Here is a 288,358-nt window from a genome sequence, read left to right as displayed (position 1 = left end):
TATTGATAAAATTGTTAACAGCGTTTGCTAAAACCATTATTTACAGTGTTTGTTTTTATACAAAATTACCATTCAAATATTAGAATGTTAATTCATACATTCACAAAACTTACTACTTAACATTATAAGATTACTAATTGGTCAACCTGATCCTCTAGGTAAGGCGGGGGAGGAGGAAAATAGCCTAAAATAACTAAAAAAAAATTTATTGTGCTTTCTTGAAAAGTACAACCTAACAACTTTTCAGATCTTAAGCTTTATAAAACAAACTGGCTAATGTGAAGGAAACAAAGTTGCGGTTTTCGTTATATTTTCACATTAGCTTTTATCCTATTTCTAGCTCCTGCTGGTGCTCTAACCCGGCGGGGCCAATTGCCTAACCTTGCGGGGCAATCGCCTAACCTAACCTAATATAACCTTTCAAAAGCTACTGTTAAAATACGACGAAACCCGCAACTTCGTTTCCTTTACATGACCCAAAAAAACTTACTACTTTATAAAGTAGGATTGGTGACATTATGACTACAGTTTTAAGCTGAAATAGATATCAAAACAAAATATGAAATGTAATTAGTAAATTACAGGGCAGTAAGAAAAAAATATCATCAGAAAATGATCTAGTGTACGTTTAATTTTCCAGCTAGTCAAGAATAGCGGTTCCTAAAAAATAATTATATTGCCTAAGATTACAGTATAATATACTAACATGAATTTAGGATCAAATTTTTTTATTGGCACAAATGTAAAATGTATTTTATACTTATTCTATTTTTTAAAGTTTTAAGGTTTTTTTTGTTTGTAGCTAGCTTAAGATTTCAATAACTAATGATTTGATTGAATTCTCGAAATAATGGAAAATTTAAATCGGTCTCAGAATGGTTTTAGGCTATTTTTCTGCCTTTTCCTTCCATTTTGAATACAAATCCCCTGGATGTTAAAGGGCAACCATATGTTTATTTATAGTAATAAAAGACATGTAACAATTTATGGAAAACAAAAGTAGCAGCATGTTTACCACAGGATGATTTTTATTTTTTGAGGAATAAAAGTAGTGCTTAGTTTAACCCACTAACCTCTGTTCGCGCGTTTTTTTGGGCTGTGAACTACAATCTAATACATATTTAATATTATTTCATAAATCTAAAGACTGTTGACCTGCTGTTTGTATACTTACTGATAACTGCATCAAATATTTTTGGTATATAACGCCCAACACCTTTTATCAAGAGATAAAAATGATAATTGTGAAACTTGACAAGAAATTTATCTTTTGCATACCGATTTTCAACAGTATGCTATAATTAATAGCAAAGAAATTTACAATCATCTTAAAGATTAACTGTATTTTTATCTTGAGGAAAAGTTATAGGCTAGAGTACTAACCTATATATTATAATTGGATTTTTACTCCAGGCATAATATAAGAAAGTGGATGGTAGAAATATGATCATGCAGCTTATTTGACTTCAAATTAAGTTAGCAGAGTATACTTAACATAAATTCATCTATGTGTTTTAAGTTTTTAATAGCGAAAATATTACCTAATTGGGGTGGGTTTATCTTTTAATTTCAAAATCCGCGCGCTTGTCATGGGAGCTCTACCGTTCACTGTTAGATATTCATTTAAGTAACATTCAACAGACAACCAACACTTTGTCTGAGAAGGGAAAGGGGACATTGGGCTGTAGCAAAAGTTTTATAATAGTGTTTTCTTATTTGTTTGCTTACAACTTTGGAGACTTTTATTAAGTTTTGATTGATTGGTATTTAAGTTGAGTTTCCAAGCTTTTCAACCACTAAGTGTTAGCTAAATAAGGGGTAAATTTGTGTATCATCATTGGGGATTTACATCACTTTATAAGTCATTGTCTTATCCCTTTAGATTCCTGTCTCCCTACTCTAACTATTTATGCCGCGCACCTAATATAGTAACAGTAGGAACAATTTTTAACTTCTTTAATTGTACCGCAAACCTATCACATCCCCAACGAAGAGCGGATGCGCTACATGACGAGCCATAGTTGCGGGTTAGTAGCAGAACTACTTTATAATTCATCTTGTCTGTCAGTCCATAACAATATGGTAAAATTTAATTTTAACCAATACTATTTCAGATAGATAAGTCAATTTTTGTATCCCTTAACAAAAAGTAACAGCATACAACGAACTTACTTTGTCTGTCAGTCTGTTGGTCATGCTACATTTTTTATATTTATATTTAAGGGTTTCTCGGTTTTCTTATATATTCTCCTATCATTTTTTTCTTTTATTTCTATTTCCTATTTATTATGACAACTTAACTGATCATTTACTTTATAATTTACTTTGTCCCACCATTATATTTACGTTTTTCTTGAGGTTAACCTTGTTAAACCTTATATTAGATAAAATTACTTTAGTCTTAATACTATACCTCTATCATTAACTTAGTTTTTACTTATCCCCTCAACACTTTTCTTATTTTCTCGTCAACTCTTTCATATGGTTTTAATTTCATGAAATATGGATAGAATCGGCAGAGGGAACCAATAACAATTATATCGGTTAAATTTAAATCTAATAAAAGACATTTGGATGGCCTTAAAAGAAAATAATAACATCTTTTTTGTATTAAAACTTATAAACAGCGACAGGATGTCTTGTCGAACGCTATTTTTAAGTCAAATAATAGGGTAATTTAAGTGAAAATCTTTAAAAGCCTATAGTCCCGAAGAAGGAGCAGGTATAATTTATGTAAAACCAGGTATGATTCAGCAAGTTTGTCTATTTTTAGGATCCATTGACCGCTTGGAGCGTGTTGGTTATAAATCCGCTAAACTGTTGAGGATAGCTGTGTGTAGGGTAGGGGGCAAAAAGGGGCATTTTTGTTGACAAGGGGGGGGCAAAATGGGGCATTTTTTAACATTTAGGGGGGGGCAGGGGGGGCGGTTGCTAGGGGGGGGGCAGGGGGGGGGCGTTTTGGTCGCTAGAGGGGGGCGATTGCCCCAAATGCCCCCTTCGGTTCGCACGCCACTGCCAAACATATCTTAGGAGTGAAGTAACTCAATAATACACTCAAGACTTGTCCCTTACTACATCTACTAGTAGAGTAGCAAAGTAAGATTTAAACTATTACTGATGTCAGTTAATGCTGTCATGTTAGAATTGTCCTGGACTGTTTGGCAAAATAATAATGTTTTTAAAATGTAACAAACTAATTTTTGATAACATTTTCTTTTGGTTTAAATTTAATTTAGATCAGAAAAAAACTTTCTCTTTGGTAAATTTGTATTATTATTCAGGGATCTAAAGGATAGACAATGGCTATCCAATTCCACAATGATGATACAAAATTATGCCTTTTGTAACTGATATAAATGTCAGGAAGGGTGATTAGTGAGTGAGAGGGCAGTCAATTGATGTTATGCACATGGATGCAAGACAGACAGACAATATTGGAATGACCTGAGTGACCGACCTCTACATTCAATCCAAGAAAGCGCGCCAGTTCAATCGAAAATAATCTCCCACAAATTCTCTCGGTGCATATTTTTTCCCTTTGTGTTCCAATATGGGATGTTTTGTCAAGTAACTTTTTGACCAACTACAATTCTAGATTTTAGAGACTGTGTAACAACTTTTTCATAATTTTTATTATTTTTAATCGAATAGAAAACTTATTCTACTTCCATCGATTCGAATAATGTTTAAATTCGAAAAAAGGCGTTTTTTTATTTAGTTTGGAAAATATTTTTAAAAAGTTGACTGCCCTGTATTCGCCAGCATGGCAGACATTTTCCACACACTCCAGAAATATGTCGCCAGATCAAAAATTTACCGGCCAAAAGTATCTTTTCAATAATTGTACAGAAATGTATGTTTTTTCTTCGAATATTTCAATTTTTATGGTTTTTTTAAAGGAAAAAAGTATTAAAATATAATTAATGTAGAAAGCCTAGATCCCCATTAAAATTAATGAATCAACGTAAAACGTAAAGGAATAAACCAATTATTATATCGGTCAATATAGTATATATAATTGTTAATTATACATTTAAAAATCCTTTTTAATTTAGACTGATAATTTTGTATGATTGACCATCTGGATGTAATAAATCTATTGTAAATAGATTTTAGACCTAAAATGGCGTCAACAAAAATATTATTCTGGGAACATGTTTAGTCCATTCCTTTCAACTGATCGGCATGAGTCTCAAAAGTTGACTCATTTTTTCATCATTTTTTGACATGTTTTTTGTTATATAGTGTTTTCTTTGTATTTAGTGACTAATTATTCCATTTCCTTAAGTTTTACTATTAAATTGTTATTATTTTATGTTGTCTGCGTTAATTTTGTGTAACTGTAAGATAATTTTTTTTTCTATTGAAAGAATATTTAGAAGGTGGTTTTATGCCATTTTCGCTTGTTTTCGAATTCCTATGCTTATTAAATATCTATTACATGTTACTTTTGCAAGAATTTGAGTTTGGCCGTATACTATTTTTTGGGCTAACAGCTGGCTTTTGTAGCACATGGAACATTGAAATCAGGGATAAGACCATGGGCATTAAAATGTTTTAGTACCCAACATCTATGACAACAAAGTTACCATTTTGTATACTAAAATCTTTAAAAGTACCCAAAATTTTCTGCCTAAGAATTACTTAGATAACGTCGTATTGAGAGATTTTGGGTACCATGCAGTGTAACTCTGCACTGTCTAAAATCCATTCAATGCTCAAACCTCAAATTACTCCAGTTTATTTCTAATGAATGAATGTAGAACATGTCACACTCTGAAATTATGTCAGTGGTAAAATTGTCAATTTAGGTTGCTATCTTCCCCGTCATTCATTGGTCAATAGCAGAGAGGTGGGGATGGGGGAGGATCTTATTTGAGTCCGCTACAAAACACATTTTATTGTACAACTTGATAAGCTGCTGCAAGATCCAATTAATAATGAATCTTTTATCTAATACCTTTATGTTTCAGAGTTTGGTAAAATATCGCGGCTAATATGTCCGTATAAAATTTGCCAGGATGCTTATCAAAGTGAAGACCCTCACTGGTGAGTACACTTTATCGGATCTAGTGTAATTCATGGTAAAATGTTCCCGGGAACGATTATCTGATTAAAGCCATGTATGTTAAAAGCTGCCAGCTGTCAAACGGTGGAACCGTACATGTTATGCCTAAACATCACATTATTAGCTGGATCAGGGAAATCTTGACTGAAGAAAAAATACGTCTTATTTCGCATGAACATATGCGCTGCGAGAAAACTGTATTATTGAGTAATGGCAACCTATTCCAGAGCTGGTATTAAAGCTAAATTTTAGTAAACAAATGTCGTTCAGTTTATAATCTTTTTTTTCTTATAAAGTATGAAAATTTTTGAAATCGAAAAAAATATCTTGAAGAGGATAACGCCATTTATTTTTAAAACTATCCCCGGAGCTGGAGCCGCTTTGAAAATAATGGCTCCGGCAAACTATGACATCTCCACAACACTGACGGGAGCTATTTAAAAGTTTTCCTTAAATGAATAACTTAACCGGTTCAGTGGTTAGCGAGATCTAAGCGGACATACAAATAAATACATAGATAGATACACAAACTTATTTATTTTTAGGCAAAGAAATCGAAATTGATATTGAGCCCACAGACAAGGTTGAGCGTATAAAGGAACGTGTTGAAGAGAAGGAAGGTATTCCTCCACCACAACAGAGACTCATCTTTTCTGGTAAGTTTGTAAGGGAAACAGATTTTTATTATAGATGTATAGGTATACATACAACTTCCTCCCTTCATTTTTCAAAGACCTTTTTCGTCTCTTTCTAAATTATTTTCTGCTACTTGGCTGTGTTAATAATAATATAAGGGACACAATTGGTTGATTTTTAATGACCCAATAGGAAGGTTGCACAAGACGGTTGCGATGGGGAGATACAGTTATTTGTTATTTAACCCTTTCTCCCTCTAGTGTTTTACTCGTCAGGGACAAAATTAATATAGCTCCTTTCGAATGATTAATTTTTCTCCTATGCGGACAAAAAAAAATTATGCTGATTTTAGGGATAAAATCATTTTAGCTGAATGTCCTTTTTTTCTCTTGTGTAGGTAAGTATTAAAAGTGAATTGAATTTATAGACTTTAGAATGGCTTGCTTTTGTTGAATTAGCCTATAATTCATATTAAATACCTAAGTTTTTTGTCATAAAATAGTAAAGGATTTTATTTTAAAGTTTTTCAAGATTTACACGCGTCATCACTAAGTAGGCTGGCTCGAGATCATGTATATTATTTACTAGTATTTCTCATGAATTTTAGGTAAGCAGATGAACGACGAGAAAACTGCTGCTGACTACAAAGTTCAAGGCGGTTCTGTTCTTCATTTGGTTCTTGCTCTCAGGTCTGTATGATACAAAGTTGATTACATCCAAATATCAAAGCTTGTCATACCATAAAATCGGACAAACGTAACATTAACAAATACACCTAAAGTAGCAACGCATTTATCATTCAAGTCTTGACGAAAAATCTGTAATCTATCTAATCTATCCATATCCAAAAAGTCAAACCGCATGCTTATATGGACCTAGTTACATTTTTAAGACTAAATTCTTTTTTTTAAAATTATACCTTATAAACTAAGGAATGTAAATAAATCAAGTGAATAGGATTATTATACCATTACAAATATTGGACAGTCATAGGGACTCTCTGGTAATGATAAGAGTTCCTACAATTTTTAAGAAGTATGAATCTGTTACACAAAACATCATGAAAAATTTAACAATGTTCTATAGTGTGCATTTTTATTTGAGTATTGCATCCTATTACAAGTGGATGATGCTCTTGGATTCTCTAGAATATCATCTCACAGCCCTATCTATTTTAGAGGAGGTCAGTAAGAAGAAATAAAAATTCAATTCTGAAAACAAACCAATCCAGTTTATTAACGTGAATTTAAACTACAAGTGCTACGGCAGTCAAGTTTTAAGGTAATTTTTTTGTGTGTCTCAGTGTGGTTCTTAACTTTTCTCTTAATGGGATATATTTGATCACAAATCAGCAAAGTAAAAACTTCAATAAATGTTAGCGAATGGTCGAACAAATCTTTAGACAGACAGTGGAGATAAAGATATTTTTTTTTTAAATTGGGGTTGATATTTTTGGGGTGGGGGGGATTATTCCTTTACCTTCCCACCCTCATACATACTTAGGGAAGCCTTTGGCAGCAATCTAAGTTGCAAATAATACCTACCTTCTTATGTTAGACATAATAACAAAGATTTCATTTTCAGGTTTTAACAGTTAGAAGAAAACTAGTGCACCATGCCCAAGAATAAGGGAAAGGGAGGAAAGAACAGGAGGAGGGGAAAGAACGAGAATGAAGGGCTGAAGAGAGAGCTTGTATTCAAGGAGGACGGACAAGAATATGCCCAGGTAAGCTTCGCAGAGCAGGGAGGGGACATTGGACTGTAAATTACTTGTACTCAAAGTTGTATTAACACGTTATCTTATTTGTATTTGGTTCCATAATATTAGTATTCAAACATTATTTCAACATAATGTCATTAAGCAAGGTTTGGTTCAGAGACGTACAAAAATATGATATCTCAGTTTATTCCGTCCTCTAGACTATCCGAGGCTAACTTAGTATCTATATATAGGTGACCAAAATGTTGGGCAATGGCCGTCTGGAGGCCATGTGCTTTGATGGAACCAAGCGTCTCTGTCATATCAGGTAGATTTTCCTTTTTTTTAGTAGCGCAGGTCCTATGTAATCCTTTATGTATGTCCGTCATTTAGTCAATAAGATCCGCTGCTATTAAATACAGACATCTAAAATTCAAAGTTAAGATTCCTAATGTATGTGTGCATTTAGTCAATACATTGTAGCCGTCTTTCTTAGAATAAACTAAAAATAATTCATCGTGCATTTATTTTAAAATTTTTAAGGCTTTTATCATTTTCATATCATTTGGATAATAAACATTTAGATATATGAACCCCCCCTATGGTAATGTCTTTTCGTTGCCGTGTTTTATATTAATGTAATGAAACACTATTTTTGCTAGGTATAAATATAATTCCATGCGAACCAAGGGGTCCATTAAATGGATTTCAAAGGGGGGAGGCGGATGTGCCACTTTTTGAAACCAAAACTAAAAGTCAAAGGAACTCAACTAAAAAAAGAGTTACAGGTCTGAGATTTTGCATGGCAGTTGCTTTTTAAGGTTACAATATGGAACAGTGAAGAAACGGCGGCGCAACCGCCGAAAACCGCCGAGAAATTGCAAAAAAAAATCGGCGGGAAACGGCGGTTTTCGGCGGTTGCGCCGCCGTTTCTTCACAGTTCCATATTGTACCCCTATAAAGCAACTGTCATGCAAAATCTCAGACCTGTAACTCTTTTTTAGTTGAGTTCCTTTGTTAACTTTTAGTTTTGGTTTCAAAAAGTGGCACATCCGCCTCCTTCCTTTCAATGGATAAAAAAACTTAATTTTTTCATTATTTGCAGAGGAAAGCTGAGAAAGAAGGTCTGGATCAATCAGTCTGACATCATTCTCATTGGTAAATACATTTCCAGTATACTGTATGGCATCGCAACCTATTGATATCCGCTGGATTAGAATTTAGAACCGATTGATACCAGCTTTTATTTAGTTTCATGCTAGTAAAGCAATGGATATAGAATACGTGGATATATTGACTAGGGATGGGAATCCGTCGAATTTTTGGGCCGGATTCGGATTCCGGATTCTGAAGGAATCCGTCAAAAAAAGTGACGGATTCTTGCGGATTCCGGATTCTTATTTTTGGCGGATTCCGGATTCGGATTCCGGATTCTAGCAGTATTTTCAAAGGCCGTCCGTCACAGAGGGATAGCTTTTTTCGTTAATTTATCACTATGTTACTTGGTTGAAGCCTTGATTTGTTTAAAGTGTTGACTTCCAGCATAACTAAAACATTTACATTACATTACTATTAGTAATTATTAGAATTTGTTATGTAGAAAAAAATTTAAGTGCTACGTATGTCCTAAAAATGTGCTTGGTATTTTCTAACCTATTTAAATTAAATTTAGGAACACAGTAATAGTGTCTGACTGATTATGACGTAACAAAAAAATTAGCCAATGAGAGGCCGTTATTGACCAATGGTAAAATTTATAGTGGCCTCTCATTGGCTAATTTTTTTTGTTACGTCATAATCAGTCAGACACTATTACTGTGTTCAAATTTAGCCTACCAATTTAGAATCCGGAATCCGCTATAAAAAACGGATTCCGGATCCGGATTCAAATTCGAAAATTGGGCGGATTCCGGATTCGGATTCCGGATCCGGATTCCCATCACTAATATTGACAGTGTAAAATTTGTCGTCAATTTAGGTAGCTAAAATGGGCTTCATTTTTGGTCCGTTTCATCATCCAGCAGGAGTTGAGGGGATGGGGTGGATGGAGGGTATCGTTATTTTATGTAGCTGCGAGTCTAGACTGTCTTTAGTGTTAATTGATATGTTGCACCATATTTTCATGATCTCTAATAAAGTGATACTACTGGCTGGATTAAATAATGTTACCCTTCCATCTCCGTCATCCCATCCCATCCCCTCCCGTTCTACTGGGAAGAGGAACTGACCTAAAAATTACCTAGGTTCTTATGAGCAACCATAATTTTCTTCGGTGAATATATCCACGTATTTTATGTCCAATTTAGTTTTCTATATAATATTTTTTATGTGTTCAGGTCTTCGAGACTTCCAGGACGCCAAGGCTGACGTTATTCTCAAGTATTCAGGTACTTTTTGTTGCATCAATAAACAGGTTTTTTTTTACTATTATGGTAAGTCTACACACACTCTAAAATTACCAAATTGTTATTTGTGGGCTAATTGTGAATTAAGGTGAAATAGGATATTAGAAGACGCTAAAAAGTGCTGTTGCTATTTAGGCGATAAGACATAGCAGCAGTAGGAACGAGCTGGTTCTTACAGTATACTAGGACTTAGATTATAAAATGGCTTAAAATCTTTCCAGTACCTATGCAAATCTTACTTAAAATGAAGAATTCAATTTGCTTTTTGGTTTTTTAAGATCCTTTTAACAATTAAAAGGTACTAGGTACTTGATACTAGAATAAATCGTTATTGCTGCGTTCCAAACATTTTAAATTTATTATTTTCAGCTGACGAGGCGAGAAATCTGAAGTCCTACGGCGAGTTCCCCGAGAGCGTCAAGATCAATGAAATTGTCGACCTCGGCGCCGGTGAAATGGACGATGATATCGAGTTCGACGAGGTGAGTTTAGTTTTGTGCTTTTTGCTACGCCCCTACAGGCACTTGAGGGAGGAGGGATATATTGAACATCCAATTTTAGTATTTTAACAAAAGGGGAAGTTGCACGAAATGCAATTTAGTGATTTGCATATTTTTTCCTGTTCAATAGTTTGAAATGAAATCGCAAGGGAAGGTTATAAAAAAAACGTAAAGAAGAAAAAAGTGTAAGCTCCTTAACTAATATACCTAGTTGTTTTCATGTGACGAAAAAGATATTTGCGGGGAGTGTTGATCTTAGAATAACCTTTAAGCTGTTTTCTTAAATAACCTTTGCGGGCTATTGTGTATCGGTTGAAATGAAAATAACCTATTATTTAGCATTGATCTGAATGATTATGCCTATTAAATTAATTCTAAATCAGTTGTCTAAATAAATTGATTTTCAATTTTTTAATACTTCAATTTTATTTCAGGTCGGCAGCAGCGATGAGAGTGGTTCTGACGACAATCTCGCCGATGATATTGATGGCATTTAAATTATAGAGTAGCTACGCTACCAATAAACAACACACTTGTAGCCATTGATATAGATATACCTATGTCGTTTGATTGGCAGCTCACAACACCTTTTGCCCGTCAAAAGACATTTAAGTACTAAGTTATTATAAAAATCATTTTTTTAGCTTTTTATTCTAACTTAATATTTCTCACCTAAAACTGTCGAAATTCTTGTTCGTTCTTTCTTAATATTTTGTAAAAAGAAATTGTGAAGCAATTTTAAAATTATTTATTCCCAAATATTACTTATTAATAAATCATATATCTATAATAGAATAAACTAAAATTCATTGTTTAAACTGCTATGACAAACAAACATTTAATATTAAATAATGTAAAAAAAATAATTTTCCCTACGTCAATTTGTGCTGCATAAATGTGATGTATTGGATTTTTAAAAATGCGATTTAATTTAATTTTTGTGTTATTTCCGGAATAAATGCTTCTTTTCTTATTAATTTGACTTAATGAACTTGATTTTCTTCTGTGTTTCAGATATAATTTAGTTTTTAGAGATAGAATGAAAAATGACGAGAAACTTAGGCATTCACTTGTTCTTGTTTTGTCCACTTGTAGGATTTACTCAGATAGAGAGGGGACAATGGGCTGGTTATTACACTAGTTCCCAAAGTTTTATTATAACGTATTCTTAATCGTTGGATCAACAACATTGAGGATTTATACGGAATTTTGATTGGCCGGGTTATTAAGTAGTGTTTAAACATTTTAACTACCAAGTTTAAACTTCATAAGGGGTAATTTTGTGTGTCTTCATTGGGGATTTACAGCCATTGTCTTCTCCCTTTTGATCCCAGGAATTTACTGGACTCTTTAAAAAAGCGAAGCTTTTCTGTATGGGTTATTCCGTTCGTAATGGAGGGCCCTCTTCGCTAATTTAGGCATGTTGGAATTGTTGTATCGATTTGAAACTTTAGATATTGTTGATTTACGTAATAGTTCTGTGTGAATTATAAAGTTGTATCAACTACAATCCTACCAATATAGTCCTTATGTTCATTTAAAACATGATGAAAGGGATAGTTGCATGAAATGCATTTCCGAAAAATGATTGCAAGCATATGTTCCAAGAATACTGCAGGGGTGTATATTCTGCACAAGATTTATTTTTTTTCCCCTGCTACAAATTTTTATATTTTTTTTCCCCCCTAGATTTTTCTTAAAAAGTAGGGGGGGGAAATAGAAAAATATTTAAAGAACTCTATATTTTATTTATTTTATCCCTCCTACCAAACATATTTTTAGTTTTTTTTTAACCAAGGAGGGGGGCGAAATGGAAAAAATGTTTTCAGTTTTCTTAATTTTTACATTTTTTTTTCCCTCCAACCACTTATTTTTTATTCCCCCCCCCCCCCCCCTGAGCCGGGGATCCCATGCAGAATATACACCCCTGGAATACTGTCTATCATACATATGTAATTTTGTATTATAAATATAAACAATTAAGAACCACTAAAACAGTCGGCATGCTGTTTTTGTTGAAATAAGACAGCCATATAAGTTGTATATATCATAAGAATATGATTTTCAAGTCTTGATATTTTTAAAACTACATGGTAGAAAATGGAAATTCTTTCAAATATATGCCCTATAGACGTAGTTTTAACCATTAAACAGGAAAAAACATGTAGTTCACTAAATTCAAGTTTAAATGCCTTTCGTGCAACTACCCTTTAAGCTTCTTTTAAAACCATCCTCTATTCACTAGATTTTTTGTGTTAGGTCTCTAAGGACCAATAGGCAGAATCTCTTCAATGAGGACCTAAAAATGCATGTCTTTTAAAAAGTATCCTGTATTTAATCAATTCGTAACTATACTAGCGGCTGCTCCTCTGGCATCTCGGGGCTCTATATTCGAAGAGATATGGAAAGGCAGAAAAATAGCATAAAATCATACATACCCAGACTTATTAAAAAAGTAAAATAGCCTAAAATCATCTTAGGACCTGTAAGAGGTTTCAGTGTAAAAGAGAATTATATCAGCTCAACGGTTAGCGAGATCCTTTGCTAAAGTCTAAAGACAAAAAAGCTTATTACTTTATATAATAGGATATAGTAACTAGCGGCTTTGGCCCAAGAGGTTTGACCAACCTAATTTTTCGTATTTTAATTTTTTTTTTTTTTGACCCCACTATTTTAATTTTAGTTTTGAAAGATTTTTTTTTGTAAAACAGAACCGATCGGTTCAGCGGTTAGCGAGATCCTTCGGTACAAACAGACAGAAGATATCGTTCTACAATAGATAAACAATTTTGTTCATTCTGGCACTCTACAAGTGTTAATGTTTATTAGTCTACCATAGGATATTAGATCTTCGGTTTTATGGATATTATCATCCTTGTTTTGTAGAGTAGCTATTATAGTATTATTTTGTGACGCTTCTTGCAAAAAGTCAACCCCCTTCATTTCAATAGTTTAATGAACGAACTTAAAATGCTAATTCATCAAATGTTTCGTCTTAAAAGTACTTATCATGTCCATGATGACTAAAATGATTAAACCCGTTAATGAGAATCATGTATTTTGATTTATTAACGCAATACTACATCATATCTAGAAAAAATAGCTATGAGATCCAAGAGGCAATTGGGTAAGTTTATTGTTAAGTGGTACATTACATATTTAAGGTTACTTTGCTCACTTTATGCAAATTGAACTCCATTAGATTCCAACTTTTTTAGAAATATTTCTTGTAACATGAAAGAAAAATATGTGGGAGGAGGAAAAATGAAAAAAATGAGTCCTGAAACATTTTTTCCTTTATTTCATATATTAAAATATGTAGGTAGTTAGGGTTAAAAAAAATTAATAAAATAATGAGTATTGAAAACGTTTTTCCATTTTTTCCAAATGGGGTGGGGAGGGGGGGCGGGTAAATGAAATTCTTTTAGCACGGGAAAAAATGAATCTTGTGCAGAATATACACCCCTGGATCCCTGCCTTCATGACAAATAGTCTTCATAAATATTAAAAGAACAAGTGAACCGTTGTATAGCTACATTGTTACCTGGTTTGATGAACTATCATCTATGGACAGAACTTTTAACCTCTTCTTTTGGCCTAGGTACAATAAGTACATATTTACATTAAAACAAGGATGATAACATCCATAAGTAGCGAAACACAAAACAATCATGGACGATCAAAATGAGTTAAAGAGCAGTTTATTGTCATTAAGAATAAATACAAAGAGTGAGAATATGATTATTGATTATGCAATATATAAAATAAGTTTTTATGTCTGTTAAAGCATGACGTACAGGAAATATTCACTAAAAATTTCCCAACAAGACAGGGGTGTATTAATCTTTTCCCCTGCTGCAAAATGTTTTATTTCTTTAACCCTCCCACGTATTTTTCTGGGGGTTTTTTCCCAAGGAGGGGGGAAAAATGTGAAAAAAAATATTTTCATTAGGTACCCTCTCTTTATTTTTTTTTTCATTTTTCCCTTTCCCATATATTTTAAATTTTTTCTCTTCCCCTAGCCTTTTGCTGCCGATCCTATGCAGAATATACACCCTGCAACAAGAGCTTACTCTTACCTTACCTAACTCTAACCTGAGTTTGGTAGGTGTCCTACTTTGATACACTTGAACCATCTACCCCTAGGACTTAAGCTTAAGCTTAATATTAATATTTTTTTCTGTTTAGTGAAAGCAGTGTTGAAATGCATGAGATTAGAAACAAAAAGCTTTTCCTACGAAAACTAAAAACAACTGATATTACGGTATTTTTTCATATTATATTTCATTTGGTACCTACCTGAAGTGCATTTCAGAAAGATTATTTCAAGCATAAGTTTCAAGTATATCATCAAACATGTATAATTTTGTATTACAATAAATAACAAACAATTAGACATCGCTAAATTAGTCGTCATGCTGAGTTTGTGAAAACAGGCCCGCCAGATATATGAAATGCATATATTACAAAAATTCGATTTTCAAGTCTTGATATTTTTAAAATTACGTGGTAGAAAATTGAAATTCTTTCAAATATATGCCCTATAGATGTAGTTTTAGCCACTAAACAGGTAAATTATGCAGTTCACTAAATTCAAGTTCAGGGGTGTATATTCTGCATGGGATCCCCGGCTCAGGGGGGGGGGGGGGAATAAAAAATAAGTGGTTGGAGGGAAAAAAAATGTAAAAATTAAGAAAACTGAAAACATTTTTTCCATTTCGCCCCCCTCCTTGGTTAAAAAAATATAAAAAAGTGTGTGGTAGGAGGGATAAAATAAATAAAATATAGAGTTCTTTAAATATTTTTCTATTTTCCCCCCTACTTTTTAAGAAAAATCTAGGGGGGGAAAAAAATAAAAAATTTTGTAGCAGGGAAAAAAAAATAAATCTTGTGCAGAATATACACCCCTGTTCAAGTTTAAATGCATTTCGTTCAACTAAAGCATTTATTACTTGAATTGTCTTAGAATTGCTTTGACTTTTGTATAAAATTTTTAAAAATCTATTATTGTACAATATTTATTGAATTAATATATTTTAGGAGTCTGATTTATTTATTGGGAACACGATTACTCTCTTATCAAGGTAACACAAACAAAAGTTTATTTTTTTTTGGAGGGGGGGGGGGAGGGTTGGAGGTGGCTTTCGCATTTATTTATTTAGTAAAAGTATCTTCCCAAAATATAGTCTACATGTAGAGGATCTACCAAAGTATTAGGTTGTACGTGTGTCGGTCTATTTAAAAAAATTGTGGTATATTTTTTTTTGATTTAAAAAAAATTAGGCTAAAAGCATTAGGCGGTAGAGAGTAATTCAAAGCCGTTCTCTTTGCTTCTTGTGCATGTTTTTTTTTATGGGAAGTGAAGTAAAATATGCTATAGCTGTCGTATATTTCTGTATCCTATTGAAGTTTAGGTTCTTGCACTAAGTGTACATCACTGTTTCACTCTTCTTGTTTTAGACAGCTAAAAGTAACCGGTTATGCTGATGAATTTACCAAAGAAAAGGAGAAACATGTTCAAGAATCTACGTTTGGTCTCATCAAACCTGGTCATATGAGGTATCTTAATATCAGGGGTAAATATTCTGCAAATTTAAACCTTCTAAAGGGGGGGGGGGGGAGAAAAAATATGTAGTTGGGGGGGGGGGGGGGGGGGGGATGTAAAAATTAAAGAGAACTGAAAACATTTTTTTCCATTTTTCTCCCCTTCTTGTTGAAAAAAACTAAAAGAATATGTCTGAAGGGGGATAATTTAAATAAAGAGTTTTGAAAATATTTTTCCCCTCTCTTACCATGATAAATATTGAGGGAAGTAATGTAGAAGGGGGTAAGGGAAGTAAAAACAACTTGGTTGAAAAATATATACCCCTGTATTAATAACATATTTTGTAGTGAGATGGGCATGATAATTCAAGACATCTATTCAGCAGGACTCACCATTGGAAAAATAAAACAAATACATCTTACAGGTAAAAATAAGGGGGGGGGGGGGGGGGGGGAAGTTTTGACACTTTCGCTTACTCCGTGATTATTGGGCTAGGTATTAAAGTTAGACTATAGGTTATTTGGGATAAAAGTTTACTTTTGGTTAGTACTTCACGGATTTTTAATCATTTTTTGGATAACCCCACCCCCTAGCCCCCCGGGGCTCAAAATCCCCCTAAAAATGAACCTAACCTTAATTTTCTCAGGAACCATTTGACCAAAAGAGATGATTTCTTAAACTTAAGCTTTTATGCTTATAAACTAACTTCTGATTTAGAAGTCACCCCCCTGCCAACAACCTCTAGCCCTCCGGGGCTAAAAAAAAACCTAAAAATGAACCTAACCTTAATTTTCTCAGGAACCATTTGACCAAGAGAGATGATTTCTTAAACCTAAGCTTTTATGCTTATAAACTAACTTCTAGTTTAGAAGTCACCCCCCTGCCGCCAACCCCTAGCCCTCCGGGGCTCAAAAAAACCCTAAAAATGAACCTAACCTTAATTTTCTCAGGAACCATTTGACCAACAGAGATGATTTCTTAAACTTAAGCTTTTATGCTTATAAACTAACTTCTGATTTAGAAGTCACCCCCCTGCCACCAACCCCTAGCCCTCCGGGGCTCAAAAAAAACCTAAAAATGAACCTAACCTTAATTTTCTCAGGAACCATTTGACCAAGAGAGATGATTTCTTAAACCTAAGCTTTTATGCTTATAAACTAACTTCTAGTTTAGAAGTCACCCCCCTGCCGCCAACCCCTAGCCCTCCGGGGCTCAAAAAAAGCCTAAAAATGAACCTAACCTTAATTTTCTCAGGAACCATTTGACCAACAGAGATGATTTCTTAAACTTAAGCTTTTATGCTTATAAACTAACTTCTAGTTTACAAGTCAGCCCCCTGCAACCAACCCCTAGCCCACCGGGGCTCAAAAAAACCCTAAAAATGAACCTAACCTTAATTTAAATTTCTTATTTGATGGTTTAGAGGTACATTTATTAAACCAAATATGCATCTTTTTGGATGTTATTGACATATCTGCTGAAAAAATTAGAATCGGCCTCCAGGTTCAGGTGCTGCAGGCCTCCAGGTCCACTCTGGAGAGGGGTAAAAATTAAAATTTCTTTTTTGAAGAATTAGAGGTAAACTTATTAAACCAAATATGCATCTTTTTGGATGTTATTGACATATCTCCATATCGGGCACATTTTATACCCTCCGTACGCCCGTTGTTTTTGGATTTAAAAACCTCTTTCAAGTTTCACAGGGTTTTATATTGGCCTAGTAACCCTTGCCAATGTCTACTAATGTGAAATTCCAAAATCGACCCACCCTAAGTAAGTTGTATTTTTTGTATTTTTTAACAAATAATTTAATCTGAAAGGTATTTTTTTCAGAGTTCTAAAATGGCGACAATATTGCTCACTGGAAATAAGTAGCTATCATATAGGATAACTTTAGATTTTTTATACCTTGATTAAGTTTCTTGTTGTACATATTTTTTATTTCTATTTAGTAACCTTTCATCTTTATTCAAACATTACACATAAGGATTTTTACCTGTTGAGCAGGCCCCTGGAGCCTGTCGGGAACACATATTGAAGCCTTAAACAATAAATTTGACTATATTATTTACTTTAACCTTATTCTTTTTAAATACCTTTCCTCTAAATTCCAAACTAACCATTTTAGATATTCACCTGAACCTGGAGGCCGATTCTAATTTTTTCAGCAGATATGTCAATAACATTCAAAAAGAAGCATATTTGGTTTAATAGGTGTACCTCCAGGGTTGTCATTTTGGGCGGGCGCTTTCGGGCGGGCAGTTTTGGGCGGGCGGTTTTGGGCCGCCCAATATAAGGTCCTTTTGGGCAGTTTTGGGCACCCCTCTTTTAGGGGGAGAGAAAAAGGGGAGGGGGTTAAAAAAGAGGGGGGGGGCGGGCCTATTTTTTGGGTGATATACTTATACTAAAGTAACAGGATGTGTGTCTGTGTGTTTGTACCAAAGGATCTCGCTAAACGCTGAACCGATCAGGTACTCCTTAACAGAGTAGCTTCTCATAGGTTCTGGGAAGGTTTATAACTATTTTGGGGGAGGGTATCACCACTCTCCTTAGAGAAATCACCCCTAGAAAAAAATTACTCTCCCCCAAAAACTTTTTAAAATTTTTTTTAAACTAAAACTAAAAATGGGGGGAAGAAACCCACCCCCTCCCCCCCAAAAAAAAAAAAAATTATTCCCCCCCCCCAAAATTTTTTTTTTCTTTTTCTTTTTAAATCTCGTATAATAATTGGATTTTCAAATTTGACTCTCCCCTCCTCAAGTGCCCCTAGAGACCTCTAGGGGCGTACCCGCTAGTTAACTATATAAATTAGTAAGCTTTTTTGTATCTGCTGAACCGATATGGTTCTCCTTTCCAGTGGAGCCTTTATAGGTCCTGAGATGGTTTTAGGCTATTTTATTTCTAATAATAAGTCAAGGTATGGTTTTAGGCTATTTTATATCCTTTTTATATGCGTTTTACGGCATTTGCCCAAAAAGGGTGCCCAAAACCACTTTTGGGCGCCTAAAACCCTTTTGGGCAATTGGGCCGCCCAATATCAAAAAAAGTGCCCAATTCGACAACCCTGTGTACCTCTAACTCTTTAAATAAGAAATTTTAATTTTCACCTGTCGAGAGTGGACCTTGAGGCCTGCAGCACCTGAACCTGGAGGCCGATTCTAATTTTTTCAGCAGATATGTCAATAAAATCCAAAAAGATGCATATTTGGTTTAATAAGTGTACCTCTAAACCTTCAAATAAGAAATTTAAATTTTTACCTGTCTCCTGAGTGGACCTGGAGGCCTGCAGCACCTGAACCTGGAGGCCGATTATATTTTTGTTCAGCAGATATGTCAATAACTTCCAAAAAGAAGCATATTTGGTTTAATAAGTGTACCTCTAACTCTTCAAATAAGAAATTTTATTTAAAGTTAGGTTCATTTTTGGTTTTTTTTTGAGCCTCGGGGGGCAGGGGTTGGCGGCAGGGGGGCTATTTCTAAATTTAAACTTAGTTCATAAGCATAAAAGCTTAAGTTTAAGAAATCATCTCTATTGGACAAATAGTTCCTGAGAAAATTAAGGTTAGGTTCATTTTTAGGGTTTTTTGAGCCCCGGGGGGCTATGGGTTGGCGGCAAGGGGGTGACTTCTTAACTTCAACTCAATTTATAAGCATAAAAGCATAAGTTTAAGAAATCATCTCTGTTGGTCAAATGGTTCCTGAGAAAATTAAGGTTAGGTTCATTTTTAGGTTTTTTTGAGCCCCGGAGGGCTAGGGGTTGGTGGCAGGGGGCTGACTTCTAAACTAGAAGTTAGTTTATAAGCATAAAAGCTTAAGTTTAAGAAATCATCTCTGTTGGTCAAATGGTTCCTGAGAAAATTAAGGTTAGGTTCATTTTTAGGGTTTTTTTTGAGCCCCGGAGGGCTAGGGGTTGGCGGCAGGGGGGTGACTTCTAAACTAGAAGTTAGTTTATAAGCATAAAAGCTTAAGTTTAAGAAATCATCTCTGTTGGTCAAATGGTTCCTGAGAAAATTAAGGTTAGGTTCATTTTTAGGGTTTTTTGAGCCCCGGAGGGCTAGGGGTTGGTGGCAGGGGGGTGACTTCTAAATCAGAAGTTAGTTTATAAGCATAAAAGCTTAAGTTTAAGAAATCATCTCTTTTGGTCAAATGGTTCCTGAGAAAATTAAGGTTAGGTTCATTTTTAGGGGGATTTTGAGCCCCGGGGGGCTAGGGGGTGGGGTTATCCAAAAAATGATTTAAAATCCGTGAAGTACTAACCAAAAGTAAACTTTTATCCCAAATAACCTATAGTCTAACTTTAATACCTAGCCCAATAATCACGGAGTAAGCGAAAGTGTCAAAACTTCCCCCCCCCTTAACTTATACCAACAACGAAATCAATTCGGAAAAAAATCACGTGAATTTTAGCTGTCGTTGGTTGGTTGGGGGGGGGGGGGGCAACACTAGTAGAATTAACGACCTTTTTATCTGCCCCCCTAATATTATTTTATATTTATTTCGCTTGTTGGCTTGTTTCCTGAAAAATAATGATATCCAAAGATGAAAATTAGAAAGTGTTGTTATTTCTATTAAAACAAGGATGACAACATCCATAAAAGCGAAGCACTGAAACGGTAGGACAAACGGACACTAACACTTGTATAGTGTCAGAACTGAATAATTCTGCTAGGGTTGGCAATCCGGAATCCGGGATCCGGAATCCGCCCAATTTTTGGGCAAATTTTGGAATCCGAATCCGGATCCGGAATCCGTTTTTTATTAGCGGATTCCGGATTCTTAATTGGTATGCTAAAATTAGCGTCTTGAGTTTTTTTTTCAACTATCGCTTTTTGAAGGCAAAGATTATCATCATTACATATAAAATTTTTCAAAATCTGGTTCGATTCTCGGAAGTGAATTATAGAGAACACCAAGAACATTAATTTTTAATAATATATGATCTTACAAAATAAAACAAGGTTTCGTGTTTATTTTCTCCGGTAAATCTGTTCTTGATTTTTAAAAATACACTTTAAATCTACTTGTACATTCCCATCCACGATTTTTTGTGCTTCGCTACTTATGGATGTTGTCATCCTTGTTTTTGTCTATTAATAGAATGAATAATCTAAGGTGAGTACTTTGCATGATTATTGAAGGTAAAGTTTTTTAGCATGCTCTTAACTCAACTAAAAAGTATTTAAGTTTTGTAATTTAAAATATTTATCAGTCATTTTCTGCCTAATTGGTGTAAGAAAATCTAAGAGGCAAAATTAAAAGATCTTTAAAATATCCCCCTAATAATAAAGCTGTGATATATGACATTTTGAAATGAAGAATCATATAAAAAAATACTTGTATTTTTTTGTTCAGTATTTCAGTATTTTTTCTTATTTTAGGATTCAGTATTTTCAGTATTTCCTTTTTTTTCTTCAGTATCAGTATTTTTTTGGTTGTGGCCACACTGTATGTAGCACTGAATTTTTTAAATTTTTAAAAAAAGCCTTTTAAAATACTGCTAGAATCCAGAATCCGAATCCGGAATCCGTCAAAAATAAGAATCCGGAATCCGCAAGGAATCCGCCACTTTTTTTGACGGATTCTTTTAAGAATCCGGAATCCGAATCCGGTCCAAAAATTCGACGGATTGCCATCACTAATCAGAATATAAATGTATAAATGTCAAAGCAAAATTGAAAGTAAAATTGTTGAAAAACTGCTTGTTACTGAATAATGTTTATGGACATACTTACATTTTTAGGACTTGATTAGAGAGTTGCTTCGCTTATAATATTGTACTTTGTTGTCCCAGGAATCAGTATACCAAAAATCAGATCAATCGGATAATTAGATCACATAAAAATTTGTTGTTAAAAAAGTAAAAAAATCAACATGTTTAAAATGGACGTACGGACATTCTGGTAATGATTATAGAGTTGCTACGCTTTCTAAATCGTACCTAACTACTACAGGAATCACCATGCAAAGTTTGAAATCAATAGGACAATTCTAACATGCCTAAATTAGCGAAAAAAGCTATCCGTGACGGACGGACGGACCGACCCTAATTATAGAAAAGCTTCGCTTTTAACAAGGATGACACCATCCATAAAAGCGAAGCTCTAAAACGATTAATATCAGCCGAATTAGAACCGGTTCTAAGCCATACTGAAAAATCATGTATCGCATCGGGTCTGGGACTAACAAAACTTATTTTTTTTATTTTACTATCCGTGGAAAGCTGTCTATAACACGATGCTATGAATTACTGTTCTAATATTAGGAAGCGCTGCTGAGGCATTACTAGAAGATTGCAGAGGATCAGATAACTTTCAGGAACAAGTTAGTGCTCTCACAAGTGGTCCTTCATTAGCTTTAGGTAAGATCAGGAATGGAGGTGACATCATGAGAATGTGAAATATACTGGTACCCAAAGTTGTATACATTACAAACGCTGTCTCATTCATTGGCCATAATCTTTATTTGTTGGTCAAACTAGCAATAACTAAACTTTTCAACCAAAGATTTTAATTTATAGAAGAAATAATTTTGTTTATCATCATTGGGGATGTACATAAAATTTTCCTGAGATATTGTAATTCATGATTAAGGGACATTGTTAGTTGTCCATTCCAAAGTACGGACAATACGAAACGGGATGCTGTCACTTTTACCACTAGTAAAAGTACAGCCACTGTGTTTTTGACAAATATTGGGTGTGTTTTTGTCAATTTCGTTTTTAGCTGTATTCTTTGGCAATATTTTTTTATCCACTGTCAAAATTACACCTTTCCGCTGTCATAAACACAGTTTTACTGTCAAGTTCACACCCATGAAATTCAAGTATGCTGTCAAATTCACAGTTTTGATGACAAAAATACATCTACTTTTAAATGTAAGGACAATACCAAGCTATAAAGTTTTCACTTCAAATCCTTACAGTGCGATTAAATTGAGATATTAAATACATGTGTACCATTATGCTACACTTATAGAATAAAACAAATCTAGAGCATTAATTTATTGAAAATAGGTTGTAGTACATTATTTACAGTATACATCCGATCACTGGCCTTTGATTAACATAAACAAGTTTTTAATCTATGGTTTAATTAAAGTTTTACTCTATGATTTTAGTATGAGATTTTATTCTAAGATTGTGCATAAAAAAGTAATGCAATATATCTGAAAGTAAACAGCTTGCATTAATAAAATTAACTTATTATAGAGAATTAATGAAAGAAAAATATTAAATTTATCATAGATTTAAGAACATTAAAACATAAATAAATATCAAGTAATATTAACTATTTAATCACATTAATGTTACTTCCTTCACTGCTGTTCAAAAAACTGAACCAATTGGATGTGTGTGTGTATTGACAGTACAAAGGGGAGGTAACCCTTGATGATATATCCAGTTTGACCACTAAACACAGCAATAAAGTTAATAGTATAGAGTTCCAACCAGGGAGTAAGGGAGGGGACAATGGATCGAATATTCAATTTTTAGGAGTCTCAGACTTTGGGGACTGGCTTAAAGGGAACATGCAAGAATTTAGCAGTTTCTAACCAATCTTGGGGACCAATTATGAATGACGTCACGCAAAATCATGCATAATCTCGCGGCAAACTAGCGCGTCAACAAAAAGATAAACAATAACAAGCAGACAGAATATTTTGATTTTGAAAATTATTTTGTAAATTGAATCATTACATTTTTTATATCTAATTCTTGTTTAATGTAAATTCATTCCGATTAGTGCGTTGTAGAAAGAAATTATATTAAGATTATTAGTTATTACGAGCAAAGCCTTCCTATAATTAGATCCCGCACATTTGTACGTCCGTAACGGTTAGCTCTTTTCGTTACTTTAGACATGTTAGATGTTTCTTATTGATTTAATGTAAAGGCAAAAGTTTTTTGTCTTTTGCTTAATATTTCTGTAATTAATGATCCGATTAATTTCAAAATTTTAAGGAAAATTCACGAAGTCCCGAGTTGTTCAAGGTTTGTTTATCATTAAAATCTCAAGATGGTGTTATTTTATTTTTCTGTCCTGGATGCTAGGAGCGCAGCTACCAGTTATCCTAAGATATGTTACTTAAACCTTAAGATCTTTAAAATTAAGAGATGTACTTATGTTCTCAACTATTTTATTTATGTAGTATGAAATTTTGACGCAAGGTATCTCATTTTTATTTCGTTAAATGAAATAACTTGAGTTAAAAGTTCTGTAGGAAGGTAATTGTTTTAGTAAGTTTTGTAATATAATTATTTAAAGGCTTTTTCATGTCTATGCTTTTTAATAAATACAAAAAAAAAATTTGGGTAAAAGATGTTGTAAAAGTAAAATGGTATGTTTCCTTAATTTTCCGAAGTTCAGATAATAACAATTATGGAAATGAATTGTAAACAAGGGTTTTGATCTCTAGAATCAAAGGCTTGTAGTAAAGCATCAGTTTAAGGATGGTGCATTTCGAATTAAAAACAATTCAAAAAGTCAAAAATTTCCACTAAAGGTTGCTATATTGCAAATACTTGTTTTATCTGGAAATATCTGGGTTTTCAACCTTAAAGGGTCACAACTATAAAATTGAATTAACTGCCCATTGTCCCCTCCCTTACTCCCTGAGTTCCAACACACAACTTAAATAAATCCAATTACCAAACTTTGTTTGATGATAAGTCTTAAAAGCTTCGCGTGACACCCTTACAAGTTGGCCTTGTTTGATAGAGGTAAAAAAATAGGGAAGCAACTTTGATTCATTTATCGCTTAAACATGCGGGAAACTTTTAACTCAGGAAGGAAGGGGACAATGGGCTGTTTGTTACATTAGTCCCCAAAGTTTTATAATAACTTTTCATTATTGGTTGGTTTGATAACTTTGAGGTCTTTTATTGAATTTTGATTGGTTGGTTCATAAAGTTCAGTGTCCTAACGTTTCAACCACTAATTGTAATCAATAAAAGGGGTAATTTGTTTATTATCATAGGAGATTTACATTAATTTATCGGCCATTGTCTTATCCCTTTAGATCCCTGCTTTTAACTTCTCTATTTTTTTAGTAATTGTTGGTGAGAACTCTGTTAATACCTGGAAGGAAGTATCCGCAGGAATGATCAAAGCTTTTAAAATCGTACTATATAAAGTAGTAAGGTTTTTTGTTTGTCTGTTAGGATCTACCTAGCTAATTACTGAACTGATTTAGTTCTCAATTTCAGATCTGGAATATTATAGTTTTCGGATGTTATTTTAAAATTCGAGCCTTGCATTGTGATGGTTTCAAGCCACTTTTATTTAAACCTTTTGGAATCAGAGATACATAAATAATGAACTTTTTAATGGAGATGATTTCTTTCTAATTGATTTACTAAAAAAGATGAAAAGAAAGACAAAAGGGATAGTTGCATGAAGTGCATTTTAGAAAAATGACTTCAAGCATTAGTTACAAGTATACCATCAAATATATTATATATAAATTTGTATTAAAAACAATTAGACACCTCTAAATTAGTCATCATACTGTTTTTGTGAGAAAGACAGCTATAAAAATTGCTTATATATATTAAGAATACGATTTTCAAGTCTCAATATTTTTAAAACTACATGGTAGAAAATTGAAATCATTTCAAATATATGCCCTATAAATGTAGTTTAAACCATTGAACAGGAAAAAATTTACAGTTCACTAAATTCAAGTTTAAATGCATTTCATGTAACTACCCCTTTGAAAGTAAACTTTGAATATCTGGTCAGGAATCAATAATTTATCAGCTAATGCTCACAAACAAACCAACAATTACGAAGATGGACAAATAGAATCGTTAGAAGATGAAATAAGTGATGACAGCCCTGTCAATGATAGGTAACAATCTGTCTATTTTATAAGAAGCGAAGCGTTTCTAAAAGTCTTTTAAATGCCATCTCTGCTTTTGCTTTTCATATTTTATCCATACTTCTTTTTTAAACATAATTTTACACTAAAATTCGATTTCAGCTACCTTTGTCTGTTTTGTGCTTCGCTGCTTATTGAGTTGTCATCCTTGTTTTAAAATTTTGTTTTAGATTGCGAGGTGTTTTTTGTTCTGGCTCTATACCTCGGGCAGAAAGAGAGATTAATCTGTTTTTCCCAACAAAACCTCATGATAACCCGTTTCTAAAGTAAGTTCACAGTATTCTCCTTTTGAAATACCTTTGAGGTAGTTAGGTTTTTTGTTAGTCAAGATCTCGTAAATCGCTAATCAAATTGAGTTTTTTTTAAAAGTCAGGGGAGCTTCACGTTTACAAAGCTATTTTATTTCTAATTAAAAGTCTTTGGATGGTTTTAGGCTATTTTATTTGTTCTATTCTCCCTATTTTAATACGGAATCTGTGAATTTTTATTTTAATAACATTGATATCAATTTCTTTATAGTCCAAGAAGCTGTGCCTCCCTGATAAATTCAACCTGTTGTGTTATTCTACCTCATGCCGTTAAAGACAGGTAAAGTCCATCTCATTAATTTGTGCTTTTCATGCCTTTTGATAAAGGCATATAGTTTTAACTTCTTCTTCCAATAATTAAAAAAATAATCTAATTAAGATATCTAAAACAATGGTTTCCAAAAAGTTTTTTTGAGTTTAGAAGTTATCCATTTTGTGTTTTCATGTAAAATCATATGTTGTCAAGTGAGGGTTTTGGAAAGAGCTCTATTCTTGTTATCCAGGGATCTAAAGGGATAAGACAATTGCCGATAAATTGATGTTCATTGTAAATCTCCAATGATAATACACCAATCAAAGTTTAATATTTCAATCTTCAGAAGTGGTAATTTTGATTATCAGTATTAGGGATGTCAATTAATGTCCATTGTCTGATCCCTTAATTTCCATGGATAATAAAAACAATTCAACATTATATTACTTTCAGGTTGGCCGGACAAATAATAGAAAATATTTTGGAGGCGGGTTTCCATATCTCAGCCCTCCAATCATTTCACCTGGATTTTGGAAAAGCTGACGAATTTTTCGAGATTTATAAGGTACCTAGTTCACCAATCAAAACAAAAATTCTTCGTGTTTTCTCGCCTTTTGAATTGTCCCAAGAACTACTAAAATTTTGGTCTTTAATGATGTTAAGCTTATTTTTTATCGGTTTAGAAGTAATTTAATAGTTATTTATCACATCGTATTATAAACAGCTTTCCGCTTTTAGTTTTAAAAAGAAATTTTTTTTTTTGGGGGGGTAGGGGGTGGTTGGGGGTATCCCACCCCCCAAGAAAATAGCTGAAAACCATCACAGGACCAGTAGGTATATTCCCTGAAGAGTAGAGTCCAATCGGTTCAGTGATTACTGAGATCTTAAGCTTCAGACAGACAGAGAAACATCTTACTACTTTGTATTATAGATAGTCCCATTAAAAAGAAGTAGTCCTGTGTTTTGAAGTAGTATAGTGGTTTCTAAATAAAACTGGTTTAGCAAAAATTAATCTTAAATGTTCCTTATTTAGAATGTTCTAGAGAACTACAGTGATATGGTAAAGGGCCTCAGCAGCGGAATGTGTTTTGCACTAGGTAGGTACAGGGATCTAAAAGGATGAGACAATGGCCAATAAATTGACGTAAAACCCCAATGTTAATACACCATCTGTGGATTGCAATTGTTGGTTGAAACGTTTAGACACTCATCTTACTTAACCAACCAAGGGGGGGGGGGGAAGTTCTGACACTTTTGCGTAAACAGTGATTATAGGCTTTGTCTTTGGACTGAGAGGATAGGTTATTAGGGATAAAATCATTCTTATATGATGAATTTCCCCCAGATTTAAGATTTTTTGGATAGGCCTCCAGGTTCCGGAGCTCCAGGCCTCCAGGTGGTCTCTGTACAGGTAAAAATTAACAATAAGATTTTTTTTTTTGAAGAGTTAGAAGTTAACTTATAAAACAAATTATACTTCTTTTTGATTGTTATACACATATTTGAAGAAAAAACATACATATTTTGTCTCATAAGCTGACATCTAATTCTGTAAAAAAAAAATTTTTTTTTTCATTTTTACCCTGTAGAGAGACAACCTGGAGGCCTGGAGCTCCAGAACCTGTAGGCCTATCCAAAAAATCTTAAATCTAGGGGAAATTCATCATATAAGAATGATTTTATCCCTAATAACCTATCCTCTCAGTCCAAAGACAAAGCCTATAATCACTGTTTACGCAAAAGTGACAGAACTTCCCCCCCCCCTTAAATTTCCCCAATTTTGTCGATCAAACGAATTAGAAATCGTTATTATAACACTTTGGGGACTATTGGAATATCCGAATGTCCCCTTCCTTCCTGAGGTAGATATCTGTTCTTAAGTAGCCTAGCTTGTTATGTTATAGAAATTAGAAATACACTTGTCATAAACTTTACCTCTTGCACACATTCTAAGAATATTAAGAAATGATGAATTATGGGTAGACTAAAAGATATGAAAATTAAAACTCTTAAATGCGGTTACCTTTGAAAAAAAAAAAATTGGTGATTTACCTCAAAGTGCCTGTCGAGTATTGAATCACCCCTCTTTTCTTTGAAATTAATTGAAATTAAGGAGGGACTAACCCCGGGGAGGAGGGGGGTTGTCCAGTACCTAATGTATCCGAAACTAATCTAACCTAAAGTAATGAAAAACGAAAAATTACCACCCTCTCCTTTTAATTAATTTCGAATAGGAGAGGGGGTTTTGTGCTTCACAAGGCATTTTGAGGGAAAATATCAAATTGTCAATTAATTTTTTGGATCTACTGCAGTATACGGTAAAATATTGCTGGTAACGAATATTGCCAAAAATCTGTGAATTTTAAAGGCTGCTAGCTGCCAAACGGCTGAACGTACAGATCATACCCGCACACCATTTTAAGCGGTATAAAAAGGCCTACAAATAATCTGGAATAGCCAAGATCCAATGATGCACAGGGAAAGCTTCACTGAAGAAAAAACGCGTAAAATAGGCCTTTTTCGCGCATTTCTCTGCACTGCGAGATAATTATGCATTATTCGTTTATGGCTATTCTAGATTATTTGTAGGCCTTCTTATGCCGCTTAAAACAGTGTGCGGGCATGATCTGTACGTTCAGCCGTTTGGCAGCTAGCAGCCTTTAAAATTCATAGATTTTTGGCAATATTTGTTACCAGCAATATTTTACCGTGAACTGCAGTAGATCCAATTTTTTTTTATAGAAATAAGTTTGAACTCAAGTATGGATAACCTAAATGGAAACGCTAATGGTGGTGAGAGACATGATGCAAATAATATTGTTCAACAGGCATTATTCATTATTTCATGTACAAAAATGGATAAAAATATTGACTGGGGGAAATTTGTCATCCATTTTAGCTTGCTAATATGGACCTCATTTATTGGTCAGTTTGTTCGTCCAGTAGGAGGGAAGGGGGTAAAGCATCACTTTATCAGAGTACATAAAAATCTGGTGCAACATCCAAGTGGTATTATTTTGATTTGTAAAAATTACCAAACAAAACAATCCGGGCAAAAGTAGTTCTAAAAAGTCTAGCATTGCTGTACTACCGTCTTACTGTCTTCTGTAAGTATATATCTAATACTAAACTGTAATTGTTTACAGTATAGCTTTGAAACTGATCACTATCCTCTTGATTAGAACCGGTTCTGATCCATACTGAAAAAACTTTTTCTTTGGTGTTTCTATAGACAGTTTTCTACCTTGACTTTAATGGTTCTAAACCTTGCATTATTTAAATATTATGTTTCAGTTAACTTATTGTATTTATAATTGATTTCAATTTTTTTTTTCAAACTCTTATTAGGAAGAAAAGATAAATATTTCCCTTAACGCCATTGTCACATAATGAACAATGTTTTACACTAGTTCCGGGAGTTTGCTGGTCCTAGGGATCCAGAGATTGCCAGGAAACTCAGACCAAGTTCATTAAGAGCCAGGTAGTCATTCTATTGTTTTCTCTTTGGAGGGTGGTGATACTCTACCTTTAAATAGTTAGAAGAAAACCTTCCCTGGTCTTATTATATGCCTCATTGTAAAGGAAGGATCTCACCAACCGCTTAACCGATATTATTTATATTAAAGCTTCTTATAGATCAAGGGAGGGTTTATAATTTATTGGGGTGAGGAAACCTTCATCATCCAAAGAGAACTTGCACCTGGAAAAAAATACACACAGAAAAAAATTCTTTGAAAATCAAACAGTAGCATCGAGGATATTAACACATGCAAGTCGCTACAAAAGAGTAGAAAGCAATTTGTTAGCAGACGAAAAAGGTCCCTAACAGGTTGATCCAGGTAGTTGTCTGGTTATTGATCTATATTTGTACATTTATTGTTGTAGGTATGGCAAGTGTGGAGCTGACTGTGGTGTTCATTGTACAGATTTACCTGAAGATGGGAAACTTGAAGTAGAATATTTCTTTAAAATATTACAAGAGTAAGAACAACAAAATGAATAAAAATCAGGGTATGAAAGTGCCTTATTTTTAAATAAATTGAAAATTACCCCTTATTAGTTAGTCTTATGTTTGGTTATTTATTTCTTCAGTATGGGTTAGGTTATATTGGGTAAATAGGGCACGCAGAATGGGCTAGAAATTTGGACTACAAAAAACTACCTTATTTTCATTAATTTTAAAAATAGGGGGTTGGAGTTCAGAGCTCGACAGGCACTCTGTAGGATCAGTTTGATAAATTCAAATCTTTAATGAAGGATTTAAAATAGAACTTTTTATATTAAATGTACTTAATATCTATCAATTAAGATAAATTTTTTTATCTTGTTAAAAGGAAACTTTGGATCTATCGCAGTTTACGGTAAAATATTTCTGGTAACGATTATCCAAAAATGGATCTTGACTAGGTATTGCAGAGTATCTATGGGCCTTCTAAAGCCATATAACGATGTGCGGTCATAACATGCCCTGTGGCCGCTAGCAGCCTTTAGAGTTCATAGATTTTTGGATATAATCGTCGCCAGAATCATTTTACCGTGAACTGCACTAGATTCCAACTTTAATTAATGATCTCAGTATAAGTATAAAGAGATATTGTGTTTAATATAATGTTTAATGTCTGTGATGTTTTTGTAAGTTTTTCAATGCACATTAGGTATATTTTAAAGAAAACTGTATGTACCTTATGATTTAACTTATGCATATCAAGTAATAAGTAAAAGAACCAAAAAGTAATAGATTCAAATATTATGATTTTTATTATCAGTCATGTTCTAATAGTAGTTTTTTCAGTAGAGAACCTATTCTATAATTTGTTTTCTGTCTGTCCGTCAGTTAAATTGTCCTCCTTTTTTTTCTTTTGAAGGGGGTTGTACCCTTCCCCAAATTTAGCTTTAATCCTTCCCTTGACCTATGAGAATCTTAATTGTAAATAAGCGCCATATCAGTTCAGCGGTTTTAGAGATCCTTTGCTACGAACATCGAGACAGACAGATAGATAGACATCCTATTACTTTTATTTTTTACAATTGCACAAAAAAACATATAAATGAACAACATGTACCTGCACTTGATAATTCCGTCCAAATTTGATGTGATTCGTGTATTGTATTTACATTCTAGTATCATTTATGGCTTCGAAACCGATTAATATCCGCTGGATTAGAACCGGTTCTATGACATACATAAAATCATGTATCGTATCGTGTTATATCCCGTTTTCTACGAATATAAAAAATATTAAAACTAGTTTTGTTAGTCTGTGCCTTCGGCATCTCGGGGCCAACAAAACTGGTTTAAATCTTATAATTGTAAATTTTTTTATCCGCGGAAAGCTGTTTATAATACGATGCGATAAAAAAAATATTATATTATAGTGATTCAACTTTTTAAGTAATCTTACCTTTCGTATTTGTCATGTTTTTAAAAGTACATTTGCAAGGGTGTATACTTTCTTAAAAGTTTAAATAAAGAATACATACTTCTGTGAATGTCACAAAATATAAATGCATTTAATTTTAAAAATCTATATTTCAGACATAAATAAATTGAAACTGTTTTTGTGTTATAAATGGTAAGTTATATTTTTTATTAGCGATTCTATTCTCTAAGTATAGTGTCTGAAATACAGTTTGTCTAATTCTATGAATGTCCGATTTTTATGTCTAACTCTAACATTTAACTGTTGCATAAAAGGTAAACTCTTAACAATGACTCGCTAAAAGCATTACTCCGCTTGGTGAATGTGGGTTATTCGGGGAATGACGAGCCAAATACGATGCACAGTCTAATCGAATCTACCTACAAAGTAACGGTAGGTCTATTAGTCAGAAAATATTCCCATAGCTATTTTTGATCTTAAACTGAGCATATATAGTGAAAAACCCTTTGGCCCTTTGTCAGTCGTTAAAGCCGTGGGGTCATTGTAATTTTTACACGGTAAATTACTGAGCAACTAAATGGGATTTTGGTAGTAGAATTTCTTTAACTCAGATATCTCTTTTATGCTGTTTCGTGTTTTTCATATTCAAATACTTATGTGCTAATGCTGGATGTCATCCTTGTTAAATAATGTCTTGCATTTGACCTCCATTATGTAAGACTTTGTTTTCTTGTTAAAGTGTCTCAGAAATTAAGTTATTATCAATTTTGCTTCAAACTAATACCATTGGTTGTCACGCTTACGAATGGGGGGGGGGGGGGGGAGGTCAATGGTTTGTATGTAAACAAATACTTTTGTGTAGGAAGTGTAAATGTTAACGAAAATAAGTGTGAAAAGAAACCTATTTAAGCTCAAACTTTGTTTATGGCATAGAGAAAAAAATAAAAGAGAGAAATCGAAGTTACTAGAAGACGAAAATAGTCAGTGGGCCTAGAGGCCTACTCAGCGCTGTTGCCGCGCTAAAATTTATTGCTATTCCACTACTTTTCAAATGGGAGGATTAATAATTATTAAAAAAAATATTTTTTTACTTTTTACTATTTCCATATTTAGAGCAAGAATATTAGATTAGATATTTTCGTTTTAATGTTTTAATTAAAAATTGCATAGAATTTTATTTTTATTTAAAAAAATTTGTTCATGAAAGATGAATCCTTCTATTTCTAAAAAGGGGGAAATTTTTTTCATAATGAACATTCAGCTGATTCTGACCGCCCACGGCTGTTTGCTAAATATCGCTTTTCTTTTTATTCACATTATTATTTATGATTGACTTACAAAAAGCTCTGGGCGGCTTTTGATTTTCGTCTGCTTCTAAATTTAGGGATGGGGAAGTAGTATTTTACCATGAAAAAGGGGTGAGTATTCATCCTCTTATCCTTTTTCCTTATGGTTTATGGACTAAGTTTGTTTTCAATCCTTTAAAATCAGACACATTTTCCTGAAAAATTACCTTCTTAACCTTAAATTTGAACTTCGAGATTCCTTGATGGTTGCCATAGACGTCCAAGTAGTGGTGTTTACCCCACTAAAATTTTGAAACCTCTCCTTTCACCCTTCCCCCCTCAAAATTATAAAAATACATTAGATTACCCCATCAAACCTTTGAAATCCCTTATTTTACCTCCCACAAAATATTGCTTGGACTTCTCTGATTCTTGCCTGAACTATTATAAATCAATCATACTAGTCTAAAGATTCAAATATATTCCAAAAATTGAAACACTATAATTCCCTTTAATCCCTGTATTTTTAGGCAAGGATCTAAAGGAATAAGACAATGGCCGATAGATACATCCCCAATGATGATAAACAAAATTAACCCTTCTGTAGTTTACAATTTGTGGTTGAAACTTTGGACACTTAACTTAATAAACTAACAAATATAATTCAATGAAAGTCCCCAAAGTTGTTAAACCAACAAATATGAAAACGTAATTATAAAACTTTGGGGACTATTGCAATAAACAGCCCAATGTCCCCTCCCTGATGCCTTTTTCCTGTCTAGACAATAGTTTTATGTTATTATGATTGCATAACCACCAGTTCCAAGTTTTCTGCAATAAAGTTATCCCAGGGGAGAGGGAGGGGACATTGGGCTGTTTATTACACTAGTCCCCAAAGTTTTATAATAACGATATCTTATACGTTGGCCAACAACTTTAGGGTCATTTATTGAATTTTGTTTGGTTGGTATATTAAGTTCAGTGTCCAAACGTTTCAACCCCTAATTGTAATCTACAGAGGGGGTAATATAGTGCATCGTCATTAGGGATGTACATTAATTCATCGGCCATTGTCTTATCCCTTCTGGTCCCTGAAATTATCCATTGCTAGATATTGTTTGTAACAAGATAACCTTGTCAAAACCAGAGAGTCAAGGGATATATTATTGTATAATCTAAATCTAAACGAATTGATTAAATTCATTAATTTGCCAGATGTCCATAGATTTTTCATAAATAATTCCTGTATCTGTCTGTATCAAAAGATCTTGCTAAACCGATATGGTTCTCCTTTACATTGTGGCTTCTTATGGGTCTTAGGCAGGTTTATAACTATTTGGGCAGAGGGTACCACCACCACCCTTTGACTTTTACACAATCTTGCTTGGTTGGTTCAAGCAAGCAGTAGGCTTTGTGTAGGCCCAGGCATTCGGCCCCTCAGTGTTAACAAAACTGTAATTAATCCTATAATTTTTCATTTTACTCTCAGTGGAAAACTATTTTAATTCAATGCTATAAATAACCACTACCTAACTATAGAGAAATATTATATATAGAATTAGGAGTAAGACAATGTTCAACCACAATGACGATCCTACTATAGATAAAAAAAATTTGTTTGAAAAGTTGGAACACTAGTAGGCATTCATTTAGAACCAAGCAATCATAATTTATTAAAAGTACCCAAAGTATCTAAGCAGAAAAAAAAGATAAAACTTTGAGTACCGGTATTTTGTAGTCTCTTCCCCCCTCTCCCTAGTTTTAAGATATTAAATAAAATTTTAAATATTTAAATTAGTTTAATAGAGTTAAAGAGAATCTAGGTAATAACTTATTACCTATTAAAAGTCATTAATCAGATAATAAGAACAAATATTGGTTTGTAAAAAACACTATGAATGCAGGACTTATTATTGAAATGTTTTTGATCTAAATATAACCTTTAGTCTAGCCTAAATTTATGAAGTAGGAATGCCAAGTCGAAATTTTTTTTGATTTTTGTCAAGCAGAAAATGTACCAAAACGACCTAGGTACAGTGTGTTTTTTTATGAGAACTTTTTTGGAAGCAATTTTACCCCACTTATAGTTATCAGAATTTAATGATTAATGGCTTATTTTCTTCGTTTTTTAAGGCAATTAATAGAACAACAAAAAAATATTTCAGTTTTCATTTAAAAAGTACAGTAAAATCTAAAATTCAAAACTTAGGTGTCAACATCTAAAAATGGTTTTAGCGCATTTTTCTTATGCCTAAATCTTCTAAGAAAAAAAATAGATTTTCTGTGGTCGACTTTGGGGGGCCAGTACTCCCTCCCTGGTTGAGATATGACCTTTAAACTTTGATATGTTCTAGTACATGTCCCTAATAGTATCTGTATACATTTTTAGCTCTATATCTAAACTTTGAAGTGTTTTGCAGCCATTCTTGCAAAAGGTTGAATATTTGAGCATAAGAAAAATGCGCTGAAACCATTTTTAGATGTTGACACCTAAGTTTTGAATTTTAGATTTTACTGTACTTTTTAAATGAAAACTGAAATATTTTTTTGTTGTTCTATTAATTGCCTTAAAAAACGAAGAAAATAAGACATTAATCATTAAATTCTGATAACTATAAGTGGGGTAAAATTGCTTTCAAAAAAGTTCTCATAAAAAAAACACACTGTATTTATTTAAGATGTTATTTTTTAAATTTAAGTATGTTTAAAATGATGGTTAGAAGAGAATTGCTAAAATCAAAAGAGGGGGAGGGGGTTGTTCTACCTCCGTTTTTTCTTAGTTCTTAAAGTTACCGCCATACCAAATTTCATTGCTGTAACTTTTTATTTAGTGGAGTCCATTTGACCTTTTTTTTGGTTTCAAAAAGTGTCACACCAGACCACCCCCATTAAAAAATTTATCAATCACTTCAAAAATTCTTTTAATGCTACTCCTAAACTTTAAAAACGCATTAAAAGCGAAGCTCTTTATTACAAGAAATGTGTATTCTCCCTCTGTCCTTAATAGTGGAAAGTTGATTTTCTATACTGCTACTATATTTTATTATATAGACTACTTACCTATTTTTTTCGAAGATTATTAAGAAAACACTCGTAAATAAAAATTGTCAAAAATGTATATTGACAACAAATAATATTCTAAATTTGCATCTAGAAAATCCTCTAACTTGGAAACCCTGAGAATTCAGTGTTGATTTGGTTTTATTCATACTAGGAATTTAGGAAATAAATACCACTTTTATTCCAGTCATCATAATATCATCAAATAAATCGTCGTAGAGAATATTCTTTAATTTTCTTTGAGAGAGAGAGAGGGGACAATGAGCTGTTTATGACACTAGTCCCTCAAAGTTTTATAATAACGTTTTCTTATTCGCTGGCTTAAAAACTGAACTTTAGTGAATTTTTGTTGGTTGATTCATTAAGTTGAGTGTTCTAAGTTTTAACAACTAATTTTAATCTACAGAAGGTTTAAATTTGTTTATCATCATTGGGGATGTACACATCAATGTATCGGCCATTGTCTTATCCCTTTAGATCCCTGATTTTTCTTTTCTTTTAAGGTTTTTGATTGAATAATAGGGCAGGAAACCAGGGCTATAGGGATGGGACAATGGATTTAAATTCTTTTCGTGTGTCACGTACATTGGGCACCAGAACCAATGCAACTTTTTTATTTTGGCCGATTTTCAAGACCTTGCGCATTAGCGCATAGAATGCAGGGTTTCGGATCCGCATTGATTGTATGCGGATCCGGATCCTTGGCAATAAAAATAAAATCACCAAATTTTTCAAAAAAATTTTATTCTTTAATTCGAAGTCAAAAATACTTTTAATTTTCAAGTCTGAACCTAAACCTTAAAGATTTTCTCTCATCAAGAGAATGTCTGAGATTTTATATAAATTTAGGTAGATTTTTCTATTTTTTCCACATTTTTTTTATCCGGATCCTTGAACTCAAAAATATGCGGATCCTTGCGGATCCGGATCCGAAACCCTGATAGAATGCTGCTAAAAAGTCATGTTCTAAGTAGACTAAGCTTACTTATGCTACATTTGTGTTGTTTTAATAGACCTGTGATTCGTTTCCTTCCTTCCTTATATATAACAAAGGATATACATTATACATGATTTACTGTGCTTCATTATGAAATTAATTAGCAGCATCCTTATATAACTAGAGCCTAGAAAAATAAGTGAAAACCATCCTAAGATTGAATCTGAAAATTAAATAGCTTTAATCCATTACTGGACCTATGTATGTATAGCCTAACAAAAATAGAGAGCTCTATCAGGTTATTGAGATCTTAAGCTTCAGACAAAACTCTTACTACTTTATATTATTTATAGGATTATAAAATTTCTAACCTAAACTAGGGTTGGGCCGGATATCCGGTGTGGCCGGATATCCGTCTCTATAATTTTTTATACTTTACACCAAAAATCTCTGCTTTTTAAAATCTTAAATGGCTATAATTTTCTTATTATTGAAGCTAGAAGAACATTTTTTCTGAATAAGTTTAACTTTATGTAAATTTATATTAAGATTTCTGAAGAATTTTTTTTTTACTACTTTAATATCTGGTAATTTGGCCGGATATCCGGTAATTTGGCCGGATAACCGGTGTTGGCCGGATATCCGGCCGGTTACCGGATATCCGGCATTTGAAATCAGCCGGATATCCGGTATCGGGCCAAAAAAGTATCCGGCCCAACCCTATCCTAAACACATCTTATCTATACTATACTCAATGTCAAAACGTGTTTAATGTTTATGGATTAATTATTTTGAAAATTTTTGTTCTTTTGCTTCGCTATTTATGAATGTTGTCATACTTGTTCTTTTGTTATTAATGTCATGTTTATTAGGTTGGCATGAAAACACTACTAAATGTTTCAATCTCTCGATCAATTGGCAAAAATTTGGGAATGCTCTTTGTCAGGTCAGACGAGTAAAAAATAATTTTTACCTATAACAAATTATACTAACCTATTGGGACCAGTTTTCAATTTTTAAAACTTATCCTCGTTTTTTACTAATATATGTGGCATCATATTAAAATGTTTTATCTAGGATCTGTTCGTACGTCCGTTATGGATAGCTCTTATTGTTAATGTTAGAATTGTCCTATTTAATAAGCTTTGCAAATCTATAAATCGTTACCAGAATGCCCGTAGTTTTTGTTTGCAACAATAGCAACAAATGTTGTAAGCGAGGCATCTATGAAAATAAGTCCTAAAAATGTAGGAAGTCCTTAATCAGTATCTTGTATTCAAGCAATTTTGCTACAAATTTACATATAAGTTGTCAAGACGCATAAATGAATATCCAGCTTTTTAAGTTCTGACACTTTACAAGTGTAAATGTTCGTTTGTCCTACCGTCTGATTTTAAAGTTTCTTTTTTATGTATGTTGTCCATAGGCGTCCAAGGGGGGGGGGTAATGGGGCGATTACCCCCCCCCAAACGATTTTGGGGGTGCCTACTACCCCCCCCCAAAAATTTTACCCCGGGGGTAAATTTTGGGGGGGGTAAACTAAATTTATCCCTGCCAACAGATTTTAGGGGGGTAATTACCCCCCCCAATCAAATTTTACCCCCGGGGTAAAAATTTTGGGGGGGGGTAAAAAAAATTTGCGGCGCGCTTCGCGCGCCATTTTACCCCCCCCTTAAAAAATTTTTACCCCCCCCCCAAAAAAAAACCTGGACGCCCCTGATGTTGTCTTCCTTGTTTTATATGAATAGAGCAAAAGAAAATCAATTTGAACTTAACAAAACTTTCGATATCGTCTAAAATAGAAATATAGGGTATTAAATAATAATTTGATTTGTTGTGACTTGTGACTAGAAGTCTAACCAAGGGAGCTAAAGGGATAAGTCAAAGGCCGAAAAGTTAATGTACAACCTACAATTATGATATACAAAATTACCCCTTCTCTAGATTACTAAAAGTGGGTGAGACGTTTGGACTCTAAACTTGATGATCCATCTAATCAAACGTTGTATAGACAACGTTAAGATATTGTACTATAAAACTTTGAGGACTAGCGTAATAAAACAGTTGTTAAGCCAACGAATAAGCAAACGTTATTAGAAAACATTGGATCAAGTGTATTAAACAGCCCATTGTCCGATTCCTCCCTAGTTCTTGCCTCATTTGTCAATAGACAAAAGTTTCTCCCTCCCTTTTTCTTATATTTAATTTTAAACATGATGATTTATTTTCAGAGAATTTGGAGCTGACTCGCGCACTACCATGTTGAAGTGGCAAAATGAAAGGGTAAATATCTTATTCTTGCTAGTCGATATATTATAACTTGGATGTTGCAACTCATTTTCATGTACTCTAATAAAGTGATACCTTCAGCTGGCTAAAATAACAATACCCCCATAATTTCTTACTTTCTCTTACTGGATGAACGAACTGACCAATAATGAGGTCCAAATTAGCAACCTTATTGACGACAAATATTCCAGCTGTCTTAATAATCCAGTTATTCTACATCCATTATCTTGCCTCTGTATGCCATTACTCCAGAACAATGTGTATCACATTGTATAATTAGTCGTGGCTGCCGAGTCCTGATTTTTAACAATCTATAGGTATAATACAAAGTAGCTTGATGTCTGTCCGTCTGTCTGTCCGTCCGTCCCTTAAGATCTCGGTAACCACTGAACTCTTTAGGGAATATACCTACTGGTCCTGTGGTGGTTTTAGGCTATTTTCTTGGGGGGTGGGACATCCCCAACCCCCCCCACTATGGGACATTTCAAAACAAATTTTTTTTTTCTCAGAGTTTCTCAGAGAATTTTTTACATGAAAGTGTAGCTTTTGATGAGTAGATTTGACTTTATTTCATCCACTTTAGGTAAAAGTCCCGACTATTATGCTTTTTTTGGCTTTAAAGTTTTTGTTAAAAAGTAAATGATTTGAACGATAAATTTTAGTGCAACGACATTTGTTTGCATAACATTTATATGTTGTATGATCGCCTCAAAACTAGGGGGTGTGTTGTGCATTAAAGGGAGGGGACTTTTAAGAAACAGGGCTAAGATTAACTGTCAGAAGAAGGGGAAAAAATGTGATGAAAACATCTTTAAACATTTAGTAATTAATTTTAATTAACCAAGATAAAATTTACTTATGAGGTATACATTTATATAATCAAACATATTTTAATCTAAAAGTTAAAAACTAAATAAAATGTCAAAATTACCCTCTAAATTTACCTATTTAAAAATAAAACAATTTTAACTAACCTTACTAAATGCATGGAATACAATATTATATTTTATTCCTTACTTTTATTCTTTCTAACTAATAATGAATTACCTCATAACTATATGGCTTAATTCTTTCTTAAAAGTTTTAGTTTTAAGTGATTACTCTTAGCTTGTAGAAATAAGATTCCCCTTTCTTTATGTGCACCTGGGGGTGTTCATACAATACTTATAACATTGTTTCATGATTATTAATTTTATTAATTTTTTAATTCTTAGAAACACATGGAATACAAAATCATATTTTGTTCTCAATATACTTTTAAGTTGCTAAAATGAGTAAATATTTTGCTGAAATGTAAGAACACCTTGGTAGGTGCTAATTTCCCCCTCCCCTCAATTTCTGGGATGGGATCGGAAATATCATATGTTCTAAGATTGTAAAATTTCTATAATTAGATTTAAAGACAATAAGTAATAAATATGTCCTTAACAGAGCTCTCAATTAGCAAACTTTAAATCTCAGAAATGAGTTTGATATCTTAATTATATTTCATACAGATATCAAATTTTATAACCTTTAAGTAAGTACACTATGCAAATAAACATAGAAATGTATGAGAATAATAATAAGATGATCAGAAGAGAATTTTTAATTTTTTCACACATCTTTCCTTTTACAATTGTTAGGTACATACTTTTTATCCCTTTCTTAATTATTTTACTAAGTATGATTGTTTATAAATATTAAAAAGATCGCTAGTTTTATTTAAAGATTAGGTACTCAACTAGTTTTTTTGAGCAAAAAATCTCTTCTATATAAGCACTAATGTAAAAAAAGGTACTAAATATAAATCAGATTATTAAACTATTGACTTTTAAAATGTAAAAAAATATTTAAAAATTCTAAACCTTTTATAATAGAATCTAAAAGAATTAGATTGGTGAAATATAATTTCAAACTAATATTTTGTATCCCAACCCTTTGAAATTACATAAGAAGACGAAATGAATTAAGTATGTCGTCATTGTGCATAGCAAAATTTAAGTTATGAAAAAATGGAAAATAAGGGCAAATAAATAACCTTTTTTGATATTTTTTTAAAGAAATTTTGTTTTGAAGTCCATAGATTATGATAGAGACATATTTCATATCTCTATCTTAAGCAAGGGAAAAATGAAACAAAACATATACATTTGTCCCATAGTGCCCCCAAAAACAACCCCCCCTTTTTTTTGTTGTTGAAGATTTCCTTGGTCCTTTTACGAATTTCGCCTTAATTTTATTTTTGATCACCTCAGGAACACAGTAAAGGAACAATCCGACTAACCAGTGTTTCGGAGCCGGAGCCGGGAGCAGCAACATTTTTGGTGGAGCCGGATCCGGAGCCGTATTTTTCGTTAAAAACGGCTCCGGCTCTGGATTAGCTAAAAATGATTTTTTGAAATAATATTATAATTTGGCAACGGTCTATTTCCATATAATAAACTGAAAAACTATTGTTACTTAACAAATAGACACACATCCTTCTACTTTTATATAGCTTTAATTAAATAAAAGCAAAATATTTTATATTTTTTATTTTATTTTATCAAATTCAATTATGAAAAAAAATTTATATATTAATTTTAAGGTAGGAGCCGGAGCTGGAGCCGGAGCCACACCCTGCGACTAACTATTGGTTAGAAAGTGTACACATTTTCGTGGGAAAATTATAACGCCCAAAACTTTTCATCGCCCGTATTATTAGATTGAATCACATTAACCTAAAAATAATCAAAAATCTTTGTCTGCTGAAATTTTTTTTAAAGCATTGATCGGGGACTATGCACGATCAATGCTGGAAGGTGCTTATAATCTTAGTCCCCTTTTGACATATTATTGTGTCTTGATTGTCCATCTGGGGTAGTTAATCTATTGAAATTATACCTTTTAGGAAAGAAAATTGAAGTTAAGTAAAGAAGATCGGAGAAAGGTAACTTTTACCTTTTTAAAAATGAATTAACATAACGCAAGCTTAAAGTATTTTAGCGTAAGTCTGAAGTAATAATTAATATTTTTTTTCGCATCGTATTTTAAACAGCTTTCGGCACCTCGGGGCTAAAAAAAATGGTTTTAATCTTATGATTGTACATTTTTATATTCGTAGAAATCTGGATATTATACAATGCTAGACATAGTTTTTTCGTATTGATGAGAATCGGTTCCTATCCACCGAATTCGAATGAATACGAGAAAATTAAATTAATTACCACCCCACATACCTATTGATAAATAAAATGAAAATGATGACATTATAAACCATAAAAACGAAACTCGTCAAATCAGCTGTAAATTTGTTACAATAAAATTAGCTCAAAACAGATTGCTAATTGCATACATACTTACATTATCGAATTGAATATAGAGATGTTTCGCTTATAACATATTAAAAAAGAGCTCTTCGTTCAGGACTGACCGACTCTACCTTAAAAAATTCTTGAAATACTAAATCTTTTTGTGTTAGGAGTACACAAGACCCTATGTACCACTTGAAGATATTCCAACTTGGAAAGAACAAAGCAAAAGTCTTCCGGTAAGTTTAATTTCTTTATTGTAGCAAAGTTAATCAACAAGACTTCAGATTAATAAATTAAGTACACATCTTCTAGAATCTTAAGCGGTACGAAAATGGACGATAAATTGATATACATACATCCCTAGTGGTGCCAAACAAAATCACCCATTCTGAAAAGCATAAACAGTAAGTACTATACTAGTTAGGAACAAACCTATCAAAATGCAATAAAAGCACCCAATTTCTGTTGAGCCAAATAACAAGATAACGTAGTTATAATACTTTGGGTACAAGTATGATCTTTAAGTCCAATATCCTCTTCCTCCTTGGAGATCAGGGGCATAAAAGTTAGGTATCAAAATTAGGGATGGGAATCCGTCGAATTTTTGGGCCGGATTCGGATTCCGGATTCTGAAGGAATCCGTCAAAAAAAATGACGGATTCTTGCGGATTCCGGATTCTTATTTTTGGCGGATTCCGGATTCGGATTCCGGATTCTAGCAGTATTTTAAAAGGCCGTCCGTCACAGAGGGATAGCTTTTTTCGTTAATTTATCACTATGTTACTTGGTTGAAGCCTTGATTTGTTAAAGTGTTGACTTCCAGCATAACTAAAACATTTACATCACATTAGTAAATTTAAAAATTTAAGTGCTACGTATGTCCTAAAAATGTGCTTGGTATTTTCTAACCTATTTAAATTAAATTTAGCCTACCAATTTAGAATCCGGAATCCGCTATAAAAAACGGATTCCGGATCCGGATTCGGATTCCAAAATTGGCCGAAAATTGAGCGGATTCCGGATTCCGGATTCGGATTCCGGATCCGGATTCCCATCACTAATCAAAATTTTAAAATAAAATACATTAAATTATGCAATTCCCCCCCCTCCCCTCTAGGCTTTCTCCTTCGAATTTTTCTTTCCTTTCCAACTTTCCAATATACTTTCCAGTAAGGCTTCGAAACCGACTAATATCCGCTGCATAATAACCTTTTTTCAGCCATACTGAAAATTCATGTATAGCAACATATTACAGACAATTTTCCACGAATATTAAAAAAATCATAAAATTAATTATGGTTTTGTTAGCCCAGGCTTTCGACCACTCGGGGCTTACAAGACTTGCTTTAATCTTTTTAAAAAAAATTTATTATCCTCTGAAAGCTGTCTAATACGATGCGATAAATAACTATTATTAATTAGTTTTATTTTCTGCAGGATATAAGTGAGAGTCCGTCCTTTGAGAAGCTAAAGAAGAAATGTCTGTATGACATCAAGATTAAGGAGGATTTAGATTTTACTGACAAAGTTTCAACATTTGTCGGGGATATCACTAAATTGGAGGTATGTAATTTTTGAACTGATTGCGTTTGTGATATGGTAGGGAGGGGGGGAGGGGGAATGTAAAAATATCCAAAAACTTAAAGGGGTAGTTTCACGAAATACATTTGAACTTAATTTAGTGAACCACATATTTTTTCCTGGTTAATTGGTTAAACTGCATTTATATGGCATATAAATGAAATTCTTTCAAATATATGCCATATAAATATAGTTTAACCCATTAACTAGTAAAAAATATGCGGTTCACTAAATTAAGTTCAAATGCATTTCGTGAAACTACCCCTTTAGGGAAGGGGGCAATTCAACCCTCCACTTTCAATTTTAATTTTAAAAGGCAAAATAAAAATAAAGTTTTTTGGGGGGTATTTTTTCCAGGAGCGATTTTTCTTTAGAGGGTGGAGGACAGTACCATAAATAGTTGAAAACTATCACTGAACCTATGAAAAGCTGCAATGAATCAGAGAACCATATCGGACCAGCGGTTAGCGAGATCTTAAGCTATAGACAGTGACACACAGACAAACATCCTGTTACTATTGTATAAGAATTATTTTGATTAGATAGATGCAATTGTGAATGCTGCTAATAGTTCTCTGATGGGGGGTGGTGGTGTTGATGGGGCTATTCATAAAGCTGCTGGACCTCTACTTAAAAAGGTAAACAACAACTTGGAACATTTATTTTATCTCAAACGTTTGATTAGTCTTGATTTGAATAAGCAAGAAAAAAACCCTGTAAAGTGCATTCGCTTCATCATTTATTCCCTCGGGCAAAAAATATTCATTCCTAAACAAAAAACTGGATAGGAATGTAAAAGTGACATAAATACCTTTATATATGAATACAGCATTACACTAGCCAATGGTCACATGTCTTAGAACATACACACCTTTCATATATCTCTGAAACAGATAAACGAGTGATTAGCAAAAATAGATATTCACACAAACAGAAGGTAAAAACCCCAAGAAGCTTTTACACTCTGAAAATAAACAAAACATGAATAAAGTATAAAATATTAATTTTATTGAACAACAGACATTACTAAAAAACTTGGCCTTCCTGCTACTACATCAGGGATTAAGGTAGCACGGCAACTTTGTGCATCCTGGCACTTCAGGTTTATTTAGTAAATGTTTTCTTTGGCCTTCCTGTAAACTTCAGGGTAAAGGAATCCATATTCTTTCTTGAACTAAAATACAAATATGAAGGTTAGATTATTTGACATTTCTACACATTCATATTAATTCTTTTCTTGTCTCTTTTTCTTTCTTTCTTCATCAAACTTCTTCTTCATGGCTCCGCTTCCTTTACTAATGTACTTAGCCATACGAGATCCATCCATCCCTGTGTACAAAGACACCAAAGAATCATACTGCTCTGTTACTCTAGCGAGCTCTCCCTTAACCTTAGTCAACTCGCCCTCAAGATGTTCTTTATCAGCCTTCAGTCTCTCCACGTGATCCTCCAACTCTCTGTTGTCATATCTGGAGGCTTCTAGATCATTCTCTAGCTCTTCAATGGTCCGTTTCCTATCGTCAAGATCTTGTTCCAACTCTATCATTTCATCCTCATTGTAATGAGCTTGCTCCTTCCATTCCAGACTCTCTTTATCTTTTCTCTCATATCTGTTCCTCCATTTGTCTCTATCTTCTCTCAATCTTTTTACATCATAACACAAATCATCAACTTGACACTGCATGTCCCTCATATTATAATTCTTCTCCTCCTCTCGATCTTCTCTCATAAATACTCCCTCATCCATTGACGTCCTGGAGACCGACCTGCTTGATACTCCCGATGGCCCTGCTACATTGCTTGCCATATCAGATTCCATCATAGCCCTATGGGAGAATGATGACCTTAGTCTCACAATCAAAGGATCATACCTGTTTACTGATCGGACTGGAACTGGCCTGCCACGACGGCTTAACTGCTCATTTACATGATCAACTCCTACAGACGCTGGTCTTTCTCTACAGGTAACTGGAGCCAAACCTCGATTGATCAATATCTCAAGCATACGTTCATTGGATTTATAACCCGGTGTCAGGTATAGTGGAGGCGGAATAACTTCCCGGACTCCTTGATGTGATGGAAGTTTAATGTCTAGAAAGCCAGTTTTGAACTGTTCTATAATGAACTTCTTGATCTTGGCCAAACCTTCATTGCTTAACGTACGTCCTAAGCCAATATCTGTACGATATTCCTCCCACATCATACCCTTGCAGTAGAGAGTATACCCCTTCCCTACTGGTTTCATCAGGAACCTGTGAAGATTAAACGGTCCCATGTTGTCTTTCAGTGTTTCTTTTCTAATAAAACAATTTATTTCCCCAATTGTGGGCCATACTGGAGAGTGTTCAGGAATGAAGTAGAGCGTAGCTACTTGTAATTTGTGCATTCCAACCCTCCTGTTTTCTTCAAAAACCTTAGTCATTTCTCTTTCAAAAACCTCCCTTGTTACTCCTCCTGCCCATTTTTGAAAAACCTGCAGGACTATCTCTTTCGGGGCTGAAGTGTCTTGAATAATTTTTATTACTTCTCTGGTTGTCTCAAAAATGGAATCATGATGCATGGTAACCCATTCAATGCCAAGAAGTTGGGCATTCCATTCCAGCGGTGGCATGTTAAGATTAGAAATGACCATTCTCACAGTCTCTTTACCTTGATCGCCATGCGTGGTCTCAGTGTTTACCGGCGGCTGTTCTTCTGACTGTTTATTCTCGGACTCAATTGTCTTGAATGGTTCATTATCGTCTTCAAAAACAGCATTAAACTCTTCCTCACCATCTGATAGCATCTCATGCTCCTCCAGATTCATTTGAAGATACGTGTCCATAATTTCTGAAATGGAATAAAAAATTACAGAATTAGAGCTTATGTCTCTTCTCCTACTGCACTTAGTAGAATTATGATAAACATTAACTTATGAATACCAAAAAAAAAATTAAAACTTTTTATTAAAAAAAAACTTCTTTTCTTTTAGACAAAAATCTTTTTGCAGGTATAAAAAAAAACTTCTCTTCTTTCACTTATCTTAGTGAAAAAAGAAACAGACAGACAGACTACACATTGATAAATGCCAAATAATCACTCGTCAATTGTAACTAGGTAGTTATTTACAAATTACGAAGTTTATATACAATAAAAGAAAAATTAATTGGGTGCTCAACTATTCTTTGAAATTCCTATATGCCACAAAAATATACTTAAAATAATAAATACTTCTTACTCCAAATTTTAAAAAAATCGTAAATTAGGTATACTTCTAACAAATCATAAAAAGAAACTATTTTTAGAATGATAAATTTTTCACTTAAAATTTATGCAAAATACACTTCTAACAAATCATAAAAAGAACTATTTATAGAATGATAAATTTTTCACTTAAAATTTATGCAAAATACACGCTCTAAAATATTTTAAATTATTTCTTTTCTAAAAAAAAAACTGAAAACCACTAATCTATTACATCAAAGAAAAATTTGTTTGCGTCGTGTTACTTCACGTGCGCAATTGTTTACATTTTCTCTCCGTCTGCTGCGTGTGCGCTATGTGTGGTTTAACTTATGTGCGGGTTCCTTAAATCTCTAGTGATGTTATTGAAAATCACAGGACAGTTGTTACCGGGATTTTTTTTAATTAAAAAAAACTTAATGTCTTTTTGGAGCAATTGTTAATAAAAATAAAAACTTTTGGCATGTAGGTTAGAGTCTTATCTTCCCAATTAATTTATTAATGCAAGATCTTCTGCATTAATTCTACCTTCCTGAAGCACTTGAAGTAATGGCAGCTTGTCTACTCCACGTTTGGTTAACACATCAGCGAGCATGTGCTTCCCTCTCACCCATTTTATCTCAGAGACCATCTTCTGCTCAATCTTCTCCTTAACCATGGCAATATCTGCTCTCAACTCTCTCTCAGTAACCTCAGACTCTGAGTACACAGCTATCCTTGCTGAGCGATTGTCAGTGATAGCTTTGATTGGCAGATCGATTTGTCCAGCTGTTATCTCCTTCAGCTGCTTTTTGATTCCAATAGCAGCATCTAAAGCCCAGACCAAAGTGAGGGTTTCTGCACCTAAAGTGCTGTTGACCTTCCTCTTGATCTTATTGCTTTTCCAATCAATTGGAGCACAAAAACCAGTCTTGGGATCTACAATGAATACTATGTATCCGCCACAGCTGTCTGTCTTACTGTTCAGATTCCTGTAAGCAGCATCACAGTACATCCAAATCTGTGCGTTCTTTAGATCTCGGATTGCTGAAATTTTGACAAACGCATTAGCTTGCTTAAGTTTAGCTAGAGTTTTCTGTGCCTGTGCCAAACTTTGCACATTGCCTCCTTTAAAGTGGGTTGATTGCTCTATGAGATCAAAAGAAAATTCTGGAGTTGTTGCTCTTACAGCCCAGTTTAGTATTCCGGTGAGCTTGCGAAGCACTGTCAATTCATCCTGAGTCATCTCATCTTCCTTCTGGAGCAAACGTTTGGCATCTACCTTAGGCATATCAATGCCCTCAACATAATCATTCTGATCAAGAATAATGTGATTGGATGTTTGCTTCATCCTAAAGCCTGTATAAACAAACTCACCAACTTCTGCTTTTCCCACCTTAAAAATGCTCAGAATCTTTGGCATGATTTGTGAGTTAAAAAACTGGTTTCCAGCATGTAAGAAATCGTCTACATGCAGACCAATGAAACCTTGAAGTTTGCCATCCTTGATTAAATAGAAAAGTGCGGCATCATGACTGGATTTTTGAAAACCCAGTTCTTTGAGCTTACCTTTCACTTTCAGGTACCATTGCCTTGAAGCGTCCTTCAGTCCATATAGACATTTTAGTAGCCTCCAGAGCTTACCTACTGCTTCGGCCTCCTTGGGCGGTAGTACATGTACTATTCTTTCCAGACGTGATCCTTGGAGAAACGCTGATTTTACATCTGTTGTTTCTATGATCCAGCTCAGGGATACTGCTAGCATCAGTATTAGTCTCATGGAATGCTTCTGTAATGTTGGAGAGTCCTTTGGGAATTCTTCTTCCTCTTGGAACCCCCTAGCCGTTAACCTTGCCCTTACTTCCTCACCTTTCTCCGTAAGTACCCATGTAGTCGTAATCCTTTCCTGTCCAACATCATTTACCACCTCATAAGTTTCGAATTCTTTAAGTTTCTCCAGTTCTTGTCTTTTAGCCTCCAAAGCTTCAGGTGAATTTCTTCTCTCTCTTGGAACCATAACTGCCATGACCTCCTCTTGGATCCAGCATGCCAGTACATCGGCCTCATTCATGATACGGACTTCTCTGTTGTTTAAATTGTCAGTTATTGTCACACCTGTGTCTAAAAGTACTGTCCAACAAGCTTGCTCTTCTTCAGTTCTTGTTCTCTTTGAATCTGAATCATCATCCACTATTCTGACCTCTCTTTCGTTAAGATTATCATTAAACACAAAACCGTTATCTAATTGCACGTTGAACCATCCTTCATACGGTCCATTTCTCTTTCCTGCTCTATCAATAACTGTTGCTGGTTCCCACTTCCCATTTTCTTTAATCTCAATTCTATCCTTTCTGACTACTTGCATACCAGCTCTAACAAGCGTTCCATATTCATCTTTCTGGTAAACCTTTCTCTTTCTTTTTCTTTGTGCACTTTCTGTCTCTTGGACCTGTTCAGCTTGATCAATATTATCATCAACTGCTTGTTCTGTGTTAGACTTTTCAGTATCTTCCAGGACATTGTTATCTCCTCTGTCTTCCAAATCTTCATTCTCAATTGCGACATCTGAGCTAGGCTCATTAAGCTTTTCTTGCTCAGATATTCCAGGTTGTTCCTTCCTGATTGATCTTGACCTTCTTTGCATTGGATAGTCATCATCAGGCAATGAAGATTTTTCATTACATCCACTTGGTTCGTCTTGCATTTTGTTGCTTGTTTGTTGCTCAACACTCTCATTTTTCTCAACATCCATTTCAGTATTATCATCAGTGTCTATGTTGTTGGCTGAATCATTGTCTTTGTTGAACTCCTGGCCTACTTTCAAAACTCTGTTGACGCTTGCTTTATAGCCTACTCCATTCTGTACTAGTGACAGAACCTTTCCATCTTGATAGACTACTCTGGCAGGACCTCTCCAGAATTCTTCGTTCTCTCTTTTGAAATATACCTGGTCATTGCGATGGAATACGGTGAGATTGCTTCTTATTTTGCTCTTTAAAGCACGTTTAAGTTTCTCTAACCTTTCTTTCTTGGTGAATGCCTCTCTGGTTGAATATATTGCGTCCAATATATCCTTAAAACTTCTGCCACGACCATCATCATCCCAAGTAGCAGGTGGATCATTTAAGATATCTGGTAGTTTGATGTTACGACCAAACACTAATTGATGCGATGAGAAACCCCATACGTTATTCATGGAGTTTTTGGCTGTACACGCCCATGCCAAGGCGACATCTAGCGGCATTTCTGGTTGATCACGTTTCACAGAGCGTGCCATCGTATCTACTGTGTAATGGCCTTTCTCCATGGTCCCATTTTGCCATGGAGATTCAGCTCCAGTAGTATCTGTTCTAATATTGAACTTAGCCGCAACTGCCTTTATTTCCTCATTCTTAAACTCACCTCCATTATCAGTCAGTATCAGCCCTGGAGTACCAAAAACTTGTACCCATTTCATAAGAAGCGCATTTACAACGTCTGATGGTGACTTTCTCCTAATGATAGTGGCTGTAATAAAACGAGTAAATGTGTCCATGATGTATAGAATATAAATATTGTTATTCATATCCCATACTTTCAAATCCATTGCAATGGCATCATTAAAATCTTTACCTAAAGATAATGCCACCACTGGTCTGTCAGGATTTCTGCGACGCATTAGGCAACCCTCACAATTATCGACAATCTTGTCAATCATTGCTGAGAACTGTTCTTTCCATTTACCTGCGCCTTTTAGCAGATCAACGAAAGCTCTTTTTCGCTGGTGGCCAAATTGTGCATGAATCTTACGCAAGGTTTTTACTTGTGTTTTCTCATCTGTACTATCCAAATCAACTACATGTGCTTCTGACAGTATAACATCATCATTGTTCAGAAGATCAACAATGTAATGTCCTGCAGATGTTGTGTGGAGGGTAAGAGGTTTACCATTTATGTATCCCTTGTCATCCTTTAAATCTAAAGCAATCCCAAGCTTTTTCATATCGTTCTTGGATACCAATAACGGTATATCAGAACTAATGGTATCTACCTCTAGTGTGTTTATTACCCCTCCAATTCGCACCGGTAATTGATACACGCATTTTGACTTCAGCGTGCCTTGATTTCCGAACATAAAGTTACGAGAACTTTCTATTGGGCCCTTTAATTTTTCTTTCATTTCTTTGGGAAGAGAGCTGATATAGATTTTCATCCATTTTTCCCCCGCGACCGTACTGGTACAGCACGTGTCGAGGGCTCCAAAGTTTATTGCTTCGGACGTGAATCTGCTCAATTCATCTTTATCTGCTGTGTACAGGTTTACACACATTGCATTTTCTGAAGATTCTCCAGATTCATTCTGTTCATTTTCTGAATCTGAGAGTTCTATGAAAACTTCTTGCTTCTCATCAGAACCTTTTTCAACCATTAAGACCTTCTGGAACTTTCTGTTCCCATTCCTGAATACATTCCTATTGTTATTTTTCTTTTGTTTGTCTCTATTTTCAAAAGCGTGTTGACAATCTTTGATCAAATGCAAGATGCTCCTGCATGCGTCACATGTCATTATCTTTCCGTCAGATCCTATAGGATTTGCCTTTCTTTCTCCTTGGAACCCGCCTTGACTATTGGTTTTCTTTGTGTCATAGTTGCCAAAGTTTTTCTTCTTCTTTTGTCCTTTGTATTGTTCGGGTCGTTTCCACCCTTTTGCAACTAAAACTTCCTGCACCTCATCAGTTAGTTGTTCTGAAAGAAAAGCACTTTCTTCTTTCTTTGCTAGTTCTGTAAGAGAGTTTGTTAACATTTCTTTAACTTTTGTTTTCATTCTTTCATACAGTTTCCCTTGATTTTGCTTAAATTCAACTGTACCGTATATGATCTTTAAATCTTTTTCATCAATTCTACCACCAATCAGTAACATAAAAGCTAAACAGCTATCTGTGAATTCCATGCCTAGATCTTTTACTTTCTTCATACGTCTGTCAAACTCCAAAATGTAGTCCTCAAACTTTTGTCCTGCTGGTCTGTCAAAACGTGTAAAATCTCTTAGAGTCTTGATTTCTTGCAACACTGGGTCTTTTTGTAACCTTGTTTTTAGATATTCTAAAATCTTTGTGACTCCTTTTGGATTATTGGTGATATTCTTCAGCTTAATGTTTTCCTGTAGTTCAGCTCTTAAATTGTCAATTCCAAATCTACTTGAACTTTTTGGAATTTCCATGAACAAAGCTGGTCCTTGTTTATGTAGTGGAAGGTCCGTGGTAGCTGACCACATTTCCACACATTCTTCAAAATCTTCGTAATTTTTGAAATCATCTAGTTTCGGTATTTCTATTGTGTTTCTCCCTCCTTCATAAAATCTATATTCTTCTTGCTCCTTCTCTTGCTCCTTCTCTTTCTCTGATTCGGCAACCGTGTCACCCGTCATCTTTATTATACTTTTGCCCTTGGGGTTATTTTGGCCTTTACCTTCTAATAAATCACTAAAAAAATTAAAATCACTTATAAAAAAATCCGAAAGTACCATAAAAAATATAAATGCACTAAAAAAAATCTAATAGCACTTTTTAATATATATAAAACATACGTTTTTTGTACATTCGTTATATTTAGTTGATTTTTATGCCGACGACGACATTTAAAATCGACACTTCATAACAATTTTGTGGTGTTGATTCCTTATCCGCTACGCAAAAGTACGCAAAAAAACAAATACGATTTTCTTTCTTTTTATCTCTTTCTTTTAGAGAAAACTTTCTGTATTCTAAAAGATATAAATAAGATGAAATAAACGCCTTGATCTTTGTAACTGTATAGTTACCTTTTTACACCATAATTTTTAATAACTATCCACCAATAACGCTCTTTTGGCCGTTAGTTAAAAAAAAATTTTATATATATACGCTGTGTATTTTTCGCTTTAATATCATAGATTATATAAACGCCTTGACCTTTCTTTGTCCCAAAACGCCTTCTTGGGAAAAAAAAAATCTTTACTGTAGTTTAATATTCCTTATTTTTAAAAAAAATAGTTAACGCCTTTCTATCTTTAAAAAAAATGGAACAAAAAATCTGTGTACGCCTTGAACTTCGTAACTTTCGTTACTTTAACGCCTTTTGTATGTCGCGACTTGTGCTAAATTTTTGATTCCTCTATTTTTACTTGACCTTTGTGCATTTAAATAATTACTAGAGTATATGACTGTGTATTAAAAAAACAATGTGCCAATTTTTCTAAGTTTTATGCTGTAGCCGTAGATCACTTTTAGAACATTAGCAAGCTGCTACCATTGTAAAAGTGACATAAATACCTTTATATATGAATACAGCATTACACTAGCCAATGGTCACATGTCTTAGAACATACACACCTTTCATATATCTCTGAAACAGATAAACGAGTGATTAGCAAAAATAGATATTCACACAAACAGAAGGTAAAAACCCCAAGAAGCTTTTACACTCTGAAAATAAACAAAACATGAATAAAGTATAAAATATTAATTTTATTGAACAACAGACATTACTAAAAAACTTGGCCTTCCTGCTACTACATCAGGGATTAAGGTAGCACGGCAACTTTGTGCATCCTGGCACTTCAGGTTTATTTAGTAAATGTTTTCTTTGGCCTTCCTGTAAACTTCAGGGTAAAGGAATCCATATTCTTTCTTGAACTAAAATACAAATATGAAGGTTAGATTATTTGACATTTCTACACAAGGAATACCCCATTGTTAGACAAAGACACTTTATCCCTTTTAAAATGAATTATAAATGTGGTGGGGGTTACTTTAGGTTAAGGTTATATTGGGTACTTGGTAGATCTGCAGGGATTGGGCTTTCACAGAGATTAGGATTGTGTTTGACAGGCACTTCTTACAAAAACACAAGTAGGTTGGTTTTGACTTTGAGAAAAAAATCAACTTTTGGAAAAGCTTCCAGAAAATAAATGTTTGTTTGAATGGATTTGATATTATTTGGATCTTATACCAGATTATCATGTACTCTAATAAAGTTAAACTTGTTGCTGGCTAAAATAACGATCTCCCCTTCAACTCCATTTACCCCTTCCCCTCCCATCCTACTGAATAAACTAACTGTCCAATAAGTGATGTCCATGTTATAGCAACCTAAATTGACGAAAATTTTTCCCCTGTCATAATTTATCCATTTTGTATGTCTAGGAGAACCTAAATCATGACGGGTGTCCCACAGGAGAAGCTCGGCTCAGTGGGGGATATAATATCCCTGCTAAGTATATCATCTCAACTGTAGGTAAATATCAGAGGGAGGGAGGGAGGGGACATGGCACTATAGATTATACTGGTACCAAATGATTTATAAGAACGTTTTCTTTTTTGTTGACTTAATAACTTTGAGGACATTAGTGAATTTTGATTGGTTGGTTCATTTAGTTGAGTGTCCAAACGTTTCAACCATTAATTGTAATCTACAGAAGGGGTAATTTTGTGTATCATTATTGTTGATGTACATCAACATATCGGTCATTGTCTTATCCCTTTAGATCCTTGAGGTAAATATCAAGGAGGGTGAGATATGGTCAAAACACTGTAAATTAAACTGGTACCCAATGTTTTTTAAAAACTCTATCTTGTGTTGACTTTGGGTACTTTAATTTAATGATGGGGTCGTACAAAATTTCATCAATGATTTAAATTTACAGGGAAAAGATAATTTTGTTCATTATAATTGGGGATGCACATTGCACAATCACATAAATTTTTCTTCAATTAGTTAATGCCCAATCTTGATTAAAAATCCACAAATCCAAATATTATCATAGAAAAATATATATTTTAGGTCCTCAGTGTGAGAACCCCCGTGAATTGGCAAATTGTTACAAAAACTCGCTACAGATGGCGGTGGACAACAATATTAAAACTATCGCCTTCCCTTGCATTAGTACAGGAATGGGAATACTGTTGACAAAATATTTACTTTATCATTATTATAATAAAGAAAACAGATCTCTTTCTGAGTGTAGGATCTCCTTTACAGGGTAATTTCTCATAGGTCCTTGGGAGGTTTATAACTATTTAGGGGGAGGGTACCACCACCCTTCTAAGAGAAATCGCCCCTAGAAAACAAATTTTAATTTTTTAAACTAAAATAAAAAATGGGGTTGTCGAATTCAAACCTACCAAATCCAAGTGCCCCTAGAGGATTTAAGGGTCGAAGCCGCTAGTAACATATAATATGATTAATAGATTATATTATAAAAAGGAAACAGCAGATAAAAAGTCTTTATTTGAATGTCATTGTTCATAGGAATCATTACAAACAATGTTGAAGCTTTCTTTTATAGCAGCCAAGAAAATCGTATTTCATCTGAAAAATATTAAACATGCGAATAGGTGGACATTTATAAATAAAAGAGTAGCTGTGTTGCTAAAGAATATGTATGGTTAGTTTTTGATTTGTTCAATGCATTTTTTTTAGTTGATACAGTTTATACAACTCAGGGAGGGAGGGAGGGCACATAGAACTGTAAATTATACTAGTACCCAAAGTTTTATCTTGTTAGTAGGCTCAAAACTCTGGTTACATTTACTGAATTTTAATCTACATAAGTGGGAATCTTGTTCATCATTATATTTTAATTTATCGTTCATTGGGTTATCCCATGAAATCCATGGATCTAAGACAATGGCCCATAAATTGATATACATCCCCAACGATGATATACAAAAGAAAACCATATAGATTAAAATAAGTGGTTAAAACGTTTGAATACTCTTCTTGAACCAACCAATCAAAATGCTATGTTAGTCCCTAAAGTTTTTGATCCAACTAATAAGAAAACGTTATCCTAAAAGTTTTGGGACTCGTGTAATAAACAGCCCATTGTCCCCTTCCCTCCTGCATAAAATCTCTCAAACAACAAAAGATTTATTATTTGTCAACTCTGTTGAACCCCTCCACGTCCAGGAATATACGGGTATCCAAATGAGGATGCAGCTCTGGTTGCATTGAAAACTGTCAGGAATTTTCTAGAGGAACATGGACAGGTATATTTTTTTGTAATTGTACAGATGCTTTGAAAATTTTCCTCAGTGTGCCTTGTCGAGCACAGAAACCCCCCATTATGTTGGAGAAAAGAATAAAAATAAAGCTGAGGTGGAGTTTTTTTTTGTCCGTTTCATTAGGTACTATTTTAAGTTAGGTTAGAAGTTAGAACTTGCCTCATAAGCCTCATAAGGGATAATACAATGGATAATTAATTGATGTACATTGTACATCATACCCAAAGATTATAATCAAAGTATCCCTTCAATTAACTAAAGAAATGGCCGATGGTTCTAATAGTCTAGATGAAGTATATTGCTTATTGTAGACAAAATTGTCAATAAAATAAGATTACCTAAGTTCACTTGAATTCTAAATCTATTAGAGTAGTGCGGGGTAATTCCGGTAAATTTTTTGCTTCAACTTAAAAAAACATACTTCCCAAAAACTTTTTCCGGTTTTTAAGAGTGCAAATGAACGATATGGCAATAACGAAGAAGCCTGTCTTGGTCCCATTAAGATCTCGCAACTAGAAGTCGGTCAAAAATCGGTTTAAAGGGCGGCGGTTGGCCTATACCGGAATAACCCCACCGGTGGGGCTATTTCGGTCAGTTGACTTTGGGGGGGTGGAACACCCCCTTAAAATATTTTTTTTAAACATTTTAAACTATGAGTAGAAAGCTGAGGTCATTAGCTTTCTAACAGTACTAGTCGCATGCAGATCAGACAATTTTTTGACCACATTTTTCCCATTATAAAAAAGTCGGTAAAATCGCAAAAAAAAACATCAATTTTTTTCATGCAAACTTTTAAAAAAAATCATACTCTTTATTATATGATTAGGTTTTTTTAAGCTTTATACATAAATTAGAGGCAATTTCTGATTCGCAGGTCTTGGAATTTCTTGAAAAAAGTGATTTTTTCCCAAAAAATTTTTAATTTTAAAAATCCTGCCAGTTTTGACAGCAGTTTTTGATACATTTTTTCTTGTCTCAAATTGGCTAGGATTGACCTACAAGGGTTTTTGAGGTGTCTAAAGATGCAAAATTACATGCCTGACAATTAACTCGAAATGATATGGGGTCTAACTCTAATATTTTAACACATTTTATGCAACAGGAATTTTGAAAATGCAAAATCTTGAATATGTACTCTAAATCTTGGAGATAGAACCCATATCCTGGGGAGTTTTTGTTAGGACATGCAAAGAGCTTTCCATAGACACCTTAAACACCTTTCTAGCTTAATCCTAGCCGATTTGACATAAAAAATCCAAACCGCGCAAAAATTTCGAACACCCTCTTATACGAAAAAGATGCAAGGGTTTCATATGGAATTTTAAATCTTCTAGCAGTCTTTCTAATAGACATACCCCTTCTTACATGAGCCAATGCAGCTGATACATCTTCAGGAAAATATTTAAGGCGTTCCTTTGGTTGATATACTCTTCCCATTACTATAAAAATGTGTCTAAAAAATATTTAATGTTTTTACAAATTGAAAAGCTTAGGCAACAAAACATGACATAATACAAGCAGTAAAATGACTAGTAATGTACATCACACAACAGGCAAGGCAATGATTAAAGCTTAGGTCATGCATTTAGGTTGTTTATGCTTCCAGATCACCTAAATAAAACATTAGGGTATTATACAGTTATAAATACAGTAATAAAAAAAAGTAAAAAAAGTGACCGGAATAGACCATTTTTTTTAGACGAAAAAAAATTATGAAAAAATCAAGTTAGAACAACGCCTCCAATTGCAAACGATAAATGAATGCCATATCTTTCATTTTACAAAAACCCGGGGGTCGATAGGACTTACCTTTTTTTTACAATTTTAGATTGAACATGGCCTATTTTGAAATTTTTTTTTTTGCAAATTTTTTGCAACTTTTTGAGGGCAAAAAAATCATAGAAGGAGTGATCTGACAAAAATTTGTTGAAGTAAGAAATGAAAGTATAGGCAATAAACTACAACTTTGCTTTTCTGAAAAAAAAAACGCAAACGTTTAGAACACCGTTAAAAAACGGTTTTAAAAAAGTTAATCGTTCCGGAATTGACCCGATGACCGCATTAACCCCGCACTACCCTATTAATTTATTAAGGCTCTGGATAGAATCATATTTTGTTTGTTTCTTGAAGTTGATGTTGGATTTTACACAAGTTTTCTTCCAGTCATATTTCCAAAGGTGAGATGAGTAACCAAAATTTTATTTAAATTAGGGTTGGCAATCTGAATCCGGAATCCGCCCAATTTTTGGCTAATTTTGGAATATGAATCCGGAATCAGTTTTTTTTTATAGCGGATTCGGATTCTTAATTTTCAGGCTAAAATTAGCGTCTTGAGTTTTTTCTTACAACGCCCCCTCTTTGAATTTAAAGATCATCCCCCCCCCCCCTCCCCCATCCCTCCCCACCTGCACCACCAAGTGGAGAGATTAGAAAATATGAAAAAACGCAGCTTTAGATTCTTTCTAGTACACGGTATAATTTAATCCCTTTATTTATTTATTTTAAAAATAATTTAAAATATTGCTAGCATCCGTCAAAAAAATAAGAATCCGGAATCCGCGGAGCCTCCGTGTTATTTTTGGGCGGATTCTTGTAAGAATCCGAATTCGTTCCAAAAAATAGACGGATTGCCAACCTTAATTTAAATTCAATCAAACCTATTTTAGGGCCACAGTCCCATCCCTTCCTTGTGCCTTAGCCCATCTTACATTTAAGGAAAACCGCTAAATTTCTATTTTATCTGCTGGGTATACATATTGCATAACCCCTGCCGGAGAGCTTTACAGATATCACCCCCCCCCCCCCCCCCATTATTTACCATGTTGTACTAAAAGCCAGGTATCTAAAAGGAACAAGACAATGGCCGATAAATTGATGTAAATCCCCAATCATGATGCACATAATTACTCCTTCTGAAGATTACTTACAATTAAGAATTGAAACGTTTGAAGCAGTAGTATAAAAACTAGAGGGAATATAAGATATTTTCTATTGTCTAATCCCTTACATGTTTCAGATTTTGCCAAAAGAACAACAAAAAAAGAAGAAGGAAATCATAGAGGAGGTCAATGACGAAACAGAATCATAAACAAGAAAGAATGTGTTCTACTTGTCCACTCCACTCCTATTTGCACTTTAAAAATACCAATAAATGGTCAGTATTGAATAATTCTCAGTATAATAGATAATAACATGGATAACTAATTTTAAAAACAAAATCTTAAAATTAATACCTACCAGTTTGTAAGCTCGGGACTTCGGCCCCTCTGGGCTAACAAAATTTGTTTTAATCTTAAAACTTTTCATTTAATATCTGCGGAAAGCTGTCTGTAATACGATGAGATTAATATATAACAATTATATAATTATAATACCAGCACTTTATTTTTTGTTCTTGTAAAAATTTAGTTTGTTAATTTTCATTCAAATATTTTCAATAAAAACATTGTTTCCTACTTAAGATGATATTGTAAATGCCAGGGAGGGAGCGGATATTTGGCTGTTTATAACACTGGTCCCCAAAGTTTTATAATAACGTTTTCTTATTTGTTGGATAAATAACTTTTGGGATTTTTAAAGAAGTTTGGTCAGATGGTCCATTAGGTTAAGTGTTCAAATGTTTTAACCACTAATTGTAATCTACAGAAGGGTAATTATGTGTACAATTATTAGGGATCTACATCAATTTACCAGCCATTGCCTTATCCCTTAGAATCTCTGTGTTAATGCACAGTTATAAAGTATTATTATACAATTGTCAGACATTGTTTGGAAAATAAATTATTTTCCTTTTCCTTAGAAATTTTTTAACTTAAATTTCTTGCTAATTTTAAGAAAAATCTTTATTTATAATAATGGGCATTTTTTTAGAACAAAAGACAAAAAGTTTATGAAGTATCTAAAACCTTAGGTAATTCACGTGTTTTAGAAAAATAGTGGAGGTTTAACTCATTTAATTCATTCATATAGGCCTCTAGGGGTGTAGCCACTTTTAAATTATATAGTAGCTGAAAGAAAAAGACATCAAATATATCCTGGTGAATTTATATGTGATTTAAATATTATCAGAAATTAAATGTATACTTATTTAATAAAGCATTTAGTGATTCATAGATAATATTATATGTATCCTTTAATATTTCAGATTTATTATGTTTTAAAATGAGAAGAATTTTTGTCTGCTTTTGAATTGTTGATTAAAATTAAAGGGATAGTTGCATGAAGTGCATTTAACAAGTTTGATTGCAAGCATAAGTTGCAAGGATACCATCTGACATATATAATTTTGTATTACAATAAATAGCAATCAATTACGCACCTCCAAATCCTGCTGTTTTTGTGAAAACAGGACAGCCATTTATCAAAAATATGATTTTTAAGTCTTGAAATTTTAAAACTACCTGGTAGGAAATTGAAATTCTTTTCAATATATGTCTTGTTGATGTATTTTAAACTATTAAACAGAAAAAAAATATGCAGTTCACTAAATTCAAGTTTAAATGCACTTCGTTCAACTACCTACCCTTTTCAAAAGTCTTCAGAGATATTTTAAAGTTGACCAAGAAAATTTCTAAAAAATGAATGAAATAGCTGGTGGAATATATTTCCTTTTATTCTTTGGTGGTAAGTTGAACATATTTTGTGCTCTAAGTATCATTTTTAAGGCCATAGGAAGCTTGTAGGTCGTTAAAGATCTCACAAACAGCTTAATACCTCCTGAAGTACTAAATATAAAAAAAATAACATATAAGATTTTTGGACACTTGATTTCTCCTGTTTTAGTAGCTGATCTACTTCATACTTACCAAATAAAGCATCCACTATCAGGGAGGGAAGGAGGCATTGGGCGGTTTATAACACTAGTCTCCAAAGTTTTATATTAAAGTTTTCTTATTCGTTGGCTTAACACTTTGAGGACTTAGATTATGATTGCTTGTTTCTTTAAGTTGAGAGTCCAAACGTTTCAACCACTAATTGTAATCTAAAATAGGAGTAATTTTGTTCATCATTGGAGATATAAATCATATTTGTTTTGTGCTTCGATACAAATGGATGTTTTTATCCTTGCCAAAGTACATAATTAATCCAACCTAACCAAAAAAAAAAAAATACATATATATTTGACTTCCAAGAAAATCATTTCAAAGGCCAAAATATAGCCAATACCTAGTTAATTTCTAGTCAAAAAATACTAATTTTAGGAATTTGTATAAACAAATATGTTCTGACAGTTCTGGGCTTCAAATATCCAACCATTTTCCAGGTAAACAGTTATTTATTGCATAGTATTATAGACAGCTTTCCTCGGATATTAAAATGAAAAATAATAAAATTGCCACTTATGTTAGCCGCGAGGTTTAACAAAAATGGTATTAATCATATGATTTTTATTTCAATATTCGTGGAAAATAGTCAGTAATACTAGATATAATTCCATGAGTTTTCAGTATGGATGAGAACTGGTTCTTATCCAACGGATATTAATTGGTTTCCAGAACTAAACCTTCGTCCGTATGGACAGATAGACAGACGGTTAGACATCGTTATACATTGTATTATAGATATCAGTATTTTGAAACTCCACAATTTTTTTAAAAAATAATACCTAGTTTCTTTAGATTTTTGAATTATTTTTACCTAGGGTTGGCAAACCTTGGCAGCTCTGATAATTTACAAACTTCTAAATGTGTTTAAAAGATCCAGCTACCCAATTACCCAAGTCGACAGGTATATTATCATAATTTGGACAAAATTTTGCCACGGTTTAAGTTTGGTCAGAGAGAGAGAGAGAGGGGGGAAAATGGGCTGTTCATTACACTAGTCCCCAAAAGTCTTATAATAACGTTTTGCTTTGCAACTTTGTGCCTACATTGGTTTTTTGATTAGTTGATTCATTAAGTTGAGTGTTCGAACGTTTCAACCACTATTTTTTGTCTTCTGAATGGGTAATTTTGTGCATCATTTTTGGGGATGTACATTGTACATCAATTTATCGGCCATTGTCTTATCCCTTTAGATCCCTGAATTTTATTAAAATATTATAAAACTAGCAGCTACGCCCCTAGAGGCCTCTAGTGGCACTTTAAATGTTTTTGTTTGTTAAAGTCTATGTTAATTATTTATGTTACGATACCTACCATATGTTACGTTGAAGTCTCCTTATTTATGTTACGATACCTACCATATGTAACGTTGAAGTCTCCCAGATTTTAAGAAAATTTTCAATTTTTTGTCATTTCTTTTGGGAGGGTGGTAGTACCCTCCCCAAAATAGTTAAAAACCTTCCTAGGACATATGAGAATCTACCCTGTTAAGGAGAACCCGATCGGTTCAGCGGTTAGCGAGATCCTTCGGTACAGACACACAGACAGACAGACAAACATCCTGTTACTTTAGTATAAGGATATAAAAAGTAATGTCTGGCGGAAAGGTTTGATGCTATATTTTCATGGTCTTAAATCTTTTGTATGATTTTCTGTAAAAGCTCTGGAAAGCAGCGTTGCGGAGCCGTTTGATTTTGGTGCGGCTGCGGCTCCGCGGAGCCGCATGCGAAAACCACGGCTCCGACTCCAGCTCCAGCTCCGGCCTAAAATCAAGAAAAACTCAACATATTTTTTTGCCAAGTCTATTTTTAAAAGCGAAGCTTTTCTATAATTAGGGTCTGTCCGTACGTCCGTCCGTCCGAGATAGATAGCTTTTATTCGTTAATTTATGCATGTTAGAATTGTCCTATCGATTTCAAACTTTGCATGATGATTCCTGTAGGAGTTAGGTACGATTTAGAAAGCATAGCAACTCTATAATCATTACCAGAATGTCCGTATGTCCATTTTAAACATGTTGATTTTTTTTACTTTTTTAACAACAAATTTTTATGTGATCTAATTATCCGTTTGATCTGTTTTTTTGTATATTGATTCCTGGAACAACAAAGAACAATATTATAAGCGAAGCAACTCTATAATCAAGTCCTAAAAATGTAAGTATGTCCATAAACATTATCCTGTATCAAGTAGTTTTTCAAAAAATTTACTTACAATTTTGCTTCGAATCTTATACTTTTATATTCTGATTTCCTTAGATTCAATTCTAAAAATTTAATTATCTTACAAATAAAGTTTTATTTAGGTATATTTTCTTTTAAATAAAGTTTTATAATCTTTATTTAATTGAATGACGTAAAATGTTACAAAAATATGCACTTAAAGAGGTTTTAAAATACTAAATTAAAATAAGAAATTTTATTATTTGAAACCAAGCATCGTGTAATAGACAACTTTCCGCGGATAGTAAAATTAAAAACTATAGGATTAATTCTTCCCCTCGTGGCTAAGAAACTGGTACTAATATTATGATTTTTATTTTCTTATTTGTAGAAAATAGTGTGTAATACGAAATGATACCTACATAACTTTTTAATATTATTTACAAATGTTTATCTGTATTAATCGATAAATTACATTGGATGTTGCACCAGATTTTCATGTACTCTAATTAAGTGATGATCACAGCTGACTAAAATAACGATACCCCCATCCAACCCCTTTTACCACATCAACTATTCTCCTACGAACTGATCAATACAAATGAAGTCCATACTAGCAAGCTAAATTGACGACAAATTTTCCCCTGTCACTATATCCACGTATTACCTAGTTATTATGGACGGATTAGAATTAATTTTATAAATCCTCTTGAATTTTAGGGCCGGATTTATATCAATTTTGCCTGGACTACTGTTCTATACAACTGCACTTGTAGCTAACTCAAAGGTATATAATATGAATTATAGAAAATGAATCATGATTGAAGAGAGAAAAAATGAAAAAATCAATGGATTAGCTAAGATGTGTGCCTCTTTTGAAAATTTTAAATATCATCAAAAAAAAGTACTTTCTTGTTGTGTTTAGCTATGTAGCTAAGGTACTTGTCTTTAGTATCATTTTCTTGCAATGCTGTATATTCTGCATGGGATCCATAGCTAGAGTGGGGGGGGGGGGAGGGTGTTAAGGAAATAGAATATTTTGCAGCTGGGGGAAAAATAAATCTTGGGCAGAATATACACAATATGTTTTCTTGTTTGTAGGCCCTGGCAGAACTTCCTGTGTGTGTGTACCTGGCAGTCCAGAATGCGCTGCCAGCCTCCATCTTTCTGTTTGACCGTCTGTACCCTAGCAAGAGCAGGGTACCCCTTCCCCCACTGCAAGGAGCTGCTGGCGTCATTGTTATGATCACAAGTATAGTTATTTATATCATCGTACTATAGACAAATATGAAAATGGTACTAGTATGACGTCATTTTTAAAAAGCTTTCAGAACTTGTGTCTTTTAATATTCATGAAAAATTGTCTGTAATTCGCTTCTATACATGATTTTTCAGTATTATGGTTGAGAACCGGTTTTAATCCACCCGATATCAGTTTTGAAGCCATACTGGAAATATTTTTTTTTTTCACGAAGTGCGGTTCGATTCTCCTAAGGAGCTGCTGGCGCCATTGTTATGATCACGAGTAATATTGTTTCTCGTATTCATTCGAATCCGATGGAAAGGAACCGGTTGTCATCCATACGAAAAACCTATGTCTAGCATCGTATTATATCCAGCTTTCTACGAATATAGAAATGTACAATCATAAGATTAAAACCAGTTTTTTTAGGTAGTGCCTTCGGCACCTTGGGGCTAAAGAGAAATAGTTTTAATCTCATAATTGTACTTTCTATATCCGCGGAAAGCCGTTTATAATACAGTATGGCTTCAAATCCGGTTAATATCAGCTGGATTAAAACCAGTTGTCAGCCAAACTGAAAAATCATATACAGCATCGTATTACAAATAATTTTCCACAAATATTAAAATAAAGATTAATACCTAACAGTTTTGTTAGCACAAGCCTTCATCCCTCGGAGTTAACAAAACTTGGTTTTATCTTATAATTTCTCATTTTCATATCCGCAGAAAGATAATATTATTACTGAATTACCGTTTACTGTTCTTAATTTATAAAATTTGTAGCATTTTGTTGCTTTGCGTCTTAAGTAGGTATAATTGTATTATTTTGAAAAAATATTCTTTTTTTATTTTTGGAAATAAAAGTTTTTGTATTGTCTTATAAATTATGTTTTTTTACATGTGTTGGATTAGTTCTGAGCCAATCAAGTTTGGAATTTCAGGAGTCAGGTTATTTCTGGCTTATTGTTGGTAAGTATTTTATTCACCGTTTGCCCTTTTCGTTAATTTAGGCATATTAGAATTGTCCTATCGAATTCAATCGTCTTTGTGTGATGATTACTGTAACAGTTAGGTATGATTTAGATAGTGTGACAACTTTATAATCGTTACCAGAAATTCCGTACGTCTGTTTAAAACATGTTAATTTCAAACAACCCTTTTTTGTATGATTTAATTATCTTAATAATCTGCTTTCGGAACAATGATTCCTAAAGGCAACAAGGTACATTATTTTAGTATGTTTAAAATTAAGTCATAAAAATTATATATTGAAAGTATGTCCTTAAACAAAATTCTGTTTTTACGAAGTTCTGCAACAAGTTTATATTATTTTGTTTATTTAATTTATTGTTTATTTGTAATTTAATAATCTGTTTCACACATTACACATTATGTACACTGGTTCAGTGCTGAGGGGGATTGAATTTTTAAAAATATACACCTCCGAGAGGTTTGTAGATAAACTAAAATTGTCGACATTTGCAGGTGTGGTTTGTAATGCAGCTTCAACCCTACATGCTAGAATTGCAGATGCTAGGTAATTTTTATAACTTTTAGTTGAATATGTAAAAAATAAAATCTTTTCGCGGATAATTAAAAAATATTAGATTAAAACCAGTTTTGATTGGCTTGAGGGGCTCACGAAACTGGTATTAATTTCATGATTTTTATTCTAATATTCGTGGAAAATTGTCTTTAATACAATGCTATACATGACTTTTTAGCATAGCTGAGGACTGGATTTAATCCAGTGGATATTAATCGGTTTCGAATCCATACTGGAAAAGTTAAATCAACAAAGACAAACAAAGATTCAGTAACAGAATTAAGCATTTGATTTTGTCAGGAGCTGTGATTTAGCAAATTCATTTTATATGATATTTCAAAAAATTTGGATATTTTAGAGATGTAATGTTGGCGTAAAACTTTTTTGTACTCGAACTAAAGGGAAGTGGGTAAAAAGGGAGAGGAGGGAGAGAGTGGGTTGTAGGGAAATTTTCACTTAGAATTGTTTGTCAGAATACTGATATCTTGTCTCTGATTTTAGTAAAATTAAAAAGGAACCAAAATTTTATCTTTGGGTCATTAGATTTAATTTTGTTAATTTCTAAGACCACTAATTGTCTTCCAATAGTTTACATTCTTCAAAGAAATTGGTCTAATGCGTTTTCAGGACTAATATGATAATTTTACATAACATTTGTGTTGAGTCCAGTTGTTCTTAAATATCTTAAGTAACAAAGGGGGTCATTTATTGCGTATTTTCAGTAAAGTTGGGCTTAACCTTAATCAAAAGCTCTTATTGAAAACAATTTGACTTAATAAGAGCTTTTGACTAAAAGGTTACACCAACTTTACGGAAAATTCGCGAAAAAATGACCCCCTTTACATGGAAATCTAATCAAGTAGAGGATATCTTTACATCTCGTTTATTTTTTAGGTTTAAATCCTGGGACAGGCTTTATTTCTCATCAGTATTCAGCGTTATAATTCTAGCACCTGCCAGCTTATACCTGGAGGAGGCATTCCAGGCACTCCAGTTTAGACATGATAGACAGGTATGATAGATAGTGTGATTATCCTGGAAAATACCATTTTTTACCTGGAGGAAGCATTCCAGGCACTCCAGTTTAGACATAATAGACATGTATGATAGATAGTGTGATTATCCTGTCACCTGCCAGCTTTTACCTGGAAAAGGTATTCCAGGTATGATAGTTAGTGTGATTGGTTAGCCTGTAACCTACCAGCTTATATCTAGAGGAGGCATTCTAGTCTATCTCCAGTATAGTCATGATAGACAGTATAGTACACTCTAAACAGTATTATAGAGACAGTATGGTAAACAGTATGATAGCCGTATGTCAAGCAGTATGATAAACATTATTGTAAACAGTATTATAGAGACAGTATGGTAAACAGTATTAAAGACGGTATGGTAAATAGTACGATACAGTATGGTAAACAGTAATATAGACAGTTTTGTACACTCTATAATAGACGGCATGGTAAATAGCATGGTAAAAAGTATTGTATGTATACAGTATCATAAAAAGGTATCTATCAAAGTCAATATAATATATATGTTGATCTTAAACATGAATAATTAGCTTGTATCTAGAGCAGACATTTTAGTCTCTACGAGTCTATATTTTAGAAATGAAAGGTTAAGTAGGTATGCCAGCCTTATAACTTATAAGATTGTTAGACTATTATAAGATATTGCTTAAGTTAATACACTCATGAATGACATATTTAACAGGTATGATAGACATAATAATATTTAATAAGAATGTTAGACTATTATTGCTAGAGTTAGTCAGGGATCTAAAGGTATAAAACAATGGCCAACAAGTTGATGTACATCCCCAATGATGATACATTATAGATTTACCCCTCTGTAGATAAGATTGAATAGTTGAAACGTTTGGACACTCAACTTAGTGATACAACCAATTAGAATTTACTGAAGTCCCAAAAGTTGTTAAGCCAACAAATGAGAAAACGCTATTATTAAAAAACTTTGTGGACAAGTGTAATAAACAGCTCATTGTCCCCTCTCTTTCTGAGAGTTTGTTAGTTTAATCTCTTTCTTATTTTTAGGAACTTTTTGTGACTGGTTGTTTGGCAAGTGCTATTCTGATAGCCTGTTTAAATTTATATTCAACGGTACTGAAAGAAGATGACAAATTTGGATTAATCACTAATGGCGCAAGGAATGATTTTATTTATTTAATTTTTAATGTAATTTAATGGTTTTTCCTGTATTGCTTCGAAACCGATTAATATCCGGTAGATTAGAACCGGTTCTCAGCTATACTGGAAAATTATTATGTCTAGCATCGTAATATAATTATATATCCAGTTTATAACTATAAAAATAAAGAGTCAGAGAGATTAAAATCATATTTTTATCCCGTGCCTTCGGCAAATCGAGGGTAAAAAATGGTTTCAATCCTATAATGGTACATTTTTATATCCGCGGAAAGCTGTTTATAATACGATGAGAGAATTAACCATCCTTAGTCTGTGAGTTTTATACCTATATCTTTTTTAATTAGACGATAAAAATGATTTAAAAGGTATATATAATATATAAGACAAAAACAGCCATTCTCATCTAGTATCTCATCCATTTATACATGTTTCATACGACTACTTTCATAGAAGTTAACACAAAAATGAAAGCCACAATAAAAAATACATATTTGATAATTGTAATAAAGTGATCTGAAATCTGTAGTGCAATCACAGCTATTTTATCTTTCTGGATGTTTCCAGAACAACTTTCTACCATACAATATGCTCTGGTAAGATTTGTAAAATTTATTCAGAACTAATACCTAATAAAGATAATAAAAGACTGCTTGCCATACTATTATTACATTATGATTCCTTTTAGTAATATTCATACCTAGTTAAAAAAAATTATTAATTAACATTTTCCTAATAAAACAATACACTACCTCCCTATTGGTTCAATTTTTTAAAGGATTTTTCTAATTCATTCTCAAGCAGTGGTGTGCACAGCTATTCTCCTAAGGGTTGTGAAACAATTTGGAGTGAAAAAAGGGAAGGCCTTCCCAACTTAAATTTAGGGGGGTGTTAAATGTTGACACCTCTCTACACTATAATATTATCTCAAGTAACGAAGATGAGAATATCTAGCTCTGCATACCTCTACAATACATAGCACCACTGCTCGAGACCTTGCTTTTATGGGAGAATTTGTGGTTCTACCAATAAATCCATAAATATAGATGTTGAAGACCTTTTTCGTCTGCTGGCATATATCTTTCTGCTCTTTTGTAGCGACTTGGCTGTGTTAATATTCCTGACGCTTTTGGTTGGTTTTGAAAGACCCAATTAAAAGTCGGCATAGGGTCCTCGAGGTGGGGACATACAGTTATTTAACCCCTTCCCCCTCTATTGTAATGTTATACTTATGAACTTATTTGTCCTTGTTATTTTTAGATTATAATAAACTTAATATCAACTCTTCCTATTCCATCACAGTTGAACAGGTATGTTTAGAAGCACATAGGGATCTAAAGGGATAAGACAATTGCCGATTAATTGATGTACATCTCTTATGATGATATCAAAAATTACCCCATTATGTAGCGCAAAATTAGTGTTTGAAACGTTTGAACACTCAACTTGACGAACCAACCCAGGTATAAGGTATAACCAACAAGCGAAATAAATATAAAATAATATTTGGGGGGCAAATGGAGAGGTCGTCAATTTTACAATGTGTTGCCCCCCAACGACAGCTTTTTCCCGAATTAATTTCATTTTTGGTATAAGCTGGAACCAACCAAACAAAATGCACTAATGTTCCCAACGAATAAGATACGTTATTATAAAACTTTGGAGACTAGTGTAATAAACAGCCCAATTCCCCCCTCTCTCTCTCTGAAAATCTCAGCTATTTCAAACGCTTGCATGTAGGTCAACTTGTCTCTGTATGGAATTACATTGATATTTAGACAAAGTAACAACGCAATACTTATTAATACATTGATTTTGGTTACCATGTACTAAAACTTTCTTTAAAACTGACCAGACAACCACCAGTCTAGGGGCTGCTATTTAGCCAATTAATTCCAATTGAAATTGCCGAAAATTAAGTAAATTAAGTAAAACTTATTTTTTGGTATAACTGAAAGGGAAGTGGTTAAGAAGGGGAGAAAAAAAGGGAAGGGGGAAATAGAATTGTTTGTCAGAATCACATTCCATTTTCTCTGCACCTATTACTTTTTTCAGGGATGAAGATGAGAAACCAATTGCAATTATTCAAAGTGCATAGAGTCAGAGAATGTACACAGAAAATTAAATTGTCATCACATTGAAACTCTACTGATATGTAACCATCCTTATACTAAAGTAACAGGATGTCTGTGTGTTTGTCTGTGTGTTTGTACCGAAGGATCTCGCTAACCGCTGAATCGATCGGGTTCTCCTTAACAGGGTAGCTTCTCATATGTCCCGGGAAGGTTTATAACTATTTTGTGGGAGGGTACCACCACCCTCCCAAGAGAAATCGCCCCTAGAAAAAAATTACCCCTCCCGAAAAAGAGACCTGAACGAAACATAAACCAATTATTTCTCTAATTAAATATTTTAAATAAAAAAAAACATTAAAAATGCAACTAGAGGCCTCTAGGGGCGTAGCCGCTAATAAGGATATATTGTACGCTAAAAACCAGTGATTTTATTTTAAGAAATAACTGATACGCTCTACGAGTCTACATAATGGTATAGTAAAAAATTTTGGCAAAAAACCCCAGAAATTTATCAGACTGTCAGTCATAGTTGATCATATCTTTAAAGTTTCAGTATAAACACCTATAAATAGTTATTTATTGCATCTTATTATAAACAGCTTTGCGTGGATATTAAAATAAAAAAATAAGATTAAACTCAGTTTTGTTACCTCCAAAGACCGGACTACCAAATCCGGTATTAATTTTATGATTTTTATTTTAATATTCGTAGAAAAATGTCTGTGATACGATGCTATACATGATATTTCAGTATGGTTTCGTACTGGTTCTAATCCAGCGGATATTAATCGGTTTCGATGTCATACCTGATAGTATGTTATTTAATTTATTTAATAACCAAATTAAATTATACCCTTACCTTCCATATAAGAAGCCAATTTTATTTTAGTTTTTAGATTGTTAATTGTGCTCTTGGATTTGCTTTGTTCGTCCATATCCTTCTACCGAGGGATCTAAAGGGATAAGACAATGGTTGATAAATTGAAGTACATCCTAAATGATGATAAACAAAATTACCCCTTCAATAGATTACAATTCGTGGTTGTAACGTTTGGACACTCAACTTTATAAACTAACCACTCAAAATTAAAGAAAGTCCCAAAGGTTGTTAAGCCAATGAATATGAAAATGTTTGGGGACTAGTGTAATTAACAGCCCTATTTTTCTTCCTACCTGCCTTATATTTGCGAAATATGTCATATTTTTATGTCCCATGTTTTTTTTTCTTCAAACTTTTTTAGCAAATTGTGATTAACTTTTGCTACGCTACTTTAAAAAATGATTGTCATTTATGTTTGTATTTAAAGAAATGCATTTATTTATACTTTTTGGTTTAAAATGCACATTTTGCCTCAATAATTGAAATTTATCAAGGTTTTAAGCAAAATAACCACTTTGATGTTACAATCTAAGAAACAAATATTAACCCTAATCCCTGAAAAACTGTTAAACTTTTGGCAGTAAAAAAACCAGCTGGCCTAAACTAGAAGCGTGCACAAGAGGGAGGTGTCCAACACCCCTGGAAAAGTTAAAGGGGGTGGATCACTTTGAACACCCTTACGTGTCCAACCCCTTAACACCACCCTTGACTAATTTCCTGACCCTGTTAAGTATGTTGATTAGTGTATCATCCCCCTGGAAATAGATTGACACCCCTATATTGTTGTCTGTATTACACACCATCGATTTTGTTTTTAAAAGAGGTGTCTAAAATCGTAAAGTGAGTAAAGGCAAAAACCAGTGCACGCCATTATTGTGTACAGAAGGAGTAATATTGAGACTATTGATCAATTTGTTTACATTACTAACAAAACTTTGAAAATAATAATTGCCGCTGAAATAAACCAATCATGTGTTGTCTTGTTAAAATACTAGCGTATTATTGGATGATTTTTGCCAAGAGACACGTGTTTGGTAAATTTGTTGCTTAAGTAATCCAATCATGTGTCTCAATGTCGAAAAACAGCGTATTATTGGATGTCCTTTTAGCGGCAAATTATAAATGTAAAGATATATCAACCTGTTAATACTTTAGATATTTAAAGGGCATTTTATTTTTTTCCCAAATTATAAAATAGGCTTTTTAATAATAACAACAATAACGTCATTTTGCATTGAATTTGTGTGATATGTATTTTTATAGCATTTTCAATTATTATTTACCAAATATTTATCAATAATTAATGTAAAATAAATGTGATTGTTATTATGATTATTCATTTTATTAGCAAACCTATTCTACAATTATTACGTGCATGTTACTAAATATTTTATGTTCATTAATAATTTGATTTCTCTTATTCATTCGAATCCGGTGGATAGGAACCGGTTCTCATCCATACGAAAAAACTATGTCTAGCATCGTATTATATCCAGTTTTTTACGAATATAGAAATATACAATCATAAGATTAAAACCAGTTTTTTTAGCCGGTGCCTCCGGCACCTCGGGGCTAAAAAAACTAGTTTTAATCTTATAATTGTACATTCTATATCCGCGGAAAGCCGTTTATAATACGATACGAGAAATAACTATAATACTCGGTCCTGGTAGGCTATTAAATTTGACTAATTTATTTGTTTCAAGACTGATTTTAGTAATTTAGACAAGAATGCTTAAAATCAATATATTTATACAGCTTATACCAATAACGAAATTAATTCGAAAAAATTCACAAAACCTATACGTGGTTTTCAGCTGTCGTTGGGGGGCAACACATCGTAAAATTGACGACCTCTCCACTTGCCCCCCAAATATTATTTTAGATTTAATTTACTTGTTGGTTATACCTTATACCTGATATTTATATAACTTTTTAAAGTTACTGTACAAAAGGGTGTCCCAGGAAAGCCATTTGATGGAATTTTGACAATTTTACTATCTAAACCCAGCACCCTAACGAAATGACGACAATTAAACCTTAAAATTATGTTCTAGGTCCAGTTGTTTATGCGGGGAAGTAAAACAATCGAAGTTTACATGGCGTAAATTCAGAGGTTTCATGAAACCATTCCACCCCCATCTAGGGAATGAACACTTTTTATTGATAGGTGGTCGGAATCTTGTAAATTTTTCGTGGGATGGGGTAATCATTCTTCACCCTCCCCCCCTTTCATATCCTTGTAGCCTTGTTCATGTGGTATCCAGTTATTTGTTCTTGATTTTGTACAAAATAATACAAACAATAATGATCACAAGTAAATTCAGGGTCTGATTATGTACAGTACATTTTCTAGAGATAAGACATTGAATGATAAATTTATATTTATCCCGAATGATTATGAACCATTTATCTCCTTCCTTAGATTAAAATTATTGGTTGAAACCTTAAGACACTACTAGTTTATAAAAAAAACAATCAAAATTGAAAAAGTATCCAAGTTTTTAAGCTACCAAACATAAAAATGTCAGCATAAAACTTTGGGTACCAGTGTAATTAGCAGCCCTATGTCACCTCACCATTTGGGCTTTTTTTCTCGAGTTTTATATATATTTTAAAAATTAAATACAATAAAGGGAGAGGTCATTTTCTAGTAAATCCCGTAAAGGTGTGTGTTATAAGGCCTAAAAATAGTAGTAGAACGATAAGGTGCTCTAGATATATGTATTCCCTATTGAATAGAACAATAGGGAAATTTTTTTTTTTTTTTTGATAACCGTACCTGAATTATCTAAAAAAAATACGAAATTTCTATCAAACGCTTTGTTTGGCTCAAACTGACAAAAATTAAAAAAAAATATAATTATAATAATAATGTTTTCTATAGGTACAAGGTAAAGGTTAAGAACAATTTATACCATTAAACAAAGGAAGAAGTCATTCTTTACAGGTTGATTTATTATAATTATATTTTTTTTATTTGTGTCAGTTTGAGCCAAACAAAGCGTTTGATAGAAATTTCAGATATTCCAGGTACGGTTATCAAAAAAAAAAAAAAAAAATTTCTTCCCTATTGTTCTATTCAATAGGAAATACAAATATATAGAGCACCTTATCGTTCTACTACTATTTTTAGGCCTTATAACACACACCTTTACGGGATTTACTAGAAAATGACCTCTCCCTTTTTAAAACTGAATAATTCAACTTTAAAAGTAATCTCTTGTTGTACTTTTAAAACTTGTGTACATTATCTGACTACTGGGTAGCTGTAACCAAAAGAATTCAGGGATGTAAAGGGAGAAGACAATGGCCGATAAATCAATGTAAATCCACAATGATAGTACACAGAACTATCCCTTCGAAAGATTGCAATTAGTAGTTTAAACGTTTGGACACTCAATCTAATGAACTTACAAATCATAATTCAATAAAAGTCCCCAAAGTTGTTAATTCACGATTAAGGAAACGTTATAATAAAACTTTGGGGTCTAACTCTAGTGTAATAAACAGCCCATTGTCCCCTCCCTCTCTGAAAAAGAATTAGTATGCGACTAGAACTACTATTCTTATCTTATACATTGTCCCATAAATTTAGAATAATAGCAAAATACATTTTTATCTAAAATAAGCTTTGTATTTTTATCAATTTATGTTGCTAATATAGTCAAGGACGTCCAATGGGGGGAGGGAAAGGTGTGATTCTTCCCCCAAAGTTTTGAAGTTTGAATTTTTTCCAAGCTTGAACATCCTTGCCTGTATGATATAAAGATTTCACCCCCCCCCCTTCGCCCCCCTCCCCCAAAAGAACTTGGATTGCCGAAGGGACACCCAAAAATTTTTATTTTTACCCACCTCACCCTAAATGAAAAAGCTTGGACGCCCTTGAATATAGTCCTTAGATATTGCACAATGGCTTCATGAGGGGATGGGATAAAGTCATAAAGTAGGGGAGAGAGTATCGGTTTATTAGCCAGCTGGAAGAAACATTTCATCAGGGTATATGAGAATCTCTCACAATATCCACGTATTATATATCGATCCATCTTTAATACAAAGTAGAATGATGTCTGTCCGTCCCTTAAGATCTCAGTAACCGCGGAACCGATCGGATTCTACTCTTCAGGGTATATACTTATTGGTCGTATGGTGGTTTTAAGATATTTCTTGGGGGGGTGGGACACCAATCACCAATAACCCACAAAAAATGAAAATCCCCCCCCCCCAAAAAAAAAAAATCGTTTTCTGAGGAAACTACTTTAAAATAAATGGCAGCACCAGAAATACAGAAATATTTTTTTTAATTTACCTCTTGGGGCAAAGCCCCATAGAGGCTAGTTTATAATATTACAGTTGGGAATCTTAAGGGATAAGCAACAATTCATTAGTATCTGTAAAAGCAAAATAAAGTAAGAACATCAATAAATAGATAGATTTATTAATATTTTATAAATCGTATCAGAAAATTTTATCATATAAATAAGGAGGGGGAAATTTTTCCATGATATATGCCAAAATAAAAAAATGGGTTTGAATGACCCCACTTATTTAGAAAATGTCGAGAAGGATGGGGACAATGGGATGTTTATTACACTAGCTCCCAAAGTAATATAATAACGTTTTCTTATTCGTTAACAACTTTAGGTACTTTAATTGAACATTGATTTATAAAGTTAAGTGTCCAAACATTTGAACCATTTATTGTAATCTAAATAAGAGGGGTTTGTGTATCATCAATGGAAATGTACATAAATTATCGTCCATTGTCTTACCCCTTAAGATCCCTGACAAAAAGGTATATTTGTATAAATCGTTTATACATTCAAAGAAGGATAGGACAATGGCCGATAAATTGAAGTACATCCCCAATGATGACGCACAAAATTACCCTTTTTCTAGATTACACTTATTAGCTAAAACATTTGAACTACTCAGAATTTAAAGTCCCAATAGTTGTTAATCCAACAAATAAGACCAAACGTATTTTAAAACGTTGGGGACTAGTGTAATTAAAACCCCAATGTCCAATCACTTCTGAAATTTGTCACATATTATGAAAAATCTCCACTTTAAAAAGCAAATTATAATTATATAGAGATTCCAGATTGTTTTATAAATTCTTCGATGTCTTTTTCTTATAAAGATGTATATTGTCTCCGCCTCATTCTGCTTCTAATGATTTTTTTTACAGTTTTAAACACTTCTGAGAACTTTTTTAATTGCAAAAATTCAACTAAGATGAATATTTTTCTACTTAGGATAAGAGGACAATGGACAATAAATTGATGGACAATATTAATACTATACGTTGAAAAGTTTGGACACTGCTAATTTGAACCAACCAATTTGGATTTAATAAAATCTAGGCTGTTTAACATTTTATTTTATTTTGTACCTACTGTCCACCCCGGGATATTAAGGAATATGATAAAGGACAATAAATTGATGTACCTCCCCATATATGATAAACTTAATTACCCCTTCTGTATATCAAAATTATTAGTTAAAACCATTTTTTAAAGCAAACTAGGGAGAGAATCTTTATAAGCTTGGGTAGAAATAAAATATGCAGTCTATGTCCCCTCCCTACCTCTCCTTTTTAGATTTAAAGTCAAAGGGCTTAACCAATGAATTTCAAAGTAGTTTTGCTTAAAAACAAATTGTTTAAAACTGTCCCTGTTCCACAGAGATAGAACAAAAAAGATAAAACTTGAAATAGCCAGGCATAGACCACTACAGTATAGAGCTATACACCTAATATAATATATAGATAATTAAACTAGAAATAGCCAGGCATAGACCACTACAGTATAGAGCTATACGCCTAAATATAATATATAGATAATTAAACTAGAAATAGCCAGGCATAGACCACTACAGTATAGAGCTATACACCTGAATATAATATATAGATAATTAAACTAGAAATAGCCAGGCATAGACCACTACAGTATAGAGCTATACGCCTAAATATAATATATAGATAATTAAACTAGAAATAGCCAGGCATAGACCACTACAGTATAGAGCTATACGCCTAAATATAATATATAGATAATTAAACTAGAAATAGCCAGGCATAGACCACTACAGTATAGAGCTATACGCCTAAATATAATATATAGATAATTAAACTAGAAATAGCCAGGCATAGACCACTACAGTATAGAGCTATACGCCTAAATATAATATATAGATAATAAAACTAGAAATAGCCAGGCATAGACCACTACAGTATAGAGCTATACGCCTAAATATAATATATAGATAATTAAACTAGAAATAGCCAGGCATAGACCACTACAGTATAGAGCTATACGCCTAAATATAATATATAGATAATTAAACTAGAAATAGCCAGGCATAGACCACTACAGTATAGAGCTATACGCCTAAATATAATATATAGATAATTAAACTAGAAATAGCCAGGCATAGACCACTACAGTATAGAGCTATACGCCTAAATATAATATATAGATAATTAAACTAGAAATAGCCAGGCATAGACCACTACAGTATAGAGCTATACGCCTAAATATAATATATAGATAATTAAACTAGAAATAGCCAGGCATAGACCACTACAGTATAGAGCTATACGCCTAAATATAATATATAGATAATTAAACTAGAAATAGCCTAAATATAATATATAGATAATTAAACTAGAAATAGCCAGGCATAGACCACTAAATATAATATATAGATAATTAAACTAGAAATAGCCAGGCATAGACCACTAGAGTATAGAGCTATACGCCTAAATATAATATATAGATAATTAAACTAGAAATAGCCAGGCATAGACCACTACAGTATAGAGCTATACGCCTAAATATAATATATAGATAATTAAACTAGAAATAGCCAGGCATAGACCACTACAGTATAGAGCTATACGCCTAAATATAATATATAGATAATTAAACTAGAAATAGCCAGGCATAGACCACTACAGTATAGAGCTATACGCCTAAATATAATATATAGATAATTAAACTAGAAATAGCCAGGCATAGACCACTACAGTATAGAGCTATACGCCTAAAAAATATTCAATGTAAGAAAATATATCATAGATAAAAAAAATATAGAGCTAAAAAGACTCAAACTTGTGGTAAAGATAGGCAAGAGCAGAGGCAGTTTGGAGTTATAAAAAAACAGATATTTTTATACAAGATTTATTTTTATATTATGCAGAAGATAACTTGTATAAATTTTCCAATAGACATACTATATAATATCTAGATGGTCCATCTGACAACAAAATTCGCTTTTAAAGGAATTCTTTAGCAGAAAAACACCTTTTTTTATTTTTTGCATTCAAGTCATACAAGCGACGAAGTTTTTCGAGAATATAATTTGTAGAAAGGTAACTTTATGCTAAGGAATTTAACTATTGATAGCTAACTTATTTTAGGTTTTGTCATCTTGTAGCTGACTCAGTTTGGAAACGAAATTAAAAAATATGCCTTTTCCTACCAAAATCTTTACACCAATAACAAATCTGGAATGTAGCTCTATTGTTATTCTATTAGCTGATATAGAGAGTATGTCTCTAGATTGATTGATTGATTAGCCATAGTTTCTTAGGGTTTGGGCCTAAGTAGTCATGGAGTAGGCTGAGACACTTTTGTATAGCCACTAGGGCTATCAAGCTCCACGTTCAAGCACATTATGACTTGACCCGCTGTCTCATGAGAGCTACTCATTATTACCTTACCCTCGCCGAGTATGGCAGGTTTCCCAATTTAAGTCACCGTAATGAATGACGCTCTCCTCAGAGGAGCTCGGGATAAGGGTAGTACTGATATTATGTACGTGACTATTGAGTATCCAAACTCACTCAATAATCCCCTTCTAACACAACCAGGGGAAGGTGCGTGATTATTATTGCGAATGAGAAATTCGAGTCAACACACGGAGAATTGAACTCGAACTCTCACCACCGTAGTTCAGTGTGTTACCACTTAGCCACGGTGCCCCTTATGTCTCTAGATTATCTCTATTGCATTACCTGTCTTCAAAATTTTCTACCAACTTGGCAGCCAAAGGAGGTCCTTAATAAAAAATCAAAATATATACATAAAAGTGCTATTGGATTTTGTGTTTATTAATATGAAAGTAAAATGATGTCTATATGACTGTCTCTAGCATAGGGGAACCGATAAGGATATCATTTACAGTAAAGAACCTTTCAGGACAAGAAAAGGTTTTTAACTATTTTGCGAAGGGTTCCTTTACCCTCTCAGAAGAAATCAGCCCCAGAATTAAAATACCTCCCTTTTTTCTTTGCAAAGTAATGGGTCGACTTCATTCTAACCCTACCTTATCTTTCTTATGCTCCTAGAGACCTGGAGGAACCTTCACTTCTTAGAAAGCAATGTTTTGAAGTCTACTCTGTGCATACTAGATTTCTATAATGTCAAGCCAGCTGTTATCTAACTTAATTTAATCTTTAATTACGTGGTTTTTAGCCAATTAGGGGGCAACGCTTAGTAGTATTGACAACTTTTTAATTGCCACCCCCCCCCCCCCAGGGCCCACCCCTAATATTATTTTAGATTAATTTCACTTATTATTACCTGGCTATTACTGTAAAGCGCCTTACATATCAACTGTATACCTGACAAAGCAGAAATTCCTCTGAGGCCAGTAAGAAGACCAAAGGCAGGGGTGAGAAGGGGGAGGCCGAGGATTCTGACAAACAAAGGGGACATCACTGCGATCCAACTACCTAGATAATGATGGAATTGTCTTGGTGCTATTAGTTTGTCCGTCTGTCATTTGTCGGTAATGCTTCAAAGGACATAAATCTTATTTCTTAAAGGTTTTATGACTATCTGGATTGCAATATTACATTTTGGCTCTAAATGTGATAACAAAACAGGCTGGAGCTACAACTAGCAGGCTCCAAGCACAGATAGTTTCAACCCCAATAATTTACCTTGAAATTTATGGGAATTCTGAAATTTAGTGTGAAGTCAATTGCTGGTTATCTGTAGCCGGGTTATCTGTATCCTTACCCGTTAAGAAACCAAACAGTGCCGCCATGGCTACAAAGACAATGTATGACTGGCAAAGGTGATGACAAACAGGCTAGAGCAACAACCAGTGGGCTACCAGCACAGAAACTTTCAACCTCAATATTTTACCTTGAAATTTATGAGAATTCTGAAATTTAGTGTGAAGTCAATTGCTGGCTATCTGTAGCTGGGTTATTTGTATAGTTACCCATAAAGAAGCCAAACAGTGCCGCCATGGCTACAAAGACAATGTATGACTGGCAAAGGTGATGAAAAAACAGGCTGGAGCAACAACCAGTGGGCTACCAGCACAGATAGTTTCAACCTCAATAATTTACCTTGAAATTTATGAGAATTCTGAAATTTAGTGTGAAGTCAATTGCTGGCTATCTGTAGCCGGGTTATCTGTATCCTTACCTGTGAAGAAACCAAACAGCGCCGCCATGGCTACAAAGACAATGTAGGACTTGGCAAAGGTTATGACAAAACAGGCTGGAGCAACGACCAGCAGGCTGCCTGCACAGATACTGGAGGGATGCAACCAGGGCCGGTCAGACACCCATCCTGGATATAATAAATAAGTAAATATAGATGTATAATCAGACAACTACCTAGATCACTTGTTGGGGATTTTTTCGTCTGCTAGCAAATTGCTTTTTGCTATTTTTTGGCAACTTGACTGTTGTAATATACCTAAAGCTATTGGTTTATTTTCAAACACCCAATTGAAAGTCGGCACATAAGCCTTAGGGGGGTGGGGAAAATAGTTGTTTAACACTCTATTGTTTAACTCTAATCTGGATCTTAAAATTATACATACAAAACACAATCATTTTAACCGTATAATCTATCATTTTAACATCCGCGGAAAGCTGTCTATAATACGATGCAATAATCTAGAATAATTATTATACCTGCAATCAGTCGGCCAACTGTACTGCTGATTCCTAAAAATAAAAGTTGAATATTGAGTTTTTTTATTGGTTAAGCTTAGCGTTTTTGAAAAGCGAAGCGTATCTATAATTAGGGTCGGTCCGTCCTTCCGTCCGTAACGGATAGCTCCTATTTTATGTGATACTCATTATCCAATTCTTCTGATTTTTAGAAATGATAATTACTAGGAAAAGGTTTTAATATTTTAAGCAAGGCAACTCTATAATCAAATACTAAAAATGAAAGTATGTCCTTAAATTGTATCCTGTATTTAGGCAATTTTGCAACAAATTTAGATATAACTTATACATTTATATTTAGTTATGACACACTACAAGTGTAAATGTTGGTTTATACTCTCGTTTCAGAGCTTAACTTTTATTAATTCATGTATTACCTATGACTGAAATGAGAAAGGCTGCCTTAGAATGAGCAATTCCAGCGTCTCTTGCAATAGGTGTCAAATGTTGATAGGGAATAAACAAACCTGAATAATAAAAATAACAACTTAATTGACAGGGAAGATACTAATTGATATTATATAAGTTAAACTGCGGCTGCGACCCTATCATCTAAGGGCTCAATATTCGAAGGGATATTGAAGCCTAAAACCATATTTATTTATTTTAGTAAAATAGCCTAAAACCAACTCAGAGCCTATAAAAAGCTTCACTGTAAAGGGGAGCCATATCGGTTAGTGGTTAGCGAAATCCTTCGCTACAGACAAAAAGCTTACTGCTTTATATAATAGGATAGTTTAATTAGCATCTTCAAATATTTGTTTTATATATTTTTGTCGAATTTAAGACATTAATTAATAGTGTTTATGGGCGACATATGAAGTTATGAACGACATACTGTTATATCGATATTTACGTCTAAACGATGGCTAAACATTTTTATGACATTTAGAACCCTATATATCTATTGAATAATTTAGTTAAAAATTATGACTTGCCTAATTATGATATTATGACTGCACAAAAGTTGGACTATACATCTTATTATAAAATTCTCTTTTTATAGATTTGAAATATTGGTGAAAAGAATGGGCAAATCTAGAATGTACAAGCCAATAGATATTTAATTGAATCCCCAAAGAATTCTACAGTTAATGAATGAGAAAGATTGTTTAAAACTTTGGGGACCAGTCCAAAATCCCTCCTCTCGCTTGTAATTATTAAATGTAAAAAACTCACCAAATGTAGCAAAAAGATCTCCTAAAACAGCCAAAATGTACATACAAAAATCAGGCGATTCATACAATTCCCTAAATAAAAAAAGGAAAATATAGTTCATTGGGCCAAATCCTATAAATTATTTTTAGGGCTAGCATAGGCTTTATGGTTTCCCTAGCCTTACATAGAAATAAAGTGAAATATAAGACACAGGAAACCCTAACTTCTAAACTAGACTTAAAAATTTAATAGGTTTCGTCTCAAAATTAAATTACACTTAACGTATAGATTTTTCATGCATTTGTCAAGAAGTCCATACTGTGCATGGTAATAATTTTGCCTGTTTTTGAACAAGGCATTCCCCTTTCCAGAACAATGTATGTCGTGAACCTGATATACTTTTAATTTTTGAACTTATTTATTCGCTGGTTATGCATTTGTAATTTTCCAAAATTGTATAAAGTAACTCGATAATGCATATTTTACAATCTTTATCTTAATTTTATTGGAATAGTTCTTTAGAATCTTTTATAATCGTTTTTAAGCGAGGAATTAAAATGTTAGGCACCAGAAAAAATAGTACACCAATTATTTTTTAAATAAATGAAAAATAAAGGGGTTAGTGAAATAAGGGATGGGGGAGGGGGTTATCAGTTCTCAACTGGCCACTTATAATCTATTGTATTATCCCTATTAACCCCCATCCCACTTTTCCTGTATCACTATAAAGAGGGGGTAAGCTATTTATTGTAAATTTACCTGTCAATTGCCAGACAAATAATTTTCTTTAGGATTCCATCTTCTGAACTGTTACTTGTTCTTACCAAGGGGGATCTCTCATCTGTATTATGAAATGGATCTTTATTTAAATACTAGCCATTACGCCTCAACATTCACAAGAGGTGGGAGGGGGGAGGGGGGGGGGGTTGAGATTTCCCCATTTTATTTTAGTTTAAAAAGTAAAAGTGTATATCAAAAGTTTTGCAGTGATAATTTTTTGGTTGGGCAGTCGACCAACCCCCATTTTTATTTCAGTTTGGAAAAACAATTAGAAGCCTTTGTAAAGGAGAACTATATCGGTTCAGCGGTTACAGAGATCCTTCAATACAGACAGACACATGGAGATCCTGTTGATTATAAGGATTAGAGGCAGGATGTTTGTCTGTCTTTCTGTATTGTTTGTTTGTACCAAAAGATCTCGCCAAGCGATGGACTCAAATGGCTTTTCTTTACAGTGAAGCTTCTTTAGGATCCCTGGGAGGTTTCTAAACAGTATTTTAATTTACCAGCCATATGGTTACCTATTAATTTACCTGTATTTTGAATAGGTACATATTTGACCAACTCATGGTGACCGCAAACAGAGCACAAACAAGATATTTCCGTTTTTTGAAGACGACATTTAATTCCACCTATTTTTCGGACTGAAGAGACATTCGAGTCAGTACAGTGACCTATTATTTTACCTGTATTTTGAACAGATACAAATTTGACCGGTCTCATGGTGACCGCAAACAGCGCACAAACTAGACATAGGCCAGCAAGAACAAAGAAGGCAATGTCCACGGAATATGTTTCTAGAAAAACAAGAATGATTACATCCATTAGCAACGAAACTAAATAACTAAATATGTCAATCTTCACAAAAAACATCTATCTATCTTAAATAGCAGCTAAGAAAATCACAATTTCCCAACATTTCTACTGATATTAAGTTTTAATAGTTTTAAGTTAATAATTTATTTGAAAAGTATTTGAAAAAGTATTAATAAAAAAGAACACTGAAAATTTCAACAACCTTTTCTTTAAAAAAGTCATTTTAACCAGCAAATGAGATTTTGTTTTACATTACAACGTCACCTCCATGCTTATAGAGTAGCCTCGCTGATAAATTACATTACCTATAAGATAAGCTTCAAACGGGGCAAGCATAAAAGTTCCAACACCAGCTCCACATAAACAAATTCCAATAGCCATGGATCTCAATCTTAACAGTAATCGAGATATTATTACATTACACTAGGCTACAATTGAATCAAGACAAAAGTAAGTGCCGAGCTCTGAGACCTATGTATGGTGAAATCAGACATAAAACCATGATGATTCCAGGTAAAACAAAAATATTTCAGCGGGGTCTTTTTGAGAAAATTAGATTTGAAAATTTCAAGTTCAATTTTCATCCCCTAGGAGTTTCCGCATAATTATGACAAGAAAAGCAAGGATTATCTATTTAAAATTTTGAACAAGTTTGCTTTTATAAAGTTCTTCATAAAACCACTCCTGAAGGGAGTTCATTAATGGTCATTTTTATCAGTTGCTTTGCTAAAATCACGGAAATCCAGCCGTAAATAAATCATATACAGAGAGGTTTTATGAAAGACTTCATAAAAGCAAATTTGTTCAAAATTTTTAATAAATAATCTTTGCTTTTCTTGTCATAATTATTTTGTATTTTTTTATATTTGGTCCTTGAAATCAACTAATAGCGTCAGAAATATAAACACAACCGAGCATTTACAAAAAAAAGCAACTTCCTATTATACAAAAAGGGTCTCAACCAATTTATTTTACATCTATACTTATAGATTTATTGTCTTTATAGTAAACAAATTTTTTATCGAATATAAGGACTGTACTTTAAAAACAATTTATAAAAAGACTGTACCTTGTAAAATGATTAGCAACAGCAATAACTGATGGAATATACATGAAACCAAATCCAATTCCTCCCATCACGCTAACAATTAATAAGAATAGTTATTTATCGCATTGTATTATAAACAGCTGTCCGCGGATATTAAATAAAAATTATGATATTAAAACCAGTTTCTTTTAGCACTAAAGGGTCGGCCTAACAAAAATGGTATTGATTTTATTATTTTTATTTTAATATTCGTGGAAAATTGTCTGCAGTACGATGATATACATGATTTTTTAGTATGGTAGAGATCCGGTTCAAATCCAGCGAATATTAATCGGTTTCAAAGCCATACTGAAAATTAGATTCCTCGTAAATTGTTAGACCATTATCTTATTATATTACCTTTAAAGCAATTATATTCAAATTAGTTTCTTCATTTTATTAAAAATAAATTTAATCTCTCCTTCGAAAAGAATTAAAAATCTTTAAAATAAAAATGATATCATTAGGCTGATTATTACACTATCCCCAAAGTTTTATAATAACGTTTTCTTATTTTCCGGCTTTACAACTACGGGGATTTTTATTGGATTTTGATTAGTCGGTTCATTAAGTTGAGTGTCCAAACGTCCCAATAACTGCAGTTAGGGTAATTTTGTGTATCACCATTGGAAATCTATTTATCAGTTATTTTCTTATTCTTTTATATACCTGCAATAAATGGCATTATATATTAAATATTTAGATGTCAGGTAAAAAGGTCGTCATTAATACTATGCAAGACCCTAAAAACAGCTGTTATTACGAGGCCCTAATTTAAAAAAGTATGGCTCTGAAACCGATTAATATCCGCTTGGTTAGGAAAACAAAACTGTTTTAATCTCATATTTTTTTGTTATAATAGCTGCGGAAAGCTGTCTATAATACGATGCAATAAATAACTATTATCGAATTACATAAGTTGTTACTTAACTTACAACTGATAAGAATAACTTATGATGACACAAGAATCCCTGAACCCTCAAATTCCCATTTTTGAAACGTTTTTAGGCCGCACTGAGATTTGTATCCCAGAGGGATCTCCTTTAGACTTTTCATTATAAATTTTTAAAATACCTGAAAAAAAATATTTTAAAACCCAGGGAGGGAGGAACCAATGGGCTGTTTATTACACTAGTCCCCAAAGTTTTATTATAATGCTTTCTTATTGGTTTGCTTAACAACTTTGGAGACTCTATTAAATTTTGATTTGCTGGTTTGATAGATGAGTGTCCAAACGTTTCAACTACTAATTGTAATCTACAGATGGGATAGTTTTGTGTATTAACATTTGGGATGTACATCAATTTATTGGCCATTGTCTTATCCCTTTAGATCCCTGTAAAATGCCTACCTGTATGTTACAAGAAGACCATATAAATTGTTCATGACACCAGACAGAGCCAAGCCAAGGGCTAAAAAATATCAATTGTATTAAACAAGTGATGAAAACATTCATAAGTAGCAAAGCACAAAAAATGGTGTATGAAAATAAGGAAAGAGGTAAATTTACAAAGTGTCTCAAAAATCAGCCATGTGACGTAATAAAAATGAGGTATTATCCATCTCTTTTTAAGAGGTTTTCTTTCCCACTTCTCCTCTCATCTCCCTCATTTTTATGACGTAACATGGCTAAGTTTTGAGACACTTAGTAAAGTTATAAATTAAAGAGCCGATGTTGTAGGAGAACATCGGCGGAAAGGGAGCGGGGGGGGGGGGACTAAACCCCTGCGGGGCCTTTACATGAAAGTCCCTAACCATACAAAACTTAACATAACCTATCCTAACAAACAAACGACTAAGCGACTAAAGGAATATTCTGTAATTTTCCGTTAAATTGTGAGCAAGCTTCCAGTCAAATGCGCTTATTAAGTCTAACTGTTCTTAATGTTTACCAAACGCATAGTATTACTACAAAATATAAAAAAGGTTGAGTTTATCAAGAGGAAAAATTATACATGAGATAGCACCATTATGAAAAGTAAATATTTTCCCGTGTGGCTTCGAGACCGATTAATATCCGCTGGATTGGAACCGGTCCTAAGCCATAATGAAAAATCATGTATCAATCGTATGATATCCATATGAATTCGGCAACTTGGAGCCTAAAAAACTGGTTTTAATATCATAATTGTTCATTTTTATACCTGCGGAAATCTGTTTATAATACGATGCCATTTAAAACTTATACCTGACAGACAGCATCCTACAATACATACTTTTCTTGTTCCCCACCTAAAATGTTAACAAACAAGGATGACAACATCCATAAAAGCGAAGCACTGAAACGGTAGGACAAACGGACATTAATACTTGTATAGTGTCTGAACTGAATAATCAGAATATAAAAGTATAAGATTCGAAGCAAAATTGTAAGTAAATTTGTTAAAAAACTGCTTGATACAGGATAATGTTTATGGACATACTTACATCTTTAGGGCTTGATTATAGAGTTGCTTTGCTAAAAATATTGTTCTTTGTTGTCCCAGGAATCAATATACCAAATATCAGATCAAACGGATAATTAGATCATATAAAAATTCGTTGTTAAAAAAGTAGAAAAATCAACATGTTTAAAATGGACGTACGGACATTCTGGTAATGATTATAGAGTTGCTACGCTTTCGAAATTGTACCTAACTATTACAGGAATTACCATGCAAAATTTGAAATCGATAGGACAATTCTAACATGCTTAAAATAACGAATAAAAGCTATTTAAAAAAGTAAAAAAATCAACATGTTTAAAATGGACGTACGGACATTTGGGTAATGATTATAGAGTTGCTACGCTTTCTAAATCGTACCTAACTACTACAGAAATCACCATGCAAAGTTTGAAATCGATAGGACAATTCTAACATGCTTAAATTAACGAATAAAAGCTAACTATCTCGGACGGACGGACGGACGGACGGACGTACGGACGGACGGACGGACCGACCCTAATTATAGAAAAGCTTCGCTTTTAAAAATTGTTATAGTAAAAACGCACAAGCAATTATGCTAACAAAATTAATACCTAACCTGTTCAATCAAAAGTAAACATTTGCAAGTAAAAACAAAAACAAGGATGACAACATCCATAAGTAGCGAAGCACAAAAATCATGGATGGAAATACGTAAAAGTAGATTTAAAGTTTATTTATTAAAATCAGGAATAGATTTATTGGAGAAAATAAACACGAAACCTTGTTTTATTTTGTATAACGATGTCGGTCAAAGTAAATTACATAAAAGATGCTCATAACAATGGGAAAAATTATTTTGATACTGATATCCCAAAATGCATCAGAGATATGGAAAAATAAGGGGAAAATTTAAAAATAGCCAAAAACCTGCAAAAAGCAGTCTGACCGTCATGGTTGTTTTCTCTAAACAACAGGGAAATTTGAGTTTGATATGTATAACTGAAAAAATTTTGGAAATCGGACCATAAATACAAAAGATATGGAGAAAAAACAAAAATAGCCTAAAACCTGCTGAAAACCAGTCTAACGGTTATAGTTGTTTTCTTTAAAGGACAGAAAATTTAATTTTGATATGTATAACTGAAAAAATTTTGGAAATCGGACCATAAACACCAAAGATATGGAGAAAAATGTGAAAAATACAAAAATAGCCTAAAACCTGCTTAAAGGCAGTCTGACTCTCATAGTTGTTTTCTTTAAACGACAGGAAATTTAATTTTGATATCTATAACTGAAAAATTTTTGAAAATCGGACCATAAACACTGAAGATATGGAAAAAAATGAGAAAAATACAAAAATAGCCTAAAACCTGCTTAAAAGCGGTCCTATCGTCATCGATGTTTTATACTTAATTGTGCTCTTTAATGATGGGAATGTTGTCAAAAAATTTCAGCATTCTATCTTTTATAGGAGCTGAGTAAATCCCATTTCCCCCATAGCGTTACGGACTGACGGACTGACTGACGGACTGACTGACTGACTGACGGACAAAGTGAATTATAGAGTAGCTTCGCTACTAAAAAAATGGTAGGATTATTTTAACACGACTTGGTTCAAAACTTGTAAAGCTCTACAAGTGAAGGTTGTCTAAGAATAAACGTTTTTGATATTTAAATCAAACTTCGTGGACCTTTAGGCCAAATATGAGGATTTTACAGGTTCATCCAAGGGGGTGGTACATTGTTAAGTACCTAACTAAAAAAGTAGCTGCAGTTGCCTGATGAGGTGTGCAATACCCCCTTTCCCAACCAAAACTGCTCATCAAGAAAACTATTTTCAAAATGTTTTAATACTTCAAATTTTAAAAAAGATCAGTAATATTTCTGGCTGAGGGAACAATGGACTGTTTATTACACTTGTCGCCAAAGTTTCATAATGACGTTTTCTTATTTGTTGGCTTAGCAACTTTGGGGAATTGAATTTTGATTGGCTAGTTAGTTTAGTTCAGTGTTCAAGCACTAATTTTAATCTACAGAATTTTGTGTATTATCATTAGAAATGTACAATGTACATCAATTTATCGGCCATTGTCTTATCCCTTTAGATCCCTGTACATTTCTGTGGCATACCTGGAAACTAATTTGGCCGACAGAGGTCCTGCAAAGGCATACATTGCAACCAGCAGGCTACCTAAACATAATAATTATCAAGTTTTGACACCTACATGTGTTTCAATTTGTTCTACCGTTTGATTTCTGAGCTTCGCTTTCATGGATGCTGTCATCATTGTCTGTTTTTTTTGTAAAATATGTGCCAAGGTAAAGAATATTGAAAATTAAAAATCATACTGACATTATAAGAACAATAAAGATATATTGAGAATGAAGGCAGGGAAGTGGGGACATTAGGCTGTTTATTACACTAGTCCCCAAAATTTTATAATACCATTTTCTTATTTGTTACCTTAACAACTTTGGGGACTTTCATTGAATTGGTTGGTTTGATAAGTTAGGTGTCCAAACGTTTCCACCACTAATTGTAATCTGCATAAGGGGTAATTTTGTATATCATTATTGGGGATGTACATGAATTTATCGGCCATTGTCTTATCCCTTTGGATCCCTGGAATGAAGGACACAAACAATAGATAAATTAATTGATTTGAATATCTATAAAACCTAATTAATTTATATTCATATACTATAATATAAAAGAAATTCTATAAATATCTTTATTCAGTATTAGCTTCATTTTAAAATGTAACATTGAGAAGCCTTGGAGAAAAAAAACATGTTATGAGGGTGATACTAAAGCATTTTTTCAGTATTGCTTCGAATCCGATTAATATCCGCAAGGGAGGGGACATTTGGCTGTTTGTTACACTAGTCCCTAAAGTTTTATAATAACGTTTTCTTGTTCGTTGTTTAGAACATTTATTAAATTTTGATTGGTTGGTTCATTAGGTTTAGTGTCCAAACGTTTCAACCACTAATTGTAATCTACAGAATCTACAGTAATCAATGGGTAATTTTTTGTATCATCTTTGGGAATGTACATCAATTTATCTGTCATTGTCTTATCCCTTTGAATCCCTGACTAAACTAACCTGCTACGGAAACTTGACTTCTTTAAGCATCAAGCCGAGCAATATGAGTGGATCCAGAAAAACTCCGAAAGTATAAGCTAGTCCATCAAGGATAGACTGACGGACATACTTACATACACAAATTGTAGTTTAGTTGCTCTGGTAAGAACTAACCGAAGCGTCGGAAAGTGTCATGTGTGACATCATAAAGTTACGTCTAAATCCATCTATCTTTTAGGGTTTTCTTTATCCCTTTTCCTCTCATCCTTCCTATTTAGACATATTTATTATTACGTCACACATGATACTTTCGGGCGCATGAACTAACCTGCTATTGAAACTTGGCTTCTTTTAGCATCAAGTTGAGCAATGAGAGGATCCAGAAAAACTCCAAAAGTGTAAGCTATTCCATCTAGGATGGACAGACACAGAAAACTGGCAACTAAAAAAATGTATTAGACTGTATGAATACGTGTATACATTGACAGGGGAAAATTTATCCTCAATTTAACCTTCTATTATAATTTTACCCCACTTATAGTTATCAGAATTTAATGAGAACTTCGTTTTTCAAGACAGTTTTAAAATTTGCGAAGAAAAATTTTTAAAATCTTTTAATTATGTTATGACAAATACAAACGTCATGGCACTCCACTCCTGATCAGCAAGAAATTTGTAAACAATGGTCATTTTAAGGTTTTTGCTAGAGTGGCTGTTAAACGCTTCAAAGTTAGATCTAGAGCTAAACATCAATACAGATACTATTGGACTTATGTACTAAGACATATTAAAGTTTGAAGACCATATCTCAAACATAGAGGGAGTACTGGCCCCCCAAAGTCAAATACTTAAAATCCAAGTTTTGAAATTTTGGGTCAAAATTTTGACCCCCCGTTTTTTTTTCTAATATGAACCAGCATAGTCCCCCAACACCGAAGTGAATAGAATTGATTCTATGGGCAGTATAGTGACAAAAAATGTATTGAGAACTCAATTTTATTTTTTTTCCGATTCTTGTTTTTTGGGAGCCACTACTCCCTCCCTGGTTGAGATAATGACTTCGAACTTTAAATGTCCTAGTACATGTCCCTCATAGTATCTGTATCAAGCGTTAGCTCTTTATCTCAACTCTGAAGCGTTTTACAGCCATTCTTGCAAAGGGTAGAAGATTTGGGCATTAGAAAAATACACTAAAACCATTTTTAGATGTTGACACCTAAGTTTTAAATTTTAGATTTTACTATACATTTTAAATAAAAACTGAAAAATTGTTTTTGTTGTTCTATTAACTGTCTTAAAAAACGAAGAAAATAAGCCATGAATCATTAAATTCTTATAACTATGAGTGGGGTATTAAAAAAAGTTCTCATGAAAAAAACCTAATGTATATTAGGTAAAGAATACTTACTTAGAACAATCCAGCCAAAACCACCATCAGGCCCCTGCTCCTCCTATATAAAGAATATATATTTCGTGTCCTATTATCTCTGCTGAAATGTAAAATATTACAGTGCATGAGTGCAACAAAAAACAATACGAATAGTCAGACGAATAGAAAAAACAAGCTCACTCGTTACAGATACTTTGAAAGTTCACAAAGAAGGACGTTATTCAAATAGATAAAAGACACAAAATGTGTATGTCGGTCTGTCTGTAATTCTAGTTTTTATCTTTGAATATCTTTGCCTTTTATATCAAAACATTGCTTATTAGCTAATTGTTCCTATATGTTCAAACCTTGGGTATTGAGATCTAGGTGACACGGTTTCATCTATAATACAAAGTAGAACGTTGTCTGTCTGTCTGTTTGACTGTCCGTCCGTCTGTCTGTCTGTCTGTCCCCTAAGATCTCAGTAACTACTGAACCGATCGGATTCTACTCTTCAGGGAATATACCTACTGGTCCTGTGGTGGTTTTAGGCTATTTTCTTGTGGGGTGGGACACCCCCAACCCCCCTTAAAAACAAACCCCCCCCCCTTTTTTTTGTTTAAGATTTCCTAGGTCCTTTTTTTTATTTTTTTTGTTGTTGAAGATTTCCTTGGTCCTTTTTTAAAATTTTTTGCTGAAGATTTCCTTGGTCCTTTTTTTATATTTCATTATAAAATTTCCAACAGCTTCGCAATCATTTCTACAGAAATTTCTTTAAAAATCACCTGTATAAAAGCTTAGCTTTGAAATATCATGTACAATTATTGTTTAAAATATCATGTAGATGTCTAGTTAAAACTAACCAAAATCAAGGATGATATCATCCATTGATAGCGAAGCACAAAGGAATCTTTGAGATGGACTAACGAACAAAGGGAGTTATAGAACAGATGTTCAGTTGACATAAAAGAGAAAGAAAGAAAAAAGATAGAAGAATGAGAAAAAAACGTTTTTTTTTCTTTTTTAGGATTACCAAATAATTAATATAATGGATGTAGATTTTTTATGTCGTCATAATGGCCTACAATGGTCAATATATATGTATACTGGCCTGCTATTGGTAATTTAGTCTGTGTATTTGCTTATCATTAGTCATTTGTATTGTATATCGTCATTTTTTATAGGCACTATAAAGAGCTTCATAATAGATTAATTATATTAGAAGTCTGTCTTAAATAGAAGCCGAGAAAATTTCCCCTCTAGCATTACGGGCGGATTGACGGACAAAGAGACATAGTAAATTTTAGAGTAGCTTGCAAATATCATATTCAATTATCTTGAACATACAAAAGAACTTTAGTTTAAAATTTCTAATGTAACTGTAACAAAAGATATGATTTCAGCAATTCCTTAGAAATTTTTAGTTGAAATAAATAAGAAATTTATACATAAATATAAAAATATTTCTCTTGTAAATTATGGAAGAAAACTTACATAAAACTTTTAGTGAAATAATAAGTATTTTTAAAACAAATAAGAAAACGTCCATAAAAGCATACAATCAGAAAGAAGGACAAACGAACAATCATAAGTTAATTGCGTAAATACAGGATACAGTAAAAGGACATATTTTCATTTTTAAGATTTGATTATATAGATAACTAGCTTATAACCTTGTACCTTGTTGTCCTAGATATCATTCTTCCAAAAATCAAATGAATATAATATTTGTATCATTCAAAATTTAAAAAATCAACATGTTTTAATTGGACGTATAAATTACCCATTCAGATTCTTTAAATTAAAATTATTGGCCGAAAAGATTGAAAACTAAAAGTTTGAACCATCCAATTAAGATTTGGTAAAAGTGCCCAAAGTTTTTAATTCCACGAATAAGATACCATGTTTGTAAAACTTTGGTAATAATAGTAGATAGAAATTCTAAAAATTTTGGACGTAAACTTTATTTTTTTTCTCAATATATCATGGAAAAAGAGTAATTTAGCCATTAAAAGATTTCTAAAGTTTTGAATAGAAATTAATTAGCTATTCATTTAAAAACAGGGATGGCAATATCCATAAAAGAGAAGCTCTGAAACGGTAGGACAAACAAACACTTTTAGAGCGTCAGAACTTTTAGAATGTGAATATATAAAAGTCGAAAAATTGTAAGTAAATCTGTTGAAAAACTGCTGAAAGGAAATATCTTTGGAAATTGATTATAGAGATGCTTCCCTTATAACATTGTACTTTGTTGTATTCCAAAAATCAGGTCAATCGGATTATCATATCACATAATTTTTTTTTGTTTTAATAGTTAAAAATCAACATGTTTAAAATGGACGTATGAACATTTTTTTTAACGATTATAGAGTTGCTACGCTTTCTGAATCGCACCTGACAACTACAGGAATCACCATGCAAAGTTTAAAATCGATAGGACAATTTTAACATGCCTAAGTTAAGGAAAAAAAGCTATCCGTTCAAAATTTTACCATTGGTCAATTACAGTGTATACTGGCCTCTCATTGGCTAATTTTTTTACGTCATAATCATGCAGAGTCAGACACTTTTACTAGGTTCGAAAAGCTTCGCTTTTAAAAACTTAAAATATTCAATTTCACTACAAATGTAGAGAAAAGTTCCAATTTTACAAAATATCACGATCTAAAGAATTTGGCGGTTTCTCTCACAGTGCCAAGTCGAGCAAAGGAGTCCCCTCCCCCTCACTTTATTGTAAAATAAATTGAAAGAAAGTGAGGGGTGGTGATATCTTTTCTTTTGTTTGTTTATTACCTAACGTCAGGTTAGGTTAGGTTAGGGTACTGGGTAGCCTTGCATTGTTAGGACCCTCCGTAGGGGCTCGGCAATGGGAAAAAAGCTGCTCCTCTCCATTATTTTTTTAAATAATTGACGGAGCTTTAAAAAAGCCCCAAAAAATTTCTACATGTAAGGAATCGTTTGTTTTAACATTGATTATAAGTTTAACAATTGTATCTGCTCCTTTCCAGGGATCTTAAGGGATAAGACAATGAACCAGAAATTGTTGTATACCCCCGATGATAATAATCAAAACTACCTTATGTTAAAATTATTGGTTGAAAATTTTCGACACCCAAGTAACCAAAGTGTTTGATCCAACGAATGAAAGATATTGCTTATAAAACTTTGGGTTCCAGTGTAAATTATAGTCCCATGTCCCCTCCCTCTCTCCCTGGCACCTACCTCATGTGTAGACACTGTCCCCTCCCTCTCTCCCTGGCACCTACCTCATGTGTAGCCACTGGACCCTCCCTCTCTCCCTGACACCTACCTCATGTGTAGCCACTGGACCCTCCCTCTCTCCCTGGCACCTACCTCATGTGTAGCCACTGGACCCTCCCTCTCTCCCTGGCACCTACCTCATGTGTAGCCACTGGACCCTCCCTCTCTCCCTGACACCTACCTCATGTGTAGCCACTGGACCCTCCCTCTCTCCCTGGCACCTACCTCATGTGTAGACACTGTCCCCTCCCTCTCTCCCTGGCACCTATCTCATGTGTAGCCACTGGACCCTCCCTCTCTCCCTGGCACCTACCTCATGTGTAGCCACTGGACCCTCCATCTCTCCCTGGCACCTACCTCATGTGTAGCCACTGGACCCTCCCTCTCTCCCTGGCACCTACCTCATGTGTAGCCACTGGACCCTCCCTCTCTCCCTGGCACCTACCTCATGTGTAGCCACTGGACCCTCCCTCTCTCCCTGACACCTACCTCATGTGTAGCCACTGGACCCTCCCTCTCTCCCTGGCACCTACCTCATGTGTAGACACTGTCCCCTCCCTCTCTCCCTGGCACCTATCTCATGTGTAGTCACTGGACCCTCCCTCTCTCCCTGGCACCTACCTCATGTGTAGCCACTGGACCCTCCATCTCTCCCTGGCACCTACCTCATGTGTAGCCACTGGACCCTCCCTCTCTCCCTGGCACCTACCTCATGTGTAGCCACTGGACCCTCCCTCTCTCCCTGGCACCTACCTCATGTGTAGCCACTGGACCCGGAGGAACCTCTATTATGGGAACTTCTGCTATACTCTGGCGAAATGTGTCCAATCTTGACCTAGATAGATAGATAGATAGATAGATAGATAGATAGATAGATAGATAGATAGATAGATAGATAGATAGATAGATATATAGATAGATAGATAGATAGATAGATAGATAGATAGATAGATAGATAGATAGATAGATAGATAGATAGATAGATAGATAGATAGATAGATAGATAGATAGATAGATAGATAGATAGATAGATAGATAGATAGATAGATAGATAGATAGATAGATAGATAGATAGATAGATAGATAGATAAATAGATAGATAAATAGATAGATAGATAGATAGATAGATAGATAGATAGATAGATAGATAGATAGATAGATAGATAGATAGATAGATAGATAGATAGATAGATAGATAGATAGATAGATAGATAGATAGATAGATAGATAGATAGATAGATAGATAGATAGATAGATAGATAGATAGATAGATAGATAGATAGATAGATAGATAGATAGATAGATAGATAGATAGATAGATAGATAGATAGATAGATGCACCTACCGCAAGCGTACAGTAACTTCTGGTGGGAGTAAGCTCTGCCTCCTCTGACCACCAAAGGCAGAATTATTTTGTACAGAACTCATTTTTAATAAATTTCTGAAACTAAATCATCTTAGTGGATAAGACAATTAACGATTAATTAATATACATCCCAAATGATAATTTACTCATCTGCAGATAAAATATTGGTTGAAAAGCTTGGAAACAACGAATCAAAATTTAATAAAAGTGCTCAAACTAATCCAATTAAGTGTTAATAAAACTCTGGGTACGAGTGTAATTTACAGTCCAATATCCCTTCCCTCCCTGAGATCATACATATATGATTTTTATGGAGGTTTGCAGCAAAAGGTAGAAAAAAAACCTGTACAGACAATCAAAAATTCTAAAGAAACAGCATGCCCATCTGTATACCAACCAAGATCTTTTAAACAGTTGTACTATTCAACTAGGATGCAACTCCTTCACATACATATGTTTAATGGAAAAGTTTTTTTTATTGCATCGTATTATAGACATCCTTCCGAAGAAATTAAAAGCAAAAGGGTAAGGTTAAAACCAGTTTTGTTAGCCCTGAGACCTATATAAAACCTCTCCAACATAAAAACTCTATCGGTTCAGTGGTTAGCCAGATGCTTACGAAAAAAAAACTTAGAAACCTTACTACTTTATTAATGTAATAGAACTAAGAGAAAATGAGTAAAATGAAAATAAAATATTGATTAATATTTTTAAAATTTCCTTAGTTTAATTATTAGTTAAATAAACTTAGTTAAATTTTCTACCAGTATAAAATTAATAAACAAAAATTTGTCCTAATTAAATTTTATTTATTCCTAATTTTTATATAAAAGTCTTCTAATTAAAATGAAATTAGGTAGACAGGGATCTACAGGGATATGACAATAGCTGATAAATTGATGTACATCCCCAATGATGATACACAAAATTACCCCTTAATTAATGGCTTAAACGTTTGGACAATCAACTTAATGAACCAACAAATCAAAATTCAATAAAAGTCCCAAAAGCTGTTAAGCCAACAATTAAGAAACATTACTATAAAACTTTGGGGACTAGTGTAATAAACAAACCATTGTCCCCTTCCCCCCTGTAAACAAAGTCAAAATTTAATTATAAAGAAGTGGATTAAAATATGTTTATGAGCAACGCTACTCTTTAACAATGTCCGTTCATCTGTATGTCTTTAATTCAATTTTATCTACCTCTCCTTTCCTCTTCTCCTTACCACCGAAACTTCCATCCTCTTCATTTTTAGTAGCGAAGCTATTCTATAATTCGAAATGTCAGTCTGTCTGTCTGTAAGAACGTTTTGAGGAAAATGTGATTTCCTCGGCTGGTATTTAAGATAAACAGCTAAAATTTTTGTTGAGGTAACTCTGTATCAATGAGCAAGAGCATTATAATAATCCGATTGATCTGATTTTTGGAATACTGATTCCTAGGGCAACAATGTACAATATTTTAGGCGAATCATATCTATAATTAAGTCCTAAAACTGTAAGTATGTCCTTAAACATTATCCTGTATGTAAGCAGTTCTTCAACAAATTTACTTACAATTTTGTTTCGAATTTTATAAATTTATATTATGATTATTCAGTTCTGACTCTCTACAAGTGTTAATGTTCGTTTGTACTACCATGTCAGAGCTTCGCTTTTATGGATGTTGTTATCTTTGTTTTCTTTAGAATTTTATCATTACCTTTATCCTAAATCTGTGTACAAAAATGCTTTGTTTGATATTGACGTTGAACAAAATTATTTTGAATTTCCAACCTACGACCTTTGATACCAGAGATCTAAATGGATAAAACAATGGCCGATAAATTAATGTACATATCCAATGATAATAGTTAGATGTTTAAACATAAGTTTGGACACTCAACTTAATGAACCAACCAATCAAAATAAAATAAAGTCCACAAAGTTATTAAGCTCACTGATAATGTCTCAACCATGACACTTTGGTTGAGTGTGACTTCCGAATTAGCGGGAAGTTCTCGAGATCTGTTTGCGAACATACAAACCCCCAATACCAGGAACCATCAAGTTTCAACAGCAGGTTTGATTATAGATTTATTGATGAAATTATTTCAAAGTCCTGAAATTACAAAATCAATTAATACAAAATTCCAGTTTTTTATAACCACGTAATCTTAATTGCTTTTTAAAATCATTTTTCTCTACGGTTAAGAATCTTTGGAAACTTTGGCTTTAAAGGAAAATTATTTGGTTTAATAAATCATTGTTAAATGCAAAAATAAGGCACATAAAAAAATTACTAAAACATAATATTATCATAATTAAGTTTCATGCTTAGCTGGCTAAAGCCTTTTAAACTAAATATAATCGTCCTATACACCATTCCACTTAATAAAATTAACAAATTCTACCTGAAGTTCTTATGGTTTCAAATCCCTGGTATACTAGGGTTGTTCACGCACTATGAGACCAATGATAGGCCAATTTTTGTTCTCCGAAATCTTCACACACTCATATCTCATTCAAAAGTAACGAACGTGGGCGCATCAAAATATAAACAATCCATACCGCGTCACTTTATGAAAGGAAAGTCAAACAAGACGACATTTGCGCTTAATTTGGGATAATGATAAGGAATTAATTTCGATCTTGATAAACACAAAGCTTCCTCGAAAAGAGGTTAAGACACACCCCCCGTTTGAAAGTCAAATTAACTTCCTTAACGAGATTCAAGGTTTTTTTGCGCTGAGCACTAGCAACATTTCTCACTAAACTCAACTCACCATAATCACATGAGAATGGCCACATCCCGAAAAACATGACAATTTTTGCTCCTAACTAAATGAAACCCCGTGAAATGCATACACAATATTATACTCCTCACTAGGACTCATAATACCTCACATTTTAGGATAGAAGGATGGGGATTGGTTTGTACCATACAATATTCCAGGCACATGACACTCACAAGATCACATACACAAATCCTAAAATGGATAATCCTATTAATCATGATGTTGTAAATATAACAACTTATACTAAATAATAATCATTTCATAATCAATAGGTAATAAATCATTATTAATAAATCAATAAGTACCTACGAAATCAGGTTGAAATGTAAACAATAATGGTAAAATAAAACGAAATAAATCTTAGACAAGAAAATTAAGATTTATAGGTACTTGAAACTAAATTTGTTAAGCATCAAAAAGAGTAGTAAGAAAAAATATTTCAAAATCCTTGGGCAGAAAGTTTTTCAAACTTAATGAATAAGAACTGTAACATCTTAGTCAACAATAAAACTTTTCAATACTTAAATAATAGCAAAATAATAATAATATCTTCGTTAGAATTTTCATCGAAATTATGAAAAAAAATACCAATTTTTCTTTGTAAAATATGAGACTTTAAATATGAATTTTCAATCATTCCTTGATCTGAATAAAAATGTTTTACTTGATTGAAATTCATATATAATTTAAAAAAATCTGCTAAAAAAAACTTGATTTTTTTCTTAGAATAAATATCGAATCACGCAACCTCGACGCATTTATTCTTTTTTGGTAAACTTTTTCAGGTAAGTTTTATAATGAATTGTACTTTTGAAAAGAAATTAAACTCAATAAAATTAAATTTGAGCATATGAAATAGAATAAAAATTAATCGCATTTCACTTGATTCTTATTTTAGGCATAAAAATAGGCATATGAAAAATGTGGCTTTTTTTACTAAAAAAAATCTCAATTTCCATAAAATAAGAATCAATTATTAATCATAATTTTTAATAACTGCCTGACTGATACAGCATGTTCTTCCAGGGGAGATTTATCTGACAGCCTGAACAAGACTCTTGCAGTCTTTCTCCCATCCTCAATCCTCGTCACTCGGCCCATCCGCAAACATCTCATCAGCGGATTGGTACTCGTAACCAGAACTATATCTCCGTCGGCTAGTGGCTCCGCCATCTCATCTTTCCACTTGGACATCCGTAATATCTTCGGTAGAATCTCCTGGCGGTAGGCAGTCCAAAACTGGGCAGACAAATCTTCTAACAACTTCAACCTGGAGGAAATTTGGTCCTCCGGTTTCATCGCCACATTGCACAACGGCTGGCGGTCAACATTTCCCAGCAGCTGGCCAGGGGTAATCAGCCGCCAATTCTCCACGTCGTTCACAGCTTCTATCGTCAATGGTCTGCTATTCATCAACTTGCTAACCTCTGCCAACAGCACCAGGAGCTCGTTAAAATTAACAGAACTATTCACCAACTTCTTGGACAGCAATCTCTTGGTTAATCCTACCATTTTCTCAGCTTGCCCAATAAAATGGTGGGCTCGGGCCGGAATCTGTGACCAAGAAAACTCTACCTGGCTGCCCAACTTCTGCTCTAAAACCTTGCGAGCAGCGGATAATTGTGTGCCCATGTCGCTTACTATAACCTTCGGCAGACAATGAACAGCCTCCAACTTGCGCAGGGACAACAGGATACTGCTGGTATCATACTTCTCCAAGGCATCTAACCATAGCGCCCCTGAGAACCTGCAGACTACCACGAACACCCACACCTTCTTCGTTGCTGTCTGACTCCTCGTTTTGGCGGTAGCTCTCCTCGTAACCAGCGGACCCATAAGGTCAACTTGCACAGCTTCAAATGGCCTGCTCGGAACCAACTTGTCAGGTAACACATCCTTCATGGTAGTACGACATTCCTTGGCCCTCTCAACACTGCAGGGCCAACACTTCTTCACCTCCATGATGGACAACCTCCTTGCCTTCACAATCCAGCACCAACGGCGGCTCTCAGCTAAAGTTCCACGGACACCAGAATGAAGCTCAACATGCGCTTCTCTCATAAAGACAGCAGCTAACCAATTACCAGGCTCCAAAATTACTAAACCTGGCATGTCTTCAAAAAGCATTTTACGGCCACCAGTAATGGCGTCAATGACGGGCTCTCCACGTCCAACCATTTTTAGAATTTTCATCTCCCTGGTCACATAATTACCTCCGGGACCAACGACAGGCCAGGTCAATGATACTTCATGCACTAATGGATTCAATGACGAATAATTGCCTTTAGCGTCATTTATCCACTCATCCTGTTGGCTACATGACACAATGAAAAGTTCCGCCGCCGCCATAAAATTGTACAAAGACGGCTTGTACACAGAATCTGCGGCTGCTACATGACTACCAGCGGCTGTAGCCTTGCCTTCTTGTCTGCTCTTTAGCTTCTTCAACCAGGTGTTCGATACTTGCAGGACAGCTGCCATAATACGTTTGGCCTGTCCAAATGATCTCCTGTGCTTAAACCTAAAGACATCTTCAGCGGCTTCTCCGGTAACTTTCATTGAACATAACTTAACCATTTTGGTATTCAACTCCTCCGGTGGTAAATCCTGCTTGACTTGCTCGGCAGTTTTCACCGGCCACGCACTTTCATCCTGGCGCAACCATTCTGGGCCCAATCTGTACCTGGAACCTGGACCTAAATCTGATACCTTGCAGGTGCTTCTGGTGCCCAAATCTGCAACATTGTGTGTCCCTGGGACCCACCTCCAGTCATCCTTGTTGGTTGCAGATTGAATTTCTCCAATGCGATGAGAATTAAATGTGTTCAACATAGCACTGTTGGAAACTATTTGTGATAAAACACACGATGAATCAGTAAAGTACATCACTCTGATAACATCAAAGGGCAGGGCATCTCTGATGGACTTTGACAACCTTGTGGACATCTGGCAACCCATCAATTCAAGGCGTGGAATTGATTCAGTCTTGACCGGCGCAACTCTTGACTTGGTGGCTAGCAGGAACGTTTCAAACCCTTGCCTAGTTGGCCACCTCAAATATGCCATACATGCATAGGCCTCTGATGACCCATCCGAAAACATCATCAAGGATGGAAGGCCAGTTGGTTCCTCCGGGACCACACAACGGTCAAACTCCAATTTAGCGACCTCAGCTCTGTCCTCCAGCGACTTAAAGTGATCGCGAAGCAATTTTTTCAAATTGCATTTTTATTTCCTTTTTCTTATTTTTTAAGTAATTTTCATAGTATAATGCCTTAAAAATTCCACTAAGTTAGAAATAGATTAATTAAGGATGCCGAGATCCATTTCTCACAAAAATAACACAACAATCTGTGCACTTATAAGACTAAGGAAAAATCACCCTTTTCTTTGCTTACACATAAAAAAAATGAAATTTATACTACAAAAATTTTGTTGTACTACATTTCTTTTGAAATAAATTTTCAAACTTGATTTACAATAAAATATAAAACCTGTGTTAATTTCGTAAAATTAGTTACCAAATATTGATATATCTATGCAGGTACACTTACATATGAAAAATTGTTGAAATCTTCAGAAATTACATCATTTAAGAATAAAATTGGGCAAAAAGAGTAAATAGATAGTATTTGCTATATATATCCAGCAAAAAATTAAGCAGTCTTGCTAAAGTATTTCCATAAACATAGGCATTTTTGTTTTTCTCTAAATGATCGCAAAAGAGCCATATTTCAATAAATACCTGCCTATTTTTAAACCCTAGATATCCAAATTTAGTTTTTTATTTAAATTTTTTAAAAGCCTTAAATTCGTATTCCTATAATCATCATACATATTTTTTGACTAAACATTCATTTTAAATGAAAAATTTATATAAAATAAACTATCAGGGCCCATTATTGTAAGGAAATATGTCTGTTTTCAAAAACCGAGTTGGGGATTTGAAATGAAAAGGTCATCAATAAAATAAAATCTGGATAATATATAAGTTGATTTTAATTAATTTTTATCCAGTAATATGACTGTTTCATTCACACAGAGTTGGGTCTTTAAAACAAAAAGGTTGTTAATCATTGAAAATCTTAATAACATAGAACATGCTTTTCAAGGACGTCCAAGAATTTTTATTGGGGGGGGGGGGGGGAGAATTGAAAATTACAATTTCTGGGATGCCTACAGCACCACCAAGTTCATTTTGGAGGAAGAAATCTTTATATCATATAGTTAGCTACGTCTAAGCTTTTTTATTTTAAGGGGGTTAAAAATTAAAAATTTTGGGGATGCCTACCGCTTTAACCTCCACCCCCTAGGACGTCCCTGGTGATATTATGTAAAATCTCGACAAATTGGTTAAACAAGTTTATTAATTTATAGATTTATAATCATACAGATTTTGTTTATAAACCCAACTTATATTAGCCGTTTGTGTTTCCCTCTTTCTTTCTTCGTCCCCTCTCTTACCTGTCATTGTACAAATGGTACCAACGGATTTTGTCAAGTTGAAATATAGAAACCAAACATTTTTGAATATTGTAAAAGTTGCAGTCCCTTCAGTGTATTTTAAGTTGTACGTTTGGACCAATATAGGACAATTTAAATAACTATAATAAGTAAATAATTGTATTCCCATAACTGAAAAAACATGTTATTTTATTCCCATTTTTGTATATATTAATTACTGACTGGCTTGATTCAATATCTCTTCTGATTGTACATCCATAAATAACAGATTTTTATATAAATCTATTATAAAAGAATAGAATTTGTGTGCTCTTTATCCTATTCCATGTTTTGAAGAATAAACTTTAATACAGTCAAGTTCTGTGGGGTCCGTACTCTGTATGTTGTGTGTATGTGTGTGTGTGTTTATTTCAACCTGAAGGTACTCAAAAAATGCTCCAACCTGTTTTCTCAGCTAATATACTTATAATAAAGTAACAGGATGTTTGTCTGTGTGTTTTTGTGTTTGTGTGTCTGTATATTTGTACCAAAGGATCTCGCTAACTGCTAAGGTTCTCCTTAACATGGTAGATTCTCATAGGTCCTGGGAAGATTTATAACTATTTTGGGGGAGGGTACCACCACCTTTCTAAGAGAAATCACAAGAAATCAAAAAAAAATTATGGTTCTTGATTTAACAAAGAGCATTCAATGAAACATAAATATCAAATGCAACATAAACATATTTCAAATATAAAAAAAACATTTAAAGTGCCACTAGAGGCCTCTAGGGGCATAGCCACTAGTTAAAGATAAAAAGCTTGGACTTTATCTTAACAATTTTCAATACATGAATGTGTCTTTATACAAAATGAATATAATTAAGTCATATTAATGATATCAAAATATATTCTTATCAATATATTGATTGCTAGATATAAAACAATGCTTTGCTTTTTAAAATGTATTTTAAAAAAGCATTTTCTGAGATAAGCATTTTTTGAGATAGGCGTTAAATAAGATGATACATTATTGATGGTCCCGAGAATAGCTTAATTTTATAGTTTCAATTATAATATTATCAATTGCCTGTATGTATCCTGTTCAATGGTTATATTACATTTTATCATACATATACAAAGCAATTAAATGATTTCAAATGATTTTTAACGTCACATATCTAAAGCCATGTAGATATGTGGATATTTATAAAAATTTTTAAATAAAGGAAAAAATGAATATCCAGGTACCATTATCAGTAATATTCTTTACCTTATATGGCTTTATTTCTGTGACCATCGGAAGAAAATTTTTAATCTATCCGTAGATAGCAATTTCAACATTTTTTAGTTAGTTTAATAGGGTACGTAACAAAAGCTTTTATTTTACTATAAATTTGCAAGTAAACTTCAACTAAAAGATTGTTATTTGTCGATTTTGATAGGTTTTTAGATATGTATAAGGTGCATTATTTGCCAAATGTACCACTTTTCTGCACTACCTCTCCGATTTTGTTAATACTCTATATTTTGGTCCGTTGGGTCATTCAAGGATGCTGGATGGCCAAAAAAAAGTTTCAGAGTCCCTGGATGTCTAGATATCTAGCTATCTATGAAGGTAGGTAACAAAAATGTAAAAAACACCCATTTTTTCACAATTTTGAAAATTAATTTTTTCATCAATCTTACATTCAATCTATACATTTTATACACCAAAATGATCGTTTATTCATGTAAAAAGCGCACATAATGCTATTTGGCCAAAACTCTAATTTTACAGGGTGTCCAACAAAAAGTGTATTTTGGATATCTAGCGTAATACCCAAAATACCTGTCCGAAAAAAATCATTTTTTTTGGCTTAAATCCTGTGTTTTATCTGTGTGCATGTGTGGTATATAACGGTTCGGACCACCCGGGACTATAAGGTTGTCAAATTTCACTTTGGAACACCCTGTAAATGTGATTTTTGCTTCTGTAGAGCTAAAACTTGGTCCAAATTGGCTATTTTTTTCAAATTACTCTAATATGTGTATTAGTATGTTTGGCCATAGTGTTTTCTGACCAGATCAATAATTTCATATTTTTTGGACACCCTGTATTTTCAAAAAAAGAGAAAATTTTTTTTTGTTTTTTTTTAAATTTTTTTTCTTTTTTTAAGTTACTTAAAACTGTCATATAGATACAGATTATGACTAATAACAATAATATTTGCCTATTTTACAAATTTTTACACTTTTGGGACACCCTGTGCATGTTTTTGAAAAATGATGGTTTTTGCCCATTTATGGGGGGAAGGAGTCGTTTTAGGGCCATAGACTATTTCTTCATTTTTGTACAACTTTTCAAGACACATCATTTGTTATTTATGCAAAAACCGCAAAAACCGAACCGTTTTGCGGTTATTTACCGCCAAAGGCAGAATTTTTTACGTTTTTTGCCGTTCTCGAGGTTCTAATGGGCATTTGTGGTAAGAAGACGTTGATTTATCAAGATAACTGTGAAATACTTTTATTTAGGCATTTTAATTTACTAAATTTCATGTGAAGTAATTTTTTTTGTATATCCAACCGATTTTTGTCAAAAGGCATTTCAAATGCACATGATTTATGTTTCTTTTATCACTTATGTTATAGCAATTATTTATGTTATATTCACTTCATTTTCTTGTTTTAACAATTGAAATCCATCTCGACGAAAAACTGTTAGCTGCACACAAAATTTTACTTAATATGAAATTTAGTAAATTAAATTACCTAAATAAAAGTATTTAAGAGGGATCTTGATAAATCAACGTTTTCTTACCACAAATGCCCATTACAACCTCCGGAACGGCAAAAACGTAAAAAAATTCCGCCTTTGGCAGTGAATAACGGCAAAACGGTTCGGTTTTTGCGGTTTTTGCATAAATAACAAATGATGTGTCTTGAAAAGTTGTACAAAAATGAAGAAATAGTCTATGGCCCTAAAACGACTCCTTCCCCCCATAAATGGGCAAAAACCATCATTTTTCAAAAACATGCACAGGGTGTCCCAAAAGTGTAAAAATTTGTAAAATAGGCAAATATTATTGTTATTAGTCAAAATCTGTATCTATATGACAGTTTTAAGTAACTTAAAAATAGAAAAAAAATTTTAAAAAAATCAAAAAAAAATTTTCTCTTTTTTTGAAAATACAGGGTGTCCAAAAAATATGAAATTATTGATCTGGTCAGAAAACACTATGGCCAAACATACTAATACACATATTAGAGTAATTTGAAAAAAATAGCCAATTTGGACCAAGTTTTAGCTCTACAGAAGCAAAAATCACATTTACAGGGTGTTCCAAAGTGAAATTTGACAACCTTATAGTCCCGGGTGGTCCGAACCGTTATATACCACACATGCACACAGATAAAACACAGGATTTAAGCCAAAAAAAATGATTTTTTTCGGACAGGTATTTTGGGTATTACGCTAGATATCCAAAATACACTTTTTGTTGGACACCCTGTAAAATTAGAGTTTTGGCCAAAATAGCATTATGTGCGCTTTTTACATGAATAAACGATCATTTTGGTGTATAAAATGTATAGATTGAATGTAAGATTGATGAAAAAATTAATTTTCAAAATTGTGAAAAAATGGGTGTTTTTTACATTTTTGTTACCTACCTTCATAGATAGCTAGATATCTAGACATCCAGGGACTCTGAAACTTTTTTTTGGCCATCCAGCATCCTTGAATGACCCAACGGACCAAAATATAGAGTATTAACAAAATCGGAGAGGTAGTGCAGAAAAGTGGTACATTTGGCAAATAATGCACCATAATTAAACACAAACTACAACGATGTTTTCAAGGGAATAAATTCGTTTTTTTAAAGTTTGATTTATTTTTAAATGGGAAGTATTTAAGACTTAATTCTTAAAATAGTACTCTTAAAAAACATTAATAAGTGACATATATCAGCTTTTTTCCAGCTTCGTGAACACTTTAACAAGTTCATCCCGTAGACTTTTTGGAATGAAATCTTGCCAGCCCAAATTCAGCAAACATGTTTTCCGCAGGACAAGTTTAATTCTCAACAGGATAGGGCTGCAAAGCCCGAGCGGGTCGAAGGTCTGGGCGGCGAACCTGTGGACCATCTTCTTTGTCAGATTCTCGTCCAAGGCGTCCTGGAGGTTGTACAAATCAGCATCCTCTTTCACCTTCTTTCCCTTGACTTTACCATCTTGGTTGACTCTCGTGGCGATGGATAACACATCAGTGGCTGGCTTCCATATCAGCCCAAGAACCTTGGTTGGCGGGCAATCATCACCAGAATAAATGACTTGTTTGAAGGAAAAACTACCTTTGCTGATAATTCTGTCGGCTTCTTTCATCATCTCCTTGGCTTCTGGCACAGATCCTGCTCCCGAAATAATATCATCTATGAAGCTGTGCTTCTCAAGCTTGACTGCAACTGGAATCTGAGGTAACTTGAAATCTTCCTCAGGGTAGGTAGTTATTTGTGGCTCCTTCCACAACTCAGGTTTTATAACAATTTCACTACCATTTATCTTACCCTCTCCATACATCTCCTTGACCTCTGCTTCACTCTTTCCGCCGAACAGGCGGGACGTCAACTTCAGGGCTTTGACTGCCAAATTTCCCGCAGCCAACTCGCCAAAATTCACCACTTTAGTCAGGTAAATTTCAAGTGGACCGTCTGGCGTCGGGGAAAATAAAACTCTCTTCATCTGGCTGTCGAACTCTGTGGCCAGGATGGAGTTATAAAACTTGGAAATATCCGCGGTTAAACCAACCTTGTAACCGCGGAAAAGCAACAAATGATAAAAAATCTTCTGCATTGGCGGCGGACCTCCCAGCATTATGTTATTAAAACTGGTGCCCTTGAACGTCAGAGAACTATTTGCACACAATCTCATGGGTGTGGAACTTGAATCCTCCTTGAAAGCAACCACTATTGATGAACAAGACTTAGGCCCTTCATACTGCAATTCTTCAGGCGTTGCTTTTTGAAACACGCCTCTGGATATGGCGTCATGGAATACCTGTACATACATATCATAGGTACCTTCCTTGACCATCTTGGCACGATCCTTTTCAGCAATTTTGCGGGCTAAACTCATTGTAGGGCAAAGTGTGAGGATCTTCAATGTAAGCATATTGACCTGTCCACTTGTTGGATTGCAAGTCTAGTGTTAAACCTGCCTCAATTATCCTCTGCCTCTCACGCTGGTCCCAGGTAGTGCCGTCGGCCATAGCCTTGCACTCCTGACAGGCAGTACATCCTGGACAAAGTGCCTGCGGCTGTACGCCAAACGATTCAGACGTCAGAAAGTCTGGCAAGGTGCCTCCACTGACACTGACAGCCTTATATGCCGACTTTTGATCTCCAGCTCCACCGTCAGCACTTGTACAGATAAAACCACTACCAAAAATGGTTCGCCACAACATAGACTGGCCCACTTTCTGGTAGGTTGATGGAAACACGTCAGGATGTGTATTTCCAATGATGATATCTAAGCCTCCACTAATATATGTAAATCTTTCTGGCGGCATCTTAAATATTTCGGCGGCGGTTTCTGGGTGGACCGAGCGCATCTTGTTGGCCCCGCCGAGGGTAGGCATGACAGCTGCCTCAAACTCCCTCAAATTACCGTCCCTATCCTTCAGATAAAACACAACATTGCGGCAGGAAGACTCACTGCCGTCAGCTACAGAAATAGTTGTATATCTGCCGGTAGATTTCAGCTTCAACTTGTTGGATAACTTCTCAGACACAAGTGGCAAATTTGCACCAGAGTCAAACATGACAGTGGCGTGGCAGGTGCCGCCGCCAGGTGCTACAACAGGAACTAACTGAAGTAAGAAGGTACAGGGGCTGGGTGCAGAACTTGACTTGTAGACTGTATTCACACCAGCACTAGCCTCATGGAGCAACCTACTATGATATCTGTCGCAATTATTGGTGCCACAAACACCAAGCTTATCCGATTTATTACACTTGTCAGCAGCATGGCCGTCACACAGGCAGAGTTCACACAACTTTTTCTGCTGGACAACTTTCTTTCGGTCAACCACATCCATCTTCTTAAACGTGAGGCAACGGAAAATTGGGTGTTTCTCCTTGCAGCTTTCCACAGGACATGTACTGTTCCACTTGGAAGCCTTGTCCTTTCCAGCCTTTCCATTCTTATTGTCGCTGCGGCCAGATACTTGCGCGGCGGCAGCTCTGTCCCGATTTCTCCTGCCGGCGCTAGTGTCATAGGACATATCACCGGCCAACATTGCTCCCCTGGTCCTCTCCAGCAGTTCTACAATCTTCTGGATGTTTGGTTGGTTCATGCTACCTAGCTCCATCATAATTTTCTCTCTCAGACTATCAGGGCACTTGTCTTTGAAAATATGAATAAGAGTTAGGTGGTGGTAATCCTTAGCTGCAGAACCAACGATGGCTTCTACTTCCTGCATCGTGCTCTTGAAGGTAGCAATTGCACTAACCACGTCCACAGGTTTATCCACAGGTTTCATCTTGTTCAGCTTAGTTAAAATCTTCATGAACCGGCGGGTGTTTGATAAAAACATCTGATCGAGAAACAGCCATTGTTCATTATGATCTCTAATCGCTGACACTTGCTTGCGTAGCTCCGGGTTGGTTATCACCTTCTCCATACACAACATCAGACTTAACCTCTGGTCAGAAAATCCGTAACCAGCGCATAGATCTTTAAAGACCTGTTTAAAGTTGGAGTAATCTGTATCTGTATCGTCGAAGGACGGCAGCAAACTGTTGTCCCAGCGCCCATACTGCGGGTTGGAACTCCGGATATCCACGGCAGACATACTTCTGGAGAGTATGGCAGGTGTCCCACTCTCATCCAAGTTAGATGAATGACGTTCCATCTCTCTAAGCCTTCGGTACATATCACGTACTTCTTGGCGCAACTCCATGGAAATTTTAAGCACTCCCATGTCCATCTTCACCTTCTCAATGACGTCGAGGTTCCTGGCGACAGTGCTTGACCTCGCGTCGTCTGAATCATTGTCAAGCCAGTATAGAATTTTCGTACACTGCTCCAACGACGCATAAACTTTATCTGCAACAGTTTTCTGTTCACTAGCTTCATCCAAATCACGCTTGAACTCGCGCAGCTCACTAGTCTCCACGGCAGGTTTTAGACTTTTTATTAGGTCAGATTGGTCCTTGACCTCACTAAAAATGTCACGAATTGATTTTAAATTCACATTTTCACATGAACTAAAACTTTGGCAGGCTTTTAGATTGTCATAAAACACTTTTAACTGTTCGTCAAACACTTCTAGCCTTTCACTGCCAATAGCGATAGCTCGCTCAATTTTCTGCTTTTTGGTTAGTGGCATATTGATTCACTAGGTACTTATTTCACAGAAAAAATTGTCACAGTTTATTGCATCAATAATCACTGGATGCTATTGATCTCTTGAAGAATGCTAACACCTATTCTTCAGATCCTTTGAAATTGTCTCAACCATGACACTTTGGTTGAGTGTGACTTCCGAATTAGCGGGAAGTTCTCGAGATCTGTTTGCGAACATACAAACCCCCAATACCAGGAACCATCAAGTTTCAACAGCAGGTTTGATTATAGATTTATTGATGAAATTATTTCAAAGTCCTGAAATTACAAAATCAATTAATACAAAATTCCAGTTTTTTATAACCACGTAATCTTAATTGCTTTTTAAAATCATTTTTCTCTACGGTTAAGAATCTTTGGAAACTTTGGCTGTAAAGGAAAATTATTTGGTTTAATAAATCATTGTTAAATGCAAAAATAAGGCACATAAAAAAATTACTAAAACATAATATTATCATAATTAAGTTTCATGCTTAGCTGGCTAAAGCCTTTTAAACTAAATATAATCGTCCTATACACCATTCCACTTAATAAAATTAACAAATTCTACCTGAAGTTCTTATGGTTTCAAATCCCTGGTATACTAGGGTTGTTCACGCACTATGAGACCAATGATAGGCCAATTTTTGTTCTCCGAAATCTTCACACACTCATATCTCATTCAAAAGTAACGAACGTGGGCGCATCAAAATATAAACAATCCATACCGCGTCACTTTATGAAAGGAAAGTCAAACAAGACGACATTTGCGCTTAATTTGGGATAATGATAAGGAATTAATTTCGATCTTGATAAACACAAAGCTTCCTCGAAAAGAGGTTAAGACAGATAAGAAAACTGCGTCATAAACTTTGGGGACTAGTCTAATAATAGGTAAATGTCCTCTCCCTCCCTGCGTTGATGCAGAGGGTAAAAACAATTATATAAACTGCAAGGGAGGCAGGATATTATGACAGGGTGAAATTGTCGTCAATTTAGGTTGCTAATATTGACATAATTTATTAATCAGTTTCAGTTGGAGGGGAGGGTATGGGATTGTTATTTTAGTCAGCTACAAGATTCTCAGTTTACTTATTAGAGTATATGCTAATTTGGTGCAAGAGACAAGTAATAATAAATCCATTGGGCTAAGATTATTACATTGCCTTCAAAAATTTTAATGATAAACACTCCAAAAAATTACACCTTATTTATGGTGACGTGAAATTTTACCAATCAAAGGACGCTGATATATAAGGATGGATACCAAGGAGGGTTTATCCTCTCGCCTGAAAATACCTTCCCCCCTCCTTTCCCTCAGCCACCTCGAATTTGGTTTAAGGGGAGTGTCAAAAAAGGCAAAATTTTCGACTGCGCTTCGCGCATTCCCCTAGCAGTACACTGTAGCTAAAAATTTCTTACTAAAGTAGTTTTTATTTGGTGGTCCATTAGGATCTCACTGAACCGAATGGGTTTCCCAATTAATTGGCGCTCATTATTTATAGCTTTTGGTATGTTTTATGCTATTATAGTTTGCAATAAAGTCTTGAGCTATCTCCTTCGCCTAGATGCTAGGGGAGCAACCGATAGCAGGAAGGGTGGGGACACTAAGATGTTTATTACACTAGTCCCCTAAGTTTTATAATAACTTTTTTTATTCGTTAGCCTAGCAACTTTGGGGACTTTTATAGAATTTTGATTGGTTGATTCATTTAATTGAGTGTCCAACGTTTTAACCAATACAGAAAGAGTAAGTTTGTGCATCGTCATTTGGGATGTACATCAATTATCAGCCATTGTCTTATTCCTTTAAATCTCTGAGCCGCTATTAAATTATAAAATCTTGATAGATTTAAATTAGATAAGGAGTTACAAAAGACTTCTTAAATTAGATTATTTTATTTATAGAAAAGTATTTCCATAAGGAGGGGCGGGGGAGAGGAGGGGGGGCAATTGCGAGCACTAAGACGCGCGTTAACATCAGGTGAAACTTAGAGAGTGTTCTAAAAAAGCAGATTAATTTTACTTTATGGAAAACCAAGAAACTTACCACTATCCCAGGGATCTAAAGGGATAAGACAATGGCCGATAAATAAATGTACATCTCCAATGATTTACACAAAATTACCCTACTGAAGATTATAATTAGTAGTTGAAAAGTTTTGAGACGAAACTTATTGAACCAACCATTCAAAAGTCCCCAAAAGTTGTTAAGCCAACGATTAAAAAAATGTTATTATAAATTTTTGGGAACTAGTGTAATGCCCCCTTCCTTCCTATCACTATTCACTAAAGATTCAATTACAAATAAAGAAAGTCACGAATGCAAAAATTAAGAAGCTTCACCAACAGTTTAACCATGCAATCTTGGCAATTACAAATTTTATAGATTTTGGAAAATGCTGTTTAGAATTTTTGTAACTTTTCAATTAAGCTTTATAACTATCTTAAAATGGTTTTAGGCTATTGTTCTAACCTTTCTTCCCTCCCCTAAAAGCTTAATGCAATTAGTTGATTTAATCATGGATTTTGATATTATTTGTAATAGATTAAAAAAAATAAATTGGCGGTATTGTATTGTATGATATTTAAATTAATTTTGGGTCAGCTGAATTCTAGTTTCCGATTGTGTACATAGCACCCTCATCCTATCTCAATTTTTACTACTAGCTAAAAAAGCTTCAAACTTCAAAAAAAATCAAAATTTGAAAAATTTAAATTTTGAATGTAATCTTTTATACATTGTATCGCTTTTTCCGTAGTAGCTGAAAATAGCTTTTGCAATAGTTAGGTTATCTGCTGTACAACTTCGGAAATTAAGGAAGAAATGGGCAATCAATTTTCAGTTGATCTAATTTTGATATCTCTAAGATATGGTGTACCACACTACCACTGTCAAATGCATCATATTATCAAAACCCCAAATATTTTACTACAACTAAAACTGCCCCTTCCACTTTACGTTACTATCAATATTTAACGATATCTTCAAACTCTAAGTGGTGGTGATTCTTGAAGCAACTATCTCCGGAAAAATTTAAAACACTTTTAAAAGCGACGTTTATTTATATTCTGATTTTTCAGTTCTGACACTCTACATGTGTTAATGTTCGTTTGACCTACTGTTTTATTTAAACTTTTATTCAAACTTTCCAGCAAATCATTTTTTCTATAGAAGGGGATTTGCTTATTCTAAATCGGTTTGTACATCAAATTATCGTCCATCGTCTTATCCCTTAAGATCCCTGATATTTAAGTCAAAGAGGCCTTTAAATTAGGGTAACAGGTTGATAATCGCAACTTATAAAATATTAATTAATGACCAACAATGAAACACCAAAATTTTGTACAACTTGTGTAGATTTTTATTTTCTTTTTGAGCTCCTTTATTTTCCAATTTTGCAACGTATATCAAGAAATAAAAAAAATATATGCACAATGTACGAAAAATTAGTACGCAATGTCGTTCAGCAAGATTGTTGAAGATGCATAAATAATTGGGTTAAGAATAATATAGGATTAAAATTAAAGGATAGTGGACAAAATAATTCTCCCGGTCATACGCCGTCATGCGTCATTTTGTAAGAGTGACACAAATTTCAGATCTCAGTTTTCGCTATTTGATTTACTATTTTTCTCTATAAGATAAAAGCAATGCTTGCAAAATTATTTAATTCGCTATAATATAGAGATATTTTTTTAATCAAATCGCGAAATATGGGATCTTACACTTGCGTCACCCCCCTAGCAAGACGCATGACCGCTGCGACCGCGAGAAATGGCATTATTTTGATCCACTATCAATTAAAGGGCCGGGGTTGGATTGGGAAAGGGGATAACATAATTGATAATTGACTGGACCTATTTTAAATCATTCTATTTATATAATTATTACAGCCGTATAATTAAACCATTTTTGTGCTAAAAATAGATTAAAAAAAGAATATAAAATGGCTTAAACTTCGCGAATGCCTTTAGTATAATTCAAACAGCTGTACAATGTCAGTCAAATTTTGCGCCATTCTACTTTTACTTGCTTTGGTTCAGGTCAGTTTTGTATTTTGTTGTTTAACATTTTCTATCATAGCTTAGAAACCGATTAAATTCCGCTGGATTAGAACCGGTTTGGGGCCATACAGATAAGTCATGTATCGTATCGCATTGTAACTAATTAAATCTATTTGTATTGTAGACAGCTTTCTGAAATTAAAACAATAAGAAATCATAAAATGAATACCAGATTTGTTGGACTGGACCTTTCAACCCTCAGAGCTAACAAAACTGGAAATTATCTTGCATATTGTTTATTTTACTATTTGCGGAAATCTGCCTATATTACTATGCAATGAATAACTATTATAATTTTAATCTAGAAAGGCAAAGTGATATTCCTATTCGTCTAACATTTCTATTATATTTCTAAATTTAATGAACCCTTTTTCTTTACAGGTCAGCCTGTCTAACCCATTCCGCCGAAGTAACGCAGCAAGAGCACAGCTACAGGCCAGGGGACAACAGAGCAGGTAACAACCTTTTTCCAGTATGGCGTCGAAATCGATCAATATCCGCATCATAAGAACTGGTTCTCGGACATACTGAAAATCATGTATAGCATCGTATTCCAGAAATTTTCCCCGAATGTTATAATAAAAATCTTAAGATTAATACCAGTTTTGTTGGCTCGGACCTTCATTCGCTTAGGGCAAACAAAACTGGTTTCAATCGTATTATTTTTCATTTTGATATGCTCGGAAAGTTGTCTATAATACGATGAGATAAATAAATATTATTACTTTTGGGAGTTAGAGGGAATTATTTTTAGGAAAACAATTTTGAAGAAATGCATTTCGTGCCTCCACCAAATTCTTATAACTACTTGTTTTCTAGTAGTTTCTAATAATTCTCTAAACCTGCGGGGCCTTACAGTGAATAAAGGACTCTTCTACTCATGACCTAACTTATGTCAATACAACAGGCTGAAAAGACTTTAAACTAATTTAGATTTACTAATTCTCTAAACCTGCGGGGCCTTACCCTAATATACAGTGAATAAAGGACTCTTCTACTCATAACCTAACCTATGTCAATACAACAGGCTTAAAAGCCTTTAAACTAATTTTCTTGATTTTTAGTTATTTTTCCTAACGGATTATCTAGCAGCTGAGTCTCTAGCCTACAAAACAATTTCGTTGAACTCAATCGGTTCAGTGGTTAGCAAGATTTTAACAGTCAAACAAAAGTCTTACTACTTTATGTAACAGGATAATTCTAAATGGATTTTATTGTTAGGTTCTTTGATAGTTTGTTCACCCAACAACCCAACATCTTCACCCCTGGTTTTGACGAGTGCTATGAGGGGTATGATTATTTCGGCCTGTACTACTGCGACTGCTATCACGCGGATGGGAGTGTGCTGCTCAATGCTTGCGACTAAGTGGAAGCTCCCCTGAGAAACAAATTACTGAAAATGCAACTAAATGGAAGCTTTTCATAGTAACTATTAAAAATGACGTGTTACTGGCATACAAATGGTCAATTTAAATGTATACTGGCCTGCCGTTGGTAATTTTGTCTGTGTATTGGCCTATCATTGGTCATTTGTACTGTATAACGTTATTTAAAGAGCTTCCACAATTGTTTTTCTTTGATAAACCTAATGTTAATGTCTAACTGAAAATGCCTATTAAAATTCATACAAACCCTGTAAATAAAGAATGTAATAAACATTATAAATGAAATAACTTTTTTATTATTTTGATATTAAACAAGGATGACAACATCCATAAAAGTGAAGCACTGAAACGGTAGGACAAACGGACATTAACACCTGTATAGTGTCAGAACTGAATAATCAGAATATAAATAGATAAGAGTCGAAGCAAAATTGTCTAGGGGCTTTGCCCCAAGAGGTGATCAAAAAAATTAAGGTGAAATTCGTAAAAGGACCAAGGAAATCTCCTGCAAAAAAAAAATAAAGGACCAAGGAAATCTTCTGCAATAAATAAAAAAAAAAAATGGGGGGGATTTTTTTTGTTTTTTTTTTTTTGGGGGGGGGGGTTGAGGGTGTCCCACCCCCCAAGAAAATAGCTTAAAACCATCACAGGACCAGTAGGTATAATCCCTAAAAGGAGAGCCCAATCGGTTCAGCGGTTACTGAGATCTTAAGCTTCAGACGAACAGACAGACGGACAGACATCGTTCTACTTTGTATTTTAGATAAACACATATATAAATACTAAATCACATATGCTGATGTTATAAAATATAATATCTACTAACTTGAAATAGATATGAAATCTTTATTATAACTCGTGTATTATGTTTAATTTTACTAGAACAATGGATATAGGATATACGTGGATATATTGAGAGGAGAAAATTTGTCGTCAAGTTAGCTTGCTCATATAGACCTTATTTATTGTTCAGTTTGTTCATCCATATGGTAAAGGAGGTGGATGGGTTATTTTAGCCAGCTGCGAGTATCACTTGAAAATTTGGTGCAACATCCAATGAATAATATATCGATTACTAGAACATATGATTATATATTTTAATACATGTTTATATTATATTTCTAAAAGCCGGTAACATCTTACCCTATCTTTAAGATAAAAGCATTAGATTTAATAAGTTATGGATGCTTTGTACATTTTTCACTGAAGTATGTGAACTTGTAATTTCTATATAGTTTTGCTATCATCAACAATTTTTTGCTACTTTTATTACATCTTGGTCGGTTGCTTCAGAATAGCCATGTTAAAATTTTTCAACCAATGATTTGATGATGCAGGAGGAATTAATAATTTTGTTTATTTTTTTAAATATTTGTTAATGTTAATTAAAGTTTAGAATGAACGAACACTACATTCACTGTTCTAAAATGTATTATAAGAAACATATGATGCCCAAAGATCACATGGATTATATATATACGACTCTGCCTAATTTGAAGTCATACATGTATTAAGACAACGGTCAAGGATGGGGGAAAGTGTTCAAAAAAATAATTTTATAAACTAGAATTATAGAAATTATTTATAATAATTATGTAAATGATACCCAAAGTTTTAGAATTCATTACCTCAAAAACTTTGGGTACTTTCATACTGGTAGTGTACTAACGTGTCAACCAATGATTTTAACATTTGGTCATCATCTTTGAGAATGATATCAATTTATCGTCCATTGTCTTATTCTTGAAATTGTCTGACAAATTGTAGAAAGAGAGGAGAAACTAAACACTGAATAAATCTTCCTCCCAAATATTGAATATAGCGTAGAACGATGTTTTTTCTTCTAAAGCTTATCTCGGTAACCACTCAACCAATTGGGCTTTACTCTTTGAGAATATAGCTTTTGTTCCTTAAGTTGTTTTAAGCTATTTTCTTGGGGTGGAGTGGGGTGGGGGGGGGGGGGGGACGATACCCTCAATACCCCCCCCCCCCCCAACAAAAAAATCCACTTCAAAATTTTTAGCCTCTTGGGGCGACATCTCCCTAAAAGAAGGAACTCTATTTGTAATACGAATACTTTATTTTGGTGTAAAAATTTTCCTATCTGCGGATAAAAGAAACAGACAAACACGTAATACACACGTATAAACCCATACATAAATATAACATATGCACATTAGCCTGTCATGAAATACAAATAATGACAATTAACCCAATGATAGTGGACCAAATAATGCCATTTCTCACGTAGTATTGGAAGGGTGACGCAAGTTTCAGATCCCAGATGTCTCGATTTGAGAAAAATTTATCTTTATATTATAGCGAATTAAACAATCTTGCAAGCATCGCTTCTATCTTATAGAGAAAAATAGTAAATCAAATAGCGGAGACTGAGATCTTAAATTTGTGTCACCCTTCCAACACGAGGCATGACAGAGTACGACTGCGAGAAATGGTATTATTTCGTCCACTATCTAACCCAATAACCTACTAAGATAGGGTAAATTACAATTATTTATTGCATCGTATTATAGACAGCTTTCAGCAGATTGTAAAATTTAGAGTTATAATATGAAATCCAGTTTTGTATTCACGGTTATAACTCTAACATTATGATTTTTATTTTCTCATTAGGGGCTGGAGGACAGGGCTAACACAACTGGTATTTTTTTATGATTTTTATTTTAATAATCGTGGAACATGATTTTTCAGTATGGCTTGGAACTGGTTCAAATAAAGGGGATATTACTCGGTTTTGAAGCCATACTGGAAATGAAAGACTAGTATTTAAAAGAGATCCTATTAGATTATAGAAGAGAGAGATTATTGCTTGATGTTTGCCATAATGTCGAATTTGATATCAGCTTTTTAACAAGTCGATCTTTCAGCTATTACACCATGCAATTAAACTTCTAGAATTAATGCAAAATTTATTGTTTTTGAGCCAAGCTAACATATGCATTAAAAAGCACATATTTAAAACGTAAGATGGAAAAGAACAAAATTTTTAAAAAAATCTTGCTAATAGTCATTTATCGCATAGTATTATAAACAGCTTTCCGCGGATATAAAAATGTACAACTATAAGATTAAAAATTTTTTTTTAGCCCCGAGATCTCGAATGCACGGGCTAAAAGAACTGGTCTAACCTTATTATTGTTCATTTTTATATTCGTAGAAAACTGGATATAATACGACGATATACATAATTCTTCAGTATGACTGAGAACCGGTTCTAATCCACCGGATATTAATCGTTTTCGAAGCGATACTGGAAAAACTATTCCAAATACATAATTATCAAATGAACTCTTAACAAGGTTGAAACAAGGATGATAATGTATAGAAAAGCGAATCTAAAGGAAAGCTTTTATTTTAATCGAAGGGGATAAGACAATAGACGATAAATTTATGTATATCCCAATGATTATACACAAAACTACCCTCCTGTAGATTATAATTAGTGGTTGAAACGTTTGGACATTAAATGAATCAACCAATCAAAATTTAATAAAAGAACCCAATGTTGAACCAACGAAAAAGAAAACGCTGTTATAAAACTTTGGGGACTAGTGTAATAAACAGCCCAATTTCCTCTCCCTCCCTGCTTTTAATTGCTTTAGTTTTAATTTAGTAAACAAAATTATTGAAAAGTACATAATAACAAGGATGAAAACATTCTCAAGCTCTGAAATATAAAAAATCTTTTCACCTATAGCTGGTAAATCACTAATTTTTGATAACATTTTCCCCAAAATATCATGAAAATCGGACAAAAACACCTAAGATAAAGCTACTTGTCCTTTCATCTTTATACACAAAAATCACTTTAATACTTTTACTTCCCTTTTAAAAAGCTTCGCTCTTAACAAGAACAATACTAATCAAGGGTTTACAAAGTACAGAATTGAAATTGATAAATAACAAGGATGACAACATCCATAAGTAGCGAAGCACAAAAAATCGTGGATGGAAATACGTAAAAGTAGATTTAAAGTGTATTTATTAAAATCAAGAATAGATTTATTGGAGAAAATAAACACGAAACCTTCTCTTATTTTTAATGATGACGACGGTCAAAGTAGATTAAATAAAAGATTCTCATAACAATGGGAAAAATTATTTTGATACTGATATCCCAAAAAAGTTTGAAAATTGGACCAAAAACACCAAATATATGGGGAAATATGTAAAACATATAAAAATAGCCAAAAACCTGATAAAAGGCAGTCTGACCGCCATGGTTGTTTTCTTTAAACGACGGGAAATTTAGTTTTGATAACTATAACTGAAAAAATTTTGAAAATCGGACCATATACACTGAAGATATGGAGAATAATGAGAAAAATATAAAAATAGCCGAAAACCTGCAAAAATTTTGAAAATCGGACCATAAACACTGAAGATATGGAGAAAAATGTGAAAAATACAAAAATAGCTTAAAACCTGCTAAAAAGCGGTCCGACCGCCCAGGGGCGTCCAAGCTTTTTTTTTTGGGGGGGGTAAAATGGCGCGCGAAGCGCGCCAAAATTTTTTTTTACCCCCCCCAAAATTTTTCTGAAAGAAAATCATCTTTCTTCATTATATTTAATAGCGGCTGCGCCCCTAGCATCTAGGGGAGGTGGGACAGTAAAAATTCATTTGAAAACCACTCTTTAACAGACAAGTAAAAATTCATTACCCTAAACTACCCTCGAATTTGGATTAAGAGGGTTATAAAAAATTTTTGGTGTGCTTCGCGCAACCCACATTCAAAACCCTCTGAATGCTACTTGTTAATTTATATGTTTTATTTTAAATCAAAAGCTGTCTTTCATTAAAGAAGTACCTTCATTATATAGTACGTAATAACATATAAATGTGAACATTTTGTAAAACAATTAAATCATTATTATTGTATTTTTGTATGTGTCAAAGACATTATATAGATCATTTATTCCATTTGTGCTGTTATTAGTAGCGAAGCTACTCTATAATTCACAATGTCCGTCCGTCCGTCCGTCCGTCCGTCCGTCTGTCCGTCCGTCCGTCCGTCCGTCCGTGATTAATGAATTGGGGGAAACGTGATTTTCTCGGCTCCTATAAAAGATAGAAGGCTGAAATTTTTTGACAACATTCCCATCCTTAAGGAGCACAATTAACTTTAAAACATCAATGGCGGTCAAACTGCTTTTTGGCAGGTTTTGGGCTATTTTTTATATTTTCCAAATTTTCCCCATATCTTTGGTGTTTATGGTCCGATTTTCAAATTTTTTTCAGTTAAAGATATCAAAATTAAATTTCCCGTCATTTACAGAAAACAACAATGACGGTCAGACTACCTTTTTGCAGGTTTTTGGCTAATTTTATAATTTTCACATTTTTACCCATATCTTTGGTGTTTATGGTCCGATTTTCAAAATTTTTTCAGTTAAAGATATCAAAATTAAATTTCTGGCGTTTTAATTTCTGCCTTTTAGCAGGTTTTTGGCTATGTTTTACATATTTCCCCATATCTTTGGTACTTTTGGTCCAATTTTAAAACTTTTTTGCATTAACAGTTTCAAAATATTTTTTCCCATTGTTATTTGCATCTAGTATGTAATTTACTTTAACCGTCTTCATCATACAAAATAAAACAAGGTTTCGTGTTTATTTTCTCCAATAAATCTATTCTTGATTTTAATAAATACACTTTAAATCTACTTCTACGTATTCCCATCCACAATTTTTTGTGCTTCGCTACTTATGGATGTTGTCATCCTTGTTGGCAATATTACTCGCCTACTTATTAATGGATGAGACATCTTTAAAAAGTTTGAAAATAATGTCCATTTGATTTTTATGAAAAGTGATTTACTAAGATTTTCTATGCTTACGGTCGGTCCGTCCGACCGACCTCATAATATAGCTCTGATTGTAAATTTAAGCATGTTAGAATTGTACTATCGACTCCATACTTTGTATGATAATTCTTACACTTTTAACTACAATTTAAAATGCTTTACAACTCAATAATTTTTACTAAATATGTCTGTATGTCCATTCTAAACACGTTAATTTTATAGATATCTTCTTATCAATGTTGTCGTCAAGATATTTATAGTGCCTATAAAAAATTTCATCTTACAATACAAATGACCAATGATAGGCTAAATTACCAATGGCAGGCCAATATCTATTTTAATTGACCAATGGTAGGCCAGTATGGCGTCATTTTTTATAGACACTATAAAAAGCTTCTGTTGTCATTCTTACTATCGATGTTATTTAAATGTATTTACATAATTTGATCTTTTCTACTGTGTTATTTGAAAATTACAAGTATTTAATTGTCTTATGTATTTTTAAGCAAGGATATAAAGAATATGTTTTCATTAAATTCGATTAAAACTAATAGTTTTGTCACTGTTGCTTTGACACCGATTAATATCCACTATATTAAAACCAGCTCTTAGTCATACTGAAAACTCATGTATATCATCGTATTACAGACAATATTCCACGAATATTAGTGGAAAAAAAACATAAAAATATTAATCTTTTAATAATTCATTTTGATGTCCGCGAAAAGCTATCTATAATACGATGCGATAAATAACTGTTATCTTTCCCACGTCCATGTTATTTTATTTCTGAAGAAATAAATTTAGAAATCTATTGTATTTTTATACCATGTATAAATAAATATATTTACTTTGGAATTTTTGTATTCTGTAAAAATAAAAAATAAAAAGTGTATTTTTAAAAGCGATACTTTCTACTTTTGTGAACCATCAGCATCATTGTTTTACTCTAATAATTATTAACAACCTTCAGATATTGATCAACACACACAAGAAACTTTTCTATCGTTAAAGGTATGTCACTGGTTTACATCTTATATTTACTGAATATGTAAATTGTACATATATTTGCCATTGTAATATTCGAAACACAGCAATTGATACTAATGCACTTTTAATGACCTAAAAAGGACCGTTTGATGTTCATTGGATAGGAGTTATCCTCCAAATCCATACAGGGTTCTACCCTGCCTCTTGAGAGCATACACAACATCCTAGCGGTGACAGTCACCCTCTTGGCGTGTTCAGTGTAGGTGACAGCATCTCTGATCACATTCTCAAGGAAAACCTTAAGAACACCACGGGTCTCCTCGTAGATGAGGCCAGAGATACGCTTGACACCACCATGGCGAGCTAAACGTCTGATGGCAGGCTTGGTAATAACCTGAATGTTATCAGTGGTTGCAACGTTTAGACACTCAACTTAATAGACAAACCAATCAAAATTCAAAAGTCCCAAAAATTTAAGCCAACCAATAATAAAAACGTTATATTATACTTTGGAGACTAGTGTAATAATCAACCCATTGTCCAATCTCCCTATGATAATATTGTTATCAAATAAGACAATAATAATTTGTATATTTATATATTTGTTTACTTAAGATAATTTAGCAGACTTTGTTGCTATGCGTTTTTAGTAGCGAAGCTACTCTGTAATTCGAAATGTCCGTCCGTCTGTCCGTCCGTTTGTCTGTCTGTCTGAGACAGAATAGGGGAAACGTGATTTTCTCGGCTCCTATTAAAGATAGACAGCTGAAATTTTTTGACAACATTCCCATTATTAAGGAGCACAATTTACTGTAAAACATCAAGGGCGGTCGCATAGGCGTCCAAGGGGGGGGGTAATGGGCCATTTGGCACCCCCAAACGATTTTGGGGGTGCCGTAGGCACCCCCAAAATTTTGTGAACAATACCCCCCCCAAAAAAAAATTACCCCTACCTTGGGGGTGCCGTAGGCACCCCCAACGATTTTGGGGGGGGTATCTACCCCCCCCAAACGATTTTGCGGGGGGTAATTACCCCCCCCAAGATAAATGTTCTTTAAAAAAATTTACTAAATTAAATATTTCATTAAATAATGAAAAAGAATTTCTATAGGCGATTTCTTTTGGGAGGATGTCAGGGTGTCTCAAAACTAGTTATAAAACTTACCAGGACCTATAAGACGCTTCACTTTAAAGTATAATCATTCCGGTTCATTGGTTAGTGAGTTAATTATTGTATTTTTATGTTCTAAAGAATGAGATACTACTATATATTTGAATAGTAGTGGCGCCCTTAGCATCTAAGAACTCGTGTTTTCTAAAGGGTAAAAAGGGAGGAGAAAAATAGCCTAAAACCACTCAAAGGATTGACCTATAATAGTGTGGAACCATCATGGGATCTATGTGAAGCTTTCCTAAAAAGGAGAACTCAGTATTAAAAGTAATGAAATCTGAAGCTATAGTCAAATAAACCTTATTTACTACTTTATGTTATAGGATAGTACTTATTAACTTAATAGATTAGGTAGGTGCTTTTTTTACATAATTAAATTACCCCCCCCAAAAAAATTTACCCCCGGGGTAAATTAGTTTGGGGGGGGTAATTACCCCCCCCCAACAGATTTGGGGGGAGTATTTACCCCCCCCAACAGACTTTAGGGGGGGTAATTACCCCCCCCAATCAAATTTTACCCCCGGGGTAAAAATTTTGGGGGGGGTAATTACCCCCCCTAAAGTCTGTTGGGGGGGGTAAATACTCCCCCCAAATCTGTTGGGGGGGGGTAATTACCCCCCCCAAACTAATTTACCCCGGGGGTAAATTTTTTTGGGGGGGGTAATTTAATTATGTAAAAAAAGCACCTACCTAATCTATTAAGTTAATAAGTACTATCCTATAACATAAAGTAGCACAAGGACTCTAGCTACTTATAAAAGCGGGAAGTTTGTAAATATTTTACTCAACACACTAAATTGTTACAATTTTCATGAGAAATACGCATTTTATAAGGCATACAAAACGCTCTAATTTTCGTTCTATTTAACGTAATTTTGTAATTTTTTTTGCTGGTTATTTCATTTTACATATACTTTTATCATTTTATCAAAAAAAAATTTATCTTTTTTCATCATTTTTTGGAGAAATTAATGCTTAAACTAAGGGTATCTTTAAACGCAAAATTGACGCACTTAGAATTAAAAATGCGTATTGAGTACAAAGGGGGGATAATTTCAAGACATGCATGTTCCAAAGATATCTTTTTTTCCATAAAATTTTAATGTTTAGTCCACCGGAGATTACCCTGAAAATCATATATCAATTTAGGAAGATAATTTTTGTAGAATAGTTACTGAATTTACAACTTCATGTACTCCGAAAGTATAGTTAAGATCAAAGGCGTGCAAAAGGTTGGTGTAGGGGTTGTTTACACCACCCTTGTAAAATTAAGGGGGATGGATACACCTCCCTAGGTGTCCACCCATGTCCACCCTCTTGACAAGAGATTATACCCTCAGATACACCCCTCTATAAATTCCAAGGGGGTGTAAAGGAAATAAATTTACACCCCTTAAAATAAAGTGGGGATGGGGGTGTTTAAGGAGGGTGTATTTAAGCAAGTCACTGATTCAGATAATTCTATGCTATCTATTTTTAGGTAAATTAATTACCAGACTTTACTAAAAAAATCTTTCAATATTCTGTACAACTGTACTGTACAACTTTTAATTAGTAAATTGAGACATGAGGAAACTCTCATACATATGTAGGGGTGGGGGGGAAGTTAATGCAACCATCCCATAATTAATTAATCCAAATTTTGTTATAAAAATTGGCATATGTAATCATTAGTAGGTCTGTTTTTCAAAATTTAACAAAAAGTTAAGCTTAGGGGGGGGGGGGGGGGTTAAGGCAACCATCACGTAATCAATGCACAAATGGCACCTAGATTTCGAGTTTCATTACAAAACTTGGCATGAGTAATCATTGGTAGATCTCTTTTCCCAAAATGGAACAAAAAGTTGGAAAAGTAATGGCTAATGGCTGTTTAGCCATTTTTGGGCTATTTTCAGGGCAAATCCAGCAATAATTACGTAGGAATCATCCATTAGGGATAGGTTTTAATGGGTGTTGAGCTGAAAAATACTACCAAAAATAGTGGCAGCTGGGTAATGGCTTATAAGGATATAAAAAATTGAACATTTCCATGGAATTAAACTTTTCTTAATTAACATTATAACTTTATGTCATGGACATATTACTAAAAACACTTTTTTAATTTCTAGATTTTGCTGTCATAACAGCTGAAAACTGCCAAAAATGGCTGAGAACAGCTGTCAAAAGCCAAAAGTATATATTGTAGATTAAATCATCCCGCCATGGAAAAATTTTGAATTTTTTTTGCCCCCAGTAAAAATGTGGTTGATTTAAGCAAAAAAATGACCCATGCTAAATATTTTTTTCTGTGATGCAATAATTGTGACCTCACGAGCACTTCAAAGTTTTTGAAATCTGCAAAAAGAATGTTTTTTTAGTTCTTTTGTGTGATCTCAATTTTAAAGATTTTTACAAAATTTCATTTCTAGTATGTAAAAATAAACCTGAAAGAAGGCGTATCAACTTTTTCACTTTTTATTTAAGATAGCTAGCCGGTTCTTTTAGTAAGTAGTAGATGTAAAATTTTTCATAGAATTCAGATATGCAATTGGTTTTTTTGTAGACCTCTTATTTTTTAAGTAATTTAAGTTTTTTAAAACGCGACAAATTAAAAGAAGAAAATGGCCAGTATGAACAAAAATAGTAAGATCTTTAATTTGACATCTTACTTTTAAAATTCTGTTGAGTAATTATTGAAGAAATCAATTTTTTTAACATCGGTTTAACTAAAACTTTGAAGTAAAATATAATCTCCCACAGGCATAAAAAATAGGGGTTCATATATACCTTTAGAATCAGAAAAATATTACGAATCCATTGTAAGCAAAATTGAAAAAAGTAAAAAAATAAAAATAATAAAAATGGCCTAATGTATTATTTTTTACAGGTAACACTTAATTGTAATTATTAAACTAGCCAATCACAAGTCTCAAAAATTGACTAATCGGGAAGCTTAACCTCAAAACCTCAACCAATAGAATTGACAAAAAAAAGGATAATGTTCATAGAATATATACAATAGATACTACAATGAAAATAGTGATACTTACATAACATGTAAAGAACGAAAAATTATGAACAAATATGCTTCTATCTGTTTATAAACTTCAAAACAATGCAGTTAAAAATGCTTTATTGTTTCTTGTGTTTAAAAAATATCTGTTACATTGTATGTATATTTATTTAGGTTTATTTCAAGTTTCAAGTTTTCAAGTTGTTCAACCCTTTAAAGCCGAAAATTATGATTCTTAAAATAAACTTATATTTTTTATTATAGTTTTATAAAACTTTTTCAATTTAGCTTACAATGGATTCATAATATTTTTCTGATTCTAAAGTTATATATGAACCCATATTTTTTATGCCTGTGGAAGAATATATTTTACTTCAAAGTTTTGATTAAACTGAGGTTAAAAAAATTGATTTTTTCAATAATTACTCAACATAATTTTAAAAGTAAGGTGTCAAATTAAAGATCTTACTATTTTTGTTCATACTGGCCATTTTCTTCTTTTATTTTGATGCGTTTTAGTACCTTAAAACCGACTTAATTATTTTTTTTAAAAACTTAAATTACTTAAAAAATAAGAGGTCTACAAAAAAACCAATTGCATATCTGAATTCTATGAAAAATTTTACATCTACTACTTACTAAAAGAACCGGCTAGCTATCTTAAATAAAAAGTGAAAAAGTTGATACACCTTCTTTACCAAAAAAATGGAGCAGTCTCAATTATAACATATGAAGGTGTAGCAAGAAATCTGCAAAGTCAAATTCCATTTTTGCAGTTTTTCTTACCTAACTTAAAAAAAATTTTAATTTTGTTTTTCTTTTAGATGTAGTAACTACTGGACCAGGCAGTTACAAAATTTTAGCTCAATATATATCAATTTTGCTCACCTTCTAGCACCAAACCCCACTTTATTGATAGGAAGACCATTAATTTTATTTGGGGTTTCCCTCAAAGTTTTTACACAGATAGTGTTCATATTTATAGTAAATTATGGCCTCAAATATTGTATTATTTATGTATGCAATTTTAAATTTGGAAGATGTGACATGTCTAGGGTAGGTTTTTTCAAAAACATACTTTTGCTTTAATGTATGTTAAATTATACCAATAACCATGTTTTAATTTTCAGTACCACCAACTTCCCAGCTAGGCTAGAACTGGCTGAAAACAGCTGGAAGTGGCCAATAGTATGATAAGTAGATAGGGCTTTTGGTGTATCTAGGGGTAGGTATTTATGGGTGCTGAGCTCAAAAATACCACAAAAAAATTCATTTGGCAGCTTGCTAATGGCCGCAGCTCAGCTGGGAGCGGCCAAGAGTAGAATGAGTAGATAGGGCTTGTGATATGTCTCTAGGTAGGTTTTTAACAGTCTGTGTAACAGCCCCAGCTGCCAAATGGATGAACCCCCACTATTTATAGTAGTATTTTTGAGCTCAGTACCAATAAAAACCTACCCCTAGACATGTCACAAGCCCTATATATATACTCTTCATACTCTTAGCCACTCCCAGCCATTTTCAGCCAGTTCTAGCAGCTAGTACAAGAAATTTGAAAAATGGATATTTAAAGCAAAAATATGTTTCAAAAAGTTGATTACTATGCAATTAATGATAGTTTCGCCCTGAATATAGCCCAAAAACGGCTAAATGACTGAGCCGCCAGCCATCACTTTTCCAACTTTTTGTTCCATTTTGGGAAAATAGATGTACCAAGGATTACTCATGCCAAGTTTTGTAACGAAATTCGAATTCTAAGTGCAATTTGTGCATTGATTACGAAATGGTTGCATTAAGCCCCCCCCCCCCTCCCCCTTAAACTTGAGTTAATTCCTTTAATGATCTTGATAGATATATGTTTATAACTTTTAATATATTTTACAATAGTTTTTAAAGTTAATGTTGGGAGGGAGATATATCCCAATCCTCTTTTTATAAAAAAAAAATTTAAAATGTAATAAATTTCTTATGTAAAGTAGTTTTGGTAAAATCTTAATAAAATCGCCCTTGATTTTAGTTAAAGGGGGCTGTTAAAAGTCATAAGTGGGGTGTCAAAAAATTTAGTTGTTAATAAATTAATGGAATATAACCTGATATTATAAATTTGAAACATATTTTTGATGTACAAAGAGATTAAAGGAACATGTATTACACTTTTCTTCATAGAAGAAATTGAATCATTTTTTATTTGTTTTTTTCAACACAAGGTTATTTGTGTATCTCTTGGTACAAGATACCACCATATTATTATTAGTTAAATCTAATTTTTTATAAATTAAGTGAATAAGTCTGTTAGACCAAGGAGGGTAGAAACTCAGCAGATAGACAGACAGACGGGCAAGAAGAATTATCAAAGTTTTACTAAAATAGACAATTAATTAGATAAAATCTAATAGAGAACCTGTGAATGATCAGACAGACAGAGGGACAGACAGACAGACGGACAGACAGACAGACAGAGGGACAGGTAAATAGTAACAGACAGTCTTTGAGGCATTAACAAATTAAAATTAGGCTATGCTAAATGATTCATTGAAATCCAAAAGAGAGGCAGTTAGACAGATAGACAGACAAGTGGTGGGACAGACAGACAAAAGGACAGACAGACAGAGGGACAGACAGACAGAGGGACAGACAGACAAATGGGTATTGCCTAAAACAGTTTGGCTGCTATATGAATCATTAAAACCCACCGTAGAAAAGAAATTTACATTAGTTTCTTATTACGATACTCAACGCCCCCCCCCCCTCCCCCACTCAAAGGGGTATATTATTTCTTAAAATCAATAAGTGACTTTTCACTGTTTCAGCTTAATAATATTGAATGTACTTTTTATTTCATCAATTTATCTTAAATAGAACGAAAGTTATAATCATTTTATTGTCTACAAGAAAAATGCTTTGAGTAAAAATCAACATAATTGTCAGTAAAAACGTCATATTTATGCATATTTACACAGTAAATAAATTTTAAAATTGTATTTTATTGTAATGAATTACTTAAGGGGGTTGTATGAATTATCAAAAACCTAAAAAAAAACTAATTTGGTTAAATTAGTCCAAGTAATGATTGATTTAGTACAGTACGTATGAATAAGTTGTCAATTTCCTATCAGAGCCTTTGTGGTAGTAAATAAGGTTTATTTGACTATAGCTTCAGATTTCATTACTTTTAATACTGAGTTCTCCTTTTTAGGAAAGCTTCACATAGATCCCATGATGGTTCCACACTATTATAGGTCAATCCTTTGAGTGGTTTTAGGCTATTTTTCTCCTCCCTTTTTACCCTTTAGAAAACACGAGTTCTTAGATGCTAAGGGCGCCACTACTATTCAAATATATAGTAGTATCTCATTCTTTAGAACATAAAAATACAATAATTAACTCACTAACCAATGAACCGGAATGATTATACTTTAAAGTGAAGCGTCTTATAGGTCCTGGTAAGTTTTATAACTAGTTTTGAGACACCCTGACATCCTCCCAAAAGAAATCGCCTATAGAAATTCTTTTTCATTATTTAATGAAATATTTAATTTAGTAAATTTTTTTAAAGAACATTTATCTTGGGGGGGGTAATTACCCCCCGCAAAATCGTTTGGGGGGGGTAGATACCCCCCCCAAAATCGTTGGGGGTGCCTACGGCACCCCCAAGGTAGGGGTAATTTTTTTTTGGGGGGGGTATTGTTCACAAAATTTTGGGGGTGCCTACGGCACCCCCAAAATCGTTTGGGGGTGCCAAATGGCCCATTACCCCCCCCCTTGGACGCCTATGCGACCGCCCTTGATGTTTTACAGTAAATTGTGCTCCTTAATAATGGGAATGTTGTCAAAAAATTTCAGCTGTCTATCTTTAATAGGAGCCGAGAAAATCACGTTTCCCCTATTCTGTCTCAGACAGACAGACAAACGGACGGACAGACGGACGGACATTTCGAATTACAGAGTAGCTTCGCTACTAAAAACGCATAGCAACAAAGTCTGCTAAATTATCTTAAGTAAACAAATATATAAATATACAAATTATTATTGTCTTATTTGATAACAATATTATCATAGGGAGATTGGACAATGGGTTGATTATTACACTAGTCTCCAAAGTATAATATAACGTTTTTATTATTGGTTGGCTTAAATTTTTGGGACTTTTGAATTTTGATTGGTTTGTCTATTAAGTTGAGTGTCTAAACGTTGCAACCACTGATAACATTCAGGTTATTACCAAGCCTGCCATCAGACGTTTAGCTCGCCATGGTGGTGTCAAGCGTATCTCTGGCCTCATCTACGAGGAGACCCGTGGTGTTCTTAAGGTTTTCCTTGAGAATGTGATCAGAGATGCTGTCACCTACACTGAACACGCCAAGAGGGTGACTGTCACCGCTAGGATGTTGTGTATGCTCTCAAGAGGCAGGGTAGAACCCTGTATGGATTTGGAGGATAACTCCTATCCAATGAACATCAAACGGTCCTTTTTAGGTCATTAAAAGTGCATTAGTATCAATTGCTGTGTTTCGAATATTACAATGGCAAATATATGTACAATTTACATATTCAGTAAATATAAGATGTAAACCAGTGACATACCTTTAACGATAGAAAAGTTTCTTGTGTGTGTTGATCAATATCTGAAGGTTGTTAATAATTATTAGAGTAAAACAATGATGCTGATGGTTCACAAAAGTAGAAAGTATCGCTTTTAAAAATACACTTTTTATTTTTTATTTTTACAGAATACAAAAATTCCAAAGTAAATATATTTATTTATACATGGTATAAAAATACAATAGATTTCTAAATTTATTTCTTCAGAAATAAAATAACATGGACGTGGGAAAGATAACAGTTATTTATCGCATCGTATTATAGATAGCTTTTCGCGGACATCAAAATGAATTATTAAAAGATTAATATTTTTATGGTTTTTTTCCACTAATATTCGTGGAATATTGTCTGTAATACGATGATATACATGAGTTTTCAGTATGACTAAGAGCTGGTTTTAATATAGTGGATATTAATCGGTGTCAAAGCAACAGTGACAAAACTATTAGTTTTAATCGAATTTAATGAAAACATATTCTTTATATCCTTGCTTAAAAATACATAAGACAATTAAATACTTGTAATTTTCAAATAACACAGTAGAAAAGATCAAATTATGTAAATACATTTAAATAACATCGATAGTAAGAATGACAACAGAAGCTTTTTATAGTGTCTATAAAAAATGACGCCATACTGGCCTACCATTGGTCAATTAAAATAGATATTGGCCTGCCATTGGTAATTTAGCCTATCATTGGTCATTTGTATTGTAAGATGAAATTTTTTATAGGCACTATAAATATCTTGACGACAACATTGATAAGAAGATATCTATAAAATTAACGTGTTTAGAATGGACATACAGACATATTTAGTAAAAATTATTGAGTTGTAAAGCATTTTAAATTGTAGTTAAAAGTGTAAGAATTATCATACAAAGTATGGAGTCGATAGTACAATTCTAACATGCTTAAATTTACAATCAGAGCTATATTATGAGGTCGGTCGGACGGACCGACCGTAAGCATAGAAAATCTTAGTAAATCACTTTTCATAAAAATCAAATGGACATTATTTTCAAACTTTTTAAAGATGTCTCATCCATTAATAAGTAGGCGAGTAATATTGCCAACAAGGATGACAACATCCATAAGTAGCGAAGCACAAAAAATTGTGGATGGGAATACGTAGAAGTAGATTTAAAGTGTATTTATTAAAATCAAGAATAGATTTATTGGAGAAAATAAACACGAAACCTTGTTTTATTTTGTATGATGAAGACGGTTAAAGTAAATTACATACTAGATGCAAATAACAATGGGAAAAAATATTTTGAAACTGTTAATGCAAAAAAGTTTTAAAATTGGACCAAAAGTACCAAAGATATGGGGAAATATGTAAAACATAGCCAAAAACCTGCTAAAAGGCAGAAATTAAAACGCCAGAAATTTAATTTTGATATCTTTAACTGAAAAAATTTTGAAAATCGGACCATAAACACCAAAGATATGGGTAAAAATGTGAAAATTATAAAATTAGCCAAAAACCTGCAAAAAGGTAGTCTGACCGTCATTGTTGTTTTCTGTAAATGACGGGAAATTTAATTTTGATATCTTTAACTGAAAAAAATTTGAAAATCGGACCATAAACACCAAAGATATGGGGAAAATTTGGAAAATATAAAAAATAGCCCAAAACCTGCCAAAAAGCAGTTTGACCGCCATTGATGTTTTAAAGTTAATTGTGCTCCTTAAGGATGGGAATGTTGTCAAAAAATTTCAGCCTTCTATCTTTTATAGGAGCCGAGAAAATCACGTTTCCCCCAATTCATTAATCACGGACGGACGGACGGACGGACGGACAGACGGACGGACGGACGGACGGACGGACATTGTGAATTATAGAGTAGCTTCGCTACTAATAACAGCACAAATGGAATAAATGATCTATATAATGTCTTTGACACATACAAAAATACAATAATAATGATTTAATTGTTTTACAAAATGTTCACATTTATATGTTATTACGTACTATATAATGAAGGTACTTCTTTAATGAAAGACAGCTTTTGATTTAAAATAAAACATATAAATTAACAAGTAGCATTCAGAGGGTTTTGAATGTGGGTTGCGCGAAGCACACCAAAAATTTTTTATAACCCTCTTAATCCAAATTCGAGGGTAGTTTAGGGTAATGAATTTTTACTTGTCTGTTAAAGAGTGGGTTTCAAATGAATTTTTACTGTCCCACCTCCCCTAGATGCTAGGGGCGCAGCCGCTATTAAATATAATGAAGAAAGATGATTTTCTTTCAGAACAATCTTTTAAATTTTATAATCTACTTGTTCATAATTTTTTGTTTGTTTAATGGAAGCTTTTTATAGTGCCTATAAAAATGAAGTCATACTTGCCTGACATAGGTCAATTTAAATGTATACTGGCCTACCATTGGTATTTTAGTCTGTGTATTGGCCTATCATTGGTCATTTTTTTATAGGCACTATGAAAATTTAAAAATTTATTTTAACTTCTCAAAAAAGGATCCAAAATTTAGAGTTTACAAAGATGCCGCGTAATTTGATGAGTGAATTAAACTTGAACCGGTTCTATGAAGGATGTTTCAGCACTTTGTATTGTGATGATAGGTACCACTTGGGTGGGGGTGGGTGCTGGTATGATGGACACAGACCTAATACAATGGATATGGAATATGTGGATATTAGGACAGTGGAATATTGTCGTCAACTTATGTTGCTTATATAGTCCTCAGTTAATGGTCAATACGTTCCTCCGTGGTCAGGGAAGGGGGTGGGGTTATATTAGACATTAGCAGCTTCACCTCTAGCCTCTAGGGGCTGTGCCCCAAGAGGAAATTTTAAAAAAATGTTATGAGTATGGGAATCATTACATCTTCTATTACCTACCCAGCAAAAAAAATTGCGAATGAATCGCCAATCCCAGCTGAAAAAATTGCAAATGAGTTGACAATTTTCGCAAATAAATATAAAAAAAATTGGGGAGGTATTTTTTTTTGTTTTTGGGGGGGTTAAGGGTGTCCCACCCCCCCAAAAAAGCCTTAAACCACCACAGGACCAGTTTGTATATTGTATATTCCCTGAAGAGTAGAATCCAATCGGTTCTGTGGTTACCAATATCTTTAGGGACGGACAGACAGACGGACATACAGACGGACACACAGACGGACACACAGACGGACAGACATCATTCTACTTTGTATTATAGATATTAGGGTATGCAAGAATCTGTCACAGTATCCACGTATTCTATATCCAGACCTGCTACGGCTGGGGTTACTCGCGTTGCTCGTCTGGATGGTCGTGTCCATAGTCGTGTGCCTGCAAATGTAAAGTTTTTAATTATTTTTGAATTTTCCTACCCTCACTTCATTTCATTACATTGAATTTGAATTTTTAGATTTAAAAGAATCCTAATAAAATCTAAAGGGATAAGACGATGGCTGATAAATTGGTGTATGTCCCCGAAGACAACACACAAAATTACCCTATCTTTAGATTACATTTAGTTGTTGAAACGTTTGGACACTCATCTTAATGAATCATTCAATCAAAATTCAATGAAAGTCCCCAAAGTTATTAAGCAAGCAATTAAGGAAACATTATTCTAAATCTTTGGAGATTTGTGTAATAAACAGCCCAATGTCCCTTTTTTTCACTGACTTCATAATCATCAACAAACATACTCAAAAAAAAACAAGCGTCATTTGATTTAAAAATCTCTCAAATTTTTCCACGAACTCACTTTTTTAACTTAACACCCCCATTGGAAGTTTCAGTGTGGTGTAGTAGAGCCTTATCATGGGGGATGTAGTTGGGTGAACATTCCCCAAAGTTTTAATACACCCCCCCCTATGCTCGCCTCTGTTAATAATTTTGTTAATGGTTATGTAATGGTCATATTAAAGTTAAGCAGCTAGTTAGTTTAAACAGTGTAATGGCTAGGAAACCGATTGATATCCCCTGGATTAGAACTAGTTCTCAGCTATACTGAAAAATTATGTATAGCATCGAATTACAGATAATTTTCACAAATATTAATAAAACAAGGATGACAACATCCATACGTAGCGAAGCACAAAATTTTGTGGATGGGACTGACCGTCATGGTTGTTTCTTCAAACGACGTGAAATTTAATTTTGATATCTTTAACTGAAAAAATTTTGAAAATCGGACTAAAAACACCAAAGATATGTGGGAAAATGTAAAAAATATAAAAATAGCCAGAAACCTGCAAAAAGGCAGTCTGACCGTCATTATTGTTTTCTCCAAACGACGGAAAATTTAATTTTGATATTTTTAACTGAAAAAATTTTGAAAATCGGACTAAAAACACCAAAGATATGGGGGAAAATGTAAAAAATATAAAATAGCCAAAAACCTGCAAAAACGCAGTCTGACTGTCATAGTTGTTTTCTTCAAACAATGTGAAATTTGATTTTGATATGTATAACTGAAAAAAAATTGAAAATCGGATCATAAACACCAAAGATATGGGAGGAAATGTAAAAAATATATAAATAGCCAAAAACCTGCAAAAAGGCAGTCTGACCGTCATTATTGTTTTCTCCAAACGACGGAAAATTTAATTTTGATATCTTTAACTGAAAAAATTTTGAAAATCGGAACATAAAAACCAAAGATATGGGGGAAAATGTGCAAAATTAAAAAAATAGCCTAAAACCTGCTAAAAAGCCGTCCGACCGCCATTGATGTTTTATAGTTAATTGTGCTCCTTAATGATGGGAATGTTGTCAAAAAATTTCAGAATCCTATCTTTTATAGGAGCTGAGTAAATCCCATTTCCCCCATAGCGTTACGGACGGACTGACTGACGGACTGACTGACGGACTGACTGACGGACGGACGGACGGACGGACATAGTGAATTATAGAGTAGCTTCGCTACTAAAAATCATAAGATTAATACCAGTTTTTGCTATTTCAGGCCTTCGGCCCCTCTGAGATACTTATAATACTGTATAACCGCGGAAAGCTGTCTATAATACGATGCGATAAATAACTTTTCGAAATCTTCTTAAACAGAATAATCTAGATTATCTTTTTGTTTTCCTTTAACTAAGATAATGAATATCTATTATTTCTAGTAGCGAAGCTACTCTATAATTCACTTTGTCTGTCCGTCCGCCCATCAGTCCGTAACGCTATGGGGGAAACGTGATTTTCACGGCTCCTATTTAAGATAGACAGCTGAAGATTCTTATGACATATGCTCTTTTAAACTATACATATTTTTTTCATCTATCTGTTATTTGGGATACTAGATCGATTCCTAGATTTCAAGTTTTCGTGAATTTCTCAACTCTTTTTCAAGATAGTTGGCTGAAATTTTCAGGGATTAATTAATTTGATATTCTACATATTTCCATTAAGTTTCATTCAAATTTGTCTTTTAATTGCGGTGCTAGATCGATTCCTAGATTTTTTAAAGTTTTTGTGATTTTAAAGGTTGCGTGATTTTAAAGGTTTCTTGATTTCCCTATTTTATCAAGTTTAATCTTTATTGTATTACATAGTAATTTTTCCAGATATCCAGTCATGATTTTGAGCTTTGCTACTTATGGATGTTGTCATCCTTGTTAAATATAATGTTGTATAAAATTTTCTCCAATTGTAATAATAAGGACGACAACATCTATAAGTAGCGAGGCACAAAAAATCATGAATTGACAAACAGATAAATTGAGTTATAGAGAGGAGATGTTCATTGATCATAAAACAGGAAAAAGAAAGAAAGAGAATTTATGATTATTAAACTTTAAAAATTCACAAAACCTTTTAAACAAAGTAAGTCGACTGCTTGATGCTTATTAATAGACAGACGACCAGACAGAGTGAATTAAATATATCCTTTGTATAAAACTAGCGGCTACGCTCCTAGCCTCTAGGTGCTCTGTTTCCAAAGATGTAGAGGGGGGCTTGAAAAATAGTTTAAAACCATTGTAAGATCGACTTAAATATAAAAAATAGAATGGCCTAAAACCATCACAGGAGCTTAATGAAGCTTAAAAACCTTAAAAAGATAATTAACTTGGTTTAGGTGTTATCAAGATCTTAAGCTTCAGACAAAAAAAACTTACTACTTTATACAATAGGATTATGTAAATTATACAAGTGTAAAAGAAACAGATAGATACCAATTGTAAAGTTGCTTTGCTTTCGTAATTATGCCTTATTGTTACATGAATCCCCTTTATACTTAAAAATCAATAAGACATTATAAACTTGTCTAATCTTAATATCAAAGCTATCAATTTGGAAGTATGGACGCAAGACACGCTATAATTATAGAAAAACTTTACTTACAATAAGTTATAGCAGAATGATATAAAACTTTTCAACTTTCGGACATCTTTCATAACAGTTATTTATCATATCGTATTACAGACAGCTATACGCGGTTATTGATAATGAAAAATTATACGATTAAAACGATTGTTAGCCGCGATGGGCAGAAGGCCCGGTCTAACAAAACTGGTATTTATCTTATGATTTTTCAGTTTACTATTAGTATAAAATTGTCTACAATACAATACTTAATTTTTAGTACGGCTGAGAACCAGTTATAATCAATCCAGCGGATATTAATCGGTTTCAAAGCAATACTGTAATCTTTTTATACAATATACATATCTGAAGTATAAAACTTGCAAAAATGTATTCTGGGGTCGGTTCTTAAAAAAAATCGTTTGATCCAGGGATCTAAAGGGTTAAGACAATGGCCGATAATTTGATGTACGTCCTCAATGATGATACACATAGTTACCCTTTTGTAGATTATAATTATCCCTTTAGATCCCTGTCATACAATACAAATGACCAATGCACAGACTAAATTACCAATGGCAGGCCAGTACATATTCTAATTGACAAATGGTGGGCCAGTATGACGGCACTATAAACAGGGACTATAAAAAGCTTCCCAATTTTGATTTTTAAAGAATCTACCTCTTATGTATAAAAATTAATATACATTATGTGACATCACTGCTATAAAAAGAAGATTAATTAGGTAGAATATAAAATTATAATGAGTCTATTTTTCATTTTTAGTCTGTACATCCTACTTAGATTAAATTTTTATTTTGTTAATAAGCATCATATTTTTGGAAAGATTGTTAAAGAAAAAAACATCACTTGATTATATAAACCATATTTTTAAGTCGCATTTATCTGTTGCTCAGTTTTTATTTACAAATTAAGAATGAATTTATATAATATATGTGTACTGTATATTCCATCAACAAAATTTTCTTGGGTAGTTAGAGGGGCTGAGTAATGTCCTAAATGGATAACACAAAAAAAATTTCGTTGATTTCGTTCTATTGTCCATAAAAAACAGGTGAATTTGAGATATATCCTTCACAAAAATGTGTGCTTCTAGAATTTGAATGTCTAGCAGATCATGAACGTCAAACATAGAAAAAAATTCAACTATCTATTTTTTATAGCAGACGAGAAAATCTTATTTCCCCCTCAGCATTACGGACTGAAATTCTGACAGACAGAGTGTTCAAAAGCTATAAATAATACCTGTAAACAGACAGAGTGTCCACAAATTTCTTCACTGTTGTGTTTTCATTCCAATCCCTAGAAATAAATTAGGGTAAAACTTTAGAAAGGAAGAGGACTGGGCTGTTATTACACTAGTCCCTAAAGTTTTATAATATCATCTTATTCGTTTGGGTACTTTTCTTGAGTTTCGATAAGTTTTTTTTTAGATTGAGTGTCCAAACGTTTCAACCACTAATTGTAATCTAGAGAAGGGGTAATTTTGTGTATTATCATTGTGGATGTACATCAATTTATTGGTCATTGTCCTATCCCTTTTACTCCCTGGTAAAACTAGGACAATTATGTCAAAATGTAAAGAAACAAAGCTAATAATCAGGAATAAGGTGTAACCAACAAGCGAAATAAATCAAAAATAATATTTGGGGGGCAAATGGAGAGGTCGTCAATTTTACGATGTGTTGCCCCCCCAACGACAGCTGAAAAACACGTATAGGTTTCGTATTTTTTTCCGAATAATTTTTTTTATTGGTATAAGCTGGCTAATAATACTTTTGTTTACTCTAATAGTAGAATGGTAAAAGCTGGATTTTTTAATCCTTATGTAAAAGTAACAGGATCTCTGTTTGTCTTTTCTGATGGTTCTCGCTAACCCCTGAGCCGATATGGTTCTCCTTTGCAAAGGTAATAGAAAGGTTTGTAACTATTTTAGGGGAGGGTTGCTTCACCTACCCAAGATAAATCGCCAAAAATACCAAAAATATTTAAAAGTTATGCAGCACCACAGTATGACTTTCTTTTCAAAAATTACAATTGAAGGGGGGGGGGGTGAATTCAACCCATCTTAAAGCTCTCTAGAGGCATACAGGGGCGTAGCTGCTAGTATATACTTAAATCATTGATGTTAGATATTTCAATTAAACAGTGACAAAAAATGAAAAACATTGGTCCTAGATTTTCTACTTAAAGTCAATATTTTGCCATTTTAGAGGGTTTCATATCTTTGATTTTTGGCGCAGTACTCTTTTAGTTTTATAACAGAACTGTATTAGTGGAGAAAAACGCAATTGAATTCTTAAAACAATAACAAAACATTTACACTACTTTTTCTATCTTTATTCTGGTTTTATCCCCTTTGAATAAACATTTGATTGTTTTTTATCAAGAGTTTTGTTTACAACTTTAGATCACTTTCATTATTACATGTTGAAACCTAATTCCATCATTAAATATACTAATTTTAACAAAAAAATTATTTGTTCTAGAAATTTTTTTATTCTAAAATGCACTTTTAGAATTTGTAAAACTGAAAGAATCAAAATCAGCCTTAAAGGTTTAGGTAAATTCACTATTAAGACATCACTCCAACCATTCAATCAAATATGAAATATTAAATCTAGTGTTCCTCAAAACTCAACTTTAGAATGTCGCATGTTCAAACCCACCCAGGCCATGGGGGAGGGGATCTTTTGTAAAAGTTAAAATTTGGAAGTTTCTGTGTAGTAAAGTTGTCGCAAATATAGGTATTAAATAATAGTAAAATTTTGATTTAGGTTCGAATAGAAAAATTGTTCTTATGCAATAAAAAACTTTAATAGCTTGATCATTTTTGCTGCTCTAATTATGGACATTTATTGGATGACAGGTAAATTTTTTATCCAACTTTGTACAGTAAATATTCTGTACATATGTTTTGAAGAAAGGTTTATTTACTATAGTGTACGAAACAAAGAAATCTTTAAAGCAAAACAAAATAAATTTAACTTTAAGAAGAAGTACTTTAATGTTTATTTATCAGGCCCGTAACATCAATGGTAAGAGTAGAAGGGAAAGCATTGGCCCATAAACAGGCGCAACTTATTAACATGTACAGTTAGGCAGGGATCTAAAGGGATAAGACAATGGCCTATAAACTGATATAAATCCCAATGATGATACCCAAGACAACCTTCTCCAGATTTTAGTTTGTGGTTGAAACGTTAGGACACTTATCTTAATGAACCAACCAATCAAAATTCAATGAAAGCACAAATAAGAAAACCTTATTAAAAACTTTAGGGACCAGTGTAATGAAAGCTCAATGTCCCCTCCTTACCTTACATTTAGGACTTTCAGACAAAGGTCGTCCAATCAAAGGGTTGGTTGTCTATAGACGCTTTAAACCGCAATTTTAAGATACAGAGTATGTTTCAAGGTGCGTGGAAAGGCAAGAACCCAATCATCACTGATTACCTGGAGATAATGAATTGTTCTTTTCTCTGACGTATAGCGGATAATACTTCACTGTTGGAGAAACATAACAGAATGGACACAAAGAAACCTAAAATTTATTTTATTTAGAGTTTGCTTTGGCAAAATTACGCAATTTTTTCAATTTTTGATCAAGTTCTTCCTATAAAAAAGGGAATACATTTAAAAGTCAGTGTATCCTGAATGACGTAATATTGGTATAGTCCATTATTCTAATATGATGTCTTTCAGAATTTTTTAGGCAAAGGTTTTTAAATTTATCCCTTTTTTTATAGGCAATATAAAGAGCTTATTATTTTTAGATACTATTTTCACAGTATTCTTATTTACTATTTATCCGGCGATTTCCTGAGGTCAGGTAAGGTTAGGTTATATTGCGTATAGGGTAGCCTCGAAGGAGTAGGTTCTCCAATCTTACTTTGAAAGTAAAGGGGTTTAGGGTTGCGTTGTTCGCTAGACAGTATAAGGGCAAGCTCCATTTAATTATTAAAAAATTGCAAAATTGTCATGGATTGGCACAAAGTAAAGTAAGTAAAAGTAAAAAAAACTGAAAAAAATAAAATTAAAGAAATTAGGAATGATTAAAATCACTAATCCTTAAAAAAATACGTCGTTTGTTGCATGACTGACACACTGACGTACTGTTATATGCTTGATACTTTTCGGAACAAAGTATCCTAAAAAAATTATGTGAAAAATAATAAAAAACTTAGAACGACGGAAAATTTAATTTTGATACTATTTCTCTCATAATTTTTTAAAAAGAAATGTGAAAATCCTTTCTAAGTAAAAAGCTGCTTAAATGCAGTCTGACACCCATAAATGTTATATGCTTCATTGTGCTGGGAATGTTGTCAGGAAAAATCAGAGGTCTAGCTTCAATATCAGCTGAGTAAATATAATTTCCCCCATTACGTTACAGAATGACGGACGAACAGATATATTCAAATATAGAGTGGCTTCGCTACTAAAAATATTTGTTGCCCTTTAAATTTGCAGGAAATCAAATAAACCTTTACAGGAAAGATGATAGGAATATTTTTTTCTAAGGAAGATGTAGCATCTGCAATCTTGCTATAGAACTTGAAAATACATTTTATTTACTAAGTATATTTGCGATAACTTTTATTTAATGAAATCTTCCAATTTTTAACATGTACAAAACGGCCTGCTTAATTGCTTCAAGATCCATGTCAGATCTATATAGGAAATAAATGTCTATAAACGAGCTCAAGCTTTCCAAGGAATATTTGTTTAAAACTCATAGTGCTCCAATAATCCATAATAAACTCTCATTGCCCAGAACGATAAGACCCATTATTTTACTTTATTAAAAATAAATTCCTTTTTTTAATTTCATGTTGCTATTTACCTTATATCAATGTATTTAATTTCTAATCATAAAAAAGAAAATTTAAATTTATAATATAATAAATTTAAGAAAACTCTATTTTAAAAGAATTCGATTGTGGCGACACTTTGTGTGTTCAAATATTAAACTAAAATTGTAATCATCATCATTAACCCTTTGGTGATGGTAATGTAAAGAAAAAAATATAATTTAAAAAATCTTTTTAAAATCATTTAGATTATTAAATATTTACTTTCTTTTAGATAGTAATGCCGGGTGAGGAAAATAGATTTATTGAGAAATAGATATGCATATAGAAAACTAGCCAATAGGGAGATAATTATATCGAGCCAACTCTAGTTTCTAATATTAGAGTAGACTTTTATAATAGCAAAGCCACTCTATAATTCACTTTGTCTGTCAGTCCGTAACGCCATCTGGGAAATGTGATTTTCTTGAGCGCTATTCGAGATAGACGGCTGATTTTATTTGTAAAAAATACCCGTTTCCGAATATCATCCAGTATACAACTTTAAAGGCCATATATATATTTTTTATTAATATTTCGGGATTTTCTACGATTCTTATACATATCTTCTTTTATGATATATTTCTTCTACTTCGTCACTTTTCCGTTTTTCCATCAATATTGTTTTACTTATTGCTATTATGGATGTTTTTATCCTTTTTCTGATAATTCACCTATTACTGTTAGAAAATGTGAGTAAAACAATAGAGGAGGAAGGGGTTAAATAACTGTACATATGTCCTCACCCCGGGGACCCTGAGTCTGCTTTTAACCAGGTCTTTGAAAATCAACTAACAGCGTTAGGAATATCAATACAGCTAAGATGCTACAAAAGAGAAGAAAGCAATTATTGCTAGCAGACGAAAAAAGTCATCAGTAGGTTCCAGGTAGTTGTCTGGTTATACATCTATATTTTTAGATTTTTTTGTTTAAATTAAGATGATATTGCAGATTTTTTCCCAATGTCTATCCATAGTTTTTGGTCTTCGCTACTTATGGATGTTGTCGTCTTTGTTCTTTCTGTATTTTTTTACGAAATGAACATCTACTTTATAACTCACTTTGTCCGTTTATCCATCCATGATTTCTTTGTGCTTCGCTTCTTATGGATGTTTATTGTTTGAACACAGTAATAGTGTCTGACTGATTATGACGTAACAAAAAAAATTAGCCAATGAGAGACCGTTATTGACCAATGGTAAAATTTATAGTGGCCTCTTATTGGCTAATCTTTTTTGTTACGTCATAATCAGTCAGACACTATTACTGTGTTCTTATTGTTTATATTCTTTTTCTGATAATTCACCTACTACTGCAAAAACAATAGAGGGGGGAGGGGTTAAATAACTTCATGTCCTTACCCCGAGGATCCTGAGCCGACTTTTAATTGTGTCTTTGAAAAAAAAAATATTTTTGGTAAACAACTCATTTTAAGATAGATGGGAAAGAAAACATTTTACGTGCATCTAGAGGCCTCTAGGGGGCATAAGCTCTACCAAATAATATAGTGATGTCACCTTGAAAGGATGATGATATTGCAGATAATATTTCATAGACATACTCGAAGCTGGAGCCACGGGCAGGACGGACTGGCATCAGAAGGAAGTATACTCCAAGTATGGGTACTACAATATTTAATAATAGTTATTTATCGCATTGTATTGTAGACATTTTCCCGCGGATATTAAAATGTACAATTATAAGATTAAAACTAGTTTTATTAGCCCCGAGATGCCGAAGGCACGGGCTAACAAAACTGGTAATAATTTTAAGATTTTTATTAAATAATATTCGTGGAAAATTGTATTTAATACGATGTTATACAGGATTTTTCAGTTTGGCTTATAACCTGTTCTAATCCAGCGGATATTAATCATTTTGGTCTTTTTTCAAACTATTTTTTTGAAAACCCAACCTCTCTCTTCTTTTTCTTTATCTTGAAACCATATTTTAGACCTTTACTCCTAATAAATACTTTACCTGCAGGGCACCTCTACCTTTTACTCAATAAGGTTAAAGGCCTCAGAGAAATAAACTTTTTACAATTTTAAAAATCAGCTGGAAGTCTAAACCTGATTAAAATATGACAATCCGTCTTTCAAATTTTTTTAAAGTATCCAAACGGGTTTAAATTTGAGCCCTAACTGCCGAGCCCCGATTTATTAAAATAAATTATCTTACCCAGAAATAAAGCAGCTTTGGCTTGTTTGAGAGTAGCTCTACTCGATGTACTCATTCTTCTAGTTAAATCATTATCATTTAAGCTCCAATGCATCCTTACAAATTTTGACTGATGGAAAGTAGAGGCTATACAGGAAAGAACACAGGTATACTGATGCTCAAAGTTTTATAAGCACGTGCTATCATTCGGTGGCTTAAAATTTTGATTACTTTTATAGAATATCAATTCTTTAGTTAAAACATCTCAATAAATAATTTTGAAATACATAAGGAGTAATTTTATAATTGTAAAATTACATTGCCACATTTTATGTAAATAGGAGAATAACCTCCAGAGGGAGAGGGTCAGACCTCCAGATGGAGAGGGTCAGACCTTCAGAGGGAGAGGGTCAGACCTTCAGAGGGAGAGGGTCAGACCTCCAGAGGGAGAGGGTCAGACCTCCAGAGGGAGAGGGTCAGACCTCCAGTGGGAGAGGGTCAGACCTCCAGAAGGAGAAGGTCAGACCTCCAGAGGGAGAGGGTCAGACCTCCAGAGGGAGAGGATCAGACCTCCAGAAGGAGAGGGTCAGACCTCCAGAGGGAGAGGGTCAGACCTCCAGAGGGAGAGGGTCAGACCTCCAGAGGGAGAGGGTCAGACCTCCAGATGGAGAGGGTCAGACCTTCAGAGGGAGAGGTTCAGACCTCCAGAGGGAGAGGGTCAGACCTCCAGAGGGAGAGGGTCAGACCTCCAGAGGGAGAGGGTCAGACCTCCAGTGGGAGAGGGTCAGACCTCCAGAAGGAGAAGGTCAGACCTCCAGAGGGAGAGGGTCAGACCTCCAGAGGGAGAGGATCAGACCTCCAGAAGGAGAGGGTCAGACCTCAAGAGGGAGAGGGTCAGACCTCCAGAGGGAGAGGGTCAGACCTTCAGAGGGAGAGGGTCAGTTCCTTCACTAAGTTTTCTCTTATAAATATTATTAGCATTAATGTCCCTAGCACCCAGTGGCCTTTTATTCAAAGTGGTGGGAAATGAAAAAAAATAGCTTAAACCCATCATTGGCATTAGGTACTCTGTCTTCAAAGGGGAAAGCGCCTAAAACCGTCTCAAAGCTTAAATATAAAATGAAATAGTCTTAAACCATACTGGGACTTATGTGAAGCTTCTCTAAAAGGGAGAAATAAATCAGTTCTGTAGTAATGGAGATCCTTCGCTACAGACAAAAAAAGCTTTGCGTAGAAAAGGATTTTAAATGTTAATAAATGAAAATGTTCCTTGCTACTGGTGGCACTGTCGTCTCTATTCGCAGCTTAGACCTTAATAAAAATGGATATATTATTACTTGAATCTTACACTTTTTCCATATTCTCTAAAAAGTGAATCCACAGCGGGCTAAAGTGACGATTCCACTCTTTACCCCATTCCCTACCTGGATAAACGAAATGACCAATAAATAAGTTCAATATTCGCAAGCTAAATTAACGGTAGTTTTTACCCTGTCATAATATCCAGGTATGTTCTACATCTATAGTTTGCAGTATATTTTGCTTATGATTTTAAATGGTTTTGCTTACATTGAACATAATTGCTCTTGTACTTTCAGCAAAAATGTCCTAATTGACTAATTTTACTCTATATATTGTAAATTGATAAAAATATCAATGATCTAACGAGCAAAAAAATTAATGACAGCATATACAGAAAATCATTTTGATTTTAGTTTTTTAATTTGTATATTCATTATTATTTTTGGTAATTGACTAAAATAAAAACAAGAATGACAACTTCCATAAGTATTGAAGCACTGAGAAAACCATAGACGGACGAACAAAGTGATTTAAATAGCAGATGTTCCGTGGTTTTAAATCATAAATTAATATTTATATGAAAATAAACAAGTGCCTATGTCATATTATGTCGTACAATACAAATGACCAATGTAAGGCATACAATACACAGACTATTTTTCAAAATACATTTTAATTGTCAAATGGTAAGCCAGTATGACATCATCTTTTATGTGCACTATAAAAAGCTTCATCTTAATTACCTGAGAATTCTAATAACATTGGTGATGAAAATGATGTTGACAATGATAACACAAACGACAGGGATGCCAAGGATATAGCTACTCACACTAAAATAGGTTTAATGTAAAAGACCCTTTTTAAGGCCAATACATTTCTAATATATCATACTGTAAAATTGGTAAGATATCTTAGTCCGTCTGCCCACCATTTAAATTACTGATTTCTCATGTCATTTAACAAAAATGTAGGATTAAACTTAACTTAATCTAAGTGTCAGCCGCGATGAAGCCTCAAATTTAAAATGGTTTAAATTATTTGAAATCTTTTTTGAACGAGGGACTGTTAAGTTTTCTCATGTATATTTAAACTATCAGCTGATTTTGTAAAACGGTAAAAGTTTGATTTACAGGCAGCTGCCAAGCCCTGATTTACAGACGAAGTCTGTTTAAGGAAGATGCGGAAAGTGTCATGAAATCATAAAATACATCTAAAAAGGATGGATCAGTGGTAAAGAAATCCCTAACTAAATGGTGGATTTAGGCATATTTTTTAATACATCACTAATTACACTTTCAGTATATCTCTGTTTAAGATGATAAACTGGTTTGTACTGTACTGTACCTGTCCATTTCCATCCAGCAGAAGTCATCCTGATAGTAAGATCTGTACACGGAGTAAGGGATGATTATTATGATTGGAAAGACCCAGCCAACCAGCTGCAGCCATCTTACTCTACTCTTGTCTCCCTATAAAAATAAAATATTTTAAAATAAAAGCAAAGACGACATTCCAACTGTATAAAACATCAAACGCGGCATTTTTCCTTTCATCCACCCAGCAGAAGTCATCCTAATAGTAAGATATAAATAAATGTAGCTTGTTTAAAACTTTATTTAATGCTCTTATAATTTAAGAATTATATCAAATTATAGAAAGAAAAGAGAAGCACTTTTCCTCAGGGAGGTAGGGGACATTGAGCTGTTAATTACACTAGTCCCCAACATTTTATGTTTTACGTTTTCTTATTTGATGGCTCAATAACTTTTGGAACTTTTGTTTAATTTTTTTGGCTCATAAAGGTTAAGTGTCCAAACGTTTCAACCACTAATTGTAATCTACAGAAACGATATTTTGTTTATCGTTAATGTGGATGTACATTGTACATCCATTTATTTTACAATGTCTCATCCCTTTAGATCCCTGATTTTTCCTTCCCATGGTAAACTTATATAACCCTTGATTATATAATTAAATATAAAGTTATAATTAATGTTAAATTAGTTTGATACAGTTTTCATATTTTTCTCAAAACTTTTCCTGTTGTTGTTTTATAATTAATGTGTAGACTGTATAATACTAAATTCATACATGTAAAACATATGTATTATAAATTCACTTTTTCTTCAATTTTTTTTTCTTTTTCCAAAATTCAAAATCTAAAAGCAGCTTATAGTGCATAGAAAACAATAAAAAGTGACTAATTATAGGCCAGTATACATTTCACCATTGGCCAATTTAAATGCATACTGGCCTATCATTGGTCATTTGTATTGTATTTAGTCGTTTTTAAGGCACTATAATCTGCTTCAATTTTTTAGAAATTGGATTTCTTATATTACACAGTGCCTTCGAAGGTGCTTTGACTTTAGTGTCAGAACCTAAATTGGGACATAGTGCATTTCATTACCCTAGGTTAGGTAACTTCATTTCACTTTTCAATAAAATCTAAAATGCAGCCGTTTTTGAGAAAATTAGATTTAAAAATTTCAAGTTCAATTTTCACCCACTAGGAGTTACCACATAATCATGACAAGAAAAGCAAAGATTATTTATTAAAAATTTTGAACAACTTTGCTTTTATAAAGTCAGTCATAAAACCTCTCTATATATGATTTATTTAAGGCTGAATTTCCGTGACCTTAGCAAAGCAATTGATAAAAATGGCCATTAATAAACTCACTTCAGGAGTGGTTTTATGAAGAACTTTACAAAAGCAAAGTTGTTCAAAATTTTAAATAAATAATCTTTGCTTTTCTTGTCATGATTATGCGGTAACTCCTAGTTGGTGAAAATTGAACTTGAAATTTTCAAATTTAATTTTCTAAAAAACTGCTGCATTTTAGATTTTATTGAAAAGTGAAATGAAGTTACCTAACCTAGGGTAATGAAATGCTCTATGTCCCAATTTAGGTTCTGACACAAAAGTCAAAGCACCTTCATTTGCACTGTGATTACAAAGGCGTTTGACTGTGTACCATATGATTTTCTTACCTGAAAAGTGTTGATAAGAAGAAGCTGTAGATAGGCGCCCTCACAGAGGCTCCAAAAGTAGGTGGTTAGCATACAGTAATGTAGGAGAACATGGAGAATTCTACACCATACTACATTACTCAACCATACTGAACTCTAAAAAAAAATAATTAATATCTAACAATAAGCTTTTTAAAGTGCCAACAAAAATGACGCCATACTGACCAGCCATTGGTCAATTAAAATGTATACTAGGCCTGCCATTGCCAATTTAGTCTTTGCATTGGCCTATCATTGGTAATTTGTATTTTATAACGTCATTTTTTTTATATAAAAAGCATCTCTAACAATGCAAAAAATATTTATGTAAGAAAATTAAAAGTTCAAAGATTTTTAAAATTTAAATTTAGACACATTTAGGTTAATAACAATTACCAAAATATTTTGATGATTAAATAAATTCTATTCATATTTTATTAATGCAGAATTAAACAATAAGAATAAATACAAAATTTTAAATTTGAACCATTTTTAAAACTAATTTGTTTAATCCAATCTATGAATAGTTATCAATGTTTTCTAATATTTCATAGACAGCTTTCCACAGATATTAAAATGAAAAAATAAAACCAGTTTTGTTAGCCCCGAGTCTGGTATTTATTTTATTATTCTATTTTAATATTCGTGGAAAATTGTCTGTAAAACCATGCTATACATGATTTTTCTGTATGACTGAGCACCGGTTCTAATTCAGCAGATATTAATCGGTTTCAAAGCCATTTTGGAAAATATAAGAATATCTTAGTTTTGTTAGCCTATTTAATTCACTTGTGTTAATGATATTTTTTTCTTCTACATATAATTATGGGAAAATTTTCTAAAGATATTTATAATATTTTTTCCTATCCGTCATAGAATTTGTTCTAAAAAGGAATTTTATTTTGAACTTTTAAATATCTCATAAATATTCAAATCACTATGGTGTCAGAAACAAAATTAAAATTTTAGATGTTTTTATTTCTTTTTTAATTAGAGCGAAGCTTTTATCAAATAAATCGTTTGATGTTGAAAAATGAAAAATAAAACTGAAAAGGTTTCAAAAGATGTCATTGAACAACAACGCTCCGAACTTTAAAGATATTATTTCCTTCGATTTTTAAGTGATCATCTAGAGAATCCAGAGCATCATCCACATGGAATGAGATGGGATACTCTAACACCCTAGGATATTAGGTTGAGTAACATTCAACGTACAACCAACCATTTGGCTGAGAAGTTCTAACTGTGCTTGGTAATGAGTTGCGCCTGTTTATGGGCCAAGGCTTCCTGATCTAACTATGTCGCGCACCAGAGATAGTAGCAGTAAGAACCAATTTCAACATCCTAATTAATGACGCGGTGTCGGGCCGAGATTCGAACCTATTACCTCCTCGACGACGAGCGGATGCCCTACGTGTTAAGGTGCAAAGGTTTGAAGAAAAAATACTTAAAATGCAAATGTGTTTAAATTCTAAACAATATAATTTTCTCTAGTTTAAAGAAAACACTTTGCACTATAAACAAGAAATATTGATGGTGTAAGCAGTTCTCATATATATTTTATTTTATAATTTTAATAAATGTATTTTTGCGAGTTTACTTCCTATTAACATTAAAGTATAAAAGAAAAAAGACAATAAGGATGAAAGCTTACAAAAATTGAATACAATTATTAATAGTTATTTATCGCATTGAATGATAAGATTTATTCCAATGGCCATTCGTGGCTAACAAAACTGGTATTAATATTATAATTTTCATCTTATAACTCGTAAAAAAGTCTTTTACATGATACGATATATGTTTTTTTAGAATGGCACAGAACCTGTTCTATTCCAGCGGAAATTAAAATAATACCTGATATAAAACAAGATGATACCAAAGAAGCCAGCTTATATTGTTTAATATCAGCGCAACAAACATATTCTAAAACAATAAAATCATATAACCGTCTCTCAATTTAAAAAAAATAGAAATTGAAACATAATGATGAAAAAAAAGAACAGAATATTCATTACCCTTAGATTGTCTTGCTGAGCACAAAAACCTCCCCCCCCCCCTCTTATATTTAAACTAAATTATAAGTGGCAAGTTAGTTTTTCGTTTGTTATTACCTAAAAGTCAGGTTAGGTTAAATTTGGTATTGGATATCTCCACAGGTATAGGCCCCGCAGGTAAGGGAACAACACTACCCCTTCTCATTTTAGTATATTTTAAAAATAAGGTGGGGGAGGGGTTAAGTGCTTGACCGGCACTTTTAGAGAAAACGCCATATATACTGAATCTTCCCAAAAATACAAAATCCCTTAAACTTCTTTATTGGAAAGATTTTATATTAAAGATAATTGGCAAAATATTCATAGAATTTTAGTTGTCAGACCTAATTGGTAACAATTATAAATAATTCTTTGTCAGTTAGCATTTGTTAGCTAGCTAAAGTATTCTTATAATTAATTAACGTAAGGAATAATGATGAAAATCATATAATATAATAATAAAATCTGCCCCTTATATTTAATAAATTTTGTTATTTCAACTGATTTTAAAGCCATCAAACATATGTTAAATAATTTCCCCCCCCCCCAATTTTTAGTAGAGCAGCTATTCAATAACTTGCTTATGTCTGTCCTTACGTCCTTTCTACCAAAATATGCATTTTTTCTTGTTTGCAATCTTCGCACCATTAATTAAGAACATTGATGTTTTTTTTTTATCGAAGCTTTTCTATAACCAGGGTCTTACGTCCGTCCTATATCAAAGTTAGCTCCTTTATAATTTAGGCATGTTAAAACTTTCCTATTGGTTTCATACTTTGGATGATGATTCATAAACCAACTAGGTACAAAATAAGTAAGTGTAGTACTCTATAACCATTACCAGAAAGTCCGCACTTCAATTTAAAACATGCTAATTTAAAAAAAAAACTTTTTGGCAAAATTTTTTGTATGATTTTTGGAATAAGTGTAAGTATGTAATTTTGCAACAAGTTTAAATACAAATTTGTTTATACTTTTCAATTAATATTCTACTTCTTAAGCTTTGACATTAAAAGTGTTCATGTTTGTTTGTTCTATTGATTGATTTCATAGCTTCGCGACTTTATGGATGTTGTCATCCTAGTTTTAGGGAAAAAAACAAGAACAAACCTTGTGCATGGTTATCCTACCACAGGACAGGTTTCTCAGCACAGAGAAGATGAGAAGGGATGCAAGCAAACATATCAATGATATTGACAGACCTAAAATCAAAATAAAAAATTGGGGATCTAAAGAGATAATACAATGGTCGGTAAATTGAGGAATATCCCCAATGATGATACACAAAATTGTACCTTTTTTAAATAAAAATTTGTGGTTGAAACATTTAGACACTCAGCTTATTGAGGCAACTAATTAAATTACAACAAAAGTCTTCAAAGTTGTTAAGCCAGTAGTTGGTTGGTATAGGGAAGGCAAAAAATAGCCTAAAACCATTCCATGCTATAACCTTCCCAAGGCCTACATATTTTGAGAACACAATTAGTTAAGTAGTTATTGAAATCTTAAGCTTCAGACAAAAAAATATACTTCTTGATATAACAGTAGAAGAAAACCCTACATCAAAAAAGAAAATAAAATAAAATATAATAAATCCATAAATGGAATTAATAATAGACTAGCTTTAATAATTATGTAGGTCTTTTTTCTAATGAAATAAGATAAAGGGGTATTTTCACGAAAGGCATTTGAACTTAATTTAGTGAAACTATATTTATATGGCATATATTTGAAAGAATTTCAATTTTCTACCACGTAGTTTTTAAAATATCAAGACTTGAAAATCGTCTTTTTAAATTGCATATATCACAAAAAGACGATTTTTAAGTATTGATATTTTCAAAACTACGTGGTAGAAAATTGAAATTCTTTCAAATATATGCCATATAAATATAGTTTAACCCATTAACTAGCAAAAAATATGCGTTTCATTGAATTAAGTTCAAATGCATTTCGTGAAACTACCCCTTCATTAAATAATTATCTTTGTTGTTAAGAAGAATAGATATAATAATCTAGATACATACTCTCTAAACCAACGAATAGAAAAACAATTGAGGAACAATCTAGCAATATCATTGTTAGAAAATGTACTGAATTGGTTACGAAAGGAGCAGTTATATTTTTATTTCTTAGGTAATCGTCTAATATTTCTTAGGTAGTAAAATGTGAAGAATATGACAAAAAATGTATAATAAGTCAGCTATGAAAAGTTGAATTTTCTAGAGTAAAACTTATCTTTAAGAAAATTATATTGTCTCAAAATATTGTCGCTTGTCTCATAGGAAAAAATCCTATAAATCGGTATATTATTACTTGGATGTTGCACCAGATTTTCATGTACTCTAATAAAGTGAAACACTAAGCTGGCTAAAATAACGACACCCTTTTTCCACCCCCTATTTACCCAATCCCATCCCCTTATACTGGAAGTACAAATTTATATCCATAATCAAATATGACAGACGGACAAACCGGCCTAAAATAATTAAGGTACATTACCTGCCACTGTTAGCTGATTAATTTGAGTTCTAAATGTGAAATCTTCAATATCTATACAGTTTGTGTAATTGGACCAACTCCTAAATAATTACACAATTTTACTATTTGTGCTATTTATATCTAAGGAACTGAAGGGATAAGACAATGGCCAATTAATTGATGTACATCCCCAATGATAATACAACAAAACATTTCCCCTTCTGTAGATTACTGGCTGAATGTTTTGACACTCAACTTAATAAATCAACCTATCAAAATTCAAGAAAAGTTCCCAAAGTTGTAAAACCAATGAATAAGGAAACGTTCTTATGAAACTTTGGGGACTAGTGTAATAAACAGCCCTATGTCCAATCATTTCCTGATTAATATCAAAGCTTTGATAAACATTAAAGAGAAATATATACAATATACTAAAATAAAAATATAAGTCTGACATTTAAAAGTAAAATTTGTATTGTAACTAATACAAAACTAAAACTAAAATAAAATTTTGATATTATGACATTGTTAAAATTTTACTTTTGGTAGGGAAGCTGCTCTATAATTCCCTTTAATTGTTCCGAATTCCGTAACTCTGTAATTGTGCTTCTAGAGGCTAGGGGTGCATCCGCTAGCTAAAATAAATGTAGTTTGAACCTGTTTGACAAAGGATGAATCCACCAATTTCCATCTTCCTCGCATTGTTTTTCTGCCTAAAACATAAATCCTTATAAAAAGTAACAGGTTATGTGTTTGTCTGTCATTTACAGAAGTATGTTGCTAACCTACTGAACCGCTATGGTTTTTCTGGGAGAGGGGTAACACCACCCTTCCAAAAGAAATTTCCCAAATAAAAGTAATGACCCGACCCCAAAAAGTTTTTTAATTAAAAAAATAATAAAATACGGAGGGGCCGCCTTTTGAATCCCTTCCTACCTTAAGTGCCCATAGAGGGCTTTAGTTACGTAGCCGCTATTACAAAATAAAGCAGTTATGAAAAAGTCTGATTCTTAAAAAGACAAGAAAATAGATTTATTATCCCGGTTACTCAATCAGTCAAAGACAAGTCAATCCCATGAGACGAGCCTCAAAATTTCGAGTACATCTTAATTTTTTAAAAAAATAAATGAAGAAAAATCCGCCCTTCTGTTCCAAAATATGTACAATCCCTAACCAATGATATTGTCGGATTGTTTATACAATTAGCTCTGCTAATATGGGTTAAATTGAATGATTGAGTGTCTAGACTTTTCGGGTATAGTCCCTTTCGTGGCAACGCCCCTTAAGGGGCGTTTCTTCGTATTTTTACAGTAGCTTTTCTTCTATTTCTAGCCCATGCATGGGGCTCTAATCCTACAGGGCCTATTGCCTCACCCTGCGGGGCAATCACATAACCCAATATAACCTAATCTAAAATAACCTATCAAAAGCCATTTTCAAAATACGACGAATCGCCCCTTAAGAGGCGTTGCCACGAAAGGGACTATATCAAACTTTTCTATATTTATTCATAAAACTATTATTTAATAAATATTATAATTTTAAAGGCTACTTAAACTGTTTATAAACAATGCATAAAAATATTTCAAGTGATTGTTAAGAAAAAAATGATATAAAATTAAGTACATTTTATATTAATTTTGTTTGTACAGTTGTTTTTCATTGCAAATGTGTCCTTTTAATGTATATAAAATATACGTTGATGTTATGATAATTTAGGTTGCTAAAATGGAACTCGTGTAATAGTCATTTCGTTTATCCAGTAGGAGTGGAGGGGATTTGGTAAAGGGATGGATCGGTATTTTAGCCAGCTACAAGTTTAATTTTATTAAAGTGGATGATAATCTGTTGTAGGATTCAAGTAATAATAAATGTATTGTCCTTACCTGTTTCTTTATATCATAGTTGAGATCAGGTATCAAAGGACAGGCGGTATACTGACTTTCTCCTAAAATTGATTATTTAATACCTATATTTGTGACAACTTTAATTGTGCATAAACTGCCAATTTTGATAAAAGCCCCTCATACAGATTATCTGAAGAAGAAAACATGAAATTTTGTTATTTTTTTTTATTTTTGTTATTTACTATTTATATTGCCTCCATATGCGCAGCTGTAAATTATGTCTATACTATTGACATTTTTTTCTCTCCTAATATACCCAAATATTGTCCAAGGGAGTGAGGGGTAAAAGGGCGATTACCTCCCTCAAAACTTTGAAACCTCTTCATTTTACCCTCTTCAAAATTTTCAAAATACATTAGATTACCCCTAAAAACTTTGAAACCACTTATCCTACCCTACTCATTCTTTGAAACCCAACATTTCCACTTTACCCCCTCTAACCTAAAAAATACTTAGACGTCCTTGTCTACCCCCACACTTATTTTTACCTGGAGGGGTCGCATCAAAACAGGACCAGGAATCAAAGATGAGGGGACAGTGACCATCTGTGGTTAAGGCAGGTCTGAAATAGTAATAATATATTACATTTCATTATCAATGGATATAGAATACGTGAATTTTTTTTCGTCAATTTAGTTTGCTAATACAGTTCTCAGATATTGGTCAATACATTCCTTCATGGTGAGGGGGAGGGGATGTGGTAATAGTTATATTAGCCAGCTTGGAGAAACATTGTAAAATTTGTGACTGTACTGTACAATATATATTGATACCACCTGTCTATCTTACTATGAAAATACTGAAGATGTATGAATTTTCACAATTTAGAGATACCTTTGAAATAAGACAGAGTCATTTGAAATATTATATTATTAAAACCACCATGAATATTTTTAATAATCCAATGTTTTAAGCACAAAAACAATATTTTTATTTCTCAAAATTTGTTGCTTTGTAAATATTTACAAAAATGGTCTAAATTCTAAATTTAAACTAAAACACTTCAAAACCTACACAATATTATATTATACACATCTTTTTTAAGAGCGAAAACCTTTCTATAATTAGGGTTGTTCCGTCCGTACGTCCATCCGTACGTCACAGACAGATAGCTCTTAAAATAAAAACAGCTCTTAATCTAAATAGGTTAGAATTGTCCTATCGATTCCAAACTTTGCATGATGATTTAGAAAGCGAAGCAACTCTACAACTGTTACCAGAATGTCCGTACGTCCATTTTAAACATGTTGATAAAACTTTTTAACATCAAATAATTATGTGATAAATTTATCCGATTGATCTTATTTTTGGATACTGATTCCTAGGACAACAAAGTACAATGTTATAAGCGAAGTATCTCTATAATAAAGTCCTCAAAATGTAAGTATGTCCTTAAACAATATCTTGTATTTACGTAGTTTTTCAACAAATTTACTTACAATTTTGTTTCTACTTTTTAAATTTATATTCTGATTATTTAGTTCTGATTCTCTTCAAGTATTAATGTTCGTTTGTCTTACCGTTTCAGAGCTACGCTTTTATGGATGTTGTTTTTCTTGTTTACAAAGTACAGATCATTTAAAAAAGCATATTTGCATATAATCCAAAATAAAATACTTCAAAGTTCCATGTACTTTGTATTTTAATTCAGGAATATAGAAATATATATTTTTGATTATTTTCTTAAAATTGATAAAATTTGATTTTTTTGTGGATTTTCTGTTAGGTTCAAGTGAATTTCAGTTTACAATTTCATATCCTTCTGATTGTGAGGCAATTATAGAAAAGACAAAACTTTTTTAAAATTCACTTTATGCTGTCATTTCAAGTACATTGTGTATTGACAGGGTGGAAAACTTTTTAGTTTGTCATGACTTTCACACTTTTTGTTGTAAATCAATTATCAAACTTTTTGTCTCCTAACTGAACACAGTAAAAGTGCCGGACTGATTATGACGTAACAAAAAAAAATAGCCAATGAGAGGCCATTATTGACCAATGGTAAAATTTATAGTGGCCTCTCATTGGCTATTTTTTTTTGTTACGTCATAATTAGTCCGACACGTTTACTGTGTTCCTCCTAACTAATTTCTCTCTTGACTGTCAAATATTGGCTTATGTTTAGATTTGTAGCCTAGGAACGGATATGGAATTCGTGGATATTGAGACAGGGTAATTTTTGTTGTCAATTTAGGTTGCTAACATTGTCCTCAATTGTTCAATACATAAGTTTCTACATGGTAAGGGGAGGGGATAGGGTAAAATCATAAGTGGGAAATCGTTTTAGCAGCTCACATTTGTCTTGAAGTGTAAAAGGAAAACAAAAAATGTCTGCCCTATGAAGTAAACAAAAGTTTTAGACATTTATATCAAGATTAAATCCTAAAATTTTCAAAATATTCTAACAAGGGCTTTTTGAGAAAATTATATTTGAAAATTTCAAGTTCATTTTTCATCCCCTAGGAGTTACCGCATAATCATGACAAGAAAAGCAAAGATTGTTTATTTAAAATTTTGAACAATTTTGGTTTTTTGAAGTCTTTCATAAAACCTCTATATATATGATTTCTTTAAGGCTGAATTTCCGTGATCTTAGCAAAGGGCCATTTATAAAATCCCTTCAGTAGTTATAACTAACAATCAAAATCAAAAGCAATTCTTTATAGTAATCATAGTAATTATTACAAATTATTTTAGAGAATTTAAATTTGTGCATTTTTACAGGGTTATATAATTTATAATTCATAACAGAATTAGGTAACAGTTATATTATCAAATATTCCATGATTTGACTTTGTGTATTGAAAAAAGAATCTATTTCACTTTTTACATGAAAATTAAGATAAAATTTGTCACCTTAACTAGCTTTACTAAAAATTAAAATTATTATAACAATTCATTAGGTTACAGAAATGATTATAAATCATAAAAAGAACTTAAATAATTTACCTTTTAACACAATCTATAAGTCTTTGAAGCAGGTACTCATCCTCTGAAATAAGACCACATAATTCATCTACTTTTTTGAATAAGGACAAGTAAATACATAAAAAGCATAAAAGTAATGCTTGTAAAATAAATGTTTTATTTTCATCCTTTGATATAAATATAACAGGATATCTTTAATTTTCTATTTGTTTCTGTCTGTGTGTGTATACCAAAGGATCCCACTAACCACTGCATTGATATGGTTCTTCTTTACAATGAATCTTCTCATAGGTTCTGCGAAGGGTACCACCACCCTCTGAAGAGAAATTGTACCTAGCAAAAATTACCCCCTGAAAAAATATTTAAAAACTAATTTGAAAATGGGGGGGTATATAGACTTCTCACCTATCCTCAAGTGCCCCTAGAGGCCTCTAGGGGGCGTAGCTACTTTTGCCTTTTTTCTCTCGATTATTTAGAGTAGTGACAATTACTAACTAATTCTTACCTAGGTAAAATACTGTGTCTTTTGTGTTGACATATTTGAGAACCTCATCCACATAAGTCTAATTCAATAATTATAATTATAATAATCAAACCCCTTATATTTGTACTAGCGGCTAAGCCTCTGGAGGCCTCTATGTGCACTTAAGGAGAGGAAAGTTGAATTTGATAACCCCATTTTTTATTTTTATTTAAAAAGAAAAAGTCAACATTTTTTGGGGAACCCGGTATTAGTGTCTTAGAAATTATCTTAGTGACGTAAAAAAAATAGGATGTGTCGATACTACTAGGATTTTTAAGAATTGTTAATATAGGCCTGAAATCAAGATTTTTTGTGCTTTTAAAAAATATTAAAAATATTTCTAAAAATTCTACATTATTTTTGCTCACTTTTAAAAAACAAAATCAACTTTTTTTTATTTTTTTTTATAAAATTATCTTTCAAAATTGAAATAAGATCTATCAGCTGATATTGTACTTCTTACATAACTCAAGAGTTGACTTACAATGTGTAAATATTTTATAGATTATTTAGCAAAATAATAAAAAACCTATATGTAATTTCGAGATTAATAATTGGCTTAATCTTACATTAAACATTGAATGATTTTAAATAATTTTCAAATATTTGCTTTTATAATTATACTTATTGTATAAACCCATCATAAGTTAGCGCAAAATGCTATATATTTTATCACATATGAGCTATTTTTTAAGCCAGCTTTTTAGTCAAAATTTCAAACCAATAACAATTAAATCAAAAGATATTAGGTTACTCTATACATTATTTTGTCTGTCTGACTGTCGGTCATGCTTAAAAAACCTTATTGTTGGAGAAATGTTATTTTCACGACTGCTTTTTTAGATAGCCAGCTGTAAGTATTAGTCAAGATACCTTATATTTATACAGATCTGCTCCATATATTTATTGTCTGTCTGTCTGACAGATATACTTAAAAGGAAAATTTAGTTTTAAAATAAAAAAATTTAAAAAATGTTGGTGGTTTTTTTTCTAAGCGCGTGAGGGTGCAGGTACCCTATCCTAAAATAGTTAAAAACCTTCCCATGACCTATGACCTATGTCCCTGCAAAGGAGAAGCATATTAGTTAGGAAGATCCTTCCATATAAATAGACACACACACACAAACATTCTTTTACTTTGATATAAGGATTAGCATTTTGTTACTGTATCCTATTACTAGCGGCTACGCCTTAGAGGCCTCTTGGGGCACTTGAGGAGGAGAGAGTCCAATTTAATAAACCAATTTATTTTTCTAGATTTTAAAAGAAAAAGACAAACAAACAAACAAAGAGACAGACAAACAGACATCCTGTTACTTTATTATATCCTATTATATAAATTAGTAAGCTAAGCTTTTTTTGACTGTAGCAACGGATCTTGTTAACCGCTGAACCTAAAGGGTTCTTCTTTACAGTGAAGCTTATTATAGGTATAGAGAAGTTTATAACTATTTAGGAAGAGGGCTCTCCACTCTCCAAAAAAAATAACACCTAGAAAAAAAGTACCATCTCTGCAATTTTACTTCTTTGTTTTAAAACTTAAATTGAAAATTGGAAGAATGAACTTTCCCCCTTACCACCCTAAAAGCTTCTAGTGATGTTACTGCTAGTGATAATATATTATAGTTTATATCAACATAATATGCGGATTTTAAGAAAAATTTAATCAAATATGCGGACTTTTTTCAACCTTTTTTTGACAACATTTATTAGACATATTAGAATTATACTATTGATTTCAAATTTTGCACGGAAGTATGTCCTTTTACTGTATGCTATATTTACGCAATTTTGCAACAAATTTATGTGCAATTTCATTTAGACTTCAAAATTAATATTCTGCTTATTAAGTTCTGACACTCTAGCTATTGTGCGTTTGTTCTACCTTCTGATTTTTGTGCTTCGTTTTTATGGATGTTGTCATCCTTGTCTAGAAAATACAAATTAATTAATCTATGGTAGAAAGTACAGAGAGTATAAATTATTTCCTACATTTTCTTTATCAATTATCAATTATCAATCACCTCTATTATCCATCTCTTTTTTAGGGGTTACCTTTCCCACCTCCCCTCTAATCCCTTGTTTTTAGTTACGTCACTAAGATAATTTCTAAGACACTAATACCGGGTTCTTTTTTGGGGGGTTGGACTTTTTTTTCTAGGGGCGATTTCTCTTTTGAGGGTGCTGGTATTCTCCCCCAAAATTATTGTAAACCTTCCAAGGACCTATAAAGGAGAACCATATCGGTTCAGCGGTCAGCGAGATCCTTCGGAATTTGAAGCATCTATCTATTTAAAATGTCATTTTAAAAAGCCTATAACTTTTTGTTATTGAAGCTGAAGGCTTAACATTTGGGGTTTTGGGTCTACTTGTGGCAGTCCTTCAGCAGTTAGAGTGGTGTATTTCTTTCAGGGTTCCTTTAAGTCACTTAAAATCATATAAACAATAATTATTTGAATATATTTAGTTTTGTCATTGGATTGGTTTGGCTCAATTTTTAATAGGTTTTACTTTTCAGAAAAAAAGGAAATGGTTTTAAAAAATTATGAAAAATTTGTATAAGTTCAATGGATTATGCCTTGTGTTTGCTAAAGATTAATTTTTGTTATTTTATCTAAATTGTGGAATCATAAACTTGGTTAAGTAAATATTAAGGTGCTGTGTGATCATAAATTTTTGTGCCTTTTAATATACCCGTGCGTTTAATGTAGTGAATGTTTAAATTTTTTTCTCCAGAAATCTTAAATATCAAGTAAAATGAGATATTTTTTTAATTAATATTATTTTCACCCAGTTTGTCAACAAACAATCTCCAAATTTTTTACACAGGATCTTTTATTTCCAATGGTTATAGGAATCTACACTAGTATTTTTTTGATTAGTCTAAAATATTATAAAAGTTCGTTGTGGAAATTTGTACAATACTATGTACATTATCAAATTTCAATAAATTAATAATAGGCAAATAACTTTTTTGTTGACGTAAACTTAAAGAAATTAAGAATGGGCAAATAAGAAGCTCTACAAAGTGTCTAAAAAAATGAGCCTTTTGACCTCATAAAAATGAGGGATGAGAGGAAAAGTTGGCAAGAAAACCAATTAATAGAGATGGATAAATTAACGTCACACGGCTAATTTTTTTAGGACACTTTGTAGACCTTCGGCAAATAACTTTTTTGTTGATGTAATTAATTATTAAAACAATTATTTGCTTAACATTTTTCAGACTTTCAGTGGTGAATATTCTTTATTCAAACAATAAAGAATTTAAAATGTTAAAGTGTAATTATAATAACATTTTGTATATTTTTTAATTCAAATTTTTTTATTTTAAATGATATCAAATTCAAATTTTTCTTTTTAATATGTCTTTAGTTGCATAAGAAACTTATAGAATGAAGGTACAAGTCATTTTAAAAGTTATCCTCAGATCTACAGCCTTAATAATGTTTAGTTATCAAATGTATGAGTCTTTTCAGAAATACATTTCACCACCTGTTATCCAGGAAAGCTAGATACTTAAATAATTAAATAGTTTTTTTGATAAACCTATTTTTAAAGGTCATAAGCCTTAGTTTTTGATTATATAAGAACCATTCCTATGCTATGTAATTTATAGGAGCTACATAGTAAAATGTTCCAACTTACTTAAACTTTTTATCCTTTTTCTCTCATTTTTCAACGCAGATTTTAAACTACAAATAGCACAAAAAGGGTACTTATATTCCCAAAAACTAAAGATTATGACGATTCTATTGGAATGCATAACATTTTTCTACTATTAACACAAGCCACGCAATTGGAATTTAAAAAATGTGCGCAAGCTCCATGATCAATTCAATATTTTAATTAGTTGATTACTGAAAAAAACATGTCTTAAACTATAATGCTTATTAATTAAACTCAAATGAATAATTATAGTTTCCTGAAATTGAGTAAAGTTGTCTGCTTCCACTGTGACGTCAGGCGCGTTCAGATTACTTCTACACATACCATTTAGATCATTCAAATTTTAATTTGAAACAAGGATGATAACATTCATAAAAATCTTTGAATGGACAAAAGGACAAAGTGAGTTATAATGTAGATGTTTAGTTGTTATAACAAAAAAAGAATGAGAGAGAGAATATGCAAAAATTAAAAAAAGATAAGACTTTGAAGCATGATCGACAGACAGACGGACAACACAATGTATAGATGTGAATATGTAATTGGAATATTTTCTGAAAATGTTCAGTTGTCTTAAATAATAATCAATGGCGTGACAGAATGACGGTCAGACAACGTGAATTATAGAGCAGCTTATTATTTACTAGCGGCTACGCCCCTAGAGGCCTCTAGTGGCACTTTAAATGTCTAATGTTTTGGGTTCAAGTCTCTACAATGCATATCTATTTGGCGATCAAGTCTCTACGATACCTCTTTATATTGCGAAGAAGTCTCCCGGCGAAAATTTTTTTCTCTCTCGATTTTTTTGTGATTTCTCTTGGGGGGGTGTTGGTACTCCCCCCCAAATAGTTATAAACCTTCCCAGGACCATTGAGACTCTCCCCTTTTAAGGAGAACCCGATCAGTTCAGCGGTTAGCGATATCCTTCGGTACAGACAGACAGACACACATCCTATTACTTTATTATAGGAATTATAATTTGTATTATATAAAAAGGTCAGACAAAGCCATCAACGAGATATACGTTCATCTATTGTATAAAAGATTCAGTCTTATTAAATTATCAAAAGAATAGTTATTTATCGAATAGTGTTATAGACAGCTTTCCGCGGATATTAAATGAAAAATTATAAGATTTAAACCAGTTTTGTTAGTCTTAAAGGGCCACAGGCACTGCATAGCAAAACTGGTATTAATTATGAAATTTTTCAATATAATATTTGTAGAAAATTGTTTGCTGTACTCATTTTTCAGTGTGGCTTAGAACCGGTTCCAATACAGCGGACATTAATTGGTTTCAAAGCCATACTGGAAAGATTTATTACAAAATATCTACAAACTTAAGTAATTGTACAACTGTAGGTATAACATAGAAATCTGTAAATTTAAAAAAAGATATTTTAAATATCCATATACCTATATTTATATATTTATAGATTAGCGGATGCCGCACAAGCATCTAGGGGCTCTGCGTTCAAAGGGGTAAGGGGGGGTTAAAAAAATAGCCTTAAACCATCTCAAGGTTTAAGTCTAAAAACTAAATATCCTAAAACCATCTACAAAAATTTTATTTACAGGCCTATATGACAAGGATGACAACATCCATAAAAGCATAGCTCTAAAATTAGACGTTAGGGGTTAACAGACATTAACACTTGTAGGGTGTCAGAACATAATAAGCAGTATATAAAAAAGGCTTTCTATCTCAAATGAACAAAAAAATATAATAATGGAACGGTCCAGCAATTTAGAGTTTTAATGCTTTGGGTATCATTGGTACTTTTTAGTGTCTTAAAAAAATTTTTTTTTACATGGGTGTAATATTTTTATAGTAACTCTCTTAACTGAAACATTGTTAACTTTGGAAAAAAGTTTTTTACTAGATTCTTGTAAAAAGGCGAGTGAAAATTTGGAGTTTCTAAGGTGAAGTAAAAATAATAAATAATATTACAGTCGTATTTACAAGTTTACATGTTTTATTCGTTTATATAAAGAACTAGCGGTGGGCGATAGACCCATCCTCCGCCATTTCAATTTTAGTTTTGGAAAAAAATCAGAATTTTTTGGTGAGTCAATTTTTTTCTCTTGGGAGGATGGTGGTAGCCTCCAACAAAATAGTTATAAACCTTCTAATGACCTATGAGAAGCTACCCTGTAAAGGAGAACCATATCGGTTTAGCGGTTAGCGAGATCCTTTTATACAGACAGACAGACAAAGATCCTGTTACTATATTACAAGGATAATGTTTGCTTGTATCACTGATGTCTGCCACAAAAATATTTACGATCAGCCAAATGCCATAAATGATAGAATTTTTGAAATTAGTTGTTATCTATATCTTAATGGACACATACACACACACACACATCTACACAAACAACTTCCTAAAAAGAGGATATGCAATTTTAAAAAAAAAACTTCACTTAAAATTGGACGTAAGTTGATAATTTCTATTGCAAAAACACTCAAAGTGTAAAATAAGTTGTGTAATTTGAAACTTTTGTAAACTTTTCTCAATAAAATTGACACTTTTGATTTATTTGATTAGAAAGAACAACTCAATTATAAAGTTAAATTTTATATTTCTTTCTTTAAAGTATACTAGAGGCTTCGCCCCTAGAGTTAATGGGAATTTTTTCCCTATATATAGTCGTTACTAAAGCTATAGAAATATTATTAAAAAAGAAACTATATTCCCAAAAGAATAGAGCCAAATGGGTTAAGCGGTTACTGAAATCTTAAGCTTCAGGCATACAGACGGACGGACAGCGTTCCTCTTTGTATTTTAGATGTAAACAGTAAATGTTAAGAAGATGATAAATTCTTATTTATTTCTAAAAATCTTATTTCTTCTTAGAGTTTCATTTGATTTTTGAGAGAGTTAACATGATTTTATTTAATCAATTTTGTCTATTGAATTTTACCAGAAAGCTAAAGTAAAGAGATTCATTTAGGTTTCAAAATATACTTAAAATACCTAAAATTATATTTAATATTTCTATGATAATTGATTATTTTTCTTTACAAAACTTTTTATCAGCATAGCTGGTTTAAAGGAAAATTGATGTAACATTATTATATTATTTAGATCTAATTGTTATTTTATGACAAATAAACTTCAGCAAAGTGTTTGATATCTATATATCCTGTTATATTTAGAAATTAGAAATACTTTTTGGCTGAAGCTAACAGTTTCTTCAACTACTAAACCGATTAAGTTCTTCGTTTAAGGTAAGCTCTACATAGGACCCGGTATGGTTTAAAGCTATTTTATTTTTAGTTAAGTCTTGTAACGTATTTTTGATGCTAGGTTAGGTAAAGTAAAGGTTAGAATTAAAAGTCTCCCCACAGGTGTCTGAAACATATTTTTCTTCAATAATAGAAAAAGGTTTAATGTTCAAGAAAAGAGTTACAGTGAAAGCACCGAAATTTTATAGCTTAAATAAAAGTAACGTAGTATAATGTTGAAGCTGATTAAGCCAATAACAATGATACCAGCATCCATGAGTAGCAAAGCACAGAAAAAATCATTGATGGTCAAATGGACAGAGTGAATTGTATAAAAGATGTTTAGTTATAAAAAAGAATGCAAAAAAATCTGAGCAAATAACGAAAACTTAAAACAAGTTTTATGTCTTTTAAAGCATAAACGACATACAGACGGACATAACAATGTATGACTGGTTGTTGGAATAATGCAGAAAAATTTGAGCTATCTGTGTTAAACTGCATCCGGGAAAAATAAATTTCCTCTTTAGCGTTACGGACCGATTAATTAATGACGGAAATACAGAAACTAACTTTGGGAATAGTCCCTTTCGTGGCAACGCCCCTTAAGGGGCGATTCGTCGTATTTTCAAAATGGCATTTTATAGGTTATTTTAGGTTAGGTTAGGTTATATTGGGTGAGGTTATTGCCCCAAAGGGTTAGGCGATTTGCCCCGCAGGGTTAGAAGTTAGAACCCCCGCAGGGGCTAGAAATAGGAGAAAAGCTACTGTGAAAATACGAAGAAACGCCCCTTAAGGGGTGTTGCCACGAAAGTGACTATACCCCTAACTTTTATTAATGAACTTTAAATGATCTAAATTTCCTGATTATAATTTTATACATTGTTTCTATAACTTTAAAATATCACAAATATTTCACCTACACAATTAGTATTCAAATTGTGTTTCCATTTTCATATTATTTGTCTGAAATTATAATTATTTGTTTACATAACAATATATAAAGGATAAATACAATATAAGTTTTAAATATTACACAAATGGATTTACCATTACGCGGATCTTACATCAGATTATCATGCTCTCTAATATAGTGAGACTTTTCGCTGGCTAAAAGAACGATCCCCCCATCCAGCCCCTTTACCCCATCCCCTCCTGGATAAAGAACTGACCATTGAATGAAGTCAGGTTAACAACCTAAATTGTTGACAATTTTTCCCCATAGTAATATCCATGTATGTTCTATATCCCTTGTTACAAAATATCTCTTAAATACGTACCAAATATTTAACAAAATTAAGAGAATACATTATAAAATCAACTAAAAAATGTTAATTCTTCAATGTTTTCATAAGTTGGCTTTAATTGTAATTGGGAAAAACGGAATGTACTTCTGACATACAGACAGAAAAAGATATAACCTTGTAGTGTAGCTTTGCTCTAAAAAGATTCTCAACAACAGCATACAAGCAGGATTCGACAGCCGCATATTGTTTTGTGCAGTTTATTGTGAAAAAATGTTATTGGTTGCGGATCAGGGAAAAGAGAATGTGATTCTGACAAACATTTCTAAGTGAAAATTTCCCCTCAACCCCCTTCCATTTTTTCTCCCATTCTTACCCACTTCATTTTCAGTTAAATCAAAAAACAAGTTTTGCTCCAACTTTACTTTAATATTTAATTTTCGGCAGTTCAAATGGAATTAATTGGCTGAATAGCAGCCCCTGGTTGCGTATAAATTCCAAATTAGCAACAGATTAAACAGTTTTACATCAAGACCTTATGGTTTATGCGAAACAGCTCATAATGGCTAATAAAAATGACGTCATATAATACAAATGACCAATGATAGGCCAGAATACATTGAAATTTACCAATGATAAAATGTATTCTGGCATATCATTTGTCATTCCATTGCAAAAAACGCGATCTTTGGTTTGTTTAAATGTCCATTTATTTGGCATTTTTCAAGAATGACAAGCGTGGGAAAATTTTTCGAATGTGGGAACCATTTAATTTGATTTAAATGGTACATATGATTTTCATTTAAATTCATTTTTTGGACCCGTGAGAAAATTTTCTTAAGGTGAGAACCATTTAATTTTCATTGAATTTCATTTTTTGGAAGTGTGGGAAAAAACGGGAGAAAAATATGTTTTAGTACAGGGGCGTCCAAGCTTTTTTTTTTGGGGGGGGTAAAAAATTTTAGGGGGGGGGGTAATTCGTGTTTGGGGGGGGTAAAATGGCGCGCGAAGCGCGCCGAAATTTTTTTTTACCCACCCCAAAATTTTTACCCCGGGGGTAAAATTTGATTGGGGGGGGTAATTACCCCCCCTTAAGTCTGTTGGGGGGGGTAAATACTCCCCCCAAATATGTTGGGGGGGGTAATTACCCCCCCCAAACTAATTTACCCCGGGGGTAAAATTTTTGGGGGGGGTAATTTAATTATGTAAAAAAAGCACCTACCTAATCTATTAAGTTAATAAGTACTATCCTATAACATAAAGTAGTAAGTAAGGTTTATTTGACTATAGCTTCAGATTTCATTACTTTTAATACTGAGTTCTCCTTTTTAGGAAAGCTTCACATAGTTCCCATAAAATATATTACACCTCAAGGCTCGAGTCACACTATGACTTTTTTTAGGGGGGGGGCAGGGATTACTCCCTCCCCCCCCCAACAAAAAATTTTTTTTTTAAGAACATTTAATTTTTTAATAAGAACATTTAAAAAAAAATTTTTTAAAGAACATTTATTTTGGGGGGGGTAATTACCCCCCCCAAAATGGTTTGGGGGGGGTAAATACCCCCCCCAAAATCGTTGGGGGTGCCTACGGCACCCCCAAGGTAGGGGTAATTTTTTTTTGGGGGGGGTATTGTTCACAAAATTTTGGGGGTGCCTACGGCACCCCCAAAATCGTTTGGGGGTGCCAAATGGCCCATTACCCCCCCCCTTGGACGCCTATGTTTTAGTATAAAGAAATGTTCTATCAGTTTCAAACCTTTTTCATTCGATAGATCATACTGACTTTGGAAAAACTGTCAGACCGATTTTTGAAATTCAATCTGTGAAAAAAGATATTCAAGTTTTAATTTTTTGTTTTGAAAATATTATTTTACATGTATTGACGCCATCTTGGATTATGATAATTTTTTTTTGTTAGAAGATTTTTTTTCTAAAATATTTTTAAAAAATTAACTTTTTACAATAAAAAAATCTTTGAACTTAAATTGACCAATAATTCAAAAATTTTTTCTCTTTGATTTGGAAGATTTTTTATGATTTTTGTTTTTAATGTCAAATAAAAACACAACAGTGAAAAAAATGAAAATTAAATGAAAAAACGTATTATGATTTTATTCAAGAAATTATTTGCTAACATCACCTTTTTGTTGCAATAGAATGTTATTTAAGCAAACAAAATTTAGCATAAATGGATATTTAAATCCCTCGGTATTAAATGATGAGCTAATGCTCAATCATTTAATACCTTGGGATTTAAATATCCATTTATGCTAAATTTTGTTTGCTTAAATAACTCATTTGTATTGTATGACGTAATTTTTTATTAGGCACCATAAGCTGCCTTGTTTATGCGGCTGCGGCTGTCGAACCCTACAGACAAGTCATTGTTTGTTGGCTTGTTTGCCAAAAAGATATAGAATTATAAATTATTATAACCACCATAAATCATCAACAACTATATTCTCTGTATACAAATATATATAATTTACTAGATTATTCAAGGCTAGGGCTTAATTTTCTGGAAAAAAAAAACATTTAAATATACATAAAACAAAAATATTGATAAAATCTTATTTAAATTTTTCTTCTATTTTCATCAAAATTATTGATAAATATTACAATCTTGTGGTTTTAACTTTTTTCCTTATCTAAAAGTAACAGGATGTATGTCTGTCAATCTGTTTGCACTGGAGGATCTCGTTAACTGCAGAAAACTATTCTTTCCAGTTTCGATCTTTATAGATCATGGAAAGGTTTATATCTATTTTGGGGGAGAGTATTAACAACCTCTCAAGAGAAATCAACACTAGAAAAAAATGTCCCTCCCCCCTATTTCCCAGAGGCCTCTTGGGGCTAGCCGATATTAAGTATATCTATAATACAAAGTAGCTTGTTGTCTGTCTGTCCGTCCGTCTGTTCCTTAAGATCTCTGTAACCACTGAACCGATCGGATTCTACTCTTCAGGTAATATACCTACTGGTTCTGTGGTGGTTTTAGGCTATTTTCTTGGGGCGTGGGACACCCACAACACCCCCAAAAATAAAAAATTTCTCCCTCGATTTTTTTTGATGATGCAGATAATAAAGATGAAGATCTTGAATTTTTTTTTGATTATGCAGATGAAGATGATGAAGACCCACCACATGTACTACATTTTTTAGAGGCTAGAAGCGAAGCCGCTAGTTGAGTATATAATATAACAGTAGTATAAATTTTTAATAATCTTTATCTTTTTGCCTCAGACCAACATTAATCCTTTATTGTCTTTGTTTGATGAGCAAATTAATTGTCCTTTTTTGAACCTTAGAAACTATTTGCAGACACTAAACTATGTTATGCTCTTATTCTTATAATAAAGTAACAGGATGTTTGTTTGTTTGTCTGTTTGTACCGAAGGATCTCGCTAACCGCCGAATCGATCGAGTTAACCTTAACAAGGTAGCTTCTCCTACGTCCCGGGAAGGTTTATAAATATTTTGGGGGAGGGTACCACCACACTCCCCAGAAAAATCGACAAAAATAAATTAAATAAAAAAACTCCGCCCTGCGGACGAATTTTGCAATTAGCTAAAAACAAAACTAACACCATCTATCGGCGAAAAAAAATATTTTTGGTAAATAGTTGAATTTAAAATAGATTGAAAAGAAACAATTTTACGTGTCCCTAGCGTATCCGCTAGAAATGGATATCTATAATACAAAGTAGAATAATGTCTGTATGTCCCTTAAGATCTCGGTAACCACTGAACCGATCGGATTCTACTCTTCAGGGTATATACCTATTGGTCCTGTTGTAGTTTTAAGCTATTTTCTTGGGGGGGTGGGACACCCCCAACCCCCACAAAAACAAAAAATCCCCCCCTATTTTTTAAAAAGAATTTGCTGAAGATTTTTAGTCCAAAAGGGGGTAGGATGGGGGAATCGGTATTTTAGCAAGCTGCGAGTATTATTTAATTATCAGTGTACATGAAAATCCGGTGCAACATCCTTAAGTGATAAATATATTGATTGTTCTTTTTTGATTTCTATAGAAATAAAGTATTCTTCTGCTCGAGTTCCAATATTCCCACAATCCTTAGAAAAGTCATAAAGCATAAGGAATAAAAAATTAGTGTCTATTCACAGAGAAAAAGTTATTTCTTTATTTCTACACAGAAAAATTTCTTTATTAGACCCCCATATTTTATAGATTTATGAATTATTATAGACTGTACCTCTTGAACTTATAGAAAAAAACGTATGGGACCTGTATAGATAACTCAATAACTTGGCAGTCAGACAAAAAAGCTAGCCGTTACGCCCCTAGAGGAGTTTACTGACACTTAAAACTAGGGAGAGGGGGCGGAGTTGATCATCAACTTTTTCTTTTATAGGGGGGGGGGGGGGGCGGGCGGGGGGGGGGGGTATGTTTTTCTCTAGGTGCGATTTCTCTTGGGGATGTGGATTTACCTTACAACAAAATAATTTAAAGCATTCCCTTGACCCCTTAGTACTCTAGTGAGAGAATTAATCCACTTGTATATGTACAGTGTACACCCCTCCCCTCTCTCATGCACGCCACAGTGTGTGCGCACATGAATATTTTCTTAAGAATTATAATATAATCGGATTGTATACAAACAGAGAGATTTTTTTCTAGTTTTATCATTGTTTCTAGTTTTAGCTGGCTCAAATACCTCTTAGAAGTTAGATAATATATTAAACTGCCAGTTTAACTGCGTCACTGTATGAATTCCCTCTCTTACTCTCTCCTCCAACCCCCCACCCAACATTAACTGCCCCTGGAGCGAGCATTCTAGGGGCGGAATCGCCAGTAGAAGTTATTTGTTTAATTCCATAGATTTTAGAGTAAAGATGAGAATCCAGGTAGAAGATTTAGACTACGGAATCCGCACGAGACCTAAATTTTTTGTCAGCTAACAAATATCATTATCTTCTTTGTTTAATTCTGAACTGCGCAATTTTTGATAGTAATTATCCTTGTTTCATTTATTGTTAGGCTAATTACTTCATTTAATTATCCCCCTCTATTCATTAGGTCTCTATGCAGAGAAATCAGCGGGGATAAGGCAATGCACGATAAATTAATGTACATCCCCAATGATGACGCACAAAATTTCTCCTTCTGTAGATTACAAGTAGTGGTTGAACACTCAACTTAATGAACTAACCAATCAAAATTCAATAGAAGCACCCCAAGTTGTTGAGCAAATGAATAAGAAAACATTATTGTAAGACTTTGGGGACTAGTATAATTTACAGTCTAATATCCCCTTCTTCCCTGATCTTGCATAATGTATACATGTAAACATCAGGGAGTAAGGGAGGGGACAATGGGCAATTAATTCAATTTAAGAGTTTTCGCTGAAAAGCAATAAAAATCAGATTTACAGTGGCGTGCGAACCGAAGGGGGCATTTGGGGCAATCGCCCCCCCCTAGCGACCAAAACGCCCCCCCCTGCCCCCCCCTAGCAACCGCCCCCCCTGCCCCCCCCCTAAATGTTGAAAAATGCCCCATTTCGCCCCCCCCTGGTCAACAAAAATGCCCCTTTTTGCCCCCTACTCTACAGAAAGCAAAACTATCCCAGTTTCCAAAAAAAAGATCAAGAAATACTAAAAAAAAAAATTTTTGCGCTTCGCGCCAAACAGACAGTTACTATTCATTTAACCTTACCAAATTTTATAATTAGTGTAGAAATTACGTTATAATCTTTTTTCACTGAACATAACAAACCAGGTAATAGGAAGAACCCGGTATTAGTGTCGGACTGATTATGACGTAACAAAAAAAATTAGCCAATGAGAGGACATTATTGACCAATGGTAAAATTCATAGTAGCCTCTCATTGGCTAATTTTTTTTGTTACGTCATAATCAGTCTGACACTAATACCGGGTTCTAATAGGAAGTATTTTATTTTGTATAATATAAACTTTTTACCAAAGAAATTTTGTACATCCCCAATGATGATACACAAAATTACCCCTTATATAGATTACAATTAGTGGATGAAATGTATGGAAACTCGACTTAATTAACCAACCAATCAAAATTTATTAAAGTCCCCAAAGTTGTTGAGCCAACAAATAAGAAAATTTTATATAAAATATTGGGCACTAGTGTAATAAATAGCCCAAAAACCCTTCCCCCTGCATATTCGAAGAAAAAAATTTGTGCTTCGCGCCCTTCCAAATGGTTTCTGCTTTTTATCACATTGTATATTTTGTTTTTATTTCTATAAAAACATGTGTAAACAACAAATATTTAATCAAAAAGTTATTTATATAAAAAAGAAACAGTGTTGATATTTATCTAAGCCTTTTTCTCAACACTGTATGTCTGTCTAAATGAATAACTATATATGATGTCATATTATTTTCAGGATAAGTTTATCATTTTTTTTGTGTACATACCCTTACAAAAAGACATGCAATTTTCATTAAAAGCCCTTAAAACTAACTACACTCTATATTCCTAACTTGATAAAATACGCCACTCTTGTTGTCTTTAATTGATTTTAGTTCAAAGGGGGAGTAAATATTATAAATCCTTGGAAACACCACTTAATCAAAAATTAACAGAGTTTTAAAGTGCCATTTAAAGAGGGTAGGATGTTTTGATATAACTTTTTAGCTTCTCTATAATTCACTATAGCTGTCTATAATTAACTATTAAAAATTCATGGAGGTCAGACTGCTTTTCAGGACGTTTTTGGCTATTTTTGTATCTTTTAAATTTCGGGTATAGTCCCTTTTGTGCATTTTGTCATATTTTCACAGTAGCTTTTCACCTATATATAGCTCCTGCGGGGCCAATTGCCTAACCCTGCGGGGAAATCACCTGACCTAATTTAACCTAGAATAATCTATTATAAGCTATTATGAAAATACGATGAAATGCCCCTTAAGAGGCGTTGCCACAAAAGAGACTATACCCCAAAGATTTCCATATTTCTAAGAGATTTTTATATCTATAGATGAAAGGACAAGTAATTTTTTTTATTTTTTACATAGTTCTTTATATCTTTGGTCTTTATGGTATGATAATTTTTTTTGTGGATTATAATATTTAAAAAAATAAAATTTCTTGCTGTTTACTTTGATTTACTTTGACTGTCATCACACAACATACAGGAAAAAGGATTTGTGACTTTTTCTACCTAAAATATATATTTATTTCAACAGATGCTCTTTAAATCTACTTGTCTGTATTCTTATTAATGATTTTTTGTGCTTTGCTACTTAAAGATGCTGTCATCCTTGTTGTCATACAATAAAGAAATATTTAAAATCAGTTTTACATATTAGGTTAATTTTTGGTAAATTATTTCCAAAATGAGTGTTTTTATCTCCCCCACCCAAAATTTTTTTTAATGGGGTTATTCATCCTTCCTGCTGAGATTTTATAACATCCCCTTCCATCCATAAAAAATGTTTTGTGGTGGGGGGGGGGGGGAAGGTTAAATTAACTTCTGTACTTTTTTTTCGAAGATGCTTTCTAGCTCCCTTCCCTTCGGTCATTGCAGGGTGGGGTGAAGGGATGGGGGAGAAGATATGGGAGAGAAGAGATGGGGGGGGGGGGAAGAGATGGGGGAAGGGATGGCTAAGAAGGGATAAGGACTAGAAGGCCCACAATCAAATAATCCCACCCCTTAAAACGCCCTAATTTAAAATTAGTATATATAATCAAAATGCCCCCCCCTAAAGCAAAGTGCCCCCCCGGGGCACTTTGTTTTAGGGGGGGGCAAAATTTTACAAAATCTTCAAAATGCCCCCCCCTAGACAAAGTGCTTCGCACGCCACTGCAGATTTATCAAGAAAATTTGACCAAAATTGTAAAGGGATCATGGTAATATAATTTAGAACAAAATTAGTTCTAAGATCAAAATCATTTACTTGAAAATTAAATTACCAATACATCACAATGTAGTAAACATTCTGTAATTAATCACCAGAAAAATCTTGTTTAGAACGTCGTCAACCCTTCTCATATATTTTAAACTGCCACTTAAATTCAAGGGGTTCTTAGATTGTTTAATACATAAATATCACAGTAGAGTTTTTATACATGAAATGACCCTTTTTTGGGAAAAAATATTTGTTAAAACCAGTAACAAATTTTTCTGTCTGCTATATTCAAAACTAACTCAGTTAGTTAGCGGGCATTGATGCGCTAGTACCCAATGTCAGTCAGAACCTGCTGAATTCGTGCACATTTTTCTTTAAGCCAGTACCCAAAGTCTGAGACTCTTAAAAAATTAATATTTGATCCATTGTCCCCTCCCTTACTCCCTGTGTAAACATACTCATACATATGTATATTTGAAGGAAAATATAAGTTTTTTTTTATGTGTTATTGAAAGTGACAATGTAAGTAAATATTTATCAATAATAAATATTTGTACTTTTTATCCAATATGCAAGTAAAAGGAAGTCTGTCAGAAGCAAAAGATACAACAATTATACCAATAGATAAAAAATCTTAACCTGAAGAATTTAAATTATAAAGAAATTTAGGAATGTTTTGATAATTATCAAATCGATTTAAAGACAGCTTAAGAGCAAAAATTGTAACAAAACTGGTAATAATTTAATGATTTCTATTTTATTTAAAACTAGCGGCTACGCCCCTAGAGGCCTCTAGTGGCACTTTGAATGTTTTTTTTTATTTAAAATATCTAATTAGAGAAATAATTGGTTTATGTTTCGTTCAAGTCTCTTTTTCGGGAGGGGTAATTTTTTTCTAGGGACGATTTCTCTTGGGAGGGTGGTGGTACCCTCCCCCAAAATAGTTATAAACCTTCCCGGGACCTATGAGAAGCTACCCTGTTAAGGAGAACCCGATCGGTTCAGCGGTTAGCGAGATCCTTCGGTACAAACACACAAACAGACAAACACACAAACACACAGACATCCTGTTACTTTAGTATAATTTTATTTAAAATATGAAACTTTCTAAAACACGAAGATTTTTCAGTATGCATCAGAACTGGTTTCAATTCAGCGAATGAAAATCGGTTTCGACGCAATACTGGAAAATTTATTTATAGGCTAATATAGAATAACCCATACTACTAGCATATAAAGTAGTAAGATTATCTTATCTGAAGCTTAAGATGTCAATAACTGCTGAACCGATTGAGTTCTATATTTTAGGTAAGATTCACATATGTCATATGGTGGTTTTAGGCTATTTTGTTTTCACATTCAAGCCTTAAGATGGTTTTAAGCTATTTTTCTAGCCCCTAAATGCTTGGAGTGTAGCCGCTAGTATCCTATAAAATGCTTTAAAACTTGATATTTTCGTAAGTGCAAAAAGTGTAAGATTCTTTTTTGAGCATCACCAGAATACTATTTGTTTATGATCAGATTTTGTAACATAATCTTAAAGACATAGACATGCTTTCCAAAAAATATCAGAGTGCAACATAACAAAATAGGCAAAAAATTTACACAATAATGAATCAAGCTAATGAAAAAGTTAAAAATTGTACCAATTGCTGTAATGTCAGATGTGCGACATGAATAAAAGTTGGGTGAATATCTTGGCCTAAAACATGCACAACGCATTGCCATAAACAAATAGTTTTAAAAGCTATTGATCCATCTCAACCCAAGACTACTTTATCAAACTAACATCTTTGTACAGGCCATATATATATTTCAATAACTAAGGTTATCATTCTCAATCTTCCTGTAAAGGAAAAAAACACAAATCAGTAAATAATACATACAAAAAAGTCAATTTTTGAAGAATCTGAATAAGATATTTAACGTTTCTTTTTTCTTTTTGATTTGAAGAATTGTAGAGATGCATCGCATTCTATAAACAAATAGAACATTCAGATAAGAGTCGAGAAATTAAAGGGTTCGTTGTCTGCAATAATTTGATGTTAATGCCTTGGGACCTACTATAAAGGTTCTTATACGCCATCCCCAGAGGTATTAATCAATACATGTAGATAAGTGCTTGTTAAAATACAAGGAAAATCATGACCGTAAGAAAATGAATAGCAAAATTTAAAATATCTTTAGTTAATCTAGATAATTTTAGTATTTTAGAGTAAAATCAAAGGAAAGACAACCAATAAAATTATAAAATTGTTAAAGTAAATCACTCCATTCCCTATGATATCTTTTAATGTACTATAAATTTTATTTGTATTTAAAAATTTAAACTACCAACAAATAAGTAACTTAAATTTCAAAGCATTTTTAAAAAGTATATTACTAACGTACCATAAGCCATACTGAAAAATCATAAAAAATCTTAAAATTATTACCAGTTTTGTTATCCCGGTCCTTCGGCCTCTCAGGGCCTACATAACGTATGTCAAACTTATAATTTTTTATTTTAATATCCGCGGAAAGTTGTCTATGGTTCAAAGCAAAAATCACTATACCTGTCCATGATATAGAATATTATTGAAAGTTTCAGGTGAATCATGATAACGAGAGAATCTTATGTTGAAAAACGCAGAAATAAAGAGGAATAGATTCTCAATCATAAAAATACTTGCAGTGGCGTGCGAAGCACTTTGTCTAGGGGGGGGGGGGGCACTTTGCTTTAGGGGGGGGCATTTTGATTTTATATACTAATTTTAAATAAGGGCGTTTTAAGGGGTGGGATTATTCGATTATGGGTCTTCTAGTCCTTATCCCTTCTTCCCCATCCCTTCCCCCATCCCTATTTCCCATTTATATCCCCCATCTCCCCCCCATCTCCCCCCATCTCTCCCCCCCATCTCTTCTACCCCATCCCTTCTCCCCACCCTGCAATGACCGAAGGGAAGGGAGCTAGAAAGCATCTTCGAAAAAAAATTACAGAAGATAATTTAACCTTCCCCCCCCCCACCACAAAACATTTTTTATGGGTGGAAGGGGATGTTATAAAATCTCAACAGGAAGGATGAATAACCCCATTAAAAATATTTTTTTTGGGGGGGGAGATAAAAACACTCATTTTGGAAATAATTTACCAAAAATTAACCTAATATGTAAAACTGATTTCAAATATTTCTTTATTGTATGACAACAAGGATGACAACATCTTTAAGTAGCAAAGCACAAAAAATCATTAATAAGAATACAGACAAGTAGATTTAAAGAGCATCTGTTGAAATAAATATATATTTTAGATAGAAAAAGTCACAAATCCTTTTCCCTGTATGTTGTGTGATGACAGTCAAAGAAAATTACATACTGGATGCTTGAAACAGCAAGAAATTTTATTTTTTTTAATCTTATAATCCACAAAAAAAAATATCGTACCATAAAAACCAAAGATATAAAGAACTATGTAAAAAATAAAAAAAAATACTTGTTTATAAATATTTACTCCCCCTTTGAACTAAAATCAATTAAAAAACAACAAGTGTGGCGTATTTTATCAAGTTAGGAATATAGAGTGTAGTTAGTTTTAAGGGTTTTTAATGAAAATTGCCAAAAAAAACATGTCTTTTTGTAAGGGTATGTACACAAAAAAAATGATAAACTTATCCTGAAAATAATATGACATCATATATAGTTATTCATTTAGACAGACATACAGTGTTGAGAAAAAGGCTTAGATAAATATCAATGCTGTTTCTTTTTTATATAAAATAACTTTTTGATAAAATATTTGTTGTTTACACATGTTTTTATAGAAATAAAACCAAATATACAATTGTGATAAAAAGCAGAAACCATTTGGAAGGGCTCGAAGCGCAAATTTTTTTCTTCAAATATGCAGGGAGGGAGGGGTTTTTGGGCTATTTATTACACTAGTCCCCAATATTTTATATAAAATTTTCTTATTTGTTGGCTCAACAACTTTGGGGACTTTAATGGAATTTTGATTGGTTGGTTAATTAAGACGAGTTTCCATACATTTCATCCACTAATTGTAATCTATATAAGAGGTAATTTTGTGTATCATCATTGGAAATGTACAAAATTTCTTTGGTAAAAAGTTTATATTATATAAAATAAAATACTTCCTATTACCTGGTTTGTTATGTTCAGTGAAAAAAGATTATAACCTAATTTCTACACTAATTAAAAATTTGGTAAGGTTAAATGAATAGTAACTGTCTGTTTGGCGCGAAGCGCCAAATTTTTTTGTTGTTGAGTATTTCTTGATCTTTTTTTTTTGAAACTGGAAGAGTTTTGCTTTTTGTAGGGTAGGGGGCAAAAAGGGGCATTTTTGTTGACCAGGGGGGGGGGGGGGCAAAATGGGGCATTTTTCAACATTTAGGGGGGGGGGGCAGGGAGGGCGGTGGCATGATTTTTTGTTTATTTAATTTCAGTACATTTTCGTATTTCACAATTTTGCAATTTTGAGTTTGTTGTAGTCGCGCGTCGGGCCCTTCGTCCTAAACTGGTTCTAATCTCATAATTAAATTTTTATTTTAATATCCACTAAAAGGTGACTATAATACGATAAGACAAGCAACTAATAAAAATTACATTTTTAAAGGAAAATATTTAATACCTATATTTCTTGAGGAAGTCTACGTAAATGCAATCTGATGAAGGCTGAGTTTTTAAAGCTAGAGGAACAGCATGTTTTTTTATTCTGTATCTTTAAGTGTGAATGTACTGATTATATACTGGAATGGGCAAAACCAACAAGTAAATTCAAAATTATCTGAAATCACAAAATATTTGTTTTCCAAACTTATTTAGTTGTTAGTTACAGATGGAGTATAAAAATAAAAGTAGGAACTAGCAACTTACTTATTTATACTTAATTCTGGGTAAAACAAAATTTAAACAAGGAGAAATTAAATATATATTAAGTATTTTTTGTCAAAATACTCGCTTTTTGGTCCCTTTTTTCTACCCAATATTCAAGAAAATTAAAAAAAAATTGTAAAATAAATGTTACATTTAGTAAAAACTCTTTTATTATGAATAATGAATAAAACAAATAATAAACTAATTCATAAAATATTGAACAATATAAATATTCATATTTATAAATAATTATTTGCAAATATCTATAAACCTCTTAAAAAAACAGGAAATGAAATTAAATATTGTTGCAAAATATATATTTACATATTTTTAGCAAATTATATCAAAACCTTTTAAGGTTACTTAAAGTTGCAAAACAATGCACATATACCAATAAAATTACAATTTGATAACCAATTCATGTTTGCTATATATTATTTTTTTTTCTCCAAAATTTTATGTAGGAAATTGATTTATTTAGCATGTCCAAAAAGGTTATAGTTGGCAAATGTAATAATGATCATGCATAACTATTTTTATGAAGATATGTATATTTTTCTATTAAAAAGATAATATAAGAAATTTCACTTAAAATTTTTTTTCTTCAAAAATCTTAAAATTACCTTTTCTTTATTTTCAGGCCTGACTCTAAGAATATAGGTAATTTTCATTAGTTTTAGCCAAAAAAATTACTGTTATAATCCAAATAGATATCAAAAATGTAAAACCTGACTTTGCTCCGCCTCTGAAAATTAAAATTTCTGACAAAATCAATTATGTTTTTCTTATGATTTCAACACCTTACCCGAAACTTTATAATAAAAGACAATTACAAAAAAGTAATGCTAATCTTTCTCCAAAATCTATTAAGAGGGTCATTTTATCGCATCTTTTCCATAAAGTTGTGTATCAGCAGTTAATCAAATGGGCTTATTAAGTCAGACTGTTCTAAATTTTGTCCAAATGTAAACAGTTTGCACATTTGACTAAACGCTAACACACAACTTTACGGAAAATACACGAAAAAATTACCCTCTTTACATGCATGTTACATAAATTTGACATTAAAAATGTTTGATCATATTCTGTATATAACAGAACTGATCAGAGTCTAGGAGTAATATAAACAAAACATCTTGTTATACAAATTCTAAACAATAAATAGCACTGGCTGGATACTGATATTTTTAAAAACTGAAACTTGCTAAGCTTTATTGTAAAACACAAATATATATTTTACTTTAAAAACTTAACATGCATGTTACATAAATTTGACATTAAAAATGTTTGATCATATTCTGTATATAACAGACCTGATCAGAATACAGGAGTAATATAAACAAAACTTCTTGTTACACAGGTAGCAAAAATTTACAACAAAATAGTTTTAGGATAAAAGTATTTGGTTGTTTATGTGGGAATAGTCCCTTTCGTGGCAACGTCCATTAAGGGGCGATTCGTCGTATTTTTAAAATGGCTATTTTTTAGTTTAGGTTAGGTTATATTGGGTTAAGTGATTGCCCCACAAGGTTAGGCAATCGGCCCCGCAGGGTTAGAGCCCCCCGCAGGGGCTAGAAATATGAGAAAACTACTTGAAAAAAACGAAGAAACGCCCCTTAAGGAGCGTTGTCACGAAAGGGACTATACCTTTTTATGCTAACATATTATATCCTATAATATAAGGTAGAAAAGTTTTTTTTTGTCTGAAGGTTAAGATTTCGATAACAAATGAACCGATTGATCTTTTTTTTTACCGAAGCTTCACATAGGTAACGGGATGGTTTTAGGCTTTTTCTCTGTTTTTCACTCTTTCTAGAGATGCTAGGGATTCAGCCTTTAGTTCTGAATATTTGATTACAAAAATATAACTTTTATAAAACAATTTGTCATTTAATCATACATTTCCACCTATCAAAAAAAATAGTTTTGAACAATATTAGAATATTTTTGTAATGTAAATGAAAACTGCAGTTTGTGAACTTGAATTTTTTATAGTATTTTTTGGGCAATAAAAATAAAGTTTCATAGATAGAAAATTTGTTTTTCTGGATATCTTTTGTCCAGCTACGATGAACTCACTCTCCTTATGAAATTTATCAAAAATTTATCTTAACTTGATCAGGTTAGTCAGAACATACAGGAAAGAGAATAACCAGCGGATACGGGGGGGGGGGGTGGTATCCGGGATCCCTCACCAATTGTAGTTTTTAAAACGTAAAGCAAAAATTTTATGAGAGTAATTTTTTTCTAGAATCAATTTCTCTTAGGGGGGTAAAGCTACACTGCAAAGGAGATCCATATCGGTTCAGCGATTAGCGGTTCATAATATTAATTTATTTGAATTTAACCAAATTTTAGTTTTTATATCTGCTTCTATTGATTGTCTGCTTATTAGCCCGGGCCTTCTACCACTTGAGGCTAACAAAACTTAATCTAGTAATTTTTCATTTTAATATCATTGGATAGCTGTCTATAACAACTATTAAAGTCTTGAAAATAGTTTACTTTAGACTTATATAACTCTAATATGTAAAAAAACAAGCAAATATTTACTTTATAATTTGAAAGGTTTTTTTTGTTGCAAAAATGAAGTTTTTTTCTATATGATTATTTACATTTTTATGCTATGTTTCAACGATTTGGAGATATGAAATAATATAAAAGTTTCTTGTTAATCATATTTATATTACTATTAACTTTACTATAACATACTCAATAAAATTTTAACTCAATTTGTAGGTTTAGGAAGGAATTGAACACCCCATAATATTAGTAAAAGATTTACCTTCACCCCTCTCATCCCCTTGATAAACCCCTAGTGGAGCGAAGGGGGTTAAAAAGTCACACCCCCTAAAATAAAAGATATAACATCGCCCTGACTATAAGATAATATTTCTATTGTTGTCTGTAATACGATCTCATAAAGATCACACCCCTCTTTATCTTATTTAAAAGAAGAGTCTAAACTTTTCGGGTACACTTCGCACACCCCCTAGCAAAACCCTGTACACGCAACTAATCTTATTATAATTGCTAGAGGTTTAAACAGGGATCTAAAGGGGTAGGACAATGGTCGATAGATCTATCTGTACCCCAAATAAAAGAAAATAAAATAGATTCCTCTATAGATCAAATTATTTCAAATAAAATTCATTTGAAATAATTTGAGTCAGTTTGACTTTATAATTGCGTTTGACAACAAGAAAATATTGAAACTTATTATTTTAGACTTAAATTTAAAGCTTAATATGGATGACAACATACACAAAAGGACTCTCTAAGAATAGACAGTAGAACATGTAGAGCTTAGAATATAAGCAGAATATGAATTTATAAGTGTAAACAAAATTGTATGTATATTTGTTAATGCAGGATACTGATTAAGAGCATACTTACATTTTTAGGATTTGATTATAGAAAGCTTCGCTTATAACATTGTAACTAGTTGTCCTAGAAATCATTTTTTCAAAAAATCAGATGATTTAGGTTTTTATCATGTAAAGATTTGTTAAAAAATAATAAACGCAACATGTTGTTATATGAACCTTTGGACTATTATAACGATTATAGGGTTGCTAAGCTCTCTAAATCGAACATAACTGTTTTAAGAACCATTAAACCAAGTTATAAATCGATAGGATAATTTTACATGTAATTTTACATCAAAATTTAAGAAATCTATAACTAGTCACGTTTGTATAATGGGTATCAAACTAAGACTATTCTATTTTTTTGCCTTTTTTTCTCCGCTAGAATTCTTTGCTCCCACAAATCTTCTCTTATTTTCTGTATATACATTTATCTCTCAAGCAACGGATAAGTCTTTTTTTCTCTCTCTATTATCTGTCTCTCTCTCTCTCTGTCTCCATCTCTGTCTCACTCCCTGTCTCTCTCTGTCTCTCTCTGTCTCTCTATCTCTCTGTCTCTGTCTCTCTCTCACTCTCTGTCTCTGTCTCTCTCTCACTCTCTGTCTCTCTCTCTGTCTCTGTCTCTCTCTCTGTCTCTGTCTCTCTGTCTCTCTCTTTCTCTCTCTCTTTCTCTCCCTCTAGTAAATAGTATTGTAAGTTCTGAAAAAAAATTATCTTAACGTCTAAAATAAAGAATTATGTTGGTGATTTAATTTTCTAGTAATTGTCGAATTTCTTCTATGTTTGTTTAACTGTTTTTAGTATCAAGGTTATTTAAATGTTTTATAGAGTAGCTTTATCATTATCAAGTGCACATAACGTGTCTCATAAGAAAGGATTTATTATTACTTGGATCTTACACCAGATTATCATGTTCTCTAATAAAGTGAAAGATGTAGCTGGCTAAAATAACGACCCCATCCATTCACCCATCCCCTTTGCCCCATCCCTTCAACTTCAACTGGACGAACGAACTGATCAATAAAGGATGTCCATGTAGGTAACCTAAATTGATGACATTTTTCCCCTATCATAATATCCACGTATAATCTATTATATCCATTCTCATAAGGACCAGACTGAAGTACATGTCTATATGCCAAAAAAACATTATTTTTGAGACTTTTCCACAAAGTGCCAATAAAGCACTGACCTCCCACATTCTGAAATATATGTGTTAAAAATCACAGGAGAGTGGGGAGGGGGGTAGTAATATTTTTTTTCTCCAACATGTGAAGCTACTAATTACCAAATATAACCTAACCTAAGATAATGAACAAGCAAACAAAAAACCATTCTAAATATATAAGGGAGGAGGGGGGGCACTTTAAAGGAAAGCCCCACAATTCTTTTTGAGTACTGGTAGTTCTTCATGGTCTAGGTCATTTGGTTAGAAACAAGGATGATAACATTTATGTGTAACGAAGCAAAAAGAATTTAGGGACTGCTAACGGGCTAATAAAGTCAGTGAATATAAAAAAAGCAGTCTAAGTAAAAGAAAGAACCGATTTAAAAATCACGAAACTATAGATAAAAAATTCTTACTAAAATTTTAACTAGAGGATACGATCCAAGCATCCAGGGGCTCTATTTGTAGAAGATGTAGAAAGGTGATAGAAAAATAGCTTAAAACAATCCTAAAATCTGAAAATAAAATAGCCTAAACCGTCATTAAACCTATGTGAAGCTTACCTAAAATAGAGAAACCAATTGGTTTAGTAGTTATTATGATCGCTTTAGACAAAAAAAAACTTAATATTTTATATAATACAGTTAGGGAGTTGAATCCATTTTTATAGAAGCAGAAATATAATCTATGATTATGGTTTTGACCCTCTAAAACTGTAATCTACCTTTCCACTTTCCCCTCTCTTGGTGAAGATATCTTCAACGCCGATACGATTTTTGAAATGTAAGATTCTACTTTCCCTTCTCTTGGTGAAGATATCTTCAACGCCGATACGATTTTTGAAATGTAAGATTCCACTTTCCCCTCTCTTGGTGAAGATATCTTCAACGCCGATACGATATTTGAAATTTAAGATTCCACTTTTGCCTCTCTTGGTGAAGATATCTTTAACAAGAGAGACAAAAGTGGAATCTTATATTTCAAAAATCGTATCGGCGTTGAAGATATCTTCACCAAGAGAGGGGAAAGTGGAAGGGTAGATTACAGTTTTAGAGGGTCCAAACCATAATCATAGATTATATTTCTGCTTCTATAAAAATGGATTCAACTCCCTAACTGTAATAGGATTAAAAATCATCAAACATTTATACAATTAAATAATTTATTAATAACTATTCTACAAAACATAGAAAATGAGCTAATACACAATACACAATACAAATTACAATATTCAATTATTTTTTAAAAATATTTGTTGTTAAAATATTTGTTTAACTGCAAATATAAACAACATTTGTTATAAAATATAGATATTAACAATTAATACCTCAAGTAAAAAAAACATTTATGCATTTTTCTGATCTGGTAATATTTATGAAAGCAAGCTTTTCTTTAAAAAAATTAAGTATCGCAGAATCTGCTAGATTTGCCAAATCACCAAAATTATTTCTGTAAAAAAACTTCCAAAACCGCATAAAAAATCTCCAAAAGGATAAAAGCATTGTATCTATAATTCAAAGTAAAATCATGTCTGTCCGTCCAACTGTCCCTTAATATCTTAGTTACCACTGAACCGATTGGATTCTACTCATCCGGGAATATATCTACTGGTCCTGTGGTGGTTTTAAGCTATTTTCTTGGAGGTTAAGACACTCTACCCCTCCCCCCCAAAAAATGATTTTATAATTTTTTACCTATATAATTTTATATTTTAAAATTTGTTTCTTCTTTTTAGTTTCTTTTTTCTTTTGAACTTTTTTTTATCAAATTTATAAAGATTGTGAAACCTCTCTTCGCCTGTAGGGGCGAAGCCCTAAAGAGGCTAATGGCAAGGAAATTCTTAAAAAATTTAAAAAGAGAAAAAAGGTTTTAAAAAATATAAATAAATATAAAAATTTATAAAAGATTATTTTTTTAGAGGCTAGGAGCGAAACCGCTGGTTTCATCTATTTTGATGATCTGTTTACTATAGCTCATTCGGCGAGACTTTTTCAAGAACCCACCTCTTGTTGGCCGTTTATGAATAATAGAATCGCCCTATCTATTTCAAACTTTGCCCTATAATTTTTGACCATTTTATTCGTAATTATGTCATATTAAGCATCATGTATGATCTGCTATGCCTTGATTTTATGGAGTTGTCATCCTTGTTTTTTCTAAAGATTATATAAGTGCAATTATATGGCCAGAAAAGAAAAGTACTTTAAATAACGTTTGCATAAAAAAATCGATGAAATATGATCATACATAATTATATTTTTGAAGAAATTAGTTTATTCTAAAGCACAAGGTCTTTTATATCCATAGCAATATAAATATTCAACAGAGTAAGAATTTAATAAATTATGATTATATAAAAATTTTACTTTTACTTAAATATGTTTTTTAGTATTTCATTGCCATTAAATTAGATATTTTATAAAATAACACCTAAAAAAACATTTAAAACTATTACTGCATCGTACTATAGATAGTTTGAATAAAAAAATAATAAAATAGTAAATTTAATTCCAGTTTTGTTGTTCCCAATGGGCCAACGGCTACAGCAAGCAAAGGATGGATTTTTATGGTTTTTTATTTTATTATTCGTTAAAAAATATAACATAATACGATCCAATAAATGATTTCGTAAGGCTCAGAACCGGTTCTAATCCAGCGGAAATTAATCGTATTCGGAGCCATACATACTGGACAACTGATCATTTATGTCCATTTGGTAGAGCTGGATCTGCATCAAGATTATCTAGAAATCCTTTTGGCCTCAAGAACACACCACAGAAATGGGTAAAGAAGTTGGACTTTTTATCCATTAAACCTAAACAAAAACAAAAATGATTGAAGCTCTTTATAGTGCGTATAAAAATGACGTCATACAACACAAATGACCAATGATAGGCCAATACTCAGACTAAGTTACTACAACCGATTTCATGCCAGTATAACATAATTATTTTTGTAGCTGGACAAAGTGTCCTAGAAATCAGCCATGTGAGGTCATAAAAATAAGCCATGTGAGAAGAAAAACCCCTAAAAAAGAGATGAATAATCCCTCTTTTTATGACGTCACAAGGTTGATTTTTTGAGACACTTTGTCCAGCTACCATTTTTTATAAGCACTATACAAAGTTTCAAAACGATTACAGCCAATATTAGTAAAACTAAATACGTGAAAAAGGAAGCCCTTTTTAAGCCTATGAAAATTACGCCATATTAATATGATCCTTTATTGTAATATGACGTAATTCGGGATTATTCGGCAAAATGACTTTTAAAATTTATCACCTTTTTTACAGGCACTAAATTTTAAAACTTCATAGTTAACTATTCTAATATGACGTCATTTTTATAGGCACTATTTTGAGCTTCATGAAAAAGGGCTAGGTACAAATATATGAGGTATAAATTACTAAAAATAGAAGGGTAGACAGACAAGAACACTCAAAGAGTAGCTTTTCAAAACTTTTTTTCAAAGCCTAATGTTAAAGATTTATAGCTATATAACTCAGTAAATTAATACGAAGGAAAAGGAAATATTAATTTTAAGTTGCTATGGGGAGAAATCCAGGAATCTAAAAGGATAAGACAATGGCCGATAAATTAATCTACAAAATTACCCCTTCTGTATATTACTATTAGTCGTTAAAACGCTTGGAAACTCAACTTAATGAGTCAACCAGTCAAAATTCATGAAAGTTAAGCCAACGAAAAAGAAAATGTTATTATAAAACTGTGAGGACTACTGTAATAAACAGTCTAATGTCCCCTCCCTCCCTGGGAGAAATTACATTTATGAAATATAGTTTTCCTTTTTGTCCTTTATGTTTGTCCTCTGTGAAGATTAGAAAATTAACAAGAATGATTATATCAATTAGAAGCAAGGCTCTTGCTCTACAAAGCTAAACATTGAAGAGAAAGAGAGGTATAGGGGGTGGGGGGAGGAGACAGAAAGGGAGAAAGGAGGTGTAAAATAGAGAGAGAGAGAGAGAGAGAGAGAGAGAGAGAGAGAGAGAGAGAGAGAGAGAGAGAGAGAGCATGATATAGAAACAGCAGATAACGAAAAAGCAAAATAGCAACAGATAAGGATGCTCAAGGGAAGGACTTTATTAGACGTCCTTGGCGAGAGAGAATTCAATTTTACAAACCGACAGACTGACAGGCCGATAACTTAAAGATTAGATTCGCAACAAAAATGAAAGACAAATTGGTTACAGTATTTTGTACTTCTAAAAACTACAAACAAAATTGTATCTTAAAGTATTATTTTATAACATATCAAATGAAAAGGATGATAAAAAATAGTATAACATAAATATAAAAAGAGAAAGACAGGAAAAAAAGATAGAGCATATGTGAAAAAAGACAAAAAATAGAAAGAAATTGAAAAAAGAGCAACAAAGGAAAAGAAAAGGAAAAATAAATGAAGTAAAATAACCAAGGAAAATAAAAGACAAATTAAGAAATAAAAAGGAAAGAAAGAGAAATTAATAGAAAGAAAGAGAAAGAAAGAGAAAGAAAGAGAAAGAAAAAAAAAGAAAAAAAAAGAGAGGAATAGAAAATTAGAGAGGGAGAAAGACAGAAAGAGAAAGAAAAGAAGAGAAAGAAAGAAAAAGAAAGATAAAGAAAGAGAAAGAATAAAAAAGAAAGAAAGAAAGTGCCCCCCACCCAACCACCTGCAAGTATTAGGCATAGGAAAAAACTCCTTCCTCCTCTTAAAAGAAAGAGAAAGAGATAGAAAGAAAGAAAGACAGAAAGAGAAAGAAAAAAAAAGAAAGAAAGAAAAAGAAAGATAAAGAAAGAGAAAGAATAAAAAAGAAAGAAAAAAAGTGCCCCCCACCCAACCACCTGCAAGTATTAGGCATAGGAAAAAACTCCTTCCCCCTCTTATCATCAATTCATTTTAAAATAAAGGGGTTCATTTTTCTGGTAAAGCCCCTTTCAATAGTCTTTACCTGTATGTGTGTACATATAAATCTGAATCTTGTCGCCTGTAGTTAGATCTGTTATTACACTCTGGCTAGCCATAGAGTTCTAGATAGATAGATAGATATATAGTCTCCTGTAGTAAGATCTGTTATTACACTCTGGCTAGCCATAGAATTCTAGATAGATAGATAGATATATAGTCTCCTGTAGTAAGATCTGTTATTACACTCTGGCTAGCCATAGAATTCTAGATAGATAGATATATAGTCTCCTGTAGTAAGATCTGTTATTACATTCTGGCTAGCCATAGAATTCTAGATAGATAGATAGATAGTCTCCTGTAGTAAGATCTGTTATTACACTCTGGCTAGTCATAGAATTCTAGATAGATAGATAGACATATAGTCTCCTGTACTAAGATCTGTTATTACACTCTGGCTAGCCATAGAATTCTAGATAGATAGATAGATATATAGTCTCCTGTAGTAAGATATGTTATTACACTCTGGCTAGCCATAGAATTCTAGATAGATAGATATATAGTCTCCTGTAGTAAGATCTATTATTACACTCTGGCTAGCCATAGAATTCTAGATAGATAGATAGATATATAGTCTCCTGTAGTAAGATCTGCTATTACACTCTGGCTAGCCATATAATTCTAGATAGATAGATAGATATCTCCTGTAGTAAGATCTGTTATTACACTCTGGCTAGCCATAGAATTCTATATAGATAGATAGATATATAGTCTCCTGTAGTAAGATCTGTTATTACACTCTGGCTAGCCATAGAATTCTAGATAGATAGATAGATAGTCCCCTGTAGTAAGATCTGTTATTACACTCTGGCTAGCCATATAATTCTAGATAGATAGATAGATATATAGTCTCCTGTAGTAAGATCTGCTATTACACTCTGGCTAGCCATAGAATTCTAGATAGATAGATAGATATATAGTCTCCTGTAGTAAGATCTGTTATTACACTCTGGCTAGCCATAGAATTCTATATAGATAGATAGATAGATATATAGTCTCCTGTAGTAAGATCTGTTATTACACTTTCAATTTATTTAAATGGTTAAGGGTATTTCATTTCATTAATTTCATTAGCGTTGATAATGAACTAATGCACCATCCCATAACTGGTTTTTTAGGCCTAGGCTTGAAATAATATTTTCCTACGTTTCCCATCCCTTATCCCTGAATAAAAGATCATCAACTATTGATTGTATAAAATGACTATGATTTTAAGCCCAAAATTATTTTACCTTATGATTAGAGTCATGGTTCTGATCGTAGAAACTAGCCACTTCATTACCGTTACATCTAAAATTAGAACAAAAATGAGATCAGATAGAAAAGTTATTAGATTTTCTTGGCTGATGTTTAACCTAGAGGTATGTAACTCAAATACAAGGTTTTAAATTCTTTCCCTCGAATTACGTAGCAAGTAGTAAGTCCCCTCCTCCTTATTTTTAAATAAACTGTAAATGGGGGGGGGGGGGTGTTGGGGGTGGTAGGTAGTTTGTTTTCATTTGTCTAACCCTAGGTGGGCCCTATCCCTTCGGGGCATATGCCTGCACTGGGCTGCTCTTATGACCTAACAAGACCTTACTAACATTAAAAACAAATTAAAGAAAAACTAACCAACCCCCCTCCCTGTCACATTTTCAGTATAATTTGAAAACGTCGTTCCTTCTCGGCCAATTTGGTGTTTTTTAAACAGTTGCCTAGCCTCTAGGGGAGATCCGAAAAAGACAAGACATGTATAGAGCTTCCCTGAAATTTTCAATCCATTCGAAACAGAAATTTCAGAGATATTAGGCTTAAAACAAAAAACTTTATTTTAATTTAATTGCTAATAATTTACTTAATTAATAACCAACAGATTAGAGTTTTAAAATAAAGCTGAAACTATTTATGTAAAATTATAAGAATCATAATATTACATTCTTATTTTTTGAGGAAATACAAACTGTCCCAATTTTGTATAACTTTTGCGGAACAAGTCCCAGTTACGTCATATTTTTCTTTCCCGAAAAAGAGAAGGGGGGAAGAAAATCTCTTCAAAAGAGATGGGGAAAACCCCCTTTTCTCCCATCTCTTTTTTCTTCCCCCCTTCCCTTTTTTTTTCTTTCCCCCTTCCCTTTTTCGGGAATTAAAAATATGACGTAATGGGAACATGTTCCGCAAAAGTTATACAAAATTGGGACAGTTTGTATTTCCTCTTATTTTTTTATCAAATAAAAACATTTTTAATCATCTAAATTGGCTTTATATAACACATAATAAAAATATTTATTTATAAAAGTAAAAGGGTTTCAACGCAATAAAAAATATACGACAGTTGTTTTATAACCAAGAACGATAAATCAGCATATTTACGCAGCGAGAAATATAATTAAGAAGAAATATAACCATAAGATTTATGTTTATAGCTAATTTCTATAAATAAACAATAAAAAAATCCCTATTGTAAAGCTTTGAACTATCCTTTCAGTAAAATGTTTTTTTTTTGTAGGGAAGGAAAGGTGAATTTTCTCTGCTGTCATTCAAGATATACTGCTAAGTTTTTTTTTGTGAAGATTCCCTATAATAATGAGCATCCAGTATGTAATTTTCTTGGTCCGTCGGTCTGTCAGTCATAGTACAATAAGATATAAAGAAAAATTGTGTATAGTCTCTTTCGTGACAGCGCCCCTTAAGGGGCGTTTCGTCGTATTTTTACAGAAGATTTTCTCCTATTTATAGCCCCTGCAGGGGGGCTCAAACCCTGCGGGACCAATTGCCTAACACTGCGGGATAATCACATAACCTACAATAACATATCAAAAACTTCTGTGAAAATACAACGAAACGCCCTTAAGAGGCAATGTCACGAAAGGGACTATACCCCAAATTTGAAAACACATGTTTCGTGATTTTTTCCCAAGAAATTAATTTTTGATTTAAACATCTGCTCTTTAAATCCCTTTGTACGTATTCTTATCCATCTTTTCTTGTACTGTGCTACTTATGGTCATGGATCCTTTATTTCTATCATATATCCTAAAATTGTTATTCGCTGGCATAAAAGGTTTTTAGAATATTATCTATAAGTAAATCTTAGTGAAGTTGTATAAAATATAAAAACAAAAAAGTTATAGAAAAAAGAATGAGAAAACAGAAAGTTAATGGCAAATACAATACAGACAGAAGGACAGACAGAAGGACAGACAAACAGACAGACAGAAGGACAGACAAACAGACAGACAGAAGGACAGACAAACAGACAGACAGAAGGACAGACAAACAGACATACAGAAGGACAGACAAACAGACAGACAGAAGGACAGACAAACAGACATACAGAAGGACAGACAAACAGACAGACAGAAGGACAGACAAACAGACATACAGAAGGACAGACAAACAGACAGACAGAAGGACAGACAAACAGACATACAGAAGGACAGACAAAAAGGACAAAGGCCTGGTCTAACAAAACTGATATTTATTTTATGATTTTTAATTTAATATTCGTGGAAAATTGTCTTTAATACGATGCTATACATGATTTTCAGTTTGGCTGAGAAACGGTTCTAATCCAATGGATAATAATCGGTTTCGAAGCCGTACTGGAAAAAGTTTACCTGAGTGAAAGAAGGCCTTTGCGCATGTCATGTGTGCAAACGTGGACTGTAAACAAGTACGAACCATCCAAAGGAGCCGTAAATATGCCAGACTAAAAATAATTCTGGATTAGAAGGAACATAGTAGCCTCATACGTGTATAGTATGTATACACATTTAATCAGGTTTTAGGCTATTTCTCTAACTTAATTAGGAGATAAAAACATATTAAAAAAACTATATATTCTTTTAAGATTGAGATTGGTGGTTAGTAATTTAATTTTATTGTCCTATCCCTGTATTCAATACTAGTAGCTTCGCCCCTAGCCTCTAGAGGTAATTAAAAAATAAAAGAATTAGGTACCAACCTAAAAAATAGGTACCCTTCCCAACTTGCAACTGCGCAAATTTATGGTATACACAAATACAAAAAATTGGGGGGGGGGGGGGAGATTTTTTTTTGTAGGTTGAGGATGTCCCACCCCCAAGAAAATAGCCTAAAAATACCACAGGACCAGTACGTATATTCCCTGAAGAGTAGAAACCCAGGGACAGACGAAAGGACGGGCAGACATTATTCCAGTTTGTATTTTAGATAAAGAGTAGGAGTAAAAATGCATTACAAATTTGCATAGAAAATATAAAAATATTTCTCCAATAATCAAAAAGCATGATTTGAAAAATGTAGGAATTTTAGTTGGAAAAAAACGTAAAAAAAGCTGAAACATAACTGAACTCTAATTTTATACCTAGCAAACACCAGTTTTACAAGATTTAAAAGGATATCAATTGGTTTTAAAATGTTAATGAATTAAAATTCACAGCGCCACTCTAAAACATAATACATAGTTCATACAGAGAAACAAACATGAAATGGCAACGTTATCCGCAGCCTCGTTGCCAGCCGTGCAGTACCTAAAGCAACAGCTAACTATCTATACTTTGAGAAAACTGCAGCCAGAGCCGCATCTAGCTGCACGGGCTCAGTAAGGCCTCGCAGCTTATAAAAATAATTAAAGTGCTGGAAAGTGTTATGTGTCACAAAAATACTTCTAAATCCACCTCTTTGTTAAGGGTGTCCTTTCCCACTTCTCCGCTCATCCCTCCTTTTTAAAAGTATTTTTATGACGTCACACATGAAACTTTCAAGGGCTTTGGAATAATTATTCAACCTAAGCATCAGCCAACCTAAGCCTAAAAAAGAATAAACAGAGCTCTAATTCTGGCTATAAAAAATTAGTAATAGAAATAGCATAGCAAAAGTAGTTTATTAATAAACTAACAAATAGACAAAAGTTATTATAGACAGACTTACTGAGACTTACTGACCTAAAATCAGACAGACAACACACAATCAAATAATCAGACCAAGAAAAAAAAAACAATTTGGAGGCTTATTTCAGATTTTTTAATATAAAAAAGTGAAAGCTGAAATATATGATTGTCCTTTTAAATTCCTTGGAACTTTATTACTTTAATGAAACTAGAAATAATGTGGAAACCATTAAGATGATTAAAACTTCAAAGGTGTCCATACAAAAATACTTAATCGTATCATGGACAGCTTTCTGCGGATATTTAAATAAAAAATAATAAGTTTAAACTAGTTTTGTTAGCCGCGAGATGCCAAATTCCTGGGCTAAGAAGTGGGAAATGAACTCCCCTAACGAAGAGATGGATTTATATCTATTTTTAAGACGTCACACATGACACTTTCCTCGGCTTCAACTTGTAATGATTACATTGGCAAACATAACACTTCCAAGATTAGTTCTGGTGTCAATACACAGACTAAATTACCAAAAGCAGGCCAGTATTCATTTGAATTGACCAATGGAAGTCCAGTATACATTAAATTGGCTAATGGTAGGCCAATATACATTTAAATTGACCAAAAGTAGGCCAGTATGACGTCATGTTTTAGAGGGACTAAAAAGCTTCATTACCTTAGCACACATACCACCTCCCAGATTAGTTCTGGTGCCAGTAAAAGTCAGGTATTCCTCACCTCCGTTATCAATATCCTAAAAAATAAAGGGGTAATCCTTATAATAACATCACATGATGTTTGTTTATTTGTCTGTACCGCAAGATTTCGCTAACCGCTGAACCGCTTTGGTTCTTCCTTGAAGGGTAGCTTCTCATAGTTCCTGGGAAGGTTTATAACTATTTTTGGGGAGGGTAACACCACCATCCCAAAAGAAATCGCCAAAAAAAAATAGAAAAATATTTTCACAGGGCGGTGCTAAAACATAATCTGTAATTAAAAACAAAAACATTTGAAGTGCCACTACTAAACTGATTAGTCCCTACTTTAATTTTTTACTGGTTATTGAAAGTTTTAAATATGTTTAAAGGGCATGTCAACTCATAAACAAAATGTGATCACAATTTCCAAGGTGTAATTTCTAAATCTTTTACTTTTCTTTCCAAAATAAAATTTTTACAATGAAATTGATTATATTTTAAAAGGCTATACCCAAATTTGTTTAATTACAAGTTTTACAGTATTAAATGTAAAATCACAAATTTAGAGAACATAAAATTCTTATAAATTTTGAAACAAATGTTTTAAATTCTTTATCTGGGAGAATGAAAATAAGAATTCACAAAATGTTTAATGTAAAAAGTAAATAGTATGAGAAATTTTGAAAACAGTGTTTCTAAAAATACTTTAAGATTTTAAAGATTAAGGAATTATATATTAAATTTTAAACTCAAAATTTGTTTAGGATCGTCCTAATTTTATTGTGAACAGGGGGAGGGGGGGGGGGGGTCAAGAAGTGTCGTTATAGTTCCTGTATACCATCCAACTGATTTTTTAACAATATGAGAGCTAGCTGCATTTAAAGCTATTTATTCCAAAACAAAAACCTTCGAATTTGGTGAGAAAGATTTTTTTCTGATACAAAACTTCTCAAGCAAATGAAAAAAATAAGATATATGTAGATTATTAATTTCTGTAGTGTTAAATTGATCAATATTTTCCATTCAAAAAAAATGTACAAAACTTTTTTTTCAGAAAACAAGGACAACAGTTAGTCCTTAAGTAGCGCAGCAATAATTTGACAACAATTCAACAAATCTTACCTCATTCCTATAAGCATCAAAGTAGATAGACAGAGGTTTAGAGATCAAGCTCTTCAATAAACTGCTTTCAGCTGCTAATCTACATAGAAAACAGTACATCATAACCTAGCTGTTTTATCATTTCTATTATATTTTAAATATGTACATCTCCAATGATGTTTAGCAAAAAATACCCTTAATCATAGATTAAAAAGTCAAATGTTCCCACACTTCCTTGAAGTAAAATGCAATGTAATTGTTACCAAATTTTAGTTTTCAAAAATAATAATAATATATCTTTAATGATTAAAAAAAGTAAACTTGTAAACACATAATGAATTTCACATTTTTGATTAAAGGATATATTATGTTTGTACATTTCCACGTACTTTGATTTGATATATAATAATCAAAACTTAAAATTTCCTCGCAAAATATTTTTCATTATGAAACTCAAATCTGAATTCACAAATTACAGAAAAGCATAAGTAAGTTTATTTTTTTCTGGTACCAAAAAGAAACTCTACTTATTATACTCTACCATTTCTAAAATATGGCAGCAATGTACTTTAATTATCTATACTTTTTTGTAAGTACTCATCTCATGCATAATAATAGAATCGGATCTACTGCAGTTCACGGTAAAATATTGCTGGTAACGAATACTGCCAAAAATCTATGAATTTTAAAGGCTGCTAGCTGCCAAACGGCTCAACGTACAGAACATGCCCGCACATTGTTTTAAGCAGCATAAGAATGCCTACAAATAATCTGGAATAGCTATAAATCAATAATGCATAATTATCTTGCAGTGTAGAGAAATGCGCGAAAAAGGCCTATTTTACGCGTTTTTTCTTCAGTGAAGTTTTACCTGTGCATCATTGGATCTTGGCTATTCCAGATTATTTGTAGGCCTTCTTATACCGCTTAAAATGGTGTGAGGGTATGATTTGTAAGTTCAGCCGTTTAGTAGCTAGCAGCCTTTAAAATTCATAGATTTTTGGCAATATTCGTTACCAGCAATATTTTACCGTGAACTGCAGTAGATCCATAGAATCAATTATGCATGCAGATCATTAATCAATCCCATCATTTGTACTGTAAAGTACAAAAATATTTAATACAGGTGGCTCATTTGTTGAGTAACTTTACATTTAGATGGAGAGGTAATGAAGGTGTGATGGAGAGGCAATATAAGGGCTATATAATATAGGGAAGAGGCGATGAAGCGGCAATGGAGAGGCGATGAATTGGTAAAGGAGACAGGCAGGGAAGGGGCGATGAAGGGCGATAAAGAGTCCATCAAGGCGATATGCATAACAAATGGGGCAATGGAGAGGGCCTAAAAGGGCGATAGAGGGACTTAACATTGCCACATATGATAAAAGGCGGTAACATAGCCCCTTGAAGGGGCTAATCTATACTACAAAGTAGAATAATGTCTTTCCGTCTATCCGTCCATCCGTCCGTCTGTCTGTCCGTCTGGCCCTTAAGATCTCGGTAACCACTGAACCGATCGGATTCTACTCTTCAGGGAATATACCACTGGTCCTGTGGTGGTTTTAGGCTATTTTCATGGGGGTGGGACACCCCCAACCCCCCCAAAAACAAAAAAATCCCTCCCATTTTTTACGAATTTTGCGAATTCTTAATTTATTCGCGAAAGTTTGCGATACATTCGCATTTTTTCTGTTAGGTAGGTAATAGAAGATGTAATTTTACCTCTTGGGGCATAGCCCCTAGAGGCTATGGATGAAGCCGCTAGTATGAAATAAAGAGGCGATAGGGGGCAGTGTCAAGAAACTGACTATACCAAAACAATTTTTAAAAAATTTGGTTGGTCAGGGATCCAGAAACCATTCCTTCAAACCTTATCTCCTAGTGGATTTGCCTCCCTCCAAATAGCCTTTAACCTGCCCTGTGCCAATATAAAACTTCAGAGAAAATGTTGGAAAGCCTGTACTGTAGTTTACGAGAACTAAGCAGACATATATCATACTGCTTTAGTGTATAGGATACAAGTATCTTAAGGGATAGGACAATGGACAAATCATGATAAAGTTTGAATACTGCTAGCTTGCATCAGACCAATGAAAAATTAAACAAAATTACTCAAACAAATATAATATCGTGAATATAAAATTTTGAGTACCAGTATAATTTACAGTCCAATGTCCCCTCCATCTGTGATGGCATATAAGTTTTTTTAGACTTTGTAGCTCTACTTTCATGTATAACACTGCACACAATGTAAGCACTAATAACCACCTTCCCCTCATTTTGAGTAGTTTAAAAAAAGGGTGGTATTTTTTCTTATGCCTAACCCCTGCAGTGGGCTCTAACTTTGCAGGGCTATCTGGTAACTAATATATTCTAACATGACTTAAAGTAACAACCAAACCAAACCCTCTTTATTTTAATTAATTTTAAAAATTGAGGGGTGGGGATGTTATTAGTGTTTAACACGGTACTTTATGTGAGAGTGCCAACTAACCAGGGATCTAAAGGGATAAGACAATGACCGATAAATCGATGTACATCCCCAATGATGATACACAAAATTACCCCTTCTGTAGATGACAATTATTGGTTGTTTGTGACGTTTGGACACTCAACTAAATGAACCAAGCAATCAAAATTCAATAAAAGTCCCCAAGGTTGGTAAGCCCCCGAATAAGAAAACGTAATTATAAAACTTTTGGGACTAGTGTAATAAACAGCCCATTGTCCCTCCCCCCCTCCCTGTGACTAACCTGTTAGCCAAATCATTGATAGCACCGGAACCGTTCTTGATTTGGTTGGCTAGCTTCTCAGCCAGCTCATTCAATCTCTTTGTTGTTGTGTTGTGGTTCCCATCAATATTTGTCTTAAATATAAAAAAAGATTAACAATATAATAAATAAACAAGTGCCCCTAGAGGCCTCTTGTAATTAATAAACAGTCAAGAAGCTTTTTATAGAACCTATGAAAATGATGTCAAACTGGCCTACCATTGGTCAATCAAAATATAAACTAGCCTGCCATTCGTAATTTGCTCTGTGCATCGTCCTATCATTAGTCATTTGTATTGTAAATGTCATTTTTTATTGACACTAAAAAGAGCTATATTAGCCAATCTTGTTTTTTTTTTTAAATTGGTTAAATTAAAAAGAATGAAACTCATGAAAATAATATAGGTGCTTTTACTCAAAACCTATTTTTTGACCATCTCCCAATCTTGAGGTGACCTATCCCTACATTCCTACGGGAACTATACCTTTCCTTTCCTTTACTAAACCTTTGATAAGCATTCCAAATACAAATTGTTTCTTCAAAAAAAGTTCGTTCGTGATCAAGATGTATTAATTTATGTAAACTAAATGCCTTTTTTTCAATAAGGCATAAAAATGTTCGTAAAAAAAGTTTAAAGGACTTAATAATAGAAAAATTCAAAAACCTTTAAAATATTAGTTTAAAGAATGCATTTAAATAGTAAAAGCTAGGCCATACAATTTATTTATAGTTAGTTTTTATTACTTTTTTTTTTTACAATATAATAAGTTTTTTCTTCTTCTGAGGTTTGTACATGAAACGATACAAAATATCTCGATAAAATAGAATTTTTTTTCAAAGCTTTTGAGTGTTAATAATCCAATATTTTCCTTTCCATTAGGCTCGATATTGAACCATAAGAGATAATCTAGAGACACAATCTCTAAATCAGCCAATAGGATAACAGCGGAAGAACCATTCAGCCATGTTATTGCTTGAAATGTGTACCGATTTTGGATCAAAAGGGCACATTCTCTTTATTTCATTCGCTTAAAGAGTCAGCTATAAATTGTCGCATTTCTGAGAGTAACGCTTTTATTGGGTAAATAATATCGAGTAAATTTTTTTTTCATTTTATAATGTGAAACAATTTATGTTGAATAATTGAATTTCTTCGGATAAAGTTAGCTTTCTAGATATTATATCGTCGAAAATTTTGTGGCTTATGTTACTTGAATTAATCATATATAACAAAAAATAAACAAATATGTTTGTCAACTATAAAATCTTTGTCAAACCATGTAGCCAGTTTGAGCATCTAACCATACCATATCTATTATTGAATTAGATTTGGTATTTTTCCATTTAAATCATTAGGTTCCAAAATGGTTCCATCAAATCAAATTTTAATAAAAACAACCCATTTGGAATAAAAGTAATAATTCTCAAATTTAAAAAAGTATGACAGCATCTATAAAAGCGAAGCAAACATTAACACTCGTAGACTTAGAATGTCAGAACTTTAAAGCAGAATATTAATGCATAAGTCTAAATAAATTTGTAAGTAAATTTGTTGCAAGGCTGCTTAAATTCATGATACTGTTAAGAACATTCTTACATTTTTAGGACTTGATTATATAGATGCATCGTTTATAACATTGTACTTTGTTGTACTAGGAATTAGTATACCAAAATCCCATGAATCAGAAAATTTTAACACACAAAAAGTGTTCTCAAAAAAGTAAAAAATTATCATGTTTTAAACAACGTACGGACTTTATGGTAACGAATACAGAGTTGCTGCGCTTTCTAAGTCGTAACTAACTGATAATCACAATTCTAACCTGCTTAAATTAACAAAAAGAGTTAACCGTTACGTAAGGACGGACCGTCCATAGTTAAAGAAAATCTTCGCTTTTTGAAAAAAAATTGCAGACGTTTTGGGCTTGTCCTAAAATATCTCGCTAACAGAGATAGACCGATAAGTTTCTTTTTTACAATTAAGCTTTTTGTTGAGGGAACCTGCAACCCTAGGCCACCCATCCCCAAGAAGAAAAAAAAACTAAAAAAAACTAAATTTACGGTTGAATCTTTATTATCAATTCTGTTAACTTAAGAAAAGACTGCCCGAAGACATTGGTGTGTTTAAGGAAATCCTTTAATGATGTCTAGAGGATATTGAGTAATATTTCATCCTCATTTTAAGATTACTAACGGCTTCGCACCTTGCCTGATAGGAGCTTAGCTCAAAGAGACGCTTTAAGCTGCGATTGGTTTATTACTTTATAGGGGTTTCACAGTAGCTTTCCCCCTATTTCTAGCCCTTGCAGAGGGGACTCTAACCCTACGGGCAATCATTAGCATTTACATAACCTGACCTAAAATACCCAATCAAAAGCAGCTGTGAAAACACGACGAAGCCCGCTACTTCGTTTTCTTCCCAATTTTTTTTTACATTGCTTCTTTTTGCATCTTGATGCAGTGTCATATCAAATTATTTGGGGGAAAATATAATTTTATTTTATTTTATTTTATCAACAATACACTTTTAAATGTCTATATTGTCTAGCATCTCTATAGGTTTATAAGATCATCTTTTACTTAAATTGTTTTCTATATTTAATAGTTATTTATCGCAAGGAATTAAAGACAGCTTTTCTTGGACAGTAAAAAGGAAATAGAGTGTGTTTTTTTATGAGAACTTTTTTGAAAGCAATTTTACCCCACTTATAGTTATCAGAATTTAATGATTAATGGCTTATTTTCTTCGTTTTTTATAACCATTTATAGAACATCAAAAAAATATTTTAGTTCTTATTTAAAAAGTGCAGTAAAATCAAAAATTCAAAACCTAGGTGTCAACATCTAAAAATGGTTTTAGCGCATTTTTCTCATACTCAAATCTTCTACACTTTGCAAGAATGGCTGCAAAACGCTTCAAAGTTGAGATACAGAGTTAAAAATTGATACAGATACTATTGGGGACATGTACTAGAACATAACAAAGTTTGAAGGCCATATCTCAACCAGGGAGGGAGTACTGGCCCCCCAAAGTCGACTACTGAAAATCCATTTTTTTTCTTGCAAAGGGTAGAAGATTTGAGCTTAAGAAAAATGCGCTAAAAACATTTTTAGATGTTGACACCTAGGTTTTGAATTTTTGATTTTACTGCACTTTTTAAATAAAAAATGAAATATTTTTCTGATGTTCTATAAATGGTTATAAAAAACGAAGAAAATAAGCCATTAATCATTAAATTCTGATAACTATAAGTGGGGTAAAATTGCTTTCAAAAAAGTTCTCATAAAAAAAACACACTGTATATAGGATTATTTTCAGTATCCGAAAGGTTGAAAAAGGTCAGGGCCAACAAAACTGGTAGTTATTTTAAATTTTATCATATTATTCGTATAAAATTGTACGTTACTATAGTATACATGTTTTATCAGCATGGCTTAGAACCTGTTCTAATCAAGCGGATATCTATCGGTTCCGAAGCCATACTGGAATAGTATGTATCATATTTTCGTAATATTGTGAATGCTAGAAAGGATATTAAAATTATTTCAACAATTTTGGTCATGTGATCAAAATTTGAATTTTCCTTCTACTATTGCCCCCTCTGGGGGCGAAGTAGGTGGAAATTTAAATTTTTGTCACTTGACCTTAATATAGGTGAAATAATTTTGAATGACCTTTCTTGTATAAGCAATATTAATAAAATATGATACTTGGTTTTGTCTCATTCTCTATCTTTTTCTTAAATTCAAAAAAGTCTATCAAAAAATTTACATCATCTAAGGGTGAACAATAAATATCCCTGTCTATTTTTCTCTATATTTCTTCCCCCTCCCCCCTCCCTCACTTTTCTGTCTATTTCCTCTCTCCTTCTCTTTTGTACGTTCATTTATACAATAGAGATAACCTAGAGACAGCACAAGGGAATTTTGTTTACATTATGTATCAGCTATAAATTGTTGAATATCTTAGGTTAAAGCTTTCCTTGGGTGAAATATTTGAAGAAAATATTTCTTCCATCATATAATGTGAAGCGTATGACACAACATATAATAAGTTAGTTATAAATAATTTAATTTCTTATAATAAAGTTATCTTTCTAAAAATTATATCATTGCAAAATTTAGTTGCAAATAATGTTGCCTATAGGGCTGTATTTCATATACAACAAAAAGTGAACAAAGGTTTCTTTTTAAGAAAAAAATGGGGTCAGATTGACCATCTATGTCTAATGATTATAACCACATCAAATATTAAATTATAACAATGTACAGTAGAGTGGATCAATTTTGGACATTGAATTTGTAATCAACATCTACAGTTTAAACGTCATATAAGAAACCTAAATATAAAAAGTTGATTTTGTCCTTGAGGGGAAATGGGGGGAAGGTGTTTCCATGCATTAAAAATTTTAGAAGTTTATTCTGGAGGTGCAACTTTTTTTCTTTCAAAGTATTGCTTTATGCATCTTTTTGAATTTGTCTTGTTGATTAATATAAGAATATCAAATTGGTTTTAAAAAATATTCATCCAAGCATGAAAAATCTTAAATTAAATGTAAAATCTCTTGGTTTTTAAATTTCAATAGTCAATAGTTTTAAAAACAGATTTTTTATTCGTATTCTACTCTTCAAGACAAAATTGGGAAGGTGCATAAAGCTATACTTTGAAAGAAAAATAATTACCCCCCCCCTAAAAAAAAAAATCTCCCCACAAGTGTCTTTCTAAAAGTTTACATGCATCAGCGAGCCTCCCCATTATTCAAAATATTTTCTTTTCATTTTTTGGTCTCTTATATGATGTTCAGACAGAAAGTGTATGTAGCACATTTAAAATTAGAAAATCATTGAAAATCAAGCCACTCTAATGTACAGCATTTATTTCTTCTATTCCACAGTACAAAATTATTCCTGTATTTAAATTTAACATATCATATAGGAAAAAATATTCTTGTATTTAAAATTAAAAATCATGTTGGAATTTTTTTTACAATTTTTAAATTTTTTAATATTGTACAGCAAATTATTTCCTTTTTATCTCATGTTTTGAAATTTATAAGGTAGTTAGAATAAATTACAGAAATAATGAAAGATTTAAAGAAGAGAGCGTCAGGGGGGGGGGTCAAGGGGGGTTTCCCCCCTCAGGAGAGGGGGGGTTGAGGGGGGTCTCCCCCCTCAGAAAAAGCTTGGGCTTAAATCTTCAACAAATAAAGAAAACAAAATAATTTTAAAAATTTCTTTTTTATGTTAAATATTATTATTTTTGTGACACTTGATTTTGAATGACAAAAAATGTTGAAATAAATATTACCCACTGTATGAAATGTTAAATTAGAAATCAATAATGATGTTGGAAAATTTATTCTCATTTTATACTCTGAAAAAAGGAATTGACAAAAAATAATAATTTTTATTCCAAACTTTTAAAACAGCATGCCTATTTCTTATTGGTTGACACTCTAATTAAAATAAAATAATGAATATTATTTCAAGACCAGAAATAAATTTGAAATAAATAATTTTCTTTCCCCTATATTTTTTATTCCAAAATGCCAAGAATTAATTTTGAAATAAAATAATTTTCTTTCCAATATTTTTATTCCTTTTTCTTATTGGACGTCATTTTGTGTCCAATGAGAGACTAGTGTTTAAATATTTTAAAGCTTATTACAGCATTTATTTTGAATATGATAATAGCAACATTCTCACATTAAATGTGATAAAAGTCATTATCAACTTCATAACGTACCCTTTAAAATCTGGGAAAAAACAGGAATTGTAAAGGCCGCGGTTTAAGCTGTTTCCTTCATGTCACATTTGGTCCACACGAAATTATTCTAATTTTTGATCAGGTTTTGTCAAGTTCAGGTACGGGAAAAAGTGGTTAAATAAATCAGCATGTGACGTCATAAAAATGAGGGAGATGAGAGGAGAGATGGGAAAGAAACCCCCCAAAAAAGAGATGGATAATCACTCATTTTTATGACGTCACATGCTATTTTTTTGAGCGACATTCTCCACGAACAAGCTAATGTTAACAGAGCCCTTCTGCCAAATACTCGGTAATGATAGGGCCTCGCAGGATTAATTTAAAAGGGTTCGTTGGTCCAGAAATAGGTTTTAAAAAAGCACTAACGTATTATTTTTACATTTCAAACTTTTATTGTTTGTTTGTCCTACTGTTTCAAAGCTTCGCCTTTCTAAATGGTATCATTCATGTTTACATTTTTTACCTTCTATTGTTAATTCATGTATTTCTAAATTCTTTTTCATGAATTCTTTGCTTTACGACATTTATATTTTTCTTAAAATTAAAATAATACAGAAAGAAAAAATACCTTTAACATTGTTTTTTCTCCATCCAGTTTATCTCTCAATTCCTATATAAGAAGATTAATAGTTTAATTAATGATTTCCAACAAAGTGCTTGCAAAACCCCCCGACCCCTTTATTCAATAAATTTAAATCCTTCTCCTTTATGCCCTAGCCCTGCAGGGGTATCTAACCCTTCGGGGCGAAGCTCTTTGTCAGTGCCTGTAAAAAATGACCACAATACAAATGACTAATGATAAGCCAATACACAGACAAAATTACCATTAGGCCAGAGTATATTTTAATTGATCAATAGTAGGCCGACGTCTTTTTTTAACAGGCATTATAAAAAGCTTCCTGCGTGGCTATTGTAACCAATTTAATATAACCTAACCCAATGTAAAATGCTAACATACGAATAACTACCCCCACCCATATTTTCATTTTTTAAAAATGAACGGGGGGTGGTTTTTCTGTGATCGCAACGGTCTTTGAGGAAAATCCTCATTAAATGATATTGTAAAATTTTAACAATAATTCTCAAGTTTGTAAATTGTAAAATAAAATACAATAAATACCACTTTTATAAACGCAAAACCAAGGAATAATAGGACACAACCCAATCTGTCCCGATTTTGTATCACTTTTGAAAAGTGCGATTCCTGTGACGTCATATAAAAAGGGAAGGGGGGAAGAATATCTCTTCCCTTTTCTCCCATCTCTTTTGAAAAGATTTTCTTCCCCCCTTCCCTTTTTCTTTCCCGAAACGTATATGACGTATCTGGAATCGCACTTTTCAAAGTGATACAAAATCGGGACAGATTGGGTTGTGTCAATAATAGCTATTAAATTTTAAGAGAGGGTAATTTTTGTATTAATAAACGTTATAAACGTTTTTCTTTCCGTTTAGTCACCAAACAAAAAAAAGTGCTTGAAAGCCCGATAAACAACCAACCCTTTGATAGCACGAACTTTGTCTGGAAGTCTTAACTGTACATGGTAATGAGTTGCGCCTGTTTGTGTTTATTATGCTCTGTTGTTAGCTTGTTATTGCTACGCTACTTATATTGGTTGTTTTAAAACAGCTTTCCGCGGATATTTAAATAAAATAATAAATTAAAACCAGTTATTTAAGGCCCGAGAGTCCATAGGCCCGGGCTAACAAAACTGGAATTAATATTGTGATTTTTTTAGTATCCACGGAAAGCTATCTATAATACTATACGATGCATGATTTTTAAGAATGGCTGAGAACCGGTTCTAATCCAGAGGATATCAATCGGTTTCAAAGCCATACTGGAAAATACATTTTTGTCTGAGTATAAAAATAATGAGACAGTTAAAAATAGTTACACAAGTAGGATTAACAATAAATGCTTCTACAGCAGTTTTATAATGAAAGACATGAAAAAAATAAGGATGACAACATCAAAAAAACTTAAGATTGTTTAAATAGACAAAATGAATTATAGAAAATTACGAATCCTTCATAAAAATATTTATAGGTTATTTATTGCATGAACGAGAGACCGACACAGAGTTAATTGTATCCTTATAATAAAGTAAAAAGATCTCTGTGTGACTGTTTGTGTGTACCGAAGGATCTCGCTTAACAGGGTTGCTCCTCATAGGTCATGGGAAAGTTTATAACTATATTGGGGGAGGGAACCCCCACCATCCCAAGAAAAATCGCCCATAGAAAAAAAATTATCCACTCTAAAATTTTACTTTTTTCTTTTTACTACTAAAATTGAAAGTGGGTAGGGGAGTGACTTCCCCTCCCCACCCTTAAATGCGCCTTAAGGCCAACAGGGGTGAGCCACTAGTATGCTGTTTTGCGGTATCTTTTAAAAGAAATCAGCAATATATCTTAAATTCCAGCCGAGAAAATCTAAATATTTTAACCCAAAAATCACTTAGAAAGGAATGTAAGAATAAACTTAAGGACGGACTGACAAACGGACGGGCAGACAAAGTAAGTTATAGAGTAGCTTCACTTATTAAAAAAAAATATTAAATTAAACTATTCCTGATTTTCTTTCTCAAGTCTGTTTCTAATTTCTTCCTTCTCCTTTTCCATACGTGCAGCTAGCTCAGCCTTTTCTCTACAAAAAAATAACAGTTATTTATCCCATCGTGTTATAGACAGCCTTCCGCGGAACTTAAAATGAAAAATAATTAGATTAAAATCAGTTATGTTAACTCCAAGTGGCCGATGGCCCGAGCGAACAAAAATGGTATTATTTTTAGGATTTTGTTTTAATATTAGTGGAAAATTGTCTGTAATACAACCCAGGTTCTACGAAATACCAGAAAAAAAGGTCGTTTTACCAGAAAAGTGGTAAAGCTGGTCAACCTGGTAAAATATACCAGTTTCGTGGTAAATTTTACCAGCAAAAATTTTAGCCAAAAAATTAGTCAAATTTTACCATTTTTTTTGTAAAATTTGACGAAACAAAAAAACCCGTTTTTTGTGTTTTAAATACAAAACAGCTCTTCATAATCAGTTGTAGTACTTTAAAATAATGACTTCTATACAATGAAGCCTAAATTTAAATTTTTTTTTTTTTTTTTAATTTTACCACTTTTGGAAGTTTTACCAAAAATGTGGTCAATTTTACAACTCTATTTTTCAGGTTAAGTCCGAATTTTCGGACTTAGACAAAAAAACGCAATTTGGTCAATTTTTACCAAAAAGTTGGTAAAATTTGACAAGGTATTTTTTTAGGCTAAGTCCAGATTTTTGGACTTTGCCAAAAAAAATGAACTTGGTAAAATTTGACCAACTTTTTGGTAAAAATTGACAAGGTAAATTTTTAGGCTAAGTCCAAATTTTTGGACTCTGCCAAAAAAAAAAACTTTGTAAAATTTGACCAACTTTTTGGTAAAAATTGACAAGGTAAATTTTTAGGCTAAGTCCAAATTTTTGGACTCTGCCAAAAAAAAAAACTTTGTAAAATTTGACCAACTTTTTGGTAAAAATTGACAAGGTAAATTTTTAGGCTAAGTCCAGATTTTTGGACTTTGCCAAAAAAAAAAACTTGGTAAAATTTGACCAACTTTTTGGTAAAAATTGACAAGGTAAATTTTTAGGCTAAGTCCAAATTTTTGGACTTTGCCAAAAAAAAAAACTTGGTAAAATTTGACCAACTTTTTGGTAAAAATTTTTACTTTTTATTGAATTTTTTCGCATAAAAGAAGCTAACTTTTTTTTAAAACCTTGAAAATTATTTCATCATTTCTTTTAAAACATCCTCCCGCATCGTCAAAAATATATCAAATTTAATATTTACTTATTTGAGCTAGCTTCATACGAATTAAAATTAAAAGAAAAAAAATCCAGGTCTGTGTGTTTACGCAGATGTGCCGTGTGCATTTGAATTTATCGATTTTTCATCTTTAATATAAATATAAGCTTTCGTATATTCCCCTGAATGTTTCTAAAAGAAAGACAGAGATTTCGAATTATAGAGTAATTTCGCTACAAAACTTATATTTTTAAGTTTTGAAATTTATGGCACCTCTGTGCACGCATGCGCACTATTGATAATTGCTTATGATTATTTGAATATAGAGTGCCAAAAATAATTATTAGTTTTGATTCAATTTAATCAAATATTTTGAATCAAGAAGTAAATTACTACTCAATTTTCTCTAAATATTTAAATTTGTAGAATTTACAATTTGTTTGGAAGATTTTTTTTAAGCAAGATGTTTAAAAATGTGGCAAAATTGTGGAACAACAATGTTTCATGATTTCTATATTTATGTTGTCTTTGCCAACCGGAAATACCACCGGGGTTTTTAAAAGATGAATGCCACATTTTTTCGGCGTTTTTTAGACATTAATTGATTGAACGTTGACGATAGAATTTCAAACAGAGTATATAACATAAAAATACTGAATTTTAAATTATTTTTTTAGCAATTTTTCTAATGTCTAACACAGCTCTAAAAAGATGCATTAATTAATATGCAGCAAAAATGGATTGAAGATAATCTTTTTTTTTCTATGAAGGCCGTACCATCAAAAGCGAAATAATTAAATAAATCATTGTATACTCTTTTAGATTTCGCGAATGTCGCGCTTGTTATTCATAGCGTAAAAAATGTCGAAAAAACGCGGCAATATCTTTTAAGAACCCGGCCGGAAATAGATTCTATATGGTTAACAACTATATATATATTTAAATATTTTTTTTTAATATTGAATGCACTATATTTTTTTATATTCTATCGAATATATATTTTATATGTCATTACAAAACTATATTACATTTAATATTAACATTAAAAAAAAAAACATCAATTTAAACTTTCGTAACCCTGTAATTAGGTATTGGCGTTAGAAGTACAGTTCACCACGGTCCACGCTTGGGCTAGCATCACTCACCAGCATGGCTCTGCCTAGGCTTATAATGAGAAAGGCCAGGGTATTATTATTACAGGTATTGTGTCTTTAAAGGGACTGTGAACGTAAATTTTTCTCATCTTAATATCAAATCTTAACATTATCTTATTCATAATATCTCACAGATAGAGCAAAACGCGCTTTTGTTTGCTTAAAAAACGGCTTTTTCCGACGATTTTTATTTGTTTCCTATATAAAGTGGCACCTCCGCCCCAACCCTTCCTTTGTTACCTACATTTTATTGTGTTTTAGTCAAAATTTATTATAGGTATTAAAACTGTGGCAGTTTACAGTGACAGCGACAGAAACTCTATGCATGTAGCCATGGCGGACGAACCTGTTAGAATTGGTCCAGCTGCCTCACAACAGAGCTATCTCAGGGGAGATACTATTTTAAAGGTATATTATACCAGAGAGAGGAGATACTGTTTATTAAACTAGTGCCAAAAGTTTTATAATTACGTTTACATTTTCGTTGGTTTACAACTTTCGACATCAGGACTTTAGTGAATTTTGATTGGTTAGCTCAATAGGTTGAGTGTTCGAACGTTTCAACCACTAATATTAATCCAAGGGGTAATTTTGTTAATCATCATTGAGGATTTACATCAATTTATCGACCATTGTTTTGTCTTATCCCTTTATATCTCTGACATTATACTGTTAGGTATTAGTTTTAGATGGACATTACAAGAATTGATTGATTAAAATAATCCTTAAATAAAAGTAACAGGATGTTTGTTTGTCTTCGTTTGTAGCGAAATATCTAGCGTACGTACACGTCTCTCCTCTACATTGAAGCTTATTGTATGTCTCGGAAAGGTTTTAATTTATACATGGATTTTTTTATAGGCCTAAGAAAAATTACCCCAAAAATTTTATTTTTTAAAAACTTTGAAAAATTAAAATTCAAGGTAGTGGGTCGGCTCTTTCCCAGCCCCCCCCCCCCCCCCTCCCCACACCTTTCACATTGCAAAAAAATGGGTGTTGTTTTTTGCTTAATGGTGTGATTGATAATTTAAATTGAAACTTGGAAGAATCTACCTATTAAGATTTAGAATAACTCTTATATGCATCATCCTATTATATAAAGCAGTAAGACTTTTTTTCTAAATAACTACTGATCCGATTGGGTTCTCTATTTTAGGTAGGCATCACATAGGTCCTGAGTTGGTTTTATTCTATTTTCTGATCATATTTAAGCCTTAAGATGGATTTTTTACTTTTTCTATTGAAACTAAAATAAAAAAATGTTGGGATCTATTTCAACTCACCACTAACTCAAGTGCCCCTAGAGGCCTCTAGGGGCTTAGTTACTATTGACCATACACTGTATTATCTTAGGTTGCGGCGGAAACCGGCTCCGATGCTGTACATCCTGGCTATGGATTTCTCTCCGAGAATGTCGAGTTTGCTAATCTTTGCCAGGTAAATGCAGGGAGGGAGGGGACAATGGGCTGTTAACTACACGTGTCCCCAAACTTTTATAATAACGTATTCTTATTCGTTGGCTTAACAACTTTGGGGATTAAGTGATCTCTGATTGGTTGGTACATTAAGTTGAGTGTCCAAACGTATCAACCACAAAAGGTAATCTATGTAAGGGGTAATTTTGTGTATCATCAATGGGGTTGTACATGTACAGTACATCAATTTGTCGACCATTGTCTTATCCCTTAAGATTCTTGGGTAAATGGATATATTATTACCTGGATGTTACACCAGTTTTTCATGTACTCTAATAAAGCGGTACTCACAGCGGGCTAAAATAAAGATACACCCTTATTCCTCCCTTACAACACCCCCTTACCTCCTTCTGGGTAAACGAACTGACCAATATATGAAGTCCATGTTAGGAACCTAATTTCCATGATATGTCATTAATAATATCCACGTGTATTTTATATCCCTGGACAGGTAATATTTTCCATTTGACTGCAGGGAGGGAGTGGATATTAGACTGGAAGTTATACTGGTACCCAAAGTTTTATAAGCACGTTAGCTCACAACTTTAAATCTTGATTGGTTCATTCAAACTAGCAGTGTCTGAACTAATCTAAGGTGTTGTTTTGTTCAATATATTTGGGGATTTATATATGTATATTTCGTTCATTATCTTGTCCACGGTCATTAGTGTGAGGAATGGGGTTGACAACACACCCCTTAAAATTAAAATTATGTAGATTCCCCCCCCCCCCCCCGTTTTTTAAAAACCTCTAAGATTACATCCCTTCCCGTAAAAACCCTGTGCACGCCACTGTACTGCTTACGTTTTTTTCTGGTTAATTTCAAGAATGTAATATTATATTAATAAGAATGATACCTACCTTTTAATTTAAATTTTTTTTTTTATCAGGAGAAAGGAGTTATATTTGTTGGTCCACCGTCCACTGCCATTAGAGATATGGGTATCAAGTCTACATCTAAGGTAAATGATAGAGTAGCTACTCAGGAACTTATTTTGGTTGATTTCAAGTAGAAAGAAATAACACTCTATACTATACCGGAGTAACAGGATGTCTGTTCATTTGTCCTCTACGATCTCAATCTTCTGGTCTTCCATAATTTTCAGGGAATGTTTATGCTGTTTTTTTGGCGGGGGGGGGGGGGGGGGTATGACACCGCTTCTTGGAAAAATGACCTCGAAAATTTTCATTGGTAAAAACCCTCCAACCATCCTCTTTTAAGACGAAACACAAGTAGGCTCTAGGAAAAGCAACTGTGTATTTAAAAGAAGTCTGTCGTTACAATTTTTCTAATATTTAACCTGTTTTTTAGATGATCATGGAAGCCGCTAACGTACCTGTAATCCACGGTTACCACTGAGAGGACCAGAGCCTGGACACCTTGAAGGCGGAGGCAGACAAGATCGGGTTCCCTGTTATGATCAAGGTGGGAACAAGGACAAGTATGTCCACATGTACCGCAATAAAATAGTAAATAATATAAATATAAAACAGGATGTTTAATATGGACAATGACATAATATATTTCAACTTCAAGGCTCGATTATAACATTATACCTTAGGTATAATTCTGGGAATCAATGTTAAAAAAAAAAGGAATATGTAAGTTATATAAATTATATATATGTATGTAAAGAAATGTAGTGTTATATTTTTCTACCATTGTGTAATGATATATAGTACAGTCAGACGGAGTGACGGCATACCTTATTGTAGAGTAGCTGCTAAATTTTATATTGTTTTTATTTTTCTACCTGTGGAAAACTGTTATTTGATATTGTCATAGGTTGTCCGCGGAGGGGGTGGCAAGGGTATGAGGATTGCCATGACCGCTGGCGAGTTCGAGGCCCAGCTGGAGTCTGCCAAGCGCGAGCCGATGAAGTCCTTCGGTGACGAAGTGATGCTCCTGGAGAAGTTTGTTGTTGACCCCAGACACGTAGAAGTTCAGGTCAGTTTTGTTCCAGGGGAAATTATCAGGAACGCATGGGCTTTTTATTTCACTAGTCCCCAAAGTGTTATAATAACGTTTCCTTATTCGTTTGCTTAACAACCTTTGAGACTTTTATTTAATTTTAATTGGTTGCTTCATTATGTTGATTGCTAAAACGTTTCTACCACTAATTGTAATCTTCAGAAGGGGCAATTTTGTGTATCATCATTGGGGATGTATATCAATTTATCGGCCATTGTCTTATCCCTTTATATCCCTGGGAAATTATACTTGATTAATGCCTATGGAGAGAGATGGTTGATTTAAAACGTAGTTAGACATTTGTATAAAGTTCCAAACATTCTTACTGCCTTGCTAAAATCTTCTAACAACCTATCTCTATTTAGGATGTACCCAAGCCTGGTTTTCACTGCCTACCCCAGCGGGCTGCCTTGCTAAAATCTGTGCTCAACTTCTTAAAGAAGGCTCCATACGCCACGTGAAGCATATAATCAGTAAAGCCGAGTACTATCCTGTTCTTGTTAGCCACGGATGTTGTTACTGATTATGTTTTCCAGGTAAGCTTTCCCTTTATTTTTTCTCGTTCTGCGTTTTCAAAGATGTTTAGTTAGATAAGTTTGTTGATTTTTTTGCCACGTGTCAAGATGCCTGTAGGAAATGAATGAGGGGGGAGAGGGGGAGTCGAACCTACACACTTTTATTTTTGCTTTCAAAAGAAAAAATTTAGGTGTGAGAGTAAGGGGGGGGGGGAAGTTCTGACACATTTGCGTAAACAGCGAGTATAGGCTTTATCTTTGGGACGGACGGACGGACAGACATCGTTCTACTTTGTATTATAGATTAGATATTTAGTAGGGAGGGATGGGACATTGGGCTGTAAATTACACTAGCCCCCAAAGTTTTCAAATAACATTTTCTTATTCTTTGGCCTAACAACCTTGGGTACTTTTATTGATTTTTTATTGGTTGGTTCATTAAGTTGAGTGTCCTAACATTTCAATCACTTATTGTAATCTACAGAAGGGGTAACGATGTGTATCATCATTAGAGATGAAGATCAATTTATCAGCCATTGTCTTATCCCTTTATATCCCTGTAATTATCTAATTAACTAATGAGCAATTTTATTCCAGGTTGAATATCACATGATACGAGGTCGAATGGGGCCGGTGCCCAGCAAATCCAGGAGGTTGCGCAACAGTTTTCGCGGCCAGAGCAGTAGAATCAAGAAAAATATGTTTAAGTGTTGTTTCAATCAATAAAGATAAAAATGAAAACAATTTTTTTTTATTTTTGCGATTTATACCTACAAGCGATGTTTTTCTATAATTAAGGTCGTTTTTTACCACTTTCTCGTGATTTTTACCACCCGTTTTTACCACAATTATTGGTAAATTTTTACCATATTTACCCTATTTCTGGTAAAATTTTACCAGTTTAGGGCAAAAATATTACCAGGTGTTGAACAGTTTTACCACTTTTTCGGTAAAATCTACCAGAAATTTGCGGTAAATTTTACCAAAAAAGTGGTAAAAATTGGTCAAAATCTGGTATAAATTTGCGTCCTAAAATGGTAATATTTTACCGGAAATCTGGTAAAATTTTACCGATAATTGTGGTAAAAATCGCTGGTAAAAAGCGTCACAGAGTACCACCAAAAGTGTTTTTACCACGATTACGGTAAAATTTTACCACCTTTTAAATCGTATAGGCTGGTAAAATTTTACCATAAAAGTGGTAAAAACTAGGTTTTTTTATGGTATTAATTCCGTCCTGGGAATGCTATACATGGTTTTTTCAGTATGGCTGAATCTGGAAAAATATTAGTGTTGTATGAAAAATATATATATAATATCCACTGAAAATAAAATATATTTAGATTTTGTTAAGCTTTTGATACTAAATAATCATTTATGTAACGTAGCAAGGTTTTTTGACGGTCCGTTACTATTTAAGTCTTGGGATGGTTTTAGGCTATTCTTTATTTGAACAAGGATCTAAGATAATAGAGAGGAACCATCTATTCATTAAAAAAAAAACTAAATAATCTAATAATCTAACAATCTAACGTATTCATAAAACATACAAAAAATTATGGCTCCAACAATATAAGATTTAAAATGTTACAAAAGTTGTTTTGATAAATTTTTAAGGTATATATGATATAGGATAAGAAAATATGACAAAAACAGATTATAATTTATAACAAATATTATTTTATAACATTGTTTTTGCAGACGATTGTAAAACAAAATTAAAAAAAAAGAATAATTGTGAATTTATGTTTGATTGACTATAGCAAAGTGTTTGACAAAAAAGTAAGGCTTTTCCAATATGGTTTCTGAGCCATACTTGAAAAGTTATGTATCGTATAGTGTTACATACAATTGTCCACGAATAATAGAATTAATATGATAAAATTGATACCAGCTATTTCCGCGGAAAACTGTCTATAATATGATGCGATAAATAATATTCCATTATGGCTTCGAAACCTATGAGTATCCGCTGTATTAGAAGCGTTTCTGATTAATACTGAAAGAATATGCATCGTTTTGTGTTATAGACAATTTTCTACGAATAATTAAAATAAGATTATAAAATCAATATCAGTTTTTTTTCAGTTTCAACCCTTCTCATAAAATTTACCAGCTACGTATAGATTATGCTCGCAGTAAATTGTACCAATGAAAGAAGGACTACAACCAATCTACATTAGTCATTACACAATGATGCACAGTTATCTCGCAGTGCGTTTTTTCTTCAGTGAAGTTTTTCGGGATCTGCAAGATATTGTCTCAATTCTTTACCCCATGAATCATTTGCCTTAAGACCTTTTAAAAAAATGCTAACTTTAAGACTAGTGAGAAATTCTTTTGGGTTAGGCAGGCCAAGCCCACCCTTGCTACAGTCAAGAAAAATTCTATCCTTTGCAATCCTTCCCCCTTGTTTTAGAAAGCCTACAACACACTTTTCAAAGTCTGCTAAAAATTGGTCTGTTGGTTCGAAAATTGAACCTAGATATGATAATTGTGAATAAAAATATGTTTTTATAATAGAAACCCTTCCAGGAATACTAAGATTGAATAAATTCCAAAAATTGCGCAATTTTACAACTTTTGCCAATATTTTGTCCCAAATTAAATTAGTGTCATTTAAAGATTTGTGCAAGCTTAGACCTAAAATTGTGAAATTATCTGAAATTTCAAAATTCAGTTCCTCAACTTTTCTTATAAAATCTAAAGAAGGTAACCCACCAGTTATTATAATTTGAGTCTTAGAGTTGTTAACTTTAAGGTTTGATAATTTTCCAAAGCTGGTCAAAATATCATAACATTTTTGGAGAGATTCTGCCTTTACTTCCATGAAGTTTTGCATATCGTCTGCAAAACCACTTGCTACATTTACTTTATTTTCATCTCTGTTAAAATTGTAAGGAATTGAATTTGGAATTTTAAGAGTGTTTGTTAGACATAATTTTATAACGAGTGGGTTTATTGCAATTTTAAATAAATTTGGAGATGGAAGGTCTCCTTGAATAATACCTATTTTATTTTCAAAATTTTGTGTTAAACCGCAATCAGTCAAGATACAAGATTTTCGGTTTTTAAAAGTAGAAGATACCATTAAAATAAATTTTGGACCAAAATTAGAGAAATGCAATACAGATTGTAAGTAGGTATTTCCTATTGTATCAAATGCCCTCGAAAAATCAATTATTAGACTTGCTAAAGGAGAATTTGTGGAGTTTGATTTTGAAAGCAGTTCATATACATTTATTAAACATTCTTGTATAAAATACTGATCGGAATAAGCTTTCTGAGCATTGTGTATTATGGAATCTACAACAGTTTTTAATCTTAAATTTATAATCTTAAAAACCCTTTGTCTATACAAATTGATAAAATTATTCCAGAATCTAACCCAATTTTGTACAATCTAGTTAAAGCTTTTTTACGTTTTTGTGATTATTATTGGAAATTTAGTGGAAACATTCTCGCTGCCCAAGTTGTTAATAATCATTTATTCACGGATAATCAAGGAAATATGATCAATAACAACTTCTTCACAATAAACTCATGGTTAAGGTATGGTAATGAACTAAAAAATCTTACCTTAAGTAATTTTATCTCAAACTTTGGCAATGTTTTAAATTATGATGAATTTTGCAGGAAATCTTCCTGTTATGTAACCCCAAATGAATTTTTAAGAATGAAACATAATCTAAGAGTATTTTTAAATAGGTGTAAAACAAAATTTTCTCAAAAATCTGTTTCAATATTAGTCTTTATTTCAAAGCCCAATTTGAGAGCACAAGATTTTAGATACTTTTTAGATATATCCAAATCTATGTTAACTAATTGTCAACCCGTTAAAACTAGAAATATGTGGCTCAGTAATGAAATAGATATAAATAGAGAATCAAGGTTTATGTGCATGTGGCGATTATCCTATCTTCCCATGAACATAAGAGACTTTGCTTTTAAATTATCTAACAATCTTCTTCATTTTAATGCAAATTTATCAAAATTTAGTGACACTAGTCCAGCATGTACACAATGTACAATAGCTTTAAATCTTCCCACCCCTAGAGAAACTTCTTGTCATTTTTATCTTTATTGTTCATCAAATACAGAATTACTTTTAGAATATTTTAACACTTTTCTTTACCAATCTAAAATAACATGGGTTGCCAATTATGTTCTCTTGGGAGCACCGTCTAATATACCATTCTATAAAGCTATAATAATCAATACAGAAATTATTATTTCAGCTTGGTTTCTTTTTGAATGTAGAAATAAGAAAATTAAACCTGTATTGTCAATGTTAAAAGAGTTTTTAAAGAATTTTAGAGCAATATTTATGCGTTTCCCAAAATATCAGAATGCGTATAATAAGTGGATAAGAGGATAAAAGGGTTAGTGTTATTACAGGGACATTAAGAAAATCTGTTTGTTAGTTTTTGTATCTCTTTCTTAATATCTGTCAATATTTCTTTCAACTATGAATTTTTTCTAACTTAAACTTTCATTCTTTTTTTTTCAGTTTCTTAAGCTGACGGCTCAGGGTAAACAGATAATCAGGATAACCAAATGAAATGTGTTAATGAAAAAGTTGCCATTGCCCTCACTTTGACTAGACGAGAAATTACCAGCACTCAACACATCTTCAAAGAAGACGGAACACATGAAAGAAACCAAATTTATTTTTATATAGTAATTGTAAATAATTTCAATTTTATATTTTTAGTAATATTTTTGTGATTTTATGTTTATAAACTGATTAAAAACCAATAAAATACGTAATAATAATAATAATAGTTTTTCGTATAAATCATTGTATCTTGGCTATTTATTTGCCTTCTTATGTTAAAGCAGTGTGTGGTTATTGTATGTACGTTCAGCCGTTTGGCAGCTAGCAGCGATTAAATTTCATATATTTTAATAGATAGCTATTACCAGGAACATGTTACTGAGGACTGCACTAGTTCAGAAATTTTTAAAATACATAAATATTTCAAAAGAAATATATATTAGAAAAAGTTTAAAGTTCTAAAATAAATTTTAGGATCATATGAAGGAAATGAAGTCATTCCTTAAAAGGACAGAAATTTCATTCCAAAAAGGACAGAAATCATCTTCCTTTTTCTCAGATAAGTGAAATATGGACAAAAATCACTCTCCTTTTTCTCACATATCTGAAAAAGAGAATAAAAATCACCTCCCTAAATCTCACTTAATCTTCCTAATCCTAAGAAAATTAACCTAGTTCCTCCAAATTCTACCTTTTCATAACAATGTCTACATTTCCTTACACATTCTCACTTATTCTCAGATAACCTACCTTATTCTAAGAAATTCTTCCTAAATCTAAGAAAATCTACCTGACTCCCTCAAATTCTTCCTTAGTCCCCCAAATTCTTCCTTATTCTAGGATATTCTACCTTATTCTAAGAAATTCTTCCTTATTCTAAGAAAATCTACCTTATTCCCCCAAATTCTTCCTTATTCTTGGAAATTCTACGTTATTCTAAGAAATTCTTTCTTATTCTAAGAAAATCTTCCTAATTCTCCCAAATTCTTCCTTATTCTAAGAAAATCTACCTTATTCTAAGAAATTCTTCCTTATTCTAAGAAAATCTACCTTATTCTAACAAATTCTTCCTTATTCTAAGAAAATCTACCTTAATCTAAGAAATTCTTTCTTATTCTAAGAAATTCTACCTTATTCTAAGAAAATCTTCCTTATTCTAACAAATTCTTCCTTATTCTAACAAATTCTTCCTTATTCTAAGAAAATCTACCTTATTCTAAGAAATTCTTCCTTATTCTAAGAAATTCTACCTTATTCTAAGAAAATCTACCTTATTCTAAGAAATTCTTCCTTGTTCTAAGAAAATCTACCTTATTCTAAGAAATTCTACCTTATTCTAAGAAAATCTACCTTATTCTCCCTAATTCTTTCTTATTCCCCCAAATTCTACCTTATTCCCCCAAATTCTTCCTTATTCTTGGAAATTCTACCTTATTCTAAGAAATTCTTCCTTATTCTAAGAAAATCTATATTATTCTCCCTAATTCTTTCTTATTCCCTCAAATTCTACCTTATTTTAAGAAAATCTACCTTATTCTAAGAAATTCTTCCTTATTCTAAGAAAATCTACCGTACTGTAACAAATTCTTCCTTATTCTAAGAAATTCTACCTTATTCTAAGAAATTCTTGCAAAACATAGCAAATTCTTGCAAAACATAGCAAATTCTTGCAATATATAGGGGTCCCAAACTCAAAAACGAATTTTCAGCGCGATCCAACCACCCGTTCTCGAGATACGGTGACCTGGTGTCCTTGGTACCGATGGTAAGATTTGGGAAATGGTTTGAATCTTTAATAAATTTGGCAGTAAAGGCCAAAAATATTTTGGCACTTAGTCAAAATTTTGAAGAAAAAAAGAAGGTGGACAAATAATTTTGATCAAAAATTGAAAAGTGTCAAAATATTTTTTGACCAAATTTACTAAGGATTCGAACCATTTCCCAAATCTTACAGTCGATACCAAGGACACCAGGTCACCATATCTTAAGAACGGGTGGTCGGATCGCGCTGAAAATTCATTTTTGAGTTTGGGACCCCTATATAATGCAAGATTTTCTAAAAATAAGGAAGAATTTCTTAGAATAAGGTAGATTTTCTTAAAATAAGGAAGAATTTCTTAGAATAAGGTAGACTTTCTTAGAATAAGGTAGAATTTCTTAGAATAAGGAAGAATTTCTTAGAATAAGGTAGATTTTCTTAGAATAAGAAAGAATTGTTTAGAATAAGGAAGAATTTCTTAAAATAAGGAAGACTTTGGGGGAATAAGGCAGATTTTCTTAGAATAAGGAAGGATTTGGGAGAATAAGGTATATTTTCTAAAATAAGGTAGAATTTCTTAGAATAAGGAAGAATTTCTTAGAATAAGGTAGATTTTCTTAGAATAAGGAAGAATTTCTTAGAATAAGGTAGATTTTCTTAGAATAAGGAAGAATTTGGGAGAATTAGGAAGAATTTCTTAGAATAAGGAAGAATTTCTCAGAATAAGGTAGATTTTCTTAGAACAAGTAAGATTTTCTTAGAATAAGGTAGAATTTGGGGGAATAAGAAAGAATTAGGGAGAATAAGGTAGATTTTCTTAGAATAAGGTAGAATTTCTTAGAATAAGGTAGATTTTCTTAGAACAAGGAAGAATTTCTTAGAATAAGGTAGATTTTCTTAGGATAAGGAAGAATTTCTTAGAATAAGGTAGAATTTCTTAGAATAAGGAAGAATTTCTTAGAATAAGGTAGATTTTCTTAGAAAAAGGAAGAATTTGGGAGAATTAGGTAGATTTTCTTAGAATAAGGATGAATTTCTTAGAATAAGGAAGATTTTCTTAGAAAAAGTAAGAATTTCTTAGAATAAGGTAGAATTTGGGGGAATAAGAAATAATTAGGGAGAATAATGTTGATTTTCTTAGAATAAGGAAGAATTTCTTAGAATAAGGTAGATTTTCTTAGAACAAGGAAGAATTTCTTAGAATAAGGAAGAATTTGGGAGAATAAGGTAGAATTTCTTATAACAAGGAAGAATTTGAGGGAATAAGGTAGATTTTCTTAGAATAAGGAAGAATTTGGAGGAATAAGGTAGATTTTCTTGAAATAAGGAAGAATTTCTTAGAATAAGGTAAGTTATCTGAGAATAAGGGAGAATTTGTGTAATTAAGATAGAATTTCTGAGAATAAGGAAGAATTTGGTGAAATAAGGTAGATTAATTAAACATGGTTGTAATAGTGAGGAAAAGGAAGAATTTCTAAGAACTAGGAAGAATTTGTAAGATGGTGGACAGAGGTCACCTTCCTTTAGTGATAATTTGTAAGATAGTGGACAGAAATCACCTTCCTTACTGAGAATTTGTAAGAAAAAGGAAAGGAAATAGCCTTCCTATACCCAAGGAAGGGGATTTCTGTCCTTTTTAGGAATGACTTCATTTCCTTCATATGATCCAAATTTTATTTATTGATCTTTTAAAATAGTTGCTACTTTATAAATTTTTTTTTTCTTTAATCCTATAATAAAATGTAATAAGCTTTTTGTCTGTAGCGAAGGATTTCGCTATCCGCTGAACCGATATAGTTCTCCTTTACAATACAGGTCCTGGAATGGCATATGTCATCTTAATTTCAAATTAATGGCGTTGCCTTCAAACAAAGAAAAAACATGTAAAAACTCGGATTTTTACTTTGTAAGCTGACAAATCTTTGGCTGCATTATTGAGCAAAGATATTAGGGGGGAAGATAATGGCCGATAAATTGATGTTCATCCTCAAAATAACCCCTTCTGTAGATTACAATTATTTGTCGAAACGTTTGGACACTCAACTAAATGAACCAACCGATAAAAATGTCCCCTCCCTCTTTATAGGGTCTTTAATTACTGGGGGTACAGCTATTTTACTCATGCCCCCTCTTTTATTTTTGTATGAATTTAATTTTAATTTTAATTAAATTTCCGTACTTTTAGAATGTAAACAACTATATTTATTTCATCAATGGAAGCAGAAAAATAAGAATTATGATTTAATAAATATATAAATGGTTGCTAAGTAAAATATATTTTGACAATAGAAGAAAACGATTATAAACTTTACTTATTCATTCATTTTATGTTATATAGAAAATCCTCCTTTTAAAAAGTAAAAAAGTAAATTGCTTCTACCCTCTATTAGATATAAAATCAAGCACTTTTTGAGTTTTAAAAAGTTAAAAGCAACTTTTTCTCAGACTTTTATTTAGTTTTTTCTCCCTCTTTTCCCTCGTGAAAATAGCTTTAAACTTAAAAGTTTCCCTGAAAAGTAGAACTTTATCCCATAGACGTCCAAGGGGGGGGGGGTAATGGGGCGATTACCCCCCCCCCATTTAAAATTTATCCCTACCCTGGGGGTGCCGTAGTCACCCCCAACCATTTAGGAGGGGGTATTTACCCCCCTCCCAAATAATTTTGGAGGGTAAATACCCCCCCCAAATAATTTTGTTCAAATAATTTTGGGGGGGTAAATACCCCCACAAAATAAAAAATCTCTAACAAAAAAAATTTTTGCGCGCTTCGCGCGCATTTCTAATACTAAATTTTTAATAAAATTTAAATTACCCCCCCCAAAAATTTTACCCCGGGGGGTAAATTTTTTGGGGGGGGGGTAAACAAATTTTACCCCTGTCAACAGACTTCAGGGGGGGTAATTACCCCCCCCAAGCAAATTTTACCCCCAGGGTAAAAATTTTGGGGGGGAGGTAAAAAAAATTCGCGCCATTTTACCCACCTCAAAACCAAATTACCCCCCCTTAAAAAAATTTACCCCCCCGCCCCAAAAAAAAGCTTGGAGGAATAATTATAGAATTTAAATTAAAGTCTTGTAGCTATTTAGGCAATTATGATTCTCTGGTATTTACAGACGAAATATAATTCAACGCTTAAACTTAAACTTTAACTGTCCTATTTAACTGTCCTATTTAATTACTGGCGGATACACCCGTAGAGGCTTTAGGGACCCTTAAGTTGGGGTATGAAGAGAAAGTAGTCGACATTCTAAATGAGAAGCTACATAACCGTATCGGTTTAATAGTTATCGAGATCCTTCGGTACAAACAGACACACTTAGATCCTGTTTCTTTATTATAAGGATTTGAAAAATAAATTTTACCCTACTTTTTGGAATTTACCCTACTTTTTGGAATTTACCCTAATTTTTGGAAAATCATGTTTTTGGTTCACATCGAATTGAAAGATGAAAGAAAAAGAATTTTGATATTTGTTTTCATTTTTTTTATTGGAAAAGCAAAGATATTCTAAAATTTGGTTCTCTTCGTTACACAATACACATACACCATATTTGGTCAAGTATCTAAAGGGATAAGACAATGGCCGATGAATTGAATTAAATCCCCCATGATGATACACAAAATTACCCCTTATGAAGGTTATGGCTAATAGGTTGTATTTAGGGGGAAATCTTAAAACATCGTATAGCATATATAAAACTTTCCTGAAATATAAATTTAACAACCCACTTGGTGTACCAGTTTAAAAGATCCTATGCCTCAGACAAATTTACTTTTCATATCCAATATAAAGTAGTAAGGTTTTCTTGTCTACTAAACTGATAGAGATCTCATTTTCAGGGAAGCTTTACATATGTAACATGGTGGTTTTTAGGTTATTTTGTTTTTAGATTTCCGCCTTGAAATATTTTTAGACTATTTTTCTGCCCCCTTTTGACACCCTTTAGCAAAGAGACCATAGATGCTAGGGCCGCATCTTTTATATTTATTCAAGGTGAAATAATTTAACAATATTATCAAAAGTTTTTATTATTGTTATCGATCTTGTTTTTATATATTTATATATTCAACCCAGTTTTGTTAGATCTGAGGCAAAAAGGAACAAATTTTCGATTTACTTTTCGTTTGAATTTAAACTATTGAAGAGTTTTAATGTATTTTGACATAATATTCATTGGATAATAAGTTTTCCCTAACAGATTACGTCAAATAACATCATATAGGAATCATAATCCATAATAAAAATCAAAGGTTAAAGGACGCCTGCAAGAAATAACACGCTTTAACTGCTGAAAGACTGCCACAAGAAGACCCAATACCCCAAATTATAAGCCTTCAGCTTCAATAACAAAAAAGTTCTAGGCACTTCAAAATAGCATTTTATGTACAATGGAATTTTTGAAAGATTTCCAATGCTCATAAAAGAAAAAACAATATTAAATTACGTTGCCTAGACATAAAATTATAACCTTATCTTTGTCAGAAACTTAGATTGCCTGTAACTGATTACATTTTTACAATAAAAACCCCACATTTCATAGTCAAAATCTATGAAAAAAATTCGATTTAAATAGCATTTTTAAACGAAAATCATAGCGGAAACAAAGGGGTAAATACAAGCTTAGCTGTGATTGGTTGTTAAGCTGATTCAGCCTTCTGATTGGCTACAGTACATTCAGTACAACGCAAGTAAAACTTAATTTTTTTTAATGATTTTGACTATAAAAATGGGTATTTTTATTGTAAAAATATAATTAGTTACTGGAAACCTAAATTTATGACAAAAATAAGCTTATAATTTTGTTTCTAGGCCACGTAGTTTAATTTTAAAGTTTTCAACATGAGCATTGCAATTCTTTCAAAATTTCCATTGTACATAAAATGTCATTTTAAAATGCCTAGAACTTTTTTGGTATAGAAGCTGAAGGCTTCAAATTTGGGGTATTTGGTCTACTTGTGAATAAAAAATAAATATAAACCTTCCCGGGACCTAAGAGAAGCTACCCTGTTAAGGAGAATCCGATCGGTTTAGCGGTTAGCGAGATCCTTCAGTAAATAAAAAAACAGACAGACAGGCAAACATCATGTTACTTTATTATAAGGATTAAAAATTTACCTCTCCAGTCGTTCTTTAAGTTCAGCAATTTCCGCCTCCCTTGCCAGATTTTCTGCTTGCATTTTCTTGTACAGCTGGATTGTTCCGTTTTCACTGGCCTACAAAAAAATAATCTTCTGCATGTTTTTTCTTCTTGTGCAATCAAACTGTATTTATTTCCCTTTAGGGATTTTAGGCTATTTCAATTTTAAGATGCAAGTCTAAGGATAGTTTTTAGCTATTTTCCGTATCCCTACCCCTTCGAATACATTTAACCTTTATGCTTGGGGCGATGCCAATGATTTATGTGTAAAGTTGTAATATGTATCATGTAAGTTTTATATTGGGATGAATTGAATTTTCCGGATGGTCCCTTAACCCCTTAAAAAATTGTCAAAGCTATCACAGCACAAATCCGGATATTCCCTGGGAAAAAAATCCTGTTGGTTCAACCGTTACTGAGATCTTACAGGTAATGTACAAATGTTTATGTCATTGTTACCCTACATTAAGGAAGTTTTTGCTCACCTGTTGTGCATCCGCAAGTCTTTTAGCCATTTCCTCTTCTTTCTTTTGTCTTTCAGCGTTTTCAGCAGCGATTTTGTCAGCCATAGCCTTGTTGTCCTTATCTAAACATTATAGTAAAACTGTCTTAGTTGTTGTGTGAATGTAATCACAAAGTGAATACCCAGGGAAATTTTGTGAGGTAAATTGTGTCCTTGTGTCTCTGGATGAAGACGACTTTCTTTTTTCACCGGAGGTATGTTGTACGAAGCATTGCGCAATACAATACAGGGAAACAGCCTATAGTGTCCAATAAGAAATTACGTCATACAATACAAATCACCTATGATAGGACATTATACAATTTACCATTGGTCAATTACAATGTATACTGTCCTATCATTGGTCATTTGTATTGTATGAAATCATTTTTTATTGGAAACTACGATGTTTCTATAGAGAGAAGGAATGGGTTAAATAACTGTATTTCCCATTCCCGAAGACCCTGTGGCGACTTTCAATTAGGTCCATGGAAATCAACCCATAGCGTCAGGAATATTAACACAGCCAAGTCACTACAAAGAGCAGAAAGCAATATGCTAGGAGACGAAAAAGGTCCCCAACAGGAGAAACCATGTAGTTGTCTGGTTTTATAACTAAATTTATAGATTTATTATCTAAACAATTCAGGAAATCAAATTAATGACACACCTTAATTGGTAAATTAAAGAATTACTACGAATAAACTAGAAATCTATATCGTAGAAAATATCTAATTTGTTGATTTTTTTTTCCAGTTGGAATATATTCTAAATTAGGAAATCCAGGGCTCAGCAACCGCGTTTTTTTTTGGCCGCATATAAGGGTGAATTAGGTTGATTGCGTCCGCAGCTTTGGCTTCCATTAATAAGTAGGGTTGAGGGTGACTTAACTGGTTTTCTCCGGAAACGCGGCTGCCGCTTCTTAGGTGGCGCATGGTGTGGATTTAGTAAACCACTCGGATTAATGCGGGTTAGGCTGCGACTTGCGACCCTTGACGAAAGAATTCAATATTTATGTTAGGACAAAAGTGTATTTTCTACTTTTGACGGATTTTCCTTATTAGTTATATTTGTATTTTTAGGCATTTCTATTTTTTTAACAAACTGAAAGAATTAGTATTCTAGCTGGACGGATATGGATTTACTAATATTTTATTATAATATTCGTTGGATATTTTTCAATAATACGATGCTATCAATGATTTTTCAGGATAGCTGACGACCGGTTATAATCCAGCGGATATTAATCGGTTTCGAATCCATACTGGAAAGATTTTAACTATTTAGCTGGATCAGGTCGATCCTTTATATTTCAAAGATTTAAATTTTTTAGTAAAAGAGTAAAATTTGAGGTATTAGGTTGACTTTGCCCCATCTCTCTTATATTTAAAGTGTTCTTGGGTTCATAGGGGCACATCTCAGGGATCTAAAAGGATGAGACAATGACCGATATATTGATGTACACCTCCAATGATGATGTACAAAATTACACCTTCTGCAGTTTACAATTAGTAGTTGAAACGTTTGGACAATCAACTTAATGAAACAACTCAAAATAATTTTAAAAAGTCCCCAAAGTTGTTAATCCAACAAATAAGATAACTTTGGGGACTAGTGTAATAAACGGTCCAATGTTATCTGCTAATAAACATAAAATAAAATGGTTATATTATCAAAACTGAAAGAAAATTTATCATTTTCTCTATTATATGTAGACGTATTAATTCCTATTTAATGTTAATCAATAATTCCATAAAATAAAGGATAAAGAAGATCAAATTTGGTCTTGGTAGATCAAAAAACTTCCGAACTAAACAGAAGCATCTCTAAAAAATCTGGAACCTAACACTCCGTTTTCGAGCTGTAGAAATATACAAACCCACATCAAATATTTTTTATCCTGTGTGTTTGTCTGTCTGTGTGTATGAAAGGATACCGCTAATCGATATGGTTCTCCTTTACAGGGTAGCTTCTCATATGTCCTGGGAAGGGTACCACCACCTTGCGAAGAGGCATCGCAAAAAACTTATAACTGACCCCATCTAGTGGGCAATAAAACATTTAAACAGCTGATCTTGACACAGGGAAACATTTTACGTGTCCCTAGAAGCCTCTAGGGGCGTGGCGCTAGTAAGAATATATGTATTTGAATAAAGTGATTTTCTTGTTTTTTTTCTTTTCATGTTTGCAAATTATTTGTTGAGAAATGGAGAATGGAAGTTGAAAGGATATTAAAACGTTGCCGTTTTCTAATAAGATTTTGGACCTCTTATTAAAAAGAAAAATATTTTAGAAGCAAGGACGTCCAAGTTCTTTTTTAAGGAAGGTAAAGTGAGAAGTTTCAAAGGTTTGAGGCGGGAGGGTAATCTAATGTATTTTTAAGAATCTTTAGGTGGGTAAAATAGGAAATTTCAAAGTTTGAGGGGAGTAAACACTAAACACCCCTTTATCCCTCTCCCCTTTTAGGCAAAAACCTTTAGGGGAGAGGCGATGGGGGGACAAAATGTCTCAAAATCAGCCATGTGACGTCATAAAAATGAGGGAATATTTATCTCATTTTTTGAGTTGTTTTCTATCCCACTTCTCCTCATTTTATGACGTCACATGGCTGTTTTTTTAGACACTTTGTCCCCCTACGGTCCACTTTCAAAGTGAGGGAAAATGCGGATTTTTCATTGATTCCATGTTGGAGAAAATCAAGACAAATGATGCTTGAAAACTTTCTTTGAAAATATTGAAGAAAATCATTTTATTATCATGTGAAAGACATTATTTATTCTTAAATTAGTAATAAACAAGGATGACAACATCCATAAGTAGCGAAGCTCAAAAATTATAAATATACAACAGGAAATGATCTATAGATTATGCAATAAAAAACTTCAATTATAAAAATCACGAAACCTTTTAAAAATGTATATTGTATAATGGTCTTTTGAAGCCTTAAGCTAATAAGAAAAACGTTAAAATCTAAATTCGATTTAGCACCCCAAAAAATAGTAAGTGTTTAAAAAACTTGGTCAAAATATGAAGAATGTTGACTTAATTAATTACTAAAAAATCCAACCGTTTATCTTGAACAGGAGTTGATAAAATCACAAAAACTTGAAAAACTAGGAATCGATCTAGCACCCTAACCAATAAAGGTATCTTAATAAAAATTAATGGAAATATGCAAAATGTAAACTTATTGAATCCCTGAAAATTTCAACTGTCTATCTTGTATAGGAATTGACAAAATCATGAAAACTAGCACCCAAACCAATAAGGGCATCTAAACAAAACTTTATCAGAATATGTGAAATCTAAATTTATTCAATACCTGAAAATTCCAGCCATTTATCTTGAACAGGAATCGAGAAAATTACAAAAACGTAAAAATCTAGGAATCGATCTAGCACCCCAATTGATAGACAGACGGACAAAACAATGTATTGATTAGATGGGCATATGTCATAGGAATCTTCACTAAAAATTTCAGCTGTCTATCTTAAATAGGAGCCGAAAAAATCACGTTTCCCCCATAGCGTTACGGACGGGCTGACTGACGGACGGACATAGTGAATTATAGAGTAGCTTCGCTACTAAAATGGATGGAAAAAAGGACAGTTAATATGAGAGTGAGATGACAATTGACTGCAAGATACAGTGATAATGAAAAAAACACGATATCTCATTACTTGGCTTAAAAACGTAAAATTTTGTAATATTTTGATTAAGCAATAATTCTTTTCCGCCAATAATTTAAATTTACAGAAGGGTTAATTTTGTTTATCAAATAAGGGAACAGCATAAAAATTGTCCATAGTCTTATCCCTTTATATTTCTGGATATCAATGGGCCAATTCTTATAAAATAAACTATTTATTGTATATAAAGAGAAAATTGTAAGACTTAGGAAACCCTAGCCTAATAAACTTTATTCCTTATCTTTAACGCCCCTAGAGTCCTTTAGGGGCATTTGATGTGGGATTTGAGGATGGAGAGGAATCGACCCCCTTTGGAGGATAGTGGAACCCTCCACCAAAAATAGTTTTAATATTCCCAGGACCTATCGGAAGCTACACTGCAAAGGAGAACTATATCAATTCAGTGGTTAGCGAGATCCTAAGATACAGACAGACACAGATCCCGTTTCTTTAAAAAAAGTATTTACCAATAAATTCTTGCAGTTCTCTCTTTTCTCTTTCCATCCTCTCTCTCAACTCCTCAGCTTCTTTTTGTCTGATAATTAAAACAAGGATGACAACAAAGTGAAAGGGAGGGACAATTGTAGATTGAACTGATGTTCAATCAGCTTATACCAATAACAAAATTAATTTAGAAAAAAACACTAAACCTAAACGTGTTTTTCAGCTGTTGTTGGGGAGGGGGGGGGGAGGGAAGGAGGGCAACACATCGAAAAATTGACGACCTCTCCATTTGCCCCCCAAATATTATTTTAGATTTATTTCGCTTGTTGGTAATACCTTATTCCTGATGTTGAATAGCCAAAAAAGAACATTAATGACCACATCTATTAGATGCGAAGCTAAAAAACACAGTTGGGCAAACGGACAGATTGAATTCAGGATCAAATATTCAGTGATCATAAAAAGGGAAAAAAAGAAAAGAGAGAAGTATATCATAATATATATGAAATCACGGAACCATGTCTTTTTTAGCATGGTCGATAGACCTACGGACCAACTATAAGTGGTCCGACTCTTTGGTAAAAATTCAGCAGTCTATTTTAAATAACAGCCAAGAAAATCATATTTCCCCCTATCGTTACGAACTTAAGGACGGTTGGACGGACAGACATATTGAACAAAAAAGTATGAATAAAATTAAAAGGTTATCTTTAAAAAAAGTTATTTAATTGGATACACCTAAAACTTAATTATTAACTTATTCAATTCAAAGTTTAAAATAAAATTTAAGTGAAGCTATTCTTCAAATTTACCTTTTCTCATTTTCAACTCTGATCCATTCATTTACATCTTCCAAATTCTTTTTGCGATCCTCATTCTCATTTCTATAATGAATCTAATATTATCCATCTATTAATAAATAATCTATCAATCAATCATATAATTAATCAATCAATCTATCATTTAATTTTCCTTTAATTTATCCTTCAATTTATCCTTCAATTTATTCTTCAATTTATCCTTCAATTTATCCTTCTATTTATCCTTCCATTTATTCTTCTATTTATCCTTCAATTTATCCTTCCATTTATCACTCATTTTATCCTTCAATTTATCTTTCAATTTATCCTTCAATTTATCCTTCAATTTATCACTTAATTTATCCTTCAATTTATCATTCACTTTATCCTTCAATTTATACTTCAGTTAATCCTTCAATTTATCATTCACTTTATCCTTCAATTTATCCTTCAATTTATCTTTCAATTTATCTTTCAATTTATCTTTCATCAATTTATTATTCAATTTATCCTTCAAATTACTAATCTATCAATCTACTTTCAATCTACCTAGATTTATAGCTTGATAGGAAGATAGATACCAATATGTAAATCTATAAAACAGTTAGCAATCAATCAATCAATCTATCTATCAATCAATCTATCAATCAATCTATCAATCAATCTATCAATCAATCTATCAATCAATCTATCAATCAATCTATCAATCAATCTATCAATCAATCTATCAATCAATCTATCAATCAATCTATCAATCAATCTATCAATCAATCTATCAATCAATCTATCAATCAATCTATCAATCAATCTATCAATCAATCTATCAATCAATCTATCAATCAATCTATCAATCAATCTATCAATCAATCTATCATTCAATCTATTAATCAATATATCAATCAATCTATCAATCTATCAATCAATCTATCAATCAATCTATCAATCTATCAATCAATCAATCTATCAATCAATCTATCAATCAATCAATCTATCAATCAATCTATCAATCAATCTATCAATCAATCTATCAATCAATCTATCAATCAATCTATCAATCAATCTATCAATCAATCTATCAATCAATCTATCAATCAATCTATCAATCAATCTATCAATCAATCTATCAATCAATCTATCAATCAATCTATCAATCAATCTATCAATCAATCTATCAATCAATCTATCAATCAATCTATCAATCAATCTATCAATCAATCTATCAATCAATCTATCAATCAATCTATCAATCAATCTATCAATCAATCTATCAATCAATCTATCAATCAATCTATCAATCAATCTATCAATCAATCTATCAATCAATCTATCAATCAATCTATCAATCAATCTATCAATCAATCTTTCACAATCTATCAATCAATCAATCATTGCCTGAAGAAGTTGTCCATCTCTCCAGCCTGTTGAATCCTGTCCATGCTCTCTTTCTCCAGCATGTCTCTCAGCTCATTCATGCCAGCGTCACCAGCCTATGTGAAAAAGTATGACAACATGTAATAGCAAAGCACAAAAAATGGATAGAAATATGGATAAAGTTGTATAAATAGCAGATGCTCAGTGTTCAAAAATCAAGTAAAAACTAAAAGAAACCATAACCAAGGATCTAAAGGGATAAGACAATGGCCGATAAATTAATGTTAATCCCCAATGATAATACACAAAATTAACCCCTTCTTTTGATTGAAATTAGCGTATAAAATGTTTTATCACTAAACTTAATGAACCAACCAATCAAAATTCAAAATCAAAAGTCCCGAAAGTCGTTAAACCAATGAGTATTAAGAAAGCGTTAATATATAACTTTAGGTAATAGTCTAATAACAGCCCATTATCTCCTCTCACTGCCCTAGAACCCCCCCAATAAATTTAACCTGCAAATCTACTCTAAAATGTCCATGTTAAATGATCTTCAATATTATTAAATTTGAAATTCTTTTTACCTTAGCATTTTCTTCAATAAGATGTCTAAGATTTTCTCCTTCCAAAGTTCTCTCAGATATTTCTCTATCCAAGTGGCTACGAAGATCTCTAAAATTAATGAAAAAGATTAGTTTGTACGAAAACTTAAGGGGCTTTATGGGTAGACAATCTTAAATGGATGCACAATTGAAACTGTAGCTTATTTTATCTACTCTATATGAGTTTTTGCCTGTTCTTATATATTTCTGTATGTTCCTACAGTGATAGGGTTATCAATTTTTATTTCTATTTCTTGAAGCTCTTTATAGTGCCAATAAACAAATTAATTCATACAATACAAATGACCAATGATAGTCTAACACACAGACTTAATTACTAATGATAGGCCAGTATAGACTTTAATTACTAATAATAGTCCAGTATAGATTTTAATTGTCCAGTGGTAGGCAAGCATACATTTTAATTGACCAATTGTAGGCCAGTATACATTTTAATTGACCAATGGTAGGCCATTATGACTTAAATTACATAAATATTGTGGAACTCGTTTACATAATTTCTTATGAATCAAAATAAAAGCATTTTACTAAAACTAAGATTTTTAGCATGTAGGTAGAATTTAATATTAGTAATTGGATACTTAACAAATTTTAAAATTGCAGGGAATAAACACATTATTTACATGTTTTAACATTAGAACTTCTAGAACTTCTAGATTTTTAAGACTCCAGTTTTATTGCAGTGTTACTAACTAAAATGTCCTAAGAAATGTATAATTACAAAATGTCAAATACTAATATCTATACCACTTATATATCATTAGATAAGCGACCTATCAGAGAGAGAAATGTAATGTTTAAACCATTAGTCCCCAAAGTTTTATACTAACATTTTCTCATGAGTTGGCTTAAGAACTATGGGGACTTGAATAAATTTTGATTTGTCAGTACATAAGGTTGAGTGTTCAAACGTTTCAACCAAAGGGTATTTTGGGCATGTATATCAATTTATCGGATATTGCCAAAATTCCCCTTCTGTAGATTACAATAAGTAGTTTAAAAACGTTTGAACACTCAACTTTATGAACCAACCAATCAAAATTCAATAAAAGCCCCCAAGGTTGTTAAGTCAATGAATAAGGAAACGATATGATAACACTTTGGGAACTAGTGTAATAAAGAGCGCAATGTCCCCTTCCTCACTGTAATCCAACCCTAATTTTAATTTATTTAAAATTAAGGGGGGGAGGGGGAGGTTTATGATCGATTAGTCACTTTGCGTGAAACAACCATGTAAACTTATTTAATCCTTAATTAGGATGTTTTACCTAAGTAAAAGTTAATTATATTATTTTATTCTTACGTAAATGTGCTTTTTAGTAAATTTGATATTTTAATCGTCATTGAGAAAATTGTATTTGTTTTATAAAGAAACATATTGTACATTAAAATAATAAGATTGATAGTTTTGTAACTTAAAAGTGTTATTGCATTCTGAACTTTTTGATTGGGAGAAAAAAGAGGAAAATAGGCCTTTCATGGGACATATGAGAAGCTACCCTGTTAAGGAGAACCCGATCAGTTCAGCGGTTAGCGACATCCTTCGGTACAGACATACAAACAGACATCCTGTTACATTATTATAGGGATTTGTGTTTACCTTGTTTCTTGTTCCAGCCTGTCTCTGAGTCCTGCGGTTTCTTTAGCCCTGATAATAAACAATAAATGTGTAGATATAGATGTATAACCCAGACAACAACCTGGAGTAGCTGGACAAAGAGTCTCAAAAATCAGCCATTTTACGTCATAAAAATGAGGGAGATGAGAGGAGAAGTGGGAAAGAAAACCCTTAAAAAAAGAGGGATAATACCTCATTTTTATTACGTCACAAGGCTGATTTTTTGAGACACTTTGTCCAGCTATCTACCTGGATTTTCCTGTTGGAAACCTTTTTCTTCTGCTAATAAATTAAATTGCTTCTGCTCTTTTGTAGCGACTTGGCTGTGTTAATATTCCCGATGCTATTGGTTGATTTTCAAGGACCCAATTGAAAGTAAACACAGGGTCCTCGGGTTGGACGTATAGTTATTTAACCCCTTCCCCCTCTATTGTTTTACTATAATTAATTAGTAAAACAATACACAAATATTAATTAAAATTAATTAGAATTATTCATTTTTTAACACAAATTTTGTTGTAAATAAAATACAAATAATAAAGTTAAAGGAGTAGGTAACTTTTTTTACAGATTGGCTTAGAAACCGATTAATATCCGCTGGATTACAAATGGCTCTCAGCCTTACTGAAAGATCGTGTATTGCATTGTATTACAGACAATTTTCTACAAATAAAAAAAACAATCATAAAATTAATCTTTTAATATTTTCATGTGATTATCTGCGGAACGCTGTCTATAATACGATACGATAAATAACTATTATAAAATTATACATATCCTTTAATCATTGCTCAAAAATATTGTTAGGAAAAGTCATAAAATAGTGTTTAAACAGCACACACTGATTTCAAAGGTGCTTTGACTTTTGTGTCAGAACCTAAATTGGGACATAGTGCATTTTATTACCCTAGGTTAGGTAACTTCATTTCACTTTTCAATAAAAATTTAAATGCAGCGATTTTTGAGAAAATTAGATTTGAAAATTTCAAGTTAAATTTTCATCCCCTAGGAGTTGTCGCATAATCATGACAAGAAAAGCAAAGATTATTAATCTAAAATTTTGAACAACTTTGCTTTTATAAAGTCTTTCATAAAACATCTCTTTATATGATTTATTTAAGGCTGAATTTCCGTGACCTTAGCAAAGCAACTGATACAATTAGCCATTAATTAACTCCCTTCAGGAGTGGTTTTATGAAGAACTTTATAAAAGCAAAGTTGTTCAAAATTTTAAATAAATAATCTTTGCTTTTCTTGTCATGACTATGCGATAACTCCTAGGGGATGAAAATCTGACTTAAAATTTTCAAATCTAATTTTCTCAAAAACCGCTGCATTTTAAATTTACCTAATTTAAAGTTACCTAATATAGGGTAATGAAATGCACTATGTCCCAATTTAGGTTCTGACACAAAAGTCAAAGCACCTTCGAAATCATTGTGAGAACTCCAATTAAAATGAGTTTTCTTTTATCCTAATCTATAGAAAAAATAATTATATAAAAATAATACATAAACAGAGTGTTTCAATTAATTTTTGAATCAAAATTAAAGAAATATAAATCTAATATCTTTTTGTTATAAAAATCAAATTTTATTTCATCGTTATAAACTCAATAATAGTTATTTATCGCATCATATTATATACAGCTTTTCGAGGATATCAAAACGAAAAATTATTAGAACAGTTTTGTCATATTATGAGTAACGATGATGTCTAACATGTTGATGAACCTGTTCAAAATGGTTAATGGATTTTCTGATGATGATAATAGTTTTAAAAAGTTACCTTTGGTCAGATTCTGCTTTAAGTTTATCCCTTAAGTCTTGGTTATCTTTCAGTAAAAGTAATAAAACCTCCTAGTAATCATTATTTATCTTTAGATATTATATTATGGCTCAATGGTACTTAAATTCTACAATTATCACAATAGTAGCTAGGACTCCAATCATATTTCACGAGTAGTTTTATATCTATAAATGTTTCCTATTGGCATGTTAAAGATTAATCTTCTTTACATCTCATGTCCATCATGGATGGATGTCAAATTAAGGTATATTAGAACTGTTCTTTTAATTTTAAACCTTGCATGAGAATTTTTGTATTGAAACGTTAATCTTTTTACACTTTTCAATGCTGATTCATATGACAATAAGCACAATAATACAAACTAATTTATTATAGATTTATAATCCTAGATGGACAAACAAGGCACAATCATTACTTAAAAATAAATTTATAGCAGACAAAGATTAGCTATTCATATTCATCAGAAAGTGAGGATACTTTAAATACATAGTACATTAGTACCAAGACTTTAATGACCACGTTATCCTTCATCCTAAGTTTAAAAGTCTAGAATTGCAGTCACAGACGCCATTTAATGTTTGCAGAAATCCTTGAGGACCAGGACCTGCAGGATCAAACCTTGAATCTAAATTGACTTGGACAAATATTGCTTTGCTCTATAATAAGATATTTGTTTTGGTAATTTGGTCATTTCTAAAGCTTTTTTTAAAGTAAAAAAAGGTCTTTCGCCTTGGTTTAAATATTTAAAATATCTCTATTTCCACATATGTTTAAATATTTCATTTGAAAAATAAGTTAATTAAGCTACCTCTTTTTATTCCAATGATAACTTAAGGGATGAGATTAAATCCCTCTCCCCCCAATACAAGTTTTAACTTCCAATTATCCATAGTATACAACAATATGCAACTGAATAAAAAATACTATTTGTTAAAGATAAATTCCTGTATACGTTGTGATGTGTCTATTATTTTAACTTTAATTTCTTCATTTTCAGGTGTCATTTTTAATCTGAAAAACTTCAATATTAAAGTAGGTTTTTAAGTTGTTCCTTGTATTTCATAACATATATCAAATCAATATATATATTTGACTATATTACCGAAGATGTCTGTAGAATAATTTTTAAATAAGAAATAAAAAAAATCTGGGAATTTTTTTATCTGTTCCATATCAGAACCTGCTCCCTTTTTCAATAAAAAGCCAAAAACTCTGTTCTGACTAAAACAAAATTCTTAGAATTATGGAGCGGTCGGCCAAGCATTTTGTAAGATTCTACTTGACATAAATACATACTTTTACTCTAGCACATAGGATTATTTTTAACATGAATTTATTAGCCTGTAGAGAAGAAGCCTTTGACGAGATATCATTTTGGTGACACTTTGAACCAAATCTTGCTTAATTGCTGTGCATGATGTATATGGCCTCACGCACTTTAAACATTGACCCTTAGATTGCACAAACTTTGTCTTGAACTCCTAACTGTGCTGTGTTTGGTAATGAGTTGCTTCTGTTAATAAAGGTACTAAGAAAGAGAGGTAATGTCTGATTGAGCCAATAGGAGAATCGCATCGGTACATACATTTAATCTCATTGGTTGAAATTGTGTACACATTTTGTTAGAACGCATGTTTTTTTTTCATTTCATAAATAGATAAAAGTCAGCTGTAAACAGTATATTTTCTTAGTAGAAAGCTTTGCGGAATCAGAATTAATTGCACAAAAATAATTTTGCCTCACTATCGAGTAGCGAGTCTATCATTTTTTAAGAATCTACATCAGCTTGAGTCGAAAGTAAACAATACTTTTGTCTGCTAGAAATGTTCCTTCTTTGACAGAAAAAAGGGTTCAGAATATGCTTCTATTCTTATATTTCTATTCATCTGTTTTGGACCAAGCCATTCCCCCTAATATTAGCAATTAATGTAGCGCACCTGACATAGTAGCAATAGGAACAACTTTTAATGTCGTTGGTTATGGACAGTGTTGGGCCGAGATTCGAACCTATCACCTTCCCGACACGGAGCCGATGCGCTACTTGTTACGCAACAGTCGCGGGTTAACATAAATGTTAAATGTATAACTTTCTATTGACAACTTCTAGCTTGACTGATCTATTTCTTTGACAGATTTTTTTGGGCTTATATTTGAAATAATTGCAGTTTCATAAATAGAAAACCTAAAACATGTCTCGATTTGACATGGTGAATTTATCAGGGACCTAACGGATAAGACAATTGCCGATAAATTGATGTACATCCCAACTTAATGAATTAACCACTCAAAATTCACTAAAGTTCCCAAAGTTGTTAAGCCCATACATAAGAAAATGTTATAGGACTTTGGAGACTAAAGTAATAAACAGCCCACTGTCCTCTCTCTGTGTGTGAATATATTCTGAGTACTAGATGGTGAAACAAGAACAAATTATGTAACTTAAAGTTAATAATAGCATAACTTCATTATAAATTGGGTTCGTCGCTAGGATCTAGGGGCTTAAAAAATAGATTTAACCATCCTAAGACTTAAATCTTTAAATAAGAAAGCCTAAAACTATCACATAATAATAATAATATGATAAATAGTTATTGAGGTCATAAGCTTCATAAAAAAACTCTTACTACTTTATATAATAGGATAATGATGAATTATGACCTTTTACTTGTGTTGATCTACGTAATTAAACTCTACTTTTAAATTTTCAAAGCTTTAAAAACTCATGTCAATTTCTGCCTGGAAGGCGAAAAATAAATCTACAAGCGGTCACGGCAAACGAATAATATGCAAAAGCCTAAACGAGAAAATTAAAAAAACGTCATTCAATATTTAACAAAAAAGTACAGTACCAAAAATATTTATTATGCAAAAAAACTAAAATACCAAAATTAAATGTTCTTGCAATATTAGCTGAAATTTTGTCAGTGCGCATCTCATATAAAACTAACCCTAGTTCATAGGATACAAGGTCAATATCTATAATACAAAGTAGAACGATGTCTATTTGTCTGTCTGTTTGTAGCGAAGGATCTCGCTAACCGCTCAACCAATCGGGTTCTCCTTTACAGGGTAGCTTCTCATAGGTCCCAGGAAGGATTATAACTATTTTCTTGGGGGGGGGGGGGGTGGGACACCCCCAACCCCCCAAAAAATGAAAATTACCCCCACCCCCCCCAAAAAAAAATTTTTTCTTTTTAAAAATAAAATAAAAATAGTGGGGTCGACTACTCCCCCCTCCCCCCCAAAAAAAAAATTTACCAACCCCCCCAAAAAAATGTTTTTTAAATTATTCTTTTAAATCTAAAATACGAAAAATTGGTTGAATAAACCTTTTGGGGCAAAGCCCCTAGAGGCTAGGGGCGAAGCCGCTAGTTGTCCATAAAGTGCCTCTTAAGCACTGAAATTCCATAACTCTTATATTTTTGAATGAATTGCAATTAAGGAAAGGGGTTAGACACCTAAGGATTCCCATAACACTTGTAGGGCTACCAATCTAACTTAACCTGGCCTAAGGTAATAAACAAACAGAAAACTACCCGCTGCTTATTTTCAAATTTGTTTCAAAATAAGGGGGGAGGGGATTTCTATGCTGAAAATAGCACCTTAATTAAAAATCACCTAAAACTTTAATTTGCTTTTTAAAAGCGAAGCTTTTCTATAATTAGGGCCGGAATGTCCGTACGTCCGTCCGTCCGTCACGGATAGCTTTTTTCGTTAATTTAGACATGTTAGAATTGTTGTATCGATTTCAAATTTTACATGGTGATTCCTTTAGTAGTTAGGTACGATTTAGAAAGCGTAGCAACTCTATAATCATTACCAAAATGTCCGTACCTCCATTTTAAACATGTTGATTTTTTTACTTTTTTAAATAGCTTTTTTCGTTAATTTTTGTGCGGGTTGAACATAAGCAGGTTTTTTCTAGGAAAGGATTGTTAGCCCCACCCAAACCCCCTGGACTGGGGGAAATGACCAGAATTCAGTCTGACATCTACCCTGGGACCCTTCCAGCACAGTAGGACTCTTCTGGTGTAGCTCCTAGGGTCATTAATGCACGGTGCAGGATGGACGGCGTGCACGTACCTGGTCTCCCATCCGTTACTTTCGTTAATTTAGGCATGTTAGAATTGTCCTATCGATTTTTAATTTTGCATGGTGATTTCTGTAATAGTTAGATACGAGTTAGAAAGCGTAGCAACTCTATAATCATTACTAGAATGTCCGTACGTCCATTTCAAACATGTTGATTTTTTTTTACATTTTTAACAACAAATTTGTATGTGACCTAATTATCCGATTGGTCTGATTTTTAGTATACTGATTTCTGGGACAACAAAGTACAATATTATAAGCGAAGCAACTCTAAGTGTTAATGTCCGTTTGTCCTACCGTATCAGAGCTTCGCTTTTATGGATGTTGTCATCCTTGTTGTGTTAAATTTTACATATTTCATGACTCATCAGCTGTAAATTTCTGAGAATATGAATTCTCAATTTCTTTTTAATAAAATATTTTGAGATATTCAATATATACAACTAGCGGCTACGCCTCCTGGATGCCTCTAAGGGCACCTGTCTTTGTCTTTAAAAAAATAGAAAAATAAATTTTGTGTGTTGCATTTTTTTCCAGGGGCGATTTCTAGGGGGGGGGGGGGCGTGGTAGGTACCCTACTTTAAAAAAAGAAATAAACCTTCCTGGGCCTATGCTATTACATTGTAAATTAGAACCATATTGGTTCAGTGGTTAGTGAGATCCATAAAACACACCTGTTACAGACATCCTGTTACTTTTATATAAGGGTATGTTTATTTCAATTTTTGTTTAAGTTATTTTTATTCTGTAGAGATTGTCTAAACACATTCAGATTTGTTTAGATTCAGAAAAAACTAGGATGACAACATACATAAAAGCAAAGCTCTGTAGTCAGGAGGGAGGTCAAATGAACAATAACTCTTATAGAGTGTCAAAACTTAACTTGATAAGCAGAACATTAATTCTAAGTTTAGTTCAGAGAGTCGGGCTGAGCACACGCATTTAGCAAGCTCTCCCCCGCCCTACCCCATGTGTTAAGCTCAGTTCTACCTTCCCCCTCTCTCTCAACTAGTTCCCCTCTCCCCACTGCCCGTGGTCACTCCGCAGTTGGAGGAAAGGGAAGACACTGTAGCCAGAGGGCACCTCGTATTTAGGCCTGGCAATGTGTATGTGTTAACGTATCGGTCAATTGTTAACACAAAAAAAGTGAAAATAAAACATTAATGAATTAAAAGTTTTTTTTTAACTTATGTGTAACCTAATCGCTTTAACTTAATGAACAATTTTTGGTGAAAACACTCTCAAATTTTTTTTTGATAATTTTATGATAATTTATCGGTCTGGCAACATTTTTACCGGCGCAAAGTACTCCCGACAAATAAGCTCTCCCATTGGCTAACATTTTTTCGCGTCCCACCATTGGTCAGCTGACCCACACTCACTCAGCACCCTCGGTTCCGCCATCTTCACTTCATCATGGCCTGTAGTACGTGTGACAACCCAGAATATTGGTCAAAGTTTAAAACAAATTTGGACGCTGCTTTGGATGTTAAGTTTAAAGAATACGATGCGAATATAGCTAAGGTAAGGGATGAGCTTATTCATAGTACTTTTGCCAGTCATAAAACCGAAATAAACGATATTAAATTGAGAGTCTCAGATTTAAATGTTAAAATTCAATCTATCGAAGGTATAGAAAATTTCGTAGATGCTAAATCTGTTGCAAGTGAACAAAAAGCGATTAGGACCACGATTACACAACAAAAAGACTATTTAAACTCTATTGAATCGTCGAGAGAAAATTTCGTCAAATTTCAACTTCTACAAAACTCGATAAGAGAGCAAAGGTGCCGCGATTGGAGTTGTAGAATAGTGAATTTTCAGCAGCCGTGGAGCCGTGAAAATATTACAGAGTTTATCATATTTAGAAACATTATAAGGCCCACCCTTGAAGCCGCTCTTAAACGTGGAGAATTAGAATATATTCCCTCACATTTTTGTGATATCGTCGAGCGTGCCCATATGCTCCCATATACAAAGGGCCAGATCCCCGTTTTTATTTTTCGTTTTATGTCTAGATCCTACCTCGACGCGTGGATGAACAATAAGAAGGCTGTGCTTGACCGTTACAACGCCGAGATCAAGAGGTTCAATCCCAGGAACAACGCGTCACCGGTCCCGTTCTTCCCCAATAGGTTAGTCCAGGCGAAGCAAGATATGTCCGACCTCAACAGGAAGACCATGACCTTTGTGTATGCCACAAACCAGATTTCGAGGGCCAAAGTCGCTGGCCAACATGTCCAATTTCAGCTCAAGAACGGCAGCCGCTGGATACGCTGCCTTAACCCGTTTGGCAAAGACCTGAAGGAAATGGCCCAACCCATACCTGGAAGCGAGGATTTTTTTCTGTCAGAGGCACCGCCTATCCTTTGTTTCAACAAGCTAGCGCCTGAGGAAAGGAAAACATTCTTCTCTAATCAGGCTGACTTAACAGAGGATGACTTCCCAAGACAGTTTAGTACGATCACAGCCCACCCTTCCAGCACGATTCAACATAATTTAACGTCTGCCCCTGCCCCAGCTCTTGGGGACCTAGCTGTGTTCCCTCCCATAGACTCTGCCGCAACCGTCGCAACCGCCGCACATACAGCCGTTGCACCAGCCGCACAGCCCACACAGTCAGTACCTGCCGCCGTCGCATCCGCAGCCGCCGCTACAGCTGATTTCACTGCCGCACCTGCCGCCGCGCTCACCGCCGCACCTGCCGCCGTGACCGCCGCCGCATCTGCCGCCACGTCTGCCGCACTTGCCGCCGTGTCTGTCGCCGTACCTGCGGCATCTATTGCCGTACCTACCGCCACACACACCGCCGCACTTGCCGCCACGTCTGCCGCATCTGCCGCATCTACACCTGTCGTTGACTCAGCACCTTCCGTACCTGTTGCCCCTGTCGTTGACTCAGCACCTTCTGTACCTGTTGCCCCTGTCGTTGACTCAGCACCTTCTGATCCTGTGGCCACGAGGGCCAAAGCTAGAGACACCGCCAACAAAGCTAAGCAAAGCAAAGCTACAAAGGCGGTAATCACATCATGAGGTTAAGTATCTTATACGTCGGAAAAAAAGGTACTTAACAAAATTATTATCATCATTTTTAAATTCATTTACAAAGTGATTTATTTCGAAAAACTTAATGTTTATATCCACGTAAACTCTATATTATTATAATATTAATATTAAATATTACCCAACTTGTTAGAACGCCAACATAGCATATTAATTTCAATCTATTTTTCTTATTTTTCTGCTGATTAGCATATAAAATACTTGGAACTTGTATGAAAATGAGTAGGGGGAACTAAACTAGCTTGAAATGTGTTGCCACCCCCAACACACACATAAACTAAACGCTATCGGAATAACCATAGTAAATATGGTAATTTTTTTCGCTTTAACGATAATATATTGTATATTACCTATTTTTATTTGTCCACTAATATCTACTGTGTTTCAGATGTCCATACTTGATGTTAAGACGATTCCTCCTGCGGTGCTCCTGGACCAGCTCTGCTATGACAAACCTCCCTAATGATCAGATTAACCAGGATTACGGTAACTTAAACGATAACATTGGTCTAAATCTTATGAATCCGATTTACGGCGACTACTTTAACGATTTTGAGAACGAATTCGGAATAAATTGCGTTTTTTCAAGTGAACAAGGTATCGTACAGAAACTGAAAACATTCAATGAAAACCTTCTCAATATTTTTAGTATTAATTGTCAGTCATTACATTCTAAATACAATGATATTGTCTCCACTGTAGACTTCTTTAGACAACATGATATCCACTTAAATGTTCTGTGTTTTCAAGAATTATGGCTGAATAAGGATGTAAATATGGATTGCTATGGAATTAATAATTACGATTGGCATGTTAAACTCCGCACAAAAAGTAGGGGGGGAGGGGTGGGTATTCTAGTAAGCAAATATTATAAAGTAGATAAACTATTTGATAAATTTTCATTTAAAGAAAATATTCTTGAATCTATTTGCTTAAAAATTTCCCACAATGGACTAAAGTTTTGCTTACTAAACTGTTATCGGCCACCCAATCAGAGTAGTGCTGAAATAGAAGAATTTTTTGAACTTTTTTTGGACCTGATTGATAGAATAGCAGCTTTAAGCATACCATACTTCATTGTAGGAGATTTCAATTTTGATCTTTTCAAAATAAATAATATAAATAGCAACTCCATGAGAATTATTGAGTCTTTTTCCTTTAACGGTATCATAAATACCGTTACCAGAGCTACTAGAGTAACTAGAACCACTGCAACCCTTCTTGATTTATTCGGGGTAGGTAACTTTATTCAAAACCTAATGTCTTCCTTTGTCTTAACTTCAAAAATCTCCGATCACTTGCCAATTATTAATTCATTCCGAATAGACAGAGTAAATAAACCCAAACCTCCAGATTTCTTTGAAAAAAGAGAATTGAATGATGAAAACTTTGATGCCTTAAACTATGCACTCTACCACACTAACTGGAATCACGTTTTAAACCAAGACAACACAAACATTGCTTATGATAACTTTATTTCAACCTTTTTGAGACTTTATAATGAAAAGTGTCCAGTTAGAAAAAAACGAAAAAACAAACGTACCCAGCCTCAGCAGCCTTTCATGTCAGACTTTTTATTGCGTTGTAGATTGCATAGAGATATTTTGTACAGCAACTTTTTAAAAGACAAAACAATTGAAAATGAAAGTATTTACAATGTCTATAGGAATAATTACAATAGGCAAGTGAGAAGAGCAAAGATTGAATATTACAGACAACAAATAAGAGATGCAAACGGGGATGGGAAAAAACTCTGGAAAACCCTAAAGGAAGTCATTGGGTTTAGTAAATCTTCCCCTGAGTGCACATACCTTCAAGTAGGCCCAAACAAAATTGAAAATGACCAAGAAATAGCTAATGAATTTAATCGTTATTTTAGTCAGATTGGGTCTTCCCTAAGGCCTGAAATTCCTTCCACCCCCAAAAATTTCTTTGAATATTTACCACCCCCATGTCAAGATTCCCTCTTCTTTGAGCCATTGTACCCCTTCAAGGTTATTAATATCATTCGTAGTATTAAACCTAAGCGTTCCACAGACATAAATGATGTCTCGATGTATGTTCTGTCTCGCTGTGCTGATACCATTGCCACTCCCTTAACACATGTTTATAATTTATCACTTCAAAATGGCACTTTTCCTGAAAAAATGAAAACTTCCAAAATAGTTGTCCTTCACAAATCAGGTTCACTCAGCGAGGCAGATAATCATCGAGGAATTTCACTCATTGACAACTTTTCCAAGCCCATTGAAAAATATGTCTGTGAAACGCTGGTTAAGTTCTTGGAAGATCGGTCTTTTTTTAGCAACCGCCAGTTTGGCTTCATGAAAGGAATCTCAACCTTTCACAATGTATTGAACTTAAGCACATTGATCACCCAAGCACTCAGTCGAGACACTTCCTGTATGGCCATATTTTTGGACATAAGGAAGTGTTTCGACATGATAAATAGGGACATCCTTTTTAGCAAACTGGAGAATTCAGGGATAAGGGGGGTTGCACTTGATTGGTTCCGTAGTTATTATGCAAATAGGAAACAGCGTGTATATTTTAAGGGCCTTTTCTCCTCCACAATTGAATTCATTATCATTGGCGTACTTCAGGGGTCAGTCCTGGGACCAATTCTTTTTTTGATTTTTATCAATGACCTTGTTTCATGCAGTGAAGAGATCCTAATCAATCTCTTTGCTGATGACGCAGTGGGCTTCATTGAAAAGCAGAATATTATACAATTGATCAACCTTGCAAAGGAGCTTGTCCCCAGACTGACCCAATGGTACAATGCCAATAAACTTCTTATTCACCCCCGCAAGACCAAATGTATGGTCTTTTCCTCCCCCCGTGAGATACTCACCCCCGCTGAGCTCGCCGCTAAGACCAACTTTGAAGTCTATGTAAACATGAATAATCATAACGAAAATGATGAGTCAAAAATCACTAAGTTGGATCTTGTGAGCGGTACCAATGAGGGTAGTATCAAACACTTGGGAATTCAATTGGACGAGAAAATGAAGTTTTCTTATCATCTTGAAAAAGTCTATAGCAAAGTCTCTAAAATAATTTATAGTATGAAAGTAATGCGTCATTTGTTGGACAAGAAACACTTAAAGCTACTCTATTCTTCTTATATTAAGTCGAATATCGAATATTGTTGTCTCCTGTTCACTGCCTGTCCTATGTATCTGTTAGCACCAATCATTAAGTTGCAGAAGCAAGCCATTAGAATAATCGAAAATTTACCTAGCAGAGCTCACACAGCTGAATTCTTTAAATCTAATGGCATACTTCCATTTAACCTGTTAATTGAATTCAATGTTTGTAAATTTATGCACGCCTATAAATTAGGCAATTTTCCCAAAATTTTCGAAAACACCTGGAATTTTGTTCAAGACAGACATACGTATGGCACTAGGAACAGGAACAACTTTGCTTACGAACCGGGCACCAATAGAAACTTTCTCCTGCACGCCCCTCTTAACTCTTTCCCAACTATATTCAACAACCTTCCACTTGAAATTAAACTAATTGATAATAAAAATATTTTTAAGAAAAAATGTTTTACTTATTACCTAAACAAGATTGAGTTTTAAAAAAGCAAATATTTTAAAAAAGCAAATATTTTATTTTTGAAATTAAACTGATTGATAATAAAATTATTCTCAAGAAAGATATTTTACTTACTTATTACTTACTTTCTTAAAAAAAAAGCAAATACTTTATTTTTTCTCTTCCTCTATTTAACAATTTTTTGTTCTAACTAAGTTTCTATTCGTATCTTTAGCCCTCGACTTTTTGTAAGCACTTAATTTCTATACCAAAAAAATAATAAAACAGCATTTCTTTAACCTCAAATCTCAACGAGTAGGTTCCGTAGGAACCGACATACATACCTATGTATAGAGTAGCTTTAGCATAGTTTGTTTCTTATCCACTTTATTCATTTTACATTTTATATTTTGACTTTGACTTCTTCTATTATATTATATATTTTTTATCAAGCAACTAACGAATCGCGCAACCTCTACCTCTATTTTATCTAATAAAAAAATAACAAAGTTTTTTCATAATTTTGACCAAAAATATATTTATTTATTCAAATTTAGATATCGAAAATTTTGTTTAATATATGACTATCGCTGACTGGACTGGTTAAGCTCATGTAGTGGGCATAGCCATCTACTCGTCGTAGTCGCTGGAGTCATCGACGTCGTCGGGTTCCTGTTGGAGGAGCTCCTCCACAAGGTCCTGCTGGACGGTGACCAAGCGGTCCATGGTGGCGATGGAATCCATGTTGGCCTGGAAGGAGCGGGCGTACGTGGGCATTACTGAAATTAGCCTCACGACTAACCCATAGTTGGAGTACATCATGCGGAGGATCTCCTCATCGATGGCATCTTGGCGGAATCTCCTCCACATAAGTCTGTCGCCCTCGTACACGACGCCCATTAACCTCCTCTTGACCATAAACCAGAGGTCCAGACAGCGCCTGTCTACCCCCGGAAATGGGAGTAGATCAGGCACTGCCGCGAGGTTCAGCAGCTGCTGGACGCCGTGCACGGGTGCAGGATCATCGATTTCATCGCTTGAGTTCAACATGGCGATGAGCTCCTGCACCTGGTCTTGGAGGGGAACATCTTCTTCTCCTCCAGCCTCCTCCGGAACTTCCGGCGCCCCATCCGGTAAAGCACCTTGGCCTTGTCCAACTTCCTCTTCTTGATCTGACATTTCTGAGACAATTGAACTTTGACCCTACCCACCCCCATATTTATACCCCCCTTGTGTCTTAATACCATACATTATTCAATCTTAATTTAACTTATTAATTAATAAATAACTTTCCCTACTTCCGATTTCCCGCGTATTCCCCCTATGCTTTACAACCAATTGTCTCCCCCCCGCCCCCTCTTTTGCTTTATTCTTTTGCTTTATTCTGCCGTGCTTTACCGGAAAACCACTCTTCCCCCCTCCCCCTATTTTTCTCCCCCCCAGTATATACCAAACGATAGGCGCCGCTCCGTCTGTCTAGCTGGAAGTCACGGCCGCGCACAAACCACCCACCACTCCCCTTCTAGTTTTTTCCCCCCCTCCTCCCCCTAACCTGTTGAATTCCCTGACCCATCTCCCTTATTTTAACCAGTTTCTCACTTCACTTTTTTTTATGCTAATGAAAATTAATCCATAGCGAAATATTAACAGACATCCTATTACTCTATACATCCTTCATAAAAAATAAAAGTTCATAGCAAGATATCTAGGATTTATTAAACAAATCAATGAATTTATGATAATTTATGATATTTTAATACTTTTACTTTTTTGGATAAAACTAAACTGTATTATTCTTCAAAAACAATTTTATATTTCAATAGCCATATCAGTAACTTTTTGCAGTTTTTTTCTGTTGATTCATTGTTGATTTTTGTTGATTTTTGTGAACATCATGTGGACATTTCCGCGGGTGTTTTTGCGGATATTTTTGCGGATATCTTGTATATAAAGTCGTAGAGAACTTGACCGTAACTGGTTCAAACCGGAAATGGCCAACTTCTGGAACTATAGCTGGAGACAGGCCCCCTCTTGAGCAGTTATCCGCTCAGCAATTTCACCCAATTTAGCTTCATGAAACTCCATGTCCTTGTTTGGGTTGTATAGTGTGAGGGCCAACTCGGTTTCTAAATAACCCTGTTGGTATAGAAGACGGGCTACCTCACGACGTACTTCGTCACTGACATTGTCACCATTAACTATATTGAGAAGTCGTTCATATGTTATTGTCAATCTATTGCGTAGCGGCTGCCACATTTGTTGGTATTCTTCCTCTCCGAACATTTCGTGTCTAAACAATAGTAAGATTTAAACCTCACTAAAGCAAAGCTATAACCAAATTACGCGCGCAATAGCACGCCACAGTCTTTTTTAACATGACCCACTTTCACCCTTTTACCTTCAAAAAGGGGTGGAATCAATGGATTAATGATACGTTTTCGCCTTCCCTTAAAACCCCCTCCCCCCCCCCCTCTTCCTCTCCCATTTTGTTGCCCCATTCACAGCCATGCTGTGACCAGTTCTCAAAACACAAAAATCAGATTCCGGAGGAATCGAACCATACATATTTAGGGACACACTCCCATTATCAAAATACCAAAATCAGATTCCGTAGGAATCGCATATGACCTATTCTTAGGATTTTTTATATCCATTCTCAAAAATAAAAATCAGATTCCGTAGGAATCGAAACCAACCATTACACCTTGTTCACTTAAGTACACGATATGATTATTATTAGGGTATTCTTGTCCTTTTTTGGACTTTTCTTTGGTTTTTTTTTGGATTTTTTGGATTGGACCAAGTGTTATCGCGAAATTTGCCGTTATCCTGTAATTATTGGTGTGGAGATGTCCTTAAAACCCGGACAAAACTCCACTCTATAATGAAAATAATTTGATATAAAGGAAACTGTCTATTTGGAGCTGAAAAGGGATCTCAACGGGAATAGCGACTCCTTATGGAGGTTTTGGTTCCTTAATTGTTCCGAATTCACGCTTGGAGAAGTTGCAACTGATAGTAGGAGGATGTCTGAAATACACAGCAAGATATTGTTTCATTGTTAAGATTATTATTTATTTGCACATATAACATTGTATCGGCTTGGCAAGCGTCAAAGTACACCAGTGGCTCCACAACCCTTAAAGGGTTATGCCAACTATCTGGTACAATGTTGCATGGAATTTTTATTGTAAAATATTGTCTCCATTCAATTTAAACTGGCCTGGTAACTAGGTGGAGATGAAGTTCGGCCAATTCCATGCTAGGTACTTAATAATTGTTATTATGTATATTATTATCTAACCTGCACCAAACACAACAAACCAGATGAATCAAACAAATCAAGCATAGTAACATAATTTATAATATATATCTAATAAAATATGTTGTACCTTTGAGGAAAATAAATCTTATCTTATCTTATCTTATCTTAAGTCTAAACGAAATTGTACATAAATAAATTGCAAAATTGCGTAAATATAGGATACAGTAAAAGGACATACTTTCATTTGTAAAATTTGATTATAGAGTTGCTACGCTTTCTAATTTGTACTGTCATAGGAATCATCATACAAATTTTGAAATCGATGGGATAATTCTAACATGTCTATTTTAATAATTATACCTTACAAAAAATGTTGTCAATAAAAGTTAAAAATCAGCTTGTTTTAAATGGACGTACGGACTTTCGGGTACTGATTACAGAGTTGCTACCTTTTCCTTTGTACCTAACTGTTATAGGAATCATTATGCAAAGCTTTAAAACGATAGAGTAATTATAAAATGCCAAAATTAACAAAAAGAGCAAACCGTTGCGGACGGACTGACGGACCAACCCTAATTATAGAAAAGCTTTGCTTTTAAAAATTACATAAGAAATTTAGAAAAAAATTAAACATACTGAGATTCAAGTAAAAATTAATAACATCTTGGTTTACTTTACAAAAGAAAATGGGCTATGATCAATAGACGTTCAATGGTGGGTATTAAGGGGTGTTTAGTACCCCCCAATAAACTTTTAAACCCCACTCACAAGTAAAAAAATAAAAAAGCTTGGACGTCTCTGCTTTAATCAGAAGTATTACCAAGGTTTCAAAGAAGTTATGTTGGGTTTAAATAAGTAGGACTTTAAAGCTCTTACACTCTCTTCTGAAAAGCACAAAAGCGGTTCAGAGGTTACAGACATCTTAATGGCCTTATGGAAGTAGAATTCGTCCATATTGGTGTTTGTCAGGGTTTAGGTTATTCCTTAGAAGGTATATCACTCCAGAATAGCTTACATTGCATTCCCTAATTGGACAATAGTTTATCACATCGTATCATAGACAACTTTTCGCGGATATTCAAATGAAAAATCATTAGAATAAAAACTGTTATCAATCTTATGATAATTATTTTATCATTCGTGGAAAATAGTCTGTAATACGATGCTTTACAGGATTTTTCAGTATGGCTAAGAACCTGTTCATGACACTAAGACAAAAAAAACATTAAAAGTTGCCAGAATTCCAAAGATATTATCGTTGCACTTCTTATTTACATGTTTGTCCTTGTAATATAGTTATACTTTCACTTATGGAAAAACGCATGTAGGAGAATGACCACAAGATTTGGTCATGTTCGAGTATAGTAACTTGGCTATAGATAATGCAGAAATATAAATATTAAATTGAATGAAAAATCAGGCAAAAAAATTGGAAACTTTAATGTCTATTAGTAAGTAATATTATTCTTGACTTTTTTTGTCTATTTTCAAAATGGACAGTGGTTTGTGGAAAGTTTTTTTTTATATTTCTATATTTGGTCATGACGCCATGAAAATGAGGGATTTGAGAGGAGAAGTGGGAAATAAAACCCCCCAAAAAAGCGATGAAGAATCCCTCATTTTTATGACGTCACAGTTTAAAAAGTGGTGCAAAAGTTGTACAGATTGAGCTTTGTCTTGGTCAGGTTTCTGTACTTTAACATGATTGAATCCCGAGGTGCTGTAATGTTCATTTTAGGTACATGTATTTGCATTGCTTTCTAAACATAGCTATTACTTCAGTCAGGTGGTATTTATAAAGGGAAAGTGATAATTATTGTAGTAAAAAATATTTTAAAAAAACAAAGCTTTTGTGTTACTAGAGCTGCTCCGTCAGTATGTCCATACGTCTGTAAATGATTTCTTCCGAAAGCAGATAGGAACAATTTAGACAGCGTTGCAATATTAAAAGTCCTTATGGCCAGTCCAATCCATCCTATAGGGTAAAAAGATTTGAGTATCAAGTTTAATTGTATTTTTCTCTATCTATCCTTATATCCTTGAGGGTGTGTGTGTGTGTGTGCGTGTGAATTTTTGTATTTGAGTCAGTGTGTGTGAGTAAAATATGTGTCAAGTTGCCGGCAAGGTAAAATTTAAATTAGTTTAAATGATTGCGCGTTAAATTTGAAAAATTCATCAAAAATTAAATGTCAAATAGTCATTAAAATAAAAATATAATTTTAGTGTATTAGAAAACAATATCGATAATATACAAAGATTAAATATGCAATTATCCACAATTGTAATAAATTTTACGCAAACGCAAGTATATTTAAGCTAAAAATCTTGAACATTCGCCTTTCCCTTATATGTAAGGGTTGGGGAGGATGTATAAATAAACTTTTTACAAGCGAAGTTTTTTATTTAAAAATAGGGTCAGTCCATCAATTATAATGTCAATGTCCTGTAAAATGCAATTAAAATTGGTAGCAACGTTACAACCATTAGCAGATTTAGAACATTACATATTACATAACCATTTACTTTTTTACATAATATAGCAATAATTTTTATTTTTATTTTGGAGGATTAATATCTAGGACAATAAGGCACAATACTATAAACGATGCATCTTTATAGTTTATAAAGCTAGTTGTATTTAATCAAGTGAGAGGGGACATTGGAGTGTTTAATACACCAGTCCCCAACGTTTTATAATAACGTATTCTCATTTGTTGGCTCGGCAACTTTGGGGACTGTAATAAATTTTTATTAGTTGGTTCATTAAGTTGAGTGTCGAAACGCTTTCATTACTAGTTGTAATCTACAGTAGGGGTAATTTTGTGTATCATAATTTGGGGTTAACATCAATTTATCTGCCATTGTCTTATCCCTTTATATACATGGTATTTAGATAAAAAAAATTAAATTTCTATAAGAAATAAAAATAAAAAAGTATATTGTCAAAGAACTAAAAAATTATTTTTGACTAATGTTAGTTCTTTCATTAATATGTAAAATCAATCCAATATTTTAAGTAAAGAATATCACTTATTTCACTTATATCCAATCATATGGGTAAGAATGTGTATTCCATTATGGCTTCCAAATTAATATCCGCTGGATAATAATCGGTTTTCATCCATACTGAAAAATAGTGAAAAGCATCGCATTACTGACAATTTTCTATTGATATCAAAATAATATTCATAAAATTCTTAAAGTTATGTTATTCCGGGCCTCCATCTCCTTGATGCATATACAAAACTGATAATAATCCACTTTTAAATGCTTAAAGCTATGAATAATTGAATATCTAAGCGCTTATGACTGAACACCAAGCACAGTAGCTGTATGCATGTCAATAGCCGCGCGTGTCAACTAACTGTAGCTGCGCGTGTCAACTAACTGACCTCGCACAATTTTAGAGTCTCAGCAATTTAATTTCCGCCGCTTTTTTTTAACACAGTATTTAAAAGATAGCTTTCTTTCAATATCTATTTAAATACATTGCTCTAATTATATACTAGCGTTTGTGCCCCTAGCATCTAGGGGATTCGCATTCTAAAGGAAAGGATAGACACAAAAATAGCCAAAACCCATACCAAGACTGAAAACTAAAACTAAAATAGTCTAAAACCATCACAGGACCTAGGCATAGCTTTCCTAAAATGGAGAACTCAATCGTATCAGTAATCAGTCTTAAGATAGAATAGGTAAATGTCAGAGATAGCTATAATTTAAAATACAAAAAAATTCACTTATATTTATTTCTAGAACTAATACTCTAAAAGTATGCAATATTTTAAAAATTATTAAAAGTAAAGCTTTTATATTATTAAGGTCGGTCCGTCCGTACGCTCGTAATGGTTAGCTCTTTTCGTTAATTTAAACGGGTTAGAATTGTCCTATCGATTTTATACTTTGCATGCTGATTCCTATAACAGTTAGGCACGTTTTAGAAAGCGTAGCAACTTTATAATCGGTACCAGAAAGTCCGTACTTTCATTTAAAATAAGCAGATTTTTTGACAACTAATTTTTGTATGCTTTATTATCCTTTTCATCTGATTTTTTAAATACTGATTCCTATTACAACAGGATAAAATATTATTAGCGTAGCAACTCTATCATCAAGTCATAAAAACAGTATTTAAACAGTATTGTGTATTTAATCAGTTTTGCAAAAAAATTTCCTTACAATTTTGTGTATACTTGATATTAAGTTTAATCAGTTCTGAAACTCTACAAATGAGGTGTAGAGTAGACTTTGACAAAAGATTTTTGGGATATTATATCTTTGGCCTTATGTGTTTAAATTGAAATATGCAGAACACCTAAATTCATCTTCCAAGCCATTCTCTAAGCATTTTTTTTATTTTTTGTATGAAATAACGGGATTTCAAAACTGCCCTTTGAAAAGGCCTAAAAAATATCTTTTTTGAAACTTTTTTCACTGTTTATAATTACAACTTATTAAGATATTATTCTCAGTTTAAAAAAATCGGCGCCTCCAGCACCAAAACCGGCAAAAACTGGCAGTAAAACTTCTGTAACCCTACTTGCCCCCCTGTTCGGCCAACAGTAGTTATCTCAAGAAGTAAAACACTTAAAATATGAGTTCTGAGCTTATATTTAAAGATATCAACCTGAAAAGAAAAGTTTTTTAACATAATCAATCTCAGTAATATTTACAGATACAGGGATAGTTGGGCAAAAGACCCCCAAAACTAAAAATATAAGTTCTGAGCATATATTTGCATATATCAACCTGTTTTTTTTAATAAAACTTTTTAAACATAATTGAACTAAGTAACCATGACATATTTCATTTTGGGAGTTTCCTTTTAGGGGCTAGTGGGACAAAAGACCCCAAAAACAATAAAAATATGAGTTCTGAGCTTATTTTTAGAGATATTGAGCTGATTTTTTAATGAAAACTTTTTGAACATAACTGTACTAAGTAAGCATTATAGATTTAATTTTGGGACTTTCCTTCTAGGGGCTTGTGGAGCAAAAGACCCCCCCCAAAACACCTAAATATGGAGGGGTGTTTTGTTCCACAACAATCTGTAAACATTACTGAGTTCGGTTATTTTTTGTGTTTTAGGGGGTCTTTAGCTCCACTAGCCCCTAGAAGGAAAGTCCCAAAATGAAATCTGTAAAGGTTACTGAGTTCGGTTATGTTAAAAAAGTTTTCTCAAAAAAAAATTAGGTTGATATCTTTAAAAATAAGTCCAGAACTCATATTTTTAGTTTTTGAGGTCTTTTACCAAACAAGCCCCTAGAAGGAAAGTCCCAAAATGAAATCTGTAAATGTTACTTAGTTTGGTTATATTAACAAAGTTTTCAAAAAAAATCAGGTTAATATCTTTAAAAATAAGCTCAGAACTAATATTTTTAGTGTTTTGGGGGGTCTTTTGCTCCACAAGCCCCTAGAAGGAAAGTCACAAAATGAAATGTGTAATGGTTACTTAAAAGTTTTCTTTCTGTGTGTAGATATCTCTTTTACTTCTTAAGATAACTACTGTTGGCCGAAGAGGGGGGCAAGTAGGGGCACAGAAGTTTAACTGCCAGTTTTTGCCGGTTATGATGCTAAGGGCGCCGAATTTTTTTAACTAAGCATAATATCCTAATAAGTTGTAACTAGAAGCAGTGAAAAAAGTGACAAAAAAAGATCATTTTTAGGCCTTTTCAATAGAAATAGGAGAGAAGAATTATATTGTGAACCCCTTTTTTGTAAATCTGACAAAGGAACTCCTTCAGCTGACAAAAAACTTTAAAATTTTTCGAGTATATAATTTCTAGAAAGCTAACTTTATATTAAGGAATTCAACAATTCATAGCTAACTTATTAAAGGATTTGTAATATGCTTTACACTATACTAGAAAATAAATTTTAACACGATATAATTTACGTGAGAAAAGCTTTATCTTAAGAAATGCGACTATTTACAGCTGACTCTTTATATGAACAAAATGAAAAAAAATATGCCATTTCCCTTTCCCATATGTGTACAGTGTATACACAGTACAACGCTAGGTCCTGTTAAAAACGTAACGAACTTACTGTTGTATTGCTATTTGTTGTTATTTTATTTTTATATAATTTATTTCGAGGTAAACATGAAACAAACTATGAATTTATGTATTTTAAATGTTTATAATAGATATGAATTACGAATTAAAGAATATAAATCATGTACATTTGAAGTCCGAGATATTATTTTTTTGTTTTAATAGAAACTCAAGAAAAAAATATGATTTTATTAACTTAAATTCATGAAGGGATTTTTATTATTTTACAACGATTGCAATAGATGAAGCATATTAATTATTAATGCACAGATAAAACATAGATGTGAAACAACAATATGAAGGCAGTACTTCATGTGATGGACTTGATCCGAGTAAAAGTTGAAAAAACAGCTCTAATTAACTCTAATGAAAAAACTAGAAAACTTCAGTTTAATTCAACCAATGAGATTTCATGTATGCTCCGATGCGATTCATTTATTGGCTCAATCAGACATTACCTCTCTTTCTTAGTACCTTTATTGCCTTTTCAAAGGGCAGTTTGAAATCCTGTTATTTCATAAAAAAAATTAAAATGCTTAGAGAATGGCTTGGAAGAAGTTTAGGTGTTCTGCATATTTCAATTTAAACACATAAGGCCAAAGATATAATATCCTAAAAATCTTTTGTCAAAGTCTACTCTACACCTAGCTCTGGCGATTTCTATTTTCACAGGTATGAAATGCATGATTTTAGAAAACTGACTGGCGCTAGGTGTAGAAGAGTAGACTTTGACAAAAGATTTTTTGGGGTAATATATCTTTGTCCTTATGTGTTTAAATTGAAATATGCAGAAGAGCTTAAAATCTGCACATTGCTGAGATATTGTTAAAACCGCCGTGCTACCGTTATCTGTTGATAATTTACATGCCTGGCGCTAGGTCGCCAGAAGAGATAGAGAGCTGAAATTTGTACATGTATTTCTAGGCTCCTAAAGTAACTTTTAACGTTAGCAGAAGACTAAAATTCGAAAAAAAGTGTATTTTGATGAAACGGTCTTGTATCTATAACATTTAATAGATATAGAAGGGGGAATGCATTGTAAAATTACAGGCATACCTTATTAACAGGAGTCATTTTACGGACTTAATCTAGAAATCCTTTATAGAACTTCTAAAGCCCAACAAAAGTTGTTATTAGTAGCATTCACGTAGCTAGGAAGCACCATTACTACAATTTTTTTAGTTTTCAGCTAATTATGTGTTGATGCTAATGGGGGTCATTTTGAACATGTTTAAAGAATTAATAAATGATCATAATATTTGTAAATCTATTTTAATATATCTTTTTAAAATATAAAAGATTTATATATTTATTGTTTTTTTTTGGACCTTATTTGAGAATTTACTTTATTTTAGAAATATATGCTCATTTTGTTGATCGAAGAGGAGTGAAGATGTTTGTAAAGATAATTTATCAAAGTGACATTGGACCGCTGAACTGTAGGACAGAAGTATATAACTTAATTATGCAACAGAATCATCATAAACCTAAATTTAATGTCTTTTATATAGATGACGACATTTTAAATGATCCAGTAAACTGAAATTATTAAAACCTTTATTTAGCACAAACAATTTAATTAACATACCTAAATATTACAATTTTCTTTTGAATCGTAAAAATAATAGACTAGTAACAACCGATGATGAAATTATTCGACACAGCGGCAAGTTTTGTCAGCTGCACAGATAGGTCTGCAGATTTATTGTTTTAGCATTTTATTTTAATTTCTATATGTTTATAGTATATCGCAACGTATTATAGACAGCTTTCCGCGGATATTAAAATGAAAAATTAACAATAAATTTCATGATTTTTATTTTGATATTCATGAAAAATTTCTATAATGCGATGCTATTGATGATTTGTCAGAATAACTGAGAACCAGTTCTAATCCATCGAATATTAATTGGTTTGGAAGCCCCTTCAACCAAAATGAATAATTAAAAGATCTCAAAAAGCGTCCATTTTTACCCCTCTTTAAAGTATGTATGATATTTTAGTTTGACGCGCCATTTGGCCGTTTTATGGGGGTGTTAGCCCGATAAATATGGTGTAAAGTGGTGCAGGGAGTTGAAAATCTAGGGGATGAATACACCAACCTTCCTCATGCCTCCGCTTGGCTGCAATCTAAGAAAACTGACAAAGAGAGTTGCGGCAAAATTTTCATTTAGTATTTTTTGTTAGATGAGCATTCCATAGTCTTTGGTAGGTATTAAAATAGGTACATAAATTGAAACTTAATTGAGAAAATATTATTTACTCGGAAGTATAGAAGATAGATGTTATTTGAAATAAAGATTTCTCTTAGCTATTAGTAAAGTATGATAAATAGATCTTTTCATGAAAATACTCTTTTTCGAATTTTAGTCTTCTGCTAACCTAAAAAGTTACTTTAGGAGCCTAGAAATACATGTACAAAATTTCAGCTCTCTATCTCTACTGGCGACCTAGCGCCAGGCATGTAAAATATCAACAGATAACGGTAGCACGGCGGTTTTAACAATATCTCAGCAATGTGCAGGATTTAAGCTCTTCTGCATATTTCAATTTAAACACATGAGGACAAAGGTATATTATCCCAAAAATCTTTTGTCAAAGTCTACTCTACACCTAGCGCCAGTCAGTTTTCTAAAATCATGCATTTTATACCTGTGAAAATAGAAATCGCCAGCGCTAGGTGTAGAGTAGACTTTGACAAAAGATTTTTAGGATATTATATCTTTGGCCTTATGTGTTTAAATTGAAATATGCAGAACACCTAAATTCATCTTCCAAGCCATTCTCTAGGCATTTTATTTTTTTTTATGAAATAACGGGATTTCAAAACTGCCCTTTGAAAAGGCCTAAAAAATATCTTTTTTTGTCACTTTTTTCACTGCTTATAGTTACAACTTATTAAGATATTATGTTCAGTTAAAAAAAAACGGCGCCTCCAGCACCAAAACCGGCAAAAACTGGCAGTTAAACTTCTGTGCCCCTACTTGCCCCCCTCTTCGGCCAACAGTAGTTATCTCAAGAAGTAAAAGAGATATCAACACAGAGAAAGAAAGCTTTTAAAATAAAACTGAACTAAGTAACCATTACACATTTAATTTTGGGACTTTCCTTCTAGGGGCTTGTGGAGCAAAAGACCCACCAAAACACTAATAATATGAGTTCGGAGTTTATTTTTAAAGATATCAACCTGATTTTTAAAAAAAATCTTTTGTTCCCATAATTGAACTCAGTAACATTTACAGATTTCATTTTGGGACTTTCCTTCCAGGTGCTAGTGGAGCAAAAGACCCCCCAAAACACAAAAAAATGAGTTCTGAGCTTATTTTTAAAGATATCAACCTGATTTTTTTAAAGGAAACTTTTTTAACATAACTGAACTCAGAAGGGCGTCCAAGCTTTTTTTTGGGGGGGGAAGAGGCATCCCCAAATTCGTTTGGGGGGGGGGGGGGGTTATCCCACTTTACCCCCCCTCTTGGACGTCTATGAAACTCAGTAATGTTTACAGATTTCATTTTAGGACTTTCCTTCTAGGGGCTAGTTGGGCAAAAGACCCCTAAAACTAAAAATATGAGTTCTGAGCTTATTTTCAAAGATATCAACCTGATTTTTTTTTGAAAACTTTGTTAACATAACCAAACTCAGTAACATTTACAGATTTCATTTTGGAACTTTCCTTCTAGAAGCTTGTTTGGCAAAAGACCCCCAAAAACTAAAAATATGAGTTTAGGACTTTAAAGATATCAACCATTTAGGAGGTGGTATTTTAGGAGGGGTAAACAATTTTGAATACCCCCCAAAATAAAAAATCTATAACAAAAAAAATACCAAATATTGAATAAAATTTAAATTACTCCCCCCCCCAAAAAAAACCAAAGTTTTCTTTAAAAAAATCAGTTTGATATCTTTAAATATCAGCTCATAACTCATATTTTTTGTGTTTTGGGGGGTCTTTTGCTCCACAAGCCCCTCAAAGGAAAGTCCAAAATGAAATGTGTAATTATTACTGAGTTCAGTTTTATTCAAAAAATTTTCTTTAAAAAAATCAGGTTGATATCTTTAAAAATAAGCTCAGAACTCATATTTTTGTGTTTTGGGGGGTCTTTTGCTCCACTAGCATCTGGAAGGAAAGTCCAAAAATGAAATCTGTATAGGTTGCTGAGTTTGTTATGTGAAAAAAGTTTTCAAAAAAAAATCAGGTTGATATCTTTAAAAATAAGTCCAGAACTCATATTTTTAGTTTTTGGGGGTCTTTTGCCAAACAAGCCCCTAGAAGGAAAGTCCCAAAATGAAATCTGTAAATGTTACTGAGTTCAATTATGGTAACAAAAGATTAAAAAAAATCAGGTTGATATCTTTAAAAATAAGCTCATAACTCATATTATTTGTGTTTTTGGGGGGTCTTTTGCTCCACTAGCACCTGGAAGGAAAGTCCCAAAATGAAATCTGTATAGGTTGCTGAGTTTGGTTATGTGAAAAAAGTTTTCTTAAAAAAATTAGGTTGATATCTTTAAAAATAAGCTCAGAACTCATATTATTAGTGTTTTGGTGGGTCTTTTGCTCCACAAGCCCCTAGAAGGAAAGTCCCAAAATTAAATGTGTAATAATAGTTACTTAGTTCAGTTTTATTTAAAAAGCTTTGTTTCTGTGTGTTGATATATCTTTTACTTCTTGAGATAACTACTGTTTACCGAAGAGGGGGGCAAGTAGGGGCACATAAGTTTAACTGCCAGTTTTTGCCAGTTTTGGTGCTGGAGGCGCCGATTTTTTTTAACTGAACATAATATCTTAATAAGTTGTAACTATAAGCAGTGAAAAAAGTGACAAAAAAAGATATCTTTTAGGCCTTTTCAAAGGGCAGTTTTGAAATCCCGTTATTTCATAAAAAAAAGTTAAATGCCTAGAGAATGGCTTGGAAGATGAATTCAGGAGTTCTGCATATTTCAACTTAAACACATAAGGCCAAAGATATAATATCCCAAAAATCTTTTGTCAACGTCTACTCTACACCTAGCGCTGGCGATTTCTATTTTCACAGGTTTAAAATGCATGATTTTAGAAAACTGACTGGCGCTAGGTGTAGAGTAGACTTTGACAAAAGATTTTTGGGATAATATACCTTTGTCCTCATGTGTTTAAATTGAAATATGCAGAAGAGCTTAAATCCTGCACATTGCTGAGATATTGTTAAAACCGCCGTGCTACCGTTATCTGTTGATATTTTACATGCCTGGCGCTAGGTCGCCAGTAGAGATAGAGAGCTGAAATTTTGTACATGTATTTCTAGGCTCCTAAAGTAACTTTTTAGGTTAGCAGAAGACTAAAATTCGAAAAAGTGTATTTTCATGAAAAGATCTAATGATAAAACAATCCTTTCGCCACAAATAGTTTCTTCTTTGATACAATTGTCGATGCTAGGATCATAGTACTGAAAATATAAATATTCACAACACAACGGCAAATATATTTAAAGTATTATTGCTTGTTTCTCTTTTTCAATTCATTTACATGTGGGTAAAAAAAAACTTGAGCTATAGTTGGTTTTGTAACACCCCTTTAATTTGCATCGCCTCTTTCAAAAGGGCGATAAAGGTTAATTATAGTGCCCCTTATGACAAGAGGCGATATCATTGCCCCTTAAGAAAGGGCGACCATATCGCCTCTTATCATAAGGGGCAATATAATCTCCACCTTAAGCCTCTTGTCATAAGTAATGTTACCCCCCCCCCCCTTATTAGGCTATGTCGAGAAACTTACTAATAACCAAAACTTTCTAAAATAATGGTCGGTATGTTCTTACATCCAAAACTTACAACTGCTTTACAGGGCATTGTTGAAAATCATAACATATTTATTTCTTGTATAAAACTCATCAGGGCAAGTGGGTTGAATTAGGCAATAGTTTTGTTAATAGCAAAGCTTTTTTATAATATGGGTCGATTCGTCCGTACGTATGTCTGTAACTTTTAACTCTTTTCTTTTTTATATGATTATATGTGTAATTATCCTATTTAATTGATATTTTGATCACTAATTCTTATTACAACAAGGTACAATGTTAAAAGCGAGGCATCTCTAAAATTAAGTACTAAAAATGTAAGTATGTCCTTAAACATTATCCTGTATTTAAATAGTTTTGCAACAAATTTACTTACAAATTTGTTTACACTTATACATTTATAATCTGTTTATTCAGTTTTGACTCAAACAAGCATTTGTCCTACCACTTCATGGCTTCACAATAATGGATCTTATCAACCTGTTACTATTTACTATACCTGGCCTGCTGGACAAGGAATAGTCTCAGATGATTGTTCACCAATACAAATGATCTTATTCTGACAATTGAACGGGTCTGGCCTGATTGCCACACCCTGGGTATTGTCTTTACATTCCTCTCCTGCTTTCACAGGTACAGCAAACTAAACAATATAATATTCCAGTATGGCCTCGAAACCGACTAATATCCTCTGGATTATAACTGGCTCTTAGTGATACTGAAAAATCATTCACTGTATTACAGACAATTTTCAACAAATAGCAAAATGATAAATCATAATTTTATAACAGTTTTGTAAGCCCAAGTGGGCCAAAGGTCATGTCTCAATGTTTGGTGATTCACTGTTGTATGGCGAGGACTGAATTGAATAACTGGTTAAGGTGTCTATAGAAAGGTCTTTACATGCCCTATTAAAAATTCTGAACACTATGGGATCTATCTACAAGTACTTAAGACGGTTGTTCTTTTTTAATCTCCTAGTAAAGCAAAATTCTCCACGAGGGCTAGGTTTCAAGCTGTAGTTTTAGACCAAAACTGTTTGGTTTATATTGAAAAAAAGTTATTGGTTTTTTAAACACTCTTTATCTACCTGACATTGACAGTTCTTTTCGGCATCGCAAACTGGTCGAGTACCACAGGACACTCTGAAATTTTATAAATCCTCATAATAAAGTAACAGGATGTTTGTGTTTGTGTCTGTTTGTCTGTACAGAAAGATCTAGCTGACCGCTGAACCGATATTGCGGTAGTATGATATTTTAAGTTTGAAAGTGTACCGATTTTGTTACAAAAGGCCAGCAATTTTTTCGCATAATAAGTCAGTTTTAATAGTATATTTACTGCTATAGCAGGTAAATTATATGATGTAAAAATTACTTTCCTCGAATAATGTGAAGCATATGAAAAAAACTAATAAAATAGTTAAATTTCTTGGAATAAACTGCTAGAGTTACTTGATAAATATTATGTGGTAAAAAAATTTGACTATAAAAACCAGTAGGCCCTTTTTGCTGATAAATGTTGCGTAGCTTGTGATAATGGTTCAAAATACTTGCAAGTTTCATTTTCAACCCATCCTCACATTTTCACTAGCTACTAGTATTTATATTTACTAGAGCTCAGAACGGCAACTTTCTACTATTAACACAAGCTGCACATTTTGGTTTTAAAAAAGGTGATTTTTTTTACAACACACCCTTTGTGTTATGCGCCTGACATAGAAGATGTATCTTACCTGTAGACCCAATCACACATAATACCGTCATCATTGTATAACAGCTGCTGAACCTGGCCGTTGTCATCAACCTCGAATTTTGAATCATGCAAATTTCCTCCAAGAGTGAGTCGAGCCACATTGAAGCTCTCTTTTTAAGTAGGGAAGCTACTCTAAGCTACTCTATAATTTACAATACCTGTCCATCCGACAGTCCATTCTTCCTTGCGTGACGCTATAGGGTAAATGAGATTTACTCAGCCACTATTAAAGCTAGACCTCTGATTTCTTGACAACATTACCAGCATTATGAAGCATATTTAAGTATATAACATCCATGGCTGTCCGACAGCTTTTTAGTCACTTTTACCTTTTTAAAAAATGATTTTCACATAATTTTGTTGTTAATGGTCCTTTCTTACCTTTCTTTCCTTTTTATCTCTGATCACATTTAATTTATATTTAACTTTGTGCAATCCATGAATTTTTGTGCTTCGCTACTTATGGATGTTGTCATCCTTAGTTTATATTAGACAAAACGACATTATGTTTTTTTAAGAAAGATAAGATAAAACTCAACCGTAATAGGAATATTTATTTATCACTTAGTATTATAGATAGCTTTGCACACAAAAAAAAATAAAAAAATATAAAATTAAAACTATTTTTATTGGCCCCGATGGGCAACAAAACTGGTATTAATCTTTGGATTTTTATTTTAATATTTGTGGAGAAATTTCTACAAAGACAGTTTCTTATTAAGTGGGTATCAATCGGTTTAGAAGCATCATTTCAGTATGGCTTTCAAACAGTTAACATCCGCTGGATTAGAACCAGTTTATCCCGGAGGGCATAAATCCCCGTACAAGTAATCCTCAAATAGAGATATTTGTCTGTATGTCTGTCTGTTTCTACCAAAATAGAGGTATTTGCTGTATGTCTGTTTGTTTCTACCAAAATAGAGGTATTTTCTGTATGTCTGTTTGTTTTTACCAAAATAGAGGTATTTGCTGTATGTCTGTACCAAAAAATAGGTATTTACTGTATGTCTGTTTGTTTGTACCAAGATAGAGGTATATTTGCTGCATGTCTGTTTGTTTGTACCAAAATATCTTTGCCTCACCTTGTTTCCACACTTCATGTACTGAGGATTTCCACCATCACATTTGACATAGTCTTTGCATTCGGTTGAGACCTAAAAACAGATATATGTCAGAGAGAGAGGGGGGAGACAATAGGCGGTATATTCAACTAGTCCCCAATGTTTATAATAAGTTTTTGTTGGCTTAACAACTTTGGGGACTTTTATTTAATTTTGATTGGTTAGTTAATTTTGTTGAGTGTCCAACAATTTAAACCACTAATTGTGTTCTATAGAGGGAGTAATTTTGTGTATCATTATTGGGGATGTACATTGTACATCAATTTATCAGCCACTGTCTTATCCCTTTAGGTCCCTAGAAATATATTCTCCATTTTAGCTTTGAAACCGATCAATGTCATTTGGATAAGTAATGGTTCTAAGTCATACTGAAAAATTATGTCTAGCATGGTATTATAACCAGTTTTCTACGAATATAAAAATGTACAATCCTAAGATAAAGAACAGTTTTTTTTAGCTGTACCTCCGAATCCGATCCAATAATTGGGCCGATTGCCAACCCTAGTTTGAAGTCAAATAAAACTTACAGGGAAGTATCCAGAGTCTTGTGGGCACAGTCCACCACGTGTTGTAAACTAAGAAATAAGATTAGTTGTATATTATCAATGAAATCAAATTTATGAAATATATTTTTTATTTTTTAGATTTAGTAAATTTCAGATTTACATAAAATTGGGAGAATTTAGATGCTATATAGGCAAAAGTATAAAACTTACTGTACAAGAGTTATCATATGGTCTGTTTCCACAGTCAACCGTTTGTGGCTGTTTGCAGTATCCACTAGCTTCATAAAATAACACACAGTAACACATGTAATATGCATTGTAAGTTTATGATTAAAGTGATCATGAAGCAATTTTTGAAAATTTAGAAATACTTAGTTATTTATAATTATGAAAAAATTTTGCTAAAAATTATGTAAAAAAGTGCATTTTCTCCAGGAGTAGAAACTTTGGGTATAGTCCTTTAGTGACAATGCCTTTTGAGGGGCGTTTCGTCGTATTTTCACAGTAGATTTTCTCATATTTCTAGCCCCTGCAGGGGGGCTCTAACCCTGCGGGGCAATCACCTAACCTAAAAATCCTATCAAAAGCAACTTTAAAAATATGATGATCGTCCTTTAAGGGGCATTGTCACAAAAGGGACTATACCCAAAACTTTTAATATATTTTTCTGCAAATTTTGATTATGCACTAATGTACAGCTTAAACCAACAATAAAATTTATTTGAAAAAAATAATAAAACCTGCAGGTGATTTTCAGCTATTGTTGGGGGGCAACACATGTTGACTAATGTGCAACAAATGTAAGCAATTTGAATTACTTACCACTGTCAAACTTGTCACAATCGGGGCAGGTCAGATGTGTGACGGCTCCATTTATGCACTGGTAGTACATCATACAGTTATCTAAATGAATACTTTTCTGGTCAGATGTGTTTATGATATTCTTACACATAGGTAGTATATACAACAGATATCTAGATAGATATACATAGAATATACATTTGAATGTCATTTATGAATTACACATACCTTTATCTTCATAAAATTTGACTTCATCAGCACCACAGTTCTAAAGAATTAAACAAAATGAAAGGGATTCTCTAATAAGATCTTAAACTCAAAACTTTTATAAATACTATTTCTATACTATTACTATTTGTCACCCGCTACATTTGAGTTAATAATTGCCTGTCTGAGAATTAGGTGTCGGGTATAAGTTTTTTGAACACACAACATGATAATAGAAACATTATTAATTATTACCAAGCACAGATAGAACTTCCAGACAAAGGTTGTGCGTAGAATTAATTGTTTAATTCCTAATGAATGTTATTCAACAAGGAAATTAACTAGGTAGGTTGGATTTAATCATATTAAAAATCTTTCCTTGGTGGAAGTTCCAGAATGTCTAATGAATCTTTAAGTTAATAGCAGCTGCACACACACACACATAAACTTAAAAAAAACATTACTTCAGGATCAGGTGTTTGAGTTGGCTGAGGTGTTGTAGGTTGTGGGGGTGCCTCACCACATTCCATTGGGGATAAGCTGAATTTATTTACAGTGATTGATTTTATATGTATATTTATCAAATCTTTTCCAATGGTTTTAAGTGAAAAGGTAGTGAAATAAATTTTTAAAGTTAATTTTATTTACAACTATAAAAATTACTTTTTTTTTTGTAAATTTTTAGGTTAGTATATTTCCTAATTGTTACCTGGGAGGGCCAAAAACTTCCTTGCAAGTCTGATCAGCTCTGTTCAGTTGTTCACAAGTCTTAAAAGATTTTTTTTGCAAAGCATAGATTTTGAAAACTCTTTAGGTTAAAGGTTTGATTCATGCAAATTATGGTGATTTTATTTATGTGATTGCTTACTTTAATTCTCAGCCTTGTGAGTTACAAACATATGAACACACTAATGAACACTAATGAAAAAATCTTTGAAAGTAACTTGTCCATTGTAGTTTATCTCTTTAATCAACAATATGAAAGGTACCTGTGATTCTTTGTAATATACCCAACGAAGGCACCCAGAGTTTGTATCGCACAGACTCTTGCAAAACTAAACAGCAAAAGGATGTTAGCCATACTAACAAACATTAACACTTGCATATAGTGTGAGCACTTAAAGAATAAAGATATTATTAAGAAGCCTGAATCGAATTGTTGGCATGAATCTGTTGCAAAACTGCTTTATTAAGGAATGCTGACAAGGAAATTAATACCTATGTTTTAGGACTTGATAATAAACCTATGAATAGACCTACGGCTCACAAGATGATATGATTATTAAGAGATATAAGTTTTCCGGAATAGTAATGTAGGGAGTAGATTTGAAATCTGCATCAAATTTTAAGGATTTTTTTTATAAAATTCGTTTTTTTGTATAATTCTTTATCTAAAAGCGGAAATACAAATTAAGTTAATTAATTTTGGCATCCGTGATTGGTGGATTTAAAAAATCTGCGCTCTGATTGGATGTCGTACATCATTCAACCAATTAGAGCGCAGGTAGTTTAAAATCCACCTATCCTATTGGTCAAAATTAATTAACTTAAAATGTATTTCCGCTTTTAGATAAAGAATTTTACAAAAAACGAATTTTATAAAAAATCCTTAAAATTTGATGCAGATTTCAAATCTACTCCCTACATTAAAATTCCGGAAAACTTATATCTCTTAATGATTATTATATAATGTAAAAAGTTGGTTCAAGAAGCAAAATAAAATCTTATAATAAATGAACCCTCTGGAATGATTATAAAATTGCTATATTTTCTAAATTGTGCCTCATTAAAAAAACAATCACCATCAAAACTCGCAATACATCTTTTATTAGAAGAAAATCTGTCTATTTGTACAACTTCATAAGATAATTGATGAAAGTACCTACCTTCCAATCTACAGCCTGACTTTTCTCAAGAACTTCACCATCATACAAACACCTGGAGGATTGGGTAACATAGCAGGAATCTTAATAATTATTGTAGAAAAGATTTAAATAGTATCAATGAATATTAACAAAAAAATTTAGGTATTGAGTTTCTAAAAGACCATAATTTCAGTCAATTTGCTTTTAGAAATATTCCAAAAAATGACCTGATCCTAGGAAGGGAGATAAGTTAAAATTGCTTAACCCTTACAGGTCGGGCCCCAATTCCCACCATAATATCTCGGCTCCTGGTACAGATAAAGACGTAAAATTTTTTTCTGGTGGTTCATGTGTATTTTTAGAGAAAATTGCTTTTTCTAGTCATAGCGGTCAGACCGCTCCTTAGCCGCTTTTTAGCGGCCAGCCGCTAAATTTTAAAACAGCTGTACAGCGGCCAATTTTGCAGCTAGGATGACCAAATTTTAGGACGAACTTTTATTTTTCATAACAAAAAAATACTTTTTCTCATCATCGCCGAAAAACGGCAAATAACGGAAACCGCCATTTTCGGCGGTTACGGCGGTTACGGCGGTAAAACGGCGGTTGGCGGCGCAAATTAATATTTTTATCTGTTTATTATTGCTCAAGGATTTACCAAAAAAATTATAGGTCTCTAGCTGTAATAGAAGCCACGATATTCATGATATACGTCTGTAGTAAAAGCTGGACAAAAATCGGTCACAAAGTCGGTCAGGGAGCGGTCAAACGGTCATAACACCACTTTTCTCAGAAGGTCATTGATATTGAAGTATTCACCAAAAAAATTTTAGGTTTCTACCTTATACACAAAAGTCATAATATAGAAATTAAGATTTATTTAGAATTTTTTCTAATTTTTTTGCTACCCAACCGACTTTGACCGGACACCACGGCCGACACAGACCAGATATCCTTATAAAATCAACTCTTGCCGACGTATAATTACTAAACTTAAAAAGTCATGAAGTTAAAGCTCTTCATCTTACCTACAAAAAAATGAGATTGAAAAAACTAGAGGGGAGGGGGCACTTGGAGCCCCCCCCCCCCTCCAATCTGTAAGGGTTAAAGCAATCCCAATACTTTAATTTTAACAAATTAGTCTAAAAATATACTGGGACCTATGTGAACATCTTTTAAAACTCAATTAGTGCATTGCTTTGTAAGATTTTTAGTAGCGAAGCTACTCTATAATTTGAAATGTCCGTCTGTCCGTCTGTCTGTATGTCCGTATGTCCATATGTCCGTATGTCTTAGTTTGGGGGAAACGTGATTTTCTCGGCTCCTATAAAGGATAAAAGGCTGAAATTTTTTGACAACATTCCCATTATTAAGGAGCCCAATTAACTATAAAACATCAATGGCGGTTGGACCGCATTTTAGCAGGTTTTAGGCTATTTTTGTATTTTTCACATTTTTCTCCATATCTTTGGTGTTTATGGTCCAATTTCCAAAATTTTTTCAGTTTTTGGTATCAAAACAAAATTTCCTGTCTTTTCATAAAAAAAATGACGGTCAGACTGCTTTTAAGCAGGTTTTAGGCTATTTTTTTATTTTTCACATTTTTATCCATACTTTTGGTGTTTATGGTCCGATTTCCAAAACTTTGTCAGTTATAGATATCAAAATTAAATTTCCTTTCTTTTCAAGGAAACATAAATGGCGGTCAGACTGCCTTTTTGCAGGTTTTTGACTATTTTTATATTTTTCTCATTTTTCCTGATATCTTTGGTGTTTAAAGTGTGTTACCTTTTTTTATGTTTTATTATTATTTGGCCACAACTTGGTAAAAAATGCTCACAAATCAGACCTTTTTCGACCAAAAATACTCAAATGGTTCCTTTACAAGCCCAATCAATCAGTTTTAAGATATCTTTATATTTCAAGAAAAATTTATGAAAATACTAAAAAAACAGCAAATTTGGGTGTTACCTTTTATATGCACAGATACCATAAAATCAACAGAAAAAATACTTATTTTTACTTTTCTGTCATTTTTAAAGTTTGATTCTGTTAAATTGGCTATTCTTGAAGGGATTTATGCATTGATTATACTGAAACATAATATTGGGCAGAAATTAATGTATTTCAAAGAAAGAAAATTTTGAAAATAAAAAATTCGACCTCTATCACTTCAGAGGACAGCTGCCAACCTCCAGTTGACAGGAAATAGTTAAATACTTATTAGCAATAATAATTAGCCTAAAAAGTAAAACAAAAAGTTTTTTAATAAAGCAAAAAAAAGATAATCTAAATCTTAATTTTGGGGATGATGATCTGAAGGACGCTCTTACTGGTGGTGATGATGACCCAGATGGTATCCAAGTACATGAGCGTTATGACAACTCATCTATTGAACTATGGTCCAATTTTTGTATTTGTAGCAGCCTCCAATTAAAAGTTGTAACAAGAAATATAACCATCTTTATTTACTAGGGTTGGGCCGGATATCCGGTGTGGCCGGATATCCGGCCGGATATCCGGCCGGATATCCGGCCATTTTTAATATCCGGCCGGATACCGGATATTGAAACTATCCGGCCGGATATCCGGCTCTATAATTTTTTATACTTTACACCAAAAATCTCTGCTTTTTAAAATCTTAAATGGCTATAATTTTCTTATTATTGAAGCTAGAAGAACATTTTTTCTGAATAAGTTTAACTTTATGTAAATTTATATAAGATTTCTGAAGAATTTTTTTTTTACTACTGGTAATTTGGCCGGTTATCCGGCCGGATATCCGGTAATTTGGCCGGATAACCGGTAATTTGCCGGATATCCGGCGTTGGCCGGATATCCGGCCGGTTACCGGATATCCGGCATTTGAAATCAGCCGGATATCCGGTATCCGGTATCCGGCCAAAAAAGTATCCGGCCCAACCCTAATATTTACCTTATGAATTGGAGAATTTAAAAACCATGATTGTATGTTTTGGGATTTCTCTTGATTGGAGAATTCTACAAATACAAAAATCGGACCATAGTTTAATAGATAAGTTGTCATAATGCTCATGTATTTGGAAACCATCTGGGTCATCATCACCAACAGCAAGAGCGTCTTTAAGATCATCATCCCCAAAATAAGATTTAGATTATCATTTTTTTGCCATATTAAAAAACTTTTTACTTTTTAGGCTAATTATTATTGCTAACAAGTATTTAACTATTTCCTGTCAACTGGAGGTTGGCAGCTGTCCTCTGAAGTGATAGAGGTCGAATTTCTTATTTTCAAAATTTTCTTTCTTTGAAATACATTAATTTCTGCCCAATATTATGTTTCAGTATAATCAATGCATAAATCCCTTCAAGAATAGCCAATTTAACAGAATCAAACTTTAAAAATGACAGAAAAGTAAAAATAAGTATTTTTTCTGTTGATTTTATGGTATCTGTGCATATAAAAGGTAACACCCAAATCTGCCGATTTTTAGTATTTTCATAAATTTTTCTTGAAATATAAAGATATCCTAAAACTGATTGATTGGGCTTGTAAAGGAACCATTTAAGTATCTTCGGTCGAAAAAGGTCTGATTTGTGAGCATTTTTTACCAAGTTGTGGCCAAATAATAATAAAACATAAAAAAAGGGTAACACACTTTATGGTCCAATTTCAAAATTTTTTTAGTTAAAAATATCAAAATTAAATTTCCCGTTGTTTTGATCATCCAATTTACTTTGACCGTCAGTCTTTTAGTCTTATTACTGATATATAAGTATTAAAAAATTAAAAACAAATATTGAAAAGGTTTCATGATTTTTCCCTAATATACATGTTTTTGACAACTAATCTTTAAAATCTTATACATAATTTTTGTGCTTCGCTACGTATGGATGTTGTCATCCTTGTTTTTTATACAAACATGAAAATCTTTCTACTTTTAATACTTGAATATCTACCCAAATACACCAAATTTATCTCTTAAAAAAGGCTAGCTAATGCTGTAAATTTTCATTTTTTAAAAAGATTTTTCATCATTACCAAAAAATAAAATTAATAATTTATTTACTTTCTTGAACATTCTCAATACATTCAGTCATCACAGTTTTGGGAGCAGAACTAAAATATTTTTTATATTAAATCTGAATGTTAATACTATTGAACCAATTATGTCAAGGGAAATTAAATGAAGAATTAAATTACTAAAATACTTTTATAATTAATAATGTGTATATTTTACACTGTCATACAAGGAACTCTACATAAAGAAAATTTGTAAAATAGATTATCAGCCCTAAATAAATAAGTCTTTAGCAAGTTTTTAAAAGAGCCCCTTCCCCATGCTTTCTGGGCTCATATATAAATTTCTGTAGTTTATTTTTTTCATAAAAAGTTTCAGCTATATAGTCCCTTTTGTGGCAACGCCGCTTAAGGAGCCTTTCATCATATTTTGAAAGTAGCTTTTGATAGGTTATTTTAGGTTAGGTAATTGTCTAGAAATAGGAGAAAACCTTCTTCGAAAATACGATGAAACGCCCTTTAGGAGGCGTTGCCAGGAAAGGGACTATACCCAAATTTTCTAACTTATATTTATACAGGCATAGTATTTTTTTTACTTTCTTTATCCTTCAATAAGAGACTATTGTGTTTTGAACCTTTCATTAAAATGTTTTTTTTTAGTATAGAAACACAAAAAATCTTTAAATTTTGAAAATTCTAAGGTCCTAACTTATTTCTCCTTAAAATTAGTTCACAATTTTCAGGAAATTTTGATCATGTTTTTAACACAAAAATATAAATGATGCCAAATAAATTTTGAATAAATATTACTTACATGGAATCACAGTGATCAGCATAGGCTTTGAAAGGTTCTGTGTACATGTAGCAAGTGTACCCATATTTGTTGTCCAAAATATACCTAAGTATTACTTGAATAAAAATTAGAATACAACCAGTGCAGTGGTATGCACAAGGTTTTTACTGGAAAAGGGGTGGTCAACCTCCTAAAAGTCCACTTCCATACATTATCATTATAGGTAATGAGCAAGAAGGACTGTGGGAGAAAAAAGAGATAAAGAGAAAGCTAAGGACAAATAGGTAGAGAACAAGAAAGATAAAGATATAAATATCGGATTGAGATATAGTGAATAATTTTCAAATAACTCAAAATACTTATATTGGAAGGTTTAGAACCTTAAACATCAATGTACTACTGTACCAAGAATTACATTAATTAGAAATAAAAGATTATTAAAATATAAACAAATTGTAATTGCCAGACAGTTAAAAACACTTTTATAGTAGCTTTGCTAAAAAAAGATGACAACATCCATAAAAGCAAAGCTCTGAAACGGTATGACAGACAAAAACTCATGTAGAGTGTCAGAACTGAATATAAATAATGATATATAAGTTTTGACAAAATTATTTATAAAGTTGCAAAACTTTTAAATACAGTATACTGTTTAAGGACATATTGACATTTTTAGGACTTGAATATAGATATGCTTTGCTTATAATATTGTATCTTATTGTTATGGGAATGAGTACTCCAAAAATCTGATCAATTGGATGATTGTATCACATAAAAATTGTTGTTAAAAAGTTAAAAATCAACATGCTTAAAATGGACGTACGGACATTCTAGTAACAATTAAAGAGTTGCGACGCTTTACATATCATACAACTAAAGGAATCATCATGCAAAGAATGAAATTAATAGGACAATTCTAACATGCTAAAATTTTAAAAAAGCTATTCGTTATAGACGTACGGACCAATGGACTGACCTTAATTATAGAAAAGCTTTTCTTTTAAAAATGTGTAGGTACCTGTAAAACTGGCATTCATCTTGTGTATTGAATGTCTTGCATAATTGTTGGCAAATCTCTTTGGGTTCAACAAATGGTTGAATATGCTCACTGGAGTCATCCTACATTTATTGTCATCATTTACAAATAATTGGCATTGTGCCTAATTTTCCTAGGAAGCACTATTCAAAAATTCAAGGTAATAAGATAAATGTATCATGTATTAAGTAAAAAATTTAATGCCACAGTAGGCGAAAATATATTTGATTCAAATATTATTTTAAAAATCGCTTTGATACCGATTAAAACCGGTTCTCAGCCATACTGAAAAATTAGGTATAGCATTTTATTAATTCAGTTTTCTATGAATATAAAAATAAACAATTATAACATTAAAAACAAGTTTTTAGCCCATTCCTTTGGCTTCTCGGGGCTAAAAAACTGGTTTTAATCTTATAATTGTAAATTTCTATATCCGCGTAAAGCTGTTTATAATACGATGCGATAAATAACCATTACCTTACATGCATTGTACGACACATCCGTACAAAATGGCGTCACATGGTGTACGGTAACAACAAGAAATACCAATGACAAAAACTCTCTCATTTTAATAGGTCTGAAAAAAAATGTTAGAAAAAATAATGAATTGATTCTTCTAATTTGGTGTTGTTTTGTAAAAAAAGGGCTTTTTAAAATGGATAAAGGATATATGTGGAATGTGGATATATTGACAGGAAAAATTTGTCGTTAATTTAACTTGCTAATATGATCTCATTTATTGGTCATTTATTTATCCAGTAGGAGAGGAGGGGATGGGTATCGAAATTTTAGCCAGCTGTGAGCATCACTTTTTCAGAGTAAATGAAAATCTGGTGCAATGTATCAAGTTTTGTTTATGATATTCTTATACTCTGCTAATAAATGAGTTATAAACATTAAACAAAAACGAAAACATTATTAGATATTTTTAAATTAACCAGTGCACATTGGGGCAAATCAACCAAAAAGGGGATTTAATTATTTAGTACCCTTAAAATTCATCTCACAAAAATTTCATTTTATACTTTTTTGTAGGTAATTTAACAACAAACAAATTTGCTTTTATGTTTTTTTTCTGTCATTTGAAAGAAACATGGAGATAAAGGTCATTTTATGAAGGTAGATAGAAAATTACCAGATTAACCCCCCCTTACCCTATTCATCTATCTATCCATCAATCTATCCATCTATCTATCCATCTATCTATCCATCTATCTATACATCTATCTATCCATCTATCTATCCATCTATCTATCCATCAATCTATCCATCTATATATCCATCTATCTATCCATCTATCTATCCATCAATCTATCCATCTATCTATCCATCTATCTATCCATCTATCTATCCATCTATCTATCCATATATCTATCCATCTGTCTATCCATCTATCTATCCATCTATCTATCCATCTATCTATCCATCTATCTATCCATCTATCTACCAATCTATCTATCCATCTATCTATCCATCTATCTATCCATCTGTCTATCCATCTATCTATCCATCTATCTATCCATCTATCTATCCATCTATCTATTCATCTATCTATCCATCTATCTATCCATATATCTATCCATCTGTCTATCCATATATCTATCCATCTATCTATCCATCTATCTATCCATCTCTCTATCCATCTCTCTATCCATCTCTCTATCCATCTCTCTATCCATCTCTCTATCCATCTATATATAGATCCATCTACCTATCCATCAACTATTCATCTCTTTATCCATCAACTATCAATTTATCCATCCATCAATCTATCCATCTATCTATCCATCAACTATCTTGAATTTCGTGTTTAAAATGTCTAATTAGGGGTTTTGGTCATCAGAGCAATATAAGAATTTTTTAGTAGCGCAGCTACCCTATCACTAGCTTTTTGGGCCCTTTAAAGTGTAACTAGGTTAATTGTAGTCCGATTTTAGTGTTCAAAGTGTTAAATTTGGGGTCATGGAATTCATTTCAGTAGGAGGGGAGGGGATGGTGTAAATGGGGGTGGATGGGGATCCTTATTTTAGCAAGCTACAAGTTATACTTTATTTTTATGTTTAATAAATCCATTATAAATGTGGGCATGATTAACATAAATTTTTATTAACTAATATCTATATTTATAATGATATAATGATTCTTGTTTACTGTTTATATGTACACTAGCGGCTTCGCCCCTAGCCTCTAGGGGATTTGCCCCATGAGGTAATTAAACAAGGATGACAACATCCATGAAAGAAGCAAAGCTCTGAAATGGAAGGACAAACTAACATTAACACTTGTGAAGTGTCAGAACTGAATATTAATGCATGTTTACACAAAATTGTAATTAAAACTGATTAAATACATGTTACTGTTTAAGGACATACTGACGTTTTTAGGACTTGATTATAGAGATGCTTCGCTTATAACAATAGACGTTATTGAAATAGGAATCAGTATTCAAAAAATTAAATCAGATGAATAGGATATTTTTAACATTCAAAACCATTATTTGTTGTCAAAAAAGTAAAAATCAGCTTGTTATAAATGGATGTACGGACTTTCTGGTAACAATTATAGAGTTGCTGTGCTTTCTAAGTCGTACCTAACTGTTGTAGAAATCAGCATGAAAAGCTTGAGATAGAAAGGACAATTCTAGCCTGTTTAAGTTACGTAAAAGAGCTAACTGTACCAGACGTACGGACGGACCGACCCTAATTATAGAAATATGAAAAAATTGAGGGGGATTTTTATTTTTGAAAAAGAGCTTTAAACAACCACAGGACCAGTAAATATATTCCCTGAAGAGTAGAATTAAATCAGTTTAGTGGTTAGCAAGATCTTAAGGGATGGACGGACAGACAAACAGACATCAAGCTACTTTGTATTATATATTAACACCTAGGGATCTAAGGAACAAAACAATAACCGATTAATATGTACATCCCCAATATTGATACATATTTAATAAATACATATTTAATAAATTATATTGCAAAATTATTTGTCTGTAGATGACAATTAGTGGTTGAAAAGTTTTGACACTCATCTTAATGAACCAACCAATAAAAAATCAATTAAATTTCCTGAAGTTCTTATGCTAACGAATATAAAAACGTTATTATAAAACTATGAAGTTTGGGGACTAGTGTAATTAACAGTCCCCTCCCTTTCTAAATAAAACTGCTGACTTTAAACATGAATACCCTGTAACTACATAATTTAAAAACAAAGCATTACCAATAGACAGACAGAAGACTACTTGCTAATTCCAATTTAGAATGATTATAAGAACCTCACGTTATTTGCATATTATTTTTACCTTTCCGCAGTGAGGTAGGGGACATTGGGCTGTTTATAACACTAGTCCCCAAAGTTTTACAGTTGTGTGTTCAAACGTTTTAACTACTAACTTTAATCTACACAAGGGGTAATTTTGTGGATTTAGGTTTAGCCCTCCCCCCCCTCTCCCCCCCTTTGTCTTATCCCTTTAGATCCCTGATATTTGTAATAATCTATAGAAACGATTATTTAGTTACATTAAAACATCAAACATAAAGAGGTTTAGATTTAGGTTTAGCCCTCCCCCCCCTCTCCTCCCCATCATTAAGTGCATTAGAACTTGAAAATATTTATTATTAACTTTAATTCTAAGTCAGAATAAACATTTCCCAATATGTCTATGTTTTTGTGTCTTTTATTTATTTGAATTATATCTTAAGTTTTGACTTTAAAAGCGCATTTAAACGCCTTTTCTTACAAGCTTTTCGTGCACCCACGTTCAGAAAACGGGCTAAATACCCCTACGGGGGCGCGGAGGGGGGGGGGGGTAAATGAAACCAGTACTGGCGATTAAAATATGTCTTTGGGTAATCAAATATCGTTTTTTTAGCCGGCGACACCCGGCGAAAACATGTTTCCTCTTACTGTCTTCTTAAATGTTGATTAAAAAACAAACAAATAAAAACTAAAATCTTGACTTTAACTAGAATTATTTAGGACTAATTTCTTCAATTTGTGTTTTTTCTTTTATACTGTCAAAATATATGTAATGCATGACTCATCAGAAGTTATTTTGTCTAATTACGTTAATTCTAAGAGATTTTATAATACTTTTAAAATTGTTGGTGAAACACAAAAAGTATGCCCTTTTCTGTAAGAAAATTTTTGCATTTCTTGACTTCCATGCATTAGAATGCTTACTTAAAAAGCGTATTTTTACGATTCCTTTGAAATATGATGTACATTGGGTATGATAATACTCATAGAATGTTTAAAACTTGATTTGGGGGTGGTGAATTGTTGCCCCTTGTTGCCCCTATGTGCAGTGTAGAAATAAAGAATTGAAGCATTTAAATGAAAATCTTTTAACGAACTGCAAACAACCTTTTTTTATCACTAACTTATAAATATCCCGGTCATTTTTTATCTTTAGCTGGTTATTAGACTTTCATTTATTATAGAATTACTGATGAGTTACAGCTTGTGTTAGTTTATTGATGCTACTGTTATGATATTGTGACTGAAGGACTTTGTGAACAAGTTTTTATCTTAAATAATAAAACTTTTTTCTTAGAAGAGATAAAAAAAAGAAATAGTTAGTTTCCATGTTATTTTTACTTTACTGGCTAAAATTAATGACGTCATACTGGCCTACAATAGGTCAATTAAAATTGTATACTAGCCTGCCTTTGGTAATTTGTATTGTATGACGCCATTTCTTTAAAGGCATCCGCCAAGGTCATCTGTATTCGGATTGGGAGGAAGTCGATCGGCTTTGTTGTGAATTGCAAAATCTTTAATGAAACATGAAAAAAATGCATATTTCCTAAAAAAATTAATGCATGTCTATGACAGACGAAGTAAATTATAAAGCAGACAAAAATGGGTCAGCATGAGGGGAATCCAGAGACGTTCCTGCCATACATCCAGCATTCACCATGATTTATGATTCTAACATCTACACCAGAAGAGTTCAACTATACTTGAAAGGGTCTAGGTTAGATGCCTGACTGAGTTCTGGTCACTTCCAACAGTTCAGGTTTTTTTTGTGGAGTTAACAATCCTTCGTTAGAACAAAACCTGCTCTCATTGAATCCACATAAAGAAATGTAACTACAAAATCCCATCTCTAAGCAATGCCTCAGGTCGTGTCTAATCCAAAGTATATTGGAGAACCATTGTGCGTGGCCTTCGCTCTACAGAGAAGAGATAATTGGCGATGATGATGAATTGGTCAGCAAAATTTTAAATAACAGAAAAAGATAATTTAAATCCACTACAGTAGTACAGACATATATTATAGGGAAGAAGAAAGCTCATTGGTCAGCAGAATAACCATCCGTCTATTATAATAACAATGTCTCAAGTTGTGCTTAATCCAAAGAAGACTAGAGAACCATTTACTTATGGTAATTTAAATCCCCTACAGAATTACTGACATATGTTACAGATAGACAACTGAGTTATAGAGTAGAAGCTTATTGGTCATTAGTATAATCTGCTGTCTATCTTAGATAGCAGTCGAGAAATCCATACTTCCTCATTATTACAGACAGACAACCAAATTTAGAATCAGATGGACATTTGATTTTATGGAGTAGAGTAGCTGCTTTACAAGGAATGATGAAATTAAAGGATGCGCACTTTTTCTTTTAAAAAATCCAAAATAAACTTATTTATCTAGTTTAAACAAACAGTTTAAATTTCAAAGTAATTGACCTTTTAAATAACTTTTGTTATCTTTTTTCTTTAAAGATATGTATATTTTAATCAATAAATTTAGAACTAATTTAATATATCTTCTTTGAACATATAATTGAATAATGTGATACAAAAAAATATTTTGTACAATTTCTTCTTTATTTAAAAAATATACCTAAAAATTATGGATTAACAAAAGATTTTTGAAGATTTTAAATTTATCATTGGTACATTTTTCAAAAAAAAATATTTTATTTGGTGCGAACATAGTCGTCCAAGGGGGGTTTGGGGATGAAAGGAGAGATTACCCCTTCCCCCCTCAAAGTTAAAAAAATACATTAGACAACCCTTATTAAAACCTTTGAAACCAACAATTTTACCTCCCTCAAATAAAAAGCTTGGACATCCCTGGGTGCAACTACCCTTTACCTAATTCTTCGATTCTATTTCTTGGCAAATGATATAATATAGTTATTTTTAAAAAATCACCAAACCTACTAAATGAAAAATAAATTCATGTTGTTATGGAATGATCGGTCGGTTTAACCATTATCGAGATCTTAGAGAACAATCAGCCAGATACAAATTCTAAATTTCATTTTTTAACATTATAGAAGGGCTGCAGCTTTTGGACATTAATTTGTCTTATTAGCTGCTTTTCAGAATATATTCTTAACGGAAGTAAAATTAATGATAAAATAGTTTTTTTTGTTTATAAATATTATTTGCCAAAATATTTTTACACATCAACAACAAAAATAAATCTGAATAGCTAAAATTCAATAGAATTATATAATTATTAGATTTAAAGTATTTATTTTAATTTATTAATGATCATCTTATGAAAAAAGAGGAATAGGATTGTCGTTGCTTATACCAACAGCAAATACATTCGAGAAAAAAAATCCCGAATCTGTACGTGATTCTCAGCTGTTGTTTTGCGGAAACACATAGTAGAATTGATGACCTTTTTATCTGCCCCCCAAATGTTATTTTAGATATATTTCGCTTGTTGGATATACCTTATTCCTGGATTGTTGTTCGAAACGAGTATTTAAAATAAAAAGTTGTTATTAAAATTTAAACAAGCAAAACCAAGTCCCTTTTTTTTCTTTTTATTAAAAAAAACATTTACTTTGTTATCTTTAATATCATTCTTTTCTGTTTTTCACTATTTTCCATTTCAATTTCTTAACAGTTTTGTATGATAAATAATATGTCATGTTATGCAAAAAAAATCCGTTGTTTTGTAGCTAAAAACATTGATGTATTACGAATAAATTGAATTCCTATTATATAAAGTAGTAAGCTTTTTTGTCTGTAGCGACGGATTTTACTAACTGCTGAACCCATATGGTTCTCCTTTGCATCGAGGCATCTTATAGGTCCAGGAAAGGTTTACAGCTTTAAAATTTTGGGGAAAGGTTAAAAAATATATTTTCTTTCCTTTTACTTTTTAAAACTATAATTAAAAATGAATGTTCAACTTCCCCCACCTCCTGCCTTACCTAACTTGTCCATTGCCGCTAATTATTGATGTTTTTGACTTTCTGATAAAAAATAGTTGGTGTGTAAGGTGTCTGCTTGTCTGTCTGTATTTTATAAAGATTTAACAGCAGTTTCCCTCAAATTGCTTAGTTAAGCACAAGAACACTCCACCTCTTATTTGAAATAAATTTAAAATAAGGGTAGTGGGTAGTTTTTGTGTGAATTTTTACCTTAGATTAGGTTATATTGAGTACAGGGTAACTTCCGCAGAGGTTAGGCATAGAGATAAAACTATCCTTCCCTACCTCTTTTATATCAGAATGTAAAAATATCAACAATTTCATTTCACAACGGGATTTTTGAAGGCCTTTTTGCTCTTTTGAGTAACAAATCATTTTTGCCACATAGAAAACAATGTGACAACATCCATAAAAGCAAATCAGGACACTTGTAAAGTGTCAAAACTTATAAGCAGAATATTAATTTTAAACTGCATAAATACAGGATTTTGTTTAAAGACATAATTACAATATTTACTTGATTATAGTGATGCTTCGCTTAAAATATTGTACCTTGTTGTCCTAACAATCATTAATTCAAAATCTTGATGAATAGGAGAAAAATTATGAATTATAAAATTTAAAAGGGATTGTGAAAAAAGTAAAAATCAATATGTTTTAAATGAACGTACGGACTTTATGGTAACGATTATTGAGTTGCTTCTAAATCATACATATTTGTTACTAGAATCATGGTCTAAAGTTTGAAATTGATAGGCCAATTCCAACATGCCTAAATTAACAAAAAGAGCTTATCCTGACTTACGGACGGACGTACGGAGTCTATTTTTTTTTAAAAGCTTCGCGTTTAAAAATGCATAGAGATGTATGCACCACGTTATAAATCCACCAAATATGGAATCAATACAATTGTGAAACCTTTTAATAAAATGCATATCAATTAAACAGTTTGCTTTGTAAAGACATGGACATACATTAAAATAATTTTTTACAATAAAAAAATGAACTGTAATACAGTAAAAATAAAGCGAAGCTTGTGATAAATTCAGCAAACCCCTACAAAATAAAAATACAAAAATCAAATGTGTAAACCCTTGTCAAGTAGGCTTTTTTTACCGTGAAACCCTCCTTATATGTTTCAGGGGGGGGGGGTGTAAATGCAGTAGTAAAATGGCCAATTAACTTTTTCCCGCATTTTTGCCTAAGAATGAACAGTTTAATCAGCCGTGTTCAACAAATTGTTTATCAGAATCTTTTTCCAAAAAAATCCATTTCTTAAATACTCAAAATCGTCCATTAGTTAAATTGCCGGAAGTATATATGTATAATTATATGGTATAGGCTTTTTAAAAAATATGTAGCTTTTTGCATTTTTAAAATTGGACAAAAATTTGCAACTTTTTAATAATTATCTCAATATAACAATAAAAATAAAAAAAATTTTGTCTGTTAAACTGAAAGCTGTACATCCCTCAATTCATCTTTTCTTGGCCTTAAATGTATCGAAACTGACAGTTTATGTGTATAGACATATTTTGAGAAAGCAAAGCTCTTCTTAAATTTTACTGTAACTGTAAGTAGTTGGCCTACCAAACAAAATTTTTTCAATGTAAAAGAAGGAAGAAAATGTTTTTTTGTTTTTTTTTCAGATAGGCTTGTTTAAAAAGTTCAAGTTTTGGAATCAAGTTTTGATTATGGTTTAATTTGAATGGAAAAGCTATTATGAAGATATTAATAGCAATAATGTAGATTTTACTTCTTTGTTTTGTTTAATTTCATCCATTAGAGAAAATATATATATATTTGAATTGGAGCCAGCCTAATGTCTATTATTGAAATGGATCCAGCTTAATGTCCATTATTGAAATGGAGCCAGCCTAATGTCCATTATTGAAATGGAGCCAGCCTAATGTCCATTATTGAAATGGAGCCAGCCTAATGTCTATTATTGAAATGGAGATAGCCTAACATCGATTTTTGAAATGGAGCCAGCCTAATGTCCATTATTGAAATGGAGATAGCCTAACGTCGATTTTTAAAATGGAGCTGGCCTAATGTTCATTATTTAAATTGAGCTAGCCTAATGTCCAATATTGAAATAGAGCCAGGCCTAATGTGGATTGTAAAAATGGAGCCAGTCTAATGTCCATTATTGAAATGGATCCAGCTTAATGTCCATTATTGAAATGGAGCCAGCTTAATGCTCATTATTCAAATGAAGCCAGCCTAATGTCCATTATTGAAATGGAGCCAGCCTAATGTCCATTATTGAAATGGAGCCAGCCTAATGTACATTATTGAAATGGAGCCAGCCTAATGTCCATTATTGAAAAGAGCTAGTCTAATGTCCATTATTGAAATGCTTAACCACGAGAAAAGTTTTACTATTAAGCGTAGGTGTCAATAGGAAAACCAAGGAAACAAAGGGAGGGATGAGATATAAGACTAAAATCGTAACTGGTAACCAAGTAACTTATCAACCAATACAAGTAAAGTTGAATAATCTATATACAGAAGGGGTATTTTTTGATTGTTTTGTCCTTTAAGAACCCTAAGGGAGGGAGAAGACAATGGCTTTTAAATTAATGTGTATCCCATTATTTACTTCAATCATTATTTGTATACCATATTAATTAAAAGGATTTTACTATGTAGAGCTTTTGATTGTTAGATAAGTTGGTAGCAGGGGCGTCCAAGCTTTTTATTTTGGGGGGGGGGGGGGTAAATCGTTTTTGGGGGGGGGTAAAATGGCGCGCGAAGCGCTCCGCAAATTTTTTTTACCCCCCCCAAAATTTTTACCCCGGGGGTAAAATTTGCTTGGGGGGGTAATTACCCCCCCTGAAACCTGTTGGCAGGGGTAAATTTAGTTTACCCCCCCCAAAATTTAACCCCGGGGTAAAATTTTTGGGGGGGTAATTTAAATTTTATTAAATATATAGAATTAAAAATGCGCGCGAAGCGCGCAAAAATTTTTTTTATTAGAGATTTTTTATTTTTGGGGGGGTATTTACCCCTCCAAAATTGTTTGGGGGGGGGGTAAATACCCCCTCCTAAATGGTTGGGGGTTCCTACGGCACCCCCAGGGTAGGGATAAATTTTAAATGGGGGGAGTAAAGTGAAAAAAATTTTGGGGGGGTAATCACCCCATTACCCCCCCCCCCCCTTGGACGCCTATGGTTGGTAGCCAAACAGTTTTTTTTATATGCCATGTCCCTATCCCTGACAACACACAGAGAGACAGGGGACAATGGGCTGTTTATTACACTAGTCCCCAAAGTTTTAAATTAACGTTTTCTTATTCGTTGGCTTAATAAATTTGGGGATTTTACTGAATTTCAATTGGTTGGTTTTTAGGTTGAACGTTTCAACCATTAATTTTAATCTACAGAATGAGTGTAGTTTTGTGTTTCATCATTTGGGGTATACATCAATTTATCGGCCAGTGTCTTATCCCTTTAGATCCCTGGAAAACACCCACCTACAAGGAAGTGAAAACTACAAAGGTATGAAAGCATTCAATATTATTATGTGCCAATTTTTGTTGTTGTTTACTTGTTTGAAAAGTTGTTGTTTACTACAAGCCAAGTTGTTAAATTAGGCTTTCTATTCAGAGAGTAAGGGGACAATGCGCTATTTATTAAACTAGTCCCCGACCCCAAAGTTTTACAATAACGTTTTCATATTCCTTTGCTTAATAACTTTGGGGACTATTACTGAATTTTGATTGGTTGGTTTATTCAGTTGAGTGTTTAAACGTTTCAACCAATAATTTTCATATTTGCAATCTACAGAAGGAGTAATTTATGTGTCATCATTGGAGAGATACATCAATTTATCAGCCATAGTATTATCCCTTTATATCCCTGCTTTCTATTTGAAGTTGTATGTATGACAACATCCATAAGTAGCGAAGGACAAACAGATGAAATTAATATAGAGAAGATATTGTGAATCTAAAGGGAAAAGACAATGACCGATAAATTGATCTACATCTTCAATTATGATAGACTGAATTACCTTTTCTGTACCGTAAGATTAGGGGTTGAAACGTTTGGACACTCAACTTAATAAATCAACCAATCAAAATTAACCAAAGTCTACAAATTTGTTAAGCCAACTAATAAGAAAACGTTATTGTAAATCTTTTGGGATTAGTGTATTAAACAGCCCATTGTTCCCTCTCTTCTGGATAGATAACAGATATGCAATAATACATAGAAATAGAAGAATAATTAAAAATAATGAATGCTCATTGATACAGGGAATCATCATCAAAAGTTTCAGCCATCTATCCTAAATAGCAGTCAAGAAAATCGCATTTCCCAAATAACATTACGGACAGTCTGACGGACTAACAGACTGATAAACACACAAGTTTATTATAGAATAGCTTCGATACTGAAATACCATTGCTACTCTAGAGAATTTCTGTCAATAAGTTTAATAAATTAAAATTATTTATAATTCAAATTGTAATATTTCACACTTTCCTGTAATACTGAAGTGTCTGTCTGTCCAATAATATCTCAAAACAACTGGATCATTTGGTTTTACATTTCATCATATTTGCTATATTATGACAAGTGTCTTATATCCCCAAAGAAGATAAATTTTTTTTTGTCTTTTACACTAAAATCTAAATTGAATCTTAACCTTCGGTTTTGCCAGAGTCAAAGGGGATAAGACAATAGAAGATAATTTTAAATGAGCTCACAGAGCCCCGCTGGTATAGGTCCGTGCTGGATTAGATCTGTATCACGGTGGTGGAAGGGGGGGGGGGATGCTACAAATTGTTTTAAAAATAAATAATTGAGGGGATTCGGTGGTTCAAAAATAAGTTTTGATGAAATCACCTTGATATCTTGATGTGTGTTTAAAATATTTTTCTTTGAACTAAACTATGAATTGAATAGGCTGTTTTTACACTAGTCCCAAAAATTTTATAAAATGTTTTCTTATTTGTTTTTTGGGAACTTTTACTGAATTTTGGTTTGTTGGTTTATCAATTTGAGTGTTCAAACCTCTAAACCACTAGTTTTAATTTACAAAAGGTGTAATTTTGTGTGTCAAAATTGTGGATATACTTCAATTTATCGGCTATTGTCTTATCCCTTATGATTCCTGCTATAAACCACAGCGTTGCATCTTTAGGTTAATTAAGAAAACTAGGAATAGTTATTTCTCGTATCGTATTATAAACGGCTTTCCGCGGATATAGAATGTACAATTATAAGATTAAAACTAGTTTTTTTAGCCCCGTGGTGCCGAAGGCACCGGCTAAAAAAATGTAGCCGCTATTATGGGATATAATCATTAAATGATGATTAAATGTATTAATTCAGCATAAATGTTATATTATATTAGTTTAGCAATTACATCACGATCATAAATTTATTTAGGCAATGAGCATGTATATTAATATAGGGAGGGAGAGGTCATTTGACTGTCAATTATACTGATACCCAAAGTTTTATAAATACATGCGTTAACTCATTTGTTGTCTTTAAAATTTTATACTTTTATTGAATTTTGATTGGTTGGCTTAAAACTAGCAGAGTCCAGATAATCTTAATCTACAGAACAAGAATAGTTATAATAAAAAGTTGCATTTTTTTGTTAGCAAAAGCATTCTTCAAGTAAAGTTTTTTGCTGTATACGTGAAAAGGTTACATTTTAACATTTTGGATGTTGGTCTGCATTAAATCTAAAACCTAAATTAAAAATTTAAGATTAAAAAATGTTATAAACAAATTAAAACATTGTAAATTAATTTTTTATGCTATTTAATTTGCATTAACATAAAAATCTTTTTGCTTAATATAAATACCTGTTCATGATTATATGGGAGGATTTAAATATCCTCATATTATCAAATTCGCATAGTGTATCATATTTGCAAATATAAAATTAACATAAGAGGTGTTTAATGATAAGATTTAATCACCGAAACAGGTGCATTTTATGCTATTGTAATAATTTATTTGGTAATGCGAAAAATTTGCGGAACTGATAGGACAACATATGAGATTCCTCATGTAATAATAATGATAATTGATAGTTCGTGACATGCACAGTAAAATTATATACACTATCACAATTTACTATATAGGATTATTTAACATAGAAAAATTTAATACTTAAGATGGTTTAATGCTATTTTTCTGTTCTCTCAATACCATTTCAAGTATAGGTCCCCTTAATGAAAGGTGCGCAGCCACTTGTCCTATTTCAAAAAGAAGCAAGTTTTTTAGCTAAATATCTCGAAAATTAGTTGTCCGACTGGATTGTACTTTTCAGGGAAGCTGTGTAAATGTTTTGACGTGGTTTTAGGCTATTTTCCTGACATTCCCGACATTCATGTTGTACAGATTTGTAAATCTGCTATTGTGATTATACTATTGGGTTAATTCCTTTTCCGTGATTCTCACTGATAATCATGTCATAATTTCGATGTACTGAATTTTAGTTTCCGAAAGTGTACCTAGCTTCCGCGTCCTATCTCAATATTTGCTACTAGCTAAAAAAAGCTTAAAACTCAAAAAAAAAAAAAATCAAAATTTGAAAAATCAAAATTTTGAATGTATAATGTATAAATCGTTTTTACATTATATAGCTTTTTTCTTTGACCGGAGTAGCTGAAAATAGCGTTTGCAATATTTGGGTTATCTGCTGTACAACTTTGGAAATTAGGAAAGAAATAGAAAATTCATTTTCAGCACATCATAATTTCATTTAACAAATACCTAGCACAAAGGATATTGAATACGTGGAATTTGTGACAGATTCTCGCATACCCTGGTAAATGTTTTTTCGCAGCTACCTAATGCAACGATATCTCCCATCCCCTGATTTAAGAATTTAACCTTA

At 32.9% G+C, this 288,358-nt stretch overlaps 10 protein-coding genes, 1 long non-coding RNA gene and 2 pseudogenes across 30 annotated transcripts; 8 read left to right on the top strand and 5 right to left on the bottom strand.

Moving 5' to 3' along the window:
• The first annotated feature begins 6,876 nt into the window (after positions 1-6,876).
• eIF1A (eukaryotic translation initiation factor 1A) lies at positions 6,877-11,285 on the top strand. Its single transcript, XM_080177577.1, has 7 exons — positions 6,877-6,985; positions 7,289-7,430; positions 7,658-7,731; positions 8,509-8,561; positions 9,740-9,790; positions 10,178-10,290; positions 10,743-11,285. The coding sequence occupies exons 2-7, from the start codon at positions 7,320-7,322 to the stop codon at positions 10,803-10,805; spliced, it is 465 nt and encodes a 154-aa protein (XP_080033703.1). The 5' UTR covers positions 6,877-6,985; positions 7,289-7,319; the 3' UTR covers positions 10,806-11,285.
• Positions 11,286-11,325: 40 nt separating this feature from the next.
• nmdyn-D7 (nucleoside diphosphate kinase homolog 7) lies at positions 11,326-31,063 on the top strand. Of its 7 annotated transcripts, none has more exons than XR_013884205.1 (18): positions 11,326-11,370; positions 13,841-13,909; positions 14,497-14,572; positions 15,349-15,392; positions 15,769-15,867; positions 16,201-16,277; positions 22,116-22,211; positions 24,903-24,954; positions 25,598-25,702; positions 25,903-25,998; positions 26,252-26,320; positions 26,747-26,858; positions 27,327-27,390; positions 29,036-29,121; positions 29,704-29,774; positions 30,179-30,304; positions 30,518-30,654; positions 30,844-31,063. XR_013884205.1 is itself a non-coding variant. In XM_080177572.1 (17 exons), the coding sequence occupies exons 1-16, from the start codon at positions 11,348-11,350 to the stop codon at positions 30,276-30,278; spliced, it is 1,239 nt and encodes a 412-aa protein (XP_080033698.1). In that variant the 5' UTR covers positions 11,326-11,347; the 3' UTR covers positions 30,279-30,304; positions 30,876-31,063. The 7 variants fall into 7 exon arrangements, 3 of the variants coding, with proteins under 3 accessions (XP_080033698.1, XP_080033697.1, XP_080033696.1); XR_013884204.1 differs by having other exon boundaries at positions 30,497-30,654; XR_013884203.1 differs by having other exon boundaries at positions 30,492-30,654.
• A 759-nt stretch (positions 31,064-31,822) lies between these two features.
• Positions 31,823-59,435, top strand: LOC145332568 (macro domain-containing protein PG1779-like). 2 transcript variants are annotated; one of them, XM_080177575.1, is made up of 12 exons: positions 31,823-31,866; positions 37,830-37,903; positions 39,189-39,240; positions 42,119-42,157; positions 42,689-42,757; positions 43,959-44,084; positions 44,645-44,740; positions 54,467-54,557; positions 55,104-55,215; positions 56,236-56,311; positions 58,420-58,503; positions 59,343-59,435. In XM_080177575.1, exons 1-12 carry the CDS (start codon positions 31,864-31,866, stop codon positions 59,412-59,414), a joined length of 894 nt encoding a protein of 297 aa, XP_080033701.1. In that variant the 5' UTR covers positions 31,823-31,863; the 3' UTR covers positions 59,415-59,435. The 2 variants fall into 2 exon arrangements, with proteins under 2 accessions (XP_080033701.1, XP_080033702.1); XM_080177576.1 differs by lacking the exon at positions 37,830-37,903.
• Positions 59,436-60,468: 1,033 nt separating this feature from the next.
• On the top strand, positions 60,469-72,454 carry LOC145332567 (UDP-N-acetylglucosamine transporter SLC35D4 homolog). 10 transcript variants are annotated; one of them, XR_013884214.1, is made up of 15 exons: positions 60,469-60,534; positions 60,861-60,949; positions 61,528-61,589; positions 61,968-62,053; positions 64,032-64,098; positions 64,413-64,565; positions 65,459-65,525; positions 66,042-66,093; positions 66,997-67,114; positions 68,160-68,272; positions 68,800-68,866; positions 69,531-69,580; positions 70,326-70,425; positions 70,893-70,916; positions 71,097-72,454. XR_013884214.1 is itself a non-coding variant. In XM_080177574.1 (13 exons), the coding sequence occupies exons 2-13, from the start codon at positions 60,904-60,906 to the stop codon at positions 70,366-70,368; spliced, it is 924 nt and encodes a 307-aa protein (XP_080033700.1). In that variant the 5' UTR covers positions 60,469-60,534; positions 60,861-60,903; the 3' UTR covers positions 70,369-70,687. The 10 variants fall into 10 exon arrangements, 1 of the variants encoding a protein (XP_080033700.1); XR_013884213.1 differs by having other exon boundaries at positions 70,893-70,950; positions 71,058-72,454; XR_013884211.1 differs by having other exon boundaries at positions 70,734-70,916.
• A 3,193-nt stretch (positions 72,455-75,647) lies between these two features.
• Positions 75,648-96,618, bottom strand: LOC145331812 (monocarboxylate transporter 2-like). Of its 3 annotated transcripts, XM_080176661.1 has the most exons (19): positions 96,521-96,618; positions 95,929-96,010; positions 91,951-91,993; positions 90,871-90,984; positions 89,587-89,647; positions 87,237-87,280; positions 86,400-86,460; positions 85,031-85,102; positions 84,267-84,352; positions 83,832-83,942; positions 83,125-83,206; positions 82,387-82,457; positions 81,585-81,674; positions 81,169-81,201; positions 80,672-80,818; positions 79,855-79,965; positions 79,246-79,288; positions 76,901-76,979; positions 75,648-76,396 (listed from the first exon to the last, which is right to left on the bottom strand). In XM_080176661.1, the coding sequence occupies exons 1-19, from the start codon at positions 96,601-96,603 to the stop codon at positions 76,361-76,363; spliced, it is 1,449 nt and encodes a 482-aa protein (XP_080032787.1). In that variant the 5' UTR covers positions 96,604-96,618; the 3' UTR covers positions 75,648-76,360. The 3 variants fall into 3 exon arrangements, with proteins under 3 accessions (XP_080032787.1, XP_080032789.1, XP_080032788.1); XM_080176663.1 differs by lacking the exons at positions 75,648-76,396; positions 76,901-76,979 and adding an exon at positions 77,007-77,120; XM_080176662.1 differs by lacking the exons at positions 75,648-76,396; positions 76,901-76,979 and adding an exon at positions 78,159-78,272.
• Positions 96,619-115,044: 18,426 nt separating this feature from the next.
• Positions 115,045-116,868, top strand: LOC145332021 (uncharacterized). The gene is made up of 3 exons (XR_013884006.1): positions 115,045-115,174; positions 115,577-115,650; positions 116,417-116,868. It is a non-coding gene; the product is annotated as an uncharacterized LOC145332021 (long non-coding RNA).
• Positions 116,869-123,562: 6,694 nt separating this feature from the next.
• LOC145331214 (histone H4-like) lies at positions 123,563-125,392 on the bottom strand (annotated as a pseudogene).
• Positions 125,393-125,756: 364 nt separating this feature from the next.
• LOC145331213 (histone H4-like) lies at positions 125,757-131,996 on the top strand (annotated as a pseudogene).
• Positions 131,997-134,604: 2,608 nt separating this feature from the next.
• On the bottom strand, positions 134,605-185,080 carry LOC145331212 (calcitonin receptor-like). Its single transcript, XM_080175831.1, has 19 exons — positions 185,072-185,080; positions 159,631-159,688; positions 159,147-159,189; positions 156,686-156,759; positions 156,177-156,238; positions 154,948-155,003; positions 154,312-154,391; positions 152,920-153,011; positions 151,631-151,699; positions 149,756-149,890; positions 148,106-148,230; positions 147,505-147,591; positions 146,731-146,770; positions 145,481-145,541; positions 144,817-144,924; positions 141,903-141,990; positions 139,692-139,748; positions 135,399-135,458; positions 134,605-134,791 (listed from the first exon to the last, which is right to left on the bottom strand). Exons 1-19 carry the CDS (start codon positions 185,078-185,080, stop codon positions 134,692-134,694), a joined length of 1,404 nt encoding a protein of 467 aa, XP_080031957.1. The 3' UTR covers positions 134,605-134,691.
• Positions 185,081-186,801: 1,721 nt separating this feature from the next.
• On the bottom strand, positions 186,802-237,428 carry LOC145332563 (uncharacterized). The gene is made up of 18 exons (XM_080177567.1): positions 237,360-237,428; positions 236,393-236,465; positions 234,587-234,634; positions 232,948-233,035; positions 232,382-232,476; positions 231,002-231,073; positions 230,213-230,280; positions 226,040-226,140; positions 225,533-225,630; positions 207,767-207,840; positions 205,762-205,805; positions 199,408-199,520; positions 196,676-196,754; positions 195,532-195,609; positions 193,607-193,698; positions 191,243-191,300; positions 189,997-190,075; positions 186,802-187,862 (listed from the first exon to the last, which is right to left on the bottom strand). Exons 1-18 carry the CDS (start codon positions 237,415-237,417, stop codon positions 187,747-187,749), a joined length of 1,434 nt encoding a protein of 477 aa, XP_080033693.1. The 5' UTR covers positions 237,418-237,428; the 3' UTR covers positions 186,802-187,746.
• LOC145332564 (methylcrotonoyl-CoA carboxylase subunit alpha, mitochondrial-like) lies at positions 210,048-214,831 on the top strand. 2 transcript variants are annotated; one of them, XM_080177568.1, is made up of 6 exons: positions 210,048-210,183; positions 210,415-210,545; positions 211,491-211,574; positions 212,503-212,574; positions 212,925-213,038; positions 213,399-213,537. In XM_080177568.1, exons 2-5 carry the CDS (start codon positions 210,459-210,461, stop codon positions 212,970-212,972), a joined length of 291 nt encoding a protein of 96 aa, XP_080033694.1. In that variant the 5' UTR covers positions 210,048-210,183; positions 210,415-210,458; the 3' UTR covers positions 212,973-213,038; positions 213,399-213,537. The 2 variants fall into 2 exon arrangements, with proteins under 2 accessions (XP_080033694.1, XP_080033695.1); XM_080177569.1 differs by lacking the exons at positions 210,048-210,183; positions 210,415-210,545; positions 211,491-211,574 and adding exons at positions 213,950-214,120; positions 214,697-214,831 and having other exon boundaries at positions 212,540-212,574; positions 213,399-213,560.
• A 4,212-nt stretch (positions 237,429-241,640) lies between the features above and the next one.
• LOC145331751 (uncharacterized) lies at positions 241,641-243,558 on the top strand. The gene is made up of 2 exons (XM_080176583.1): positions 241,641-242,029; positions 242,524-243,558. The coding sequence occupies exon 2, from the start codon at positions 242,543-242,545 to the stop codon at positions 243,536-243,538; it is 996 nt and encodes a 331-aa protein (XP_080032709.1). The 5' UTR covers positions 241,641-242,029; positions 242,524-242,542; the 3' UTR covers positions 243,539-243,558.
• A 14,419-nt stretch (positions 243,559-257,977) lies between these two features.
• On the bottom strand, positions 257,978-274,869 carry LOC145332326 (uncharacterized). The gene is made up of 18 exons (XM_080177315.1): positions 274,773-274,869; positions 274,275-274,375; positions 273,278-273,361; positions 272,513-272,562; positions 268,488-268,567; positions 267,591-267,656; positions 267,311-267,369; positions 267,066-267,141; positions 266,623-266,662; positions 266,416-266,496; positions 265,804-265,871; positions 265,615-265,662; positions 265,049-265,120; positions 263,947-264,017; positions 263,302-263,356; positions 262,711-262,854; positions 261,807-261,860; positions 257,978-258,131 (listed from the first exon to the last, which is right to left on the bottom strand). Exons 1-18 carry the CDS (start codon positions 274,860-274,862, stop codon positions 258,087-258,089), a joined length of 1,284 nt encoding a protein of 427 aa, XP_080033441.1. The 5' UTR covers positions 274,863-274,869; the 3' UTR covers positions 257,978-258,086.
• Positions 274,870-288,358: the final 13,489 nt, after the last annotated feature.

This window comes from Acartia tonsa, chromosome 11, assembly GCF_053477335.1.
Source record: "Acartia tonsa isolate MP-2025a chromosome 11, ASM5347733v1, whole genome shotgun sequence".
Classification (NCBI taxonomy): Eukaryota; Metazoa; Arthropoda; class Copepoda; order Calanoida; family Acartiidae; genus Acartia; species Acartia tonsa.
This window is presented reverse-complemented; position numbering and strand designations above follow the sequence as displayed.

Excerpts from the sequence above, each read along its gene's own strand:
- eIF1A (XM_080177577.1), top strand. The coding sequence starts at position 7,320 with ATGCCCAAGAATAAGGGAAAGGGAGGAAAGAACAGGAGGAGGGGAAAG. Across the intron at positions 7,431-7,657 it reads ACGGACAAGAATATGCCCAG|GTGACCAAAATGTTGGGCAA; the intron begins GTAAGCTTCGCA and ends ATCTATATATAG. Across the intron at positions 10,291-10,742 it reads ATGATATCGAGTTCGACGAG|GTCGGCAGCAGCGATGAGAG; the intron begins GTGAGTTTAGTT and ends ATTTTATTTCAG.
- nmdyn-D7 (XM_080177572.1), top strand. The coding sequence starts at position 11,348 with ATGAAAAATGACGAGAAACTTAG. Across the intron at positions 24,955-25,597 it reads AAGGAAGTATCCGCAGGAAT|CAATAATTTATCAGCTAATG; the intron begins GATCAAAGCTTT and ends CTGGTCAGGAAT. Across the intron at positions 25,999-26,251 it reads CATGATAACCCGTTTCTAAA|TCCAAGAAGCTGTGCCTCCC; the intron begins GTAAGTTCACAG and ends ATTTCTTTATAG.
- LOC145332568 (XM_080177575.1), top strand. Across the intron at positions 37,904-39,188 it reads TTGGGAATGCTCTTTGTCAG|AGAATTTGGAGCTGACTCGC; the intron begins GTCAGACGAGTA and ends ATTTATTTTCAG. Across the intron at positions 39,241-42,118 it reads TGAAGTGGCAAAATGAAAGG|GAAAGAAAATTGAAGTTAAG; the intron begins GTAAATATCTTA and ends TATACCTTTTAG.
- LOC145332567 (XM_080177574.1), top strand. The coding sequence starts at position 60,904 with ATGAATGAAATAGCTGGTGGAATATATTTCCTTTTATTCTTTGGTG. Across the intron at positions 60,950-61,527 it reads TTTCCTTTTATTCTTTGGTG|GAATTTGTATAAACAAATAT; the intron begins GTAAGTTGAACA and ends TACTAATTTTAG. Across the intron at positions 62,054-64,031 it reads CCAATTACCCAAGTCGACAG|GGCCGGATTTATATCAATTT; the intron begins GTATATTATCAT and ends CTTGAATTTTAG.
- LOC145331812 (XM_080176661.1), bottom strand. The coding sequence starts at position 96,603 with ATGAGTTCTGTACAAAATAATTCTGCCTTTGGTGGTCAGAGGAGGCAG. Across the intron at positions 91,994-95,928 it reads GTCCAGTGGCTACACATGAG|GAGGAGCAGGGGCCTGATGG; the intron begins GTAGGTGCCAGG and ends TTCTTTATATAG. Across the intron at positions 87,281-89,586 it reads TCGGCCAAATTAGTTTCCAG|GTGGGGAACAAGAAAAGTAT; the intron begins GTATGCCACAGA and ends TTAACATTTTAG.
- LOC145331212 (XM_080175831.1), bottom strand. Across the intron at positions 151,700-152,919 it reads GTAGGATAACCATGCACAAG|AATATGTTTGTTGCGCTGAT; the intron begins GTTTGTTCTTGT and ends TTATTGTTTTAG. Across the intron at positions 144,925-145,480 it reads CAAAGCTGCTTTATTTCTGG|TACCCATACTTGGAGTATAC; the intron begins GTAAGATAATTT and ends TAAATATTGTAG.
- LOC145332564 (XM_080177568.1), top strand. The coding sequence starts at position 210,459 with ATGCATGTAGCCATGGCGGACGAACCTGTTAGAATTGGTCCAGCTGCC. Across the intron at positions 210,546-211,490 it reads GGGGAGATACTATTTTAAAG|GTTGCGGCGGAAACCGGCTC; the intron begins GTATATTATACC and ends GTATTATCTTAG. Across the intron at positions 212,575-212,924 it reads GTATCAAGTCTACATCTAAG|ATGATCATGGAAGCCGCTAA; the intron begins GTAAATGATAGA and ends CCTGTTTTTTAG.
- LOC145332563 (XM_080177567.1), bottom strand. The coding sequence starts at position 237,417 with ATGACACCTGAAAATGAAGAAATTAAAGTTAAAATAATAGACACATCA. Across the intron at positions 233,036-234,586 it reads AGGCTGGAACAAGAAACAAG|AGATCTTCGTAGCCACTTGG; the intron begins GTAAACACAAAT and ends CATTAATTTTAG. Across the intron at positions 196,755-199,407 it reads ATCAATGATTTGGCTAACAG|ATTAGCAGCTGAAAGCAGTT; the intron begins GTTAGTCACAGG and ends TTTTCTATGTAG.
- LOC145331751 (XM_080176583.1), top strand. The coding sequence starts at position 242,543 with ATGAACAATAAGAAGGCTGTGCTTGACCGTTACAACGCCGAGATCAAG.
- LOC145332326 (XM_080177315.1), bottom strand. The coding sequence starts at position 274,862 with ATGAGAGAGTTTTTGTCATTGGTATTTCTTGTTGTTACCGTACACCAT. Across the intron at positions 268,568-272,512 it reads TATTGAGAATGTTCAAGAAA|ATTCCTGCTATGTTACCCAA; the intron begins GTAAATAAATTA and ends ATAATTATTAAG. Across the intron at positions 261,861-262,710 it reads TTCCTTGTCCAGCAGGCCAG|TACTATGATCCTAGCATCGA; the intron begins GTATAGTAAATA and ends TTATATTTTCAG.